At 43.9% G+C, this 288,358-nt stretch overlaps 1 pseudogene; it reads left to right on the forward strand.

Moving 5' to 3' along the window:
* The first annotated feature begins 209,329 nt into the window (after positions 1-209,329).
* LOC126163225 (5S ribosomal RNA) lies at positions 209,330-209,447 on the forward strand (annotated as a pseudogene).
* The last annotated feature ends 78,911 nt before the right edge of the window (positions 209,448-288,358 follow it).

The raw sequence follows: 288,358 nt of genomic DNA on the forward strand, positions 1-288,358 counted from the left end.
CAACGCTACACATAATCTTTATCTAAGAATAGTTACATGAGAATCATAAACAGCAGAAGAGCGAGTAATAACTTATCTTTTCCATCTTCTATAGTTATACAAAGATATAAATGTTTTATTTCACCCTATTCTCTACTGCGATATTTTTTATCATCGTTATTGTCTTTCCCTACCGTAGTATCGACATATTTTTTGTAGATAATTTCATATATTTTTTCACAATTGACTTTCAGTCTGGTCTGTTTGGTCTTATTCAATATTTTTATACACACTTCACACGCATTATTCTTAAACATCGCAAAAGGGACACTACAAGTGGACAGGGAGCGCCCAAAGGTGCCTAGAAAATAGTGTCTCCCGCCAAGTATCGGTGTCTGCCGAGAGATTTCGCCTTATTCCATGCAACCCCACATAACGTAACTGTCATGCAGTTCCTTCTTCATGACAATTCTCGGCCGCACATTGCAGGAGCAATGAGTACGCTCCTGCATAGTTTAAGATGGGAAATACTTGATCACCCACCGTACAGCCGTGATGTGGCTCCGTCTGATTTTCATCTGTGCTCAGATGAACCGCTGGCTATGAAGACAATATTTTGGCACTGACAAGAGCTGTGGTCCTGTGCAGCAAACTGACCTTCTATTTATTGGAACGTTGGGATAACGCTACGAGTGGTTTCCATTTTGCAACCGATCGTTGCTTACTTTCCTAACAGCCCTCCTGGTTCTCGGTACACTACTCAGCTACCATTCGAATGCTTCCTCCGGCTGCCTGTTCGCCGACGACCGCATCTGTAGGTTCCGCTTTAATGACACCCTGGCGCGCACCGAAAACAAGAAACCGCGACACTCATTGTTCAGTCCCGAGATACTTAAGGACATATTGTCGCACATCACAGAGGTTGTGTTTGTTCTAATACCGAATTAGATACAGCAACAGTGACCTCACAATATGTAGATGCAAATGAGTACGTCTAGGACACTTCAGTTGCGAGCTGTGGCTGGAACAGCCCCTTCATCTTTTGTGTCCACAGTTTTCAGTGTCCCCGCAGGTCGCCGGCAAGTTGTCTTGAAATTCATCGTGTTTACGGTATCGGCCTACCGAGATATCGTGAAACGTCTCCCTGCGGTTTCGTATCCTCTTTCGAATACAGCCACACAAAGACCAGAAAGAGTTGATCTGATTAGCCCCCGCGGATCATCCCAGCTCCTCGCGACACACGTAACCGGAATCTGCTCGCACTTACCTGCCACCTGCTCCGCAGACGGCAAACACAGCCTCCCCCTCTCCCCACCCCCAGTTCTTTCCCTCCTTTGGACAGGGTTGACAGTCGGCAACCGCAGGCAGCGTGATCCGCTTAGCACGAACGTCGCAGAGGGGGGGGCGCGTCTCACGTTAGTTCGCTCTGTCCTCACGGTTCCTGTGATGTAGCGGGAGATACGCGACGTACTAGCGAAACACCAGAGCGCGAGAGGAGACTACTGGATGGTTGAGTTTCGCAGCGTATGTTTTCTTTCTTTAAATTCTTTTCCACATCTAAACTGCAGGTCATTAACAATGTGGGCAGAAACCACTTTAGGAGAGATGGGCACATTGTCCTGAAGTAACTTGCAATACAGTCCAACTTTTTCTAGATGACTTTATGAAATTCATCTTCTCAAACAACTGAAACTAACATCTGATGAAATACGATATTGTGGATCGAAGAGGTTACTTTTGTCATAAAGAAAACGAAGCTTGGTAATACTTCAGAATTTGATGGCATTCACTCAAGAGTTCCCTCATCACTGCAGAAAGAGGAGAAATTTACCACTGAAACAGTTTTTAGAGAGCACTCTCCGGAACGACATATTACTTCCTCTCACATACACCTCTCAAAATGACCGTGACGTGAAAATTCGAGAAATTAGAGCCAATACAGACGCTTACCGACAGTCATTCTCGCCATGCGCCATTTTCGAGTGAAACAGGGGGATCAGTTAGTGGACCCAGAAGTACCCTCTGCCACACATCGTTAGGTCGCTTGCTGAGTATGATGCACACAGATCAAGTATGTAAAAAAATAGCTCTCTAGATACTTTTGTGACTTATTACTAACTGGAAACATACCTCATCAAATGAAAATGCCAAAAACTGTGGACGTATTAAAATTTGGGAAAGAAAGTAATTGGTCTCACAACTTTAGTCCAGTTGCCCAACCCAGCATAATCTACAAACTGTTGGAATCACCCTCAACAGAATTGGCAATAACATACTGGAGTCAATTCCACTCGGAGAAGCCGGCTTCCGACCAAATAGATGCTGCTCAGATCAGCTTCTCTCTTTAACTACTTACACTGAAGGTGGATTTCAAACGCAAATCATATTTTGTATTTTCATATTTCACAGCAGCATATGGCACAGTCCGGAGTCAAGGATTAATATGTAATTTCGTTCGCGTTATTCCCTGTCGTGTGACTGCTAGACTGCTAGAAAAAGTGCGTAGCAGTAGAACATTCCAACATTATCCGGAATACGTGATTCAAGAGTACGATTGACTGTCTTCACCAAATTCATGTTTTAGCTCCCTTGCTTTTTAGCACCCGTATTGCTGATGTATTTGCAACAACATCTCCAAAATTTTGGATACGCTGACGATTGGGCACTAGCTGAGCAATACAAATAAATTAAGAAGACGGAGAGCGTTCTAACAAATGATTTGGTTGCAATAGGGGCACTCAAATGAAAACGAGACAGATGCAAAGAAAGTGATCACCACACATTTATCCCACTGTGAGACAAGACGGTCAATGCCATCAAGGAAAAATGTTTGTGGATGTCTACGGAAACGAGATTGTACTCAGGCGTGCACCTCTTCGTCCGAAGCACATCGACAGTCACGAACGTGAAACTCTCTGGCAGATTAAAACTGTGTGCCGGACCGAGACTCGAACTCGGGACCTTTGCCCTTCGCGGGCAAGTGCTCTACCATCTGAGCTACCCAAGCGTGACTCACGCCCCGTCCTCACAGCTTTACTTCTGCCACGTCCGCAGGAGAGCTTCTGTAAAGTTTGGAAGATAGGAGACGAGATACTGGCAGAAGTAAAGCTGTGAGGACGGGGCGTGAGTCGTGCTTGGGTAGCTCAGATGGTAGGGCACTTGTCCGCGAAAGGCAAAGGTCCCGAGTTCGATTCTCGGTCCGGCACACAGTTTTAATCTCCCGGAAGTTTCATATCAGCACACATTCCGCTGCAGAGTGAAAATCTCATTCTGGAAATCAGGAATGTGTTTCTTCAGGACTCCAAAAATATGGGAATCTCATGGGAAAAAATCGGGACTGTAAGGAGCACGTGTAAAAGCTTCCGGCGTAACTTCTGCAGCGTAGTTGGAACCAGCTTGGTAATATATGGGCTAGGATTACCCTGCAGCAGAATGATGTCGTCCGTCAACATTGCTAGGCGTTTGGACTTGATGGAATGCTTAAATTTTTGCTATGTATCCACGTACCACTGTGCCTTAATTGTGGCACTTTGTTCCATCAAGCCAATGAGCAGCACGCTCTTGGAGTCGAAGAGAAAGATCATCAAGACTGGCGTGCCTGTTGTTTCGATTATGCTGCGGAAGTTTCGCTGGGAAACCCTTACACATCCTGCATACAGTCTCGATCGCCTTACATGCGATTTTCATATTTTTGGAGCCCGAAATAAACGCATTCGTGACCTTCGATCTGCTACGGACCAAGAGGTGCACTCATGGATACAATCTCGTTTCCGTAGTCAACCGCACACGTTCTTTCATAATAGCATTGACCGTCTTGACTCGCAATGGGATAAATGAATCAACAGTTCCGGCGATTAATTTTGAAATAATGAACAGGTTACTTACGTTTACCCATCTGTGTCGTTTTTATTTGACTGCGCCTTATATTGCCGTAAATGTAGACTCCGGTTCAGATAATCTAGGACGGAGTTTCATGCTTTCACCTGAACAACTAACTTACAAACATGTAACTAATAGTTCCTTTAGACAATGTCACGTTAACACTTGACACTTAACGTCTAAGTATCTAGGAGATGCTTCAGACAGAATATTAAGCTATAAGGAACAACTGCCAAAGACAGCTACAAAACCCTGTAGAGGAATAACATCACACAGAAGCTATGTGGCATTACATGGGGCTCACCGACATCTACTTAACGACAATAGCTTTAGCTAAATTCAATAGCAGAATACTTTTGTCTCTTTTAGCTTAAGGGCCACCACACCAAGAAAATGAGTATCGAATTAAACCACACACTGTGAATGATTTCGGGAAGATTAAGTGCACTCCCACCTTATGGCTGCCAGTTCCAATCGCACACCTGTATGACAACTGCGAAGACAAGCACTTCTTAGAGGCCTTAGAAAAATTCATAACAGTCAAGAACTTCCTTCTCATCCTTTTCTAATTACATAGATATCAAACGACTCCGCTCTAGAGAACTACGACTTGCGGAAGCTATGTGCTTAGAAAATAACGAATTTGATATTGTGCAGTACTGGAAGAAAACCTGGGAACGTACCGTAACTGCGGATCCCAATAAATTTCGAAGTATCTCCGATTAACCGATTGGCTGCGACCATCTAAATAAATTCTGGTTAATTGTAAACCGAATTAGCACCAGAAGTGATGACACTTTCTGCTGGACCTGACCATCATTTTGCAGGACAATGCTCAAGCACGTACAGTGCAAGCTGTTACTGATTTGTTTGACTGATGGGGCTGCTAATTGCTATACCACCTACTGCACTCCCCTGAATCAAGCCCTCGTGAGTTCAACTCGATTTCTAAACTGAAGGAAACACTTAACGGAATTCGCTTCAGAACAGCTACAAATTCGTCAGGCAACAGACCGCGCCGCTGGAACTGTCAACACAACTGGCACTGCTAAGAGTATCCTGCGACTTGCACATCGCTGGCAACGGGTTATACACAATGCTGGTGACTACTTTGAAGGTCAGTAAAACTTTGAAACACGTATCTGTTTTGTACGAGATGTAAATAAATAGATACCACTATTAAAGTTCCAACCCTCGTATATATATTACTTTGAAACACTTATCTGTTTTGTACGAGCTGTAAATAAATAGTTACGACTATTAAAGTTCCAACCCTCGTATGTATATTACTTAAATTTCAATCTGTTGTTTCTGTTCTGTAAAAGTGAAAGTTGTTATGAAATTTTAACGTAATTATATTTATTGCAGTTCTACAGTAGCTGGTACTCCCCTGAGGGAAAATTATTATTGCATTTTGATCGAGATAATCTACCACAAGCCTTGATACGCATAGGGAGAGCATAGGTAGTGTTGTGTCTAGACAAGACAGCCTAGACACAATGAGAGGAAGCCGAAAGGCACGCGCTTAAACTCACGCAGGCTGGCGTGAGGTCTGAAACAGGATACGTAATGAATGCTATAAAGAAAAGTACGTAGCTTCTGGAATACTTAACTTTAATCCACAATTGTAGAACATCGCTCCTGATGATACGTTAATAGAATCTCAATATCTATACTGGTAATGGCGCCTTGCTAGGTCGTAGCAAATGTAGCTGAAGGCTATGCTAACTATCGTCTCGGCAAAAGAGAGCGCAATTGTCAGTGAACCGTTCGTTGCAAAGACGGCTGTACAACTGGGGCGAGTGCTAGTACGTCTCTCTAGACCTGCCGTGTGGTGGCGCTCCGTCTGCAATTACTGACAGTGGCGACACGCGGGTCCGTCGTATACTAGCGGACCGCGGCCGATTTAAAAGCTGCCACCTAGCATAGCAAGTGTGGTGTCTGGCGGTGCCACCACAGGTAGTCACCCATTATCCACCGTTGAGGATGAAATCAGTCAGCTTCAAAAAGTGCAATGTTATGAAGCAGTGAAAATTAGACTACGAATATTAAATTGCGAGGTCCATCCAGAAAGTAAGTTCCGACGAAAGAAAAAGAAAATAAAACCATCACTATGTGAGAAATATTATTGCATGCATGTCCAAAGGAAATTTTCGTGGTAATCGGGATAGCACAGGCACTGCAATATCGCATTTATCTGCCGATATTGGGCAAGCTGTAACGCCGGAAATGCATATCCTCCTATTTCCATCTATTGTGCTATTATTTTCTTTCCTTGCTTTGTTACCTCAAGATATGACATTTCTGTCTCTTTGTATATTGTAATTGTTTGACTATTTGTATATTTATGCATTTATGTCGATGTATAATTGGTTTGTTTCGTAAATATTATTTGTATTTTTACGCTGGGTCTTGCCTAGGGAAAACTGCTATCGAACGATTACGTCGATAGGTCGTGTGAAGAATCAAAGTGTGTAGGATCTTTGGTAGTGTTAACTCTGCCGCGTGGAGCGCGGGCTGAGCAGAGGGAGTCTGGCTGGAGTAGCGGGTGGAGCAGGTGTGTTGTGTGTAGCTCCCGCGAGTTGCCGCGCTTTCGGGGTTTGGCAGCATGTAATTGCGCTCGACTTGCGATGATAGTTTCTGACATGGTGTCGCGGACGGGAAGCATTAGCTGGCGCACATCAAGAGCCCGTTTCGCCTGGTGACCGTGTCGAGAAGAAGGCGCGCCAACATCCAGCTTCTGCAACAGCGACGGCCGACAATGAGTGACTGTCGCCACCTCCTCGATCGACGGCTTCAAACCTTCAATCCACCAACAAGGAAGACTGGAAGCAAGTAAAGTTTTAGAACTGTATGGCAGACCTCAGCTTTTCATACTGTACCATTTTCGTAACTATAATTACAGCGACTTAGCATGAACCTTTGTTGCTCATTGTCCCAATTGCATTACCAAGCAGGGTCCCTTCCTTTTCCGAAATGAACCCGAGTGTCGTTGAAATTCAAACGCCAGCATTAAAATTATACCATTCGATTTCACTGCTTTAATTTCAAAGTCAGCTGGCTACAATATTCAGATTACATAAGCACAAATTAAGAGTGCGAGTTTTGTTAGCATATTTAGCTTACCTGTGACTGCAGCTCAGCTTGGTACGTACTAAATTTTACTATTGTTAATTGTTCAGAATCATTTAATTCGAGTTCAAAGTTAAATCTCTTATTTCTAAATTGCGTAGATTCAAGTAGCTTTTGAAATGATTGTTGAGGTAGTCCAAGACTAACCGTATTTTACTGAATTTCGATGTGCTTCAGAAAGAAAGCTCAGTATTAACTTCAGTCACTAAATTAACTTTCGATTTTCCGGTCTTATTAATTCTTTTGCTAAATTAAGTCAGGGTGTAGCGAAATTTATTACTTCTGACAAACTTTCAGTTTTCACACTACACGTGTCAACCTTCAGTTGCCACGCTTCTAGTGCTAATTATATGTGTAATAACCTTTCTTTTTCAGTTACTATAGTGATTGTCCTTAGGACTGGCGACCGTGATTTCCCCCAAATCTCAAATACCTAATTACCGCTAGTTAATTGTTAACGTAACGGCTGCACATTTACTTTCTTTATTAACTTTACCCCTTTTCAAAATTAATTTCCACCAGTTTCATTAGCACATTTCCTTTCATTTAGATGTAACCCTTTCCTCCCTCTTTACCGACAGGTTAACTTCGGTGACGATTGCTTTTCCAAAACTCCTATTAGGCACACGCGGTTTCATTTTTTACGGTCGTTAAGGTCGGTAAGTGAGGGGGAGGTTACAAAGCGACTTTCAAGTAGAACGTCTGACCTGTGTGGGAATATACACTGAAAAGCAAAAGAAACTGGTACACCTACCTAATATCGTATAGGGCCCCCTCGAGCACGCAAAAGTGCCGCAAACGACGTGGCATGGACTCGACTAATGTCTGAAGCAGTGCTGGAGGGAATTGACATCATCAATTCTATAGGGTTTCCATAAATCCTTAAGAGTAGGAGGGGGTGGAGACCTCTTCTGAACAGCACGTTGCAAGGCATCCCAGATATGGTCAATACTGTGGATGTCTGGGGAGTTTGGTGGCCAGCGGAAGTGCTAAATTCAGAAGAGTGCTCCTGGAGCCACTATGTAGCAGTTCTGGACGTCTGGGGTGTCGCATTGTCATGCTGGAATTGCACAAATCCTTCGGAATGCACAACGGACATGAATGGATGCAGGTGATCAGACAGGACGTTTGGGTATGTAGACGTATCAGGGGTCCCATATCATTTCAAATGCACACGCCCCACACCATTACACAGCTCCACCAGCTTAAACAGTCTCCTGCTGACAAGCAGGATCGTTGGATTCATGAGGTTGTCTCCATACGCGTAAGCGTACATCTGCTCGATACAATTTGAAACGAGACTCGTCCGACCAAGCAACATGTTTCCAGTCATCAAGAGTACAATGCCGGTGTTGACGGGCCCTCATCAACGGCACAGGAGAGGCTCTTCGGCTCCGAAAGCCCACATCAATGATGTTCCGTTGAATGGTTCGCACGCGGACACTTGTTGATGGCCCAGCACTGAAATCTGCAGCGATTTGCGGAAGGGTTGCACTTCTGTCACGTTGAACGATTCTCTTCAGTCGTCGTTGGTCCCGTTCTTGCAGGATGTTTCTCCGGACGAAGCATTGTCGGAGATTTGTTGTTTTACCGGATTCCTGATATTCACGGTAGACTCGTGAAATGGCCGTACGGGAAAATCCCCTCTTCATCGCTACCTCGTAGATGCAGTGTCACGTCGATCGTGCGCCGACTGTAACACCACGTTCATACTCAGTTAAATCTTGATGACCTGCCATTGTAGCAGCAGCAACCCATCTAACAAGTGCGCCAAACACTTGTCGTCTTGTATAGGCGTTGCCGACCACAGCGCCGTTTTCTGCCTGTTTACACATCCTCGTATCAAAAAATGTTCAAATGTGTGTGAGATCTTATGGGACTTAACTGCTAAGGTCATCAGTCCCTAAGCTTGTAACGCCGGAAATGCATATCCTCCAATTTCCATCTATTGTACAATAAATTTTTTTACTATTTTGTTACCTGAATATATGACATTTCTGTGCCTTTATATATTGTAATTGTTTTGCTGTTTATATATTTATGCATTTATGTCGATTATAATTGGTTGTTTTGTAAATATTATTTGTATTTTTACGCTGGGTCTAGCCTAGGGAAACTATGCTATCGAACGAATACGTCGATAGGTCGTGGGGAGAACAAGAGTGTGCAGGATCTTTGGTAGTGTTAACTCTGTCGCGTGGAGCGCGGGCTGAGCAGAGAGGGAGTCTGGCTGGGGTAGTGCAGTGGAGCAGGTGTGTTGTGTGACGCTCCCGCGAGTTGCCGCGCTTTCGGGGTTTGGCAGCATGTAATTGCGCTCGACTCGCGATGATAGTTTCTGACATGGTGTCGCGGACGGGAAGCATTAGCTGGCGCACATCAAGAGCCCGTTTCGCCTGGTGACCGTGTCGAGAAGAAGGCGCGCCAACATCCAGCTTCTGCAACAGCGACGGCCGACAATGAGTGACTGTCGCCACCTCCTCGATCGACGGCTTCAAACCTTCAATCAACCAACAAGGAAGACTGGAAGCACGTAAAGTTTTAGAACTGTATGGCAGACCTCAGCTTTTCAAACTGTACCATTTTCGTAACTATAATTACAGCAACTTAGCGTGAACATTTGTTGCTCATTGTCCCAATTGCATTACCAAGCAGGGTCCCTTCCTTTTCCGGAATGAACCCAAGTGCCGTTGAAATTCAAACGCCAGCATTAAAGTACTATAATTCGATTTCAATGCTTTAATTTCAAATTTCAGTTAAAGTATTCATAGCTGGCCACAATATTTAGATTACACAAGCACAAATTAAGAGTGCGAGTTTTGTTACCGTATTTTAGCTTACCTGTGACTGCAGCTCAGCTTGGTATGTACTAAATTTTACTATTGTTCAGAATCATTTAATTCAAGTTCAAAGTTAAATCTCTTATTTCTAAATTGTGTAGATTCAAGTAGCTTTTGAAATGATTGTTGAGGTAGTCCAAGACTAACCGTGTTTTACTGAATTTCGATGTGCTTCAGAAAGAAAGCTCACTATTAACTTCAGTCACTAAATTGACTTTCGATTTTCCTGTTTTATTAATTCTTTTGCTAAATTAAGTCAGAGTGTAGCGAAATTTATTACTTCTGACAAACTTTCAGTTTTCACACTACACGTGTCAACCTTCAGTTGCCACACTTCTAGTGCTAATTATATGTGTAATAACCTTTCTTTTTCAGTTACTATAGTAATTGTCCTTAGGACTGGCGACCGTGATTTCCCCCAAATCTCAAATACCTAATTACCGCTAGTTAATTGTTAACGTAACGGCTGCACATTTACTTTCTTTATTAACTTTACCCCTTTTCAAAATTAATTTCCACCAGTTTCATTAGCACATTTCCTTTCATTTAGATGTAACCCTTTCCTCCCTCTTTACCGACAGGTTAACTTCGGTGACGATTGCTTTTCCCAAATTTCCATTAGGTACACGCGGTTTAATTTTTCACTGTCATTAAGTGAGGGGGAGGTTACAAGCTTACACACTACTTAACCTAAACTATCCTAAGGACAAACATTCACACTCATGCCCGAGGGAGGACTCGAATCTCCGCCGGGACCAGCCGCACAGTCCATGACTGCAGCGCCTGAGACCGCTCGGCTAATCCCGAGCGGCATCTTCGTATCTCAATATCCATGCCTATACCAGCTTCTTTTGCGCTTCAGTGTACATAATGGATGAACAAACACGGATCATAGACACTTGGTTGACGACGTATGGTAGTTTAGGTCTTGCCGTGAGTCGTGCAAGGATAGCCAAATGGTAAGGCGACCGCTCGCGATAAGCGGGAAATGCGGGCTCGAGCTCCGGTCCGGCAGAGATTTTTGTCGTCATTTCGTTCTACCGTTGATGGTAGTCATTATTCGCAATTGTGAATTCATTTAACGTGTACTTCTCAGTGTTGAGGCGTTTACCATAACGTTGCGTCATCAATGGATACCCTTGTTATAGGAGTATGCCGCCAACATGCGAAGCCACGTAGTTTCCTGCTAGAAAACGCTTCATGAAATGAAAGAGATTGAAAGGTGGCTACACTGAGTCACAGCGCCAGAGACTGCGCCAAAGATTATTATTCCGCCGCCTCCACTGGTGCAGTAGTAGTTGAGAGGATGTCGAGGGCAGTTGTTGTTCTGTTGGGCGAGAGAGTAGATGCTGTTCGGTTGGTGTAGTGTATATATGGAAGAAGTTGCAATTGTCAGAGTGTATTTGAGGAGATGGGCTTTTGATTTATGATGCTAGTGTAATTGAAAATTATCGTCAATATATAAAGGGGTAAAAAGGTATTACAGTTTTCTTTAATGACAATGCCTCTTGATCACAGGTACAGTCAACAAGGCATCTGGCTCGTGTTCATTTATTAGACTTGTAATTCTGGATTCTATGTGCAATTATAGTAGTTCTGGTTTTTCAATTTGTTAATTGTTCATGGTGTTTAAAATATTTTGTCGTACTGAGAAAGAACCGAGCCAGACACATGTACGTTGAGTCACACTACCACACACAGAATAGTTACACTTGTGCTTTGTTGTTTCGTAGCTTTTATTGTTGCAGGGGACTTAATTAATCAATTGTGTTAATGGAAATTCCTTGTCATTCTTTATTTTTATTTTATGCAATCCGATTGTGTGTTAATACTAGTCAGGGTCACACAGCTACTAAAATTATTGCATTTATTCATTGATATTTCAAATTAAGCCCCCATGCAAGATGCAACTCAATTAGGTCGAGGTCGAAGTTGTAAGGTGGACGGTCAAAGATCTCCCATCCAAGCTCATTCGTCACACTTCGTGTGGCGTTGGCTGTATGGAGCCTTGAATTATCATGCAGAAGCATAATGCCTCTTTTTCAATACCCCATGTGTCTTGTTCTGGATCGCCGATCAGCATTTGCCGTCTCCCCTCGCGGTAGAAATTTGAGCAGTACGACACGTAAGTCGATTCCAGAGAGCAGTGCACATGATTTTGGTCTTCGCAGATGAACCACTATGCCGCGAATGCATGTATTGTTTTTTTGTTTCTGGTGTGGCATGCGACACCCTTGTTTCAGCCCCAGTGGCAACACGATCGAGCAACTTGCCAGCTTTTTCTGCGCTCCTGGCACCCACCTTGCACACAGCTTATGAAACCAAGTCATCGGGAGACAATTTCGTGCAACAGCGAGTGAGACACATGTGGGACCTGTCGAGAAATTTCTGTTTCTGAAATTGTGAAGCTCCAGTTAGCAAAAGTGCTTGCCGCACGCTTCCCATCAGCTCTAGCGTCACCAGGGACGGGCGTCCACTACGGCCTTCGTCATGAATATTGTTTCGTCCTTCGGCGAATTGCCTGCTCCATTGTGTGACCGCACTGTCGCTTATAATGTCACCAGTGACAATGGATCTTTGCTGGGCGATGCTTCTGAGCATGCAAAAAATTGATAACTGCACGAACTTCCTAGTTGGCGGGAGACAATATCAGAGCAGCCATTCTATCCTAGCACTGTGCGTTAACCACTGCCCTCACCAGAACTTCACCGCATTATTCTCACATACCTCCTCTCTACTCCTACACATGTGCATAACAATCCGACTATTTCTAGACGCCTGCAGAACTTACTTTCTGTATCCACCTTGTATCTCGGATGGAAGAATATGGACGCAAGCGGATCATGCACGGTCTTCTGATGGAAAATGAAATTTAATACTGTGGCAACGCTACGAGATGGAAACTACCGAATAGCCTTGCTGAGATGGAGCACGGCTTGCTTTCAAGAGTATAAAGGTGCTGCAGTCTGCTGATTGGAAGCTGCATAGCAATTTTCAACTGTAATAAGGCAAGATTATTTGTTGTTCCTTTTAATTTCTGAAAGGAAGATCGCTTGCTTTCCTTTGACATCTCGTGTTACAAAAGGATAATGCATAAGGTTATTACAGTCTTATGTGTCTATAATAACTGAGAACTGAATTTCCTCTTCCTTTCTCACTCTGAGAGTCTTCTGTTGAATAAGCGTTTCATTGGAGATGAGGATTTCGTTAGTGGTGTAGCTTACGTAATTGCAATGTTGTAACTAAAGTAAAAATCAGCTTCACTAACTAAATTGTGCTGTTACGACTAAACCACGAGAGCCAAAAACTACAGTACTATCTATTTGTTATGAATTGACGAACCGTTCGAGTAGAAATTGCGAAATGAATCAGTATTATAGTAACAGATTAACATTTTTAACTAAGTTTTGTAATGAGAAAAAATGCTTGGGCCGATATATGCAGAGATTTCTCCTGTTTGTCTCAGTTTCTCGGTCTTGACTAAAGCAAGAATATTGCACGGCAGGTAATAACTACAACTGGTTCCACAATGAAATTTTCACTCTGCAGCGGAGTGTGCGCTGATATGAAACTTCCTGGCAGATTAAAACTGTGTATCTGCCAGAAGTAAAGCTGTGAGGACCGGGCGTGAGTCGTGCTTCGGTAGGTCAGATGGTAGAGCACTTGCCCGCGAAAGGCAAAGGTCCCGAGCTCGAGTCTCGGTCGGGAACACAGTTTTAATGTGGCAGGAAGTTTCACTATAACTGGTTGTTTAAAACATAAAATAAATACGCTGATTGACTGTTCCGTCGTTCCTTGGTAGAATATTCTACACGTTGTGAATGAAAACACACACGAGGGTGGTGTAATATTCTACACTTGAATACTTCTGCAACAGAATTTTACATCAGTGTCGTGTGTGTTTTCACTCGTAATTAATAAAATAAATAAGTGTCCAGCAGAGACTGCTGATCGATTTTCAGCGTAACAGTCAGAGTGGAATTTCTAAATGAAAGATGTACTGTTCTCTGTCTCAGTTACGCAGTTCTGAGAAGAAAGGAGTTTGTACTACCCAAGTAAGCAGTGAAACTATCAGAGTTACTGTGCTTCAAAAACGAACAAACGCCTGTGTATTAGTTTCTTCGAAATTACGGATTGTCTTGACAGTGGCCTAGTTTTTCAGGCCACAATTAGTTCACTTAAAACATGTTACAGAAAAGAACATTACGTTGAATTTGCATTTTGGAGTAATTGCGTTCAATTTTGGTGAGATGTGGTAGATGACATGACTTTAATTAATTGCTGTACACTGATATTTTACAGTTGACTTCTTTGTTTCAAGTGCGTGTTGAGGTGTATGTTACGTTGATTTTTAGCTGTACAGGATGAATCACCTAAAACTTGCAGAGCAGATGTTGCGGAAATGGAAAGTGCTATTGATGTGCGGTTCTCACAGAATGGATTAGTAGTCAGGTTCTCGTGTTGTTAGCGAATAAACAGATCGTAATAATACTTAGAAAGCGTCTTTTTTGTGCAAACATATACTTCTTTAAATGGAACAATGTCTATTGACATTAAAAGACTAAAAGTAGGTTAAATTAGAATGTCAGTGGTGTTTGTTGCAGGATCCTAATGCGTGTCGTTTACGAGGTATCGTATGTTGAAAAATTCCCACACCGACACTTGTACAGTACCGGTGGTAGCACACACTAAAGAACAACACAAGTGCACATACGACGTACGTGGATTCTGACCGATAACGAGACAACTGACCATCACATGACGTGTTCAAAATGAGCGCTGGCAACGGCTATAAACGCTTCCCGTCCGGTGTGGAACGGTTACTGCAAACGTGCTAGCATATCAGCGCAGATGTCCGAGCAGGCTACAGTAATCCGTCGCTGCATATCATCGGATGTAGTGGGTATGTCCTTGTAGAGAGTGTTTTTCAGCTTTCCCCACAGAAACAAGTCTATAATTGTCAAATCCGAGGAACGGACCGGCCAAGGTACAGGTCCCCTGCGTCCAATCTAACGGTTTGGGAGCATGCTGTAGTACTTCTTGCACTATGGGCTCGACAGCCATCATCCTGGTACCAGAGGTTCCTCCTAGTCTGCAGAGCAACTTCTTCTAGCATCGATGGAATGTGATCTGTTAGCAGGCGCGTTTAGTATTCCGTGTATGACAAACGTTCCAACGAGCTGATAGTTCACTATCCGACACTGCACGTTTACACTCCACAGGCTTTGACGTTCCTCCTGACGAAACCAACGGAGATTGTCTAGCAGATCAGCAGTGCATGTTTCGGAGGTTTACCAGGCTATGATTGGTAAATGGGGCTTCATCACTAAACAAGATACATCTGGAGTATCCTATCTTAATGCCCACTTACAGATGTTAACACGATTCTTACAATCGTTTCCATGCAGCTGGTGATGGAGAGAGATGTGACTTGGATGGAAACTGTGCCTATGGAGAATGCGTTAGACACTTGCCTGACTAACGCCACTTCTTAGTGCGACTGCGAGCCCTTTCACACATGGCTTCCTCCTCCGGGGGGAGGATCCACCACTCTGTGAAGTTTGTGGCGTGCCGCTTTCAGTTCAGCTGTATTGTGGCTACGTGTGTCTTGTATGCTGATATTAGGGCAGCCCTTGGTCTCGCCGGAGATCTGCCCAACGTCCTCGCAGATACCGATACCAGTTTTGACAGAGTGGTGAAATTTTATGAACTATCAGGCCTCGTCCCTAAACTGGTGGGGAAGGGCGTTGTAAAGTGCTCTGCATGTGGGGACAGCCTTCGTCACCACCCATGAGATTTCATGTTGACTTTTCGTCAGGACACTGACGACCGTGATGTCGAGCGCCCCCTCAACCCAACTCATCGTCATCATCATCATCGTGCGACTGCGCGCGAGCTAAGGTGCTATCCAAATGCAACAGCAGCAAGAACATTAATTTCCCCCTAGCTGGCACGGTAGCTCAGCGTGTTCGGTCAGAGGGTTAGCTGACCTCTGTAATAAAAAAAAACTGAGCTAATCGATCAACAACGAACTTAAACGGAAGTCTTACGACGTCCGCTCCGAGCAGATTCAACGAACAAAAGCGAACAAAATGAGATACAAAAAAAGAGCCCTAATGCGCTGCTTCCTGGACTCGGGTAGGCGCGCCGGCCCTGGATCGAATCCGCCTGGCGGATTAACGACAGGGGCCGGTATGCCGTCCAACCTGGATGTGGTTTTTATGTGGTTTTCCACATCCTGCTATGTGATCACCAGGCTGATCCCCACATTCCACCTCAGTTACAGACTCACAGACCTTTGAAAACGTTCGCACTATTTCATGGCTTACATTAGACGCAGACAGTTGGAGTGTACTACTTCCATTGCAGGGGGTCAGGGTAGTGGCAAGAACGCATCTGGCCACCCTCTGTTAACTAACACTGCCAAATCCGTTATACCATGGCCTACCCTGAGTTGAAGTGGGACAAGGCCCAAAGAAAGAAAGAAAGATAGTTGCTGTCTGTTGGGATATCTTACCACGTACACCATACAAAAGAGAACTGCATGATTGCTTTGTTCCCTGTACACAAGGAACACACAAGCAAAAAAAGAACATCGTACCTCGCAACTAAACAGGTTGAATGGCACGAACAAGTGTCGGTGAGGAAGTTTTTCATAATACGATATAATAAACGACTCGCACTTCACTCCTACAACAAACACCACTGACATTCTAATTGCCCTATTTTTAATTTGTTAATGTCAATAGACACTGTTTCATTTTAAAAAATGTATGTTCGCACAAAAATACACTTCCTAAGTATGGTTACGATCTGTTCATTGGCTAACAATACGAGCCGCTGACTACTAATCTACTCTGTGAAAACCGCACATCAATAGCACTTCCGATTTCCGCAATATTTACGGTGTAAGTTTTAGATGATTCACCCTGTACAATTAAAATAAGTGCAGCACATGTTTCTCAACTGTTGTAATTACATTACGTCATGTTTCACCCACTTCCTTGGCAGCTGATGCTGACCCACACAAATGGGGTGGCTCTCAATCAGTGGGTAAGTCGGTTCGAATCCTTGTGGTGGAAAAAATTTTCACTGACGATATTTGGCCGGCAAAGTGAGGACAGGTGGCGGTCTAAAAATCCTGAGCATGAGACTTTGGGCCAATGTTCTGGTTTAGATACCAAACCTGTCCGCAGTGTCTGGTGAAGTGAGGGCATGGGACACTGTTGATGGTGATTTGTCTGTCGGAGGGGGACGTTCAGTTGGCAGCCCCTTGCTGTTCACGAGGAGTACGCTATGTATCGGCACGAGATCTACCCTCTCCCTTCTCTCATCATCATCATCATCATGATACAACACAAACATTTCACAACACTCCATACACACACACACAGAATACATACGCGTTCTATTAGACACATCAAAAAATAGTTTTGCATCACCGCGGTTCCCAGAACTCCTGAAGATAGATGTTGTATCACAGACTCAGTCCCTTTGACTGTTAAGAGATGTCACTAAACCTGCCCAAAGATGTAAACAACCACTCGTGGGCAGCGCCTATTATACGGAGGAGTTCCGACGGCCGATCAGTTCCAGTCATTCCACCAGGAAGGAGGTACACGGCTCGTGTTGTCCGTAGGTCAACCATGCCTAGACGGTCAATACCGCGGTTCGATCGCGGTGCCAGGAAGGGCTCTCAACAAGGGAAGTGTCCAGGCCTCTCGGAGTGAACCAAAGCGATGTTGTTCCGACATGGAGGAGATACAGAGAGACAGGAACTATCGACTACATGCCTCGCTCAGGCCGCCCAAGGGATACTGATGATGATGATGATGATGTTTGGTTTGTGGGGCGCTCAACTGCGTGGTTATCAGCGCCCGTACAATTTCCCAACCTTTGCTCAGTCCAATTTCGCCACTTTCCTGGATGATGATGAAATGATGAGGACAACACAAACACCCAGTCATGTCGAGGCAGGTGAAAATCCCTGACCCCGCCGGGAATCGAACCCGGGACCCCGTGCTCGGGAAGCGAGAACGCTACCGCGAGACCACGAGCGGCGGACCCAAGGGATACTACCGCAGTGGATGATTGCTTGGAGAAACCCTGAGAACAACGCCATCATGTTGAATAATGCATCTCGTGCAGCCACAGGACGTCGTGTTACGACTCAAACTGTGCGCAATAGGGTGCATGATGCGCAACTTCACTTCCGAAGTCCATGGCGAGGTCCTTTGCAACCACGATACCATGCAGTGTGGTACAGATAGGCCCAACAAAATGCCGAATGGACCGCTCAGGACTGGCATTACGTTTTCTTTACCGATGAGTGTCGCATATGCCTTCAACTAGAAAATCGTGGGAGACTTGTTTGGAGGCAACCCGGTCAGGCTGAACGCCTTAGACAGACTGTCCAGCGAGTGCAGCAAAGTGGAGGTTCCCTGCTATTTTGGGGTTGCTTTATGTGGGGCCGACGTACGCCGCTGGTGGTCATGGAAGACACCGGCTGTACGATACGTGAACGCCATCCTCCGACCGATAGTGCAACCATATCGGCGGCATATTGGCGAGGCATTCGTCTTCATGGACGACAATTCCCGCCCCCATCGTGTACATCTTGTGAATGACTTCCTTCAGGATAACGATATCGCTCGAATGGGCTGGCCAGCATGCTCTCCAGACATGAACCCTATCGAACATGCCTGGGATAGATTGAAAAGGGTTGTTATGGACGACGTGACCCACCAACCACTCTGAGGCATCTACGCCGAATCTCTGTTGAGGAGGGGAACAATCTGGACGAACAGTGCCTTGATGAACTTGTGGATAGTATGCCACGACGAATACAGGCATGCATCATTGCAAGAGGACTTGCTTCTGGGTATTAGTGGTACCGGAGGGTACAACAATCTGGATCACCACCGCTGAAGGTCTCGCTGTATGGTGGTACAACATGCAATGTGTAGTTTTCATCAGCAATAAAAAGGGCGGAAATGATGTTTATGTTGATCTCTATTCCAATATTCTGTACAGGAGCCGGAACTCTCGGAACCGAGATCATGCAAAACTTATTTTGATGTGTGTACAAATATTGCAATGGCGCATATTGCAAATAAATAAACAAAAGATAGTTGGGTTTCAAAATATGAATGAAGTATAATCGAAGACACTACTTTACAAAAGTAAGTTACATTAAAAAAGTTATTGTTGGAACTTATACCTTCTGCCTCCTTCGTTTAGCATTCGTGACTGGTATAAACGAAGGCCCTAGCACTCTATTTTGAGGTGCACATTATCTTGAGGTACATCAGACACTACCTTCGCTTCTGACGATGTCTCTAGATGGGTTACATATTTTTCGTTACCCAGTACTTCACTGTCGACATTTACACCTTTTCAGGCTACATACTTGTGTAGTTTTTACGAGGATGTGTATGGTTATGTCCGTGTCTAAATACATATATATAAAAAAAACCGCCAGTACAGCCTCATTTGCAGCGTGGAAGTACGTCCTCTGCCGTGATGTTATCTTCACTTGGCTCACCTGCCTGGAGTCTGTAATGAATACTCATAAACAGGGTTTACTTAAGTGTGCGAATCTGTTTATACGATTAAACGCGCTGGAAGATTTCATGCATTTCCAACACACGTCGTGCAGAGTTGTTGGCCCGTTTGATGGATTTATCATTATTGCTTCCAAAACCTTGACTACTGCTGTTTATTTTAAAGCCACTTTTGTGCTGCACAATGTTCGCTCGTAACTTGTTCATTTTATACACAGTGGATACTTGCTCCATCTGTCTCGTGCGCTGGTATCCAAAATGAAAGCAGCAAATCGTTACATCGCCGCCCTGCGCCTAATTCACGATATAATCATACAGACTGTCAACCAGTCTTGTTCTGCACGGAAGATGGCATTCCGGTCAACGGACAACCACGCCAACTGTGGCGTCAGGGTACCTGTGAAACGAGGTAGTGTTTGCCGGGTAGTCTCACATCCACAATCGCTGTGTACTCAGTCACAGGTGGTGCAGTTTGCACAGAGAAGATGCCTACCACACTCTCTGCGGTGGAGGGCCATAGAAAGAACGTGCGACCGAACCGCCGAATCTTTCCATCAGTAAATGGCGTATGTTCTCAACTGACTCGGTTGTTTTAACCCCCTCCACTGACGGAATGACCCGCTTCCTAATTCCGTATGTATAAAACCAATACGGACTTGTAGCTGTCACGCCTTTGCGCTTACTGCTACGTATTTTAACTGTAAATAGCTCAGTCCTAATGGTAAGAGGTAGTAGTGAATTCACGTTGTTAATATTTGAATACAGCACAGCTGCCACAAGCTCAGCTCACTTTTACTCTACTCCTACCCTCGCCATTGCACCACATTAACTAGGTGCTACGTGGACCTTGCTAAATTCACTTGCGTATACATTTTTTGACCGTTACTCGCCAGTATTTACCTAATGATTAGTACACTCCTAACCGGACTATTTCCCTAAGAGCTGTGATGATTGAACGGGTTCGATCCATGGCCTACAGTGCCCTACAGTTCACACGGTAACACTGCCTACCTGACCCACTTAACTTGGTAGTGAGCTTATGTATCCAATCACCACTGCTAGCAGCAGTGGATAATCCTATCAGCACGACGAGAGCAGCAGACTTACCGTCGAATCCTCCTGAAAATACTTATAACTACGGTCGCCAGCTCTGAAGGAGCAAAAGAATAAATCAATTTTTGGCTCGTTTCAAAGTGAAATGGCTTGATTTGAATTTAAACTTAATTCTGAATATTACTATTTCTGATCATTCTAAATGATTCTACAAAGCAAATACTCTCTCAATTTCTGTGAGTTGGCTTGGTAATTACTACCAAGACAGTTTATGCAACTTGGGTTAACAAAATTCTATCCTTCAACTTATTTAATGATTTTGGATATTACTCTTTGGACAATTGATACAGAATTAGTTAAGTGACTTTACTTGAAAGGTTACTCAGAAAAATTTAAGTAACTATAAATAGGCGACTCATTCTGGTGTGACCATTGCTCTTTTCAACATTCTTATAAAGTATTCTACAACCAAAAGAATTGTAAATGAAAGAGGCGATGGTGGCCTCAGTCTGACTTCACTATATTATGTTTAAGTTTACTACACTTTACAATGAACAACATGCGTCATAATTTTACTCATTACTATATTCTGTCCTCTGCACTTGCATAAAAGAAAACTGGTATTCTCCTTTTACATGTATACAAAGTTCGACTTAACAATTGCAAGCTGTCTTGCCTTGGGTAGACGTGTCGGTGCTGGTGGTGAGATGCATGTGGCTAACGCAGCTCTTCACGCCTCATGCCCTTAATGGCGGTTGGAACTACGAGCTGTAGCACTCGTATAAGCTACTGCACGTCCGCCATAAAATCTGGGCGCAGGAACTCTTACAATCAGCCCCAGTGGCATAGAGGCGGCTTCAACAACCATTCGTCGCGTTTTAGTCCAAAAACGGCGACGGTATTCGCCTCTTCTCTGTTGCACAATCACTTTTGCGTGAGCACAGTTATGCACGTCCGATCACGTCAACACTCTCCAAGCCATACCATTGTTCAGTCCCTGTGTCTCCAGCTACCCCTAGCTACACTCGTATCACCAAGAGTGGGGGCGTTCCCCTACCACCTTTCTACCGAAATCATTTAGTATTTAAGAATATTTATATTTACTACCCTGGAGTTCATACCAGTCATAATGATTCACTACTAGCGCTTTACAACATTAAATTATAATTACCAAGAAAAAGAATACATTTGACTCCGAGAGCTTAGTGCATTGTCTGACAGGTAGCGCTAATTCCCAGTTTCGCCAATAGATGGCATCAGGGTGCACTCCCTGGCAGTCTCATACAAGCGCGCCCGTTTCCAATGCGCGGGCTACAAATTACTGTCAGCCCACCATCATTTCAGATCCGTTACAAACGGAAGCAGGATTGTCGTAAACTGATGTGGTCCGATGGCTTAGTGTGAATCGTTCTGTCGTTTCTCGGAAGTGGCGACAGTTTATAGAGACTGAAACTGTATCCCGAAGTCCAGGGCAGGGGCTATTACGTTTGACTTCAGAAGAGAGCACCGTCATTTGCCTGTAAGGGTACGACAGTACGGCCTTAGTCTTTTTTTTCCCTTGAGTCATCAGCCTTCTGATTGATTTGCTGCAGCCCGCTACGAATTCCTCTCCTGTGCCAACCTCTTCATCTCAGAGTACCACTTGTAACCTAAGTCCTCAATTATTTGCTGGATGTATTCCAATCTTCTCCGCCTTTCCAGCTTTTTCCCTCTACAGCTCCTTCTAGTACCACGGAACCTATTCCCTGATATCTTAACAGATGTCATACCATCCTATCCATTCTCGTCTTCAGTGTTATCCACATATTTCTTTCCTCTCCAATTCTGCGCAGAAACTCATTCCTTACTTTATCAGTCCACTTAATTTTCAACATTAGTCTGTAGCACCACATCTCAAATGCTTCGATTTTCTTCTGTTTCGGTTTTCCCACAGTCCATGTTTCACTAACGTACAGTGCTGTGCTCCAAACGTATATTCTCAGAAATGTCTTCCTCAAATTAAGGCCTATGTTTGATACTCCTGGCCAAGAATGCCCTTTCTGCCATTGCTAGTCTGCTTTTGATGTCCTCCTTGCTCTGTCCGTGATTGGTTGTTTTGCTGCCTAGGTAGCAGAATTCCTTCATCTTCTTCGTGACCATCAATCCTGATGTTAAGTTTCTCGCTGTTCTCATTTCCGCTACTTCTCATTTCTTTCGTCTCTCTTCGATTTAATTTCAGTCCATATTATGTACTTATTAGACTATTCATTCCCTTCAGCAGATCATGTAATTCTTCTTCACTTTCACTCAGGATAGTAATGTCATCAACGAATCGTATGTTTGATACCCTTTCACCTTGAACTTTAATTCTACTCCTGAACCTTCCTTTTATTTCCATCGTTACTTCTTCGATGTACAGTTTGAACAGTAGAGGCGAAAGACTACACCCCTATCTTACACCAGTTTTTAGTACCGAGCTCTTCGTTCTTGATCGTCCACTCTTATTATTCGCTCTTAGTTCTTGTATATTCCCCGCCTGTCCCTGTAGCTTACCCCTATTTTTCTCAGAATTTCGAACATCTTGCTTTTTCCAGGTCGACAAATACTATTAAGTGTCTTGATTCTTCTTTAGTCTTGCTTCCATTATCAACCACAACGTCAGAATTGCCTCTCTGGTGCCTTTACCTTTTCTAAAGCCAAACTAATCGTCATCTAACACATCCTCAATTTTTTCCCCAATTTTCCGTGTACTTAGTACTGCACGGCAACTGTCACGTGTGCTCGCAACATCCATTGGCGTGTTGTATCGAGGCAAACGGTGTGCTGAATGCTTCGGCAGAGCGGCCTTTTCGTCAGAGATGTGCTGTGTGCTTACCTATGACGCGTCTTTACAGTAGGGAACGTCTAGAGTGTTGTCATCAAGATACCACCTGGGTGATCGAACAGTGAACCAGTGTTGTTTTCACAGGTGAGTCTAGAGAGTGATTGTCGATGGATTCGCATCTAGAGAGAACGTGGAACGCGATTTCGGAACCCAAACATTGTGGAAAGAGACCAATATCGTGAAGGATCTCTAATGGTGTGGGCAGTTATTATATTTACCACTCGAACCGCTATTCATTAGATTGTATGGGTGAATCAGCAAGGTTTAACTATGGTTCAAATGGCTCTGAGCACTATGCGACTTAACATCTACGGTCATCAGTCCCCTAGAACTTCGAACTACTTAAACCTAACTAACCTAAGGACATCACACAACACCCAGTCATCACGAGGCAGAGAAAATCCCTGACCCCGCTGGGAATCGAACCCGGGAACCCGGGCGTGGGAAGCGAGAACGCTACCGCACGACGACGAGCTGCGGACAGCAAGGTTTAACTGCTGTCACGTACCGTGACGAGATCTTGGGACCTTATTTGCAGTTGTTGCGAGGTGCTGTGGGTCCGGACTTCGAATTGATGGAGGATAATGCTCGACCGTATAGAGCACGAGTGTTTGATGTTTCTTGGAAACGGAAGATATTGTACGCATGGCGTGGTCTGCTCGCTCTCCCGATTTGAATCCCATTGAGCATGTCTGGGATGCACTAGGAAGATGGCTTGCATCGCGTCAGCATCTATCAACCACTCTCCAAGACTGTGAGCAGCTCTTGAGGAAGAATGGGCGTTATTGCCTCAAAATGAGACTGGTGACATCATTCACTGCATGCCACATCGTTGTCAGGCCTGTATTGCTGCCAGAGGGGTCGCACCCGATACTGAGCACATTAACCTGTTGTCGGAATGTGCGTGCAAATGCGCTAGGTTGGGAAAAACGAAGAACATTTTTGACTACCGTTATGCATGTTGCAGCTATTTACGTTTAGAATTCTTTGGTTGCTTCTACTTTACTATCACCTGTTTGCACTGTTTTGTGAGAAAATAAAATCAACCTTGCGGAATTTCCATTTGTTGCGTTTACGCCAGTGTATATTATGTTGATGATAATTCAGTTTTCTTTATTTTGTCTTAGGAATGTATGTGGTGCGTTCAAATAATAAGGAAGTGTCTCTTTAAGGAATTTTATTTATTCGTCTACATCAGTGTAGAAAATAGTTCCTATCCCATATTGTTCACTAATGACAGAGCATGTTTCAATCCCAGAAGCATTGTAGGGCTCAAAAGTGGCTCTGAGCACTATGAGACTTAACTTCTGAGGTCATTAGTCCACTAGAACTTAGAACTACTTAAACCTAACTAAGGACATCACACACATCCATGCCCGAGGCAGGATTCGAACTTGCGACCGTAGCGGTCGCGCGGTTTCAGACTGTAGCTCCCAGAACCGCTCGGCCACTCTGGCCGGCCATTGTAGGACCTCGAGCTTTGGGATGACTAGTAGTTCTCACGGCGGTGCCTTTTAAATCTCATCTACACCTGTACATTTTTAAAAAGACGACCATTTCAAGTTTTCTTTATTTTTGGGAATAGGAAGAAGTCATGGGGCGATGTCTGGCGAATATGGAGGGTAGGGCATCATTAAAGGTTTTCCCGGAATAATTCACGAACAAGCTACAAAGTGTGATGAGGTGCAAAACCAGTGAAGGGTTTCGCAGTTAGTACGTTTATCGACCGATCGACCTTGTATTAGGTCATAATGGTGCACTATGCCGCTAAAATCGAAGATCACAGTGAGCATAAACTTCAAATCAGAACGCACTTGTTGAGCTCGTTCTTGGCGATTAAGAACACTTCCACTGCGACGATTGAGCCTTAGCGGTTACGTCAGATCCGTAAGTTCATGTTTCATCATCTTTTATGACACATTTTCTGAATCCTCGTCGACATCATCCAGCGACTTTTGAGCAACTTGAGTCTGCTGCTGTTTTTGTTGGAAATACAATATGTGCTGTTACACGTTTCATACTCAAAACATCCGGGGAAAAAAATTCGTGACACGAACCAGTTGATGTGCCAACACCAGTAGAAACTCATCTGGCTGTGGTTTGGTGATCGTTCATAAACACTTATTCCATTTTTTCATCGGCTGATCACTTGCTGGGGCTTCCAAGGAGCTCATCATCTTAGACGTCTTCGCAGCCTTCTTCGAAACCCTTATACCCCTCGTAACCCCATGCTTTTCTCATGGCGGACTCACCAAAAGCAGTGTTTAACATCCCTAAAATTTGCAATATTTTATCCCGTCTTTATAGCAAAATTTAATAAAAATTCATGATCCATTTTTATTCAAAATAAATAATCACCGATACTACCAAAACAAATGTAAGATTTTGGACAACTGATAACAGACTACATATCAAATATGGCTAACACTGTACCGATACTTCTCAGAAATGTTTGCTGTTGTGTACGATTTTGTTGTGTTGGCAGAAGAGCCAACACCGTGTTACTAGTGGAGGCCGAAATGCACGCGTTTTAGCTCACGCAGGCTGGCGTGAGGAGGGAAAGACTATACTGACGTGAGGTCTGGAACATGACAAGGAATTAAAATTCAGAAAGCGGACGTAATTAGTTTGATACTTAACTTTAATCTATTAATGTCGAACGTCGCTCTTGACGGTACATGATTCACAATATTATCTGTTCAGAATACATTCTTGAAGAATATGGCGCCTTGCTAGGTCGTAGCAAATGACGTAGCTGAAGGCTAAGCTAAACTGTCGTCTCTGCAAATGAGAGCGTATGTAGACAGTGAACCATCGCTAGCAAAGTCGGCTGTACAACTGGGGCGAGTGCTAGGGAGTCTCTCTAGACTAGACCTGCCGTGTGGCGGCGCTCGGTCTGCAATCACTGATAGTGGCGACACGCGGGTCCGACGTATACTAACGGACCGCGGCCGATTTAAAGGCCACCACCTAGCAAGTGTGGTGCCTGGCGGTGACACCACAGATTTCTTACACAATGGTAAGGAGAGGTGGGCTACAGAGAGGTGCAACAAGGAAGTTGGACACGAGCAGTTTTTTTTTTTTTGTAGGAACACACCGCCATTTGACTGTTTTATTCTTTATTTAAGATCAAGCCAGGTTTCGGCCTTTTATGCCCTTTCCAGCATTTGAATATAAGTCCTTACCATCCACTGCAAGAGACTGTCAAGCTCAAAGTTGGCCATAAATTAGAAAAAGATTGCCTCCCCACGAAACGCCAGATTTAAAGTCAACATCTTGTAACAGATGGGTAAATAATCGTCGGAGCACGTCACATTTACTAAAAACAGGCTTACGTTGGTAAATAAAAGAGGAGCACATGTCCTGAAAACGAAATGAGAAAATTTAAATAGGTACAATGTCAGCATTTGTGGCGGTTACCTGAAACAGTGACAACTTCATTAAAATGAAGTAGTCATTGTTGGCGAGCTGCGTAACCCATCGTTACATATCTGCTCTTTTTCGAAACTAAAATTAATTGGAAGTGACTACGAACAATTCCTATATTTCATATAAAATCATGAATTCCCGTTTCAAGGTGGAGAAAATTAAAAAAAAAGAATAATAAGAGCCAATGGAATAAAGGATTTTATGCAAAGTACCAAGGCGCTTTATTCAACGAGTTTCTAACGAACGTCCGTTTTTTTTCACAACTACTATACGAACCCAACGCACGTATGGTTAACGTCTTTCGCGTGTGGGAGTCTTTAGCATGTGGGAGTCTTTGTGTTCGAGATTTTAGCTTCCGAGCTTCTAGCGTTTCATTCTCGTCTCTTAAGTTCATGTGGCATTGCGTGGAAAAGTTAACTCCATTGGAAGATTAACAGTAAACTGCTGATAGTTTAATTTATTGTCAAATGTACGGATAACGCTAACATCCAGCGAACATCTCAATCGTAGAAGATCGATATCATTAATTCCAACTTGCTAACTTCAGTTGTTGCCGAAACTATTGGCTCTGAGCACTATGAGACTTAACATCTGAGGTCATCAGTCCCCTAGAACTTAGAACAACTTAAACCTAACTAACCTAAGGACATCACACATAATGCCCGAGGCAGGATTCGAACCGGCGACCGTAGCAGTCGCGCGGTTCCAGACTGAAGCGCCTAGAACCGCTCGGCCACCGCGGCCGGCACGAAACTATTATTCACACGTCTCATCACTACTTGACTTTCGATTAGAGACCCAGTTTGGAGATTTATTATCGATCTAAAGTGCGACCATTCATAGTAGTGAATTATATCAATGAAACTGTGTTAATAAAAACCAATCCGACCTTGTGGCCAAGCGGTTCTAGGCGCTTCAGTCTGGAACTGCTCGACCGCTACGGTCGCAGGTTCGAATGTAGCCTCGGGCGTGGATGTGTGTGATGTCCTTAAGTTAGTTAGGTTTAAGTAGTTCTAAGTTCTAGGGGACTGATGACCTCCGATGTTAAGTCCCATAATGCTCAGAGCAATTTGAGCCAAATAAAAACCAAGTTCAGGAAAAACTATAGTGTCCTATGATTTCGAACAGAGTATCAAGAGAAGTAAACCATAATTGGATTATCTCTGGACAAATATAATAATAATAATAATGACTTCTGGAATGACGTTGAAGAGACGACGAACAAAATTGCCAAACACCATGTCATAATCTTTGTGGGCGACTTTAACGCACAATTAGGCAAAGAGAAAAAAGTACAGGAAAATCACCGGAACCCATACAGCTCACAAGAGAACTAACAAGAATGGGGAAAGATTGATAAACTTTTGCGAAAATTTCGGCCTCGTAATTATGTCAACACAATTCAAAATACCTAACAAAAAACTGTATACTTGGAAGTAGCCCAACACAATGTTGGGTGAATTGCAGATAGACCATGTGGCCATCTCCAAGAGTAACACAGCATAAATTCTGAATGTGAAAAAGAGAAGAGGATTTTTTGAATCAGACCACCATCTTCTACAGATAAAGACCAGATTACAACCCAATCGAAAAAAGCCAAAACTAAACAAAGTGCTGAGACCAGACCCCGAATACATAAACCAACAAGGAAAACATCTTACAGGAAATTAGTCAGACAAACACCACAAACTGGACAGAACTTGTGGACGTCCTCAAATCCGCGATGAGATTGGGTCAACCCCCGAGATGGAGAAAACACAGGTGGTGGAATATGATATGTGACCAAGCAATAGAAGGAAGGACCAATGCCTGGAAAAACTTCAATAGTCACAAAACATCAGAAAATGGTAACAATTTCTAGTAATCCGAAAACAAACATCGAAAAATATTCGGAGGGAACAAAGAAATTATGACAAACGGCAACTAGATGAGATAGAACAAGACTTTGAGAAGAACAACACCAGGAATTTTTATAAGACGTTTAAAGAACATATACCAGCCACCCAGTCTTTGCTTCACGAAACGGGATGGTTCACTAGAAACTAACACGAAGAATAACTTCCAAATCCTGGCAGACTATTTCAACAAACTTCTCAACTGCGAAAGACCTACAGAGGATATACACTACCAGACGTCTACACCAAATCCCGACGCTAAACCACCAACCACCAACGAAATAGCAGAAATTATCAAGACACTGAAAAACAATAGAGCCCCAGGAGAAGATGGAATTATTGCAGAACTATGGAAACTAAATGATGAAAGATTAACAGGAAAAATCCACAAAATCATATTAAAGATTTGGGAAATGGAACAGATTCCTTCTGAATGGAAATGCGCACTCATCCATCCACCCCACAAAAAGGGGACAAAACTGAACCAAACAATTACAGGGGTATCTCACTCGTGCCGGTCACATATAAAATCCAATCAAAAGTTCTCATGAATAGATTAGAAGAACAAGCTGACCCACAAATAGGAGAATACCAGGCTGGTTTTCGCAAGGGACGATCATGCATAGAACGGATCTGGAATCTGAAAATGATTCTCCAGATGAGAAACACCCGAAACACAGCGGTCACTTTTGTAGATTTTAAAAAGGCCTACGACTCAATAGACAGAGTAGCGCTCTGCAACACGCTGGAAGAATTCAGCATTGACAGAAAGAGAAGAGCAATCATTCGGCAAACATTAACTGACACAGTCTCCAAGGTTAAATTTATGGGGGATATCTCTGAACCGTTTGAAATCCAAACTGTAGTGCGACAGGGTGACGGACTTTCACCATTACTCTTTAATATCATTCTTGAAAAAATTATCAGGACATGGGAAAAAGAAGTCAAAGGAATCCAAATTGGCATTAGAAAAGATAATAGATTCAATTTGAAGTGTTTAGCCTTTGCAGGTGGCCTTGCAATCCTCACAAATAATAGAAAATAAGCCACTAACGCCATAGAGAAGTTACACGAAATTGCACCAAGAACTGGCCTGCAAATTTCGTATGAGAAAACCCAGTAGACTACATAGAAAGAGTGCCACAAGACAAAAGGACTATTGTGACAAACCATGGGAAAATCGTAGAAGTACCACATTTTAAGTACCTGGGAGAAATCATCCAGCCATCAGGGATCAACCTAAAGCCCAATGAGGAAAGAATAAAAAAACTACAGAAAGCATATAAACTCACGTGGAACTATTATAACAAAAAGTCCATATCCATTAACCCATAATTGAGGCACTACAACACTGTCGTACTTCCGGAGTCACTGTATGCATCTGAAACAACACAAATAGGTGGGAAAACTAAAATCAAAGATATAGAGAAACAATAAAGGAAAATTCTCAGGAAAATTTTTGGCCCGATACAAGAGCAAGGAATCTGGAGCAGAGACCAACATTACAATTATATAAATACACAGACAAGATTATGGATACAATAAGGAAAAGAAGAATACAGATCTACGGACATATCCACAGGATGAATGAAAACAGAATTTCAAAGCGAATTCTTAGTTATCAATTCAGGCAGGGGAAAAACAAAATGGATAAGAGAAGTTGAAGAAGACCTCAGACAAGCACACACACAAGCTGTCACCTACTGCCAGGTACTCCATATCAGAGACCCCAGTGGTCATTAGACATCGTGAGAGAGCAGAATGGGGCGCTCCGCGGAACTCACGGACTTCGAAAGTGGCAGGTGATCGGGTATCACTTGTGTCATACGTCTGTACGCGAGATTTCCACACTTCTAAGCATCCCTAGGTCCTCTGTTTCCGATGTGATACTGAAGAGGAAACGTGAAGGGACACGTACAGCAAAAAGCGTACAGGCCGACCTCGTCTGTTGACTAACAGAGACCGTCGACAGTTGAACAGGGTCGTAATGTGTAATAGGCAGACATCTATCCAGACCATCACACAGGAATTACCTCCGAGGATGTCTCCCGCAGTCGGAGACGAAACGTCAGGAGAGTGTTTTATACTTCGACCACGGCCTATCAGCCCGGAAGTTTTAAGTGAAGACAATACCGGCCGTGAAAGCTTACATTGTTGTGTAGAGTGACGAATCACGGTACACAATGTGGCGAACCGATGGCTGGGTGTGGGTATGACGAATGCCCAGTGAAAGTCATCCGCCAGCTTGTGTAGTATCATCATCATCATCATTTAAGACTGATTATGCCTTTCAGCGTTCAGTCTAGAGCATTGCCCCCCTTATACAGTTCCTCCATGATCCCCTATTCAGTGCTAACATTGGTGCCTCTTCTGATGTTAAACCTATTACTTCAAAATCATTCTTAACCGAATCCAGGTACCTTCTCCTCGGTCTGCCGCGACTCCTCCTACCCTCTACTGCTGAATCCATGAGTCTCTTGGGTAACCTTGCTTCTCCCATGCGTGTAACATGACCCCACCATCTAAGCCTGACTGCTACATCTATAGAGCTCATTCCCAGTTTTTCTTTGATTTCCTCATTGTGGACACCCTCCTGCCATTGTTCCCATCTACTAGTACCTGTAATCATCCTAGCTACTTTCATATCCGTAACCTCAACCTTGTTGATAAGGTAACCTGAATCCACCCAGCTTTCGCTCCCATACAACAAAGTTGGTCGAAAGATTGAACGGTGCACAGATAACTTAGTCTTGGTACTGACTTCCTTCTTGCAGAAGAGAGTAGATCGTAGCTGAGCGCTCACTGCATTAGCTTTGCTACACCTCGCTTCCAGTTCTTTCACTATGTTGCCATCCTGTGAGAATATGCATCCTAAGTACTTGAAACCGTCGACCTGTTCTAACTTTGTTCCTCCTATTTGGCACTCAATCCGTTTATATTTATATTGTGTAGTACCAACAGTAAAATTAGGAGGCGGTGGTGTTATGGTGTGGTCGTGTTTGTCATGAAGGGAGCTTGCACCCCTTGTTGTTTTGCGTGGCACTATCACAGCACAGGCCTTCACTGATGTTTTAGCACCTTCTTGCTTCCCACTGTTGAAGAGCAATTCGGGAATGACGATTGAATCTTTCATCACAATCCAGCACCTATTCATAATGCACGGCCTGTGGTGCAAATGTTGCACGACAATAACATCCTTGTAATTGACTGGCCTGCACAGAGTCCTGACGTGAATCTTACCGAACAGTTTCGTGAAGAATGGGCTGCAGTTCCCCAAGAAAACTTCCAGAACCTGATTGAACGTATGCCTGCAAAAATGGAAGCTGTGCTCAAGGCTAAGGCTGGGCCAACACCATATTGAATTCCAGCATTACCGATGGAGGACGCCACGAACTTGTAAGTCATTTTTCAGCCAGATGCCTGGATACTTTTGATCACATAGTGTATTATTTGACTGTTGCTCCGAAACATCAGAAACTGTTTAGGAACAGAAATGATTAGCGAGCAAGTAAGTACAGTAAACAGAAGCTTTGCTTAACTGTTAGTTTTCTCCAAGTGTACAAAGATTCTTTACAAATGAACATGCAGCAGTGAAGTCCAGGTAATAGAGTAGCATCGTCATAGAGAGAAGCTCTCTTATCTAATGCACGAGCGACATTCAAGGCTGTGACTGGGCTGCATCTCGCTGGCGACTACGTTGCGAATGGGCCGTGTTGCTGTCACCGACCATATCTGTATTGCAGTAGTAGAGGACGCTCATTGTACGAAGCCACTGGAGGTGTGGCTCAGCGAGAAGGCTGCACTGGGTCCGCCGGATCCCGCACGATCATTACTAGCATCTGACGGAAACTTGTGTTGACACTAACAATTGTGGGATACCAGTGGAGTGGTATCGATCTATGATATCACCTTTAGCAAAGAAATAACGAAATAATTGCCAAAATTTACAATATTCCCTCTATTTTTTGAGCCAGTCGCAAATAGTAAGAATTGTTAATATAACAGCTTTTAAAGATTCTGAAACATACTTTCCATATCATTCAAGAGTTGTAGAGCACTGCCACCAAAAATTTTTGTTTTATTGTCGACAGTCTGAAGCCGAAAACTATCACTCACGTACGGTTACTGTGATTCTCAAATTTTTCGCTGGCGATGCTGTTAGCAGGAATGTGTCTTAGCTGTGTAGTACTCAAGAAATACTGAATAACTTAGAGAGTATTTTCGTCTGATACAATGAACAGCAACTATCGTTTTAATGTCTAGCGGTAGCAATACGAATAATTGTGAATCATGATGAGGACGTGAAATCAGTGGTAGAGAAGGTGAACGGAAGACTTAGACTTTTTGGGAGATTCATAAGAAAGTACAATAAATGTGAGTGAAAGTATGACGTAGGCAGTGAACAACGTTGTTGTGGTTGTATCGAAGTACAGTTCTACGGAGCGACTTTCTGCCAGAATCGTAAAATTCTGTAATTTCTATTGTTAAGTTATATTCCTTTCTTGGAGATTCCAGACGTGTGCTCAGTTCTAGAGATTCTACCGATGTTACTGCGCTGTTAATATGGAATAGGTCAGTTCGTAACTACGACAAGGTTTTGCTATTATTTCACGAACGCGTGCAAAATTTATTATTCCTGGCTTACACACTGTCGGCCAGACCAGTGAAAAAAATCTTCAGTACGTTCGATGCGACAATTTTAGATTGTTTTCGAATGTCTATTCGCCTTTTACGCACACCGACCAGAGTAGCAGTACAAGTAGACATCCCTACCACACATTAGTACACCGTGTCACGGAAGACTGAAACCACACGTTAACCCACGATATCGCAAGGAAAAAACAGAACCAGGTTCACAGTTAACCGCGTACATACGGCAACAAAGCTCTGAGGTGGACGAATCACAACGCTCAGCGCCTGCGGTCTGCGCGAAGCGAGTGTGACTTGAAGCGACGGCCACATTGTAACGCGTTCATCGTAAGAATAAACCTGATCTAAACATTACACCATATATTCTTCCGCGTTTGCTTGAATCTCGCTGGATTTCGTTTCACGTGGAGCGGAAGCCAAGCTGTGTCCAGTACAGTCAAGCACGATCATAAGCATACGTTTTATGCTGTGCTACACGCACACAGACCGAGCGATAATGCGCGACAACAGCTTTACCGGCTCATTTAACTTGGACAGCACTGGCCAGTCAGCTGATCCAACTAACCTGCAGTCCTGTGAACAGTTCCAGTCCAGACGTTAAAAGAGACCAGCAGAAAAACAACATAGCTTCGAATGTCAATTTTTAAACGGAATGAAATAATGTCCGACAATACTTCAGTAATACTTAACGCTTCATAGGTGACAGTTAGCTAGATCTTCCATCTGACTACATTGTGTTGCATTGTATTGTATGTTAACCGGTGACCTAGAAACGACGGAGAGGCTCCGTCTCCGCCGCAGCCGCAGTGGTCCACAACCCCACGACGACTACCGCAATCCACTTCACCCCTCCGCCGCCCCTCACCGAGCCCAGGGTTATTGTGTGTTTCGGTCCCCGGTGGACCTACCAGGGAACGTCTCACACTAGACTAGTGTAACCCCCATGTTTGCATGTTAGAGTAATGGTGGTGTACGCGTACGTGGAGAACTTGTTTGCGCAGCAATCACCGACATAGTGTAAATGAGGCGGAATGAGGGGAATCAGTCCGCATTCACCGAGGCAGATGGAAAACCGCCTAAAAACTATCCACAGACTGGCCGGTTCACCGGACCTCGACGCAAATCCGCCGGGCGGATTCGTGTCGGGGACCAGGCGCTCCTTGCCGCCCGGAAAGCCGTGCGCTACACCGCACGGCCAACCGGGCGGGCTATCTACAGGGCTATTACAAATGGTTGAAGCGATTTCATAAATTCACTGTAGCTCCATTCATTGACATATGGTCACGACACACAACAGATACGTATAAAAACTCATAAAGTTTTGTTCGGCTGAAGCCGCACTTCAGGTTTCTGCCGCCAGAGCGCTCGAGAGCGCAGTGAGACAAAATGGCGACAGGAGCCGAGAAAGCGTATGTCGTGCTTGAAATGCACTCACATCAGTCAGTCATAACAGTGCAACGACACTTCAGGACGAAGTTCAACAAAGATCCACCAACTGCTAACTCCATTCGGTGATTGTATGCGCAGTTTAAAGCTTCTGGATGCCTCTGTAAGGGGAAATCAACGGGTCGGCCTGCAGTGAGCGAAGAAACGGTTGAACACGTGTATCTGGACATGCTGGAAAATTGGCTCATGCCACAACTGGAGACCGACAGCGCCGACTTCATCTTTCAACAGGATGGTGCTCCACCGCACTTCCATCATGATGTTCCGCATTTCTTAAACAGGAGATTCTAAAACCGATGGATCGGTCGTGGTGGAGATCATGATCAGCAATTCATGTCATGGCCTCCACGCTCTCCCGACTTAATCCCATGCGATTTCTTTCTGTGGGGTTATGTGAAAGATTCAGTGTTTAAACCTCCTCTACCAAGAAACGTGCCACAACTGCGAGCTCGCATCAACGATGCTTTCCAACTCATTGATGGGGACATGCTGCGCCGAGTGTGGGAGGAACTTGATTATCGGCTTGATGTCTGCCGAATCACTAAAGGGGCACATATCGAACATTTGTGAATGCCTAAAAAAACTTTTTGAGTTTTTGTATGTGTGTGCAAAGCATTGTGAAAATATCTCAAATAATAAAGTTATTGTAGAGCTGTTAAATCGCTTCAATCATTTGTAATAACCCTGTACATAGTTACCGCACAGACTTAGACACTTGTCGTAGTGTTCTACAAACTTTCCACTGCCCTCGTCATAGGAGGCACCCACCTGTGCTTTCCGCCAAATCTCTGCGCTGGTCCACAGCTCACTGTCTGTGCCAAAATGTCTTCATAGCCAGGGGTTCATGTGAGCAGAAACGAAAATCAGTGGGAGCCAATTACGCACTGTATTGTTGGTAATCAAACACTTTGTACCGCTAACGCCTCGATCTGGACACAGCCTCAATTATACTTACGGTGTACGCAACGATTGTGACGAAAAGAGTGTAAGATCTTACCGCCTAACTTTACTGATATTTACGCCCGGCAAGAGCTTGAATAGAGCACTTATTTGGCGCAGCGGACACAAGAAAGGATCATGATAATACGGGGGACCGGAATCTATATTTTCGTAAAATTGTTCTCTGAGCTCTGATTATTTAGCAGCGCGCGACTCACCGCCTTGTTAACATCGGATTGCGCGAGGTGCTTTTAGAATTTGTTAAAACTGATGTTTACGTTGAGCGTTCGTATTGACAAAAAAAGTAAACATAATTTTAGGGATTGCATTTTGTGTTATCACATTAAAATATTGATGCAGGATATCTTTACTGTAGCGAATTTAATTAGAAGAAACCTTTGAATTAAAGAAAGTATTTCTTTTTTTTAAACGTAGTAATCTTTGTTTTGCCGAGAAACGGCCAATGTCTGAACTGAACTGAATGTTCTTAGTTTTTACCTTAATACGACATAAATTAACTTATGCACTTTCTTTTCCTTACTATTTATGGTGCGAGTCTTTTAAAGCGTCCGTTGATGACGGAACGAAATTAAATTATAATGAAATTATACCTACGCAAGACGTCTGCCCAGAATGGTCGATTGTTCGACCGTTCTCGTTGTTCATCAACTGTGCTGAAAACCTTACAAATAATATTTTTACTTCTGCGTGAAGGTCGCTACGCATATGAAAGAAAAATGCACAATCAGCATAAATTATCATACATTACTTAAAATTCACAACTTAGAATGTGAGATGGCCGTCGTAGCTTGCGTTATCTTCAAGGCTAGAACAGAGAGTGAGGAACAACGCTGGTCTTTTTGGTTTCTCGCTCCAGCTAGTAAAAGAACAAGTAATTACCACAAAGATTCTATAAAGTTACCTTACAGAGTCTGTTTGTACCATTATTATTTCATTTCGTTATAAATTACCGTTATGACAGCTAATTGCACGCGCATTTTCAGTTTTTTGTTTTTGCAATTTTCGTTTTAGTTTGTTTTGTGCTTGACTTGTCGAAAAAAATGGTTCAAATGGCTCTGAGCACTATGGGACTCAACTGCTGTGGTCATAAGTCCCCTAGAACTTAGAACTACTTAAACCTAACTAACCTAAAGACATCACACACATCCATGCCCGAGGCAGGATTCGAACCTGCGACCGTAGCGGTCGTGCGGTTCCAGACTGTAGCGCCTAGAACCGCTCGGCCACTCCGGCCGGCTGCTTGACTTGTCGTCGCACGATTTAATATTTTGTACCGTGTATCGGTACAACTTCCCATCGAAAACGTTGCAGGAGCATCTTCATTGCCCTTGTAGAGTGCAGGCGAGAATTGTCATGAAGAAGGAAATGCATGACAGTCATGTTATGCGGGCTGAATAGCTTCAGGCGAATCTCTCACGAGACCCTCATCCTTGGCGAGAGACACTTTTCTAGGCATCTTTACGTGCATACTATGCGCTCAAAGCTGAAAAGAGCGACGTGATGCGATAGACGGGCACACTAGAGACACTGCCCACACATCTGCGCAAAGTTTCATCGGATTATCACTGTCGTTTCCATTTCGCGATCAGACCTTACTTTACGGATGACCATCGTACAAACACGAGTGGTGATAATTCCTAACTGAAACAGCATAATTTTTCTGAGCGAGTTATGTGTGATACAAAAGCATACTGCATGGATTTCACTGCATTGTCGAATACTGAACCCACTGATGGTATTAAATACTATCAGTCGTCTGGTAATCTCTTAGCTCCTTCCTTATCCGAATCCAAGAAACACATTTCAGTTCTGGAACTGGCATCTGCTACTTTGATACCGAGTCGATCAACGTCAGAATCCATGAAGTCCCTCTGGCGCCGCATTTTCTCCTCTTCTTTTATAACGTGTCGTTCTATTCCTCGCCAGCGGTCGGCAGTGAGATGAGAAAAAAACTGTATGCATTACTTCCAATACGTCTGGCAGCTTAACAGTCTTGTTATTTCTCGCGACAAATCCATTAACTTGATCCATATCAATTCTGTTGGCTTCATATTGTAATGGTATTGTGGCAAATGTAAGAATGCAGCATTTGTGTGGTGTGAAAATGATTGTCTTTCATGATTCTACGACACTTGGCTCTCTGGCTCGTGTGAGACTACATCTGTGGTATAAAACAATGGTCTTAGTGCAAGTAAAGAGCATTTCGTTTTTAATTTTTGTCCTAAAAATGAAATTACTATGTTTTCTTAATTTAAGCAACCTTTATTAACAATCTTTCATTGAATATTGATAATTAAGAATTCATATTTGAAATGAAAATAGGAATTTCGCTTGTAATATGTAATTAGAAACAAGAAGATATGATTATTCATAAGAAAAGTGATGACGAATTTTACAATTACGAGATTTAGGTATTTCAAATTGAACAGAAAAGAAAAAAAAAAGATGACTGTGGCGTGATTTTTTTTTTATCTTTGCTTACGAGGCTCGAATCAACATTTTCGAGCCGATCAAAAATTCTTTTCTTTGCTTGTCTATTGATTGCATTTGAACCAGCGATCTGTGAGCTGCAGTAGCGTAGCAGCCTACTACTATACCGATTCCGTTACACGCACATTATCTCAATTGTATAAAATACAGTTCCTTCGAAAACTTCAAAGCCGATTTTTTTTAATCTTATGAAAAACATTAAGAACAACGTATTTCTCAGCCCGTTTTTAACCGCATTCGACGCTCGTGTCTCACTACAGAACAGGAATCAGCTTCAGCCTTTTTCATACTGCGTGTTGACGGCTGTTAATACAGTAGAATATCATAAAGATTGATTTAACGTAACTTAGTAATAAGATATCCAAATACGCGTACTACATTTCTGACCGGTCATCGCGTTTGTGTTTGTTCACATCAAGTCTATTCTTGCGATAAACAGAGTGTAGTCTCCTCCTCCTCCTACTACTACTACTACTACTACTACTGCTGTAACTATTTTTTCCTCCCAGCAGTATTTCGCGAAATTATCTCACACGAAAATCAGAAAATGCAGTCTCTTACGGAGACTTAACCACTAGCCGGCCGTTGTGGCCGAGCGGTTCAAGGGGCTTCAGTCTGGAACCGCGCTGCTGCTACGGTAGCAGGTTCGAAACCTGTCTCGGGTATGGTTGTGTGTGATATCCTTAAGTTAGCTATGTTTAAGTAGTTCTAAGTCTATGGGACTGATGACGTCAGATGTTACGTCCCATAGTCCTTAGAGCCATCTGAACCGTTTTGAACTTAACCACTGTCTTCCTTCCTGCACACCATTCACGAATCTACACTCCTGGAAATTGAAATAAGAACACCGTGAATTCATTGTCCCAGGAAGGGGAAACTTTATTGACACATTCCTGGGGTCAGATACATCCCATGATCACACTGACAGAACCACAGGCACATAGACACAGGCAACAGAGCATGCACAATGTCGGCACTAGTACAGTGTATATCCACCTTTCGCAGCAATGCAGGCTGCTATTCTCCCATGGAGACGATCGTAGAGATGCTGGATGTAGTCCTGTGGAACGGCTTGCCATGCCATTTCCACCTGGCGCCTCAGTTGGACCAGCGTTCGTGCTGGACGTGCAGACCGCGTGAGACGACGCTTCATCCAGTCCCAAACATGCTCAATGGGGGACAGATCCGGAGATCTTGCTGGCCAGGGTAGTTGACTTACACCTTCTAGAGCACGTTGGGTGGCACGGGATACATGCGGACGTGCATTGTCCTGTTGGAACAGCAAGTTCCCTTGCCGGTCTAGGAATGGTAGAACGATGGGTTCGATGACGGTTTGGATGTACCGTGCACTATTCAGTGTCCCCTCGACGATCACGAGTGGTGTACGGCCAGTGTAGGAGATCGCTCCCCACACCATGATGCCGGGTGTTGGCCCTGTGTGCCTCGGTCGTATGCAGTCCTGATTGTGGCGCTCACCTGCACGGCGCCAAACACGCATACGACCATCATTGGCACCAAGGCAGAAGCGACTCTCATCGCTGAAGACGACACGTCTCCATTCGTCCGTCCATTCACGCCTGTCGCGACACCACTGGAGGCGGGCTGCACGATGTTGGGGCGTGAGCGGAAGACGGCCTAACGGTGTGCGGGACCGTAGCCCAGCTTCATGGAAACGGTTGCGAATGGTCCTCGCCGATACCCCAGGAGCAACAGTGTCCCTAATTTGCTGGGAAGTGGCGGTGCGGTCCCCTACGGCACTGCGGTCTTGGCGTGCATCCGTGCGTCGCTGCGGTCCGGTCCCAGGTCGACGGGCACGTGCACCTTCCGCCGACCACTGGCGACAACATCGATGTACTGTGGAGACCTCACGCCCCACGTGTTGAGCAATTCGGCGGTACGTCCACCCGGCCTCCCGCATGCCCACTATACGCCCTCGTTCAAAGTCCGTCAACTGCACATACGGTTCACGTCCACGCTGTCGCGGCATGCTACCAGTGTTAAAGACTGCGATGGAGCTCCGTATGCCACGGCAAACTGGCTGACACTGACGGCGGCGGTGCACAAATGCTGCGCAGCTAGCGCCATTCGACGGCCAACACCGCGGTTCCTGGTGTGTCCGCTGTGCCGTGCGTGTGATCATTGCTTGTACAGCCCTCTCGCAGTGTCCGGAGCAAGTATGGTGGGTCTGACACACCGGTGTCAATGTGTTCTTTTTTCCATTTCCAGGAGTGTATTACATGTAGCCACTTGTTACGTTCGCGTGTTATCGGCAGGCTTGCGTAACTCGTGGTGTGTTCTGGAGTTCGTGGCAAGAGAAATCGCCGACATCATTAGGACAAAACACAGCTTGGAAGCTGTCCGTAATTCAATTCCTCTTCAAGTTGCTATTGATATGTGCACACACATAATCTTACGACGATAATGGATTGCTGGCGTAATTCTCGAGGACGTCTGTCGTACTTTGTAGGATAATACTGTACCGGCACTCGCGCTTAACCTGTCCCAGCCGTCAACACAGCAAACGACCTTTTGATATATGCCGCGCGCGCTGGCGGGAGCCTCTAGGGGTAGGCGGCGTCCCGCCTTTGTTCGTCTCCCACGCACCGCCAGCCGGCTAGGTAAGGCTCGCCCGCGGCGGGCGCCGTAATGGCTGTGTGGTGTGGTGTGGCGTGCTCTGCTCGCTATAAACTCGCCGCCGGCCGACGCAGCGCCTAATAATACGGCTACCTCGCCTGCCCTTTGTAGGGAGATTAATCTCGCAGAGACAGCCGTGCCGAAATCGAGATCTCACGCCGCCTGAGCGTCAGTGTGTGTGTGTGTGTGTGTGTGTGTGTGTGTGTTTGTGTGTGCGCGCGCTCACTGCGAGCAGCCGCAAATGTGCGTGCACTTCCTAACATACCACGTTTTCGTGAGAACGTCCTTCGTGCGTGTGAACAGCTTTCTGTTCACAGTTCACAGTGATCGCACAGCCAACTGACATTACACGCGTTTCATTAGGATAACAGACACATCGGCCCGAGAGGTTAGTGGCCGCCTTTGAATCTACTACTGAGTCGCTGATTGCAAAAACAGCTTAAGTCACAGTCACCTACTTTTAAGGAAAGTGGAAAAAATATAAGTACTATAAAATTACTAGAATAAGGTGAAAATTAAGGTGAAGATTAAGTAGCACTCAACAGGTTTATTGTCAACATCTCACACCTACATGCTAACCCGTTTGCATTGCAAAAAACTTTTTATGCTGTGGATTTAGGTTGTTTTTGCAATCAATGCATTTGATGATAAAAGAATTTCAAAAAATACAATAACAACTTAACTATTTTTATTTAGATTACAGTACACTGTTCTTATGTTACTTGCAGAGCTGCAATACGACATATTTGAATGTTTTCGCTAATTAACACTGTATACAAAAGGAAAAACTTGTAACAAAAATAGTAATTAATGTTTACAGCAGAAAAGTCCACGCAACGTGTCTTGAATATTTGCTGTAGGCCAAGTTAATATTTCATTCCAGAAGGATGATACACTTTCACTGCCAGAAACAAATCGTACACATTGTTTAATGTCTTCCATTTTCTTCACCCCAATAGGTACTTTCGTATCCTTGCAACACTTTTCATTTGGCAACTGTGGTTTCTTCCTTTGGTCAAATTTCAAGGAGAAGTTATTGGTCTGAAGCCCATTAATGAATTCCATTGCTTCCACAACTCTTGGAATTGTTGATTTATAACGGAAATGATGAAACTTTGAAATATTTAGTGGTTCATTGTCAGCCCTTGGTATATCTTGTTTCGATGTTTCGATAGAAAAGAAAGTCTTCCAATAAATTGATGGCTATCACTTCTTGAAGTGTACTATTTCATCTCCATTCACCAAATGCACGATGATATTACAGATTGTAGTTACTATAAGCTCCATTAATTCATGGATTGTGTACATTCTCCCTATTTTCTTGAGATCTCTCTTTATTACCCCAAATACCCTATCACATAGCAGGAATGAATGACTGCGGATAGGGTAAAAATGTTTCTTTTCACATCGGTCTGGCTCCATAACAGCTAAACGCAGGCGGATCATTGTGTTGTGTTTGTTCTGTCCCGGGCAGTTATCGGAAAACAGAAGTAAGTTTTTCACATCTTGGGCTATATATTCATTGATATAGTTTAATAGAAAAGTACAAACTTCATTGGGTGCTTTCTTCGCATTCCCTTCGTGATAGAGATAAACAGATGAGCTTGTATGTAGATAATGTATACAAAATTCTGCAACAGTCAACTGACGCAAATAGAACAGCTCTTGCATCGGGACACGAGGAAGTTGAACATTTTGCTTGTAGTCGAAACATAAAGCAGTAGTTCTAGGATTAACCTCCGACAGTCTTTTCCCATCTTGCAGAGCATCATAAAAATTCTTAGATCTTCGGATATGGATCATCTTCTATGCTGCTGCTGCTCGTTTTGCTACCTGGTTGAGTGTTTATGACTTAATCTTTAAAGTCAACTCTTCGCAGGTGCAGCAAATGTCTACTTTAGGTCTTCCGAAAGCAAGTGAAAAGTTTTCACGAAAAATCTGCTATAGTGCTCGTTTTTCACTGTCGAGTTAGTTTGCTTAGCAATAAAAAAATTGGCGCATTTTTTTCACAGGTAGTTAACAGTCAAGGAAGTGCATAGTGCTGCTACCATAATGACTATCATTAATGGGGAATGATCTGATGTGATCTGTAATTTTGACAATTTCCTCTGACGGCATAGCATTAGCACTCTTACAATTCCCTCTTCCGTCTTTCTGTGTCTGCCCACTACACAGCAGTTTGCGAATTCTTTTAACTCGCGCATCAGCTACTGCATAAACACTTAGGAAAGCTTTTCTACATACCTCAACTCGTTTGTCTCAACGAGGACACAGTACCTAAAAGATTTTTCACGCCTGCAGCCCAACTCACTTTTTGGGCGGTGTCTTTTAATATCACTAGCTGTGATCAGTCCTTGCAGGAAAAGGTACTGGTCATCCTTACATTTCATGTTCAGAAAATCTGCAAAAGCTTGAATTTTGTTGTCTTCTGGAATAACACTAAAACAGCTTCATCGACACTTGCAGTATTCTCATGCCACCTTTTTCGGAATTGCTGTGCCTCTATAATTCACATGTTCTTCTTCATTAATTTTAGCTTTCTTCACAATCTTTGTTTGATATTCCGGAGAATGTTTCACCTTCTTCTGCTCATAACTGCTGGTACACGCCACTCCAGCCATTTTCAAAAGAATACTAAAATCAACAATGCCAGTATCTTCCGTACAGTTGCACTGAGCTGCATGCAGAGTATGCATTTTTGCCTTTAACTCAGTTTTCACCAAAAGTTGACTTAGCAGGTTTTTTGCTATCAGCGATTCTACTGGACTGAAGAGTTTCTAGCTGATACAACACGTCATCTTCACGGGGAGAATTTACAGAAAGCGACTTCGAGCGTCGCTAAAGGACTATTATAGGACGATTACTGTTCACAATGCACAGGGTGTTTGTTTTAATTAACTAAATCTCTCGAAAACGACACATCGTACGAAAAAACGTGTTAGGTGAAAAGTTATCACTATTAAAGGGGACATCTGACGCTGTTATAACTGCCCATTTCGTAACCACCCCTGCCGCGTAGGCGGAGTCACATATGTATTTTCAAATGAGGAGCCGTCGCCCCCCATTTCATTGCATATTCGAATTGCACGCCAAAAAATACGTACGATTTTCTCAAACCATTGTTTTCTATCGTGGTAGATGGTGCTGTATTGAGGAATATCAAGTGTGCCTATTTTTGCAATTACGAACTGACGCGTTTGGTTCTACATTTTATTTACGATGTCAATGTAAACCTTTGTGTTCTAACGATTGATATTTATGTTAGAAATTTCCTTTAGCGTTCCAAATTTGACTGTACTGTACACTGCGGTTATCCGTTTCAGTACGTTTAGCAAGATCAAGGAACAACGACGTAGATGCAATAGTTTTGTTTTTCCATCGGTGAGCCCCCTTGCCTGTCACCATTGGGATACTTGATTTCGGCGAGTATCCACGACAGGTGTGGCTGTCACTGTCACTTCACAGGTGTTTTTAATCACAATGGCGGTGGTTTGTATTCCGCCTGTAGCCGCATGAGCGGCCAGCGCGAGAGTTATGGTGTATGGACGGCAACACACTCCGAAATAAGACACCCTGGTGGCGGGGTTAGGGGGCAGCCACCGAAATCAAGCATTCCGATGCTTAGATGACTCACCACAATCAACCCCGCACGGAACAGGAAACTACGTTACCATATAAGTAGCTTACTTGCCAGAAATGTCATTGTCTAGCCATATTATTTGTAATGTACAATCATGTTTGCAGCGCACAAGTAACGTGTGGACATCAGTACCAACTGTTAGAACACAAAGGTTTCCATTTACATCGTAAATAAAATTCAAAATCGAATGCGTCGGTTCTTAATTACTAAAACAGGCACATTTGCTATTTGTCGATTACAGCGCCATCTCCCACCAATGGGAATCAATAGTTTGAGTAAACCGTAAGTATTTTTGAGCGTAGAATCATAATATGCAGTAAAAGTGGGGGATTCCCACTTGAAAATACAAAGTTGACCCTGCCCACGCAGGAGGGTTTGTTAGCAGATGACCAGTTGTAGCACACACAGATGTCCCATTCACCAGTATTAACGTTTCACCTAAAACTTTTTTTTTCGTCTGTCCCATCACTCTCTAGATATTTAGTTGTCTCAGGTTAAAACAAACACCCCGTATACAGGGCTTTGACTATTATAGATATAAACGAAAGGGACGAGTAGAGAACAATGAAACCAGTAAATGGTCCTAATAAACACAAGTCCAGAAAGCAGTGGTTCCCTCTACACGGCATGTTACTGCTGAGTACATAAACATCTTACAAGAGCGTACCGGAGCGTCCAAGCTGGTGATATGCACCTAAGGACAAACACATCACAACAAGTATTCCACAAGACAGTTGTTCATGCGAAGGAAGGCTGCAGACCGTCTCCTCATCGGTGGCTGAACACATTCAAAAATTGCAGTCATGTTCCGAATGCACTGACAACCATCCAAAATGGGTTCCCGAAATTCATCGACAGCAAAGCCTTTAAATATCCCTACACAAAAGAAAAAAAAATCCATCGTGATCAAATTGGTGGAAGCCAACAGAACTGGCGAACTGTGACCAATACACTTGTTGTCAAAGGTTCGGCTATATATCCCCGAACAGCCACATGACAGTGTGCCAGTGCATCATCTTGCATATACCACATAAGCACCCTTTTACAATAAGGAACATCATCCAAATAGTCGATTAGCTTGTACTGGACGAAATGAAGTAACACACGACCAGTATTTTGGCCAGGTAGGAGAAACGACCCCACCAACCGAACAACACCTGCTCAAGCATTAACGGGAAATCTCTGCCGATGTGACATCACATTGCTAGCACGTGTGTTCCCTGGAGCCCAAACGTGTGTGTTGTGAATGTTGATAATAGTGTCTTACGTAAAGCAGGCTTCATCTCTTAATAACGCGTGCACGAGTACCCGTTGACCGTTCCCACATGTAATAAGGATGCATTGCTAGAAGGCAACCCGGACGGTAAAGTCAGGTGTGGCCAGGGCTTGCACACTTTACTCGCTGAGTGGGTACAACTGTCTCTCATGTAGTATCCGTCATATGATGGAGAGCGAGACGCGTTCTGCACGATTCATTCTCGTATTTGTGCCCGGCATTGTATCCAGTTCTAATTTACGCTTCTCCTTTCGTGGTGTCCACACTGTCTACCTGCATGATAGTACTTACAACGGTCAGTCATGTACACAGCGTGATTCAACTGCCAATACTGATGTCGTATTATGGAACCCTCAATTCTATATGTGGCCTTCAAAAACCGCGCACGAGATTTCCACATTCTCTCGCACGCTACGTACAAACTGTAAGTAGGCTGTTTATGTTTTCTTATTGGCAACGCTACGTAGCGCTCTGTATGAAAATCACTGGCTGTGCTGTGTGCAATCTGTGGCTAGTTTGCATTGTTGTCTGCCATTGTAGTGTTGGGCATCTGGATGTTAACAGCACGTAGCGTTGCGCAGTTGGAGGTGAGCCGCCAGCAGTGGTGGATGTGAGGAGAGAGATGGCGGAGTTTTGAAATTTGTAATACTGGATATCATGAACTGCTGTATATATTATGACTTTTGATGACTATTAAGGTAAATACATTGCTTGTTCTCTATTAAAATCTTTCATTTGCTAACTATGCCTATCAGTAGTTAGTGCCTTCAGTAGTTCGAATCTTTTATTTAGCTGGCAGCAGTGGCGCTCGCTGTATTGCAGTAGTTCGAGTAACCAAGATTTTTGTGAGGTAAGCGATTTGTGAAAGATACAGGTTAATGTTAGTCAGGGCCATTCCTTTGTAGGGATTTCTGAAAGTCAGATTGCGTTGCGCTAAAAAATATTGTGTGTCAGTTTAAGCACAGTCCTGTATAAATTTTCAAAGGGGACGTTTCAAAACTACTAGTACCGCAGGACCTTTCTGTACGACATTTGTTATAGCTACGTTTTGTACTCGGATACGTTTTCGCTTGAGGCCGTAGTTTTCGAGTTATAAAAAAACTAAAAAAAATGATAAAACACGCACAAGAGTGACCTTCATACGCACCGCTACTCCCACACTCAGGTCCCACCGGTCGGGATTTCCAGTATGTTGTTCATGGCTCTCCTCCTGACACGGTACAAAAATTTGCGACTGCACGAATGATTTCCCACATTCGACTTTTTTTTTGGTCTTCGTTTTACATAACAGTTTTGTAGAGGTTAAAAAGAACAGCCACACAGTTGCAAACTAAAGGTTTATTTAACCCTTGACGTAGGTTTCGATGTTTATTAAAATTTCTTCTTCAGAAGGAGTGGGGCTTGCTACATCACACAGTGGTAAATTACACGAGCTGAAGCCGAGAGCCGCTCCGCTTCAGTTCGTGTAATTTACCACTATGTGATGTAACAAGCCCCACTCCTTACGAAGAAGATATTTTTATAAATATCTAAACCTACGTCAAGGGCTAATTAACCTTTAGTTTTAACTGGTTGGCTGATTTTTTAACCTCTTCAAATTTATACAGTTGGTGAATCGCAGCCATGTTCAAGATTTTAACAATTTTGTGAATTTTAACAACATAAAATAAACAACAATCGTATTCGTCAGACCTTCTGACTACGAAGCTGCTGTGGTTATATGGATTAAGTTTGGATCGAAGTGTCAACGTAAGTTAATAATATTGTAAGGCGGGGATGTCATTTTGATTTTTGTAAGTTGTCGATGTGCACGTCAGAAAAGAGAGCAACTTATATTACTGCTAAACAATCTTTGGTCTTGTTGTAGCACAGTCTTTGTCGCTGTGCAATCTGGTACATAGTCCATGGAAGTGTGGCAAGTGACGGACGCATTCATCACTGCTGTGTGAATCTGTGACTGTATCTGTTAGATGAAGAAAGAAATTATTGGAAAGGAATTTGTTGTAAAGGACAGTAAGGATGAGTACAAGTGCGTCTTGCAAGGCAAAAAGAATGTCAATTCTGAATAAAGTTATTTTTGGAAGAGTAGAAGTTTGAGGTAAGGCTGCAGCACTGCGCAGCTAGTTCGTCGGTATGATTTTTGTCAGCTAGTTATTTTGCTTAGAGTTGAGAGAAAGACCGCCCCAGGTCCCTGAGTCACGCATTAAGATATCATCTGAGTAAGCTGTTTGGTTTTTATCGAAATTCTCTGTTAACATTGCTCCCTTTTCAAATCATTGTTAACTTTGTTAAGCACAGCATTGTTCAGACCAATGTTAGGTGTGAAGACCACGTGCAATTTTATTCTGACTTTTTGAATACACATTTCAATCCAAAATCGTTGTCTAGGAATATAATTTCATAGGATTAGCTACTCTCCCCATCCCACAGTTTGAGGAAGGTTTATCATTACACATTACCACATGCACCGTATGATATTGTAAAGGGACATCCTCCTTTAGCATTATTTTTCCTCAACAATAGTAGTGGATATCAGAAATAGTTTTCGAATTTTGGACATGTCAGCATTATCTCAGCTGTTTCTCAGAAAAATGTCATATAATTTTACACACAATAAGTTATATTTCAAGCTAAAATTTGTGAAAAGGAATTACTTTATTTTCGTTGTTACAATCGACATATACTTGCTCTGAACGTCCATTTAACTTTTTTAGAAACATTTGAAATTACAAAATATTTAAAATTTCTATTATTAATTACGCAATCTAGTACTGTTTATTATGTTTATTTCGGGATTCGTATATAAAATAATACTCTAAACTAATACAAATTCATTTGTCAAGAAAAATTTCAAACCCTTTGGAATATTGTTATTACCATGGAGTAAAGTAATAGTAAGCATGCCTCTGATGTGATATGACGTATTTTTGTATTTTGGACGAAAAGTGTAATTTCGGTTTTGTTAACATGAAAATTTAAAAGAGTGTGTGATATAGTAAAATGTGAGACAATAAATTATCGTGAAAACTAAAGTTCTGCAAAGACATTCTCCATAATTATGTAGATAAATTGAACCATGCGAACAGGAAAAAAGTTTATTGTAAATCTTACCCCTCTCGAACCTTCCGAAAAGACTTCACCATCGTGGACAGTAGCAACAACAACAAAGGGCGGGGTAGATTACAGTATGCATCAGTTTGAATATTGTTTAGAAATTGTATATAAATATATAAATCTAGCTTACATAATGGAGTTCGATATCGAGATTGTATAGAGACCATTGGTAACAATGGTGTAGGTCATAGATAAAACTTTACACCTCCAGGAGTAAAAAAAAAAGCAAACGTTGAGTCAAGGAATCCACACTGATTACGAAGTATTTGGTTGAGTATTAAGAGTTACGTACGTTATGTAAGTAGGCTGTTTAGCTTTTTATATTGGTAACGCCACGTAGCGCTCTGTATGAAAATCACTGGCTGTGCTGTGTGCAGTCTGTGGCTGGTTTGCATTGTTGTTGGCTATTGCAGTGTTGGGCAGCTGGATGTTAACAGCGCATAGCGTTGCGCAGTTGGAGGTGAGCCGCCAGCTGTGGTGGATGTGGGGAGAGAAATGGCGGAATTTTGAAATTTGTAAGACTAGATGTCATGAACTGCTATATATATTATGACTTTTGATGACTATTAAGGTAAATACATAGTTTGTTCTCTATTAAAATCTTTCATTTGCTAACTATGCCTATCAGTAGTTATTGTCTTCTGTAGTTTGAATCTTTTATTTAGCTGGCAGTAGTGGCGCTCGCTGTATTGCAGTAGTTCGAGTAACCAAGATTTTTGTGAGGTAAGTGATTTGTGAAATGTATAGGTTAATGTTAGTCAGGGCCATTCTTTTGTAGGGAATTTTGAAAGTCAGATTGCGTTGCGCTAAAAATATTGTGTGTCAGTTTAAGCACAGCCATGTATAATTGTTCTAAGGGGACGTTTCAGTTAGAATGTCAGGCAGGGAATACCTAGAACACGTGAAAAGCAGCGTTTCCACGATTTGCCTAGCTTGAACCCCTCGTGTCCGTTGAGCAGACTGTCTGCTAATGGTATTTCCACAGTTTCCTTGACCACTGAATCCCAGTAGGATCAGGCTGTGGCCAGTATCTCAACTTTACCGTACCACATGGAATGGGCAGTGGAAATACAGTGCGGTGTTCAGCCACTGCAGATTTGTTGGCTTGCGGTAGACGAATGCATCGCTGGTGTTCAATTCAGGCGACCCACTTTGAGAATGGCTGACAGGCTGTCAGCCGAAACATCGGTACACGAGTTAATAATATTCGGACACACTCCAGAAAAGTGATGGAATATTCCTCACTGTTGTCCTACCATTCGACAGCAACTGCCAAACCCGTAGCCTATCAACGTCTGCAAACTGTTCACATATTTTTGGTGCGACTCAACTGCACACGATCATTTGACACGAAACGTGAACAACGTCTGCTGTCGCCCTCGCCTCGCATAAATCCTTCTTTTGGTAAGCTTACGGATGTGAATGTTTTCCAGTAATTGTTCTTCAATCGTCTATCCATAGATTAACGGGTCGAACTGCCTGTTCATCGGAAATACGCTGCATTTTCTTACGTTGAGCGTCGATTGCCAACCCCTTCACCATATGTCGGTCCTCAGAACTTTTCTGCATTTCGCAATAATTTTCTAGCGTTGCTACTTTTTTTGTATGTAACGAAATAATCGGCGAACAGCCTCGTTATCCACCATAGATGAGTCGGTGTAGCTTGACTCTGATACACTCCTGGAAATGGAAAAAAGAACACATTGACACCGGTGTGTCAGACCCACCATACTTGCTCCGGTCACTGCGAGAGGGCTGTACAAGCAATGATCACACGCACGGCACAGCGGACACACCAGGAACCGCGGTGTTGGCCGTCGAATGGCGCTAGCTGCGCAGCATTTGTGCACCGCCGCCGTCAGTGTCAGCCAGTTTGCCGTGGCATACGGAGCTCCATCGCAGTCTTTAAACACTGGTAGCATGCCGCGACAGCGTGGACGTGAACCGTATGTGCAGTTGACGGACTTTGAGCGAGGGCATATAGTGGGCATGCGGGAGGCCGGGTGGACGTATCGCCGAATTGCTCAACACGTGGGGCGTGAGGTCTCCACAGTACATCGATGTTGTCGCCAGTGGTCGGCGGAAGGTGCACGTGCCCATCGACCTGGGACCGGACCGCAGCGACGCACGGATGCACGCCAAGACCGTAGGATCCTACGCAGTGCCGTAGGGGACCGCACCGCCACTTCCCAGCAAATTTGGGACACTGTTGCTCCTGGGGTATCGGCGAGGACCATTCGCAACCGTCTCCATGAAGCTGGGCTACGGTCCCGCACACCGTTAGGCCGTCTTCCGCTCACGCCCCAACATCGTGCAGCCCGCCTCCAGTGGTGTCGCGACAGGCGTGAATGGAGGGACGAATGGAGACGTGTCGTCTTCAGCGATGAGAGTCGCTTCTGCCTTGGTGCCAATGATGGTCGTATGCGTGTTTGGCGCCGTGCAGGTGAGCGCCACAATCAGGACTGCATACGACCGAGGCACACAGGGCCAACACCCGGCATCATGGTGTGGGGAGCGATCTCCTACACTGGCCGTACACCACTGGTGATCGTCGAGGGGACACTGAATAGTGCACGGTACATCCAAACCGTCATCGAACCCATCGTTCTACCATTCCTAGACCGGCAAGGGAACTTGCTGTTCCAACAGGACAATGCACCTCCGCATGTATCCCGTGCCACCGAATGTGCTCTAGAAGGTGTAAGTCAACTACCCTGGCCAGCAAGGTCTCCGGATCTGTCCCCCATTGAGCATGTTTGGGACTGGATGAAGCGTCGTCTCACGCGGTCTGCACGTCCAGCACGAACGCTGGTCCAACTGAGGCGCCAGGTGGAAATGGCATGGCAAGCCGTTCCACAGGACTACATCCAGCATCTCTACGATCGTCTCCATGGGAGAATAGCAGCCTGCATTGCTGCGAAAGGTGGATATACACTGTACTAGTGCCGACATTGTGCATGCTCTGTTGCCTGTGTCTATGTGCCTGTGGTTCTGTCAGTGTGATCATGTGATGTATCTGACCCCAGGAATGTGTCAATAAAGTTTCCCCTTCCTGGGACAATGAATTCACGGTGTTCTTATTTCAATTTCCAGGAGTGTAGTTGCAGTGGGCTTCGCGCGCCTACCTCGACCAATAACCTAACGTGATTTTCTAAAATCCTCTGTGGCAACGCTCTTCATTGTTTTCACGGCTCTGTAGACGGCTGCTATTTTTGCCTGCAAACGTTAACGCTTCGCAGTTGTAAGTAGGACTGCTGACATTTTAAAAAATATCAGGTATCCAGTTATCTATATTTGAAAAAATATCATCATAAGCCCTCGATATATCGAGAAAGAGTGAGGATATAAAGACGGAAAATATATCGACTTACCAGCCTTTAAAAATATCGGCTGCACACTATAAATATACTGCTGGTTTCAGAGCTTACTATTAAAGTACTGATTTGTCACTAGGTAGTCTGTACGTCAACAAGCTAGCAGCCTGCTTATCCCTTTAGAGCAAGAAATCAAAGGAAAACGATGCACGTTCACGCTTGGCGATAACTACTTTGCTAACAATGGTAACTGCATGTAAGTGGTGTAATAAAAGTGCCTGATGGGGCCGTCGTTCGATTTCGCATAACGGATTTGTCTGAAACACTTCATGTCGACTTCTCTTTTTTTTTTTCATATCTGCAAACGCCAGGGACCTTGCAGTTGTCGCGTCAAAACTGTGTGGTGAAGTTCAACGTTGAAGTTTTTGTTGGTAGCGCCGAGCGCCGATTAAATTATTTTCCCCTCACACATAATTCCCCTCACCCGTCTCCGAACAGCGCAAAGAGCAATCTTGTCAGTTAGATTTTTGTTCGCCATTTTCTTCATCTGTTTTTGACGAATGCTGATGTGAAGAAATAGCACACTAGTTGCATTAAAAATTGTTTTTTAACCTAACTGGTGTGTTATTCCATTCACATTGCCACCTCCCAGTGCAATAAGACATTTTCTTTGTGCCACCTATACTTGCTTCACACAGTGAAAGAGAAAGACTGGACGTGATGAAAGCTCAAAAAGTAGTAACACTCCTTCACACAGTGAAAGGATAATTATCTTCTACTGCAATTTCAAAAGAAAAACTTTAAATATTTACCGAAAATTCTGAAAGAAATATAAAGTAAATTAAAAATATCGGCACTCGATTTTGCAATACCGATATCGGTATATAGCGGACGAAAATGTTGCCGTCATACATAGATATTTTTTCGGAAAAATACCGATACATTGTTATTTATCCACAGCCCTAGATGAAAGCTGGCAACAACCCTGGGATCTGTCAGCCACCAACTTACGCCGTCTCCACTATAGGTCATTTATGCAGGGTTATTCAGCTGCCCGTACCGATAACGCTTTACCCAACCCGCAGTTCTGTATCTGGCCTTCAAAAACTACATTTCATGTCTCTCTCGCTCGCTCGTGGAAACTACACTCCTGGAAATGGAAAAAAGAACACATTGACACCGGTGTGTCAGACCCACCATACTTGCTCCGGACACTGCGAGAGGGCTGTACAAGCAATGATCACACGCACGGCACAGCGGACACACCAGGAACCGCGGTGTTGGCCGTCGAATGGCGCTAGCTGCGCAGCATCTGTGCACCGCCGCCGTCAGTGTCAGCCAGTTTGCCGTGGCGTACGGAGCTCCATCGCAGTCACTGGTAGCATGCCGCGACAGCGTGGACGTGAACCGTATGTGCAGTTGACGGACTTTGAGCGAGGGCGTATAGTAGGCATGCGGGAGGCCGGGTGGACGTACCGCCGAATTGCTCAACACGTGGGGCGTGAGGTCTCCACAGTACATCGATGTTGTCGCCAGTGGTCGGCGGAAGGTGCACGTGCCCGTCGACCTGGGACCGGACCGCACGGACGCACGGATGCACGCCAAGACCGTAGGATCCTACGCAGTGCCGTAGGGGACCGCACCGCCACTTCCCAGCAAATTAGGGACACTGTTGCTCCTGGGGTATCGGCGAGGACCATTCGCAACCGTCTCCATGAAGCTGGGCTACGGTCCCGCACACCGTTAGGCCGTCTTCCGCTCACGCCCCAACATCGTGCAGCCCGCCTCCAGTGGTGTCGCGACAGGCGTGAATGGAGGGACGAATGGAGACGTGTCGTCTTCAGCGATGAGAGTCGCTTCTGCCTTGGTGCCAATGATGGTCGTATGCGTGTTTGGCGCTGTGCAGGTGAGCGCCACAATCAGGACTGCCTACGACCGAGGCACACAAGGCCAACACCCGGCATCATGGCGTGGGGAGCGATCTCCTACACTGGCCGTACACCACTGGTGATCGTCGAGGGGACACTGAATAGTGCACGGTACATCCAAACCGTCATCGAACCCATCGTTCTATCATTCCTAGACCGGCAAGGGAACTTGCTGTTCCAACAGGACAGTGCACGTCCGCATGTATCCCGTGCCACCGAACGTGCTCTAGAAGGTGTAAGTCAGCTACCCTGGCCAGCAAGATCTCCGGATCTGTCCCCCATTGATCATGTTTTGGACTGGATGAAGCGTCGTCTCACACGGTCTGCACGTCCAGCACGAACGCTGGTCCAACTGAGGCGCCAGGTGGAAATGACATGGCAAGCCGTTCCACAGGACTACATCCAGCATCTCTACGATCGTCTCCATGGGAGAATAGCAGCCTGCATTGCTGCGAAAGGTGGATATACACTGTACTAGTGCCGACATTGTGCATGCTCTGTTGCCTGTGTCTATGTGCCTGTGGTTCTGTCAGTGTGATCATGTGATGTATCTGACCCCAGGAATGTGTCAATAAAGTTTCCCCTTCCTGGGACAATGAATTCACGGTGTTCTTATTTCAATTTCCAGGAGTGTAGAATCACGTCTACCAATTTTCGTTTCCGTCGCACAACTCGTTCTTGGTACTGAGATTCTTTTCCCGTCAGTGTAGTATGTTGCTCGTGGTACTGTCTCCTACCACTGGACAAAAATTTCCGACTACACGAACTATTCCCGATATTCGACCCTTTTTTGGTTTGTATTGTCTGGACTATTACACCGCTCTCATAGTCAACTATTTCGTTAACATTGTAAGCCCCCCCCACTATATATCTTTGTATGAAACGTTATGTAGGAAAAATGTTTTGTCTACAACCATCAACTGCCTATGGGCTGGTAGCTCATGTTCAAATGTCTATGAAATCTTATGGGACTTAACTGCTAAGGTCATCAGTCCCTAAGCTTACACACTATGTAACCTAAATTATCCTAAGGGCAAGCACACACACCCATGCCCGACGGAGGACTCGAACCTCCGCCGGGACCAGCCGCACAGTCCATGACTGCAGCGCCTTAGGTAGTTGATGGTTGTAGACACTACATCGTTGTTACAATCTACGGAAGCCAGTTCACAGATGTTAGCCACCGAGGGATCGTGTATACGACTCGAGTTAACTAACCTCCTCCCCCCCCCCCCCCCAGCTTCAGCTAAGGGCTGGGGGTCGTGCTCTGAATCACCTAAACTGGTACCTATATAACAAACAACAAAAAGAACGGCTGCACGTATTCCCTTTTATTATATAAATAAACCGCCGAAGTCCCTCAAACCTTCGTTCAGAAGGATGGATATACAAATCAGGCTTCAAATCGGCTCGTCGCAACTGTATATCATGAAGGGTCTCTCCCGCGATGAACTGTTCTACTGGGTACATTTCTAGGCAGGGCTTGCTCAACTATTCTTCTAAAATTGAGCCGTAATTGCTATATAGCCTATACTGAGCTGAGAAAAGTCGTGGTTCAAATGGCTCTGAGCACTTTGGGACTTAATGTCTGAGGTCATCAGTCCCCTAGAACTGAGAACTACGTAAACCTAACGTAAGGACTTCACACACATCCATGCCCGAGGCAGGATTCGAACCTGCGACGGTAGCGGTCGCGCGGTACCAGACTGAAGCGCCTAGAACTGCTCGGCCACAACGGCCGGCAGAAAAAGTCATGGGATAGCGATATGCACATATACAAATGGCTGTAATATCGCGTAACAAGGTAAACAAGGACAGTGCACTGGTGGGACTGTCATTTGTACTCGGGTGATTCACGTGAAAAGATTCCGGTGTGATTATGCTAGCAAAAAGGGAATTAACAGATTTTGAACGCGGAATGGTAGTTGGAGCTAGACACCTGGTACATCCCATTTCGGAAAACCTTAGGGAACTCAATATTCCACAGTGTCAAGGGTGTGCCGAGAATCCCAAATTTCGGGCACTGCCTCTCATCAGGGGCAACGCAGTGTCCGATAGCCTTCACAACGACCAAGAGCAGTAGCGTTTGCGTAGAGGTGTTAGTGCTAACAGACAAGCAACACTGCGTGAGGAAACCGCAGAAATCAATGTGGGACGTACGATTAACGTATCCGTTAGGACAGTACGGCAAAATGTGGCCTTAATGGACTATGGCAGCAGACGACCGACGCGAGTGCCTTTGCTAACAGCACCACATCGCTACTGCGCCTCTCCTGCGCTCGTGACCATATCGGTTGGACCCTAGAAGAATGCAGAATTCTGGCCTGGTAAGAGGAGTCCCGATTTCAGTTGGTAAAAGCTGATGGTAGAGTTCGAGTGAGGCCCAGACTCCACCAAGCTACGGACCCAAGTTCTCAATAAGATATTGTGCAAGTTGGTGGTTTCATAATGGTGTGGGCTGTGTTCAGATGGAGCGGACTGGGTCCTGTGGTCCCACTGAACCGATGTTTAACAGGAAATAGTTGTGTTCGGCCACCAGAAGACCATTTTCAGCCATTCATGGACTTCGTGTTCCGAAACAACGATGGAATCTTGATGGATGACAGTGCAACCACGTCACCGGGCCAGATTCTTCGCAATTGGTCTGATGAACACTGTGGACAGTTCGAGAGAATGATTTGGCCACCCAGATTGCCCGGCATGAATTCTGTTGAACATTAATGGAACGTAATCGAGAGTTCAGTTACAGAATCATGCGCCGGCAACACTTTCGAATTACGGACGGCTATAGAGATAGAATGTCTCAGTATTTTTGCAGGGGACTTGGCAACGACTTGGTGAGTCCATGCTACGTCGGGCTGCTGCAGTACGCCGGGCAGAAAGATGTCCGGCGCGATATTAGAAGGTATTCCACGAGTTTTGTCATCCCAGTGCACAAGCCGCTATTCTGAGCTAAATCTGTGACGTACCTCACTGAAATATAGCACTACGGCTTGTTTCGCTAGTTTACTGAACAGCTCAGTGTACATTCGCAAGAATGAAGATGACCACAAGACTCGGCGCCAAAATAATGAGGCAGCAGGTTATTGATACCTGTCAGTTCGCTCGAAATTTAACGGAAAAGTCTGTACACCACGAATGTTTCAAAAATTCGCAAAATTTCAGACGTTCCTTGGCGCCGCCCTATATTTAAGAGTTCAAGCAGCTTCCAAATGGACTTGTATTTTCCGTGAAACTTCCTGGCAGATTAAAACTGTGTGCCCGACCGAGACTCGAACTCGGGACCTTTGCCTTTCGCGGGCAAGTGATCTACCAACTGAGCTACCGAAGCACGACTCACGCCCGGTACTCACAGCTTTACTTCTGCCAGTACCTCGTCTCCTACCTTCCAAACTTTACAGAAGCTCTCCTGCGAACCTTGCAGAACTAGCTCTCCTGAAAGAAAGGATATTGCGGAAACATGGCTTAGCCACAGCCTGGGGGATGTTTCCAGAATGAGATTTTCACTCTGCAGCGGAGTGTGCGCTGATATGAAACTTCCTGGCAGATTAAAACTGTGTGCCCGACCGAGACTCGAACTCGGGACCTTTGCCTTTCGCGGGCAAGTGCTCTACCAACTGAGCTACCGAAGCACGACTCACGCCCGGTACTCACAGCTTCACTTCTGCCAGTACCTCGTCTCCTACCTTCCAAACTTTACAGAAGCTCTCCTGCGAATGTTTAAATTTCCCGTGCTGCAGCGGCACGATTCGGCAGCAAGGCGAGCCGTACTGGGTCCGTGCTGCCCCGAGTCAGAACAGCGCCCCTGTAATCCTATTTGGCAAAGAGCCTCCCCTCCCCTCCCGCCCGACTCCCCACTCACCCTGCGCCCCTAATCCCGCCAGCCGCTCGCACTCGCTTTCTTGCCATGGCGACAATGGCCCTCAATCGGATCAGCGTGGCGTCAGTCGGCTCCTGGGATGGGGAGGGGTTTAGGCCGGCACAGGAGCACAGGGGGGCACAGGAGCAGTGGAGGCCCAACCAGGCGGCCCAATTCCTTCCGGGCCAGCAGCCTCCAGCCAGTCCATTGGCCTTCTGCTGCGGTTTCACAGCTCTGCGGCTCTCTATGGTTCCGCGAATTCACGGGTGCAGTGTCCTTTATGGTTGCAGCAGACGCTCTATTAACAGCCGTAGAAATCAGCGCCGCGTATCTTTTCATTACCGTTCCGACTGCTGCGAGGGAGGATCAGCTAGACGGGAAGTGTAACGCGATACGGTGCGGGCGACAGGGACGCCAGTTGTTTATGGAGACGCTGGTGGGAATGTAGGATCTCGCGGCGAGTTCTGTGTATTATTACCGAAAAAATTAGGGAAATCACGGGTCAGAGACAAATAAAAGGACGCCTTCAGCCATGAGAAATACTGATAACAGAAGACAGGACGTCTTTGTAGAGGCAAGTAACCATGTTTAAGAACTTACACACAAAATGATTCTGTCTCGGTCGCACTTTATTACACTACTGGCCATTATAATTGCTACACCACGATGACGTGCAACAGACGCGAAATTTAACCGACAGGAAGAAGATGCTGTGATATGCAAAAGATTAGCTTCTCAGAGCATTCACACAAGGTTGGCGCCGGTGGCGACACCTACAACCTGCTGACATGAGGAAAGTTTCCAATCGATTTCTCATACACAAACAGCAGTTAACCGGCGTTGCCTAGTGAAACGTTGTTGTGATGCCTCGTGTAAGGAGGAAACATGCGTATCATCACGTTTCCGACTTTGATAAAGGTCGGATTGTAGCCTATCGCGATTGCGGTTTATCGTATCGCGACATTGCTGCTCGTGTTGGTCGAGATCCAATGACCGTTAGCAGAATATGGAATCGGTGGTTTCAGGAAGGTAATACGGAACGCCGTGCTGGATCCCAACGGCCTCGTATCACTAGCAGTCGAGATGACAGGCATCTTATCCTCATGGCTGTAACGGATCGTGCAGCCACGTCTCGATCCCTGAGTCAACAGATGGGGACGTTTGCAAGACAACAACCATCTGCACGAACAGTTCGACGACGTTTGCAGCACCATGGACTATCAGCTCGGAGACCATGGTTGCGGTTACCCTTGACACTGCATCACAGACAGGAGCCCCTGCGATGGTGTACCCAACGACGAACCTGGGTGCACGACTGGCAAAACGTCATTTTTTCGGATGAATCTGTTTACAGCATCGTGATGGTCGCATCCGTGTTTGGCGACATCGCGGTGAACGCACTTTGGAAGCGTGTATTCGTCATAGCCATACTGGCGTATCATCGGCGTGATGGTATGTGGTGCCATTGGTTACATGTCTCGGTCACCTCTTGTTCGCATTGACGGCACTTTGAACAGTGGACTTTACATTTCATATGTGTTACGACCCTTGGCTCTACCCTTCATTCGATCCCTGCGAAACCCTACATTTCAGCAGGATAATGCACGACCGCATGTTGCAGGTCCTCTACGGGCCTTTCTGGATACAGAAAATGTTCGACTGCTGCCCTCTCCAGCACATTCTCCAGATCTCTCACCAACTGAAAACGTCTGGTCAATGGTGGCAGAGCAACTGGCTCGTCACAATACGCCAGCCACTACTCTTGATGAATTGTGGTATCGTGTTGAAGCTGCATGGGCAGCTGTACCTGTACACGCCATCCAAGCTCTGTTTGGCTCAACGCCCAGGCGTATCAAGGTCGTCATTACGGCCAGAGGTGGTTGTTCTGGGTACTGATTTCTTAGTATCTATGCACCCAAATTGCGTGAAAATGTAATCACATGTCAGTTCTAGTATAATATATTTGTCTAATGAATACCCGTTTATTATCTGCATTTCTTCTTGGTGTTGCAATTTTAATGGCCAGTGATGTACTTCTGACTACACGTTTTAGCACTGAACCGTTTTGCGTCAAACGGTTCATGATTGTTTCATTGCTCAGTTATACGTTTTGAATTCAATTGGGTAAATGTCCAAGAGCAAATTCCAGATATTACATATTTTCAGTAGCGCTCCGCTGCTTCCAAATAATTGTCGAAAATCTTGTTATACTGTGGTCAGCTACTCTACCAGTATTTGTTATTGCTACCAGTTTCCGATGTTACTAAATATCATCAGGCACAAAAATGTTTTTCAGTGTACATACACGTTGTTGATTCTCAGCCTGCACACATAATGTTCAGTTATTCAGCTTATGTTTTTGGTATGTAAAGTGAGATAGAACTGATTTAGTATATAGAAAAGTGAAAATAAGTTTTATGAAATTAGAAGCAAAGAGGTCCGACATTAGGAGTGCGAAACGAATACCAGTGCTGTACATGTGGAAGAGAGCAGTTAGGTGAAGGTAGTACAATGAAAGCCTCTATGAACTGACAAGAGTTTGACAGAGTTTGGAAGACATGCTTCCAAGTAAGGCAGAAGGGAGACAGATAACATTCCTTTGGAATTTCTAAAATAAGCAGTTGAAATGGCGTTCAACGGCTGTTCAAGTTGGGGTGTAGAATCTGTGACATGGAGACATAACGTCAGAAGTCGGAAAAATATCATCCACACTGTCCCGGAGACAGCAAAGGCTGTTAGGTGCGATAAATGTAACACAATCAGCTTAATAGCTCACTCACCGACGATGTTGACAGCAATAATATTGAGAAGAATGGAAAAATAATACTGAATTCCGTTAGATGACAAACAGTTTGACTTTAGGAAAGCAACAAAGACGCTGTTCTTACTTCGCTTCTGATAATGGAAGCAGGACTTTCAAAAGAACATGACAGGCTCTGATTAATTGAGTGAACAGTCCCACGAGGACAGAATATATATTGAAAGTAAACCAAAGAAAGAAGAAAGCTGAAATTAATGAGTTGTAGTAGAAATGAAACTGACAATAAACTTAAGTTCAGAAGTGGAGACCATGAAATGGACGAAGCGAAGAAATTTTACCTGACGGGCAAAGCAACGGGGATGAAGAAGGTAACTAGAAGAGATAAAGAACGCACTCCTAGCTAAAAGAATACTGGTATCTATCACAGGCCTTAATATGAGGAAGAAAATTCTGAGAATGTATTTTTAAAGCAAAGCATTGTATGAAAGTTAAACATGGACTGAGGAAAAACTGAAGAAGAAGAGAATGAAACGCTTGAGATGTGGTGATATGGAAAGATGTTGAAAATTAAGTGAACTGGCAACATAGTTTCTCCGCAGCATCGGCGAGGAAGGGAACAAGAGGGAAACATTGATAAGAAGAAGGGAGAGGATGGCAGGATATCACGTAAGATATCAAGGAATAGCTACTGTGAAGCTAGAGGAGCTGGAGAGAGTAGAACCTTTAGGAGAAGTCAGAAATTGTAATATATTACAAATAACTGAGAACATTCGGTACAAGTGTTACTCTGCAATGGATAGGTTGGCACGAGAGGGGATCCGTGGTTGGCCGCATCAAATCTGCATAAAAGGGCATTATACTCTCCTTGAAAGTGATGTAGTAATGCCAATTAGTTAGTTATTTGTTCCAAATGTCATTTGAACTACACTCCTGGAAATGGAAAAAAGAACACATTGACACCGGTGTGTCAGACCCACCATACTTGCTCCGGACACTGCGAGAGGGCTGTACAAGCAATGATCACACGCACGGCACAGCGGACACACCAGGAACCGCGGTGTTGGCCGTCGAATGGCGCTAGCTGCGCAGCATTTGTGCACCGCCGCCGTCAGTGTCAGCCAGTTTGCCGTGGCATACGGAGCTCCATCGCAGTCTTTAACACTGGTAGCATGCCGCGACAGCGTGGACGTGAACCGTATGTGCAGTTGACGGACTTTGAGCGAGGGCGTATAGTGGGCATGCGGGAGGCCGGGTGGACGTACCGCCGAATTGCTCAACACGTGGGGCGTGAGGTCTCCACAGTACATCGATGTTGTCGCCAGTGGTCGGCGGAAGGTGCACGTGCCCGTCGACCTGGGACCGGACCGCAGCGACGCACGGATGCACGCCAAGACCGTAGGATCCTACGCAGTGCCGTAGGGGACCGCACCGCCACTTCCCAGCAAATTAGGGACACTGTTGCTCCTGGGGTATCGGCGAGGACCATTCGCAACCGTCTCCATGAAGCTGGGCTACGGTCCCGCACACCGTTAGGCCGTCTTCCGCTCACGCCCCAACATCGTGCAGCCCGCCTCCAGTGGTGTCGCGACAGGCGTGAATGGAGGGACGAATGGAGACGTGTCGTCTTCAGCGATGAGAGTCGCTTCTGCCTTGGTGCCAATGATGGTCGTATGCGTGTTTGGCGCCGTGCAGGTGAGCGCCACAATCAGGACTACATACGACCGAGGCACACAGGGCCAACACCCGGCATCATGGTGTGGGGAGCGATCTCCTACACTGGCTGTATACCACTGGTGATCGTCGAGGGGACACTGAATAGTGCACGGTACATCCAAACCGTCATCGAACCCATCGTTCTACCATTCCTAGACCGGCAAGGGAACGTGCTGTTCCAACAGGACAATGCACGTCCGCATGTATCCCGTGCCACCCAACGTGCTCTAGAAGGTGTAAGTCAACTACCCTGGCCAGCAAGATCTCCGGATCTGTCCCCCATTGAGCATGTTTTGGACTGGATGAAGCGTCGTCTCACGCGGTCTGCACGTCCAGCACGAACGCTGGTCCAACTGAGGCGCCAGGTGGAAATGGCATGGCAAGCCGTTCCACAGGACTACATCCAGCATCTCTACGATCGTCTCCATGGGAGAATAGCAGCCTGCATTGCTGCGAAAGGTGGATATACACTGTACTAGTGCCGACATTGTGCATGCTCTGTTGCCTGTGTCTATGTGCCTGTGGTTCTGTCAGTGTGATCATGTGATGTATCTGACCCCAGGAATGTGTCAATAAAGTTTCCCCTTCCTGGGACAATGAATTCACGGTGTTCTTATTTCAATTTCCAGGAGTGTACTTATTTACCCATATGATGTGGAATGAGTCTGTTCAAAGAGTATGTACATGTGGTTAGTGTTAACAGTACTGAACATATTATTTTTTAGTCCTACGCTTGCATTGACGCAACTGCACGTAAAAACTAGTTTTATTTCTTTTTAACAGGCTGTCAATTTTTAAACAGAAAGTCTTTCGTGGTGCAGAAGGAGGTTAGAATTAAAACTCATCATTTTATGTTACAGGGCAAACGATCAAAAATTTTTGTTCCTGCATATTGAATTCCTTTCTGAGACACTGACAGCATCAATAATGAATAATAAAGGACTTTTTGCTCTAGTGTTGTAGGTATGGATATCACTGTTCTTCTCAAATTGTGATGCATTATTTTTGGACGCATTCAATTAACAAATATATGTAATGTAATAGTGCAGTTAAAATGTCTAACATCTTGAAGAAGTGCTTATTTTGACTCCTCACTTTTTGAAATGGATGTTTTCTTTCTATGTAATGAGCAACACCAGAAAATTATTCCATTACTCACTACTGAGTGGAAATACGCAAGATATGTCGGAGATTGCCTCATTTCTTTCGAAGTTTGGCAATTTTATCAAGAGCAAAAGTAGCTGAAGTTAATTCTTTGTGAGCTCCCTAATAAGCTTCTTCCAGTACAACGTTTCATCAATATGTAGGCTCAACAGTATGGTGGAGTTTACCTACTCCTGTCCATGTGTCACATCAACTGTTGATACCACTCTATTTGTTTTACAGGATTTAGTATAGTGTGTTTTCTCAACATCATGGGAGAGTCCATTTTTTTAGAACCATTGACTAATTCTCTGAAAAACAATGTTAACAACTTCTCCTGCTGCTTTCTGTCTAATTGGGTTTGTCGTAACACTAGTACTGTCTGCGAAAATGTACCAATTCCGTCTGATAAACGTTAAGTGGAAGGTCATTCACATACATGAGGAATAGGATTTGGTCGAAAATCGAATCTTGTGGGACTCCATTCGTATTCCTCCCTAGTCACCATAATTGAAATCACAGACAATGTATAGTGCCTTAGAAATATAAAATATTGAGTTTTTCTAAGTGTATCTTCTGCAACCACATCTATACTCCACGATCGATCTCCAAGATTGACGATGTTTTACGAAATCTCAAACTTAGTGCGGACTTCAATGCGAGAAATTTTTAATTCCACAACGAACCTCTGTCCCGAAATCTGGCAGAAAATCCAAAGAGAGTCTGGCAGTATGTAAAACATGTTAGCGGCAACACACAACCAACACCTTCACTGCACAATAGCAATGGTAATGCTACTGATGACAGTGGCACTAAAGCGGAGTTACTAAACACGGTTTTCCGAAATTCCTCCACCCAAGAAGTAGATACCCACTACGTACCGAAGCAGCTGAAATCGCTTAATAAGGACAAGGCCTCCAGTCCAGAATGAATAGAGTTACGTTCCTTTCAGAGTATGCTGATACAATAGCTCGATACTTAGCAATCATATACAGCTGCTCCCTCGACGAAATATTCGTACCCAAAGACTGGAGAGTTGCACATTTACACCAGTGCTGAAGAAAGGAAATGGAAATAATTCACTGAATTGCAGATTCGTATAATAAACGTCGATATGCAGGAGCATTTTGGAACATATATTGTATTCGAGCATCATGAATTGCCTCGAAGGAAACGGTTTATTGTCAAATAGCTCTCATGGATTCAGAAAATATCGTTCTCGTGAAACACAACTAGCTCTGTATTCTCACGAAATAGGTACTATCGACAGGGGATGCCAAATTGATTCCATAGTTTTAGATTTTCAGATTCCTTTCTTCACTAGAGATTTCTAATTAAATTACATTCCTACGGAGTATCGTCTCTGCTGTGCGACTGGATTCGTAATTTCCTGTCAGGAACGTCACAGTTCGTAGCAAGTGACAGTGAGTCATAGACTTAGACAGAAGTGATATCTGGCGTTCCCGAAGGAAGTGTCATACGCCATCTGCAGTTCCTAATCTATATAAACGATTTTGGAAGCAATCTGAGCAGCCCTATGAGACTGTTCGCAGATGATGCTGTCATCTGCCGTCTCATAATAATCGGACGATCAAAACAGATTGAAAAACGACTTAGGCAAGATATCTGTACGGCGTGAAAAGAGGCAATTGACTCCACATAATGGAAAATGTGAAGTCATTCAGGTGAGAACTAAAAGGAATCCGCAAAATTTTGGTTAAGCAATAAATCAGACAAATGTGAAGCTTATATATTTAACTACATACTTGGTAATTACAATAACGAGTAACTTCAATTGGAACGATCACATGAAAAATGTTGTGGGGAAAGCGAATCAAAGACTGTGATTTACTGGCAGAAAACAGATGCAATAGGTCTACTTAAGAGCTTGTTTACACACACTTATCCGTTCTCTTGTTGGTTATTGCTGTGCGATGTGGGATCCGCATCAGACAGTATTAAAGGAGGACATTCAAAAAGTTCAAAGAAGGGCAGCTCGTTTTGTATTACCGCGAAATACAGGAGATTGTGCACCGTATGTGATACACGAATTGGGGTGGTAACCGTTACAACAAAAGCGTTTTTCATTGCCACAGGATTTTCTCATGAAATATGAGTCATCAACTTTCTCCTCCTAATATGAAAATATTTTGTTGGCGTCCACCTACACAGGATCGTTTCATAAAAAAAAGAGAAATCAGAGCTTGCACGGAAAGATTTAAGTGTTCTTTCTTTTCGCGCGCCGTTGGAGAGTGGAACGGTATGGGAATACACTCCTGGAAATTGAAATAAGAACATCGTGAATTCATTGTCCCAGGAAGGGGAAACTTTATTGACACATTCCTGGGGTCAGATACATCACATGATCACACTGACAGAACCACAGGCACATAGACACAGGCAACAGAGCATGCACAATGTCGGCACTAGTACAGTGTATATCCACCTTTCGAAGCAATGCAGGCTGCTATTCTCCCATGGAGACGATCGTAGAGATGCTGGATGTAGTCCTGTGGAACGGCTTGCCATGCCATTTCCACCTGGCGCCTCAGTTGGACCAGCGTTCGTGCTGGACGTGCAGACCGCGTGAGACGACGCTTCATCCAGTCCCAAACATGCTCAATGGGGGACAGATCCGGAGATCTTGCTGGCCAGGGTAGTTGACTTACACCTTCTAGAGCTCGTTGGGTGGCACGGGATACATGAGGACGTGCATTGTCCTGTTGGAACAGCAAGTTCCCTTGCCGGTCTAGGAATGGTAGAACGATGGGTTCGATGACGGTTTGGATGTACCGTGCACTATTCAGTGTTCGGAGCAAGTATGGTGGGTCTGACACACCGATGTCAATGTGTTCTTTTTTCCATTTCCACGAGTGTAGGATGCATCATAAGGTAACGTAAATCTCATATGAGAGTAGTGGCATAGAATACACTTGTAAGACTGAAGGTTGCTCATTAGTACGGAAACTCTTCAGATTAAATTAATAGAAGAGCAAAGAATTGCGGCACATTTCGTTGTGCCAGAGCTTTTCAGAGGTTCCCAACACACTTTAATGTCAGATGCTATAAAAGAGGCGTTTTGAAACAGGGAGAGATTTCGTTCTGAAATTCCGTGAGTATACGTTCAATCCTTTCAAGAAGAGTCGGGCAACATAGCACTACCTCCCATAAATGCCTCGAGAAATGGTCACAACACGAAAATCAGAGAAATGTTTACCGATAGTTTTTCTCCTCATGCACGTTTGGCGAATGGATAGGAGAGGGATGAACTGATTGTGGTATGAAAAGTACGCTACGCAACACGCTCTAAGACAACTTTTACAGCTACATGAATACTCTGCAATTCACAATGTAGTGTCTGGCAGAGGGAACTCCAAACTACACTCCTGAAAATGGAAAAAAGAACACATTGACACCGGTGTGTCAGACCCACCATACTTGCTCCGGACACTGCGAGAGGGCTGTACAAGCAATGATCACACGCACGGCACAGCGGACACACCAGGAACCGCGGTGTTGGCCGTCGAATGGCGCTAGCTGCGCAGCATTTGTGCACCGCCGCCGTCAGTGTCAGCCAGTTTGCCGTGGCATACGGAGCTCCATCGCAGTCTTTAACACTGGCAGCATGCCGCGATAGCGTGGACGTGAACCGTATGTGCAGTTGACGGACTTCGAGCGAGGGCGTATAATGGGCGTGCGGGAGGCCGGGTGGACGTACCGCCGAATTGCTCAACACGTGGGGCGTGAGGTCTCCACAGTACATCGATGTTGTCGCCAGTGGTCGGCGGAAGGTGCACGTGCCCGTCGACCTGGGACCGGACCGCAGCGACGCACGGATGCACGCCAAGACCGTAGGATCCTACGCAGTGCCGTAGGGGACCGCACCGCCACTTCCCAGCAAATTAGGGACACTGTTGCTCCTGGGGTATCGGCGAGGACCATTCGCAACCGTCTCCATGAAGCTGGGCTACGGTCCCGCACACCGTTAGGCCGTCTTCCGCTCACGCCCCAACATCGTGCAGCCCGCCTCCAGTGGTGTCGCGACAGGCGTGAATGGAGAGACGAATGGAGACGTGTCGTCTTCAGCGATGAGAGTCGCTTCTGCCTTGGTGCCAATGATGGTCGTATGCGTGTTTGGCGCCGTGCAGGTGAGCGCCACAATCAGGACTACATACGACCGAGGCACACAGGGCCAACACCCGGCATCATGGTGTGGGGAGCGATCTCCTACACTAGCCGTACACCACTGGTGATCGTCGAGGGGACACTGAATAGTGCACGGTACATCCAAACCGTCATCGAACCCATCGTTCTACCATTCCTAGACCGGCAAGGGAACTTGCTGTTCCAACAGGACAATGCACGTCCGCATGTATCCCGTGCCACCCAACGTGCTCTAGAAGGTGTAAGTCAACTACCCTGGCCAGCAAGATCTCCGGATCTGTCCCCCATTGAGCATGTTTGGGACTGGATGAAGCGTCGTCTCACGCGGTCTGCACGTCCAGCACGAACGCTGGTCCAACTGAGGCGCCAGGTGGAAATGGCATGGCAAGCCATTCCACAAGACTACATCCAGCATCTCTACGATCGTCTCCATGGAAGAATAGCAGCCTGCATTGCTGCGAAAGGTGGATATACACTGTACTAGTGCCGACATTGTGCATGCTCTGTTGCCTGTGTCTATGTGCCTGTGGTTCTGTCAGTGTGATCATGTGATGTATCTGACCCCAGGAATGTGTCAATAAAGTTTCCCCTTCCCGGGACAATGAATTCACGGTGTTCTTATTTCAATTTCCAGGAGTGTATGAATCACTTCTACAAAATGCGAGGGTTGAGTGAAGGGTAATTCCTTCATATTAGTAATCTGGGTTTAGACAGAGATATTTTAGTAAATCGCAGAAATAATCGTTATAAGTACTTTTTAATTACTGTCACTGTCTTTTCCACGTAACAGTTTCGTGTGACTAAGCGGACTGGTGCTCATCTTTCAACTGGCGACTCGAGCGTCCACCACTCACCCAATTTATCCAGTTGGATACTGGGGACTTGCACTCAGCCGGTCGATGTGGCCGAGCGGTTCTAGGCGCTTCAATCCAGAGCCGCGCTGCTGCTACGGTTGCAGGTTCGAATCCTGCCTCGGGCATGGATGTGTGTGTTGTCCGTAGCTTAGTTAGGTTTAAGTAGTTCTAAGTCTAGGAGACTGATGACCTCAGATGTTAAGTCCCATAGTGCTTGGAGCCATTTGAACCATTTGATTTGAACTTGCACTCTGACGTGGAATCCGAAGCACGTGTTGTACCTGGCGAAACTTCACATCATTTACGATAATGATGGAAGCTGAAGAAATGAATTAAAATTTATGCGATCGCCAAATTTGAACCTCGATATCCTTGCTTACCTGCCTAGTAAGCAAGAAGACCCTGGCTCGAGTCCCGGCCATGGTACAAATTTTAATTCATTTCTTCAGCTTCCATCATTATCGAAGATAAAGATGAGACTCAAACGTCTTGAGGAAAGTTTTGTTACATCAGATCTTCACATCCCTGGTGGCTATTGGCTATCTTAGTGGTAGACTGAAAAATTTCGCTGTTTCTATCTCATTCGAACCGTCGACCTCTCGGTTTCTAGGCACGCACTTTACCAATTTTTCCCTTTTTCTTATTTCTTTCCATCTGTTTCTTCGTCTTTTCTCTTCGGTAGTTCTGCGTCGTTGTCGCATAAGCTTTATCAAATATCGTTGTGAAAACCTGACTCAGTTTTGCTTTTATTATAGACGATGGCCGGTCGCTAACCGAACACGTTGAGCTACTGTGCTGTCACCACTATGCGAGAGGGCCTGACACGATTTCGCATAATCACCAGAGAACTGCAAACGATGAACAACTTTTGTGGAGCGGTCACGAAATAAGTGGAAACTTTGTTTCAACAACGAGCTCCTCACTGTTCTCTCAACTTCTTCATCAAACGCATAGTAATGTTCCCAAAGATCACCTATCGTTAACGGCAACAGACAAAAGTTTTATTGGGGTAGTTCTGGAACGTACGGAAAGTGCCTTACGGTGGTGAGTTTCAGTCTCTGAAATTCTACTGTAGTGGTATGTGAAGCATGTCGTCTGGCATTGTCTCGCTGCGTTCTGTACCACGGTTAGAAGTCGACTACGCTTGCAGTAGCTCTGAGTGACCATCCTGAATGTCAACGTTTTATTTGGTGAGGCCGGCCGAAGTGGCCTGGAACCGCAAGACCGCTACGCTCGCAGGTTCGAATCCTGCCTCGGGCATGGATGTTTGTGATGTCCTTAGGTTAGTTAGGTTTAACTAGTTCTAAGTTCTAAGGGACTAATGACCTCAGCAGTTGAGTCCCATAGTGCTCAGAGCCATTTTTTTTTTTATTTGGTGAATTCAGGTGGTTGCTGTCACAAGCCGTCTAACTTGGCCACGTAAGTCGGAGCTTCCTTTCTCATCATCTTTAAACTTACAGGACCAACGATGCACGGCACTCACATGAATAAGAGCACCAAAACACTGCTAGCATTCTCCGATAGGGTGGATCTCTTCGCTGTCAAGAATTCAATGACAGCTTCAGTGACAGCTCGTTGCTTAAATCGCACTGGCCTACGGTCTTCGCAGGGTTACATTCTTTACACTGTAACACAACAACCGTTCGCTGCTAATGCTTCCCACCGACTGGAGCTGTAAAGGCGAGTCTACTAAACAGGCCAGTCCCTGTCTCACAGCTGTGTTACCATATGCTCAGGAGTTACGAAGGTTGGGAGTATCAGTTTTCGTACACCTCTCGTGCGTTCCCAGCCTTTCTTTCGCAGCAACATTTTACAGCATGACACGGTCCAAAACCCAGAAAATGTGACGAAAACTGGAAGTCTAATATTTATAGGTAAGTTCGTGTTCGTGCATCAAACAGAAAGTCACTTGATTAAGCAACACATAACAATAACTGCTAGCGATTGCTGATAACAAACATAGAGTGAGTTGTAAATTGTAAAAATTGACTGGCTCAACAGAAACGAGTGTAATACAATCGAGAGGCAGTCCAGATTCCAGGCTTTAGAGAGAGGGAAAATTAAATTCTTCATTTGTGTGGCCATGTTGTTCATAGTTGCTTTACAATACTTGAGGGTATTTTTGTTCTGTAGTTGTAACTACAAAAATTACGTGTTTTTTTTCACCAGTGATGGTGATTTTCGCTTGATTTCTCGGTTACATTTCCCGAAGCCGATAGAAGCGAGAAATCTAGCGAAATCACCACCACTGATGATGCTTTACCTCAATAAAGCGAAACGCGTCTGGTGAAAGAAACATGCATTTTTGTAGTTGCAACGACAGAACAAAAATACCCTCAAGGAGAGAAAATTATTTCAGAAATACAAAATATTTGATTAGGCAAACATCCGCAACTGATAAACATACTAACTGAATAACTGAAGCATGTGAATCCGAATTTTTGTTGTATTTATCGTTCAGAAATACAAAAGGGAAAAGGAAGACTATGTCCCCCTGCTGACGACGAAGTCACTGGGGACGAAGCGCAAGCCCAGATTCGAAAGCGTGGGGAAAGAAATCATGTGCGTCCTTATCGAAAGATCCATTCTGGCATAATCGTTAAGAGGCTTAGGAAGACCATGAAAAGTTAATTGATGGCCGAGCGGGCAAGAAATAGTACAAAAATGGTATATATGAGGTATTCCTGCCATAAAGCAATAAACTTACTATTCGTACACTAGTGAGGTGCAGCAGAGAAAATAAATATGAGAAATGAAATTTCAGCTTATTACCTAATTATTCCACTACGAAGAGAGACAACCGAACGATTTTTCAACCTGGTGTGAAGATTCTATGAGAATGGAGACAAATCATGATACTTTTGTAAAAATACGAGTATCATCCACACAATCCCTGAGACGGCAAGGGCAGATACCTGGCAGAACTGTCGCACAATCAGCTTGACGTTTCACGGATGCAAATTGCTGACGAGAATAATATTTAAAATAATGGAAAAGGAAACTGGGCATTTGTTAGACGACGATGTGATTGGCTTTAGAAAATTTAAGACACCAGAGAACAGTCCGATATTGCCCTTGACAATGGAAGAAAGACTTAAAAAAAAAAAAAAGAATCAAGGCATTTTATTATTTGACGATCCAGAAAAAGGTTCGACAATGTAAAATCGTAATAGACATACAAAATTGTTGAGAAAATAGGTGTAATCTATGGGGAATGTCGGTAATGTACAATATGTACAAGAACCAGGAAGGAAAAATAAGAATGGGAGATTAAGAACGAAGTACTGGGATTATAAAAGAGTGCAAGACAGGAATGTAGTCTTTCTCCTCTGCTGTTCGGCTCATACGACGAAGAGACAACGACGGACATAAAGGAAATTTTCAGGAGTGGAAGAGAAAATTGAGGGTGAAAAGATACCAGTGGCAATACTCGCTTATGACATTGCTATCTTCAGTGAAAGTAAGGCAAAATTGAAAGACCTGTTGAAAGGAATGAATAGTCTAAGTACCACACTTATAGACTGAAAGTAAACTGAAGAAATACGAAAGCAATGAGGAGCAGCAGAAATGAGAACGGCGACAAACGTAACACCAAAATTGGGTACCAGGAAGAGGTCGAAGTATAGGAATACTGTTTCCTTAGAAGCAAAATAACGCATGACTGACAAATCAAGAAGGATATAAAACAACAGAATGGTACAGGCAAAGACGGATTTTCATACCAAAATAAATCTATTAGTATCAAACTTAGGTCTTAGTTTGAGGAAGAAATTTCTGAGGATGTTCGTTTGCAGCGCTGTATTGTACGGCAGTGGATGACGGACAATGGAAAAACGGGAAAAGAAACGTTTGAAATGTGTTTCTACGGAAAGATGACGAAAATTAGGTTGACTGATAAGAAATGGGGAGGTTCTCTGCAGAATCGGCAAGGAGCGAAACTCTGAAAGAAAGGAAAAACGAGACAGATGTCGAAACATTAAGGACTAACTCAATTGTGCTTGAGAAAGCTGTAGAGGGTAGAAAGTGTAAGGGAACACAGTGATCGCCACACGTACACCAAATAACAGAAGACATCGGGTGCAAGGGCCACTTTGAGATGAAGAAAAGAAAATAAAAAAAATAAAAGAAACTGAACAGAGAGACACTACCAAAAATTCCCTATTTTACCACGATGCTCATTCATAGTTCGCCTGGCAGCCATTTTGGTTGATTTAGGTTGTATGCATTAGTAATAAGATATGGTGAAAGAAAGTTTTTGAAACCAATACACGATAATTGGTATCTGAATTACGTGATTGGTTGTACTCGAACATTTCACTTGCACCCTTTATCTTTGTTCAGAAATGTCGTACACATATCTAGCCAAGTTTCCATACCACTGATCGACTTCTGAGCTAACCCATGTCTCAATAGAGACCAGAACTCAACTGTGCGCTGAGGAACAAACGACAGTGTTCTTCTACATCTACATCTACATCCATACTCCGCAAGCCACCTGACGGTGTGTGGCGGAGGGTACCTTCAGTACCTCTATCGGTTCTCCCTTCTATTCCAGTCTCGTATTGTTCGTGGAAAGAAGGATTGTCGGTATGCATCTGTGTGGGCTCTAATCTCTCTGATTTTATCCTCATGGTCTCTTCGCGAGATATACGTAGGAGGGAGCAATATACTGCTTGACTCTTCGGTGAAGGTATGTTCTCGAAACTTTGACAAAAGCCCGTACCGAGCTACTGAGCGTCTCTCCTGCAGAGTCTTCCACTGGAGTTTATCTATCATCTCCGTAACGCTTTCGCGATTACTAAATGATCCTGTAACGAAGCGCGCTGCTCTCCGTTGGATCTTCTCTATGTCTTGTATCAACCCTATCTGGTACGGATCCCACACTGCTGAGCAGTATTCAAGCAGTGGGCGAACAAGCGTACTGTAACCTACTTCCTTTGTTTTCGGATTGCATTTCCTTAGGATTCTTCCAATGAATATCAGTCTGGCATCTGCTTTACCGACAATCAACATTATATGATCATTCCATTTTAAATCACTCCTAATGCGTACTCCCAGATAATTTATGGTATTAACTGCTTCCAGTTGCTGACCTGCTATTTTGTAGCTAAATGATAAAGGATCTATCTTTCTGTGTATCCGCAGCACATTACACTTGTCTACATTGAGATTCAGTTGCCATTCCCTGCACCATGCGTCAATTCGCTGCAGATCCTCCTGCATTTCAGTACAATTTTCCATTGTTACAACCTCTCGATACACCACAGCATCATCTGCAAAAAGCCTCAGTGAACTTCCGATGTCATCCACCAGGTCATTTATGTATATTGTGAACAGCAACGGTCCTATGACACTCCCCTGCGGCACACCTGAAATTACTCTTACTTCGGAAGACTTCTCTCCATTGAGAATAACATGCTGCGTCCTGTTATCTAGGAACTCCTCAATCCAATCACACAATTGGTCTGATAGTCCATATGCTGATCATAATCTCTTTGAATTTCGTGACGCGTATACTAACCTGAGAGATTATATTACTGTCTGCGTACTTAAATAAGTGTACAAAACAGAAATTTTGATAATTTTACAACTGAGATTTTGACTTTCGTCCTCCGTATACGTGTCCAGAAATAGAGCCGCTGCAGTAACACTGATACGAAAGGTCAGCACCTCAGTCAGAGGTTAAAATTGCGCGAAGCTTAACGATACGTGTTTTTGTTTCCGTTTCACTGTAACGTAACTGCCTCGACTTTCACGGGCGAGGGTGGGCTGGTAGATATAAGATTTGGCGCTCTCTAGCCAAAAGCGGACGTAACTTCGGAGTATTGAAAACCGTTAAAAATGTTAATGATTTTTGAAATGCGTGTCCAGAAACGCAGCCGTTGCAGTAACACTGATACGAAAGGTCAACGCCTCAGTCAGAGGTTAAGATCGCGCAAAGCTTACGACACATGTTTTTGTTTTCGCTTCACTGTAACTTAACTGCTTCGCCTTTCATGGACGAGAATGAGCTGGCAGATCTAATATTCAGCGATCTCCAGCCAAAAGCGGAGGTAGCTTATAATTTTTGAAATTCTCTATAGCAAGTAATTGGGGGTCTGATGATATCCAGAGAGATCAGCAACCTTTGACGTTTAATAACAGTTCATCTGCCGTCACGGTTGGGAAATAACCGGCTTTGGTCAGTATGACAAGTTGCATTTTAAAAAAATGACAAAAATTACAATGCGTTAAGATCAACGACAGGATTACTCATATAAGATTTATAGTTACAATATGTGAAGCTAATTTACAATATCAGTATAGAGATTATGATGCAGCCGTTGACCAAATGTGTGATTTACTTAATTCAAAAACACAGCAGATTTCTAAAAGCAATGATTCTGTTATGCTGTTCTATAAACATGAAAAACACGAATCACTATTTCACTTATTAAAATACATGTCACGAATTATCTGTCTATGTTGTGAAGTATGACATACCTTGAAGGTATTACTCTATCAGTCACAGTAAAAAATATGTAAGCTCGAAAAATGCGTTGTCAAACATATAACTCTCGTGTTACGTGTACGTGGTATAACGTGTCAACGATTTTAATTCCTTGTTACGAATACATCAGTAAAAACCAACGACGCAGCCTTTGAACATCTATACAAGTAGTGGAAATCAGTGTAAAGGCAGTGTTACTATGACAGTAATAGTCAGTGTCTTTAGCGTGGCACCGGATTTATTTTGGAAGTAGTAAATACGCATAAGACATAAACAATCATGACGGAGTTACATAGTTTCTTTCATAATAAGAGTAAGAAAGGCGTTTGGATTTCCTGGGTCGAAATTTATAGAAAGACACTCACTGTCCTGTTGTGTTATTGCCTTGTTAATACTTTCTCTAACCTCCGTTCTTCCTAATTATCTCAAAAATTCTCTTCGGCACTGATTTTGTTAGGGCTTGTGGTTCTTGCAGTGAAATAGCTGCCCGTTCTTCTCGTGTCGCAGTTTTCAGCTCACATGCTGTCTCGAATTGCCTTCCCTTGCAATAAACAAGACTTGCAAGTATTCCCTAATGATTTTCCGGGCTATCTGCAGGCCAGGGCAAGATATCGATATTATTATCGTGTTGAAACATCTGACTTTCGTTCCCTAGGTCCTCATACAGTCTAATCAGTTCTGTCTCAAGTCTCTCACTGTGCATGTTACCTTTTATCGTAGTGTTCAGCCAAGCAATGATTAATTTACCTTTAGCTGACAAGGGAGTCCAAATCATAACATTTCCACCACCAAACTTTCTGCGCATTCGCACCTGCTACTCGGTTCTCAGATCATGCCAGTAATACTGAAATACATCCGGCCCATCTAAGTTACACTTCTTCTCATCGCTGAAGACGACTTTATCCCAGTCTGAAGTCCATGACATGTATTTTTCAGCTAACTCCAAACCAGCCTGCTTATGTTTGGATGTTAGAGCAGTTTCTGCAGTCGTTTCTTCAACGCAAAACGTTTGTCATTTCACAAAATTTGTCGTACACGTCTGAAAGTTACTGACAACTGTCAATCAGCAACAAGATGAGAAGAATAACGCTTTTTGTCCCCTGCATTGCGAAAGGAACCTTTTCGGTGCCTCATATAATTTTCAATTCAGCCCATTATTTTACTTTCTGTCCACACCGTGCGCCCAACCTAACGAAATTACCAGTCGCTGTACTTGAACAGTTCAACTTCTTGACGATTTGACGATTAGATACTTTCATTTCCATGTACGCATCGATTTTTCCTTTTTCATCTCATGATAACTGTTTTCCACGTGGCGTCATCACAATCATGGTTTATGTACACAACACGCACTGCCACTAAGGGCAGGTTCACATGACAAGCGCTTAACGCGCTCAAAATTTTTGTATAGTGTTCACATGGTTCTCGCTTGTCAGGCTTTGAACGCGCGTTGCAGCGACCGCCCTGGTTCATTTTGAGGTCCACATTTGTCGAAGATGGACATAGAAACAGTTTTAACGGTGATTTTATACCGACGGCAAAAACGACGGGACAGAAGACGGAGATATTGGGTGAACCCAGTTTTTTCATACAGGCTGACTGAAAGCCAATACATAACTTTGTATCCTAAAGCTAAGGAAATACGGAACCTAATTTTTTAACTATTTCAGAACTTGCATCAAATAATTTGATGATTTACTGGCTCTCATAAATGATGAACTCGTAGCAGATAAAAACGCTGTGCGATATTGTACTTCACCAGAAGAAAAACTCGTAATTACGTTGAGGTAAGTTTTTTATTAATCAACTCATTTATAAATCAATACTTGTTTCGGGAAGAAAATTTAAGGAAAAAAGAACGTTTTGCTACTCGCATGATAACTGTAACTCCGATTCATTGCTGGCTTTCGTTGGTGCTGGTGATGGAGTGTGTGTGACTGGCGATAGAGGTTCCATTGCTGTAGAATAACCATCATGTACTAAATTATTTGGCACACTAGACTGCTGTGATCTATAATCATGATATTGAAAGCTTGACTACGCTGCTCTTGGGACAAATAATTTTTTCGTTGTGGTAACGGGTTACGATAAACTTGATTTTCAAATGACTGATGTTGCGGTCCTTGAAGGAAAATTTGATTTTGCAAGAGTAAATTATAAATGCTTATTTTAGTATGAATTCGTCTATATTGCGGGATTTTTTAATCTTTTTAACGAGTGACAAACAAAACAGCTTGTCTTTATAGTCAACTTGTTTCAGTTCCGAAACATTTTTCTGTGCTAAACTTTGCTCTACTATGCTTGCAAATCTTTCGCCAGTACAACTTTTTTTTTTCCTTGTAGTAGATTTAGGATTCTTAAAGGCAGAACTTACTTCTACGTCAGCAACTTTTGACGAAGCTGATGCATTAGATGCATCGAAACTACATTCTGTATCTTTGTTGGCTATAGACGCCTGTAGAAGTCGCAGTCTATTATAATGAATATATGACGAATTTTTTGAAGCTCCTGATGCAGATTTAACAGCTTTCATTTTCTTTACCTCTCTCATATAATTATGTCGTAAACTCTTTCATTTCTTTTGCAAGGAAGACGCTGAAGAAAAGAAACAGAATTTAGTAGTAGTACACCAGCCTCTTAGCCTCTTTTCAAATATTTATATTAAGGTTTTTATGTTTTTTTCACATATTTGGCCACAGGATGTTCACTTGGGACATTAAGCTACGATTATAGAACTGGAAAATCTACTGCGGCGACTATAATACCACATGTACGTGAAACTATTTGGAGAAAATTGAGACACATTGTTATGAGTGAACCAACGAAAGAAAAGTGGTATGAAATATCCACGATATTTGAAAAGAACTCAAAGTTTCCCATTTGTTTGGGAGCCTTGGACGCGAAACATACACGGCTAATCCAGCCTGAACACAGGGATTCAATGTATTAAAGCTACAAAAATTATTTTTCGCTAGTTTTACTGGCGCTAGCAGATGCAAACTATTGTTTTGTGTGGGTTGACACACGTGCCTACGGTAAAACAGTGACTCAGGTATATTCAAGAATTCTTCATTGTGCCAGAAGCTGACAGAGAGGTCATTAGACCTACCTGAACCAAAGGTATTGTTAATACACAATAGACCAACAGTGTTGCCATACGTGATAGTGTCTGATGAGGCTTTTGGCGTGAAGGAGAATATAATGCGGCCTTATGGGGGAAGGTCACTAACTTATGTTAAAAAATTATTTAATAACCGTTTGACATTAGAACGCCGGTATGTCGAATGTACTTTTGGCATAATGTGCAATAAATGGCGTATTTTACTTAGGCCATTATATGTTAACACTGGTTTTGCAGGAAAGATCGTAAAATCGATATGTACACTACACAATTATGTCAGAATGAGGGATAGCTACAATTATGAAGATACTCTTCATACTCCACCAATGGAAAATCTGGCCTCACATTATAACGGGAATGCTGTGCGACAGGCGAACAACGGTCGAGTGTATTTAACAAATTATTTTATCAACGAAGGAAAAGTTGATGACTAGATCGTAATTTGTAGCACAGACTTATTGAAAATATAAATATCTGTACTCACATAATAATTTCTTCTTTTCTTCATTGTCATCTCCTTCACAGAATATGAGAACGAGTTCTTCTCAAGCACTTCTCCTTAAGTTTTTATCTGAATAAATGCTACTAGTCATGTTCCGTATCGCAGGACGTCTCTCTTTTTCATCTGTAAATAATTCGGTATTAAAAGCTTCAGTTTCCATTTCAGACAATTTCTGGATTACTGAGCGAACTCTAAAATACGTCTATCCGCGTCAAAAGCGTGCGCTCAACTGAACAATAACATAGAAAACCAATTATTATCTCAATGGGCGCGTTGACTCGCGCTGACAGCAGTCGAGCGCTAGCGCAGCGTTCAACGCGTGCTTTATTAAAACGCCCGTTAGCGTGTGTACGGCCTGAATAAAATGTATGTAGCTGTAAACGCGCGTTATCAAAACGAGCGTTAGGCGCTTGTCGTGTGAACCTGCTCTAATAGTACCTGTTTCCCATCTGCAGCAGAGCCACATACGCACACACTAACACCACTGAGAGTCGGCTGCCTTTATACTGAGTTCACCCTTCTACCACCTGGACCGTTGATGCATCGTTGTATCTGCACTACTGATATCAAATGTGATATCATCTCAAATGTGATATCATCTGACTGCATCTGTCAGTATACTGGAACTCGTACTGTTGTATATACACTGTGCACAACTATTCCAGCCGACAATGATGATTTTCGCACAAATATCCTTTATACTGATTTCCACTGCTGTATTTTTGTGTCACGGCAACAGCTAATAAAAACATTCTTTTATACCTATCTGACAATGAATTGAAATTTGACAGAATATTATGATATTCACTGGTATATCATTCCAGACACGCAACCCTTGGTAAACAGTCGAACCCCCACGACTACCCTCAAGGGCAAGGCTATTTTCCTGACAATTTATATGGCAGGTACTTCACCATTGTAGGAGTATATGATAAAAAATTGAAACCGAATGAAGCAAACATGTCAGAGTAAAGGGCATACAAACAGTCGCAACAATATACAGTGTACCCGACTCTGGCAGTAACACAGGCTCGTATTCTAGCATGCAAACGCACAGTAAGATGCCGAATGGCATCATGCGATAGGTTGTCTCAAGCACCTACCACCTTTTGTTGCAATTTGGGCAATCGTTCTCGCAGGCTCTGGATATCGACTAAAGTCCCCCCTTCACCACGCATTCAGTTGGTAGGAGGTCTGGTGATCTTGCTGGCCAGGGCAGTGGAACCCCTCGAAGAGCACGTTGCTTCGTACCAGCCGCGGGTGGACGTACATTGTCGTGCTGAAAATACAGATCACTTTCCTGTCCAAGCAATGTCAGTAACAGCTGACAAATACTTGCGCAGTGCGGCTTGCACTGGTTACGTTATCCCGCAGAAAGGCCAAAAGTGACCGCGAGTTGTAATAGACGCATGAGGAGTGTTCGAAAAGTAGTTTCGTGGCTTGTGTTAGTTCGATTCGCACAGTTTTCTTGTCGTTGCGTACGTGATTCAAATGGAGCATTTTTACGGGCTTTGAAATTACATGAATTTCATTTTCATTTTTTTGAATAATGCAATTCCCGAGGAAAAAAGCATATTATGAACATACAAAGAGTCAAACAATCTGGCCCACCTGCCTAATATAGTGTAGGGCCCCCGCGAGCACGCAGAAGTGCCGCAACACGACGTGGCATGGACTCGACTAATGCTAAAGTAGTGCTGGAGGGAACTGACACCATGAATCCTGTAGAGCTGTCCGGAGATCCGAAAGAGTACGAGGGGGTGGAGATCTCTTCTGAACAGCATGTTGAAAGGCATCCCTGATCTCAGTAATATTCGTGTCTGGGTAGTTTGGTGGCCAGCGGAAATGTTTAAACTCAGAAGAGTACTCTTGGAGCCATACTGGAGCAATTCTGGACGTGCGGGGTGTCGCATTGTCCTGCTGGAATTGCCCAAGGCCGTCGGAATGGACATGGGGCATGAATGGATGCAGGTGTTCAGACAGGATGCTGAGACGTGTCACCTGTCACAGTCGTATCTAGATGTATCAGAGGTCCCGTATCTCTCCAACTGCACACGTCCCACACTATTTGAGAGGCTCCACCAGCTTGAAGAGTCCCCTGCTGACATGCAGAGTCCATGGACTCATGAGGTTGTCATCATACCGGTACATGTCTATCTGCTCGATACAACTTGAAACGAGACTCGTCCGTTCCAGTCATCAACAGTCCAATATCGCTGTTGACGGGCCCAGGCGAGGCGTAAAGCTTTGTGTCGTACAGTCATCAAGCGTACACGTGTGGGCCTTCGGTTCCGAAAGCCCATATCGATGAGTTTTGGTTGAATTGTTCGTACGCTGACACTTGTTGATAGCCCAGAACTGACATCTGCTGCAATTTGCGGAATGGTTGCACTCCTGTCATGTTGAACGGTTCCCTTAAAGCCGTCGTTGGTGCCGTTCTTGCCGGATCTTTATCCATCCGCAGCGATGTCGGAGATTTGATGTTTACTGGATTCCTGATATTCACGGTACTCGTGAAATGGTCGTACGGGAAAATCTCCACTTCATCGCCACCTCGGAAATACTGTGTCCCATGGGTCGTGCGCAGACCACGTTCAAACTGACTTAAGTCTTGATAATCTGCCATTCTAGTACCGGTAATCGATATAACAACTATCTTATATAAGCGTTGCCGACCGCAGCTCCGTATTCTGCCTGTTTACATATCTCTGTAATTTAATACGCGTGATTACACAAGTTTTTTTGGGGCTTCAGTGTAAAATGACATAATTAATAGTTTAAGACTATTTCCAGAAAACTGTAAAATGCACTATTATAGTCAGAGAGTCGGTGATGACGGCGTCTCACCTGGCTCGTACCATGAAGTTTCTTCGATTGTTTTGCGTATGAAAGGTGTGGTAGCAAAATTTGTTCCATAGTTGTTGAATTTCGAACAAAAGCAGCGGCGAATGCAAGTCGCTCAAGAGTCGCTGGACGGAGTCAACAACGATGCAGAACTACTGAAATGTGTCATAACAGTTGATGAAAGACTTATTTTCGCATATAATGTCGACACTAAGACTCAATTGTCCCTGTCGACGCGTTCCGTGTGGCAAAGACAGGAAAAAATTGAGTTATACTCGCACCACGAGTTCCTGGCAAAAGGTAGAACGATCAGTAAGGAGTCTTACTTGGAAGTTAAATGCCGTTTTCATGTAGCAATACGAAGAAAAGGATTTGTGGCCAAACAATTCATGGCATTTGCACCACAATAATGCGCCTTCTCACACTTCGTTGCTTGTTAGTGAATTTTTGGCTGAAAACAATGCCGTAATAATGCCTCAACCTCCACGTTCGCCTGCTTGCCCGATGTGACTTTTCTTTCCCCAGAACTTAAGGGTAGCGTTTTACAAGCATAAATGACTTTAAACCGGACAGCTGCAAGTTATACTAAAATCCAGTTCGAGAAGCGGAAATTGGAAAAATTGGTGGCATAAGTATGTCGTATCTAATGGAGACGTTTGAACTGCATAACACTGACATATATGAATAAATAATACTTAAAAAGAAAGAAATTAATTTAAAACACTCATCGTATGTGAGTGTTGGAATCTTACACTGAAGCACCAGAGAAACTCGTATAGGCGTGCGTATTCAAACACAGAAATATGTAAACGGGTAGAACACGGCGCTGCGGTCGGCAGCGCCTATATAGACAACAAGCGTCTGCTGCAGTTCTTAGATCGGCTATTGCTGCTACAATGGCAGGTTATGAAGCTTTAAGTGAGTTTGAACGTGGTGCTACACTCGCACACGTGCGTGGGACAAAGCATCTGCAAGGTAGCGATGATATGGAGACCTTCCCATAGGACCATTTCACGAGTGTACTGTGAATATCAGGAATCCGGTGAAACATCAAATCTCCGACATCGCTGCGGCCGGGAAAAGATCCCCCAAGAACGGGACAAACGACGACTGAAGAGAATCGTTCAACGAGACAGAAGTGCAACCCTTCCGCAAATTGCTGCAGATGTCAATGTTAGGCTATCAACAAGTGTCAGCGTGAGAACCATTCAACGAGACATCATCGATACGAGCTTTCGGAGCCGAAGGCCCACTCCTGTATCCTTGATAACCGCACGACACAAAACTTTACTGTATATGACGGTAGTATCTGTTCCCGAAAGAACAGTTACCGTTGTTGACCATGCAGCTTTGCTTGAATGAAATGATAATTAAATGGACACCCTAGCTGCAAAGAGGCGTTGATAGGGGACATGTTCAAAATGTGTGCCCCGACGGGGACTCGAACCCGGGATCTCCTGCTCACATGGCTGACGCTCTATCCATCTGAGCCACCGAGAGCACAGGCGCACTCTCCTCTGTGCTCTCGGTGGCTCAGATGGATAGAGCGTCTGCCATGTAAGCACGAGATCCCTGGTTCGAGTCCCGGTCGCGGCACACATTTTGAACATGTCCCCAATGAAGTATATCAACGCCTCTCTGCAGCTGGGATGTCCATTTAATTATCATTTCAACAAAGCTTTACGCCTCGCCTGAGTCCGTCAACACCGACATTGGACTGTTGAAGACTGGAAACATGTTACTTGGCCGGATTTGTCGCGCTTAATTTGTATCGAGCGAATGGACGTGTACGGATATGGAAACAACCTCATGAATCTATGAACCCTGGATGTCAGCAGGGGAATGTTCAAGCTGGTGGAGGCTCTGTAATGGGGTGGGGCGTGTGAAGTTAGGGTGATATGGGACTCCTGATAAGTCTAGATACGACTTTGGCAGTTGACACGTATGTAAGCATCCTGTCTGATCACCTTCATTCATCCATGTCCATTGTGCGTTCCGACGGACTTGGGCAATTCCAGCAGGACAATGCTACTCTCCACCCGTCCAGAATGTCTACAGAGTAGTTCCAGGAACACTCCTCTGAACTTTCAACACTTCCACTGGCCACCAAACTACCCAGACATGAATATTATTGAGATCAGGAATGCCTTTCAACGTGCTATTCAGAAGAGATCTCCACCCCCCGTTACTCTTTCGAATTTCTATTCAGCCCTGCAGGATTCATGACGTCAGTTCCATCCAGCATTACTTCAGGTATTAGTCGAGTCCATGCCACTTCATGTTGCGGCACTTCTGCGTGCTCGCGGGGGCCCTGCACGACATTAGGTAGGTGCACCAGTTTCTTTGGCTCTTCAATCTACTGAAACCATAGTATCCTTCAGTAGCAACGCATCTCAAAAGCTTTTCTGGTTTCCCCACAGTGCGTGATTCTCATCCACACAACACAGTGCTCTAAACGTACACTTTTAGAAATCTTTTCCTGAAAGTAATGCCGATGTTTGATGTTAGAAGACCTCTTTTAGTTAGGAATTCCCTCTTTGTCAGTGCTAGTCTGCTTCTTGCACGTTGCTTGCTTCGTTCGTCATGAGTTAATTGCGTCTTTGGTCACTAATTCAATTTCTACTACTCCTCGTTGCGTTCGCCTTTGGGTCAGTCGCTGTGGTCGAGCGGTTCTAGGTGGTTCAGTCAGGAACCCGCAGGTTCGGATCCTGTCTCGGGCATGGATGTGTGTGATGTCCTTAGGTTAGTTAGATTTAAGTAGTTCTAAGTTCTAGGCGACTGATAACCTCAGATATTAAGTCCCATAGTACGGGCATGGATGTGTGTGATGTCCTTAGGTTAGTTAGGTTTAAGTAGTTCTAAGTTCTAGGCGACTGATAACCTCAGATATTAAGTCCCATAGTACTCAGAGTCATTTGAACATTTTTTACTTTCGCCTTTTTTTTTTTTTTTTTTTTTTTTTTTTTTTTTTTTTTTTTTTTTTTACTAGTCTCGAGTAGTAGCAGTGAAACATTCGACCCCAACGTCTCTATCAAACGTGCCACACGGACTATCGCCGGTAAATTAACATCCAACCCTCACCGATTAAATTTTGGCAATGGAAATTGCTCGTACAACCTTCAACGAGAATGTTACCTCGCTCAAAGCGCCACAGAATTAGCTTGCGTTGCAGGTACGAAGACAATACAAAAAGACTGCATGCTCGCTGCCACTTACCTGATACTGTCACGTAATTTGCCTATTTTTACTTAATCGCTCTGCCGCAAGCGAGGTGCCATTGAGCAGTGAAAAAACAGTTGCCATAACGATGCACCGCGTTGCAGGGACACCTGCTGAATCATTAGCATTAATCAGGAGAGCTACACTAATTGTGCCATAGTAATTTAATAATGGCAAAGTTAACCTGAACTGAGGCGCGTGCTGAATATTGAAACGAACTTTTAGCACGTACGGCGACATAAAAACGTTACGTGAGAACTGCGTCGCTGTAGGAGGTCCTGTCGTGACAGTCGCTGGTAAAATGAAGGTGACCTGCCGCAGGCACAAGAACGAAAGTGTGTCTGCGAAATGTTTACCGAGAAATACTGGCGTGCCTGTTCGACGTCAGCGCACGGCAGTTAAGACGCTTTCAGGACAATAAGTTCGTGGAATTCTAGTTGAGGTTTGTAACTAGAATCTGTGGCTGTTCGTGGAAGGTGCTATTTTCTATGTCTACAAGTCTGCGCGGATGCAGAAATACGCAAATGTATTTCCGCAATGATTATTAACTGTTGGGTAAAATCTTGTAATTAAATTTTCCACGAGATTGGAATGCTATTCCAATGCCGGAGAGCCCTAGCAGTAGTGACAACTTAGTGGAAAAATAAGATGAAGATATTAACTGAAGTTTGTTTTGGGGAGGGCGTTAGACATATGTACACTCCTGGAAATGGAAAAAAGAACACATTGACACCGGTGTGTCAGGACCCACCATACTTGCTCCGGACACTGCGAGAGGGCTGTACAAGCAATGATCACACGCACGGCACAGCGGACACACCAGGTACCGCGGTGTTGGCCGTCGAATGGCGCTAGCTGCGCAGCATTTGTGCACCGCCGCCGTCAGTGTCAGCCAGTTTGCCGTGGCATACGGAGCTCCATCGCAGTCTTTAACACTGGTAGCATGCCGCGACAGCGTGGACGTGAACCGTATGTGCAGTTGACGGACTTTGAGCGAGGGCGTATAGTGGGTATGCGGGAGGCCGGGTGGACGTACCGCCGAATTGCTCAACACGTGGGGCGTGAGGTCTCCACAGTACATCGATGTTGTCGCCAGTGGTCGGCGGAAGGTGCACGTGCCCGTCGACCTGGTACCGGACCGCAGCGACGCACGGATGCACGCCAAGACCGTAGGATCCTACGCAGTGCCGTAGGGGACCGCACCGCCACTTCCCAGCAAATTAGGGACACTGTTGCTCCTGGGGTATCGGCGAGGACCATTCGCAACCGTCTCCATGAAGCTGGGCTACGGTCCCGCACACCGTTAGGCCGTCTTCCGCTCACCCCCCAACATCGTGCAGCCCGCCTCCAGTGGTGTCGCGACAGGCGTGAATGGAGGGACGAATGGGGACGTGTCGTCTTCAGCGATGAGAGTCGCTTCTGCCTTGGTGCCAATGATGGTCGTATGCGTGTTTGGCGCCGTGCAGGTGAGCGCCACAATCAGGACTGCATACGACCGAGGCACACAGGGCCAACACCCGGCATCATGGTGTGGGGAGCGATCTCCTACACTGGCCGTACACCACTGGTGATCGTCGAGGGGACACTGAATAGTGCACGGTACATCCAAACCGTCATCGAACCCATCGTTCTACCATTCCTAGACCGGCAAGGGAACTTGCTGTTCCAACAGGACAATGCACGTCCGCATGTATCCCGTGCCACCCAACGTGCTCTAGAAGGTGTAAGTCAACTACCCTGGCCAGCAAGATCTCCGGATCTGTCCCCCATTGAGCATGTTTGGGACTGGATGAAGCGTCGTCTCACGCGGTCTGCACGTCCAGCACGAACGCTGGTCCAACTGAGGCGCCAGGTGGAAATGGCATGGCAAGCCGTTCCACAGGACTACATCCAGCATCTCTACGATCGTCTCCATGGGAGAATAGCAGCCTGCATTGCTGCGAAAGGTGGATATACACTGTACTAGTGCCGACATTGTGCATGCTCTGTTGCCTGTGTCTATGTGCCTGTGGTTCTGTCAGTGTGATCATGTGATGTATCTGACCCCAGGAATGTGTCAATAAAGTTTCCCCTTCCTGGGACAATGAATTCACGGTGTTCTTATTTCAATTTCCAGGAGTGTAGTTTGTACAGCAATGTAGGCCATGGTGTTGAGGTAATGTAGTGGTCGCCGGCATGTTAGCTCAGCGTGTTCGGTCCGCAGCTTGTGGTGTAGTGGCTAGCGTTGCTGCCTCTGGGTCACGGGCTCCCGGGTTCGATTACCGGCCCGGTTGGGGGTTTTCTCTTCCCGGGGACTGGGTGTTAGTGTTGTCCTCATCATTCGTGACAGTGGCTAGATTGGATTGTGTGAAAATTCGGACTTTTACGGGCGCTGATGACGGCACAGTTGAGCGCCCCATAAATCAATCATCATCAGCTGCAGCATGTTGGGTCAGAAGGTTAGCTGCACTCTGTAATAAAATACTGAGTGAACGGATCAACGACGAACTTGAACAGCTGTCGTGGGATGTCCTCCCCGGACAAATACAACGAACATTAACGAACGAAATGAGATCAGCAAAACAAAGAAGAAAGGGGGCAGCATTTCTGCTTTGTAAGCGAGAAGCCCCGAGCTGAGTCCCGGCGTTGGCACAATTTTAATTCATTTCTTCAGCTCGCATCATTATGGTGAGTAATACTTTGTAGTTACTGCCAATATTGCGATGTTATCTGGTTGAAGAGTCATTGTCAGATGAAGAAGTAAATTCGGGTGTGGCCCGGGAAGTGTGATAGGACCCTTGCTGTTCATATTGTATATTAATGACCCCGCTGACAATATTAATAGTAAAATCAAGCTTTTTGCAGGTGATGCAATTATCTATAATGAAGCACTAGCTGAAAAAAGCTGCGTAAATATTCAGTCAGATCTTGATAAGATTTCAACGTGGTGCAGAGATTGGCAGCTTGGTCTAAAAGTTCAGAAATTTAAATTTGTGCACTTCACAAAACGAAAAACCATAGTATCCTATGACTACAATATCAATGAGTCACTGTTGGAATCGGCCAATTCATACAAGTACCTGTATGTAACACTTGGTTGGGATATGAAATGGAATGCTCACATAGGCTCAGTCGTTGGTAAAGCAGGTGGTGGTTTCAGTTCATCGGCAGAATACTGGGAACGTGCAATCAGTGTACAAAGGAGATTGCTTACAAATCGCTCGTGCGACCAGTCCTAGAATATTACTCAAGTGTGTGGGACCCGTACGAGATATGGCTAACAGGGGATTTTGAGCGCGCACAGAGAAGAGCAACAAGAATGGTCATAGGTTTGTTTAAGCAATGGGAGGGTGTGACAGAGATGCAGAAGGAACTGAACTGGCAGACTCTTGAAGACAAACGTAAATTACCCCGAGAAAGTCTATTAACAAAGTTTCAAGAACCGGCTTTAAATGATTACTCTAGCGATATACTTAACACTCTACGTATCGCTAACACAGGGGTCATGAGGATAAAATTAGAATAATTACTGCACGCACAGAGGCGTTCACATAATCATTCTTCCCGCGCCCCATACATGAATGGAACAGGAAGAACCGCTAATAACTGGTACAATGGAATGTACCCTCTCCCATGCACCTCACGGTGGTTTGCCGAGTGTAAACGTAGGCGTAGATGTAAGAGGAGTTGTGAGACAGTCGCCGAGCAGAGGACTCACGGCAATGTAGACGTTAAGTTAACAGCAGCAACAGGTAAGCCAACTGTAAAACAGTAAGTCACAAATATAACCAAAATGAGGAACACAAAATTGCATGGCAAAGAACAACTAACAGAGGCTCAAAATATGGATCATGGTACCACAACACTGCACTGTCTTCGCTCCTGTGTACACCACACACCAGTCGTACTCCGACTAGCACCAAACGACGGCCGGAGATCATGCTCTTTCCTTATCGGTCGGGAACAAAGCACTCTCTGTACGATGACCCAGAACTGAACACTCTCCTCACAATGGAACAGAACAGAATGCTCTCAATCCAAGCTCAGGCCCTCAACTCTCTACTCTCTAAATAGCCTCTTCGTGGAGGGGTTGCTGTAGCCCATGTGACGGGCGAGAATTGTCGCTAAGTTCATGAGAAAGCAGGGGGAAGACACGTAAATTTCCTCCATTTGCGTGCCAGACTCACATTTTTGACCACGAAGTTGTACCTCAACCAAAACAGTGTCGTCATGATTGGTCAGTTTACGTTCAGCCACGAAACACTATTGATTGAACCACAGTTTTAGATGGAACTCAACGGACTCTCCCACTGTGGGGCGGCGGGTTAAATAACATTCTTCTTCGCCGTTTTTATAAGAGCCTGAAAACTCTGGTGGAGAATATACTGGCCATAATTTCCAGTCTGCAAGTCCGCGTTCTTCATTTTCTTTTAGAGTCCTGATTGAAAATACAACACTGTGCAATAAAACATTGTTTGGAACACTCAGTGAACTATACAAAGAAGACTCCCCGCAACAAGACCAACGATGAAAAAGTGACCAACGACTATAACATGACGCCTCTCACTGAGTGTGTTGTCGGAAGTGTCTGCTCAGATCACATTTTGTGTAAGTGCATGTGCGGTGAAGTAATGAGCGGAAATTTGTTAAAAACTGAGTGAAAACAATGCACTAAATAGCAGCTAATTGAGACAACAACCAGGGACACGAAACAGGACGGAAAATGTAAGTATAGTAACGTAAATAACCTCTGCCATCGAAACAGCTCTCCACAAATACGCAATAATTTTCTTCATGGCTAGTTTGCAGATGACATGCGGTAAAATAAAAAAAAAAACAAAAAAAACAAAAATAGTGAAAATGAGCACTTAGCGATGTAATTTTAAGTTGAGTGTCTAAAACAAAAAGAAGCAAATTGCAAATATTGTATTTCTTAGGACTACAGCAGTTAAATTATTAGAAATGTGATATTGTACTTTACACAAATAAAAAATTTGACCCACAGAAGATGACACATTGGTGTCGTAACATGTCTGGGTAAATATAAAAATAAACTAATTGTGTCTGCATAAGGCTGATTTCCAAAACAACCCAGTTTTTGGAATGAGTACTTTGAGGTTCTTTTAAATGTCGAAGATGGATGTACTGTAATGGAGGAACTACATAAACATCAGAACGTAGAGTCCTTAGTTTCACCACCGACGCCGAAAGAGACAGTAAGCGCAATAAAAATACTAACAAACAACAAACCTCTAGGGTGAGATGGAATAACAACTGAACTATTTAAGGAGGGAGGAGTTACAAATGCGAAAAAATGCAGGAGCTCGTGATCTGCATTTGAAAGCAAGAAAGAATGCCATCTGAACGCAAAGAAGCAGTCATAGTACCAGTGCATAAAAAAAGTGATAAACATGACTGCAGAAATTATACAGTCATCTCATTAATTGGCACAGCCTACAAAGTGTTCTCCAAGATTCTCCAGAAAAGTCTTGAACTATATTTAAAAGAGATAATAGATGAGCAGCAAGAGGGATTTATGAATAATTACACTGAAAGAATCCATAAAAATATTGAAATTACAATAAAACAATGCCAATATTGCTTGTTGATTTTAAGACAGAGAAAAGATGTGAAACGAAATGTAAAAATCTGCAATACCAAAGAAGATTACAAATTTCGTAAAGCTTATGCTAGAAGGCTCAAAAGGGGTACTGAAAAGGGTGGAAAATATTACATGGCTTTTGACGTAAAAACAAGTCACGCAAGGAGATGGAATATCACCTTTCTTATTTAGTGTTATAATATAGGAAGCACTAGACACAAAAAGTAAAGCAGAGGAGGGAATTAGCATAGGAATAAACATGAGTGTACTGACCTTTGCAGTTGATGTAGAATTAAACGCCGAAAATCCAGACGATCCGGAAATACTGGCAAGTAAAGTCTTTCAAAACGTAAAAGACGTTGGATTAGAGGTAAATGAGGGGAAAACAAATTCATGGCGGAGAAAGAAATTACAAGACGGAAAGGAGGGCAGCCAGTCAGATTGATGACCATGTGTTTGAAGAAGCAGAAAAGTTTTAATATCTGGGGGTTGGGGTGAACAACAGGAGTGTCGAGAAATAAGAATTAGAAGCGAGCATAAAAGCGGCATTCATAACATCATATTCACACACCAAACTACTGTCATCCAGAATTTTAATCAAGAGGAACCAAAATAAGCATATATAAAACTATATTCAGACCATTCCTACATTACTGTGAAGAAATATGGTGAATAGGTAAGTATGAAGAGAGAAAAATAAAGGTTTTCCAAAATAAAATCCTGTAGAAGATATTTAGACCAATTTGTGAGGGAGCGGAGGCGAAGAAGAAACAACAGTGAGCTCAGGGAGGTATGTAAGGAGGCAGATAGTCATGAATGTTTACATGCACAACACTGGTGTAATACTGTACAGTATTTATTATTTATTTCACAAACAGGTTTTGGATGTTGCGCCATCATCAGGTGCTAAGATAAGTATTATGCAGTGTAATGAAATTTTGTTGGATCAAAGATTTTAAAATACTGCATCTATAGAGTATCTCAGTTTCCAGAGATGAAAAGTGTTAATGTTCAAAATGGTCCAAATGGCTCTGAGGACTATGGGACTTAACTTCTGAGGTCATCAGTCCCATAGAACTAAGAACTACTTAAACCTAACTAACCTAAAGACATCACACACATCCATGCCCGAGGCAGGATTCGAACTTGCGACCGTAGCGGTCGCGCGGTTCCAGACTGTAGCGCCTAGAACCGCTCGGCAACCCCGGCCGGCTGTTACTGTTAGATTTAGGACTAAAACAAGAGTCATTATTTCAGTGTGATTGCGATGTAAGATTATTTAAGTAAAGTAAAATATGTGACACATTAAATAATGAACTATATACAAATTACAATAGTTGTTCATAGAAGAAAATAGATTGAATAGTAAACTTTCGTGATATGAACCAAAAGCGTGGCTGAACAGAACCATATTGTCTTTAATATGTCCTAATTTACAAACAAATGAGATATACTGGTGAAAATAAGCTGGTAAGTGCAGCGGCTGTGATTAGGCAAAGTAATTTTTTTTAACGTAACAAATTATAGCAACTGAAATGACGGAAAATGGAGCATGTGAGTAAGAGGGGTAATTTATAACATGGCCGGATGGTATTATGAGTAGTATCTGCAGTTAGAGGTGGAGTGCATGAAACTGTGTCTGATCATTCCGTACTAAGCTTTGGCTGATGGACATATGTTTATTAATTTCACTATTTCAAGATACTTTATCTCCCTTAAGTTACGGATGTGATGTAATAGTTCATGTTTCACCTTGTAATTGTGGCCTTCTTCAAGCAGGTTGTAAGAGGTCCGAGCAGATGTAATTTCGATGTATTGCTCACGCGCTGCCTGCGATATGTAAGGTATAAGAGAATCTCAGACCAGAGCGCAGTGTTGACTGCAGTAGGAACTGTGTAGCAGTAGGAGTAAGTTGTTGCTAGCGAGCAGTCTGGTCTAGTCTGGTCTGGTGTATCGTGTTGGCTGGGCCGGTCGTGGTACAGCAATGCCGGAGCCTGAGCATTATTGTATAAGGTAAAAAGCAGCCTCGCGCATATGTAGTATTGTTATCTCAAGTCTCACGTAAATGGCTCTGAGCACTATGGGACTCAATTGCTGAGGTCATTAGTCCCCTAGAACTTAGAACTAGTTAAACCTAACTAACCTAAGGACATCAGAAACATCCATGCCCGAGGCAGGATTCGAACCTGCGACCGTAGCGGCCTTGAGGTTCCAGACTGCAGCGCCTTTAACCGCACGGCCACTTCGGCCGGCAAGGTCTCACGTAAATGTTTTAAAAATCTCCTAATAATAATCTTTCTCATAAAAAGTAACTTTTAACAACCATTCATTTCAATTTAAAGAATTTACTAATTTCTCCAATCCATGATCTTACCGATTATTGCAAAAGAAAAAAAATCAGTTGTTTCCTTTCATAAATGACAAATCTATCGGCCAGCATTGCACAGGGCTGTGCCAGAAAAATTTATTGTAAGAGCAGATATATATGCGTTACCCGGCGACCTTCATTGAGGTAAGAATTTTTCTTTTTTTATTCAGAATGATCTTTCAGGGCCATGACGCAGCACTGCTGACGTCCAAAATCTACCAGGTTAAATTCACAGTCAATTATTGAAAAGTTATAAGTGAGCGACAATTTAATTGAGAGGTTAGTTACATTGTAATATTACCAGGTTACTGAATTTATTTTGTTGTTGGGACGTTACACTGAATGTGAACGACATAATTGTAATTTTTTTCTGTTGAGAAGTTTAGGAATTTTTGTGTTTTGAGGTTACACTAAATGAGAATCAGATTTTTTGTGGGGAGGTTACAAGGTGGTCTTCAAAAGTAGTCTCCTTTCCTAACGTTTTAACTTCTTTGTACATGATGATGGCACAACAGTCGAAAACTGTTTTGTGAAATAAATAATAGTGTAGAATACTACACCAGCGTTGTGTGCGTTTATACTCATAAAGCATAAAATATTCGACCGAGAACCGATGGAACAGTCAATCAATGGTACCAGATATTGTTGCGGATACCAAGAAAAGGTGGATGAGAACGGCCAGGCACGTCTATAGAAGAGTGGAGGGATCAAGACTGAGAGAAGTGTCGAAGAAGTAACCCGAAGAGTGGTCAAAGATTTGCAGATACTTGGAGCAAGGGAAGAAGATTCCTAAGACAGAACGCTGTGGCGGAGGCTATTTGACGATGCGACAAATCAACTGCTGTTTTTGGGGGCCAGGAAAGGAAGTTAGTTACAGTTCTGGGATACCTTTTAAGCGAGTGGCAAATTTGGAGTAAAAAAACTGAATCACTCTCACAGCACTGCAGCAGAGAAAACCGCACATACAAACCCACGTACAAAGTCGAGCTGATGTAACGCGCCAAACACCTTCAGTCGGAAAAAGCGGATTACTTGATAATATTGTCTCAACTTACTATCGACTTTAATGTTTTGAGTGAACGAAGAGTTTTTTAAGAAGTCTGTAAAGTTCTCTTATTTTTTTGCCTTAAAATGTTGTAGGTACGTGACACCTAATGTTCGAGAGAAGCCCCGTCCTGTGAAGTCAGCGAATTTGCGACCCCCAGCCGACTGCTGAATCGCGGTGTAGGCGAAGATGACAAATACGTAACAGGACCACTATGAACGTTTGCCGGTGACTGTTAAGATGAAACATTTATTGTTAAAGAGAGAATTAGCATGATTTGTTTGTTCGCCGAGAATGGTTCTTGGCTTGTCCTTTTAGAATTTTGAGCCGAGTATCCGAGTACTGTTCAATGAGATCGGCTCACACTTACGATACGTGAATTATTCTGCAATGGGGATAGAACTCAAGAGTGTTCAAAGCAGTTCTAAGACCATATTGGTAAAAGCAAAGTTCAAAGAAACCAGAATCCTAAAGAGAAGTAATAGTACTTTTCAGTGAATAGCTTGCAAAGGAAAAAACGATAATTAACCTGTATTTAAACAGGGAAAGCAAGTTTACCTTTTACTGAAAAGTGGTTAATTATACATGAAAATTTATTCCATTTAATTCTGAAAGGTTGGGATGACGAAATAGTTTATTACGATAAAATTTCAGTAGAGTCCAGAATATTGTTGTAGCAGGGTGCTGCCGGCCTAGGTGGCCGTGCGGTTCTAGGCGCTTCAGTCCGGAACCGACCGACTGCTACGGTCGCAGGTTCGAATCCTGCCTCGGGCATGGATGTGTGTGACGTCGTTAGGTTAGTTAGGTTTAAGTAGTTCTAAGTTCTGGGGGACTGATGACCTCAGATGTTAAGTCCCATAGTGCTCAGAGCCATTTGAACCATTTTAGCAGGATGCTGCTTACAGAGGTTATCTTTGATTCACAACGGAAGATAAACAACGTTAAATTATATCTTTGCCTTGTCAACGTACTCTCCAAGTTTCGTAAAGATTTGTAATGTTCACACTGATTGCTTGTATACGATTATTCGTTGAAGCTTTTAAGATGAGTAACTACAAGAGGCAACGGATCTCTATGACGTATTCATCAGTTGTATACGAAATGTGTTGTTTCTGGTACCTAAATTGTTGAGAAAGGATTTAGTTGTGTTGTTAGCGTACATAGAGTAAGCTTCGCTATAAGTTGCTGTTATTGGTAATGTAAATATTATCATTCCTACTCCCTGTAGGTTCTCGCATTTAGTATTTTTCTAGCGACTGACACTAGCTTTGATGGTAGTTTATCTTTCGAACCTTCTGAACGTTGATAACCAGAAGAGGTTGTAATTAATATTCAGATAGTTACCACTGACCCCATTATACCACGAAAAGTGCTATTGTGTCCATCGTTTTGTACATAGTGACGTCGTAGCAGCTGTAGTCTGATTTATAGCGTGAGAAGCTGAATATCAAATCTTAGGTGACGTCGTTGTGTTAGACAGACGATTATTTCAAGTCACACAGACTACGTCGTTGTGTGTAGGCAAGTTCTTGTCAGTACAACTTATTGTAGTATTACGAGAGTGAGCTACATAGTCCGACGTACTTTTCACCTACGTATTGCAATGCTGTTAGAGCCTGTTCACACAGTATATCTCCTAAGAGCTAGTGGTATCTAAAGGATGCCGCAACACACTGACCATCTGGAGTATGTTTCTCGTGAGGAATTGGAATTCTACCACTGATTCTTTCTTTGCTCCGTGACCGTGGCCGGAATTAAATCTGCAGAAAGGCATGCGAAGCCCAGAGATGCTTATCAAATGCGAGAGGCGCTTCGACAATGGAACAGGAGTGACGCGCGCGAAATCCGTCTAGAATTCCCCAGAAAAACAGTGCAGAGACAGACGGACGCACACAATTCCATTAACGACTCGTCCGGGACGGACCGGCCTCGGCCTATCGCGGGATCGGAGATCTTTGTTGCACCGCCTCCAGAGTCCAGACAACGCAGCGAGGCTTATCGACAGATCTCCGGGGAAAAGACGTATCGGAGGCGGCGCCGCTGTGGAACTAAGCTACCGTGTAACAGATTTAATATGATAATGGGATTTTAACGTTCTCCGTCCGCCTCCGGACCGCGACAGGGCGGTCCATTCCATTGCCCGACGTCCGGCGCGCAGAAGCAGCGGCTACAGAGGGCCGGAGAGAGACTTTGGCCAGTCGTAATCTGCTGCCAATGAAGAGCGCACTGGACTTTGACCCGTCGGCGCGAATGGTAATCGTTGGAGAAGCTGTGATTCCCCGGCACAGGGGTCGGTGCTTTTCTCCGCTTTACAGGATCGGAGAGAAATGTACGTTTCTTGGCCGGCGACGCGTGAGCGAAGGCGATTTCTCGGCCGTTTTGCTGTTGTGTTTTTTTGAGGGCGCGACAATGGGCCGGTACGCTCCACTGGGCGTGGCTTGAGTTTCAAAAGGGCGCGCCCTGCCACCAGGTTACCTGAGCCGCGGCACCCCCTGGCCGGACTGGACAATGCTCCCCGCATTCCAGCGATCGCGCCTTGACCGCCGCCGCTGTCGTTGTCGGAGCTCCAGCAGTCGACGAGGGAAGCTGCAGCATCGCTTGCGCCGCCGGTACTGAAGATTGCCGTCAGGAACTCCATCGCACTCTGACAGCACTACGATAAATACACTGCTAGCCATCAAAAATCGAATGCCAAGAGGAGTCGCTAGTAGGTTTTAGAATTAAGAAACATGTTTTATGAGATGCCTGGAAATCGAAAATCTCTCATGTAGGATATACAGGGTGTTAAAAAAAAGTGTCCAATATTTTCAGAGGTGGTAGTACTCACCGAAACAAGAAAGAAAGGGCAGTAAACAAGGGCTCTAAAATACGTACCTTAGGAGCTGTAAGCACTTGTTCACCTCCGATACTACGAAAGAGATCTCTTCTACTGCAGGCTCTTCGCTTTCTATCTTTTCAGAGGACGTAGTGTGGACCAAAACAAGCAAAAAAATTCCAGTAAATAGGGGTTCTAAAATGCATACCTTAAGAGCTATGAACACTTGTTCAATAGAATAGATGTGTTTCAAAGTATCAAAGAGGAATAATTGTTCATACCTTTATCTCAAAATATGGAAGGCAAAGTGCTTGCAGTATAAGAGATCTCGCCGGCCGGAGTGGCCGTGCGGTTCTAGGCGCTACAGTCTGGAACCGAGCGACCGCTACGGTCGCAGGTTCGAATCCTGCCTCGGGTATGGGTGTGTGTGATGTCCTTAGGTTAGTTAGGTTTAATTAGTTCTACGTTCTAGGCGACTGATGACCTCAGAAGTTAAGTCGCATAGTGCTCAGAGCCATTTGAACCATTAAGAGATCTCATTTATAATATCGAGGATGAACAAGTGTCCATGGCTCTTCAGGTATGCATTTTAGAGCTTATATTTAATAGACTTTTTTCCTTGTTTTGGTGAGTACTACCACCCTTCAAAATATTGGAAACTTTTTTTAGGCACACTGTATATTTTTGGCATTACGTCAATCGTTGGGGCCGATCGGAAGGAGATATTATTCTTGAAGAATCGAATTTGCCAAGATCACTACCAATTCTTTTTCTTACTACTGTATTACCGGTTTCGACAGATCTACGCCGTCATAATCGGATCTGAAAGTTACAAATACAGACATCCTAAATGAAGGTGGCTCAAACATATACAATTTCATGTAAACACTGTGTACACTACTGTAATATTAGAACGTACCTTGTTACGTTATTACATTTACGTGCTTTTGAGAACACTGAAAGTCACATAGTGAGTAGTCAACACCACCACGTCACAAATAAAATACCACATAATTAAAATATATAACATATTGTGCTGATGTTCGCAGCATACATCACATGGCGACTTAGCTAGTAGAGTATTTTCACAGACAAGTAAGTATACAGTCGTTTGTAGAGTTGTGTCCGATACAGGTGCCACAATGCAAATATGCCTTCTCCCCAATCTCATTGACATCAGTCTAAAAAATTAGGTAATATTTTAAACTGTAGACATCATTCTGGTTTGAAAATATACAGCATCATATTTTTTTTATTTCTAACACATAATGTGAATTTAAATCTGGGATATAAAAAGATCGTAAATTGTTTTAAAATAGTTTTAATGAGGTTGGAGAGAAGACATAATTGCAGTGTGGCACATTGTAACCTCCCAACAGAAAAATTCCGAAACCTCCCAATAATAAAATGTGACTAATCTCTCAATAAAATTGTGGCTCACTTATAACCTTTCAATAATTGAATGTGAATTTAAACTGGTAAATTTTGGACGTCAGCAGTGCTGCGTCATGGTCCTGAAAGATCATACTGAAAAAATTGAAAATTCTTACCTCAATAAGGTCGCCGGATAACGCGTATATATCTGCTCCTATAAGAAAATTTTCTGGCACAGCCCAGTGCAATGCTGGCCGATAGATTTGTCATGTATTAAAGGAAACAACTGATTTTTCTTTACAATAATCGGGATAACCATGGAATGGAGAAATTAGTAAATTCTTTAAACTGAGATGAATGATTGTCAAAAGTTACTTTTTATGAGAAAGATTATTATTAAGAGATTTTTTTTTAAAACCATTTACATGGGACTTGATATAACAATACTACACACGCGCGAGGCTGCTTTTACCTTATACTACAACGCTCAGGCACCGCCATCACGCCCCACGACCGGCCCAGCCAACTCGACACACACGACTCCAGACTGCTAGCAACAACTTACTGCTACTGACACACAGTTCCTACTGCATACAACACTGCTCTCTGGTCTGAGATTCTCTTACAGCTTACGTATCGCAGGCAGCGCGTGAGCAATACATCGAAATTACGTCTGCTCGAGTGCGCTAGCAACAGATTCTTTAGTCATGGACCTCTTACAACATGTAGCGAAATTTGTCGATTATCGGACACCACTATGTAAACAACTGTACACGTACTTATCTGTGAAAATACTGTACTAGCTAAGTCGCCATTATGGTGTCAAATGATTATTGTATTCTGAAGACATCAGCACAACATGATGTATATTTTAATTGCGTGGTATTTTATTTGTGACGTGCTGGTACTTCCTGCCACTTCTTATTGCAAAACTGATGCAACATCTGTGGTGTCACCGCCAGACACCACACTTGCTAGGTGGTAGCTTTAAATCGGCCGCGGTCCATTAGTACATGTCGGACCCGCGTGTCGCCACTGTCAGTAATTGCAGACCGAGCGCCACCACACGGCAGGTCTTAGAGAGACGTACTAGCACTCGCCCCAGTTGTACGGACGACTTTGCTAGCGACTACAATGACGAAGCCTTTCTCTCATTTGCCGAGAGACAGTTAGAATAGCCTTCAGCTAAGTCCATGGCTACGACCTAGCAAGGCGCCATTAACCATTTCTATAGAGAGTCTCACTTGTATCATCAAGAATGCTGTATACAAATGATGGATTAAAGTTAAGTATTCCAGCAGCTACGTACTTTTCTTTATAGCATTCATTACGTATCCTGTATCAGACTTAAGCAAGCCTGCGTGCATTAAACGCGTGCCTTTCGGTTACCCGTCACTGTGGACTGGCTGTCTTGACAGTCTACTACAACATCACTATGTGACTTTCAGTGTTCTAAAAAGCATGTAATCTAATAATGTAACAAGGTACGTTCTAATGTTGCATTAGTGTACACAGTGTTTATATGAAATTGTATATGTTTGAGCCACCTTCACTTGGGATGTTTTTTTTTGTAACTTTCAGATCCAATGATGACAGCATAGATGTGACGAAACCGGTAATAGTAATAAAAAGAATTACTAGAAATCTACATCTACATCATACTCCGCAAGCCACCTAAAGGTTTGTGGCGGAGGGTACTTTCGGTACCACTATCTGATCCCTCCAACCCCGTTCCACTCGCGAATAGAGCTTGGGAAGAATGATTTTCGGTAAGCCTCTGTATTGGCTCAAATTTCTCGAATTTTCTCCTCGTGGTCAATACGCGAGATGTATGTGGGGGGAAGTAATATTTTTTTTTTGTTGTGGTTTTAGGGCGCAAAACTGCTATGGTCATTAGCGCCCAGGAAGAAGTAATATATTGTCTGACTCCTCCTGAAAAGTGCTGTCCCGAAATTTCAGTGGTAAATCTCTCCGTGATGCACAACGTCTCTCTCGTAACGTCTGCCAGTTGAGTTTGTTTAGCATCTCCGTAACCCTCTCTCGCCAGCTAAACGATCCCGCGACGAAACGCGTCGCTCTACGTTGGATCTTCTCTATCTCCTCTATCACCCCTACCGGATAGGTATCCCAAACAGATGAACAATACTCAAAAATCGGCCGAACAATCGCCTTATAAGCCACTTATTTCGTATTTCGAAGATTCATCCTATGAATCTGAGTCTTGTGTCTGCTTTTCCCCCTATCTGTTTTATATGGTCATTCCACTTAAGGTCGCTCTGGATAGTTACGCCTGGATATTTTACGGCAGACGCTGTCACCAGCTGTTTGTCATCACAATAGTGTAGCTGTACAGTAGCGGATTTCTTTTCCTATGTATGCGTAATATGTTAAATTTATTTACGTTCAGGGGCCAGAGTCTTCACCATTCATCAATTCTCTGCAGGTCGTTCTGCAAATTCTTACTGTCTTCCGGCGTTGCTACTTTGGTATAAACAACTGGATTATCTGCGAATAGCCTTAAAGAGCTTCCGACGCTTTCTACTAGATCATTTATACAGGGCTATTACAAATGATTCAAGCGATTTCATAAATTCACTGTAGCTCCATTCATTGACATATGGTCACGACACACTACAGATACGTAGAAAAACTCATAAAGTTTTGTTCGGCTGAAGCCGCACTTCAGGTTTCTGCCGCCAGAGCGCTCGAGAGCGCAGTGAGACAAAATCGCGACAGGAGCGGAGAAAGCGTATGTCGTGCTTGAAATGCACTCACATCAGACAGTCATAATAGTGCAACGACACTTCAGGACGAAGTTCAACAAAGATCCACCAACTGCTAACTCCATTCGGCGATGGTATGCGCAGTGTAAAGCTTCTGGATGCCTCTGTAAGTGGAAATCAACGGGTCGGCCTGCAGTGAGCGAAGAAACGGTTGAACGCGTGCGGGCAAGTTTCACGCGTGGCTCATGCCACAACTGGAGACCGACAGCGCCGACTTCATCTTTCAACAGGATGGTGCTCCACCGCACTTCCATCATGATGTTCGTCATTTCTTAAACAGGAGATTGGAAAACCGATGGATCGGTCGTGGTGGAGATCATGATCAGCAATTCATGTCATGGCCTCGACGCTCTCCTGACTTAACCCCATGCGATTTCTTTCTGTGGGGTTATGTGAAAGATTCAGTGTTTAAACCTCCTCTACCAAGAAACGTGCTAGAACTGCGAGCTCGCATCAACGATGTTTTCGAACTCATTGATGGGGACATGCTGCGCCGAGTGTGGGAGGAACTCGATTATCGGCTTGATGTCTGCCGAATCACTAAAGGGGCACATACCGAACATTTGTGAATGCCTAAAAAAACTTTTTGAGTTTTTGTATGTGTGTGCAAAGTATTGTGAAAATATCTCAAATAATAAAGTTATTGTAGAGCTGTGAAATCGCTTCAATCATTTGTAATAACCCTGTATATATTGTGAGCAGCAACAGTCCTATCACACTTCCCTGTGGTACTCCGAATATTACCTTTATATCTGTCGACTTATTTCCGTTAAGAACAACATGTTGAGTTCTATCTCCAAGAAAGTCTTGAATCCACTTGCAGCTCTGCTTCGGTACTCCGCAAGCTCGTATTTTTTCATTAAAAGGAAATGGGGGACGGTGTCAAATGCCTCACTAAAATCAAGGAACACGGCATCGGCCTGATCGCCGTTGTCCACTGCGCTGTGGATCTCATGGAGGAACAGAGCGAGCTGGGTTTGGCAGGATCTCTGTTTGCGGAATCCATGTTGATTTTTATTGAGGAGCTGTTCATTTTCCAAGAACGTCATAATTCTTGAGCATAAAACATGTTCCATAATTCTACAACAGATTGACGTCAACAATATAGGTCTATAATTGTGTCGACCTGTCTTACGGCATTTCTCAAAAACGGGAATGACCTGCACTTTTTTCCAGTCGTTAGGTACCTTCTGTTGCTCAAGCCATCTACGATAAATTACTGCAAGAAGGGGAGCCAGTTCTTTCGCATAATCTTTATAGAATCATGTAGCTATTTCATCTGGTCCTAAAGTCTTTCCACTACTAAGCGATCGTAGCTGCTCTTCACTTCCGCTATAGGTTATCTCAATATCTGCCATTTTGACGTTCGCACGACGATTGAAACGAGGGACAGTGTTACCATCTTCCGCGGTGAAACAACTTCGGAAGACCGAGTTCAGTATTTCGGCCTTCTCTCTGTTGTCTTCCGTTTCGGTGGCGGTGTGGTCGCCGAGAGAACGAATAGGTGATGTTGACCCACTTACTGATTTTACGTACGACCAAAATCTCTTTCTTTCGAAATCGTTGAACGCTTCTCTCATTGCTCTCATGCGCTCATTTTCGCCTCGTTTGAAATGTCCCCTTAGATAAATTAGTGAATGACTGTGCTGATAAACCTCTTACATTATTTGCTTTTCAAACAGCTGAGTAAAACTGAACGTACCCAGACATTACTCTCTTTACTTGTTCTGATCAACACTAAACTGACACACAATATTTTTAGCGCAACGCAATCTGACTTTCAATAATCCCTACAAAACAATGACCCTGACTAACAATAACCTATACCTTTCATGAATGACTTACCTCACAAAAATCTTCGTTACTCAAACTACTGCAATACAGCGAGCGCCAATACTGCCAGCTAAATAAAAGATTCTAACTACTGAAGGGACTAACTACTGATAGGCATAGTTAGCAAATGAAAGATTTTGATAGAAAACAAACGATGTATTTACCTTAATAATATCCAAAAGTCATTATATATATATATATATATATATATATATATATATATACTTACTTACTTATCGCGAATGGACCCAGAAGGATCACGCAAAGCTTTCTGACGTCGTTTCTTCCATACTTCTTTCATCCGTTCTCCATGTTTTCTTTTTCTTTCTTCTGTCCATTTTGTTCCTGGTCTCTTTAGTGCTTCCTTCTCCGACAATACAATCCACTTTTCCACCTTATTTCTAAAAGTTTTTCTGTCTTTGACATCTTTAAGTTCAATATTTGCTTTTTGTAAATCTAATTTTACTTGGCTAATCCATGGTGTTGTTGATTTGACTTTTTCTATGTAAGTGAGAATTCTGTTGGTGAGTCGTGTGGGGGGAAGTCTAGTGACATGTCCATAAAATTTTAATCTTCGCCTTCTTATGTCTGCTGCCAGGTTTGATATAGTTTCTGTGGTTCTTCTTGATTGTATCCGATATCCTTCTTCTGTTAATTTTGGACCTAAAATCTTTCTCATAATTTTGCGTTCTTCTTTTAGTATTTTTTCTAAATCACATTTTGTGTGGAGTGTGAGCGTTTCACTAGCATATAGTGCTGCTGGCTTAATTACTGCGCAGTAGTGTCTGATTTTTGTGTTCGAGGAGATGCATTTTTTATTGTATATTTCATGTGTCATACCATATGCTCTCTTCATTTTCTGTTGTCTGATCTTCTGTGCAACTTTCTCTCCTCCGGTTGGCTCCAAAATTTCACCTAGGTATTTAAAATGTTTTACTCTATTTATTTTTCCATATTTTGTGTTCAAACTGTGTATATGTAATTTTGTACAGAAAAATTCTGTCTTTTGAAACGAAATTTGTAAACCTACTTTATCCGCGCATTCCTTAAGGATCTCTATTTGTTTGGTGGCGATTTCTTCATCATCTGCAAGTATGGCCAAGTCGTCCGCGAATGCTAAACAAGATATCTCCACGTTGTCTTTGGTTCTACCAAGATGGATTGGTTTCCAGTAGGATTGATTTTTTAATTCTTTTTCCCATTCCTTAATGACTTTATCCAGGACTATATTAAACAGAAGTGGAGATAGCCCGTCACCTTGACGTACTCCAGTTTTTATGAGAAAAGGTTCAGAGATTTCTCCCCTGAATTTAACTTTAGATACAGTGTCTGTCAGTGATTCTTTGATAAGCCTTAGTGTTTTGGAGTCAAGTCCAAGTTCCTCTAAAATGTTAAACAAAGATTGCCGGTCTATTGAGTCATAGGCTTTCTTAAAATCTACAAATGTACAAATTATGGGGGCATTTCTAATTGCTTTGTGTTTTAATATTGTCTTTAAATTAAATATTTGTTCTATGCATGAGCGACCGGGGCGGAAGCCTGCTTGATAATCACCAATTTGGCGTTCCAGCTGCTCTTGTGTTCTTTTCAGCAGGCATGTTGAGAGAATTTTGTAGGTGACTTGTAAAAGTGAGATTCCCCTGTAGTTATTGACATTTGTTCTGTCTCCTTTTTTGTGTAACGGGTGAATAAGGGCACATTTCCAATCCTCTGGTAATTTTTCTGTTTCCCATATTTTTGTTATTATTTTTGTGAGCTCTTGCAACGTCTTTGGTCCTAGGTTTTTTAATAGCTCTGCAACAATGCCATCTTCGCCAGATGTTCTATTATTTTTTAAGTTTTTAATGTGACATTTGATTTCTTCCTGTGTTGGTGGTAATGAATCCGGTTGAGCGTTGGCACTGATTTCTTTGGGAAACCTTAAACTAGGTTCTGGGCAATTTAGTAGGTTAGAAAAATATTGAGCCAATACTTGACAGTTTTCCTGGTTTGTTAGGGCTAATTTACCATCTGGTTTTCTGAAACATAAATTTTGAGGGATATATCCTCGTATTTTATCTGCGAAAGTTCTGTAGAAGTCTCTTGTATTATAGTTTTGGAAATTTTCTTCTATGACATCCAGTTGTGCCTTTGTGTACTTCCTTTTTGCTTGCCTAATAGATTTTGAAACCTGTTTTCTAACCTCGTTAAATAACTGTAGACTTTCTTGTGATTTTTTACTGTTATATTCTTGAAATGCCTTTTTTCTCCTTTCCAATGCATTTTCACAGTCTGAATCCCACCAAGGGTGTTTGAATATCTTTTTCAAGGGAATAGTTTCCTTAGCTATTCGCGTGATTTTAGAATGAAATTCTTCCCATGTGTTTGCCTTTTCCTTCTCCCATTCTTCTTTTACTTTAGATTCTTTAATCTTCTTGGTGTCATATTTCTGTATTTCTGTTTTCTTCTGATGACTTCTTCGTGCTGTAAACTTGATTTTAATTCTAGTTAGGTAATGGTCTGAATCAATGTTTGCTCCTCTGCGTACTTGGACGTCGTAAATTTCTTTTTGTACTGGGTATGAAATCGCCACATGATCTATTTGAAACTCGCCAATTTGTTGTATAGGAGATCTCCATGTCTTTTGTTTTCTTGGACATTTTCTTAGAGATGTTGACATTATCTTCAGGTTATTCTGCTTACATAGTTCGACGAGCCTTGTACCATTTTTATTGGTAAATTTATGTGCAGGATATTTGCCTACGGTCTTTTGGTGGATTTTCTCTCTACCAACTTGGGCATTAAAATCGCCGAGTAGAACTTTTGTATCATCTTTTGGAATCTTGGCCATTATATTCTCCAAATTTTCCCAGAACTTTTCTGTTTCTATGGGGTTTTTCTTGTTGTCTCCGTTTGTGGGAGCATGAACATTAACCATTGTGTATGTTTTGTTGGCACATTGTAAGCGCATCGTCATTATCCTATTATTTACGGGAGTAACTTCCTTGATGGAGCTGAGCACGCTCTTGTGTATGACAAACGCCATCCCGAGATGGGGGGCTCCTCTTCCGATTCGTTTATCCGTCTTGCTCTTAAAGATGCGATAGTTGCCATAATCTGATGTTTCTTCATCTGTAAAACGCGTCTCCTGTAAAGCTAGTATTACTATCTTTTGCTTTTCAAGTTCTGTTGTAAGGTTTAGAAGTTTTCCTGGTTGGATTAATGTATTTATGTTAAAGGTTCCAATGTATGTAGGTGTTTTGAGTGGAAGTTTGCCAGAGAGCTCCGACTTTCTCTGATGTAATCGTGTAAGTCCAGGTTCCCCAGAATCCGAATTCCTGGTTGCCATCTGTTGATGGGTGGATTGGTTACCACCTGGGGTAATGTTGTTATTACTTGCACGAGTCATACTTGCTTGTAATCAAGTTGGTCCAGTGTTTCCACTGGGTGTTTAGAACCAGGGATTGTTAGTTCCTGGCACATTATGACCAGCCGCACATTGTGTGAACAGACGCTGACCAGGATGCCGATGGTTCCCACTTCAGACGCGTCCTGGATTTGGGTGTTGACAATGCTTATTGTAATGGCGGCACTTACTCGCCATGACACAGCAACGTCTTCGGGTTCTGTGGTTTTTGAATGAGTGTGACCCTTGCCAAAAGTCACCCTCCCACACCCTCGTGATGCTGCCGCCTCGGTCCGGGACTGCTTATTTGGGTTTCCCCTTATTCGCAGCTGTCCACCATATCTGATGGATCGTTCGCTATCCGCCACCTGCGACCCGCCCTGTACCTGAGGCTCGGCTAGGGTATATATATATATATATATATATATATATATATATATATATATATATATATATATATATATATATATATCATCATCATCATTTAAGACTGATTATGCCTTTCAGCGTTCAGTCTGGAGCATAGCCCCCCTTATACAGTTCCTCCATGATCCCCTATTCAGTGCTAACATTGGTGCCTCTTCTGATGTTAAACCTATTACTTCAAAATCATTCTTAACCGAATCCAGGTACCTTCTCCTCGGTCTACCCCGACTCCTCCTACCCTCTACTGCTGAATCCATGAGTCTCTTGGGTAACCTTGCTTCTCCCATGCGTGTAACATGACCCCACCATCTAAGCCTGTTCGCCCTGACTGCTACATCTATAGAGTTCATTCCCAGTTTTTCTTTGATTTCCTCATTGTGTACACCCTCCTGCCATTGTTCCCATCTACTAGTACCTGCAATCATCCTAGCTACTTTCATATCCGTAACCTCAACCTTGTTGATAAGGTAACCTGAATCCACCCAGCTTTCGCTCCCATACAACAAAGTTGGCCGAAAGATTGAACGGTGGACAGATAACTTAGTCTTGGTACTGACTTCCTTCTTGCAGAAGAGAGTAGATCGTAGCTGAGCGCTCACTGCATTAGCTTTGCTACACCTCGCTTCCAGTTCTTTCACTATGTTGCCATCCTGTGAGAATATGCATCCTAAGTACTTGAAACCATCCACCTGTTCTAACTTTGTTCCTCCTATTTGGCACTCAATCCGTTTATATTTCTTTCCCACTGACATTACTTTCGTTTTGGAGATGCTAATCTTCATACCATAGTCCTTACATTTCTGATCTAGCTCTGAAATATTACTTTGCAAACTTTCAATCGAATCTGCCATCACAACTAAGTCATCCGCATATGCAAGACTGCTTATTTTGTGTTCACATATCTTAATCTCACCCAGCCAGTCTATTGTTTTCAACATATGATCCATAAATAATATGAACAACAGTGGAGACAGGTTGCAGCCTTGTCTTACCCCTGAAACTACTCTGAACCATGAACTCAATTTACCGTCAACTCTAACTGCTGCCTGACTATCCATGTAAAGACCTTTAATTGCTTGCAAAAGTTTGCCTCCTATTCCATAATCTTGTAGAACAGACAATAACTTCCTCCTAGGAACCCGGTCATATGCCTTTTCTAGATCTATAAAGCATAGATACAATTCCCTGTTCCACTCATAACACTTCTCCATTATTTGCCGTAAGCTAAAGATCTGGTCCTGACAACCTCTAAGAGGCCTAAACCCACACTGATTTTCATCCAATTGGTCCTCAACTAATACTCGCACTTTCCTTTCAACAATACCTGCGAAGATTTTACCCACAACGCTGATTAAAAAGATACCTCTGTAGTTGTTACAATCTTTTCTGTTTCCATGTTTAAAGATTGGTGTGATTACTGCTTTTGTCCAGTCTGATGGAACCTGTCCCGACTCCCAGGCCATTTCAATTATCCTGTGTAGCCATTTAAGACCTGACATTCCACTGTATTTGATGAGTTCCGACTTAATTTCATCCACCCCAGCCGCTTTATTGCACTGCAATCTATTGACCATTTTTTCCACTTCCTCAAATGTGATCCTATTTCCATCATCATTCCTATCCCATTCTACCTCGAAATCTGACACATTACTGATCGCATTTTCACCTACATTGAGCAACTCTTCAAAATATTCCCTCCATCTGCCCAAGGCATCCACAGGATTCATCAGCAGTTTTCCTGACCTGTCCAAAATACTTGTCATTTCCTTCTTACCTCCCTTTCGAAGACTGCTAATTACACTCCAGAATGGTTTTCCAGCAGCTTGACCAATAGTCTCCAACCTGTTTCCAAAGTCTTCCCACGATTTCTTCTTGGATGCTGCAATTATCTGTTTGGCTTTGTTTCTTTCTTCAACATAGCTTTCTCTGTCTACCTGGGTTCTGGTATGTAGCCATTTTTGATACGCCTTCTTTTTCCTTTTACAGGCTGCCTTGACTGTATCATTCCACCAAGCTGTTTGCTTCATCCTACTTTTACACACTACTGTTCCAAGACATTCTTTAGCCACTTCTAGTACTGTGTCCCTGTACCTTGTCCATTCCTTTTCCAATGACTGTAATTGACTACATTCAACTAACTGGTACCTTTCTGAGATCGCTGTTATGTACTTGTGCCTGATTTCCTTATCCTGAAGTTTCTCCACTCTTATCCTCCTACATATGGACCTCATCTCCTGCACTTTCGGCCTCACAATCCCAATTTCACTGCAGATTAAATAATGATCAGTGTCATCAAAGAATCCCCTGAATACACGTGTGTCCCTCACAGCCTTCCTGAATTCCTGATCTGTTATTATATAGTCAATGACAGATCTGGTTCCCCTGCCTTCCCAAGTATACCGGTGAATGTTCTTATGTTTAAAAAAGGAGTTTGTGATTACTAAGCCCATACTGGCACAGAAATCCAATAGTTGTTTCCCGTTCCTGTTGGCCTCCATATCCTCTCCAAATTTACCCATAACCTTTTCATACCCTTCTGTTCGATTTCCAATCCTGGCGTTAAAATCACCCATGAGCAGAACACTGTCCTTGTCCTTTACTCTAACAACTACATCACTGAGTGCCTCATAAAAACTATCCATCTTATCTTGATCTGTCCCTTCACAATGCGAATATACTGACACAATCCTAATTTTCTTGCTAGACACTGTCAAATCTATCCACATCAGTCGTTCGTTTACATACCTTATTGCAACTACGCTGGGTTCCATTTCTTTCCTGATGTAAAGCCCTACACCCCATTGTGCTATTCCTGCTTTGACGCCTGACAGGTAGACCTTGTATTCTCCCACTTCCTCTTCTTTCTCACCCCTTACCCGAGTGTCACTAACAGCTAAAACGTCCAGCCTCATCTTACTTGCAGCCTCTACCAGCTCTACCTTCTTCCCAGAGTAGCCCCCACTGATATTAATAGCTCCCCATCTCATTACCATTTGTTTGCCAAGTCGTATCTTAGGAATCCCTGGTTTGTCAGTTAGAGGTGGGACTCCGTCACCTCCAAAGGTCCGAGGCATTTTGCTCTGATTATTGCCAGCATCATATTTAGAGTACCAGGGAAGCAGGTTGCTAGCCTTACTTGCCCCGAGTCCCATTGGGTTTTACCCCTAACGGCTGAGGGACTAACCGGTGGATTTGGTAGTCTTTGCCGTATGAGCACAAAGGTGACCACGACTCAGAATATGTCCGAGATGCCCAGCCTTATTCCAAAGTAACTGGTATCCCGACTGTCGGGACCACTTACTTGGCCACTCATACGTTGCCCGTGGTTCATGAACTAGGACATGACTACAGGAACCCACACCATGAACCACTTATGTATATATCAGTTCATGACATCCAGTCTTACAAATTTACTGTCTCTGATGGACACACGTCCGGATCATCCGCTCTCAAAACTCCACCATCTCTCTCCCCACATCCACCACTGCTGGCGGCTCACCTCCAACTGCGCAACGCTACGCGCTGTTAACAGCCAACTGCCCAACACTACAATAGCGAATATTACAACAATGCCAACCAGCCACAGACTGCACACAGCACATCCAGTGATTTTCATACAGAGCGCTACGTGGCGTTACCAATATAAAAATCTAAACAGCCTACTTACACGTTCAGCTTTTGTTTGTCAGCTAGGTTTATACGTCTCCTGAATCTGAGATGAAACGCTCTTTGTTTACGTAGCGCTTTTCTAACACTGCTATTAAACCATGATGGATCTTTCCCATCCCTCAAAACCTTACTCGGAACATACTTGTCTAGGTCATACTGAACGACGCCTTTGGATTTTTTTCCATTTGTTTTCCACATCTTCGTCTCGTTACATAATATTTTTTGTGAGTGCTGAGATATTATGAAATTTGTATCCTGTCACCCTTGCTGAGCAAATATATCTTCCTACCTTTGTTAACATTCCTTGTAGGACCCCTCGTCATAGATGCTGGCACAGCCTTATGATCACTGATACCTTCCTCTACGTTAACTGATTCGATAAGCTCAGGTCTGTTTGTTGCCAGGAGGTCTAAGACGTTACTCTCACGAGATGGTTCTCTAACTATCTGCTGAAGGTAATTTTCGGACAAGACATCCAGAACAATGCCACACGATTCCCTGTCTCTAGCAAATTGAAGTCACCCCTATTACAAAGGCATGATCAGGAAAATTACTAGTGATATTCTGCAAGCTCTGTCTGAAGGGCTCTGTAACTACAGATTCTGACCCAGATGGTCTATAAAAGCATCGGAGATCTTGGTAATCCTGATTCTTCAAAATTAATACATTCTGTAATAGTCAACATGGATTCCGCAAACAAACATCGTGTGAAACCTAGTTCAGTCTCTTCGCCTACGAGACCGAGAAAGAAATATGTACCAGCTGCCAGGTTTATATCTAGTTCCTTGACTTCTAGAAGGCGTTCGGTACAGTTACTCACGGCCGCATAATGAACAAGAGAAGAAGAGTTCTTAGGAAACTCAGAATACCACTTGTACTTTATTTCTTCAATAATTTGTTGGCTGTATTCCATTCTCTTTCTTCTTGTATAGTTTTAACCCTCTCAGCTCCCCTCTGCTCCTTGATGTGTTACCACATATCCTAAACTGGCCTTTCTTCTTGTCAGTGCTTCTGTATGTTACTTTCTTCGTCGAATCTGAGGAAAACCTCCTCATTCCTTACCTTAGCAGTCCACCTACTATTCAACATCCTTCTACTACACCACATTATAACGCTTCGATTCTCTTCTTTTCCTGTTATCTCTCTATCCATGATTCACCATGCCATGCTCCCGTACATTCTCAGAAATCTCTTCCATAAACTAGGTTCTATGTTTCACACTAGCAGACGTCTCTTCACCAGGAACGTCCTCGAATCCTGTGATACACTGATTTTTGTCCTCCTTCCTTCGTCTGTTAAGTGTCAGTTTGTTTCCAAGATAGCAGACTACCTCACTCTACTTCGTGCTCACCAATTTTGATGCTAGGTTTATCGCTAATCCCGTTTGTCTCACTTCTCACTCTTTTCGTCTTTTATTCTTGAGCCATTTAGTGTGCTCATTACACTTATACTTTTTCTTCAACAGGTCCTGCAGTTCTTTCTTTCCGTCAAAGGGAATGGCGATATCATCAGCGGATTGATATCCTTTCATCATCAATTTTAATACCACTCATCAGCCTTCCTTTACTTCCGTCAGTGCTTCTTCGATGCACAGGCTGAACAATAGGGGCGAAAGACTGCATCCCTGTTTCACATTCTTTCTAATCACAGCTCTTCGTTGTTCGTCTTCTATTCACACTGTTCCCTCTTGGCTCTTGTACATGTTGTTTATTACCGATCTTTGACCGTAGCTTACGTTTACATTTCTCAGAATTTCTGATGTCTTGGACAACTGTACTGTCGAACGCTTTTTTACGTTGACGGTCCTATGAACGTGCCTTGATTTTTCCTAAGTCTTGCTTCCATTACCAACCGTAACGTCAGGACTGACACTCTCGTGCCTTTATTTAAGAAAACCAAACACATCGTCACTTAAGAGATCCTCAATTTTCTTTGCCATTCTTCTGCATGTTATTCTTGTTCGCAATTGTATGTAAGATTTCTGTTAAACTTAATTTTCGTTGCAATGTCATCTACCGCTTCTGTCTTATTTGATCGCAAGTCTTCCAGACCTCTATTAAACTCTGACTCCAATATTGGATCCCCTACGTCTACCACACTGACTTTCATTTCTTTTTCCCTCACGTCATCAGAAAAGTTCTCCCCTTTGTACTGGCATTCAGTGTACCCATTTCTACTACCTACGTTCAACAGTGGAATTTCCATTGCACTCTTACTTTTGCTGCCCTTGCTTTCACCGAAGGTTTTTTTTTTTCGTATGCTGAATCAGTCCTTCCAACTACCATGTTTTTTTTCCCGATCTCTTCACATTTTTCTTGTAGTCACTTCGCCTTAGCTTTTCTGTGTTTCCTATTTATTTCATTCTCAAATTACTATTATTTCTGTCTTCCCATCTTTCCTAGAACATTTTTGTACTTCTTTCTTTCGTTGACCATTTAAAAAAAAGGGTTTCTTCTGTTGCCCAATATTCCTTCCTAATTACCTTTCTGGCACCTAAGTTTGTCTGTCCAAGTTCTTTGATTGCCTTTTACAAGACGTCCAATCCTCTTCAGCTGAACTCCTTCAGCGGTATTAATTATCGCGATATCTACAGTCGTAGGGAATTTCAAATGGACCTCATAATTCGTTAGTAGTTCGGTAGCCAATTTATTCCTACAATCATTCTTCCAGATGATTGCCTTAAAATTCAGCCTATTCTTCTTCTTTACTAAATTGTGATTTGAATCAACAGGGTGTTAAAAAACATATTCCATATTTTCAGAGGTGATAGTATGTATCGAAACAAGAAAGCAAGTCCAGTAAATATGGGTTCTAAAAAATATACCTTAAGACCTATGAGCACTTATCGACCTTTGCTACTATAAAACTCATGTATTCTTGAGCAAACTTTTTTCTATTACGAACAAGATACAGGATGCAGAAAACAAGTGAGTAAAGTAGTGATAACGCATTATTCTGTTAGTGTGAAGCAGCAGATCTTGTAATGCGATCTACTTGTTGTTACATTGCTTCCATTTGCCAGACCATAACAGAAGAACTTGTCTTCCATTATGCAGCCCTCCATTAAGAGCAAAGATAAAATTACATCGTAAAAGCATTTCACAAACTTACCAAAACACAAGTTGGTTCCATTAGAACTAATGTTTGCGCTACTCTTGTAACGGGTTGACTACAGCGATACAAGCCTATAATTATCAGAATCTTCCCCGCGGTCTTTCCTAATCAAGGTAATGACCTATCCTTTTTTTCATTCACTAGGCTCGCTCCATTCTCCCAGCGGCCAGCAGAAAAGTAATCGGAGGCAAGGCAAAGTGTAGGTTACCCACAAAGAAGGCATTAGTGAATTGAGAATTCTTTGGTCTGTTGCAGAAATTGACATATAGATTACTAATTGTACTGCCCCTCGTTGGGCGACAAAATGTAGTGAATTGGGAATTCTCTGATCTCTTGCATAAAATTACATGGAAATTACTAATTACACTGGCCCAGGCAGGGAGCCAAAAATGTAGTAAATCCTTCAAAAATCTCTGTGATACCTCATAGCATGCAAATTACCAATGAGACTGCCCCAAGTTTGGAGTGGCATCAATAATTAAGTGAAATTAAAAAGTAAAAAGTTATGGGATTAAGGGATTGTTAAGCAAATGGATCAGATTGTTTGGACGAATAAAACATGAAGTGACCGGGATTTCTTCTGTTACCTTTTACACACACACACACACACACACACACACACATACACACACAAAATACAGATCTCAGGTCCGATTGGATTGGGCGTGCCCACGACTCAATTATTACGAGAAAGGGAGGGGGGGGGGATGAATCATCTCACCATTCTGCACTGAGTGCTGGTTGTGGGTTGCATGATCCGAACTGTGATATCACGAGTTAGGAGGCGGATGTACCCGGATGGTGGAAGAACCGCCTTGTCTTTCTGGTTCTACACTGTCTCGCCCACTGTCCTCTCTGGTCACTCTTCTGCTAAGCTCACCGATTCCTCGAATTTTTGTTCCTCTCGGTGTTGTTGGCGGACTAAATTTGCAATACCGCCCAATGACTGGGCGCCGTTTCGTGACCAGACGTCGCAGAGCGAGGTGGAACTTTCTTATCATGCGTGGGCTGGAGTGTGTGACTCGAGAATTGATGTCTTTCTCAAATTTTCACTGTCAAGGCTGTTCTCAGCGTTGGTCGCACACTGTTTCGATGATTTTCTGCATTCCTTAGGTACCGCGGAAGCAGCCATACAACACTCCTTTGTAACGCCTATTTCTGCGAGAGGTCTCGAGAGTCTGATGTCTGTGCTTCGTCTAAGAATCTTCTGGCGTTTGTAATTTATAAGCAATCCCTTTACGGTCCAGAAAAGTTTATTTTTTTTTTCAAGTAGGCTGACTTCTTCTGCAGTTCATTAGTCTAACACACTCTCCCTGTGCGAATTCTTGGCGCTTTTTGTCTACACTCCTTCCCAGTGCCTGTGGGGGTGCATAAATTCTCGACTTATTCTCACCGCTTAAGGCACGTGAAAACAGCTGCTGCCAGAGAGGAGTTAGACAAGCTTCCAAGTGTGCATTCTTGATGCTGATCAGTTTTAGCTCAACATCACCTGACTTGTAAAAATTTAAAATTACACCGTAAATAATTAAACTCCTTACTTCTATAATTATTTGTCCATTTATAAGAATTTTGGCTCTTATGTGTTCCCAACATTGAAATACCTTCAGTTTCCTTTTATTACGTATTTAGCGGTAGTTTGACTGAATTTATCTACTGCAACTTGAGACTTTCTTCAGATTTTCCTATTATAAGCTCATCTTCAGCAAACAGTAGCTTCATTAAATTAAAATTATCTCTTTTTAAAGCGTTGTTTAATACAACCAGTCATTTAGAAATGATATCGTCAGTATAAACATGAGAAATTATGCTGGACAATGGCAGCTTTGTCTAACTCCATCATTAATATCAGTAGATTTTGTCCCATTCTTTACGGTATGAATCCGTATTTTATTATTTATGTACAGTGACTGAATTACTGCAATAAGATGTTCTGTGACTCCGATTTCCTTTAGTAATTCCCATAGCATTTTCCATTTTACTTGATGAAGCCTTTTTATAATCCACAAAAACATAATACAAGCATCAACCCGGTTCCCAGAGCTCTTGAAGATAGACGTTGACTGTGTATACGGTATCACAGACACAGTCCCTTTGACTGTTCAGATATGTCACTCAGCCCATCCAAAGATGTAAACAACCATGCATGAGCAGCGCCTATTAGACGGAGGGGGCCGACAGTCGATCAGTTCCAGTCATTCCACCAGGAAGGAAGTACTCGCCTCGTGTTGTCTTTAGTTCAACCATACCTAGACGGTCAATACCGCGGTTCGATCGCGTCCACATTGTTACTTTGTACCAGGAAGGGCACTCAACAAGGAAAGCAATGTTGTTCGGACATGGAGGAGATACAGAGAGACAGGAACTGTCGACTACATGCCTCGCTCAGCCGCCCAAGGGCTACTACAGCAGTGGATGACCGCTACCTACGGATTATGGCTCGGAGGAATCCTGACAGCAACGCCACCGTGTTGACTAATGCTTTTGGTACTGCCACAGGAAGTCGTGTTACGACTCAAACTGTGCGCAATAGGCTGCATGATGTGCAACTCCCAATGTCTATGACGAGGTCCATCTTTGCAACCACGACACTATGCAACGCGGTACAGATGGGCCCAACAACATGCCGAACGGACAGCTCAGGATTGGCATCATGTTCTCTTCACCGATGAGCGTCGCATATGCCTTCAACCACACAATCGTCGGAGACATGTTTGGATGCAACCCGGTCAGGCTGAAAGCCTTAGACACACTGTCGAGCGAGTGCAGCAAGGTGGAGGTTCCCTGCTGTTTTTGGGTGGCATGATGTGGGGCCGAAGTACGGGGCTGGCGGTCTTGGAAGGCGCCGTAACGGCTATACGATATGTGAATGCCATCCGCAGACCGATAGTGCAACGATATCGGCAGCATGTTGGCGAGACATTCGTCTTCATGGACGACAATTCGCACCCCCATCGTGTTCATCTTGTGAATGACTTCCTTAAGGATAACGACATCGCTCGAATAGAGTGGCCAGCATGTTATCCAGACATGAACCCAATCGAACATGCCTGGGATAGATTGAAAAGGACTGTTTATACACGACGTGACCCACCAACCACTCTGAGGGATCTACGCCGAGCCGGCTGGTGTGGCCGAGCGGTTCTAGGCGCTACAGTCTGGAACCGCACGACCGCTACGGTCGCAGGTTCGAATCCTGCCTCGGGCATGGATGTGTGTGATGTCCTTAGGTTAGTTAGGTTTAAGTAGTTCTAAGTTCTAGGGGACTGATGACCACAGCAGTTAAGTCCCATAGTCCTCAGAGCCATATGATCTACGCCGAATCTGGACCAACAGTGCGTTGATGAACTTGTGGATAGTATGCCTCGATGAATACAGGTACGTATCAGTGCAAGAGAACGTGCTACTGGGTATTAGAGGTACCGGTGTGTACAGCAATATGGACCTCCTCTGAAGGTCTGTATGGTGGTACAAAATGCAACGTGTGGATTTCATGAGCAATAAAAAGGGCGAAAATGATGTTTATGTTGATCGCTATTCCAATTTTCTGTACAGGTTCTCGGAACCGAGATGATGCAAAACTTTTTTTGATATGTGTACGTTGGTTATCACAATTATTAACTTCTTTTCTGTCAGTTTCGCCAACGTGAAAATACTATCACAACAAGATCTACCTTTTGTAGAATCGTATTCTACCTCTGACAAACGCGCTCCCTCTTTATAATTTATCACACAGCTTGTAACACGAATTTAGTCGACGTAATCCTCAGTAGTTTGTGCATAGCAAATTATTTCCTTTATTATAGACAGGGGGTATCAAAGGTTCATTGCATTCATTTCGTACATGTAGACTCAGCCAGAAAGCTTTCGTGAACTTTAAAAGCCTGTGCTTCAGTTGATCGGACACATATTTAATTTTCCTGAAGACATTTTGGGTCTCAACTTTATCTTCGATGAGAATAGAAGCTGCGATCAATTAAGTTTTGCCAAGGCCTGGACTTGAACCCAGGTCACCTCATTAGGAGGCAGCAGGGTTATCCACTACATCATCAGTGTCCAGCGACTGTTTTTTTTTAATCGCTTTTTGCACTTCTTGCATTGATATCAGACCCACAAAGCGATTGGTATTACTGATTATTTCTGGTTCTTCTTCGTTATCAGGCGGTAACAGTTTAAAGCACTTAACTGTACAGTATAATGTATTCAAAATGGTAATTAATTTGGAGCGGGGAGCTGCGTTTCGTTAAAAGGTGTCAGTCGGCGTTCCCACGGTGCGAGCGCATTTGGTGCACAGCTTAACACCTGACGCTGTACCTCCCACTCTGGAGCGAGTGGAAGCTTTACACCGTGTGAACAGAAGCCCGCAAGTTGGAACACAACACCGTGAGGCACCTATGCAGTTACAAATTATTATTATTAGCTGCTGCGCTCGGCGTTGCACGGTGTGTTTAACATCTGTGTTCAGTATCATCCACACGAAGTGTTTGGCCCTGTGCCTTGTTGATACACATAGCGAATGCAAGCCGCGTGGGAAACTGCAATCGCTTTAAATCGAGGGCTTGTTTGGCTCATGCGAATGCGACCAACGGATACATCTTCACATGTGGCATTTATAAAAATCAGGTTCTAGGCATCTGATCAATTATTCAAAATGACAGTCACAATCGCATTATTTAATTTTCCAACAAGCGGTTTCAACCCGCGATGGGATCATTTTCAAGGCTATTTACACCATTTGGTCGCTCGCTGGATCGTCACCCTGCCTGTGCACGGTTGGTAACCGTGCACAGGCGGTTTCTCACCAGGCTGTAATTGCTTAACACTTTTTCAAAAATAAATAATGTCTTTGGGCTATACGGTACAGTAGCCTTTCAAATGCGTACAAAAGTATTTACATATAAAAGGGATGTCCATAAATCCTCGCTATCATTTCACAAAATGATGGAAATTACTAGAAATGGAGAACGACGCTTTGTTTCAAACACTTAGCAGCTGTCAAAACTTTTTCCCTTTGTCACTTGTTCCAGATTTGATTTGGAGGGTATCAAAATAGCGACAGACAAGGATAGGGGGTAATGTGTTATGTGGTATGCAGAATCCAAATCCGTGACAAAGACACAGCACAATTATTGACGCCAGTGTGGGAGAACAGCATAACAAGGTGGTTCAAAAACTGAAAAGAGACAGGCAGTGTTCAATACCTTCCCCTAGGGACGTCTCTTTGTGCCTCAGACATGTGATGACAAGCATTTCCAGAGCAGCCCCTACAAGCCAATTGGCCGGCCAGAGTGGCCGAGCGGTTCTAGGCGCTGCAGTCTGGAACCGCGCGACCGCTACGGTCGCAGGTTCGAATCCTGCCTCGGGCATGGATGTGTGTGATGTCCTTAGGTTAGTTAGCTTTAAGTAGTTCTAAGTTCTAGGGGACTGATGACCTCAGAAGTTAAGTCCCATAGTGCTCAGAGCCATTTTTACAAGCCAATTCGTCGTGCATCACGTGTGGGATGTACTTGATGACATTTCCTGAGAGGTGAAACGTTTATTATGGTTCCATCTCATGGCCCCTGTGATCTCCCGTTGCCAAGGCATTATAAATGTTTTTCTGGGGTTACACCAAGCGTCACGTGCACACAACACCAGTCAATGGCACAGCTACCGTACGTGCACGAGTAAATGAAGCAATCAGAAAGGTTGATGATGCCAATTCTGACCCATACATGGGTAGAACCCAAATATCGCTTTGATGATGTTCGAGCGACAAGCGAGCACACGTTATAACTCTATCATAACATTAAGAACATTGAGAGCTGATAAACACTTTACAGCAAATCTCGATGTTCTATCTCTAATACCCTGATCAGCCAGAACATTACGACCACATACCTGACAACTGGTATGTCAACCTTTGCCACGAATAACAGCGGCAACGCGTAGTGGCATGGAAGCAATGAGGCCTTGGTAGGTCGCTGGAGGGAGTTGGTACCACATCTGCACACACAAGTCAGCTAAGATGTGACAAGCTGGAGGGGGGGGGGGCAGCATATCAATTGGAACTCACTAATTTGTTCCTCGAACCACTCCATCACACTCTTGGGCTTGTGACATAGCGCATTATCTTGCTGAAAAATGTCACTGCAGTCGGGAAACATGATCGTCATGAAGAGGCGAACGTAATCTGCAACCAGTGTACTATACACCTTGGCCGTCATCGTAGCTCGGACGAGCTCGACTAGACCGATGAATCCCCATGTGAATGTTCCCCAGACGGTAATGGAGCCACCGTCCCAAAGCAAAGGAGCTTTTCACCTGGAAGACGACTTATTCGTGGTCTCCCATCGGCATGATGAAGCAAGTATCGGGATTCATCAGACCATGGAACGCTCTGCCACAGCCCCGACTTCCAGTGCCAATGGTCACGTGCACATTTCAGTCGCAGCTGGCGATGTCGTAGTATTAACAGTGGCATATGCTTGGGTTGTCAGACCCGCCAGGTTAGCTGAGCGCGCTAACGCGCTGCTTCCTGGACTCGGGTAGGCGCGCCGGCCCCGGATCGAATCCGCCACGCGGATTGACGACGAGGGCCGGTGTGCTGACCAGCCTGGATGTGGTTTTAGGCGGTTTTCCACATCCCCCTATGTGAATACCGGGCTGGTCCCCATGTACCGCCTCAGTTACACGGCTCGCAGACATCTAAACACTTTCGCACTATTCCATGGATTACACTAGTCGCAGACAGTTGGGGTACACTAACTCCTTCCCGGGGGGGGTACGGGGTGCCGGCAGGAAGGGCATCCGGCCACCCCTTCAACTAACATTGCCACATCTGATTAACCATGCCGACCCTGCGCATCCGCGGGCTAAATGGCACAAGCAAAAGAAAGAAAGAATATTTTTGGGTTGTCAGCTCCAGAGGCCCATCATTGCGATTGTTCGGTGAACTATGTGTTCAGCACACTTGTACTCTGCCCAGCATTAAAATCAAATTTTAGTTACACCACAGTTCACCATCTGTCCTGTTCTACCAGTGTGCTTAGCCTATGACACCCTACATCTGTAATGAGGGGTGACCGCCTAACCCCCGATGTTTCGCCACATGTTGAAAACATTTGCCGCAGCATTCCTCATGTAGTTTCCGAAATGCTTGTGCCGAGCCTCCAGGCCATCACAATCTGCCCTCTGGTCAAACTCAGACAGATCGAGCCCCGTCCCATATACACACAGACAGCACGCTGACTGATACTACATGCACCAGTGCGTGTGTCTGACTAGCAGTCACTCGCCTGGTGAAGCTACTATGGAATGGAAGCGTTTATATCGATAGTAGGTCGGTGGTCATAATTTTATGGCTGATCAGTGTAGTTTCAAACTTACGATTTTTTTTAATCGTATAACTCTGTGGACACCCTACATTTTATTTTAAACTACACGTTCTACGGTTTGCGTAGCATATAAAACTTGAAGCACATGTCAGAAAAATAATAAGTAGTAAAATTACAAGTTTTTACAGACAAAATAACCTACTGGCCATTAAAATTGCTACACCAAGAAGAAATGCAGATGATAAACAGGTCTTCATTGGACAAATACATTATACTAAAACTGATATGTGATTAAATTTTCATGCAATTTGGGTGCATAGATCCTGATAAATCAGTACCCAGAACAACCACCTCTGGCCGTAATAACGGCCTTGTTACGCCTGGGCGTTGAGTCAAACAGAGCTTGGATGGCATTTACAGGTACAGCTGCCCATGCAGCTTCAACACGATACCACAGTTCATCAAGAGTAGTGACTGGCATATTGTGACGAGCAGCAGTCGAACATTTTCTGTATCCAGAAAGGCCCGTACAGCACCTGCAACATGTAGTCGTGCATTATCCTGCTGAAATGTAGGGTTTCGCAGGGATCGTAACACATCTGAAATGTAACGTCCACTGTTCAAAGTGCCGTCAATGCGAACAAGAGGTGACCGACACGTGTAACCAATGGCACCCCATACCATCACGCCGGGTGATACGCCAGTATGGCGATGACGAATAGACGCTTCCAATGTGCGTTCACCGCGATGTCGCCAAACACGGATGCGACGATCATGATGCTGTAAACAGAACCTGGATTCATCCGAAAAAATGACGTTTTGCCACTCGATCACCCAGGTTCGTCGTAGAGTACACCATCGCAGGCGTTCCTGTCTGTGATGCAGCGTCAAGGGTAACCGCGGCCATGGTCTCCGAGCTGATAGCCCACGCTGCTGCAAACGTCGTCGAACTGTTCGTGCAGATGGTTGTTGTCTTGCAAACGTCCCCATTTGTTGATTCAGGGATCGACACGTGGCTGCACGATGCGTTACAACCATGTGGATAAGATGCCTGTCATCTCGACTGCTAGTGATACGAGGCCGTTGGGATCCAGCACGGCGTTCCGTATTACCCTCCTGAATCAACCGATTCCATATTCCGCTAGGATCTCAACCAACGCGAGCAGCAATGTCGCGATACGATAAACCGCAACCGCGACAGGCTACAATGCGACCTTTATCAAAGTCGGAAACGTGATGTTTCGCATTTCTCCTCCTTACACGAGGTATCACAACAACGTTTCACCAGGCAACGCTGGTCAACTGCTGTTTGTGTATGAGAAATCGGTTGGAAACTTTCCTCATGCCAGCACGTTGTAGGTGTTGCCACCGGCGCCAACCTTGTGTGCATGCTGTGAAAAGCTAATCACTTGCATATCACAGCATCTTCTCCTGTCGGTTAAATTTCGCGTCTGTAGCACGTCATCTTCGTGGTGTAGCAATTTTAATGGCCAGTAGTGTAAAAGAATTTTGACAAATAATTCCCCCTGCCACTAGCAAATAGTGTCACTGCTTATGTTTTCAGGACTTTGCCACATAAATTGAATTATTTACAAAACTGACAAATAATAGAAAGAAAATCATGTTGCGAAATAATCTATCCATACTAATGATAAATCTCTAAAACTTCGTGTCTGTTTGGTCATGAACACGCTTCTCGGATCTAGCAGACGAATTTTCATTTGGTTTCGCTAGCAATTTGAACATAGCTTGGGACACCGTATAGGAGTTACTTCAAAATCGATCAGGAAAAAAAATCATGAATTAAAGTTTATCCATATCCGTCGGATTCTCTGTTTCTCTGTTTGAACGCTCCGATCCCCAAAACTACTAGACGAATTTCATGGGGTTTTCACAGGTAATTTGAGCGTAGCTTGGGCCATCGCATAGGCTCTATTCCATCAAAATCGGATCAAGGAAAAAAGATAGCGTAATTTAAGTTTTATCGAAAACAAAGTGATCATCTTAGTAGCTCGGATGTTTAACCATCACAGCGTAGTAGACCAAGAAACCAATAGATGGCGCTGTTAGTTTCTTTTAAATCTGGTGACAGAGATATTTTCGGAGTTCGGAGTTTTACATCAGTGACAGAATTAAGCACAACAATCTTGTTTTATGAACACAAACTAACATTGAATTTACTTGACTAGGATTTACTGATTTCACTTTGTATATTAAAAACTTAAGGAAATTACCTTCCTTTCTCTCTCATATATATAATTCCGAGTACACCAGAATGGCTAAAACACTAACGACTGTGCGGTTTCAAGAATCCAATGAAGATAATGAGGCGAGACTGTCTGCGACTCGACAACATCAGGCTTTAAGTTGCTCTATGGAAAGTCTTTCCGAAAGCAAGATGCGATGTAACTCTGATCGAGAGCATCACTCGTTATCGCTTTCCTCAGAACCCTTCACTCAGAGAGGCTGAAAGTTACTTGTCTCCAACGTAATATCATTGAATCGAAAATTTCGACGGTAAGTGGCGCAAGCGGTCGGGTTTTTCTATCCTGAATCCCGCTTGTACCTAACAACTTAGCATTTAGCTTTAAACGCGTACAATTCCTGGTGAACTTATGTTTCAGCATGATCATAAACGAAACACAAGGCCAGACTGCGTGTCGCCGGTGTGGTCGTTAGTGTGAATTGCTTTTCCCCGCGAAGGCTCTATGTGGCTCTTTTCCGGGCTAGTGAGACAAACTAGCTCTTCGTTCGTGTCCTCAGTCGTACTACTTCAAACGTTGTATACAAAGAACCTTTATAGGTCAAAAATAATTTGCACACGTACGAAGTCTCGGGGGCAGGTATGAATAAACACTGGGGCAATGTCGTGCTTCTTGTACGTGGGCTGCTTCTGTGTTGGCAGCGCTGGGTAGCGTTTTGCATTGGATCTCTGACTCCGCTTTCTCTGTAAGAGACTCTGTGGCTGGTCAGACTCGTTGTTGGACGTTAATCGCCAGTATTGTTGGGCAGTTGGAAGTTAGTCGCCAGCAGTGATGGAAGTAATGTTCGGCAGTTGGAGGTGAACAGCCAGCAGTGATGGGTGTTAGATGTTGGGGGGGGGGGGATATTAGTGTTTAACGTCCCGTCGACAACGAGGTCATTAGAGACGGAGCGCAAGCTCAGGTGAGGGAAGGATGGGGAAGGAAATCGGCCGTGCCCTTTCAAAGGAACCATCCCGGATGTTAGATGTGAGAGGGTCAATGGAGGGTAGAGGTCTCAAGTATAAGCGTATGCTAACGATCTGTATATGTTCGACTTGGAGACTGAATATTATTCATAATTATATTCCTTTGTGCTAGATGTCAATGACGATTTATATTCGTGTCTGAACTGTATGTCACATTATTAAGATAAAAAAATACATTATTTGGTTTACAGAAAAATCTTTCCTTTGCTAACCACATGCCTATTAGTAGTTAGTGGCTTTGATAGAATCTTTTATTTAGCTGGCAGTATTGACGCTCGATGTATTGCAGTAGTTCTCGTAAAGAAGTGCTTAATGAAATGTATAGGTTATTGTTAGGATTTCTTTTTAGTCTGTGCCATTCTTTAGAATTAATTATTTGAAGTCAGGTTATCTTTTTTTTGAGCAATGAGATTGAGTTGCGCTAGGATATTGTGGGTCTCAGTCATAGAGCCATTTAAGTACAGCCACACTCATCTAAATGAAGAAGTTTCATTGAACATGTGTGTGTGTGTGTGTGTGTGTGTGTGTGTGTGTGTGTGTCTGTGTGTGTGTGTGTGTGTGTGTGTGTTTGTGTCGTGAATACACTCCCGGGAAAAAAACGGAAAAAAAATCCACAAAGCAATTGTCCGAATGGAACAGAAATCAGTAGATGTGCTGTACACTTACAGACAAACAAATGATCACAGTTTCGGAAAAATTGGATGATTTATTCAAGAGAACGAGTTTCAGAAATTGAGCAAGTCAGTAATGTGTTGGTATTCCTCTGGCTCTTATACAAGCAGCTATTTGGCTGCTCATTGTGAAACGTCCCCTTAGGACAATTATACATGTGAAACGTCCACTTAGAACAAATTATGCATATGAAATGTCCACTTAGAACAATTGTACAAGACTGTGCTTAACCTGACACACAATGTTTTTAGCGCAACGCAATCTGACTATCAAAAATCCCTGCAAAAGAATGGCCCTGACAAACATTAAACTATACCTTTCACAAATCACTTACCTCACAAAAATCTTCGTTACTGGAACTACGGCAATACGGCGAGCGCCACTACTGCCAGCTAAATAAAAGATTCAAACTACTGAAGGCACTAACTACTGATAGGGATAGTTAGCAAATGAAAGATATTAATAGAGAACAAACACTGTATTTACCTTAATAGTCATCAATAGTCATAATATATACAGCAGCTCATGACATCAATTTTTACAAATTTCAAACTCCGCCATCTCTGTCCTCACATCCACCACTGCTGGCGGCTCACCTCCAACTGCCCAGCGCTACGCGCTGTTCGCATCCAGCTATAGCAGTTCATGACAACAATGGCAGACAACAATGCAAACTAGCCACATACTGCACACAGCACAGCCAGTGATTTTCATACAGAGTGCTATGTGACGTTGCCAATAAAAAACATAAACAGCAAACTTACATAAAGAAAACATAAACAGCCTACTTACATAGCCCCCATGCTCCCCACAAAAAAATTTTACAAATGGTGTTGGGCACTGGCCAATACAGATTTGAAAAAATTTTTCATAATTACAATCACAAAGATATCAAATGCACACACTGATTGATACAATGTTGGTCAACAGCTAAAATTTTTTTTTCACAGTCAATAAAGACAGTCCTGATCATTCACCACAGTAAAACTGCCGTTTCTTTTATCAAAGTCTGAGCAATAAAGACAATGCACACGGAAGTAGTGGATGTCCATGCAGTCTTGAAGAAGTAGTGTTGTCCTTCCAACAGAAAGACAGTGCTGACTCTTGACATGCTGACAGGTAATGCGCCACAATGGAGCAAACCCACAGCAGAGTCAGTCGACGTGTTGAAGAATATTGGTAGGTAGGTCATCACAGAGCAGACCCACTGCAGTCCTGGTAGAGAGTATTGGTATTGGCGGGCCACCAGAGGTGCAGACCCACTGTAGTCCTTGTAGAGATTGTGGTATTGGTGGGCCTCCAGAGATGCAGACCCACTGTAGTCCTTGTAGAGATGGCCAGCAGCCATCTGTTGCGACTGTGCAGGTGCACAATCACCATTGAAGAGTCTTGCGGATAATAGAGCAAGTCCATAACCACCACTTGTGCACTCACAAAGTTTTTTGGAATTGTCCTTAGAACCAGCAATGCTGTTATCCAGTCCCTTGCTGAATTATTAACACACGTGCAAACACTATCAGTCCCTATTTCTCACATATTGTCCATATACTATGACCAACAGAAATGTGTGCAGTGAAATGAATGCTTACAAGTTACTGAATTTGAGTAACTGGTGTCAATTACAATTATATAACATAAGAATACAATTACAAAGATACAAAATACATCATTAAAAACATAACAATACAGATAACATTTGTAGTAATACAGGCTTTACAAAAGAATAGAACTAAACATATACATCAGTGTTACAGGAATTATGACATAAGTAAATACATAAAAGATCAGAATAACTTGCGAAACATCAACTTCACACATGAGCATTAAAACAAAACAGAATAAATAAAGTCTAAGCATCTTTACAAAGAAAATAACAGAGTATTAGAAAAATTCTACAACATAGCTCTCATCAGCTAAACACATAAAGACAGGAAAACACTAATACACAAGGGTACACAAACACATAGTGGGATAACACCAAAAGGAAAGGACAGGGTTCGTTTTCAATGTAACATTTGGTACTGCAGTCCACCCCACAACTTCATTCCGTACATCTTTCATCTTATTTCAACCTTTGTTTCCACCAAAAAATTCTATCTAAGCATGCTTTCTGTATTTATATGTTCACACATTGCTTACCTCATCATTTATTTCCAAGAAAATCCTACCTATACCTCGTTCCTGTATTCTATTCATATTTCTTTTAAAATAATTATTTCTGATTGTACAATACTCATTGGGGCCCAAATCTTTCTTCGCAATGCATTCTTTACCTATTCTCCATAGTCAGTTTCTTATATAGTCTACCCCCTCTTAAGCTAACTTAAATCTACTGAGCTCAGATATATATACCAAGGGACGAGGCAATGCAGCATCACAACAAATCAACACAAACAGAAATGACAAAAAATGCAAATTGGCAAAGCTAGCAGCATAAATTAGCAAAAGTCAAATTCAATAACACTATGCCTGGCAAACAGCAGCAACTTATACCTAAACATGACATAGCTCAAGCAGAAAAAATATTACAGTAAAAACAACAATGCAGACAAGGGAAATGCATATTCACATCTTAATGTCTATGTAATTAAAGTGGTCATCTTAATGTCTATGTAATTAAAGTGGTGCACCATAACAACTTATTGTAAAAAAAATATTACCATGTACTTGAAAAGAAAATTTTGTTTTACTGTTGCTAGTTCCTTCTTATTGTTCTTTCCTTTCCAAGTGCTCCTTTTTAAAGAATGTGGATCATAAAATAATTAATTAATAAATCTGTTGACAGAAAGAGTTCACATTAGCAAATGCATTTCATTTTATAAGAGCAATGCTGCAACACAGCTGGAAACCAGACATCAAATGAAATAAGCAACTACGAAAAGCAAAGCATAAAAATATCATTCAGTAGTCATGTGACATTTCATTTCATAAGTTAATTGCTCTCAACTCTCGTACAAAGACTCTTGTCATAATCAGGTGTGCAGATGTAAAAATATTTCTTGTCAATTCATAAGCATTTCAATAATTAGCACAAAGTGCGAGTAATCATATGTTTTTAAGTAACGAGGGTGTCGCATTAGCGATGAAAGGCACGCCCTAATGGCTTGTTCTCCAGGTGTTTGACACAGCTGTGTACCCACAACGCATTACAAAAATCATATGTTTTCAAGTAGCGAGCGTGTCGCATTAGCGATGCCCTCTACAAGGAAATGTCATTAACAGGGGTATAGGCCTCTCTTTGTCCTTCTCTTCCACCTGTGCCTCTGGCACACCCTAATGGCTTTCTTTTCTACCTGAGCGTCTGAAAAGGCTTGTTCTCCAGGTGTCTGACACACCTGGGTGCCCACGTCACATTATGTGCAGGTGGTCACTTAACTTTCTTACGGAAATATTTACGACAGTAGTTTCCGCTACAGTGACAGTCTCATATAAAAACATTTCACAGGTCAAGAATTTTATTGACATAAACATACCTCAACAGCATAATACACATCGTCGTCGTAAAAATAACATCATAACACCTCAGTCAAATGTCAAAAACGTCGTAGCTTCCTGCAATAATTTCAAAACCTAAAGAAAATTCTCTGCTCATTTCAGTAGTGTCATCTACCTCAAACGTACTTTAAAAATTATGATCTCATACCAAAATACATCATTCAAAGCTCTCATAGTATCACAATGGTACCAAAAAAATATGAACAGTGCAAAAGGTACAGACAAAGTACAATTTCTTAAGTGTGAAGTAATCCAACTCTGTAATTGCGTAAACATGTGTCACTGACGTAGTAAAAGGATGTTTGTTTCTCTGTTAAATGATCAGATAGGTGTGTAATTTATGTGTTAGAGAAATATGGTACCGATGTGTAAAGTTGTATAAGCAAATACCATATTAGCTAGGGCTCCTTGTGCTTGCCAAACACATGGTACACAAAGTAGGCGTGTACCCCCCTGAGGTTTATTGTAATTGTATCCTCAGGTATTACAGCTTACAGCAATGAAATGAAATGTGTCACGAAAAACTTTCTTTGTAATTCAAAAATCTCTAAAAATAAATGTCTTAAGTACAAAATTAATCACTCAAATACGTGTCCAGTAGCGCTAAATGTGCGTCTTGCTCTAAGATAATCTCTGGGAAGTGTCGTAGTTATTGTCCTCCGAAAGCTAAGTTCTGCAGAAGTCAATGTACTTACCTCATGATACACAAAAGTGAAATGCTTTGCGTATAGATATCTTAGTTATTACGCTTATTGCCGTGATGAGGAAAGTACTGTGCTGTAACGTATTGTTGTCCTACGGAAAAGGCTGTCTCCTTGTAGCAATAGCACAAAAGTCACCACTAAAACATGTCTCACTTTATAGAAGAATTCAGAAAAACTGTGCAGATATCAAACAGATACACCGCAAAAGCGACATTGTAAATTGTCACTCATTAGTAACATCATGATATAATCGTGTAGCTGTCACATAAACTAACCACTGTGTCATCTGGCATTTCACATAAAGCACCTCAAATCCAGAATCCACTCGTAAGCAAACCAAAATGTTGCATGTTAACAGTTTCTTAAGTCTGACAAATTGTACAAGTAGCGTGAAGTGAAAATTGCAAAGACTAAGTTAAAAAGCAGATTATCTGTCAATAAATGGTTTTACATGAGAAATGTGGTGCAATCTTTTACCCTTTGCTCTTCTCAGTACGCAGAGGTTCAACTTGAATACAAGTATCATGCGGTATTCGTCCGTAAAGAATACGGGAATTTTGTTCAAGGTTAGCGTCAATGTTATTTTTCCCTGAGCCAGCGGGCGCATGCGGCTGCCTGCGGTGTGAGTCATTGTCTGTTTCTTTGTTGGCGCGCGCCGTTACTGGGATTGGGAGGCCTAACTTCCACAAATTCGCCTTGCCCAGAGGGCCCAGCTCTGTTTAAAGCTCGCCAGTTCTGATGCAATTCAGGTCTGTCGTTACGATCATATCGTCTGTCGTCATGTCGGTAGTTTCCATAGTTTCTTTCTTGTCGGTCACATGGTGGAGAATTTCTCCTTGAATCGTAACTACGCGCTGGACCGTTGCGTCTAAAGTTATTCTGTCTCCCTTGATAATAGTTATTTTGGTTCCCATATTGTCTGTTTCTCTGATTGTCTCTGTGATAGTCATTACCGCGGAAAGGTGATCTTTCCCTGTAACTATTACTCTGCCAGTGGTTGTCATATGGGTGGTGTCTGTTTTGGTCACGATTTACGTTGTAAGAATAGGTTTGTCGTGGCCATTTATTGTTTCTGTCGTCACGGAATTGTGACGGATGTGACCTGTAATGATTGTTTTCCTGTTTTCGCATCCCGCGACTGTCTGTGTCAATTTCCAGTTCTTGTAACAGTCCCTGAAAAGCTTCAATGTCGTCTTTGCAACGTCCTGCTAAAATAATATGTCTCAAATGTTCAGGCAATTTGATTAAGCAAATGCGGATGAGTTCTGAGGGGCTGTATGGGTTTGACAGGTATTGATTCTTGTGCAACATGTCTTCAAAATATTTCACAAGACTGGAAAATTCAGATTGTTCGAAACGTTTCATCATTATGATGTTATGTTTTACACGGTCTTGTGTAGCTTGAGACCAATATGCTGAGAGGAAGGCATGATAAAAATCTCCTTCACTGTGACAATCGTGAATGACCGATCGCATTCTTACAGCTGGTTCATTCTCCAAATAGCCACACATAAATTCTAATCTGTGTTCTAATGACCAGTTGGGAGGAAAACAATGAGAGAATTGATGGAGCCACGCTTGTGGATGAATGTCGTTGGCAGAATTCTTGAATGTTTTGAATTTACGTGTAGTAATGAACAGCTTATAGTCAAAGTCATCATGTCGGCGAGTCACATATCGCTCATTGTTACGTCGTGTCGGCGGTTCCATCTCAAAATTCGGTGCACCTTGCCAATTCCTTTCATAATTACCGAAATGCCCTGTGTTATTATTTTGTGGCTTTTCCGTATTTATATGTCCCTCTTCCCTTATTGGGGCGCGAGTGTCCTCTGAAATACGTAATTCTTGTATTACCTGTGTCAGCTGATCTTGTACTTCCCGCATTTCTCTTTTGTATTGCGTATTAATTTGATTCTGATTTTGTTTGAATTTTCTTATTTGTTCATAGTCTTCTGTGTCAGTGAAGGCTACGGGTCTTGTGTCATTCAGATCAGCATCTACCTTTGTAGATAAGTTAGTGACCTGATCCGAAAGTTCAGCTACTTTCTCCGATAGTGAACACATTTCCTCAGTGTGTTTTTCTGAACCAAGTTTCAGAGTGTCCATTTGTGTTGAAATCGAATCTACTGTGTTCTTTAAGTTTTCCTGAGTTTTTGCCAGTTGCGTAACCGAATCGGTAGATGCAACTGAGTCAATTTTAGCCCACAAGGTCTCATGATTTTCATGAACAATGGTTTGCAGCTCTTTTATGGCTGCTTCGTGATTCTGTAATGCATTTTCATGCCGCGAAAAAATAGGCTGAAAATGCTCACAAATTTGTGTTTTTACGTCATTACAGACTTTTTGACATTTCGATTCAATGTTATGTAATTCAGTAGTTAAATCTTCACGTGTTTGTTCAAGTGTGGTGTCTAACTTTTGAAGCTTTTGCTGTGTTTGTCTCTGATTTTGTTCCATTGTGTGTAACTGTTGCTGTGTTTGTTTCTGGTGTTGTTCCATTGTGTCTAACTTTTGAAGATTTTGTCCCATTTGTTGCATTAATTGTAATAACAATGCATTAGTGTCTGGAATCTGTTCCTCTACGCTTTTCGGCAGTGCATTTGCACCAGCAACATTCACATTTTGACAAGCAGAAAATGTGTCTTGACTCATTTGAGAAAACGGTGAGGACGCAAAACCTGAATCTACAGTATTTGCAAAATTGTGTCCTATCATTTCGGATTCCTGAGGCGAGCTGTTGCCGACCGATCGATCGATAATGCTTCCCTGTTCACTACCTGTTTGACTGTCTACGCCATTGTTTGACGCCCGCTCCATTTCCCTATGCACAGTTACCAAATTACTACTTTGAATATTAGTTAACTCATTACACAGTGGCACTAACACATTGCTTTCGTCTTCACTGTCGTTTCTCATTTTACTTTGGAGCCGAGTGTTACGTTTTTCACACGCCATTATTGTCACAATATTTCACACGATAACACAGAAAAGCACAATTTGAATAGCAAAAATAAGAGAACACATTAACATAGCACTGAAAATAATATGTAGTTAATTACAAGCGCAGCTGCGAAATACTTGTTGCAAATCTACATGCATGCCACAACTGTTTTACATTACAACAATGAAAGACTGCAACTACAAAGGAGATTCTCTCTACAATTACGCGCTAGCAATAAACAAAAGCTGCACTAAATACACAAACTACAAGAAAAAATCAGAAGATTCGAGTGAGGTATCCTAGGCTAAGGGTCGACATATGAAACGTCCCCTTAGGACAATTATACATGTGAAACGTCCACTTAGAACAAATTATGCATATGAAATGTCCACTTAGAACAATTGTACAAGACTGTGCTTAACCTGACACACAATGTTTTTAGCGCAACGCAATCTGACTATCAAAAATCCCTGCAAAAGAATGGCCCTGACAAACATTAAACTATACCTTTCACAAATCACTTACCTCACAAAAATCTTCGTTACTGGAACTACGGCAATACGGCGAGCGCCACTACTGCCAGCTAAATAAAAGATTCAAACTACTGAAGGCACTAACTACTGATAGGGATAGTTAGCAAATGAAAGATATTAATAGAGAACAAACACTGTATTTACCTTAATAGTCATCAATAGTCATAATATATACAGCAGCTCATGACATCAATTTTTACAAATTTCAAACTCCGCCATCTCTGTCCTCACATCCACCACTGCTGGCGGCTCACCTCCAACTGCCCAGCGCTACGCGCTGTTCGCATCCAGCTATAGCAGTTCATGACAACAATGGCAGACAACAATGCAAACTAGCCACATACTGCACACAGCACAGCCAGTGATTTTCATACAGAGTGCTATGTGACGTTGCCAATAAAAAACATAAACAGCAAACTTACATAAAGAAAACATAAACAGCCTACTTACAATTGATAGATCCGTTGCATGTCCTCCGGATGGATGTCGTACCAAATTCTCTCCAGTTGGCACGTTAGACCGTCAAAATCCCGATCTGGTTTGAGGGCCCCGCCCACAATGCTGCAAACGTTCTCCAGTGGGAAAAATGGATATGAGCGTACGGCATTGTAGGCCGGGAATCCCCCATTCGGGGAAGTTCGGCCGCCGAGGGCAAGTACTTATTACATTCGACGCCACATTGGGCGACTTGAGCATCGGAGATGGGGATGAAATGATGATTAAGACAACACAAAACGCAGCCCCTGATCGGAGAAAATCTCCTGCTCTAACCGGAAATCGAACCCGGGCTCCTTGGCGTGGCAGGCCGCCGCGATGACCACTCAGCTAACGGGGGCGGACTCCAGTGGGGAGAGATCCGGCGATTGTGTTGGCCAACGAAGGGTTTCGCAAGCAGTAGGACGAGCGGTAGAAACTCTCGCTGCGAGCAGGTGTGCATTATCTTGCTGAAATATAAGCCCAGGGTGGCTTGCCATTAAGGGGAACACCACGGGGCGCAGAATATCGTCAACGGGCCGCTGTGCTGTAAGGGTGTCGTGGATGGCAACAAAAAGGGCATTACTATGAAAGAATATGGTACCCCAGACCATTACACCTGGCTGTTGGGCCGCATGGAGGCCGACAGTGAGACTGGTATCCCACCGCTGCCTGGTGCATCTTCACACACGTCTTCTGTTTGGAATCTCATTTACTGGAGTAGCACTGTATTCTGCCATGAGCCCCACTTCGACGTGAGCCTCGATGACGAGGAAGACGTGTTTTGAGACAGTGGGATAACAACCTGACTGTCACCTGCAATATGGTCCGACATCCATGAGTGATGGTCTGGGTTTCTATTTCATTTCATAGCAGGAACCGTTTCATCGTCATCTGCAACAGCCTCACACCACATCGGTACGTCGACTATATTCTTCGCTTCGCTTTATTGCCTTTCATGGCTAGCCAACCTTGACTTACATTCCAACAAGATAACGCCCGCCCGCACACGGTGAAATTTTCTACTGATTGTCTTCGTACCTGCCGAACCCAACCTTCGCCAGCAAGGCTGCCCAATCTTTCCACAATCCCGAACGTTTGGAGCATTATGGGCTGGAGCCTCCAACCAGCCCGGGATTTTGACGATTTGAAGCGCCAGTTGGACAGAATTTGGCACGAGACCCCTCAGGAGGACATAACAACAACTCTGTCAATCACTGCCAAGCCGAATAACTGGCCAGAGGTCGACCAACACGTTACTGACTTACTCAATTTGTGAAGCTTTTTCTTGAATAACTCATCTAGTTTCTCTGAACTACTGGTTCAACTGGCTCTAAGCACTATGGGACTTAACATCTGAGGTCATCAGTCCCCTAGACTTGAAAATACTTAAACCTAACTAACGTAAGGACATCATACACGTCCATGCCCGAGGCAGGATTCGAACCTGCGACCATAGCAGCAGCGCAGTTCCGGACTGAAGCGCCTAGAACCGCTCGGCCACAGCGGCCGGCAGTTTTTCTGAAACTGTAATCACTTGTTCTTCTATATATGTACATAACAGCTACTGATTTTCATTTCATTTACTGTGGCGTTACTGGAAGACTAATATTTTGTGCAGTTAAGTCGCTAATACTGTTTTACCTTAAGGGTGTGGGAGTCGTCAGGAATCAATGGAAGCAATCTTACTCGCTGACTTATATCGGCGGACACAAACGGCTGCTGAGGAACGGACCGGGCGGTGTAGTAGTGCAGTGAATTGATAAAAAGAGAAGGAAGCGGAGAAAACTGCGGGACCCCGGAGCAGCGGGTGTAATTTACGAGCTCCGCGAGGCTCAAATATAATAAGGCGGTCATAATTCGAGAGTAATTACGGCGCCGGCCCGTGAACAATGCGTCCGCTGCTGAGCGATGCGCGCCCGCCAGCGCCGCCGGCGCCACATTACTGGAGCTGGAGCTGGAACACTGGATGAAGACGTCTGCACACACGGCCTGAGTAATGCGGCCGCCCCCGCGCGGTCGGCGCAAGCGCACTCGCCCGCCGCCGCCGCCGCCGCCGCCGCCGCCGCCGCCGCGCGCTGATGCTTGTCTGCGTCCCGCGAGACAATCCCGGCGGAGGGCGAGCCGTGTCCGGGACAGCGGCGTAATTGGCTGCCAGCCTGGGGTCCTCGCTTACTCGTTTGTCTCGTGGAGGAAGAGCGGTAGGCCTTCTTGTTCCGGGTACCAGCGCGAGGGTCGCCGATAAGGCCGGGTCACAACCTCTTGGAAACGCTCGGAGGCATCCCTTCACTTCTTGGTGGCCCGAGCGGGTATGGCCTGAATCTGTGGCACTGTTGAGATCCGAGCTAAAACGGGTTATCTTGGTACTTGGCCGCCCGGAAAAATTTATCCAACTTGGGCGAAGATTCTCAAATAGTAATTTTTTATGTAATTCAGAATTAAGCGAATGAATAACGACATTAGCAGTTAGTGGGTGTCCATAAATTACCTTTACAAGAAATCGATATTCAGTTGGAGTCTGATAGTTGGTCCAATGTTTCTTGTTAATGAGCTCTGAAAAGAAGTGTTTCTGCTATTTAGTTGATATGTCATTGCCAAGAGATCCTATGGATAGTCTGGCTGCCTGTAATCACTGTTGCTCAATTAGAACCACCCAGGAAGCACATGTAGGGTACACTCCTAGAAATTGAAATAAGAACACCGTGAATTCATTGTCCCAGGAAGGGGAAACTTTATTGACACATTCCTGGGGTCAGATACATCACATGATCACACTGACAGAACCACAGGCACATAGACACAGGCAACAGAGCATGCACAATGTCGGCACTAGTACAGTGTATATCCACCTTTCGCAGCAATGCAGGCTGCTATTCTCCCATGGAGACGATCGTAGAGATGCTGGATGTAGTCCTGTGGAACGGCTTGCCACGCCATTTCCACCTGGCGCCTCAGTTGGACCAGCGTTCGTGCTGGACGTACAGACCGCGTGAGACGACGCTTCATCCAGTCCCAAACATGCTCAATGGGGGACAGATCCGGAGATCTTGCTGACCAGGGTAGTTGACTTACACCTTCTAGAGCACGTTGGGTGGCACGGGATACATGCGGACGTGCATTGTCCTGTTGGAACAGCAAGTTCCCTTGCCGGTCTAGGAATGGTAGAACGATGGGTTCGATGACGGTTTGGATGTACCGTGCACTATTCAGTGTCCCCTCGACGATCACCAGTGGTGTACGGCCAGTGTAGGAGATCGCTCCCCGCACCAAGTGGCGGTGCGGTCCCCTACGGCACTGCGTAGGATCCTACGGTCTTGGCGTGCATCCGTGCGTCGCTGCGGTCCGGTCCCAGGTCGACGGGCACGTGAACCTTCCGCCGACCACTGGCGACAACATCTATGTACTGTGGAGACCTCACGCCCCACGTGTTGAGCAATTCGGCGGTACGTCCACCCGGCCTCCCGCATGCCCACTATACGCCCTCGCTCAAAGTCCGTCAACTGCACATACGGTTCACGTCCACGCTGTCGCGGCATGCTACCAGTGTTAAAGACTGCGATGGAGCTCCGTATGCCACGGCAAACTGGCTGACACTGACGGCGGCGGTGCACAAATGCTGCGCAGCTAGCGCCTTTCGACGGCCAACACCGCGGTTCCTGGTGTGTCCGCTGTGCCGTGCGTGTGATCATTGCTTGTACAGCCCTCTCGCAGTGTCCGGAGCAAGTATGGTGGGTCTGACACACCGGTGTCAATGTGTTCTTTTTTCCATTTCCAGGAGTGTATTTTAAAGTTAAACCTACGGACGTGAGCAACATTACCTCCCGAAACAACATCCTCCATAAGCTATGCGGAACTACCTGGGGATCTTCAGCAACCACCCTGCGATCTTCAGTTCTGGGCTTGGTGTACTCAAGTGCTGAGTATTGTGCACCTCTTTGGACGAACAGTCATCATACAAGGCTTGTTGATACCCAGCTGAATACGACAATGCGCATAATATCTGGCGCAATCAGATCTACTCCAGTTTATTGGCTTCCACTGTTAACCGGTATAATGCCTCCTGATCTACGCAGATGTACTGCCCTTACGAGAGAATTCCACAAGATCTCCAGGAATTTTAAACTATCCGTGCATAGCGACCTGCCACTTTTAAATCGTAAGAGACTGAAATCACGTCATCCAACTCTGTGCGATGTTGCTAACGTGGTTGCTAATGATTTCAAACCTCTTGAAGAATGGTAAGGTCGGTGGGAAGCAGTGGCAAATGTGCACCTGCATAACATCTTCTCAGGTGCTAAACTTCCAAGTGGATTCGACCTACCTCGCAAGACCTGCACTACTCTCAACAGAATCCGTACCGGCCATGGCCGATGCAGGGATGCTCTCTTTAAGTGGAAGAAGCTGCCTGATCCAGCCTGCGACTGTGGGGCTCCATACCAGACTGTTCACCACATTGTCAGTGAATGCAGGATTCGAGCCTATCACGGCGCCAAAGAGGACTTCCTGCTAGCAACTCAAGATGCAGTGCGCTGGATTGAAGGACTGGATATTCAGTTGTAAAGACAAACTTAAGTTACTTGTGTGTCAATATGTACATATGTACACTCCTGGAAATTGAAATAAGAACACCGTGAATTCATTGTCCCAGGAAGGGGAAACTTTATTGACACATTCCTGGGGTCAGATACATCACATGATCACACTGACAGAACCACAGGCACATAGACACAGGCAACAGAGCATGCACAATGTCGGCACTAGTACAGTGTATATCCACCTCTCGCAGCAATGCAGGCTGCTATTCTCCCATGGAGACGATCGTAGAGATGCTGGATGTAGTCCTGTGGAACGGCTTGCCATGCCATTTCCACCTGGCGCCTCAGTTGCACCAGCGTTCGTGCTGGACGTGCAGACCGCGTGAGACGACGCTTCATCCAGTCCCAAACATGCTCAATGGGGGACAGATCCGGAGATCTTGCTGGCCAGAGTAGTTGACTTACACCTTCTAGAGCACGTTGGGTGGCACGGGATACATGCGGACGTGCATTGTCCTGTTGGAACAGCAAGTTCCCTTGCCGGTCTAGGAATGGTAGAACGATGGGTTCGATGACGGTTTGGATGTACCGTGCACTATTCAGTGTCCCCTCGACGATCACCAGTGGTGTACGGCCAGTGTAGGAGATCGCTCCCCACACCATGATGCCGGGTGTTGGCCCTGTGTGCCTCTGTCGTATGCAGTCCTGATTGTGGCGCTCACCTGCACGGCGCCAAACACGCATACGACCATCATTGTCACCAAGGCGGAAGCGACTCTCATCGCTGAAGACCACACGTCTCCATTCGTCCCTCCATTCACGCCTGTCGCGACACCACTGGAGGCGGGCTGCACGATGTTGGGGCGTGAGCGGAAGACGGCCTAACGGTGTGCGGGACCGTAGCCCAGCTTCATGGAGACGGTTGCGAATGGTCCTCGCCGATACCTCAGGAGCAACAGTGTCCCTAATTTGCTGGGAAGTGGCGGTGCGGTCCCCTACGGCACTGCGTAGGATCCTACGGTCTTGGCGTGCATCCGTGCGTCGCTGCGGTCCGGTCCCAGGTCGACGGGCACGTGCACCTTCCGCCGACCACTGGCGACAACATCGATGTACTGTGGAGACCTCACGCCCCACGTGTTGAGCAATTCGGCGGTACGTCCACCCGGCCTCCCGCATGCCCACTATACGCCCTCGCTCAAAGTCCGTCAACTGCACATACGGTTCACGTCCACGCTGTCGCGGCATGCTACCAGTGTTAAAGACTGCGATGGAGCTCCGTATGCCACGGCAAACTGGCTGACACTGACGGCGGCGGTGCACAAATGCTGCGCAGCTAGCGCCATTGGACGGCCAACACCGCGGTTCCTGGTGTGTCCGCTGTGCCGTGCGTGTGATCATTGCTTGTACAGCCCTCTCGCAGTGTCCGGAGCAAGTATGGTGGGTCTGACACACCGGTGTCAATGTGTTCTTTTTTCCATTTCCAGGAGTGTATATGTAATTTAATTTCATGATATGTCTGTATTAGCCATACGCTAAATAATAAATAATAGTAACCTTTACAACATTAAAACATTAATACCCTTAATGCTATAATAGATATTAACAAATAGTTTTCAACCTGTGATAAGATAACTCATAAAGTTCTGTTTCCTCATTCGTACGTATCAATGTGTGCACTCTTTGTGGCACGGATGATGTCTAGTCGGAATCCAATTTCTCTCCACGTACGATTCGAAAACCCCACTGTGACATGTTCGGATGCACTGTGAATGCGTACCTGCGAGTCCTATAAGTCTCTAATTTTGGTTCGGTATCCCAGAACCTCTGCAAAACCCCACAGCATGAAGTCTACTGCGGTGAGGTCAGGGGATCATGCCTCCCATCGAACTGGACCGTCTGGTCCAGTCCATCCATCCGGAAACTTTTCATCTAGAAACTGAACAACATCTAGGGACCAATGGTGTGGTGCCTCATCCTGATGGAATATGAGATTAGGTTGCAGGTGTTCCAGTCTGTGGCACAGCAAACTCTTGTAACAAGTCCAGGTAACACAAAAAATTGCAGACTCAATGAAAAAGAATAGAGCAATGATGCAATTTTACATCATTCTGCGCCGAAGTTTGACCATGGGACTGCCCCTTTCCATCTCAAGTGTAACAAGGGGATGCTGTGAACCCCACATACGAACGTTATGACGATTCAGCTTGCCGGATACATTAAATGTTGCCTCATCGGAGAAACAAATCTTTTCCAAAAACTCATCGTTGCCTCAGTCGTGCGTAGTATGTCCAGTGCGGACTGTTCGCACTGAGGTTTGACCATAGGCTTTAATGCCGGAAGCAACTGCACCTTGTAGGGATAGTCGTAACCTCTTACGCAAGACATTGTGTACTACTGATGGTCTCATTCCCAATTCTCTAGCCACCGAACGCACAGATTTTGTCAGACCCCTTGCAAACGCCTGCCGACAGATGGGTGACACGCCTCTTTTTCATGGAGAGCACTACCTAACTGTGTAAATGACATATGCCAAGTTAGACTAGTTGGTCGGGACGGTGATTACCTTCCATACCATGATAGGAAGTTTCGTTAGATTTTGATATCAGACGTCGACTGTGTGACCCAGGCGTCCAAAGTTAATCATGTTTTCAAGTTCAATTTTGCGCCAAAATTGCAAAAAAGGAAAAAAAAATAATTTTTGAGCTGTCTTATAATATGTTGAAAACCATTTGTTAATATCCAGTATAGTTTTAAAGTTATTAAAGTCTTAAGTTGTAAATCCTGTTAAATCAAAGAGGAAAGTTAAAAATTTACGCCGGACCGGGATTCGAAACCGGATATTTTCGTTTCTTGTGAATGGTTGCCTTGACCGACTCGGCCATCTGGACTACTGACGAAGCGCCCCTGCCCGTAACCTTAGCACTCGGACCCGTTGCTGATTCCTGTAGGAGTTCAGGTTTGTTCCTGCATCTTCGCTGAAAACATCACAGGGTCGCCTCGTCATGGGCTGCGGAAAAAAAGTAGGTGTACATGTACTGTGATAGGACCTCTGTTATTCTTTATATACACAAAAGATTTGACGGACAGGCCGGGAAGCAGTCTGCAGTTGTTTGCTGATGACGTCGTGGTGTTCGGTAAGGTGACGAAGTTGAATGAGTATAGGAAGATACAAAACGATTCAGACAAAATTTCCAGTTGGTTTCATGATGGCAGCTAGGTCTAAACGTGAAAAAATATAACTTAATATAGATGAGTAGGAAGATCACACCTTGACACAGTCAAGACGTTTAAATATCTGGGCGTAAAGTTGCAAAGCGGCGTGAGATAGAGCGAGATTTTGAGAACTGTGGTAAGGAAGTCGAATGGTCGAGCTCGGTTTATGGGAGAATTTTAGGAAAGAGTGGTTCACCTGTAAAGGAGACCTCATATAAGACGCGGGTGCGACCTATTGTTGATCACTACTCTAGTGTTTGGGATTTGTACCAGGTAGCATTGAAGCAATACATCGAAGCAATTCAGAGGTGGGCTGCTAGATTTATTACCGGTAGGTTCGAACAACACGTGTTACAGAGATGCTTCGAGAACTCAAACAGCTATTTTCGGAGGGAAGTCGACTTTTTTATCCGAGAAACACTATTCAAAAAATTAGAGAACCAGAATTTGAAGTTGACTGCTTTTCGTTTCTACTGCCGCCAACATACACTCCTGGAAATGGAAAAAAGAACACATTGACACCGGTGTGTCAGACCCACCATACTTGCTCCGGACACTGCGAGAGGGCTGTACAAGCAATGATCACACGCACGGCACAGCGGACACACCAGGAACCGCGGTGTTGGCCGTCGAATGGCGCTAGCTGCGCAGCATTTGTGCACCGCCGCCGTCAGTGTCAGCCAGTTTGCCGTGGCATACGGAGCTCCATCGCAGTCTTTAACACTGGTAGCATGCCGCGACAGCGTGGACGTGAACCGTATGTGCAGTTGACGGACTTTGAGCGAGGGCGTATAGTGGGCATGCGGGAGGCCGGGTGGACGTACCGCCGAATTGCTCAACACGTGGGGCGTGAGGTCTCCACAGTACATCGATGTTGTCGCCAGTGGTCGGCGGAAGGTGCACGTGCCCGTCGACCTGGGACCGGACCGCAGCGACGCACGGATGCACGCCAAGACCGTAGGATCCTACGCAGTGCCGTAGGGGACCGCACCGCCACTTCCCAGCAAATTAGGGACACTGTTGCTCCTTGGGTATCGGCGAGGACCATTCGCAACCGTCTCCATGAAGCTGGGCTACGGTCCCGCACACCGTTAGGCCGTCTTCCGCTCACGCCCCAACATCGTGCATCCCGCCTCCAGTGGTGTCGCGACAGGCGTGAATGGAGGGACGAATGGAGACGTGTCGTCTTCAGCGATGAGAGTCGCTTCTGCCTTGGTGCCAATGATGGTCGTATGCGTGTTTGGCGCCGTGCAGGTGAGCGCCACAATCAGGACTGCATACGACCGAGGCACACAGGGCCAACACCCGGCATCATGGTGTGGGGAGCGATCTCCTACACTGGCCGTACACCACTGGTGATCGTCGAGGGGACACTGAATAGTGCACAGTACATCCAAACCGTCATCGAACCCATCGTTCTACCATTCCTAGACCGGCAAGGGAACTTGCTGTTCCAACAGGACAATGCACGTCCGCATGTATCCCGTGCCACCCAACGTGCTCTAGAAGGTGTAAGTCAACTACCCTGGCCAGCAAGATCTCCGGATCTGTCCCCCATTGAGCATGTTTGGGACTGGATGAAGCGTCGTCTCACGCGGTCTGCACGTCCAGCACGAACGCTGGTCCAACTGAGGCGCCAGGTGGAAATGGCATGGCAAGCCGTTCCACAGGACTACATCCAGCATCTCTACGATCGTCTCCATGGGAGAATAGCAGCCTGCATTGCTGCGAAAGGTGGATATACACTGTACTAGTGCCGACATTGTGCATGCTCTGTTGCCTGTGTCTATGTGCCTGTGGTTCTGTCAGTGTGATCATGTGATGTATCTGACCCCAGGAATGTGTCAATAAAGTTTCCCCTTCCTGGGACAATGAATTCACGGTGTTCTTATTTCAATTTCCAGGAGTGTACATTGCGCGTAAACACCACGAAGATAAGATACGAGAAATTAGGGCTCATACAGAGACTTGTAGACAGTCGTTTCTCCCTCACTCTGTTGGCGAATGGAACAAGAAAGGAAATGACTACTAGCGCTACAGGGTGCCACGCACGGTAGGGTGGCATGCTTCCATGCCCAAGAACTAACACCGAGCGTGCTATATGTACAGAGCAAGAACCAACTTGTTTTGTCAACTCATATTTTAAGGAAACTACAATAAACCACCAACAGTAACACACTCTTCAAAACCAAGAAACAATAAGGATCCCTTCTGCGGATCTAGAAATTACAACTAATTCCTATAATAAGAGTTCCCTTCGACTCTATTCCTGTACAACTGTTCCATGTCGAAGTCGGCAGTTAGCAGCTGGCAGATAGCCTAACATGACGGAAGCGACGTCTCGCAATCGTTGCGGAAGAGAGGATCGTCGATATGGCACACCGCTGGTTCAGTCGATCTTCTCCGCACTCGGCGAGTCGAGAACTGCCCACTGAACCGCCGGGCGCCGGCTTATCTAGCCCCAGGCAGAAGGATACTTCCGGGACCATCTGCGCACACATGATCGCCAGGAAATAGTTCTTTGATCGTCGCGCCCCCTTCCTCTGCTGCTGGTTGATGCCCTCTGATGGACGTTGGCCGCACCTACATGTTTGATAATCAAAATATCCACGGGTGTGCTGCTGGTCTATAGTGTCCAACGGGCACAATATTTCGGCGATCATACATGTCGCCATCATCAGGTGAACTGACGGACTGAGCTCCTGTGAACGTGCCGGCACGGAGATCCGTACGCTATGGCTGCTCAGAGGGAACTGGGTTCGGTCGCTGGCTGCTCTCGTCTTTTACTTTCCCCTCTTTGGGGAAGTGTGAGGGGGAGTTTGTAGCCTTTCGGCTTTTACCCCCCTTTGGACGTGTGTGTGTGATTTTTCTATAGTTTTTGAGGTGTCTGTGATAATGTGATGATTGTTGTGAGTGTGTCTGGTACTTGCCTGGGGTAGGCGAGAAGATTCGTGTTAAGTGGGAAGGAACAGGATTAGGGATTGTGTGTTGGGATTTTCTCTTCGACTTAGTCGTCGAAGATCGTCATAGGGCGCTTGTGCTTATCGCGGGACATGTCATACCGACCTAGGGAGTGGATGAGTGCGTTTCTGGATCTGGAAGAACCCTCATAGAAAGCCCTTGCCAGATCCTGGAAACGCTCTCTCAGGAGTGGGATTTCGGCTACGGCGTGCAGGTCGTCTGTGGGGAATCCAAGGGGTAGACGCAGTGCCCTTCTGAGGGCGCGGTTCTGCAGCCTCTGGAGTTTGTCCAGGTGCTGTTTCGCTGCGTATCCCCAGACAGGGCACGCATACTCCATTACTGGCCGGATCAGGGTCTGGTATACATTTACTGCTACTGGGCAAGGAAGGGAGCTGGTTGTGTTCAGGATAGGGTATAGGATGGACATTCTGGCGCAGACCTTCCTGTGGACCTCGTCTATGTGGGGTTTCCACGTAAGACGAGAGTCCAAGGTTACGCCAAGGTACTTGGCGGTTCTGCCCCCAGCCTCCCGGAAGGCCTCAGACTGAAGGCGCAGCGCCGGAGACAATGGCAGCACTAGGCCTGGCCCTAGACGGTGCCGTAGCTGGTCGAAGTGCTTCCGACAGAGGGAACCGTCGTCGAGGACAACAGTTGCCATTCGCGACATGATTCTGGTCCATGCTCCTGACGATGCCCTCCTAACGGATATGTTAAAGTTGAAGGATCCCTCCTTGCACACGTGTCTGTCGGTCATGTCTTGAGTGCTGCGGGCATTCGCCACACGCTACAAGAGGCCATTTAGCGGCTACCGACGCCGTCAAACGTCTCCCAGTTCAAATGCGGTTTGGGTCAGCTCAACTGTTATCGGCGCGAACGACCATCACTTGGATGCAGGCAGAATCTGCTTTCATCACTGAAGACCTCAGACTTTGACGGCACCTATTGAGCCATACTTGTCGATGCTGTGGTGTGAGTGAAAGACGGGCTAGAGGTGTGCATACCCTAGTCCCACTGCTAATAGCCAGTTCGCAACAGTTCGTATTAACACGGGTGGGCTCACAAGCCCTTTTTTCTGTGCTATGGTAGCTGTACGATCTGCCACTACGGTACCTGCAAGAACTTGCAAGACGACGATCCTGGTGGGTGTCAGTGCTGCGTGGACGTCCAGAACCTCGTCTACGGGAGAGAGAATGTTCACGTGAGCACAGATACCAGTATCGTTCCTCAACTGACGCAGCACCTCCAACTTGTGTGGCAGTTCTCCGAAAGGACCATCCCGCCACTCGGAAGGTCACATTTTGACCCGTTTCAGACTCGCTCAGTTGACTGTAGGAAGTACCACTGTATCTCTGGGGTGTGGTTGCCTGCTTTCTTCACACCTTTGCACTACACTTAACCTTCTGGCTGTGAGCTTTCCCTGTTAAATATTAGATACAGATGGCGCTGTGGTAGCTATGCGAATACGCAATCTGTTGGCGTACTGAAACCATTATCAGTAGATCTACTATCCCCGGGTCATATGTCGTCATCGGATCGAAATCGACATCGTCTTTTTAGGTGTATTAGTTTTTTTTTCTGCAATATACTTTATAGTGTAAACTGGCACACCTAAAGCTGTACAATATGTACAGCTGCACCAATATATGACAATATGAACGTGGAAAATCTGCCAAAACCACCTTCAAATTGGCTTGTCCTAGGGTCTACTGTTTGTCACACTGTTGTGTAATCAGGACATCTGATATGCAGTATTCGTGGATATATAGCTGCACGTGGTGATGTGTGGCACCTTGAGTCTCACAGCCCCAGATCATGTAGTGGACATCTTTTGGCCCTTGAAATTTTACCCTTTCTCTTAACGAATAAAGAGAATTTTTCCTTTTTTTGCACTACAGGGGAAAAAAGAAGGAAAAAATACCACGAAGTAGTTATCCGAATGGGTCGGAAATCGGTAGATGTGGCGCACATGTACAAACAAATGATTACACTTTTAGAGAAATTGGATGATTTATTCAAGAGAAAGATCTTTAGGGAGATTCTCCAAAGAATCAACCAGGAAACGAAAAAAATGGAAATCACTGACAAGAAGGTACAGTACGGTAGGATATATGTTAAGACATCAGGGAATAACTTCCACGGTCCTAGATGGAACTGTAGAGGATAAAAGCTGTAGAGGAAGGCAGGCCGCATCAAACCGGTCAAAAGAAAAGGAAAAACTTAACTGACTGGTATATACTATCACTGACTGTAAGGTCTTTCGGAACAACGAAGAGAAAGATGAATCTTTTTTCCATCTAATGTATCTGTCTTTTTAAGAACTTTTATATGTCTCTTTAACCTTTGTTAACGTTATTTTCTGGACATAATGTGTATATTGCATTTTATTCTTCTTTTGATAGTGATCATGGTCTCGGTGACCGAAAACGGTAGATAATAAAGGTTTGTTTGTACAGCTGATTTTTAAAAATGGAGTTGTTTAAACAATACTCCCCGCCCTCTTTTGTACTTGCGGGTCTGCTTCTAGTGACAAATGGTAGTCAGTTGCACATTATGGAGGGATTTCCGGATAGTTTTGATAAAATAGTGTATTTTGTGCTGTTTGGGTGCTACCAGGTGTAGAATTATGAAACCGGAATTTCCCTGTAGACGGTGCCAGCCGTCAGTGTAGGGCCCGTGAGATCGCGTCTGCTTCCTCTAACGGCTGACGACGAATGTCAACACAGTAACCGAAGCTCCATACAGCGGTATCTGTTTCAAACCCGTAAACACGTCCAGTTCTGTACCTACGAACTACGATTTGCGGGCGGCATTGGTTTTCTGTTATCATTTGAAGAAAACTTCTGCAGAATCGCGTCGAATGCCTGTCGAAGCTTTCGGCGAACGTGCTCTTGGGAAACCACAGCGTTTCGAGTGGTTCAAAAATTCAAAAGTGGTGATTCTGACGTGAGAAACGACGAGCGCGGGCAACCACCGAGAAAGCTCGATGACAACGAATTCCAGGCCTTATTGGATGAAGATGATATTCACACTCAACAGGAAATAGCGGAACAATTGAATGTGACGCAGAAAGCCGTTCCTCTTCGTTTGAAAGCTATGGGAAAGGTGCAGAAAGTAGGAAAATGGGTTCCGCATGAACCGAATGAATGACAGCAAGCAAATCGAAAGACCACTTGTGAAATGGTGCTCGCCAGACACAAAAGAAAGTCGTTTCTGCATCTAGTAGTGACAGGTGATGAAAAGTGGATATATTTTGAGAATCATGCGTGATCCCAGGTAAACCATTTACGTCCACTGCAAGACAAAATCGCTTTGGAAAGAAGAGAGTGCTGTGTGTTTAGTGAGATCAGAAGGATGCTACCTACTATGAGGTGCTAAAACCTGATGAAACCGCTAACACTGGTCGCTACCAACAGCAAATGATCGATTTAAATCGAACATTACACGAGAAACGACCAGAATATGGAAAAAGGCAACACAAACTCATATTGCTCCATGATAACGCCCAATCACACACAGCATAATCGGTCAGGAAAACGATCGAGGCGTTCAGGTGGGAAATACTAGGGCGTGCGGCTTATTCTACGTACTTGGCTTCGTCCCATTATCATCTATTTGTATCACTGGGACACTCTCTCTCTGAGCAACGCTTCAATTCGTATGAAAATGTGCGAAAATGGCTCGCTGACAGGTTCGCTTCAAAATAAGAACTGTTTACTTGGCGTGGCACTCATAGCCCGCCGGGGATGTCGGAGAAATGTATAAAATGCAATGGAGATTGTTCTGAATAAAATTTTGTTTATCAGTTTCAAACAACCGACTTGTAAGTATTCCAACCAAAGTCGTGTTTCATACTTTTACACCTGGTATACCCGAGGATATTAATACATGTGTAAAATCAGATAAGCGAACAGTTTTAGGAAGCTGGAAGAAAGAGGTATTTAAGAAGAACATTCTAGTGAAATTTTCTGTACATAAAATATATGAAAGTATGGATTTGAATGACCCAAGGACTAAATCTTTCATTGAGCGTTAAGTTGTTGAGATTCTGCAAGTGATGTTGAGCATCGAGGACCTGACAGTGGGCTACAGATGACAGAAGAATATCGCCTTTTACGGACACAGACTTCAAGAAGAATATAATAATTCCAATCCCAAAGAAAGCAGGTGTTGACAGATATGAAAATTACCGAACTATCAGTTTAATAAGCCACGGGTGCAAAATGCTAACGCGAATTCTTTACAGACGAATGGAAAAACTGGTAGAAGCCGACCTCGGGGAAGATCAGTTTGAATTCCGTAGAAATGTTGGAACACGTGAGGCAATACTGACCCTACGACTTATCTTAGAAGCTAGATTAAGAAAAATTCGGTGTAGGTATTAAAATCCATGGAGAAGAAATTAAAACTTTGAGGTTCGCCGATGACATTGTAATTCTGTCAGAGACAGCAAAGGACTTTGAAGATCAGTTGAACGGAATGGACAGTGTCTTGAAAGGAGGATATAAGATGAACATCAACAAAAGCAAAACGAGGATAAAATGTAGTCGAATTAAGTCGGGTGATGCTGAGGGAATTAGATTAGGAAATGAGACACTGAAAGTAGTAAAGGAGTTTTGCTATTTGGGGAGCAAAATAACTGATGTTTGTCGAAGTATAGAGGATATAAAATGTAGACTGGGAATGGCAAGGAAGGCGTTTCTGAAGAGGAGAAATTTGTCATTATCGAGTATAGATTTAAGTGTCAGAAAGTCGTTTCTGAAAGTATTTGTATGGAGTGTAGCCATGTATGGAAGTGAAACATGGACGATAAATAGTTTGGACAAGAAGAGAATAGAAACTTTCGAAATGTGGTGCTACAGAAGAATGCTGATGATTAGATGGGTACATCACATAACTATTGAGGAGGTGTTGGGTTGGGGTTGGGTTGTTTGGGGAAGAAGACCAGACAGCGAGGTCATCGGTCTCATCGGATTAGGGACGGATGGGGAAGGAAGTCGGCCGTGCCCTTTCAGAGGAACCATCCTTGCATTTGCCTCGAATGATTTAAGGAAATCACGGAAAACCTAAATCAGGATTCCCGGTCGCGGGTTTGAACCATCGTCCTCCCGAATTCGAGTCCAGTGTCTAACCACTGTGCCACCTCGCTCGGTTGAGGAGGTATTGAATAGAATTGGGGAGAAGAGGAGTTTGTGGCACAACTTGACTAGAAGTAGGGATCGGGTGGTAGGACATGTTCTGAGGCATCAAGGGATCACCAATTTAGTATTGGAGGGCAGGGTGGAGGGTAAAAATCGTAGAGGGAGACCAAGAAATGAATACACTAAGCATATTCAGAGGGATGTAGGTTGCAGTAAGTACTGGGAGATGAAGAAGCTTGCACGGGATAGAGTAGCATGGAGAGCTGTATCAAACCAGTCTCAGGACTGAAGACCACAACAACAACAACACCGAAATACAGTGAGAAATGTTTGATTGGTAAGTAATACGTTTGTGAAGGAATGGCGCTTCTAATTGCATTATGTATCTTTTCTCTTAAACGAATGACCGCGACCCTAGAATTACGTTTCAGGCTTTCTGTTCTGAGCCGTGGTGGAGTTGCACTACCTTTGGATCCTCTGACTGTAGTCCCGGTAGGAGGCGCGGATGCCGCACTGATTCGCTCGGTTTATCGCTGTTTGCGAGTGAGGAAAAGGTGGGACCCGTGCGGCTGTTGGGAGTTGGGTACGAGGCGGAAGCGGACGGACTGGGGCGCAAGTCTGTCGACATGGTGGCCGTTGGTGTCTCTTGCTATATTCCGAGCCGTATGCACGACAGCATCCATTGCGGCTGATTTCTGGAATTTAGGGAGAGAGTGTACCAGCAGTTTGCCTTCTGGAATGTTCTCGCCGCGTGCAGTTTGGATGTTGGCCGCCCGAATAGTGCTTTCAATCATGGTATATGGAGTACTAAAGAAGTTATTATGCGTATGGTGTTATTCCCTCGTGAAACTCGCCTGTGGAGTTTGAAAGACAAGATTTTCATGCAGTTACTGTAAACTTGTAACGCCCCCACTATATTAATTTCTGAATGAAATTAAGCTCAACTTTACCTTCCACTCTGTAAAAGTCTACATATTACCAAAACTATGTACCCACAAACTGTTATCCAACTCAAACTCGTATGCTCAGCTTTGACTAACTAGAAACTAATTTGACTTGAACTGTAACTGATCTGAATGCAGCTTGTCTTTATATTAAATGTACAACTGAAGTAAAACAGTTATCTGGCCGTAATCAAAATTTCCACTTACTTTGCGTCTTGACAACATTGTTACAGATTTCTCGAAAGCACAAAAGCAAACAGCAAGCAGGCAGCGACTAAGCTAGCTTTCTATTTCTAAATAAAATTTCCGAACTTCATTCTAATTGTTTCATGCCACATGGTGCACTGTGGTAATGCGTAATGATAAACAGTGGGATCGGTGAGTAACTATTCCTATGGAATTATATTCCAAGGTAACGATTTTAGAATAAAGTATATTATCAAAAAGACAGAGTAAAACTTTGAGTGATCTTCACACATAACACAGGTCTGAACAATACTATGCTTTACGAAGTGAAAAATGATTTGAAGAGGGTATAATGTTAACAAAGAATTTCTATAAAAACCAAACAGATTAATCAGTTAATATGTTGTTAATATGTTAATACATGACTCAGGGAACTGGGGTGGCCTTTCTCTCAGCTCTGAGCAAATGAAGAAGGTTAACTAGCTGTCAATAATCACTCTGGCAAACTAGCTGTACAGTGCTGCAGTCTTACCTCATGCTTCTTATCTTCAAAAAAATAATAACATTATTAAAAATTTACATTTTCTTCGCTTTGTAATATATATATATATATATATATATATATATATATATATATATATAGGGTGTTACAAAAAGGTACGGCTAAACTTTCAGGAAACATTCCTCACACACAAATAAAGAAAATATGTTATGTGGACATGTGTCCGGAAACGCTTAATTTCCATGTTAGAGCTCATTTTAGTTTCGTCAGTATGTACTGTACTTCCTCGATCAACGTGATCAAATTGTAAATTTTCACAATCAACATGTGTGGGCTGACGAGAATCCGCACGCAATTGTGCAATCACGTCATCAACATAGATTTTCTGTGAACGTTTGGGCAGGCATTGTTGGTGATGTCTTGATTGGGCCCCATGTTCTTCCACCTACGCTCAATGGAGCACATGATCATGATTTCATACGGGATACTCTACCTGTGCTGCTAGAACATGTGCCTTTAGAAGTACGACACAACATGTGGTTCATGCGCGATGGAGCTCCAGAACATTTCAGTCGAAGTGTTCGTACGCTTCTCAACAACAGATTCGGTGACAGATGGATTGGTAGAGGCGCACCAATTCCATGGCCTCCACGCTCTCCTGACCTCAACCCTCTTGACTTTCATTTATGGGGGCATTTGAAAGCTCTTGTCTACGCAACCCCGGTACCAAATGTAGAGACTCTTCGTGCTCGTATTGTGGACGGCTGTGATGCAATACGCCATTCTCCCAGGGTTGCATCAGCGCATCAGGGATTCCATGCGACAGAGTGTGGATGCATGCATCCTCGCTAACGGAGGACATTTTGAACATTTCCTGTAACAAAGTGTTTGAAGTCACGCTGGTACGTCTGCTGCTGTGTGTTTCCATTCCATGATTAATGTGATTTGAAGAGAAGTAATAAAATGAGCTCTGACATGGAAAGTAAGCGTGGGCACATGTCCACATAACATATTTTCTTTCTTTGTGTGTGAGGAGTGTTTCCTGAAAGTTTGGCCGTACCTTTTTGTAACACCCTGTATATATATATATATCTTATGCATCCTTGCTGTTCTTTACAATCAGTCTTTCGTCATCAAACAGATACAATCACAAGTCCTCACAGCATTACTTGGACGTCCGTCATTTCCCACCTTAACTAAGAATGTATCAGACTGCGCAGAGGCAAAGACTTTGCTACGACAAGATCAAAGATTGGTTCAAATGGCTCTGAGCACTGTGGGACATCTGAAGTCATCAGGTCCCTAGAACTTAGAACTACTTAAACCTAACTAACCTCCTGCCCGAGGCAGGAGTCGAACCTGCGACCGTAGCAGCAGCGCGGTTCCGGACTGAAGCGCCTAGAACCGCTCGGCCACAACGGCCGGCGACCAAAGATTGTTTAACAGTAACGTAACTTGCTCTCTCTCTGATATGCACATTGATAACATAGAAAAACTAAAATGACGTGACCACCTTACAACCTATTTGAGGCAGCGAATGTAACTTTGCTGATCTGTTTAGTGATTTCTATTTAGGTGTGTGTAAGAAATGTTGTACGGGTAGCTGGCCTGTTAGAATCTCCGAGTTACTTTCGGGTTACACGACTATTTATTTTTTGTTAGATGGGCCACTGACTGAAGTGATAAACTTGTTTTTGAACTCTTCTGCTCCGATTCTGCCGGTCGAACATAATGTGCATAGCCGTTTCCGTTTGTTGTCCCTTAGCTTTAAGGTATTCCTTATCTGTTGTTAAGTTTTGAGCAATGTTGAGTCAGCTTTTGTTGTTTTGAACTAATGTCCTTTTAAATTTGTTTTCGATGGATTTAAATCTTGAGAGACTGCAGTTTTAGTAGAGTCACTGAAGTTTTTGCTTATAATTAAAAGGTTTAAGCCTTATTCACGTAATGTAGAGTTAAGTAATTCCTTAGCGAACGCTATGTTACTTTAAGGGCTTTAGTAAGTCTTGAAAGACCTGAAGATCATATTGCCGGAGCTCTTTAGTGTCGTAATGTGTATGGTATTTCTTGACAGCCTTGGCTTCCGAGCCTTGGCATTGTTTACTGAAGCGTAACTATCCGCATGTACGTACTTTATATTTCGGCTTGTGCATGCACCTGGACGTGGTCTCCAGTGGCCGGTAGCTCTCGCTGGAGTTTTAATTCCAGCTGCAGCTGCTAAGCAAGGTTAAGTTTTCCGATGATGCTATTTGATGGGCTGTAAGTAACTGCCTTTTCGAGCTTGCCCTGTCTTGTGATCTAACGGAACGAAACGAAGAATCTCTTTTCTGTACTTGAGTTTACGAATATTTACTATACTTATGTTGTTGAACTTTTAAATTCCGTCGGTAATTCACTGCTGTTGATAGTGAGCTTGGTCTTACTTGGTTGCACACTTCTTGTAACTCTTTGGAAGATTACCAGATTGAAAGTTGTAAATTTGTCCTCTTTCCTAGAGAGCTGATTCATGTTTTGGTTGTTGTGTAATTTAATTTAGGATCCTTTAATTCCATTGTTATACTTTTGTGAATTTTATTTAAGGGCCTTGCGTCTTTTTAAAATGTTAGGATGATTTAATTTGTTGTCTACTGAGTTTTAGAGTGGCCCCTGGGTGGTTTCGGCCTACTTTCTGTGATAAACAGTAGTTGTTTTATTATTGTTTCTCCGTTTTAAATCTGCTTGTGTAAGTTAAGCTTGTTGATTAAATTGATATTTCCCTTGACTTAAAGACTGCTTATGTAACAGAAATTTACTGTTCGTTATTATATAACAGATGCAAGAGAAGATTGTGGTTTCTATTATCATTCTGATTGTTGGCATATTTTGAAATAAAGCGTTAATTTCTTAAGGAAAAATAATGTACTCGGCCTGGGTTTCCCCCTTCCACGTCTCCTATCCTTTGTCAATCCTATGTCCGGACATTTCATGTTCAAACATTGCGAACCGACGAATGTAATGAATGGAAAATATTATTCCCGTCCGGATATTACTTCATATATTGCCCCGACTTTATTTCTATTTCTCAAAAAAAAAAACTTTTTGAGTATGCCATTTGTCGGCCAATAGCGTCACTAATTATTTTAGCGTATATTCGCATAAAATCAAGAAAGGCGTAACGCCATATTAGCAAAAACAATGAACGCAGAAGACTGCAGCGTCACCTGCTACCTCCATCCGTTGCGAGAGAGAAGAGGCAGCTTTGGGTATCTAACGCATTGACCTGTTTACATAACAAGAATCAACGTACAGCTTAAAGACCTTCCTTTCTTACGCAACGAGAAACTAAATTGCAATACTTATTTATGAGCTATCTCGCAGGCGAAAATAACTGCTCTGTTCATATATTTATTTGGTTACAGACTATTGTTTGAATTTTAAAATCGGGAATGTTCACTAATTTCAAGATTTTGTTATCTGAAGTCAGTAGTATATATTATGTGGAGCTGTTGTAAAAATTATAAGTATGGATGCACCATTCTCAATCGCAAGAACACAGAAAGCCACAAAACAGACTAGATATAACGAGTAGTAAGGTAGGGACTAGCTGTGAATATCTTGAAGAAAATAGAAATTTGTACCCACGCATATAATTATCCAACGAACAAGCTAATCTAAAGGGGAGGTTTACTATCTTTTGGTTCAAAAAATCGATTTTTTTAAAATTGCATTTTTGGATCCATGAAAGTGTTTAGAATCCACCCTGAAACGGTTTTTCAGAATATGGAACGGAAATGTTTGTTATTCGCGGTTGAACAAAAAAATGCACCTGCCTGAAATCACCCTTTTTCACCCACCAGATTTTTTTCTTTCGGAGAACGAGTTATTGTACCGGTGCTTGGGAGGAAAAACAAAAAAATGCAAATGAAAGTTTGAACGCGTGTGTTTGGAAGTTAATCCCCAAGCATTTGCATCCTGGTGCGAAGACTGTGGAGATAGCGACTTCCCTGGCAGTGAATAGCTTCAACGACGGGTATTCAACAATTCTGAAGACCATGACAATGATGGACGTCACTCTGGGACTCTTTTAGACGCAGTTCGCCAAGCATTCGGACGACCACCGGATTCAAGCGGCCGAAAACCGCTTGTCACCAGCCGTACGAGCGTCTCTGGAGCAGCGCAGGATGGCCCAGTTCCAGCAGAACGCCCTCTATGAGGAAGAGAAAGGACTAGTTTATGGACCCGGAATAGCAGATTGAACGTACGTTGCACAATATTGCATTTATATGTAGCGAAAACTTCAAACGCGTTTTCCTCGAAATGACGTTTTTTTTATCGCGCGGTATGGTAAGTTCAAATTTACTGAACCGATTGGCATGATTCTTTGTTTCCGACGTAGCTAACTAAATTGTCTAGGAGTTGTACCACTTTTATTCCGATCCATCAATTATAAATATTTTTACTTGGCCGACGAAGTCGAAAAATCGATGAAAAATCCTATTGTTTTCAAATGGCCGCCATTTTGTTTCCTGTGGTCCAAATAACTTAAGCGAGGTACATCTCCTAAAGAATCTTATATACTACGCTAACGTCAACTCAATTTTGATTTCAGACAAGCCGTTTGGCCTGTGACATTTCGTTCGTGGAGGTCTACATCGAAATTTTGTTTAGTTCCGACGGCACTTCCACCTTTGCTCTTCGACATTTCCGGCCGAAAAAACTGCAGTTTGTAGAGGAAATATCAATAAACATTTTGACCAAATTTGACACTTATATCTATAACACGTGCCGAGAAAAATAATTGTCAAAGAACGTGTTTTTTTCGGGCCAAAGATAGTAAAGGGGTTAAGCACAAACAGTATACTGTACTGAAATTTTATTGACATATTGTAGAAACGGAAAAACATACACAGCCGAAACATTTTACAAGCAAATATAAAATTAACATCAAATATCAAATCTCTTAAGATATAGAAACTCATAGACTAATAAATGAAAACAAAATTGCAAGCATATAATATGCCTGGAGTCGTGACAAAAAAAGGTGCCAAAAGCACAAAAAATAAAAATGACAAGATGGCCACAGCCAATAAGAAGTCTCGTCGTCTATGGTAGCACACTGAGGTGACAAAAGTCATGGGATAGCGATGTGAACATACACAGAGAGCGGTAATATTGGATACACAAGGTATAAAAATGAGCTGTCAGTTCGTACTCAGGTGATTCATGTGGTTTCCGACGTGGTTATGAGCGTACGACGGAATTCACAGACTTTCAATGCGGAATGATAGATGGAGCTAGACGCATGGAACATTCCATTTCGAAAATCGTCGGGGAATTCGGTATTACGAGATCCACAGCGTCAAGAATGTGCCGAGAATACCAGATTTCAGGCATTACCTCTCACCACAGACAACGCAGTGGCCGATGGCGTTGACGTAACGACGGAGAGCACAGTCAGTACTAATACCCAAACAACAATATGCTAAATAACCTTAGAATTCTATGTGGGACGTGCGACGGACGTATCCGTTAAGACAGTGAGGCGAAATTTGGCGTTAATGGGCTATGGCTGCAGACGACCGACGTGAGTGCCTTTGCTAACAGCACCACATCGCCTGCAGCGCCTCTCCTAATTCGTGACAATACCGGTTGGACCGCAGACTACTGAAAAACCTTGGCCTGGTCAGTTAACTCCCGATTTCAATTGGTAATCCGGCCGAAGTGGCCGTGCGGTTAAAGGCGCTGCAGTCTGGAACCGCAAGACTGCTACGGTCGCAGGTTCGAATCCTGCCTCGGGCATGGATGTTTGTGATGTCCTTAGGTTAGTTAGGTTTAACTAGTTCTAAGTTCTAGGGGACTAATGACCTCAGCAGTTGAGTCCCATAGTGCTCAGAGCCATTTGAACCATCAATTGGTAAGAGCTGATGTCAGGGATCGAGTGTTGCGCAGACCCCACGAAGTCAGGGACCCAAGTTGATAAGAAGCTAGTGGTGGTTCCGTGATGGTGTGGACTGTGTTTCGATGGAATGAGTTAGGTTTTCTGATCCAATTGAACCTATCAGTGACTGGAAATGGTTATGTTCCGCTACAAGGAGACCATTTTCAGCCATTCATGTACTTCATGTTCCCAAACATGTCACCGTGCCACAGTTGCCCGCAATTAATTTGAAGAATATTCTGGACAATTCGAGCGAATGATTTGGCATCCAGGTCGCTCGACATGGATTCTATCGAACATTTGTGGGGCGCAATCGAGAGGTCAGTTCTTGTACAAAGTCCTGCGCAGGCTTCGTGGACGCCTGTAGAGGCAGCATGGCTCAATATTGTTGCAGGGGACTTCCAGCGACTTACTAAGTCCACGCCGTTGCGCGTTGATGCTGTACGCGACGCAAAAGGAGGTCCGATACGATGTTAGGAAGTATCCGACTTCAGTGTATAGCTGCATATAAAAACACTGCCCATGAGATATAACAATCAAATCATTAGACAGTGTCAGCACCAATCCGTGATTTATGAACGTTAAAAACAATTAGACATTAATTAGTACTATTGTATAATCACCAAATATTATCAATAATGTCCGCCCGCGGCAGCTGAGTGGTCAGGGCGACGGAATGTCAATCTTCAGGACCCGGGTTCGATTCTCGGTTGGGTCGGAGATTTTCTCCTCTCAGGAACCGGGTGTTGTGTTGTCCCAATCATCAGCGTTTCATTCCCTGACTGGTTTGATGCGGCCCACCACGAATTCCTTTCCTGTGCTAACCTCTTCATCTCAGAGTAGCACTTGCAACCTACGTCCTCAATTATTTGCTTGACGTATTCCAATCTCTGTCTTACTCTACAGTTTTTGCCCTCTACAGCTCCCTCTAGTACCATGGAAGTCATTCCCTCATGTCTTAGCAGATGTCCTATCATCCTGTCCCTTCTCCTTATCAGTGTTTTCCACATATTCCTTTCCTCTCCGATTCTGCGTAGAACCTCCTCATTCTTTACCTTATCAGTACACCTAATTTTCAACATTCGTCTATAGCACCACATCTCAAATGCTTCGATTCTCTTCTGTTCCGGTTTTCCCACAGTCCATGTTTCACTACCATACAATGCTGTACTCCAGACGTACATCCTCAGAAATTTCTTCCTCAAATTAAGGCCGGTATTTGATATTAGTAGACTTCTCTTGGCCAGAAATGCCTTTTTTGCCATAGCGAGTCTGCTTTTGATGTCCTCCTTTCTCCGTCCGTCATTGGTTATTTTACTGCCTAGGTAGCAGAATTCCTCAACTTCATTGACTTCGTGACCATCAATCCTGATGTTACGTTTCTCGCTGTTCTCATTTCTACTACTTCTCATTACCTTCGTCTTTCTCCGATTTACTCTCAAACCATACTGTGTACTCATTAGACTGTTCATTCCGTGCAGCGGATCATTTAATTCTTCTTCACTTTCACTCAGGATAGCGATGTCATCAGCGAAACGTATCATTGATATCCTTTCACCTTGTATTTTGATTCCACTCCTGAACCTTTCTTTTATTTCCATCATTGTTTCCTCGATGTACAGATTGAAGAGTAGGGGCGAAAGGCTACAGCCTTGTCTTACACCCTTCTTAGTGCGAGCACGTCGTTCTTGATCGTCCACTCTTATTATTCCCTCTTGGTTGTTGTACATATTGTATATGACCCGTCTCTGCCTATAGCTTACCCCTACTTTTCTCAGAATCTCGAACAGCTTGCACCATTTTATATTCTCGAACGCTTTTTCCAGGTCGACAAATCCTATGATAGTGTCTTGATTTTTCTTTAGCCTTGCTTCCATTATTAGCCGTAACGTCAGAATTGCCTCTCTCGTCCCTTTACTTTTCCTAAAGCCAAACTGATCGTCACCTAGCACATTCTCAATTTTCTTTTCCATTCTTCTGTATATTATTCTTGTAAGCAGCTTCGATGCATGAGCTGTTAAGCTGATTGTGCGATAATTCTCGCACTGGTCAGCTCTTGCCGTCTTCGGAATTGTGTGGATGATGCTTTTCCGAAAATCAGATGGTATATCGCCAGACTCATATATTCTACACACCAACGTGAATAGTCGTATTGTTGCCACTTCCCCCAATGATTTTAGAAATTCTGATGGAATGTTATCAATTCCTTCTGCCTTATTTGACCGTAAGTCCTCCAAAGCTCTTTTAAATTCCGATTCTAATACTGGATCCCCTATCTCTTCTAAATCGACTCCTATTTCTTCTTCTATCACATCAGACAAATCTTCACCCTCATAGAGGCTTTCAATGTATTCTTTCCACCTATCTGCTCTCTCCTCTGCATTTAACAGTGGAATTCCTTAATGTTACCACCGTTGCTTTTAATGTCACCAAAGGTTGTTTTGACTTTCCTGTATGCTGAGTCTGTCCTTCCGACAATCATATCTTTTTCGATGTCTTCACATTTTTCCTGCAGCCATTTCGTCTTAGCTTCCCTGCACTTCCTATTTATTTCATTCCTCAGCGACTTGTATTTCTGTATTCCTGATTTTCCCAGAACATGTTTGTACTTCCTCCTTTCATCAATCAACTGAAGTATTTCTTGTGTTACCCATGGTTTCTTCGCAGCTACCTTCTTTGTACCTATGTTTTCCTTCCCAACTTCTGTGATGGCCCTTTTTAGAGATGTCCATTCCTCTTCAACTGTACCGACTACTGCGCTATTCCTTATTGCTGTATCTATAGCGTTAGAGAACTTCAAACGTATCTCTTCATTCCTTAGTACTTCCGTGTCCCACTTCTTTGCGTATTGATTCTTCCTGATTAATGTCTTGAACTTCAGCTTACTCTTCATCACTACTATATTGTGATCTGAGTCTATATCTGCTCCTGGGTACGCCTTACAATCCAGTATCTGATTTCGGAATCTCTGTCTGACCATGATGTAATCTAAATGAAATCTTCCTGTATCACCCAGCCTTTTCCAAATGTACCTCCTCCTCTTGTGATTCTTGAACAGGGTATTCGTTATTACTAGCTGAAACTTGTTACAGAACTCAATTAGTCTTTCTCCTCTTTCATTCCTTGTCCCAAGCCCATATTCTCCTGTAACCTTTTTTTCTACTCCTTCCCCTACAACTGCATTCCAGTCGCCCATGACTATTAGATTTTCGTCCCCCTTTACATACTGCATTACCCTTTCAATATCCTCATACACTTTCTCTATCTGTTCATCTTCAGCTTGCGACGTCGGCATGTATACCTGAACTATCGTTGTCGGTGTTGGTCTGCTGTCGATTCTGATTAGATCAACCCGGTCAATGAACTGTTCACAGTAACACACTCTCTGCCCTACCTTCCTATTCATAACGAATCCTACACCTGTTATACCATTTTCTGCTGCTGTTGATATTACCCGATACTCATCTGATCAGAAATCCTTGTCTTCCTTCCACTTCACTTCACTGACCCCTACTATATCTAGATTGAGCCTTTGCATTTCCCTTTTCAGATTTTCTAGTTTCCCTACCACGTTCAAGCTTCTGACATTCCACGCCCCGACTCGTAGTACGTTATCCTTTCGTAGATTATTCAATCTTTTTCTCATGGTAACCTCCCCCTTGGCAGTCCCCTCCCGGAGATCCGAATGGGGGACTATTCCGGAATCTTTTGCCAATGAAGAGATCATCATGACACTTCTTCAATTACAGGCCACATGTCCTGTGGATACACGTTACGTGTCTTTAATGCAGTGGTTTCCATTGCCTTCTGCATCCTCATGTCGTTGATCATTGCTGGTTCTTCCGCCTTTAGGGGCAATTTCCCACCCCTAGGACAAGAGAGTGCCTTGAACCTCTATCCGCTCCTCCGCCCTCTTTGACAAGGCCGTTGGCAGAATGAGGCTGACTTCTTATGCCGGAAGTCTTCGGCCGCCAATGCTGATTATTTATCAAAACTTAGGCAGTGGCGGGGATCGAACCCGGGACCGAAGACGTTTTGATTATGAATCAAAGACGCTACCCCCCCTTTTTTTTTTTTTCCTAGGGCATCGACGCGCAATTCGCCGAAGTGGCGTCAGATCGAAAGACTTGCACACGACGAACGGTCTATCCGACGGGAGGCACTAGTCACACAACATTATTTATTACTATCAATAATTATACATAAAAATAGAAAAAAAGGTTAACGACATCATGTATTACCTGCAGTAGCTACAGAATGACACCTCAGCCGAAATAAGCCTATCGCAAACCAAACAATAAAGTACTGAGTACTTTAAACATAGCAGCGATTTTGATTTCATTACTTACAATGCCTTTGCAAGACATAACCGCACTGCGGAGCCTCAAGAACACAGGACTTTTAATAGTAATCCTGCCCATGATGCAAAAAGCCTCTCTTGTAGCAGTTGCCACTGGAGCTTATCCGTGAGGCTATCACGCTTGTGAAAGCGAACCCATGTCCAAATGTTCCGCTCTTATTTGGATCTTTTACAGCTAACCTGTCGATCGTACCTGATTAGAATGGCGAACAGTACTCAGAAATTAGTCGAACGACTGTCTTGTAAGCTGCCTTTCCTATGACTTGTTTTACGAGTATGTACCAGCTCCACCTTTGATACTATTACTAGATATTTTACTGTTGTTACTGTTTCCAGTGATTGCTCCCCAACGATGTAACAAGCTCTAGGTCTTTCCGTTTATACGTTACACACTACATCTGTTCAGTTCGAAGGACAGGTATGAGCCCTTACAAAATGGTTCAAATCGCTCTGAGCACTATGGGACTACATTTCTGAGGTCATCAGTCACCAAGAACTTAGAACTACTTAAACCTAACTAACCTAAGGATATCACACACATCCATGCCCGAGGCAGGATTCGAACCTGCGACCGTAGCAGTCGCGCGTTTCGAGACTGAAACGCCTAGAACCGCTCGGCCACTCTGACCGGCGAGCCCTTACACGATGCGCCGATCTTTTGCAGGCATTTCGCCACAATTTTTGTTACAAAACCTATATGCAATTGAGCCCAACTGCACACCTGTTCTGTATTCCGTACCCTCTTATATAGCTCACCACATGACAGTACGTTTGCCGAATGTCTTTCGGAAATTAAGGACCACGACATCAATCAGGGTGTCGCTATCTACGATCTTCTGAAGTTAATAGACGAATAGAGAGAGTGAGGAGATTTTCAGCGCCCAGCATAATCTGTAACTCTACAATACTGCAAGAACGCCGAAACAGCAGATGTTGACGTTAGTTTAACGCGGAATACAGAAAAACTTTTGAGATCCTGTAGAGATTATGCGAAAGATCTTGCTGCCCTTCTAGCAGTAATTTATCGTAGGCAGCTGGACCAAAGAAGGATATCTGCACTAGTAAAAAAAAAAAAAAAGCGCGTGTCATTCCCGTTTTCAAGAAGCGTATAGAATAGATGCACAGAATTATTGGCCCGTATCGCTGACTTGAATTTGTTGTAGAATTACGGAATACCTTTTACGTTCATATGTTACGACTTTTTGGAAAACAAAAATACCCTCTAAAAAAATGAACACGAATTCCGCAAACAGGGATCATGCTAAACTCAGCTCGCTCTGTCTCTTCATGAGATGCATAGCGCTGTACTCACCGGTGGTCATGTTGATGACGTGTTCCTTGACTTTAGGACGGCACTTGACTATGTACCTCACAGCAGATTCGTGAAAAAAAGTACGAGATTACGGAGTACCCGAACAGAATTGTAACTCGATTCAGGAGTTCCTTGCAAATAAAACTCACCACGTCACTCTAAACGGTTCGACAGCGAGGGAATTTATGGAGCACTCCTAGGAAGTGTAATTAGTTTCTGTTTACAATATGAAGGGTGAAGCAGGTAAGATTGGCCGTCCCAGATATATCCAGAATGAATAAAAATATTAACGTTCGGTCTTCGCCAAGCTATAGAGGACAATATGGAGAATTTTCTGATGGTCGCAAGTAATTTTTATGGTTCATAGTCGCCGAATTACGAAACCGACTTCGTTTATTTTGTAATGGTACTGTATGCTAATTATATGGCATTTTGAAAGAAGTTTCTAAGAGAACTTGCGTAGGACTCGATCAAACAGTATCAAGACAACAGCACCGCAAACCAGTGTCCCGCCGTCAGGAGAAGAGGTTCCACAAAAGTCTGCCCTGTTATACTACACGTAAGCAAACACGTAAGTCAGCTGTGTTTACCTGTGCGCTTGAAGCCCATCATCCTGTGTTCTGCTGCTTTAGCATTCGGATAACTTACTCGTAAACCTGTCGAGAAATTCACAGTGTATACGACAGTCGAAAAAGTGATATCGTTGACGGCAAATATCGTCAAACGACAAGAGCAGCGGTGTAGGTGTATGCTGAAGAGTATCCAGATGGTGCCAAACAGTAAAAAGAAACAGTATAAATTTTTTTTCTAGAAACTGGAAGTGTGGAGAGTAAAATACGTCAAGGAAAAAGAAGTGGAGCTGATGAAAGAAGTGAAATTAACATTTTTGGCAGCAGTAACACATAGTGCAGCTGCCACTAAGAGACATCTAGGAAGTATGAAAGCATCAACCGAACGAGTGTTATGCGAACACTTAGTTCCAGCGCATTTCATCCTCTTCACATTTCGCTGTATCTAAAGCTTCATGGCAATGACCTTCAAAATTGATTACCGTTTCCTAAGGTTATCCATGAAAAGTGCGAGTGATGTGGCATATCTATGCAAAATGTTGTTTAAGAAACAAGCATCGTTTAGAAGCTATGAGCAAGTCAATCTTTGCAGTACGCAATAATCTCAGTTGAGATTCAAACAAGTGGATAGAAACAGCACTTTTGGCGTATCAACGTTCGTGAGCGTTTTTCACGGCACGCATCATTGGTCCCTGTTTTATTGCTAGGAACGTAAATAAGCTCAAGCATCCCGAGTTCCTAAGATATGCTGCTGCTTGCAGATATTGGAACACATCCCACTGGACATAAGACAACCAGTTTTCTACCGACATGACGGATGTCTTTCCCATTCCCCACGTGTAATAAAAGGCTCTCTTGGAAGAACATTTGGAGAAACCTGGAACAGTCGTTAGACGCGTAATGGTCTCCGTACTCAGCTTACGTAATACTTCGGTGGCATAAATTAAAACCAGAGGTCTATTAGGAAAGGCACAAAATTTCTTATAAAACGAACCTCTACTGCCGCTATCTCCCGATGAAATTCAGGATGCAGTATCGTTTCCACAGAATGGCTTAATAACGTTTAGCAATGCTCAGAATCAACGTTTTGGGTACTTCGTATGACAATAGGGCGGGCACTTGTGTATTCTCTTCTCCTGAAGACGGGACAGTGGTTTGCGGCACTGTTACGTCGATACTATTTGATTTTGATGAAGGGTGTAGAACAATAACCACTACCAGTCACAAGACAAGGTGATTTTATTTTACATACGACCGGTTTCGAGCTTGTTTACATTCAGATGCACGAAACATATACCTGAATGTAAGCCACCTGAAGATGGGCACAAGCCAGAAACCGTTCCTGTGTTCAATAAAATCACCTTCTGTTGTGACTGTTAGCGGTTATTACTCTACACCCAAAGAACAGTCAAGGAGTTCAACTGCATCCATTTCGGATAAGATACATATTTCATGAAGTCCCAAATGTGTTATGTCGTTGAATTTCTCTTACAAGCATATTTCAAATGACACAGAAAAAAGTGTGTAGTTCCATTAAAAAAAAAGTTGGTGTCATAATTCGGTGACTATGAATGATAAAAATTACTTGCGATCGTCAGAAAATTAGCCGTATTTACCGCTACAACGTGACGAAAACCGCACATACACTCCTGGAAATGGAAAAAAGAACACATTGACACCGGTGTGTCAGACCCACCATACTTGCTCCGGACACTGCGAGAGGGCTGTACAAGCAATGATCACACGCACGGCACAGCGGACACACCAGGAACCGCGGTGTTGGCCGTCGAATGGCGCTAGCTGCGCAGCATTTGTGCACCGCCGCCGTCAGTGTCAGCCAGTTTGCCGTGGCATACGGAGCTCCATCGCAGTCTTTAACACTGGTAGCATGCCGCGACAGCGTGGACGTGAACCGTATGTGCAGTTGACGGACTTTGAGCGAGGGCGTATAGTGGGCATGCGGGAGGCCGGGTGGACGTACCGCCAAATTGCTCAACACGTGGGGCGTGAGGTCTCCACAGTACATCGATGTTGTCGCCAGTGGTCGGCGGAAGGTGCACGTGCCCGTCGACGTGGGACCGGACCGCAGCGACGCACGGATGCACGCCAAGACCGTAGGATCCTACGCAGTGCCGTAGGGGACCGCACCGCCACTTCCCAGCAAATTAGGGACACTGTTGCTCCTGGGGTATCGGCGAGGACCATTCGCAACCGTCTCCATGAAGCTGGGCTACGGTCCCGCACACCGCTAGGCCGTCTTCCGCTCACGCCCCAACATCGTGCAGCCCGCCTCCAGTGGTGTCGCGACAGGCGTGAATGGACGGACGAATGGAGACGTGTCGTCTTCAGCGATGAGAGTCGCTTCTGCCTTGGTGCCAATGATGGTCGTATGCGTGTTTGGCGCCGTGCAGGTGAGCGCCACAATCAGGACTGCATACGACCGAGGCACACAGGGCCAACACCCGGCATCATGGTGTGGGGAGCGATCTCCTACACTGGCCGTACACCACTGGTGATCGTCGAGGGGACACTGAATAGTGCACGGTACATCCAAACCGTCATCGAACCCATCGTCCTACCATTCCTAGACCGGCAAGGGAACTTGCTGTTCCAACAGGACAATGCACGTCCGCATGTATCCCGTGCCACCCAACGTGCTCTAGAAGGTGTAAGTCAACTACCCTGGCCAGCAAGATCTCCGGATCTGTCCCCCATTGAGCATGTTTGGGACTGGATGAAGCGTCATCTCACGCGGTCTGCACGTCCAGCACGAACGCTGGTCCAACTGAGGCGCCAGGTGAAATGGCATGGCAAGCCGTTCCACAGGACTACATCCAGCATCTCTACGATCGTCTCCATGGGAGAATAGCAGCCTGCATTGCTGCGAAAGGTGGATATACACTGTACTAGTGCCGACATTGTGCATGCTCTGTTGCCTGTGTCTATGTGCCTGTGGTTCTGTCAGTGTGATCATGTGATGTATCTGACCCCAGGAATGTGTCAATAAAGTTTCCCGTTCCTGGGACAATGAATTCACGGTGTTCTTATTTCAATTTCCAGGAGTGTAGATATACCCCTTTATTCCCTCTGGATATGTTTAGGATGGCCAGTCTACTAAAGAGACTGCCTACACTACGTTTTTCCTCTTTTGAAGTACTGCTGCGCAGTGTGGGATCCTTACCACATAGCATTAACGGAGTACATCGAGAAAGTTTCAGCGAAGGGCAGCGCGTTTCGCACAGTCAAGAAATAGGGGACTGGCTGTCACGGACATTATACAGCATTTGAAGAGGAAATAATTAAAACAAAGGTAATCTTCTCATAATATTTCTATTACCAACGTTCGCCTCCTAATGCAAAAATATTTTTTGGCGCCGGTCTACATAGGAAGAAACGATCATCATAGTAAAATGAGGGAAATCAGAGCTCGCACTGAAAGATATTTGTATTCGTGTTTTCCGTGCTGTCCAAGAGTGGAATAGTAGAGAATTAATGTGAAGGTGATTCGATGAATCCTCTGCCAGGTACTTAAGTGTGATTCGCAGAGTAGCCATGTAGGTACAGGTATAGATGTCGCTGCCTTCCTCTGTGTACAAGTGACGTAGTCGGTAGCGTTGCAATCTCGACGGGACTGTTTGTAGACGATGTAGTAGTCTGTAGCAAATTGAAGGAAGGCGTGCCGAGGGTCGATGACTGGGGCGGTGATTGGCAATTGACCCTGATTAGAGATAAATATAACTTATTCTGCACAAACAGGCTAAGAAGTCCACTACTGATCGATCACACTATTCGAGACAAATCACTGTAAACAGAAACCACCCTAGAGTACGTACGAGTGTAACCATTGTGGCGTCACCGCCAGACACCACACTTGCTAGGTGGTAGCCTTTAAATCGGCCGCGGTCCGTTAGTATACGTCGGACCCGCGTGTTGCCAATAATAGTGATTGCAGACCGACCGCCGCCACACGGCAGGTCTAGAGAGACTCACTAGCACTCGCCCCAGTTGTACAGCCGACTTTGCTAGCGATGGTTCACTGACTACAGACGCTCTCATTTGAAGAGACGACAGTTTAGCATAGCCTTCAGTTACGTCAATTGCTACGACCTAGCAAGGCGCGATATTCAGTTACTACACTCCTGGAAATTGAAATAAGAACACCGTGAATTCATTGTCCCAGGAAGGGGAAACTTTATTGACACATTCCTGGGGTCAGATACATCACATGATCACACTGACAGAACCACAGGCACATAGACACAGGGAACAGAGCATGCACAATGTCGGCACTAGTACAGTGTATATCCACCTTTCGCAGCAATGCAGGCTGCTATTCTCCCATGGAGACGATCGTAGAGATGCTGGATGTAGTCCTGTGGAACGGCTTGCCATGCCATTTCCACCTGGCGCCTCAGTTGGACCAGCGTTCGTGCTGGACGTGCAGACCGCGTGAGACGACGCTTCATCCAGTCCCAAACATGCTCAATGGGGGACAGATCCGGAGATCTTGCTGGCCAGGGTAGTTGACTTACACCTTCTAGAGCACGTTGGGTGGCACGGGATACATGCGGACGTGCATTGTCCTGTTGGAACAGCAAGTTCCCTTGCCGGTCTAGGAATGGTAGAACGATGGGTTCGATGACGGTTTGGATGTACCGTGCACTATTCAGTGTCCCCTCGACGATCACCAGTGGTGTACGGCCAGTGTAGGAGATCGCTCCCCACACCATGATGCCGGGTGTTGGCCCTGTGTGCCTCGGTCGTATGCAGTCCTGATTGTGGCGCTCACCTGCACGGCGCCAAACACGCATACGACCATCATTGGCACCAAGGCAGAAGTGACTCTCATCGCTGAAGACGACACGTCTCCATTCGTCCCTCCATTCACGCCTGTCGCGACACCACTGGAGGCGGGCTGCACGATGTTGGGGCGTGAGCGGAAGACGGCCTAACGGTGTGCTGGACCGTAGCCCAGCTTCATGGAGACGGTTGCGAATGGTCCTCGCCGATACCCCAGGAGCAACAGTGTCCCTAATTTGCTGGGAAGTGGCGGTGCGGTCCCCTACGGCACTGCGTAGGATCCTACGGTCTTGGCGTGCATCAGTGCGTCGCTGCGGTCCGGTCCCAGGTCGAAGGGCACGTGCACCTTCCGCCGACCACTGGCGACAACATCGATGAACTGTGGAGACCTCACGCCCCACGTGTTGAGCAATTCGGCGGTACGTCCACCCGGCCTCCCGCATGCCCACTATACGCCCTCGCTCAAAGTCCGTCAACTGCACATACGGTTCACGTCCACGCTGTCGCGGCATGCTACCAGTGTTAAAGACTGCGATGGAGCTCCGTATGCCACGGCAAACTGGCTGACACTGACGGCGGCGGTGCACAAATGCTGCGCAGCTAGCGCCATTCGACGGCCAACACCGCGGTTCCTGGTGTGTCCGCTGTGCCGTGCGTGTGATCATTGCTTGTACAGCCCTCTCGCAGTGTCCGGAGCAAGTATGGTGGGTCTGACACACCGGTGTCAATGTGTTCTTTTTTCCATTTCCAGGAGTGTATTTCTCTTCTGAGCAGATAATATTGTGAATCATGTATCGTCAAGAGCGACGTTCGTCATTAATGGATTAAAGTTAAGTTCAACCTAATTAGTCCGCTTTCTCAGTTCTAATTCCTTGTCATGTTCCAGACATCACGTCAGTATAGTCCTTCCCTCCTCACGCCAGCCTGCGTGAGCTAAATGCGTGCATTTCGGCCTCCTCTCGTAACACGGTGCTGACGCTTCTGCCAACCCAACAACCATATGGAACGACCCTAAGTGGAATGACCACATAAAACAAAATGTAAGAAAAGCAGATGGCAGACTGATTCGTTGGGAGAAGAGAACTGAACAAGAAAAGAAATGCCAGAAAAATCACTTGTTCGACCAAGCAGTGTTAGTGGACGAGATAGAGCAGATACGCGAAGGTTGGCGCGCTTTGAAACACAAGCGTTTAGTCAACGCGAGAGCGTTACGGCGATGCTCAACGAACTCCACCGGCAGACGCTACAAGAGAGGCGCTCTACATCACGAAGAGGATTACTATTGAAATTCCGGTGGTCAGTGCAGTGTCTGAGAAAATCTTTTTCACTTCACAAGTCGATAACTGCATTCATCGTGACGTCGGGGCAGCTTTCTCTTTGCTCCCTCTCCCCTCTCCTCTCCCACTCCCACCGCCCATCCTATCCCAGATTCCATATCTCTTAATTGTATTTAAGTAATCTGCTTGCAGTGATACAGTTCCAGTCACATTAATATCACCGCCTGTCAAAGGCATAAATAACCGTCTTTTTGCAGCACGGACACCACGAGACCTGTTGGAAATGAGCCATTGAGGTTCTGGAAGGTACCGACGGGCATTTGGAGCCATGCCGACTGTGAGGTGGCCAGCTGCTCTAGGTTTCTCGGTTGACGATCCATGGCGCGAACAGCCCTATCGAGATGACCTCACAGATTCGAGACTGTTTTTAATCCAGAGGAGAGTTCTGGTGCTCTTTGAACCACGCACGTACACTGCAAGCTGTGCGACACGTTGCATTGTCCTGCCACTAGATGCCATCGTGCCGAAGAAGAACAAACTGCATGTAAGAGTGCTCATGATCTCCAAGAATAAATGCATACTTGTATTGATCCATTGTGTCTTCCAGGATGACGAAATCATCCAGGAAATGCCACGAAACCATTTCCCATAACGTAACGCTCCCTCTTCCAGCCTGAACCTCTAACATTCTGCGTGGTGTCTGTTTGTTCTAAGTCGTGTCTCCCTACCACTTTCGCGCAACGACGCTCTGAGCATGTTTTTTTTAAGGAATTGACTAGTTTGAACCTGGGACCTGTTGCTGGTAAGGAGACGCCAGACCACACATGACATGTAGAGTTCAGAAGAGTTTATTGAGACTAGCGATGATATAACCAAATACTTAAGGATTTCAGCGTCAGCTCCACTGCACTCCCTGTAAAAGAATCTTAATACTAACTAAATTTAGTGGAAGGGGTTCAAGGCTTTCCTATTTTTAGTTAGCTGGTAAAATAACGTCGAAAAAGCAGTTAAGTTTACCACTGGAAATTTTATTCTACTCACAAAACATTGTTTATAAATTGCACTATTGATAAAAGGAGATATTTTAATACAGGATGATAAAAACCAACTGCGTTCAACAAAAATGTGAACGAATATACCCTGAGTGGGTTTCCAAGTTCTACAATGGATCGAAGGATGACCTATGCCATATCACATCTATAAACTAGGTTTGAATTAAGTTTCACAAAAGAGAAAACTATCAAAATGGTCTACAGTCACTCTCAATTATCTTTGATTACTTATCTAACTTGTCGTAAATTACAGTGCTGATGTGGCTTCTCAATAATTATATAACAGAAAAATCATCGCGTTTCAGATTACGTAGCAAATGTGAATACCATGAGCTTCAATTGACGATCGACACTAGTATTACGTAAAAAGAGGATGTAACAGATGAGACTTCTGCAGTTCTGAGTGAAGCTTTATGCGCTCAAAAATGCGGCATTGCGTGTGTTCATTACCTTGTTGTTGCTTAGGCAGTGTCAGGGGGTGGCGGGCGGCGCAGCTCCATACAGCTCGCCGTCTCGGAAGCCACTCTCCCCTAACTTCTCATTACTACAATTTACCGAAGTTGGTTTAAAAAAAAAAACTATCTGGCTGTGTTTTCATCTGACCAATCAGGGTCTCAATGTTAACCTTAAGCTCCGCCTACAAAAATTCTGTCTGTCCCATGAGAAACATTATACTTTTCGTAGTGGGGCAATGTTTTTAACATTTGCAACGTAACAGAGACGCGAAAAAGTCTCACGTTAAAACTTGCAGCTGGTGTGGCCCTTTTAATGTTATCGTAAGATCTATACTGTTCTTCTGGAGGGCTCTATCTTTTAATATGGGCTGGGGGGGGGGTGGTCCTGGTGGTTGGCTGGCGACGTGGGTGTCCATCCCCTATCGTAGGGCCTTCTAGCGTAACACGGTTCTGCTCTCGGCTTCTGTTTCTTCACTCGGAACTGCGTCTGTTTCACGGTGGGAAGGTATGACATGCATTTAGGCGTTCTTATGTTAGTCTGTGGTATTCCATTTGCTCACTGGTTGATCGTATTACTTTGGTTAATTTAACGTCAGGATTTATTCGGAGCTATGTGACATACTGCCGGATTTGCTTATCATGTCAGGGTTTTCATGGAAGGTGTTGGATTTGCCTGACACCTTACAAACCTTTGCTTTCAAACGTTTTACGCCGTTGACGAGAACCGCCATCTGTCCGATGGAGCATAAAACGTGGTTCACCCGAAAAGGTAATTTACAGTTACAGTACCGGTGTTCGAACTATCGGTAGCCACTTCGTCCACCTGGGCATTTCAGTTATTAAACATTCGCAGGTCTGTTCTTCCTACGCATCAACGCAACTGTATGTCCATCATTTCACCGATGGTCGCAGGACCTCATCTGTTCATAACAGAATGTCTAATCAAACTGTTCCGGCGTAACGCCAAGCGCCGGCACGTCGGTCAAGAACATGAGAGCAGAGAGGACAGTGAGACGACGTCAGCCAATAGTACGCTGACAGACCCCTTTCTAGGACCACACAGAGGCAGGAGCGGCACCTAGGCCAAGAGAATATAAGCGCCGCTCCGCCTTATGTTCGCCAGTTGAAGTCCAGGCAGTCTACGAGTTCGACAGCAGCGACTTACTAAATGTATTTCTTCTCTTGTGTTACCAATTGTATATACTGAAGAGACTGCTTGTATTTCATGTAACCCTTTGTAAATTTCTCAAAGTTAAGTATTGTCATTTATCTTATGAAAAAAATATTAATACGATTTGCTTGAATTGTTATTTAGCGATCCGAGATTCCTGCGCACCCTATATTAGACGAGTGGGCAGAACACATCACAAACGCCTTTCAGACATCTAAATTTCCAAGTTGTTATTTTATTGCGTTACCAGTTTCGACGATATATTACGCCATCTTCAGGTCCCTGAAGATTCCCACCCATGGTCCAGTTAAAGTACGGGCCAGCATTCAGTGACTGGTATACGTATACAGGGTGAGTCACTAACTATTGCCACCAAGAATAACTACGAAAGTATGATAGGATCCGAAAAGTTTGTGGGACAAAACTTGCATGGGACAATAGGGGCCATAATATGACGCTGGTTTTTTGCTGTTGCTAGGTGGGGTCGCGTAAGAGATATGGTCAACTTTTTTTTTTTTTTTTAATGGGATGCTATAGTTTGGTACTTATTTTCTGATAGCGGCTATCGAGACGAATCCAGTAATGTGTAACAGTGGGGTCTTTGAAGGTCAACGAAGTTCACAAAGCTGGCATGAACGTCCATTTACAGAATATGCTCGAAGTGATGACCATTGCTATCAATGCAGTGCTATTCCTTGTTCCTAAAGGTATTTATTCCAATACCAGATCTAATGTTTCTTGCAGATTCCCTTCGATGAAATAGGGGCCTATAATTCTGTCCCCCAGAATCCCACACCATACATTCACCGACGACGGTTTTTGGTGAGCAGCTTGCCGCAGCCAACATGGATTTTCAGTTGCCCAGTAATGCATGTTATGCAAATTAACGTTCCCATGGTTCGCGAATGTAGCGTCGTCAGCAAATCAAATCAAATTAATAAATGTGTCATCCTTCTGAGTCTGAAGTTGAGCCGATGTGTAGGTACATGATGAACGGCCTCCACGACATCGTAAAGTTAAAATTTATTAAAAACAAAAAGTTAAACACCGCTCAACCATACGCGTTAGCAAAGACGTTAATTATGAATGCACGGTAAGGCGCGGACAAATGAAAAAAAAAATCATTCATTTTTCTTTATTCATGGTTTTGTTTTCACTCTCTTGTACGTAGAAGTTCTGTTAAGAAGTGTCGTTCGGAATATGACGGGCTACGAGTGTTTTGTATCATACACGTTTCGAAATAAGAAAAAAATTGATACCAGTATTAAGTATTTTTATTCAAGTGAAGTGAAACCAAGTAAGGAGAATTTTCTTATTTATGACACGCACTGGATTAGATTCGATTAGATTAGATTAATACTGGTTCCATGGATCATGAATACGATATTTCGTAATTATGTGGAACGAGTCAAATTTTCCAGTACATGACATAATTAAGTTAATTTAACAACATAAGTAAGTTAATATAACAAATTTTTTATTTTTTGTTTTTTTTATTTTTTTATAATTTTTTTGTTCGGTTTTTTTTCTTTTTTCTTAATTTATATCTAAAAATTTCTCTATGGAGTAGGAGTTGTCATTAAAAAATTCTTTTAATTTCTTCTTAAATACTTGTTGGTTATCTGTCAGACTTTTGATACTATTTGGTAAGTGACCAAAGACTTTAGTGGCAGTATAATTCACCCCTTTCTGTGCCAAAGTTGGATTTAATCTTGAATAGTGAGGATCATCCTTTCTCCTAGTATTGTAGTTATGGACACTGCTATTACTTTTGAATTGGGTTTGGTTGTTAATAACAAATTTCATAAGAGAGTATGTGTATGAGAAGCTACTGTGAATATTGTGGTGTCACCGCCAGATACCACACTTGCTAGGTGGTAGCTTTAAATCGGCCGCGGTCCATTAGTACATGTCGGACCCGCGTGTCGCCACTGTCAGTGATCGCAGAAAAAAATGGCTCTGAGCACTATGGGACTCAACATCTTAGGTCATAAGTCCCCTAGAACTTAGAACTACTTAAACCTAACTAACCTAAGGACATCACACACACCCATGCCCGAGGCAGGATTCGAACCTGCGACCGCAGCAGTCCCGCGATTCCGGACTGCAGCGCCAGAACCGCTAGACCACCGCGGCCGGCAGTGATCGCAGACCGAGCGCCACCACACGGCAGGTCTGGAGAGACGTACTAGGACTCGCCCCAGTTGTACGATGACTTTGCTAGCGACTACACTGACGAAGCCTTTCTCTCATTTGCCGGGAGACAGTTAGAATAGCCTTCAGCTAAGTCCATGGCTACGACCTAGCAAGGCGCCATTAATCATTTCTAGAGAGAGTCTCACTTGTATCATCAAGAATGCTGTATACAAATGATGGATTAAAGTTAAGTATTCCAGCAGCTACGTACTTTTCTTTATAGCATTCATTACGTATCCTGTTTCAGACTTAACGCAAGCTTACGTGAGTAAACGCGTGCCCTTCGGTTACCCGTCACTGTGGACTGACTGTCTTGTCAGTCCACTACAGATATCCCTAGATCCTTAAATAAATGTCTGCAGGACGATCTTGGGTGGACTCCAGCTATTATTCTGATTACACGCTTTTGTGTAATAAATACTTTATTCCTCAGTGATGAATTACCCCAAAATATGATGCCATATGCAAGCAATGAGTGAAAATAGGCGTAGTAAGCTAATTTACTAAGATGTTTATCACCAAAATTTGCAATGACCCTTATTGCATAATTAGCTGAACTCAAACGTTTCAGCAGATCATCAATGTGTTTCTTCCAATTTAATCTCTCATCAATGGACACACCTAAAATTTTTGAATATTCTTCCTTAGCTATATGCTTCTGATTAAGGTCTATATTTATTAATGGCGTCATACCATTTACTGTACGGAACTGTATGTACTGTGTCTTAACAAAATTCAGTGAGAGTCCACCTACAAGGAACCACTTAGTAATTTTCTGAAAGACATTATTGACAATTTCATCAGTTAATTCTTGTTTGTCAGGTGTGATTACTATACTTGTATCATCAGCAAAGAGAACTAACTTTGCCTCTTCATGAATACAGAATGGCAAGTCATTAATATATATTGAGAACAACAAAGGACCCAAGAACGACCCTTGTGGAACTCCATTCTTGATAGTTCCCCAGTTGAGGAATGTGCTGATCTTTGCATATTATGAGAATTGGTGTACTTGAAGTCCGTTTCCTGCAACTACAACTGAAATGTAAGATAAGAAGTCCGATAGCCTTAAATTCGTACAAGCACAGAACATTTCTAATAACGCAAATGTATTATCCCTTTTAAAATGGGATATGTTTATTTAGTTTTTTTATTACAACGCAACAGTCGACCCGTGTACCAGGACTTCAGGGCACCGGTTGTGAGTAGGGTTTGTTAACTATTATTATAGTAACAAATTTCTATGACATTGTGATGAATCATAAAGACTAATTGTCTGTGTTTTCTGTCTGCATGAATCACGACGGGGAGCAAGTAAAGCAAAACGGCAAAAAATTGAGGAGAAAGTATGGAAAGTAATAAGAATTGGATGCAGGTTACGTAAAATTTTCTGTACTAAGCTGTTTTTTTCGGCGCAGCAAAGGTAGGACGGCTACGCAAGTTGCTTGCATGTTTGCGTTTGGTAGCTCCTCTTTTGATGTAAATATAAACGTTTTCCTCATTATTCCTTTCCTTAAATTTTACTGTGAAAAATTTACTGGAAATTTTCTGTGTGATACACATTGTCAGTAAAACATAGAGAATTGCAATACAATAGTTTGCGCATCATAATAGGCGTAAAACAGACTTTGACATCGCATAAATTACAAGTGTCAAATGTAATAATTAGCATATGACATTTTTTACATTTTTGTGAATTTTTTATTTTTTGTCTATTCATATAACATGGCCGAAAAATATATGCCCATTGTTGATTGCGATAGCGAAAACGCAATCAGCCAAGATTGTGTAGAATTGCGTGATCGAACAATTGAAGTTCAGCCGCCGTGCATGCCTGCTGCAGAAGGTTTAAGTAGGTCAGATATGAGTGTCGCAGGTGCTACAATGATAGCGACGCTCAACAGCATAGTAACCTTGACGAAACAATGTTTACAATTGACGAGACAGTATCACGCATCTCCCAGAGCGACATACCGCTCATAAATGAAACATGGAGACCGATTCCAATATGAACTTTTACAACACGTTACAAACACCGTTTGGTCACAACACACACATCAACTTGTAAAGTACAGTAGTACAAATGGCGCACTGCTGTGGAAGTTATTATCTAACATAAACACGAAATTAGATAGTATCAATACAAATTTTAGTGATGTGGAACAAGATGTAAAACAGCAACAAAACACTGTTACACAAGATCTAAATACAATGAAACAAGAATAAGAACAAGTATCCAAGGATTTGAAAGACACGGTCTCACGTAAGTTCGATGATTTAACCAGAATTTTTCGTTCTGAAATCGACGAAAAATTGAATGATATGAAAAAAACAACAAGTAAAGCTTGAAGCACTTTCTGAAGTTAACGGTAATATTATGGAGTTAAGACAGAAGGTAAACCATCATGATCTAGTAGAGCAACAGATAAATAAAATCACGGACGCAAACACGAACATCGAAGCCACACAAAACCAGTTGTACTCGACAATAAAAAAGGTAACCGCTGACGTTAATAAACTAAATAAAGGCTATGAAGGTGTACCTCTAGCTGTAGAAGAGCTTATTTTAAGGATAGCAACATTAGAAGTTGACTCAACGTGTGCTAAGAAGGAGAGAGAGAAGATCAATGAAATTTGGGTGATACCATTAGTCAAGCTGAAGCAGGTACGTTAGATAAGGGTAATACCATTGCAGAGAAGTTAGTAACCGATTATAAGTTACACACAGATGTAGGACGAAAGGCTATTCAGAAAAAAAGAATATGAAATCGTGAACAAGGCAAACATTAACCCACAAGCCGCAAAGCTAGGGTCCGCAATCTTTTAGAAGAAAATATTACCAGGTCTCGAAATATGCATGTAAATAATACAGGCTACAGTGAAAAAACAACAACCTGTCGGTATTAATCTACAGTTCGTCACGAGTTCCACAGCAGGTATCAGAGAAAGTTGTAGAGTGCATAACGTAAACATACCCACAACTCCAACACCTGAACAATTACCAACCGGAATTTCAGGTAACTACAATAATAACACAAATACGACCGAAAATGCCACGTGTCTATCAACTTCCCGCCGGGGTGGCCAAGCGGTTAAAGGCGCTACAGTCTGGAACCGCGCGACCGCTACGGTCGCAGGTTCGAATCCTGCCTCGGGCATGGATGTGTGTGATGTCCTTAGGTTAGTTAGGTTTAAGTAGTTCTAAGTTCTAGGGGACTGATGACCTCCGATGTTGAGTCCCATAGTGCTCAGAGCCATTTGAACTATTTTTTTGTCTGTCAACTATTTTTGCACACGAAATTTTTCTACGACATCGACAGTTTCCTACATTCACTACCGAAGTAAAAGAATGAATCCAGTAGTATTTATCAGTGCTTTTCGCCATGTATTTCCAAGCAACTTGGCAGAAGCACAGAAAATCAGATTTGTCGTGGGATATACGCAAGGTGACATTCTTTTATGGGCAACGGAAGTGGCCGAACGTTGCAGCACTTATATTCAATTTGAACGATCTTTCCTCGACAGGCCGGTCGGTGTGGCCGAGTGGTTCTAGGCGCTTCAGTTTGGAACCGCGCGACCGCTACGGTCGCAGGTTCGAATCCTGCCTCGGGCATGGATGTGTGTGATGTCCTTAGGTTAGTTAGGTTTAAGTAGTTCTAAGTTCTAGGGGACTGATGACCTCCGATGTTAAGTCCCATGGTGCTCAGAGCCATTTGAACCAGTTTTTCCTTGACAAATACTGGTCTAAGGCAGTGCAAGAAAGACTCAGACGCGAGTTTTTCAACCCTGCACCATTCAATGGCAAATACGGTAGCCTACATGGATACTTCGAAAAATACCTGAACAAGACGCGCTACTGGACTAACCTAATATCACAGGTAGAGGTGTTAAAAATTTTGAAAAGTCGTTTACCATAGCACATTAGAGAAAAATTAGGCACACCGCCAGAGAACGTCACCGAATATTTTCGAAATTAAAATTATATATTAATACCTTCAGTCGCTGACGGGCGTTGATATACAGGGTTTACAAAAAAAGTGCGGCCAAGCTTTCAGGAAACATTCCTCACACACAAAGAAAGAAAATACGTTATGTGGACATGTGCCCGGAAACGCTTACTTTCCATGTTAGAGCTCATTTTATTACTTCTCTTCAAATCTCATTAACCATGGAATGGAAACACACAGCAACAGAACGTACCAGCGTGACTCAAAACACTTTGTTATAGGAAATGTTCAAAATGTCCTCCGTTAGACAGGATACGTGCATCCACCCTCCGTCGCATGGAATCCCTGATGCGGTGATGCAGCCCTGGAGAATGGCGTATTGTATGACAGCCGTGCACAATACGAGCACGAAGAGTCTCTACATTTGGTACCGGGGTTGCGTAGACAAGAGCTTTCAAATGCGCCCATAAATGAAAGTCAAGAGGGTTGAGGTCAGGAGAGCATGGAGGCCATGGAATTGGTCCGCCTCTACCAATCGATCGGTCACCGAATCTGTTGTTAAGAAGCGTACGAACACTTCGACTGAAATGTGCAGGAGCTCCATCGTGCATGAACCACATGTTGTGTCGTACTTGTAAAGGCACATGTTCTAGCAGCACAGGTAGAGTATCCCGTATGAAATCATGGCGGTGAATCGAGGAAGTACAGTACATACTGACGAAACTAAAATGAGCTCTAACATGGAAATTAAGCGTTTCCGGACACATGTCCACATAACATCTTTTCTTTATTTGTGTGTGAGGAATGTTTCCTGAAAGTTTGGCCGTACCTTTTTGTAACACCCTGTATATCAACGGGGACAGGTGAAATTGTGTGCCCCGACCGGGACTCGAACCCGGTATTTCCTCCTTACATGGCAGACGCTCTATCCATCGGATCCACCGAGGGCACAGAGGATAGTGCGACTGCAGGGACTATCTCGCGCACGCCTCCCGCGAGACCCACATTCTCACTTTATATGTCCACACACTACATTCGTAGTGCCCCTACCCAACACACTCATTACTCGTGGAAGACATTCTTATCAAGTCCTGTAAGAGTTCGGGTAATATGTGTGCGTCTGCACAGAAGAGGAAGGTCATCGCCGGTATTGCCAGAACTATACAGGGTGAGTCACCTAACGTTACCGCTGGATATATTTCGTAAACCACATAAAATACTGACGAACCGATTCCACAGACCGAACGTGAGGAGAGGGGCTAGTGTAATTCTTTAATACAAACCATACAAAAATGCACGGAAGTATTTTTTAACACAAACCTACGTTTTTTTAAATGGAACCACTTTAGTTTTGTTAGCACATCTGAACATATAAACAAATACGTAATCAGTGCCGTTTGTTACATTGTAAAATGTTAATTACATCCGGAGATACTGTAACCTAAAGTTGACGCTTGAAACCCCCGACGTTCTGTTGCGTGTTGTAACAAACACGGGCCACGGTCTGCGAGCAGCATCTGCAGGGACGTGTTTACGATGACGACCGTGTTTTCGAGTGTGACTGTAGTGCACTGTTACGGTTTGGTCTAGCTGTCGCAGTGTACGCATGTAGCGCTTGCTGCTATTGTTATTTTTCATTCGTCTCCGCACGCAGACCAACTGTAGTACACCGTATTACCAGACGTTTGTGATTGTGTAGTGTTGTAGGAACTGTGACCATGGTGTATTCGAACTCTGAAATGGCGGAGATGATACTCATCTATGGCGAGTGTCGACGAAATGCAGCTGAAGCCTGCAGCGTGTACGCAGAGCGGTACCCGGACAGAGAGCATCCAACGTGCCGCACATTGCAAAACGTCCACCGCCAACTGTATGCAACAGGTATGGTCGTAGCACGCAAATGGGTCCGTAACAGGCCCGTCACAGGAGAAGCGGGTGCAGTTGGTGTGTTAGCTGCTGTTGCCATGAACCTACACATGAGTACACCGGACATTGCGAGAGCCAGTGGACTGAGTCAAAGTAATGTCATGCGCATACTGCATCGTCACCGCTTTCACCCGTTTCATGTGTCGCTACACCAGCAATTACATGGTGATGACTTTAATCATCGAGTGCAATTCTGTCAATGGGCATTAACAGAGAATGCGTTGCAGTTCTACCTGTTTACCGATGAAGCGGGTTTCACAAACCATGGGGCAGTGAATCTACGGAACATGCATTACTGGTCCGTGGACAATCGTCGCAGGCTCAGACAGGTAGAGCGACAGTGACCGTGGACTGTAAATGTATGGTGCGGAATCACTGGCGACCACCTCATTGGTCCTCACTTCATTGCAGGGGCTCAAACAGCTGCAACATACATCGCGTTTCTACAGAATGATCTGCCAACGTTGCTCGAAAATGTCCCACTGGAAACGCGTCGACGTATGTGGTATCAGCATGATGGTGCACCTGCACATTCCGCAATTAACACTAGGCTGACCCTTGACAGGATGTTCGAGGGGCGTTTCATAGGAAGTGGAGGACGCATAAATTGGCCAGCCCGTTCTCCTGATCTTACACCTCTGGGCTTCTTTCTGTGGGGTACGTTAAAGGAGAATGTGTACCGTGATGTGCCTACAACCCCAGAGGATATGAAACAACGTACTGTGGCAGCCTGCGGCGACATTACACCAGATGTACTGCGGCGTGTACTACATTCATTACGCCAGAGATTGCAATTGTGTGCAGCAAATAATGGCCACCACATTGAACATCTATTGGCCTGACATGTCGGGACACACTCTATTCCACTCCGTAATTGAAAACGGAAACCACATGTGTACGTGTACCTCACCCCTCATGGTAATGTACATGTGCGTCAGTGAAAAAGACCTAAGGTCCATCACCGTTCCCTTTGGATCCCTACGTAATTCGGTGCTCTCCGATACACACGATCGAACAGCGGAGGAGTGGTACTCAAGCGTCAACTTTAGGTTACGATATCTCCAGATGTAATTAACATTTTACAATGCAAAAAACGGCACTGATTACGTATTTGTTTATATGTTCAGATGTGCTAACAAAAGTAAAGGGGTTCCATTTAAAAAAACCTAGGTTTGTGTTAAAAAACATACTTCCGTGCATTTTTTTATGATTTGTATGAACCAATTACACTAGCCCCTCTCCTCACGTTCGGTCTGTGGAATCGCTTCGTCAGTATTTGATGTGGTTTACGAAATATATCCAACCGTAATGTTAGATGACTCACCCCGTATACTTATATGCACGTACCTCCACGTACACAAGGTCCGTCGACAAATGCAGTAGCAGCAACACTCTTAACTGGTATGCGGTTCTTCTTGTCTCCAGCTGTGGTGGCGAACTCGATGTTCTCGATGGTTTTATATAGGCGATGTCTGTCAGTAGACGCGCACACCCTAGAACAACCGGTGTGCGCGTGCGGGATAACGTTCCGCTGGCACTGTGAAAATATTCTAAGTCCAAGCTACTGCATATACTACACTCCTGGAAATGGAAAAAAGAACACATTGACACCGGTGTGTCAGACCCACCATACTTGCTCCGGACACTGCGAGAGGGCTGTACAAGCAATGATCACACGCACGGCACAGCGGACACGCCAGGAACCGCGGTGTTGGCCATCGAATGGCGCTAGCTGCGCAGCATTTGTGCACCGCCGCCGTCAGTGTCAGCCAGTTTGCCGTGGCATACGGAGCTCCATCGCAGTCTTTAACACTGGTAGCATGCCGCGACAGCGTGGACGTGAACCGTATGTGCAGTTGACGGACTTTGAGCGAGGGCGTATAGTGGGCATGCGGGAGGCCGGGTGGACGTACCGCCGAATTGCTCAACACGTGGGGCGTGAGGTCTCCACAGTACATCGATGTTGTCGCCAGTGGTCGGCGGAAGGTGCACGTGCCCGTCGACCTGGGACCGGACCGCAGCGACGCACGGATGCACGCCAAGACCGTAGGATCCTACGCAGTGCGGTAGGGGACCGCACCGCCACTTCCCAGCAAATTAGGGACACTGTTGCTCCTGGGGTATCGGCGAGGACCATTCGCAACCGTCTCCATGAAGCTGGGCTACGGTCCCGCACACCGTTAGGCCGTCTTCCGCTCGCGCCCCAACATCGTGCAGCCCGCCTCCAGTAGTGTCGCGACAGGCTTGAATGGAGGGACGAATGGAGACGTGTCGTCTTCAGCGATGAGAGTCGCTTCTGCCTTGGTGCCAATGATGGTCGTATGCGTGTTTGGCGCCGTGCAGGTGAGCGCCACAATCAGGACTGCATACGACCGAGGCACACAGGGCCAACACCCGGCATCATGGTGTGGGGAGCGATCTCCTACACTGGCCGTACACCACTGGTGATCGTCGAGGGGACACTGAATAGTGCACGGTACATCCAAACCGTCATCGAACCCATCGTTCTACCATTCCTAGACCGGCAAGGGAACTTGCTGTTCCAACAGGACAATGCACGTCCGCATGTATCCCGTGCCACCCAACGTGCTCTAGAAGGTGTGAGTCAACTACCCTGGCCAGCAAGATCTCCGGATCTGTCCCCCATTGAGCATGTTTGGGACTGGATGAAGCGTCGTCTCACGCGGTCTGCACGTCCAGCACGAACGCTGGTCCGACTGAGGCGCCAGGTGGAAATGGCATGGCAAGCCGTTCCACAGGACTACATCCAGCATCTCTACGATCGTCTCCATGGGAGAATAGCAGCCTGCATTGCTGCGAAAGGTGGATATACACTGTACTAGTGCCGACATTGTGCATGCTCTGTTGCCTGTGTCTATGTTCCTGTGGTTCTGTCAGTGTGATCATGTGATGTATCTGACCCCAGGAATGTGTCAATAAAGTTTCCCCTTCCTGGGACAATGAATTCACGGTGTTCTTATTTCAATTTCCAGGAGTGTATATAAGCGAGCGAGAGCCGCGCAGAGGCTCATTCGCGCTGCTGCTGCTGCACAGGCAACTGCATTGAACGCCGCCACGATGCCTTACAGGTGAATTGGTCGCCGTTCTAAACAGACAATATATAAAACCATCGAGAACATCGAGTTCGCCACCACAGCTGGAGACAAGAACCGCATACCAGTTACGAGTGTTGCTGCTACTGCACTTATCGATGGACCTTGTGTTTTCTGTGGTTGTAGACTTAATTTTAGTATTGACATTAATGATACATTCGATCATGGTAATGGTTAGCTCACTTTAGCCATTGTACGTGGAGGTACGGGTGTTCCTAACGTACCTGGAAAGTTTCGTTGATAGAGACATTATTACCTACCGTACCTACCATATGGCAGAACTTGCAAATAAAGACTTTGGTAAATCTGCTTATATGTCGTCTTCTGCATACACGTAATAAGAGAAAAATATCTGTAAATGAGTCTGTATTCATTTGGGTTAAAGGTAAAGGAGTATGTGAATATGTAAAGTTTGTTGGTGACTGTATTTTCACAAATAAATTCATCTGTATGTAAACTGATCTGTAGCGTCAGCCATTAAGCGGACACGGGTACATCACGAACCGGGACATGTCCGAAAGAACAGACACCATATCCATATAAGTATGCTGAATATTTACTGTCAGTGCTTGCTTATATCGACTTAATCTATGAGAAAAGACTTGTAGCCAAGGAAGCAACAGAAAATCAGGCACAACAACAACGCAGTTATGTAAATCAGTCAATAAAACACACAGCGAGGGTTACACAAACAACAACAACGTTACATATCCAGAGGTGACGAGTACGGTAAGAGGAACGGAAAAAACAAACGATTTAAAAGAAATTTTCAAAACAACAGGAGTAATTTCAACGCACGAGCGAATTACAATCCACCATGAGAAGGCCATATGCCGAACACCAACAGAAACAGTCAGCTGCAGCAGTGGCCGACGCGCAGCATCAATGCCGTGCCTTACGCTGTAGCGCAGCCAACCTTTGGGCAGCAAAATAACGGCACAGCAGCTGACGACACAAACTGGCGCAGTACCCACAGAGTGCAACTAACTGTCTGGAGCCGCGCGACCGCTACGGTCGCAGGTTCGAATCCTGCCTCGGGCATGGATGTTTGTGATGTCCTTAGGTTAGTTAGGTTTAAGTAGTTCTAAGTTCTAGGGGACTGATGACCTCAAAAGTTAAGTCCCATAGTGCTCAGAGCCATTTGAACCATTTGCAACTAACTGAAATTACTCCAGGTAATGAACTAAGTTACACTTCGCCATCGGAAAACACCAACCGGTCGTAGTTAAGCCCCAGACTATTGACCTCATCTCAGGGGCTGGGGGCATGCTTGTTCCAGGTGCGAGAAAATGAAGATAAAGAAGTACCCAAGGTCATCAGTTTTGCTAGTCGCACATTATCAGAAGCAGAAAGATCTTACTCTGTGTCATAATTGGAAAGTTTAGCTGTTATATGGGTATTTAAAAAATTCGATTTTTTTGTGAGGGGAGAATACCAGAGTTGACTGTGACCATCAGTCACTGTCATTTCTTTTAACATGTAAACTGTTGCACCATAGATTAGCTAGGTGGTGTCTATATTTACAAGAATTCAGTTTCGAGATCATCTATATTAACGGAAGTCAGAATGCTATTGCAGATGCCTTGTCCAGGTTACCACAAGATTTAGAGGAATTTGGTGAATTAACAGAGCAAGATGCAGAACTCAGAAAGTTATTGATGCAAGGTATAACACAACAGTCTGATTGCCGTAAGTTTTGTAAGCAAATGAAAATTACACAACAGCAAGATCGCAGATGTAGTAAAGTCATGCAAAACCTTAAGCAGGATGAAGGTGGAAAGGTAAGTAAATGGTATCAGGAGTACAAGGGCGTTTTGCTTCATAGGAAACATGAAAAAATCTGATCAGTGTTGTGTGTGTATTCCTGAAGATTATATCGACGAATTTATGACACACACATGAAGTATGGGGACATTATGGAGTAGACAACTGTACTGAAAAATTGCAAAACTTTGTTATTTTCCAAGTTTGAGAAGGCGAGTCCTACAGGTATTAAGAAAATATGAAATATGTCAAAACTCAAAACAGTCCAATGTGTCAAAATATACTGAGCTACACCCAATACTCACAAAAAACCTTCTAGATATAGTATCCTTGGACATAGCCGGTCCATATCCAAGAAGTAAAGGAGTAGTAAGATACGTAGTAGCACTACACGATATTTTCGCGAAACACATCAAAATGTATGCCATTAAAAGTGCAACAGCCACAAATACCAAAACAAGAACTGAGGGAGACTGTTTGAGAAGAGTAGGTAAATCAAAGGTACTACTAACTGATAATGCTTCACATTTCGTTGGGCAAAAGTGGAAACCATTTATGAAATCACAGGGCATAAAGCACATATTAGTGAGCTTTTTTCACACAGAAACAACCCCAGTAGAACAAGTCTTTAAAAAATTTAACCGGTTTATTGGGACATACACCCCTCACAAACACACCCGACGGGTAGAATACGTAACTCCTTTCATGCAAGTGGTCAATAACCTTCCACATTCTTCAACAGGTTTCACACCTAACGAATTGATGTTCCTGATAAAACAAACGAATGAGTGGGAGTCACCCATACCAACGGTACCCACCACGGACATGATACTACAAGAAAAAATCAAACAAACCACAGTTACACTACGAAACAGGGCCCAGTATAGAAAGGAAATTTATAATAAGGAACTGAAATGTGTTACACAATTTTTTGAAGGACAAAATTTGGCAAACTGAATGAGAAGTGGCAGTTATTCTATTCAGGACCATATGTAATTACCAAAATACCATGCCCTGGGACGCTCAGATTAGTTTATGAGAAAACGGGGAGAGACAAGGGCCTCCACCCTCACAAAGATATAAAAGCTTTTATAGTGTGATGTAGCTAGGTAGCATTTTTTCTTTCTATTACAAGATAATTGTACATAGTGTACATAACTCTAAGTGTAATTTTTCTTCTGGAGTATATTTTAAGATAAAATTAATGTCTATAGGCATAAGATATTCTTTTGATTTGTACACCTGTTGTTGTTGTGGTCTTCAGTCCTGAGACTGGTTTGATGCAGCTCTCCATGCTACTCTATCCTGTGCAAGCTTCTTCATCTCCCAGTACCTACTGCAACCTACATCCCTCTGAATCTGCTTAGTGTATTCATCTCTTGGTCTCCCCCTACGATTTTTACCCTCCACGCTGCCCTCCAATACTAAATTGGTGATCCCTTGATGCCTCAGAACATGTCCTACCAACCGATCCCTTCTTCTGGTCAAGTTGTGCCACAAACTTCTCTTCTCCCCAATCCTATTCAATACTTCCTCATTAGTTATGTGATCTACCCATCTAATCTTCAGCATTCTTCTGTAGCACCACATTTCGAAAGCTTCTATTCTCTTCTTGTCCAAACTATTTACCGTCCATGTTTCACTTCCATACATGGCTACACTCCATACAAATACTTTCAGAAATGACTTCCTGACACTTAAATCTATACTCGATGTTAACAAATTTCTCTTCTTCAGAAACGCTTTCCTTGCCATTGCCAATCTACATTTTATATCCTCTCTACCTCGACCATCATCAGTTATTTTGCTCCCCAAATAGCAAAACTCCTTTACTACTTTAAGTGTCTCATTTCCTAATCTAATTCTCTCAGCATCACCCGACTTAATTCGACTACATTCCATTATCCTCGTTTTGCTTTTGTTGATGTTCATCTTATATCCTCCTTGCAAGACACTGTCCATTCCGTTCAACTGCTCTTCCAAGTCCTTTGCTGTCTCTGACAGAATTACAATGTCATCGGCGAACCTCAAAGTTTTTATTTCTTCTCCATGGATTTTAATACCTACTCCGAATTTTTCTTTTGTTTCCTTTACTGCTTGCTCAATATACAGATTGAATAACATCGGGGAGAGGCTACAACCCTGTCTTACTCCCTTCCCAACCACTGCTTCCCTTTCATGTCCCTCGACTCTTATAACTGCCATCTGGTTTCTGTACAAATTGTAAATAGCCTTTCGCTCCCTATATTTTACCCCTGCCACCTTTAGAATTTGAAAGAGAGTATTCCAGTCAACATTGTCGAAAGCTTTCTCTAAGTCTACAAATGCTAGAAAAGTAGGTTTGCCTTTCCTTGTACACCTAGGCATAAAATTAACAGCGATGGGAAGTAATATACCGCTTAATGCGAAGCGAAGGTGTAAACAAAATTACCTTATGGCTCAGCTCTCCACGCTCAACAATACGCACTGACATCAGTAGTAGAAGGGGAGGCACTGACCTGGCAGAAAGCGCAACCAAATAGGAATGCAATATGTACAAGTACCTAACTTAAATACAAAGTAAACGGAAATACTAAGCAAATACATGTAGAACTCGAACAACACTACTCTGATTCATGCCAGATTCCCTTGCGATTTGACGCGAACTAACAGAAGGATCTCGAACCACAGTGGCAAGAGTACCAATTTCCGTTTCCTCGTTAGTAACTTTCCTTCGCCGGATACGTTTTCGATGCGTTAAAGATCCAGTTGTTCGCAGTTTACCATACACATAGCTAAATGTACGACGTTTAGTGTGAGTACGTTGAGGATATCTTTCAGCATAGAAGTCTGTAACTCTCACTGAATTTGGTTGGCATTCTCCGTAAATGAGAAGTATATCGCCTTGTTCTTGGAAGGAATACATCATTCACATTCGCTTGATTCGACGTTACTAGTCTTAACGTTCCTATTAGTGTTGTACTGCGAAACCGTCAATGGCAGGTTAGATGGATACGCCGTATTCGGCGAATATTTACTGTTTACACGATACACGAGAGAGAATTGTCAGAGCATGTGCTTCGATAAATGCCGATGTGATAAGGAGTACCACTCAATCCATGATAAGAAGATTGCAGCACTTCGAACACCTTCTGTATTCAGCTTTGTGACCTTCGTTGACGTTCGAAGACCTTACTGTTACAAGTCATTGCATTCGTCTCGATAGCCGCTGTCAGAAAATAAGTACCAAACTATAGCATACCATAAAAAAAGTTGACCTTCATATCTCTGACACGACGCCACCTAGCAACAAAAAGCCAACGTCATATTATGGCTCCCGTTTTCCCATGCAACTTTTTTTCCCACAAACTTTTCATCTCCTATCATACTTTCGGAGTTATTCTTGGTGGCAACAGTTAGTGACACACCCTGTATTTTTGAGACAGCGATCATTTCTAACATCAACTGCATCACCTGTCTTGGTCAGCAGCTGATGTTTGAAGTGATCGCTGTCTAAAAAGTCTACGAATACCAGACACTGAATGCTGGCCCCTATTTTGACTGGACCAGAGACGGGAATTTTCCTACACGTCGGGCAAGGGATCTGAAGATGACGTAATATATCGTAGAAACTATAAGACCAATTAAATAACAATTTGTAAATTTAGACGGCTGAAAGGTGTTTGGTTTGACATTCAGCATCTCGTCGACTGTCGTTGACCCGTGTTACCTGGGGCCCTGGGTGCACCACAGTTACCGCTGCGCTGGTTCTGGATAGCGCCATTGTGCCATGCACGTCATACTTTAACCACGGCGGCATGCTCAGTATATAAGGACTTAGCTGTTTCGGAAATGCTTCCACCCTTGACCCGAAAGCCAATGATCACGCTCCTTCATCTGCTGAAACGTTTGAGTTCAGCTACTTATGCAATAAGGGTCATTGCAAATTTTGGTGATAAACATCTTAGTAAATTAGCTTACTACGCCTATTTTCACTCGTTGCTTTCATATGGCATCATATTTTGGGGTAATTCGTCACTGAGGAATAAAGTATTTATTGCACAAAAGCGTGTAATCAGAATAATAGCTGGAGTCCACCCAAGATCATCCTGCAGACATTTATTTAAGGATCTAGGGATATTCACAGTAGCTTCTCAGTATATATACTCTCTTATGAAATTTGTTATTAACAACCAAACCCAATTCAAAAGTAATAGCAGTGTGCATAACTACAATACTAGGAGAAAGGATGATCTTCACTATTCAAGATTAAATCTAACTTTGGCACAGAAAGGGGTGAATTATACTGCCACTAAAGTCTTTGGTCACTTACCAAATAGTATCAAAAGTCTGACAGATAACCAACAAGTATTTAAGAAGAAATTAAAAGAATTTCTGAATGACAACTCCTTCTACTCCATAGAGGAATTTTTTGATATAAATAAAAAAAAACAAAAAAACAAAAAATATTAATAAAAAAATAAAAAATAAAAAAATAAAAATAAAATAACACAGAAAATGAAAAAGTTGTTATATTAACTTAAGTATGTTGTTAAATTAACTTAATTATGTCTTCTATTGGAAAATTTGACTCGTTCCACATCATTACGAAATATCGTATTCATGATCCATGGAACTAGTATTAATCTAATCTAATCTAATCTAATCTAATCTAGTCAGATATATTTCTCCATTTTGGCATTACAGCAACGACTGCATTGATTCCGAATCTCTCGGACATGCTTTATACACTAAAGAGCCGAAATAACTGGTACACCTGCCTAATATCGTGTAGGGCCCCCGTGAGCACGCATAATTGCCGCAACACGACGTGGCATAGACCAAGTTCTGAAGTAGTGCTGGAAGGAATTGACGCCATGAATCCTGCAGGGCAGTCAAATAAATCCGAAAGAGTATGAGGGGGTGAAGATCTCTTCCGGACAGTATGTTTCAAGGCATCCCAGAGATGCTCAATACTGTTCATCTGTGGAGTTCGGTGGCCAGCTGAAGTGTTTAAACACAGTAGAGTGTACCTGGAGCCACTATGTGCCAATTCTGGACGCGTGGGGTGTCGCTTTGTCCTGCTGGAATTGCCCAAGTCAGTCGGAATGCGCAATGGACGTGAATGTATGCAGGTGGTCAGACAGGATGCTTACCTACGTGTCACCAGTCAGAGTAATATCTAAACGTATCAGGGGTCCCATTCCAGTCGAACTGCACATTCCCCATACCCTTACAGAGCCCCCACCAGCTTGAACAGTCCCCTGCTGACATGCAGGGTCCATGGATTCACGAGGTTGTGTCGATACCCGTACATGTCTATCCGCTCGATTCAATTTGAAACGAGACTCGTCCCACCCAGAAACACGTTTCCAGCCATCCACAGTCCAATTGCGGTGCTGTCGGGCCCAGGCGAGGAGTAAAGCTTTGTGCCGTGCAGTCATCAATGATACACGAGTGGGCTTTCGGCTCCGAAAGCCCATATCGACGATGTTTCGTTGAATGGTTCGCACGCTGACACTTATCGATGGGCCAGCACTGAAAGCAGCAGCAATTTGCGGAAGGGTAGCACTTCTGTCACGTTGAACAATTCTCTTCAGTCGCCGTTGGTCCCTTTCTTGCAGAATCTTCTTCCGGCCGCAATGATGTCGGAGATTTGTTGTTTTACCGGATTCCTGATATTCACGGCACAGTCGTGCAATGGTCGTACGGGAAAATCCTGACTTCATCGCTACCTCGGAGCTGCTGTGTCGCATCGCTCGTCCACGTTCAGTCACTTAAGGGGCTCCGGAACGCCCTATACCTGCAATGTTAAAATAACGCTTATAAATTACATCTTTCTTCACAAAGTATTTGAGGTAGGAAGTTGAAGTTTTTACAGATTATTTATTGGAATATGGGCTACAACTTAACACAGGGATTTTACAAAATTTTAGTTCAGTTATTAAAGATGATTTTTTTCAATTGTAATGAAAATTCACAACATTTTTTTGCAATTTTTTATTTATATATTCAAAAATATACAGTTTTTTGGAAAAAGGCTGTGTTAAATTATGCAGAAGGTACTGTGTAACATTTACTGAAAGTTTGAAACAAATATGTTTGGAAGATCCTTAGAAAACATGTAATTAGTATGAGAAAATAAAAGTTTTGGGAATCGAGCGACAAAGATTGGATTAACTTTTTAGTGCATTCCAGGTCCATAGGATGGATTATCTTCATCCTCTGCAAACTCCTCCTCCAGCTTCCTCTTGTTCCTCCTCCTGTTTACTCTTGCTTGTATTTCTAGACTCTTTACAGCACTGTCTGCAGCCCGAAGGTGTTCCTTGTCTAAAGCAAGCACCGCTCGTACCATGTTAGAATGTTATTATTTACAGTAATAACACATACCTTTGGCTTTCCAACATTTCTCCTTTTCTTAAAAGCCTTCAGAGGATTTCTAATAACTTTACTTTTACTCATTATTATACTTCAACAAAACAGAGACTCAAGAAACAGAATCAATTACGAATATTTTCGAGATAACAACAGAGTAAATAAATATGAAACAATCGACAATCACACCAGCGATATATATTGAACCATCACAGGTTAGCCACAACACATACTTTATCTCACATCACTAAAATGTACCCGATGAACACGGACGTTAATAATAACACCATTTGACAGCAGTTTAACAGCGCCACAGTGGGTCACGCCCATGTAGAACACATTTCAAAAAAAAATTTAAAAATAGTTGTAGTCTTCGGAATTGAATAAATTATACACTCCTGGAAATGGAAAAAAGAACACATTGACACCGGTGTGTCAGACCCACCATACTTGCTTCGGACACTGCGAGAGGGCTGTACAAGCAATGATCACACGCACGGCACAGCGGACACACCAGGAACCGCGGTGTAGGCCGTCGAATTGCGCTAGCTGCGCAGCATTTGTGCACCGCCGCCGTCAGTGTCAGCCAGTTTGCCGTGGCATACGGAGCGCCATCGCAGTCATTAACACTGGTAGCATGCCGCGACAGCGTGGACGTGAACCGTATGTGCAGTTGACGGACATTGAGCGAGGGCGTATAGTGGGCATGCGGGAGGCCGGGTGGACGTACCGCCGAATTGCTCAACACGTGGGGCGTGAGGTCTCTTCAGTACATCGATGTTGTCGCCAGTGGTCGGCGGAAGGTGCACGTGCCCGTCGATCTGGGACCGGACCGCAGCGACGCACGGATGCACGCCAAGACCGTAGGATCCTACGCAGTGCCGTAGGGGACCGCACCGCCACTTCCCAGCAAATTAGGGACACTGTTGCTCCTGGGGTATCGGCGAGGACCATTCGCAACCGTCTCAATGAAGCTGGGCTACGGTCCCGCACACCGTTAGGCCGTCTTCCGCTCACGCCCCAACATCGTGCAGCACGCCTCCAGTGGTGTCGCGACAGGCGTGAATGGAGGGACGAATGGAAACGTGACGTCTTCAGCGATGAGAGTCGCTTCTGCCTTGGTGCCAACGATGGTCGTATGCGTGTTTGGCGCCGTGCAGGTGAGCGCCACAATCAGGACTGCATACGACCGAGGCACACAGGGCCTACACCCGGCATCATGGTGTGGGGAGCGATCTCCTACACTGGCCGTACACCACTGGTGATCGTCGAGGGGACACTGAATAGTGCACGGTACATCCAAACCGTCATCGAACCCATCGTTCTACCATTCCTAGACCGGCAAGGGAACTTGCTGTTCCAACAGGACAATGCACGTCCGCATGTATCCCGTGCCACCCAACGTGCTCTAGAAGGTGTAAGTCAACTACCCTGGCCAGCAAGATCTCCGGATCTGTCCCCCATTGAGCATGTTTGGGACTGGATGAAGCGTCGTCTCACGCGGTCTGCACGTCCAGCACGAACGCTGGTCCAACTGAGGCGCCAGGTGGAAATGGCATGGCAAGCCGTTCCACAGGACTACATCCAGCATCTCTACGATCGTCTCCATGGGAGAATAGCAGCCTGCATTGCTGCGAAAGGTGGATATACACTGTACTAGTGCCGACATTGTGCATGCTCTGTTGCCTGTGTGTATGTGCCTGTGGTTCTGTCAGTGTGATCATGTGATGTATCTGACCCCAGGAATGTGTCAATAACGTTTCCCCTTCCTGGGACAATGAATTCACGGTGTTCTTATTTCAATTTCCAGGAGTGTATCTATTAAAAGGTAATAGTCTGCAGATTCAGAAAACGCAAAAAAGTAAAAATTGAACTTTTCATGATTTTGAGCCTTTCCGGAGCCCCTTAAATGTTGATAATGTGCCAGTGTAGCAGCAGTAGCAGATGTAACAACTGCGCCGGACACTTGTCGTCTTAAATAGGCGTTGCCGACCTCAGCGCCGTATTCTGCCTGTTTACACATCTCCGTATTTGAATACGCATGCCTGTACCATTTTCTTTGGCGCTTCAGTGTATATTCTATACTGCTAGTGCTGCCTCCTACCATCTATGAGTGGTTAATTCACGTTATCGTCGAACATGGACGATGGTCACATTAGTGGGACTGGACGGTGTATAAGGGGCATGTCAGGCGGACCTATTTTCTCGTGCGCCGCTGACTCCGGGAAGAGCGATTGCTAACGGTACCCACGCACAGAGAGCTAGCTACCTCTGCCAGCACTCTACGTGGCCTGTCGGCTCCCTCTTTTTGAGCAGTAGTGGCGGCCCTCGTCAGGAGAGGGTAGAGGGCATCCCTTTGGCTCCTCTCTCACCTCTCAAGGCCGGCCGTGTCGCCTTGTTCGTGATCTCCCCCCGTTATTAATTGCTCCCGTCTCTGAGGCTGCGTAGGGACGTCTCTGATATTCCGCTCTTCAGAGCGCCCCCTTACGCCCGCTTGGCCAAATTCATAGTCATCTACCGTGAAGTATTGTGCCGAGCCCCGTACGACTCTTCGGCCGAGGACAGAGTGCACAGTTCGGCGCGTCTCGTGACGTTTTTATGGCCACGTTTTTATCGTTCTCTGTCGGCCAGGAAGATTCGAAAGAACTGCCATTTAAGTCTTCCGCACCAGCTGGTATTCTGCCGTGTCTCGGCCGAAAAATATCCTATGAATTATTGTCAAGCTTCCTGCGTTCTTCAAAAATTATCGACGACAATTCTAGGAGAATAGCGAGGAATTTGTAGAATTTATACCAGCGTTTCCCTGCAAGATTTTTTTAAAAAATTGAAACGTCCCCTTAGAAAAATTATATACGACTGTGCTGATAAACCTCTGACATTATTTGCTTTTCAAACAGCTGAGCAAAACAGAACGCACTCAAACATTCACTAAAGTGACACACAATATTTTTAGCGCAACGCAATCTGACTTTCAAAAATCCCTACAAAAGAATGGCCCTGACTAACATTAACCTATACCTTTCACAAATCACTTACCTCACAAAAATCTTCGTTACTCGAACTACTGCAATACAGCGAGCGCCACTACTGCCAGCTAAATAAAAGATTCAAACTACGGAAGGCACTAACTACTGATAGGTATAGTTAGCAATTGAAAGATTTTAATAGAGAACAAACAATGTATTTACCTTAATAATCATAATATATATGCCATCCAGTCTTACAAATTTCAAAACTCCGTCATTTCTCTCCCCACATCCACCACTGCTGGCGGCTCACCTCCAACTGCGCAACGCTACGCGCTGTTCACATCCAGCTGCCGCTGCCCTACACTACAATGGCAGACAACAATGCAAACAAGCTACAGACTGCACACAGCACAGCCAGTGATTTTCATACCGAGCGCTACGTAACGTTGCCGATAAGAAAACATAAACAGCCTACTTACAAAATATGTTGTTTGATTGGTAATTTCGATCAATCATAATCACATTCAGATCGGTCTTTGTTAAACTGAAAAACGTATCATTTTAGCCATAATGCCAGCGTGAGAAAATATGAGCCGTGAAATTTCTAGCCCTACCATTCTTCGCTTACGCAGGGTGTCCACAGGAAAACTTCCTGATTTAAAATACAATTGAAAAAATCTGCCAGGTGCGTGCAGGTCCCGCGCTTTGATTGTTCTGTACAAACTTAATTGTGTTTATAGACAGTTCATCTATCATTCCTAGGATGTTTTAATTTTAATTGTGAAGTCGGTTAACAAGTGGCAAAACGAATATTTTTTTCGTTTGGTGTAATCACAAATTGACATTTTTCGGATTTTTTTCCTTCAGTAGTACTGTGAAGTCACGGTTCTTGCCAAATTGTATGGTTCTAGGTCAATGGGAATTACTCTACAGGTTTTGATGAGTGAGTTCGTGGGTGTCAAAGTATGCGGCATACATAGCAGTTCACTTAGATTGTATTAGCTTAGAAGCTTGAATTTTTCACACTAGCAGGGGAGCGTACACCTTAATGTGAAGCAACGATAATGATTACCATTGTCCTTGTACGCACTCCTCACCCCTTTTAATTCCATCTTTCCAACCAGATTTTTCTCATTCCCCAACGTTCTTAGCTTGTGCAGTATAATGTATCAATGAATTAAAGCAAATAGGAAAAATGATGTTTTGTAGTATGCATTGCTCTTTGAAGATACATAGACGACTTATTTGCCAGTAATGCTTTAAGTAACGGCATAAATGTCCGGTTTCCCACGCCCGATATTCTTCTAAGTGGTTGGTCTCCGAAGTCTTAATACAATAAATAGTAATAACATGGTTTTGTGAGTGTGGAGACATTGTGAAAAAATACTACTGACTAAGAGATAATACTGTTAATACTGGCAGTACTTGTACTCTGCTGCTGCTTCCAATAATAATAATAATAATAATAATAATAACGGCAGCAATAATGATAATGGTACTACCAAATATAAAATGATCACAGAGGTGAACAAATAGATGTTTACTGGTATAACGAGTTCTGGGGAAGGGAAATTTAAGGAGATTGCGCAAGCTAAGAACGCTAGGAAATGAGAAAATTTTGTTTGGAAAGAAGGATTCAAAGGGGTAACGAGTGCGTACAGGGACAATGGTAGTCATTATCATTGCTTCAGTAGATGTGTTATTAAATGTCTTTTGAAACTGGAGATTTCATTTGGCTTTCTCATACAATGAGGGAGATTATTCCAGAGTCGGGTTCCTACTACCGGAAAGGACTTCGAGAAAGTAGCTGAAAATGGAATAGGACAGAATGTATTTCACTCTGATGGGAAAGGATCTCGTTGAAACATCCCCTTAGAAACATTTATGAAAGACTGTGCTGGTAAACCTCTTACGATATTTGATTTTCAAACAGCTGAGTAAAACTGAACGTACTCAGACATTTCTCTCTTTACTTATTCTGATCATCACTAAACTGACACGCAATATTTTTAGCGCAATGCAATCTGACTTTCAATAATCTCTACAAAAGAATGGCACTGACTAACATTAACCTATACCTTTCACAAATCACTTACCTCACAAAAATCTTCGTTACTCGAACTACTATAATACAGCGAGCGCCAATATTGCCAGTTAAATAAAAGATTACTGAAGGCACTAACTACTGATAGGCATAGTTAGCAAATGAAAGATTTTTATAGAGAACAAACAATGTATTTACCTTAACAGTGTTCAAAAGTCGTAATATATATATCAGTTCATGATATCCAGTCTTACAAATTTCGTTTTTCTGACAGACACACGTCCAGATCGTCCGCTCTCAAAACTCTGGCATCTCTCTCCCCACATCCACCACTGCTGGCGGCTCACCTCCAACTGCGCAACGCTACGCGCTGTTCACATCCAGCTGCCCAACACAGTAATAGCAAATATTCCAAAAATGCAAAATCAGCCACAGACTGCGCATAGCACAGTCAGTGATTTTCATACAGTGCGCCACGTGGCGTTACCAACATAAAAACCTAAACAGCCTACTTACATCGTTCAGGCAAGAGCGTTAAGGACGAGAAGAGATACAAGGGACAGTGTACGTTTCTAAGACAATAAAATAGACAGAGTGTACGGAAAACTCTGTGTCTGTCTGCACGCAGCCAGGATAGATGTCCATGGTGAAATATGATCGAAGACTCGTATGTCATACATATATCGAACACAGACGTTCGTGATCAATTCCAGGCGCCGAGAGTTTTTCTGAGAAAGGACTTGCAGGGTAACATCGGTGAAATCAACAACTGGAAGAATAAGTGTTTGTACAAGTTTCTTTTTCAGGTCAAGAGATAAGAGCTTTTTATATTTTTGGAGGGCCTGGACAGATGCTGATGCCTTTTTGGACATTGCAGTTACGTACTCGGTCCAATCTCGATTTTCATCTATCATTACTCCTAGACGTTTTGCTGAGCAAGAGACGTTGAAATTGTCTCATTTAGGAGTAAAGATCGTAGAAATTCCCGATATTACGGGCTAAAGAGCCTAGAACGGCCAAAAAGTACCGCTTGGATTCGGAATAGTTGAGTTTTATCCTTATATTCTGAATCAATTTTGATAGGGCACAGTGCTGAAATTGTCAACAGCTGTCTTCAGAATTTTTGGTATTTCGTTTAGATACAACTGGAGGTCATCAGGCACATATGTGTTCGCAGCAGAACAAAACTGATGACGCATAACTGACATACAATGAAAAGAGGACAGGACTTAATACCGAATCCTGGGGAACTCTCATACTACCTGTCTCCATAAAGACTTATACGAGTGTTCTAAAACGTTCTCGAAAACGAGAATTAGCATCACGTTTTATTATTATTCAAGACTGACAGAAAAGGTTGTAATCCAACTTTTTTTGCTGTATTGCACAGAGTGTATAAAAATCTGTCTTCAAAAAATAATCATATCTTTAAGCAAGAATTCACCAGAGACGCGGGAATGTGAATAAATCATAGAAGCTTCAGTTTAGTGTACGATTATTACCAGTTAAACTATAATTATGAACGAGGTCACCACATAAAAAGCAATTAAGCGAAGAATAATTATAGACACATTAGAAAATCCTGGAATCTCTTAAATAAACGAGAGTGTGATGTATTCTGCATGCTGGTTTTTCGGATGCATGAATGGAAACCATATACTGTACCTTGTCTGTAGAATACTGACTACCTCAATCAACAAGGAAGTTTAAAGCGAAGGCACATAAAAGGCCTGAAAACGTTGCAAGCAAATCTTACTCCAAGCTGCTGAAATGTTAGTGACGGTAGCACTGTACTTTTTTAACTCGCTGCGTGAGTTTGATCACCAGAAGGCAACTTCTAAAGAAGCTCCTACATCAGTCGTAACAGAATAAACGTGGGAGTAACAGCCACAGCCAGTCACGGAAGACCAGCCAGATATGCAGACGGGAACAGACTAGAATCGTTCAAACGGCGCACTATGTCAAGACCACACAGCCCCGCTGGCTACCTATTGTTTCACGCCTGTAGTCAACGAAGTACCTTTCGGCAGAAAGACTTTACAGAGCTAGACAAAGATAGTGATACATTCACTAATCGATCATTTGACCTTTACATCTTTGTAATGTACTTACTATTCAGACTAAACAGAAGAAACATAGGGGACAGATAAACGAAAACGGGACAAATTGAAGAAAGTGGGTAAACTGTTTATTATCGCCATAACTGTTAAAACATTTATCCCATTGGGAGGCAAGACGGTCAGTCCCTTCAAGGAAAAAGTTTTGCAGTTGCCTACGGAACCATGATTGTACCAAGGCGTTCACCTCTTCGTCCGAAGCAAATCGATGGCCCGAATGTCTTTCTTCAGGGCTTCAAAAATTTGGAAATTGCATTGGAAGAGATTAGTACTGCATGGATGATGTGTAAGGGGTTCCCAGAGAAACTTCTGCAGTGTATTCGAAAGAACAGGCAGCTACGGTAAAGTCACGATGGCCTTTTTCTTAGACTGCGAGGGTTCGCTGTTTAGTTTTGGAACATGGCACTGCAATTACGGCACAGCGGTAGATGGACACACTGAAAAAATTGAAGTGCTTCATCCAAGCGCCCAGGAATATGGCCGGGCAGCATCATTCTGTTGCAGGGTAATGTTCACCCACATGTTGCCAAGATTGTTCGGACTATGCTGCAGAAATTTCACTTGGAAGCCTTTACACAGCCTCCATAGAGTCCATATTTGTCACCACACAGTTTAGATATTTTTGGAGCCATTGATTTGCTTCGGACGAAGGGACGTGCGCCTGGGTACAATCATGATTGTATAGGCAACCACAAACATTTTTCAATGAAGACACTGACCATCTTTTCTAATATTGGGATAAATATATTAACAGTTATGGTTATTACTTTTGAAATAATAAACAATTTACTTCCTTTTTTCCATCTACCTCATTCTCACTTGATTGCCCTTATATAATACTTAAAGTTGACATTGTGACAAACAACTTTCAAGGTAGAGTATGAAGTTCAAAATGGTTCAAATGGCTCTGAGTACTATGGGACTTAACATCTGTGGTCATCGGTCCCCTAGAACTTAGAACTACTTAAACCTAACTAACCTAAGGACATCACACACATCCATGCCCGAGGCAGGATTCGAACCTGCGACCGTAGCGGTCACGCGGTTCCAGACTGAAGCGCCTAGAACCGCACGGCCACACCGGCCGGCGAGTAGGGAGTGGTTCACTACCATTCCTAGGTGAATGAACTGACTAACACGAAAAAGAGAATGTGTGGACGGAGTCGCGACTTGATTAAGAGACTTGAAATGGGTGCGGGCGCGCTCCATTGATGAGTTCATTGACGAGCCAGCGTGAAGGGTTGGCCTGAGACGAGACGCGGTGTCAGAGAGGGTGACGACGCTGATGCTGGTGGCGGGTGGTGGACGCTGCCAATTACGGGCCGGGCTGTCACTGCGCCTCGTTAGTTCGCCTGCCGCTAATGACGCGGCGCTGCTATCGCCTCCCACCTGTCATTACGGAAAGTGGCCGCTGCTCCACGCATTCCGATGGGGTCTTGGAGCGCACCCTGACACAGCAGCCGCCGTGGCACTCTCTCTCACTGGAGTTCTGCACCAAGTTTTACGAACATCGTCAGAAAACATTATGTTCTAACGTAAAATGTATTATTACGAGGGCAGTTCAATAAGTAATGCAACACATTTTTTTTTTCTGAAACAGGGGTTGTTTTATTCAGCATTGAAATACACCAGGTTATTCCCCAATCTTTTAGCTACACAACACTATTTTTCAACGTAATCTCCATTCAATGCTACGGCCTTATGCCACCTTGAAATGAGGGCCTGTATGCCTGCACGGTACGATTCCACTGGTCGATGTCGGAGCCAACTTCTTCATCATCCGCGTAGTGCCTCCCACGGATTGCGTCCTTCATTGGGCAAAACATATGGAAATCCGACGGTGCGAGATCGGGGCTGTAGGGTGCAAGAGAAAGAACAGTCCACTGAAGTTTTGTGAGCTCCTCTCGGGTGCGAAGACTTGTGTGAGGTCTTGCGTTGTCATGAAGAAGGAGAAGTTCGTTCAGATTTTTGTGCCTACGAACACGCTGAAGTCGTTTCTTCAATTTCTGAAGAGTAGCACAATACACTTCAGAGTTGATCGTTTGACCATGGGGAAGGACATCGAACAGAATAACCCCTTCAGCGTCCCAGAAGACTGTAACCATGACTTTACCGGCTGAGGGTATGGCTTTAAACTTTTTCTTGGTAGGGGAGTGGGTGTGGCGCCACTCCATTGATTGCCGTTTTGTTTCAGGTTCGAAGTGATGAACCCATGTTTCATCGCCTGTATAACAATCTTTGACGAGAAATTGTCACCCTCAGCCACATGACGAGCAAGCAATTCCGCACAGATGGTTCTCCTTTGTTCTTTATGGTGTTCGGTTAGACAACGAGGGACCCAGCGGGAACAAACCTTTGAATATCCCAACTGGTGAACAATTGTGACAGCACTACCAACAGAGATGTCAAGTTGAGCACTGAGTTGTTTGATGGTGATCCGTCGATCATCTCGAACGAGTGTGTTCGCACGCTCCGCCATTGCAGGAGTCACAGCTGTGCATGGCCGGCCCGCACGCGGGAGATCAGACAGTCTTGCTTGACCTTGCGGCGATGATGACACACGCTTTGCCCAACGACTCACCGTGCTTTTGTCCACTGCCAGATCACCGTAGACATTCTGCAAGCGCCTATGAATATCTGGTTTTCCGCCAAAAGAAACTCGATCACTGCCCGTTGTTTGCAACGCACATCCGTTACAGACGCCATTTTAACAGCTCCGTACAGCGCTGCCACCTGTCGGAAGTCAATGAAACTATACGAGACGAAGCGGGAATGTTTGAAAATATTCCACAAGAAATTTCCGGTTTTTTTAACCAAAATTGGCCGAGAAAAAAAATGTGTTGCATTACTTATTGAAGTGCCCTCGTATTATTATTGCGGGATTAAATAACACAGAGATTAATTAATAGCAACATTTTGTTGCTTCCTTATCTTCTGCCAAGTCTTTCTACTCAGTGCCTCCCCCTTGTGTATCCAGCGACGCTCCATAATTCCACTGATGTGGTCATTCTAAGAACGTCGTGGTCTCCCTCGTTTACGTCTTCCGGTTGGTTTCCATTCAAAAAATTTCTTTGGCCGTCGATGGCCTGGTATTCTCAACAGATGTCCACACCACTTTAGGGATTTTTCCTTCAGTTCTGTCTATCAGTGTTTCATCTGCCTTAATTCGAGCTCTCACTTCGTCATTAATTTTCCTTTCGATTCTTGATATTCTGAGATTCCTTCGTGAATGATCCATTTCCATAGCTGTTCTCCTTCTTTTCAAGTCAGAATTTAAAATCCATACATCTGACCCACAGCATGGAACAGATTCAACCATCGGCCTACCCACTCTTTTCTTAACGATACTAGAGATGTTCTTGTCCGACAAAAAAGGATTCATATACCCTATTAATTTTCTGCTTTGCTGTATTCTGAATTTTATTTCTGTAGTAACCAGTCCATTTTTGTCAGTTTATGCCCTACATATTTAAGTTTTTCTACCTGTTTCATAACTGCTTCGTCATTGATGTGAACTTCAAACTTAGTGTCACTATTAACTTCCAGATATTCGGTTTTTGTCTGACTCATTTGCAGTCATCATTTATCATATTCCTGATATAAACGCAGTATCATGAACTCAAGATCGAATTCAACTTGTGCTAGAAAAGCTTGATCATCAGCAAAACTTAACAAAAACAACTGTACGTCGTTAATAAGAATCCTCATTCCTCCATAGCTGTTCTTCCACGTTCGGAAAGCCAATTCTGCGTATAAATTGAACAAGATGGGTGACACACTGCAACTTGTCTCAGCCCTTTTGTGACATTAATAGGTTCTGATAATTCTGACAATCTGATAATAAAGAGGTTATCTGTACAGGATACGTTCTGTCTGAACCTACTCTGGTCCTCTCCAATATAGTATCCAACATTCTGTCTTATTTTCTCATACAGAATTTTGCTAAATAAGTGGCTCATCTTGCAGTTCACACTGATGCCTGTGTAGCTGTTAGTGTCTCTTCTATTTACCTTCTTGAAAATGGAGACTGTATACGATCTTTTCCACTCCGATGGAACTTCAGTCCGTTGACAGCAGTTGTGCATAAGGTGTAGTATTCTTTTCTTCATATGGTGTCCTCCAGCTTTCAATAATTCCACAGGAATATTTCCAGGACTAGGTGATTGGCCATTCTTCATTTTAGCTAATGCGCTGTGTACTTCCTCTATCGTGATGGTCGTATTTCGAACTGTTTGTTGAGTCCTACCTTCTTCATCTCTATGTATAGGGGTCCATCTTCAGTTAAAAAGATCTGTATAACGCGTTTTCCATTCGCTTAAAGAAATTAAACTGTGTACTGATTGTTTACTGGTGTTTTCTTCACACCAGTGATTGTTCCCCATACTTATCGTTTGTGGTCCACTTATTAAAGTCTCAATTTGGAGAAATTTCTGTTCCCACATTTTGTTCTTTTTGATATAATTCTGTTTCTTAAGTCCTAATTTAATGTCTTGTAATTCCGTCTATCTTGAGGTGATTTAGTTGATAACTATTTTTTGTATAAATTTTTCTTTTCCCAAATCAACTTCTTAAAGTCATCTGACATCTATGCAGGATCCTGGTTCTCTACACCATTACTCTGAGTCCCAGCACGTCTAGAGCAATTTGCCTAATTTTTTGTTTAATATTCTCATAGTCTCTTTCAACATTTTCGCGTTCTGGCATCATTTTCAATTCACTCTCTAATCTCCGTTGAAATAAAGCCTATTGTGCTGAATTGCTTTAGGAGAAAGAGCTTGTACTGAGTCTGTTACAGTTTTTATTTATTGCTCTGAATGGTCACTTGATGTCTTTGATAAAACTAAGTGGTCAGGAGATCCACAATTTGCTCTCCACATTGCCATTTTCTATCTTTACTTAGTAATGATGTAATAAATTAACGATTTCTGATCTAATGAGGGCCTTTACCCGCCAGGGTAGCCGAGAGTGCTAACGCGCTGCTTCCTGGACTTGGGTAGGCGCGCCGGCCCCGCCGGCCAGCCTGGATGAGGTTTTTCGGCGGCTTTTCACATCCCACTAGGTGAATACTGGGCTGGTTCCCAATGTTCCGCCTCAGTCACACAGCTCGCAGACGTCTGAACACTTTCGCGCTGTTCCATGGATTACACTCGACGCAGACAGCAGGGGTACACTAATTCCGTCCCGGGGGCTACGGGGTGGTGGCAGGAAGGGCATCTGGCCATCCCTTAAACATTAACATGCCAAATCCGATTAACGATAGCTGACCCTGCGTAAGTGCGGGACAAGGCTCTACCCAATTCTATAAGCTTTTTACCAGAACTATTAACAACAGTTTCTCCATATCTTTCTGCCACTGCATTATTCACCTGTGAGACCACATTGCATTAAAATCTCCTGCTATTATTACTTCTTGGTGGTTTTTAACATGGTTGAGTAGGTGGTCTGATTTCTAGTAGAAATGATCTTTGGTTTGCTGTGGTGTATCATCATTCGCTACATGTTCTCCTATTATAACAATTTCAGTTCCATAAAACTTAATTGGTGACAGAGACAAATCTTTCGTACATAAATGTGTGGACCTGATTGTAAGTGCTCAGATTTTTGTTAATTAGAATGGAAACCCCTGATTTTTCTCGTTTATGTCAATCAACGTCAGTACAAAAGTGAGTAAAATTTCCAAATTTGTCATTACCTTGTCTCTTTTTTTGTTTCAGAAAAACAATTATGTCCATATTCAGTCGATACAGTTCATTATCTATTTCAGTGTACTTATTTGTCGTGTTCTGAATCTTCCATATACCCACTCTCAGTGTCCGTTTCCTTGCCAATAGCTGTCGGAATGTTTTTCCATCCAAGTTCCGAGGCTTCGCTTTAGACCCTCGGGCCTTCGACAGTTTTTATGGATGATGGGCTGCTGGCCCATTGACCCAACAAGCGACATGGACGACCAGGATTTGACATCAAGTTTACTCCCCTAGGAGGGTTGGCTTAACTATGCCTAGAGAGACACCCCCCTTCCCTATCGTAAGACTAGAGACTGAAAATGACAGGAGCCTCTGGCCTCGCAACCTAATACCGTCGGGGTCGAAAGAGCAAGAGCTGGCCATGAAAGTCCGACAGGGAATGAAGCCAGAAGAAGTCCGACACACTTAAGTAGGAGCAATGTCAGACTTAGATAAGGACCCATGTGGTTGCTACCCACATACTCCCAAGAAGGGAGTCCCCTGGAGGGACTACTCTTCGTCTGGTCTGTCACCGTCAGACCTATCAGGCATGAGTAACCTTACCAGCAGCATAGCTCCCGCCAGTACAGCTCTGTGGATAAGCGAGACATACAAACCTCCTCCCCACGAAAATGCTGTAGTCCATGAAAAGGACGTAACGTGTAACACATCGTTTCTAGCCGCGCCTGTTGAAAGTTGGCTTTTGCGTTTGCAGCTTTCAACATTCAATTATTTCCTGTATTAGTCATTGCAGGTTATCGACTGCAGTCGACATATTTACCTTTGGGTCAGTTTGCATGGTGTTCTGGAAGATCTCTTTGGGTTACGGTTCACCGGACCAATACAACACGTATCGCAGCGGCTCTGGGTACAGTGGTTGACTGCATACTTTGTAGCAGGCGAGCCTAACGAGAGCTCTTGTTTCGTTTTCTGATGCGGCAGTTCGCTGCTTGCAGCTCTACAGTGTGGTAAGATGCAATTTGATGGTGTGCAAAATGAGAATATTTTTAGCATGAATTTTCTACTCATTCACGGAAGTCGTGTAAGTCATGCGTAACTAAACACCAAGACAAAAAGAAAACGAAAACTACGCACTACGAGGGAATTATCAGAATGGGATGAGAATCGGTGGATGTGACGTGAATATCCACACAAACGAACGATTAACATTTGGATGGTTTATTCTAGAATAAGAGCTTCACAAAATGAGGAAGTCAATAACGCGTTGGGTCACTTCTGCCCGTTACGCAAGCAGTTATTCGGCTTGACATTGATTAACAGAACTGTTAGATGTCCTCCTGAGGGATATGGTACCAAATTCTGTCCAATTCGCGAGTTAGATCTTAAAAATTCCGAGCAAGTTAAAGGGCACAGGTCATATTGCTCCATACGTTCTGAACTTGGGGAAGATCGGGCGACATTGCTGGTCAAGGTAGGTTTTGGATATCATGGAGACAAGCAGTAGAAACTCTCACCCTGTGCCGGCGCGCATTTTCTTGCTAAACTGTAAGCCTAGGACGGCATACCATCAAGGGGAACGAAATGTGGCGCAGAATATTGTCGACTACTGCTGTGCTGTAAGCGAGCCCCGGACGACAACCTGCTACGAAAACAAATGGTACCCCAGACCATATCTCCTGGTTGTCCGGCTGTATGGCGGGCGGCAGTCAGCCTGGTGTGCTACCACTGTCCGGAGCCTCTCCAGACACGTCTCTGCTCGTCGTCGGCTTTCAGTCCAAAGCAGGACTCATGATTAAAGACAATTCTGCTCCAGTCAATGAAATTCCAGGCCGTCGACGATATTCTGGTTCAAATGGCTCTGAGCACTATGCGACTTAACTGCTGAGGTCATCAGTCGCCTAGAACTTAGAACTAATTAAACCTAACTAACCTAAGGACATCACACACATCCATGCCCGAGGCAGGATTCGAACCTGCGACCGTAGCGGTCACGCGGTTCCAGACTGAAGCGCCTTTAACCGCACGGCCACACCGGCCGGCCGACGATATTCTATACCCCGTTTTGTTGCCCTTTATGGCAAGCCACCCTGGGCTGGCAATTCTGCATGATAATGTCTGCCCGCACACGGCGAGCGTTTTTTACGGCTTGTCTTTGTGCTTGCCCAGCCGCACCTCGGCGAGCAAGGTAAACACATCCCTCCCAGCCAGAGAGAGAATGTTTGGAGCATTATAGGCAGGGCTCTGGAACTAGCTCGCGATTTTGACGGTCTGACGGACCACTTTGATATACCTTGACACAATATCCTTCAGGAAGATATCCAATAACTCTATCAGTCAATGCCAAGCCGATAAACTGCTTACTTATTGGATGGAAGTGGACCAATGCGTTAATGACTTGCTCGATTTGTGAAACTGTTTCCTGTGTCAAATACGCATTGCGTACTTCACGAAGGACATTACTTATTAAGTTGGAACAAGTTTTCAGAATTCCATCAACCCCACATGAGCTTTTATTTTTCAGAAATTTTATAATTTTATTGATTTCAGTGAAGGATGTTGGTGCTACTTCTAGTTCAAAAATGGGCTCTAAGCACTATGGGACTTAACATCTGAGGTCATCAGTCCCCTAGACTTGGAACTACTTAAACCTAACTAAACTAAGAACATCACACAGATGGCCGGAGTGACCGAGCCGTTCTAGGCGCTACAGTCTGGAATCGCGCGACCGCTACGGTCGCAGGTTCGAATTCTGCCTTGGGCATGGATGTGTGTGTGTGATGTCCTTACGTTAGTTAGGTTTAAGTAGTTCTAAGTCATTCATAATTAGCTAAAGCGTCGTGGAAGTGTTATGTTTAATGATTTCCTCTAAATTTCGGTTTATTTAAGTGAATTTATGGCCAGTTCATTTGCAATGAGCCATGCCACCGTTTTTTAGTTTGGACTACGTTAGGGTATGAGTCGAGATATCATAACTCTTGTCTGTGCAATGTTCCCCTATTATTTAGTAGCAAACAAATAGTCGTTTCTTCACACCATTACACTTCATTAAGAAGTGCAACTTCTTATTGCATCTCACTTTTCCTGTCCACATCTGAAATGTGTTTTGTATGACTGTGAGTAGTACAGTGTGTTCCTCACCACCCTATATTGTAAACAGTTTGTTTTATTTTCTTTTAGTGAATGTTATGTCACCGACTTTATGTTTCTGGAATATTGTACCACAAGTGCGAAGTACAATGAAGTGACGAAAGTCATGGGATAGTGATACGCACATATACAGATGGCGGTAGTGAGCGTACACAAGATATAAAAGGAGAGTCTGTTGGAGGAGTTGTCGTTTGTATTTAGGTGATTCGTTCGAAAAGGTGATCGACGTGATTATGGCTGCACGACAGGAATTAACAGACTCTGAACGCGGAATGGCAGTTGGAGCTAGACACATGGAACATTCCATTTCGGAAATCGTTACGGAATTTAATATTCCGAGATCCAGTACCGAGAGTACCGAGAATACCACATTTCAGGCGTTGCCTCTGGCCATCGACAACGCGGTGGCCGACAAACTTCACTTATCGACCGAGAACAGCCTCGTTTGCTGCCATTGTGAAACTTCTTTGTTTAAATGTGAGAATCTGTACTTAAACTGCTGAATGACTGAGAAGATGAAACTTCTACGTTACTTGATTCTGAAGCAGCTGAGTAAAACTAAACGTACTGAGCCTACTTTCTCTTTACTTTTTCTTATCATGTCAATACTGACCCACAATATTCTAGCGCAACGCAATCTGACTGCTCAAAATAAATAAATAAATAAATAAATAATTAAAACCTGACTTAAAATAATTAATACAAAAGAATGGTCCTGAATAAGAAGCAATCCTGACAATTACCTATACATTTCATTGAGCACTTACCTCACAAAAATCTTCATTACGGGAAATACTGCAATACAGCGAGCGTCAATACTGCCAGCTAAATAAAAGATTTTAACTACTAAAGCCACTAACTACTAATAAGCATGTGGTTAGCAAAGGAAAGATTTTGTTACAAACCAAAATAATGTATTTTCTTACCTTAATAATTTGACATCCAATTCAAACACGTATATAAATCGTCATTGACGTCCAGTACAAAGATATATAATCATGAATAATTTTCAGTTTCCAAGTCGGATACTTCCAGATCGTTAGCCTACGCTAACACTTCAGACCTCTACTCTCCATCAATGCTAACTTCTCACATTTAACATGCATCACTGAAGGCTATTCGCCTCCAACCGCCCAACAGTACTTCCATCACTGCTGGCGACTAATTTCTACCAACGAGTCCGACCAGCCACAGAGTCTCTTGCAAAGAAAACACAGTCAGAGATCCAATGCAAAGCGCTACACAGCGCTGCCAACACAAACACAGAAGCAACCCACTTACAAGTGCTAACAGACAAACAACACTGCGTGGAGGAACCGCAGAAATCAATATGGGACTTACGACGAGCGTATCCGTCAGGACAGTGCAGCGAAATTTAGGGTTAACAGGCTATGGAAGCAGACGACGAAAGCGAATGCCTTCGCTGAGAGCACGATATCGTCTGCAGTGCCTCTGCTGGGCTCCTGACCACTGAAAACCGTGGTCTGGTCCGATGAGTCACTGTTCCTGCCGTTAAGGGCTGAGAGTAGGATTCGAGTGCGGCAAAGACCCCACGGAGACTTGGACCCCAGCTGTCAACAAGACACTGTGCAAGCTGTGTAAGTAGGCTGTTTATGTTTTCTTATTGGCAACGTTACGTAGCGCTCTGTATGAAAATCACTGGCTGTGCTGTGTGCAGTCTGTGGCTAGTTTGCATTGTTGTCTGCCATTGTAGTGTTGGGCAGCGGCAGCTGGATGTTAACAGCGCGTAGCGTTGCGCAGTTGCAGGTGAGCCGCCAGCAGTGGTGGATGTGGGGAGAGAGATGGCGGAGTTTTGAAATTTGTTATACTGGATATCATGAACTGCTGTATATATTATGACTTTTGATGACTATTAAGGTAAATACATTGTTTGTTCTCTATTAAAATCTTTCATTTGATAACTATCCCTATCAGTATTTAGTGACTTCCGTAGTTTGAATGTTTTATTTAGCTGGCAGTAGTGGCGCTCGCTGTATTGCAGTAGTTCGAGTAACGAAGATTTTTAGTGAGATAAGTGATTTGTGAAAGGTACAGGTTAATGTTAGTTAGGGCCATTCCTTTGTAGGGATTTCTGAAAGTCAGATTGCGTTACGCTAAAAAATATTGTGTGTCAGTTTAAGCACAGTCTTGTATAAATTGTTCTAAGGAGACGTTTCATATGGCGACCCTGGCGATTATGAAAAATGTTAACAAATATGTATTGGCCACTGCCCAAAATAATTTGTAAAATTTTTTGTGGGGAGCATGGGGGCTATGTAAGTAGGCTGTTTATGTTTTCTTATTGGCAACGTTACGTAGCGCTCTGTATGAAAATCACTGGCTGTGCTGTGTGCAGTCTGTGGCTAGTTTGCATTGTTGTCTGCCATTGTAGTGTTGGGCAGCGGCAGCTGGATGTTAACAGCGCGTAGCGTTGCGCAATTGGAGATGAGCCGCCAGCATTGGTGGATGTGGGGAGAGAGATGGCGGAGTTTTGAAATTTGTTATACTGGATATCATGAACTGCTGTATATATTATGACTTTTGATGACTATTAAGGTAAATACATTGTTTGTTCTCTATTAAAATCTTTCATTTGCTAACTATCCCTATCAGTAGTTAGTGACTTCCGTAGTTTGAATCTTTTATTTAGCTGGCAGTAGTGGCGCTCGCTGTATTGCAGTAGTTCGAGTAACGAAGATTTTTGGTGAGGTAAGTGATTTGTGAAAGGTACAGTTTAATGTTAGTTAGGGCCATTCCTTTGTAGGGATTTCTGAAAGTCAGATTGCGTTGCGCTAAAAAATATTGTGTGTCAGTTTAAGCACAGTCTTGTATAAATGTGCAAAGGGGACGTTTCAGCTGGTATGGGCTGTGTTTACATGGAATGGACTGGGTTCTCGGTTCCGTTCAGCTACTTAGAGACCGTTTGCAGCCATTAGGTGGATCTCCTGTTCCCAAACAATGATGGATCTTTTATAGATGGCAATGCGCCATGTCACTGGGCCATAACGGTTCGTGATTGGTCTGAAGAATATTCTGGACAGTTCGATCGAATGACTTGACCAGCCACATGAATCCAATCAAACATTTACGGGAAATTATCGAGAGGTCAGTGTGTACTCAAAACTGTCCGCCAGCAACACCTTCGAAATTATGGATGACTCTACAGGCAGCATTCCAACAGCCTTGCCGCAGTGGTAACACCGGTTCCCGTCAGATCACCGATGTTAAGCACTGTCGGGCTGGGCTAGCACTTGGATGGGTGGCCATCCGATGTACCGAGGGCTGTAGGCAAGCGGGGTGCACTCAGCCCTTGTGAGTCAAACTGAGGAGCTGCTTGATTGAGAAGTAGCGGCTCCGGTCTCTAAAACTGACATACCGCCGGGAGAGCGGTGTGCTGACCACATGCCCCTCCACATCTACATCTACATCTACATCTACATTTATACTCCGCAAGCCACCCAACGGTGTGTGGCGGAGGGCACTTTACGTGCCATTGTCATTACCTCCCTTTCCTGTTCCAGTCGTTTATGGTTCGCGGGAAGAACGACTGTCTGAAAGCCTCCGTGCGCGCTCTAATCTCTCTAATTTTACATTCGTGATCTTCTCGGGAGGTATAAGTAGGGGGAAGCAATATATTCGATACCTCATCCAGAAACGCACCCTCTCGAAACCTGGCGAGCAAGCTACACCGCGATGCAGAGCGCCTCTCTTGTAGAGTCTGCCACTTGAGTTTGTTAAACATCTCCGTAACGCTATCACGGTTACCAAATAACCCTGTGACGAAACGATCTTCTCTATCTCCTCCGTCAACCCGATCTGGTACGGATCCCACACTGATGCGCAATACTCAAGTATAGGTCGAACGAGTGTTTTGTAAGCCACCTCTTTTGTTGATGGACTACATTTTTCTAAGGACCCTCCCAATGAATCTCAACCTGGTACCCGCCTTACCAACAATTAATTTTATATGATCATTCCACTTTAAATCATTCCGCACGCATACTCCCAGATATTTTACAGAAGTAACTGCTACCAGTGTTTGTTCTGCTATCATATAATCATACAATAAAGGATCCTTCTTTCTATGTATTCGCAATACATTACATTTTTCTATGTTAAGGGTCAGTTGCCACTCCCTGCACCAAGTGCCTATCCACTGCAGATCTTCCTGCATTACGCTACAATTTTCTAATGCTGCAACTCCTCTGTATACTACAGCATCATCCGCGAAAAGCCGCATGGAACTTCCGACACTATCTACTAGGTCATTTATATATATTGTGAAAAGCAATGGTCCCATAACACTCCCCTGTGGCACGCCAGAGGTTACTTTAATGTCTGTAGACGTCTCTCCGTTGATAACAACATGCTGTGTTCTGTTTGCTAAAAACTCTTCAATCCAGCCACACAGCTGGTCTGATATTCCGTAGGCTCTTACTTTGTTTATCAGGCGACAGTGCGGAACTGTATCGAACGCCTTCCGGAAGTCAAGGAAAATAGCATCTACCTGGGAGCCTGTATCTAATATTTTCTGGGTCTCATGAACGAATAAAGCGAGTTGGGTCTCACAGGTTCGCTGTTTCCGGAATCCATGTTGATTCCTACATAGTAGATTCTGGGTTTCCAAAAACGACATGATACTCGAGCAAAAAACATGTTCTAAAATTCTACAACAGATCGACGTCAGAGATATAGGTCTATAGTATTGCGCATCTGCTCGACGACCCTTCTTGAAGACTGGGACTACCTGTGCTCTTTTCCAATCATTTGGAACCTTCCGTTCCTGTAGAGACTTGCGGTACACGGCTGTTAGAAGGGGGGCAAGTTCTTTCGCGTGCAGTGACGCCTGTGGGCTGCGGATGACACGGCGGCCGGTCGGTACTGTTGCGCCTTCATGGCCTGTTCGGCAGGAGTTATAGAGGCAGCATGGCCCAATATTTCAGTAGGGGACTTCCGACGACTTGTTCAGTCCACGCCACATCGAACTGCAGCACTACACCGGGCAGAAGGAGTCCCTCTTAGGAGATACCACATGAGTTTTCTCAGCTCAGAGTATGGTACTTAAGTTATCCTCACAAAAAAACCTCATAAAAATTAATATTCTGTTTCTCACCAACCGGTGTACAGTGCATTCCCCTGATGATGACTTAAGTAACTGAACTGCTAAGTGGTTCTCTTACCATTTATGTTTGTGAGGACGAACGTGGACTTCTTGCAGGTTGGGATGATACAGTCATACTCTTGTAATTTTCACAAGCAACAGTAAAGTTCACGCGGTCTAGCAAGCGGATGAGCAGGACTGTAACTGGAACTACCTCTAGCAGCAAGTGAAGTATTTCGGCTCTGTCGCAGAGTCACGGTAGCCGGTCGCTATCGACGGAGGGATGACTGGAAGTTATGCTGGAGTCAGCAGCGGCTCATTAGGGACACGGTACGTCCTGGAGGAATGGGGGCACTGCGGCCGCTGGCGGTGATAGTTTCATTACCGCACCGCCGAAGGTTCAATTAGACAGTAGCCGGCAACTGCCTCCAATTAAGCGCTAATAGCCCGGGCGTTAATTGCGCCACGGAGACACAGTGGCGGCAGGCGCTGTCGCCGAGATAAAGCGAACAGACGGCTGGATGGTTGCGCTGCTGCCCTTTCCAAATTACGGAAGCACCTCCAGTGGAGACAAGCTCGACAAAATCCTCTCAGGCCACAGCTGGGTGACCTCGTCCCGTACGGGACAAACGTTAGATAACCCGCTGCAGCGCCAGAAACAGTGCTTCCAGATTTGTGTTCGAATCCGCCTCCATCTAACTTACAGGCGACGCGTTAATCGTCATTAGAACTCGCCGCTAAACCGTCTGGACTAATTACGCACGGAATGTCCACTGCGAAGAGATCATTAGGAGATATAAATTTGTAAGGTCACATACTCTAACTGCCTCGGCTCACGAAATCTTACAGAATTTCGAGAGCTGGAATTTTACATCAAGAGCGCATTAGTAACGGGCACAGACAACATCAGAGTCACGCGCGGAATGAAACAGAGATATCGTCTCGAACAAGCACTTCTACGATACCGTGATGGCTTAATCAGGGTGACGAAATTAAGACAGAAACGAAAGAACCTGTTTCCTCTCTTGTCTCTTTACAGCGCCTAGTGGTGAGACAAGGCAGTGTGGGGACCTTGCTGTGGACATTCTGTCCACAGTAGCAAATCTTTACAGAGCAATCTAAAATGTGATTTAGCTAGGCTGTTCACCTCAGACATTTCTGCACCATTTAAGATAGGGTAATTTTGTTGTCACCCAAATGAATTCTCAAAAAACACTCACTAAATGTCGTATAGTCACTTCCCATAGTTACATCAATTACAGACCGGTCTCAACTACACTTTTTCAATTAGAAGAACATTAACTACTGCTACTTGTATATTAGTTTCAAAAGACTCTAATTCAATCACTTCAACCTTTGTAGTTCTGTCGTCCTCCGTTGCGTGTAATACTACGGCGTGTTGGTCATTTTTAATTTTGAACCGTCTAATTACAACTGAATGGAACACAATTTTCGTGCCATCCGCTTTTCGCCTTTATTCTTTGCAGGGATTCTTCAGTGGCCTGGACTGTGAACATATTTTTACTGCTTAGTTTACATATGGGTCAGCATCGCTGATTTCATTTGACATAGAAAATATGTATACCTGCATTCCTATCACAGAAACAGAAGAAATCATAGAACAAAACCTCACATCCCATAGCATACTCATTACAGAAACAATAACAGAAATAACAATTGTGCTCAGATTGAGAACAGAACAAAACTACTTCCAGTTTGAGAATGAATATTATCTGCAACGTGACGGATTGCCCAGGGGATCCCCAACATCAGGAACATTAGTAAACATCTAGAAAATCAGATACCTGAAAACACAACCAGTAATGAAAAATTTAAAATAGTATGTTGGTGCAGATACTGTAACACAACTCCATGGGTAATCATACATTTTCTACGTGTTTTGCGAAGTTTGTTTTATTTGTTGTGCTGAATATTATTCTTTTAAATATGTTGTAAGGTTACAAATGCTATTTGTTATTTAAGAAAGAGAATACGCATGGAATGTTAACATTTTGTAACTAGAGACGCTACTCTAGTCAGGGAAAAGATTGTTGAAGAGTATAATAAATTGTAAATGCATTATCGCTGGGCGTGCGAGAGTGCCAAAAAAGTAGAAGTTGGGAGTCGCGAGGAGACGATTGGTGTCGTTGGTTGAGTGTATTCGCCGGTGTGGATATGCAAAAGTGCGGAGACAAAAAGTCTATTTCCGAAGTGCTGAGCATTGAAAACTGTTTTGGCAGATATTTAATACGGGCAAACTATGGCATTTACTGGGCTCAATACAAATGCATCAAGAGTAAGTACTGTGGGCCCTTGCTGTTGGCTGTCGTACGGCAAGAAGATCAACCTGTGCCATATTTACCGCTAAATGAAGCCACTCGACAAACCAACGGCATCATGAAGTGAAGTAAGATCTAGACTTTTATAACTAGAAGTGTAACAGACTGACCAACATTGTTTCCGTGCATATTGTCACGTAAATAATTTTCCTAATTCATTATCCAAGTAGTAACTATCCTGTCCCTTTCTATGAACCGAGGTAATCAGAAAAATAACTGAAAAAGTTATTTTTCTGATTACCTCGGTTCATAGAAAGGGACTGAAAAAGCCCCCCATGAACCATGGACCTTGTCGTTGGTGGGGAGGCTTGCGTGCCTCAGCGATACAGATAGCCGTACCGTAGGTACAACAACAACGGAGGGGTATCTGTTGAGAGGCCAGACAAACGTGTGGTTCCTGAAGAGGGGCAGCAGCCTTTTCAGTAGTTGCAAGGGCAACAGTCTGAATGATTGACTGATCTGGCCTTGTAACAATAACCAAAACAGCCTTGCTGTGCTGGTACTGCGAACGGCTGAACGCAAGGGGAAACTACGGCCGTAATTTTTCCCGAGGGCATGCAGCTTTACTGCATGATTAAATGATGATGGCGTCCTCTTGGGTAAAATATTCCGGAGGTAAAATAGTCCCCCATTCGGATCTCCGGGCGGGGACTACTCAGGAGGACGTCGTTATCAGGAGAAAGAAAACTGGCGTTCTACGGATCGGAGCGTGGAATGTCAGATCACTTAATCGGGCAGGTAGGTTAGAAAATTTAAAAAGGGAAATGGATAGGTTAAAGTTAGATATAGTGGGAATTAGTGAAGTTCGGTGGCAGGAGGAACAAGACCTCTGGTCAGGCGAATACAGGGTTATAAATACAAAGTCAAATAGGGGTAATGCAGGAGTAGGTTTAATAATGAATAGGAAAATAGGAATGCGGGTAAGCTACTACAAACAGCATAGTGAACGCATTATTGTGGCCAAGATAGATACGAAGCCCACACCTACTACATTAGTACAAGTTTATATGCCAACTAGCTCTGCAGATGACGAAGAAATTGAAGAAATGTATGATGAAACAAAACAAATTATTCAGATAGCGAAGAGTGACGAAAATTTAATAGTCATGGCTGACTGGAATTCGGTAGTAGGAAAAGGGAGAGACGGAAACGTAGTAGGTGAATATGGATTGGGGCTAAGAAATGAAAGAGGAAGCCGCCTGGTAGAATTTTGCACAGAGCACAACTTAATCATAGCTAACACTTGGTTTAAGAATCACGATAGAAGGTTGTATACATGGAAGAACCCTGGAGATACTAAAAGGTATCAGATAGATTATATAATGGTAAGACAGAGATTTAGGAACCAGGTTTTAAATTGCAAGACATTTCCAGGGGCAGATGTGGACTCTGACCACAATCTATTGGTTATGACCTGTAGATTAAAACTGAAGAAACTGCAAAAAGGTGGGAATTTAAGGAGATGGAACCTGGATAAACTGAAAGAACCAGAGGTTGTACAGAGTTTCAGGGAGAGCGTAAGGGAACAATTGACAGGCATGGGGGAAAGAAATACAGTAGAAGAAGAATGGGTAGCTTTGAGGGATGAAGTAGTGAAGGCAGCAGAGGATCAAGTAGGTAAAAAGACGAGGGCTAGTAGAAATCCTTGGGTAACAGAAGAAATATTGAATTTAATTGATGAAAGGAGAAAATATAAAAATGCAGTAAATTAAGCAGGCAAAAAGGAATACAAACGTCTCAAAAATGAGATCGACAGGAAGTGCAAAATGGCTAAGCACGGATGGCTAGAGGACAAATGTAAGGATGTAGAGGCTTATCTCACTAGAGGTAAGATAGATACTGCCTACAGGAAAATTAAAGAGACCTTTGGAGATAAGAGAACCACTTGCATGAACATCAAGAGCTCAGATGGAAACCCAGTTCTAAGCAAAGAAGGGAAAGCAGAAAGGTGGAAGGAGTATATAGAGGGTCTATACAAGGGTGATATACTTGAGGACAATATTATGGAAATGGAAGAGAATGTAAATGAAGATGAAATGGGAGATACGATACTGCGTGAAGAGTTTGACAGAACACTGAAAGACCCGAGTCGAAACAAGGCGCCGGGAGTAGACAACATTCCATTAGAACTACTGACGGCCTTGGGAGAGCCAGTCCTGACAAAACTCTACCATCTGGTGAGCAAGATGTATGAAACAGGCGAGGTACCCTCAGACTTCAAGAAGAATATAATAATTCCAATCCCAAAGAAAGCGGGTGTTGACAGATGTGAAAATTACCGAACAATCAGTTGAATAAGCCACAGCTGCAAAATACTAACACGAATTCTTTACAGACGAATGAAAAAACTAGTAGAAGCCGACCTCGGGGAAGATCAGTTTGGATTCCGTAGAAAAATGGGAACACGTGAGGCAATACTGACCTTACGACTTATCTTAGAAGAAAGATTAAGGAAAGGCAAACCTACGTTTCTAACATTTGTAGACTTGGAGAAGGCTTTTGACAATGTTGACTGGAATACTCTCTTTCAAATTCTAAAGGTGGCAGGGATAAAATACAGGGAGCGAAAGGCTATTTACAATTTGTACAGAAACCAGATGGCAGTTATAAGAGTCGAGGGACATGAAAGAGAAGCAGTGGTTGGGAAGGGAGTAAGACAGGGTTGTTGCCTCTCCCCGATGTTATTCAATCTGTATATTGAGCAAGCAGTAAAGGAAACAAAAGAAAAATTTGGAGTAGGTATTAAAATCCATGGAGAAGAAATAAAAACTTTGAGGTTCGCCGATGACATTGTAATTCTGTCAGAGACAGCAAAGGACTTGGAAGAGCAGTTGAACGGAATGGATGGTGTCTTGAAAGGATGGTAGAAGATGAACATCAACAAAAGCAAAACGAGGATAATGGAATGTAGTCGAATTAAGTCGGGTGATGTTGAGGGTATTAGATTAGGAAATGAGAAGTAGAGAGAAGTGGAGAGGATGTAAAATGTAGACTGGCAATGGCAAGGAAAGCATTTCTGAAGAAGAGAAATTTGTTAACATCGAGTATAGATTTAAGTGTCAGGAAGTCGTTTCTGAAAGTATTTGTATGGAGTGTAGCCATGTCTGGAAGTGAAACATGGACAATAACTAGTTTGGACAAGAAGAGAATAGAAGCTTTCGAAATGTGGTGCTACAGAAGAATGCTGAAGATTAGATGGGTAGATCATATAACTAATGAGGAGGTATTGAATAGGATTGGGGAGAAGAGAAGTTTGTGGCACAACTTGACTAGAAGAAGGGATCGGTTGGTAGGACATATTCTGAGGCATCAAGGGATCACCAATTTAGTATTGGAGGGCAGCGTGGAGGGTAAAAATCGTAGAGGGAGACCAAGAGATGAATACACTAAGCAGTTTCAGAAGGATGTAGGCTGCAGTAGGGAGATGAAGAAGCTTGCACAGGATAGAGTAGCATGGAGAGCTGCATCAAACCAGTCTCAGGACTGACGACCACAACAACAACAACAACAGTACGAATAATGTCAGAAGTAGAATGATGCAAAAGTCAGTATTAATTCAGAAGAACTTTCCTAATAAAAAATTTGTAGTAAACTTTATGTAACTTGGACATTGAATTTCATTGTCAAAGCACAGTTCCAATTTATAGCTTGTGGCATAATTTGTAATTTTATTACAAAGAAATATTAAAGTAACTGCTAGGTAAATAACAGTCCTTACCAATGAGTAAATTCAACCAATCTTTCTGCTTGCTACACTTATGACTGTCAGTATTGCTGTGAGTAACGTAACCAAAAGTTTCTGTCCACAGCCAGTAAACAATCTTACTTTAACGGCTCTTTGAAAACTAATATGATATGTTGTCTGTATTTGCTATTTGATTATTATCTGACGACTGTGACATGGTGGTGAAAAGTATTGGAATGTGTGTGTTAGATATTGTTCCTGTGTCATGACACCAATAACTATTCTTACGTGTATAAAGTCCAGTTTCAATTTAACTATTCTTGTTCCGGCGAGGAACTGGCGACCGTTGGTTATTTTCATTAATGACATACTTTAAAAATTTTTTTTCCAAATTTTCCACTAACTACTGGTAATTAAAACTAGTTTAAGTAATTAAAAATACATAAAGTTGACCGAACTTTGTTTCTAATTGTCGTCGCAGTGGCGATTCGGTTGTAACTTTGTCTGCATTATTCTTCAGAGTAGATGCCTTTTCCCCACAGGTAGGGACCTTCGGTACACAGTTATATAGAGAAGCCTAATTAGCCGAAGAGGTAGGAGGGTTATAATACGTGGATGACATTATTTTTCTGGTAGATGAGCCCAATTAAAAAAGATAGATGAACTCCATAGTGAAATCAACAACGCACACCAGGAGATAAAATTCACACAGAAAAATATACATTGTCCATAAATGTGAACTAAATAGTAGAAATCTGTACGTATTCCAGGCCCTTGAAAATGCTTTGGAAAGAATAAAGGCGAAATGCATGTGGCTCGAAAATTGTGTTTCATTCAATCGTAATTTGATGGTCCAAAAAATTATCAACATACCGTAATAATTCAACAGCATTTACTGTCCTAAACCCAACTGCTGCTTTCAGCGTAATAAAATATTTAGAACAGAATTTATCTGATTTCAAGGTGAAACTGATTGATTGCTGCCTTACTCGGAATTTAGTGTCGTCGCGTCAAGCGAATGGGGCGTTCCAGCTTCACGCAGTTAACAGAGTCCACTTGCAAAGTGCAATAGTAGAGAAAAGTTTAGTGTAAAACTAACGCTAATCACACTTTGTTACGTGTGCGAGACCGTAACACCAACTCGAGGTCTAAGGATGGGCGACTTAGGATTAGGTGACAGTTAGCAGATGTGCCCTATTTTCTGCCAGAGACTGAAAGAAAGATAAACGTCAAAAATTGAGTAAATTTCTGAACCAGGAAAATGAAGTGTAAATACTGTTGAACGGCAATGAGTTTAATGTCAAGATACGCACTGACATCGTAAAATCAAATCAGCATGAAGAGAAAAAATAGTTCTGTCAGAAGTCACTCACAGTTCTCGTAAGAGAAATCTGCAGTTAGTGGCAGATCAGTAGTGAGGTTCCACAGCAGTTAGCCTACAAAATAAGAAAACTACAAAAGAAGAAGGTCGTGACATGAAAAATGCCTCCATGTTTTTATAAACGAAGTGAGCAAGTGACCTCTAACTTATGGTCGTGTGAGAGAAAATGGAGATTTCGGCCGGGGAAACAAATAACTATTAAGTCTACTGAACATTTCTTAATCCGATCGCCGAAACGCGTCTGGAAATAAATACAGGGTGGAGATATTTTTATATGTGCTACCTTGATATGTGCAAACCTCAGTGTGATGTTTGTTTTTTCTCTGCATAGAAAGGTTTTCCCACAAGCACATCACAAAGTTTTTCGAGCTGATGTTTTCTGTATAGTTATACGTGGGCCGCCAAAAGAATGGTTTTGCATCCACGTATCCATACTTCAACAGCCGACCGGCTGCACAGGAGGATATAAGCGTAGTGCCTCGTTCATGCCACATGTATTTGGAGATACTACCCAACCTTGTAACAGCTATAATTATTAGCCTGCAAATGACGTAAATACTCATGTCATGTCCTTCATTACACCGTACTCAATCATCAATAGAAATATCTGCACTTATACCCGTTACGTCCTGTATATAAGCGGAATAAAATGAAAAAGAGACAGATTGAGAATAAGTAAACTGTTCATTATTTCAAAAGTAATCGCCGTAACTGTTAATACATTTATGCCAATGTGAGACAAGACGGTCAGTGTGTTCATGGAATCCATCGGTGGCTGAGAGTCCATCAACAAAAATTGCCCATACCTAAAATCTCTGAAGATAGCAATGCAAACTTTAAATATAACCTAAATTCATTTCTTTTGGACAGCTCCTATTCCATAGACGAATTTGTATTTAAGAACTGAATGCCTCAAAAAAAGAAAACAAAACTTACTTCAAGTGTAGTTGAGTGATAGCGACTGAAAAACTGTATGATGTTCATTATTATTAAAACTAATTGATGTGTTGGCATCGTGTTGCTAGAGAAGGCCAAAATGCACGCGTTTACGCTCACGCAGATTGGCGTGAGGTCTGGAACAGGACAATGTAATTAATATAGCCAATAAGGTACGTTGCTGCTGGAATACTTAACTTTAATCCATAATTGGTGTACATAGCTCTTGACGGTACATTAATAACAATCTCAATATAAACTGGTAATGGCGCCTTGCTAGGTCGTAGCAAATGACGTAGCTGAAGGCTATGCTAACTATCGTCTCGGCAAATGAGAGCGTAGTTTGTCAGTATAGCATCGTTAGCAAAGTCGTCTGTACAACTGGGGCGAGTGCCAGGACGTCTCTCTAGACCTGCCGTGTGGCGGCGCTCGGTCTGCAATCACTGACAGTGGCGACACGCGGGTCCGACGTATACTACCGGACCGTGGCCGATTTAAAGGCTACCACCTAGCAAGTGTGGTGTCTGGCGGTGACACCACACTAATCACATGTATTATTAAAACTAATGATGTATACAGGGTCTGTAAACCGATTTTTTCATACATTTATATAAAAAAAGTTGTTCAAATGGCCTGTGAAACACGTATTTATGTAACTTCCCGGTCGATTTATTAGGTCGATCCGTTTCGTGTTTCAACTAAAGTCATCGCAGTCCCCGCCAAGTTCAGTCCAAAGATGCAAGCTGTGTAACGGAAAGTGTGTAGGACCTCATAGTGCTCTTACACTGCTAGCCACTGAAATTGAAGCATCATGTAGACAGCGTACAAAGATTTCAAATTGATAAGTACTGTACTACATGAAAATAAAATCTTCTAAATATCCTTTCCACAAATTGAACGCATTTTTATTGATGCAACTTACAAGGGGTAGGGAAACGTAAAAGAGGCAGATGGAAAAAATTAAGTAAACTGTTTATTATTTGAAAAATAATAGCAATAGCTGCGAAAGGATAACGTGCGAAAAAGGAATGCCTCTGAATTTTTTACTCTATTCTCAATATCGATTTGTGCATATTACTCGGTCGGCTTTTCCGCTTCGCTAAAGGCAAGTTACAACCCTCTGCTTCTAGAGGGCTCCGAACTGTAGCATGCAACATGGTGGTGTGTAACGTAACTACGTCGGTGCGTGAGAGACTCTCAGAAAACTGAAAGCACGAGTTCCAAGGGTTAGTTCACACCTGGAGCACCCTGTCTTCCAGCATGGTAATGTACCAGACCACACACAAGCATTTCGGCATCTGCAACAATCCGACGCCTTGGGTTCACTGTCATCGATCATCCTCCATATTATCCTGACTTCGCCCCATTCGATTTTCATGTTTCCATAATTTAAAGAACGCCTTCGAGAACATCGCTTTGATAGTGATGAAGCGCTGTAAGCAGAGGTGAGGTTTTGGCTCTGTCAAAAAAGCCAAACATTCTGCTGTGATGATCTCTCCTTGGGAGTAATGTGTTCGTCGCCAGGGTCAATATGTTGAGAAATAAATGTCTAGTCATGGAGAGTAAAGATACAGAATGTTAAAAATCTTTAAGGGTTTTCACATGAAGATTCGGAGGCAGTACTTTTCAGCACGCTCTCGGATATTTGTACCACTTTGAGAGAAGACGGTCTACGCCTTCATGGGAAAACGTTCGCAGTTGCCTATGGAACCATGGTGAGCAACCCTTCGTCCGAAGCCAGTCGGCGGCCATGAACGACTTTCTCCAGGGCTCCAAAATATGGAAATCGCATGGAGAGAGACCGCGACTGAATGGAGGATGTGTAAGGGCTTCCCAGCGAAACTGCTACAGCGAAGTCGAAGGAACTTTGACAACTGTGATCCCAACCTAAAGAAAGACATTCGTTGACGTCGATATGCTTTGCACGAAGCGGTGCACGTTTAGGTACAATCATTGAGTTGTAGGCAACCGCAAACATTTTTCCATGAAGGCACTGACCATCTTGTCTCACAGTGGGATAAATGTGTTAACAGTTATGGTGATTATTTTTGCAATGCTACAGTTCAATAACTTCTTTCAATCGTTTTCCTTCTCATTTGATGGCTCTTATCGGTAATAACGGTCTTTTTTCTTCCCGTAGTGTAGATGTGCACATCATCGTTCCACTATTTTTCTCAATATGTGACGCATTATTTATGTCTAACTTCATTAGCATATGCACTGAAGCGCCAAAGAAACTGTTATAGACAAGCCTATTCAAATACAGACATATGTGAACAGGCAAAATACCTCGCTGCGGTCGGCAACGCCTATGTAAGACAAGTGTCTGCCGCAGTTTTTAGACCGGTTACTGCTGCTGCAATGGCACGTTATCAATATTTAAGTGAGTTTGAACCTGGTGTTTTAGTCGGCGTGCGAGCGATGGGACAAAGCATTTCCGAGGCAGCGATGAGGTGGGGATTTTCCCACACGACCATTTCACGAGTATACCGTCAAAATCAGGGATTCGGTAAAACATCAAATCTCCGACATCGCTGCGTCAGGAAAAAGATCCTGCAAGGACGGGGCCAACGACGACTGAAGAGAATCGTTCAGCGTGACGGAAGTGCAACCCTTCCTCATATTGGTGCAGATTTCAATGCTGGGCCATCAACAAGTGTCAGCGTGGCAATCATTCAACGAAACATCATCGATATGGCTTTCGGAGCCGAAGGCCCACTCGTGTACCCTTGATGACTAATTGTTTGAGCAACTCTGTAATATGCGTCCTCCAGTTAGAGTTTTCATCAGCACGTACTCCCAAAAATTTGCAGCATTGGATCCTGTTTGCTGTTTAGTTGCTACACCAGTTGTTTGACACTATTTGTTGTTCAGAACTGAATGTAATATGCTTTCTCGAAATTTAGAGAGAGCACATTTTCGTAGAACCACTTAATAATTCTTTGAAGAACATCGTTAACAATCTCTTCTCTTACTTTCTCTCAAATGAGATTTATTAAAACACTATTATCGTTTGCAATGTGTACCAGTTCTGCTTGATGAATGCTGATATGCAGGTTGTCCCTGGAGGAACGGTCAATATTCAGGGTTATGACGGCAACCATCATTTGAAGCAAAAAAGTCTAAAATGCATACCTTGAGAGCTGTGAGTGCTTCTTCATCTTCGATACTGCGAGATAAACCAATAAACCTCTTATACCGTAATATCTGTGCTTTCCATATTTTGGTAGGAGGTAGTATGGACTAAAACAATAAAAAAAAAATGGGTAGGAAGTAGCATTGATCAAAACAATAAAAAAGGGTCACTTAAATATGGGCTGTAAAGTGCGTACCTTAGAAGCTACGACACTTGTTCATCGTCGCTACTGTGAAACATGTCTTCTGTTGGAAAAGTGCCATTATCTCTTAAGGCATTCATTGTAGAGCCCATATTCACTACACGATTTTTTCATATTTTGGTCCATACTAACTCCTTCCAAAATATGGAAAGTAAGGATGAGCCGTAGTAAAGTTAGCTTTGAAAAACGGGCCGCAGCGCGTAGCGTAAAACAGTCGCCCTCCGTTTTCTGGCGGTGGCGCCGTTGTGGCAATTGAAGGCTTCGGTGTCTCCCCCCAGCGGGAAAGGGGAAAAGTGGGCTGTTCGCGTGGGTTTATGAAGTGGTGGCTGTATGGGCTCAGGTGGAGAGTTGGCAGTCGGGGAGTCAAGAAGCGACTTCTCTGCCGGTGCTAGAGAGACAGCACGCAGACCGCGGCATCAGCGTAAGCGACGCGAGCAGCGGCTCCGTGGTATGGGGCGTTAACTGCTCGTCGCGAACGGAATCTTCCTGAGCATGGGTCCGCAAGGGGCCTAATCTGCAGTTCGGCCGTATGCTGTCGACCGGCGAGGAGGTCCTGAGACTCGGCGCGCCTTCCTGCGTCCGTTGAAACGGCTGGCAGCGGGTGGCTCGGCAGGCCATTTGGAGGTGCTGCGTTGGTTCAGTCCTGGGAGTCGTAACGCACCAGAAGTTGAGTATTGATTGTTAACTGATTTTATGAAGTTTAACTGAATTCAGTTTACTTATTCTTGTTAACTATACCAGCCGTTTTCTGGGGGGGGGGGGGGGGGGGGTGTTTCCCGCCATTCATTCTCGTCTGCCCACCCGCGGGAAGGTGGTAATATTAGGAAGGGTGGTCCGTTTTTCCCCTTTTGAGGACGAAAAGTCCGCAGCTCGTGGTCGTGCGGTAGCGATCTCGCTTCCCGCGCCCGGGTTCCCGGGTTCGATTCCCGGCGGGGTCAGGGAATTTCTCTGCCTCGTGATGACTGGGTGTTGTGTGACGTCCTTAGGTTAGTTAGGTTTAAGTAGTTCTAAGTTCTAGGGGACTGATGACCATAGATGTTAAGTCTCATAGCGCTCAGAGCCATTTGAACCATTTTTGAGGACGAAAAGGGTGGGGTGGGGGGTTAGAGTAAATCTGTCTTTCGGATTGCTTCTTTCCTCTCCCAGCTTACCTACCGGTTTATTCGACTGTTAGCCTCTGCCATGTCTGTGAAAGTTTAAGGCACCAATGACTGTACTGTTTAAAATGCAAGGCAGTAGCATCTGATCCATTCTCTCGCCTGCCATAACTAGTATTACTAGATTCACGTGTAAAAAGTACACTAAGGACGAAGAAAAATTCCTTTTGCCTCGTGGTAAGAACTAGTCAATTGCATAACGAATTCCTGTTCATCTGGAAGCTGTAACTTACGTAAATTTGTGTTTATGTATATTTGGATATAATTAATCAAGGTTGTTAACGTACGCCATAGTGGATTTTTTATATTGTTTCTAGTCAGCAAAAACAGTTGTGTGTTTTTCCAATTCAATACCTTTTAAGGCTTTTACTCAACTTGCTTATGTGTTTTATACAGGTAGTTGGTTATTAGTGTGTTTACTTGCCATACAAAAGTCCGCCATGTCATTACGGGTAGAAATTGTTGCCTTGAAAGGAGAATGTTGTAAAAGTTCGCAAGTCCTACCTGGCGAGCGTGTGTGTTTGCCCTAAGTGAACTGGCAGAAATTTGTAAAATTTGTTTTTTTTATATATTCTGGAAATGTTAATGTTATTAACTGTGAGTGTCCCCCAGTGTGCATGACTCATGCGTTTTGCTTTTTCTATTTTGAGAATTTATGTAAACAGGATTGCTTTATATGTTGCAGACAAGTTAGATTCTGCGCCGTTTAATGAATGAATGGAGTGAAATTCACCTGTATTTAGCTGCGCTTGAAATACACTCCTGGAAATTGAAATAAGAACACCGTGAATTCATTGTCCCAGGAAGGGGAAACTTTATTGACACATTCCTCGGGTCAGATACATCACATGATCACACTGACAGAACCACAGGCACATAGACACAGGCAACAGAGCATGCACAATGTCGGCACTAGTACAGTGTATATCCACCTTTCGCAGCAATGCAGGCTGCTATTCTCCCATGGAGACGATCGTAGAGATGCTGGATGTAGTCCTGTGGAACGGCTTGCCATGCCATTTCCACCTGGCGCCTCAGTTGGACCAGCGTTCGTGCTGGACGTGCAGACCGCGTGAGACGACGCTTCATCCAGTCCCAAACATGCTCAATGGGGGACAGATCCGGAGATCTTGCTGGCCAGGGTAGTTGACTTACACCTTCTAGAGCACGTTGGGTGGCACGGGATACATGCGGACGTGCATTGTCCTGTTGGAACAGCAAGTTCCCTTGCCGGTCTAGGAATGGTAGAACGATGGGTTCGATGACGGTTTGGATGTACCGTGCACTATTCAGTGTCCCCTCGACGATCACCAGTGGTGTACGGCCAGTGTAGGAGATCGCTCCCCACACCATGAAGCCGGGTGTTGGCCCTGTGTGCCTCGGTCGTATGCAGTCCTGATTGTGGCGCTCACCTGCACGGCGCCAAACACGCATACGACCATCATTGGCACCAAGGCAGAAGCGACTCTCATCGCTGAAGACGACACGTCTCCATTCGTCCCTCCATTCACGCCTGTCGCGACACCACTGGAGGCGGGCTGCACGATGCTGGGGCGTGAGCGGAAGACGGCCTAACGGTGTGCGGGACCGTAGCCCAGCTTCGTGGAGACGGTTGCGAATGGTCCTCGCCGATACCCCAGGAGCAACAGTGTCCCTAATTTGCTGGGAAGTGGCGGTGCGGTCCCCTACGGCACTGCGTAGGATCCTACGGTCTTGGCGTGCATCCGTGCGTCGCTGCGGTCCGGTCCCAGATCGACGGGCACGTGCACCTTCCGCCGACCACTGGCGACAACATCGATGTACTGTGGAGACCTGACGCCCCACGTGTTGAGCAATTCGGCGGTACGTCCACCCGGCCTCCCGCATGCCCACTATACGCCCTCGCTCAAAGTCCGTCAACTGCACATACGGTTCACGTCCACGCTGTCGCGGCATGCTACCAGTGTTAAAGACTGCGATGGAGCTCCGTATGCCACGGCAAACTGGCTGACACTGACGGCGGCGGTGCACAAATGCTGCTTAGCTAGCGCCATTCGACGGCCAACACCGCGGTTCCTGGTGTGTCCGCTGTGCCGTGCGTGTGATCATTGCTTGTACAGCCCTCTCGCAGTGTCCGGAGCAAGTATGGTGGGTCTGACACACCGGTGTCAATGTGTTCTTTTTTCCATTTCCAGGAGTGTATTATACAGCGTCGCGTAGCATACGTTAAATTGCTTGCCTGTACTTGCCTTTTACTGGCGTGAAATGTTTTATAATAATTTAACATTTTAAAGATCCTCTCCTATTATTTGTGACTTATTGGTTAAATCATTGTTGATGTTTTTTTAAATATCGTAAAGTCTTGCAGCAAACTTGAATAAAAAAATGTTAATGAAAATTGTGTGTAATTTCACCAGTTATTCCTTGGCACCTACTTCCACTTTACATTTTGTGTATTGATTGAGATTAATAACCTTTGGTGAAGCAGTAGTAATTTTACAGTTCAAAGGAGCTTGCAGTTGAAGTGATTTCTTACACCAGTATCGAAAATGAAGAAGTTGTCATATCTCTCAAGATAAGTATTTTAGAGAACATGTTTAGTAGACTTTTTTGCTTCAAATGATCGCTCTTGTCGTATCCCTGAATATTGACTGTTCCTCCTGGGGCACTGTGTGTAAGGAATAGGAATGGACACGAAACTGAATCCTGTGGGATATGCTCTGTGATTTCTCTCCAGTCATTAGTAAAATGGGAAGACTATATTTCGACACAAAACCGTACAGCGCTGTCTGCATTGCCTCGTTTAGCGCTGAGTGAGACCTCCGAGTGCAGGTGGCCGCCCTGCCACGCTGGTAGAGGCGTTTCCGTACGCCGCGGCTGAGGCGGTGAGGATGCCGCATCGTGAGCGCCGAGTTACCCCGCGCCGGCGGCGACGCGCCCGTAATGAAGAGCTGTCCGGCCAGGTAATGGGCCGGCCGGGTAATGAGGCGCGGTAATTGTTTCCTCTGATTAGCGCCGGCCGCCAGCGGGGGCGGCGCGGGGGCGGATAGCCTCATTACCATCTCTCAGCAATCTGCCGCCGCCGCACCTGTTGCTGCCGACGCCGTCCGGCGCCCCGGGGCCGAGGTGCGGCCGGCGGTCTGGGGGCACGTGCAAGTCCAACAGGTAGGCGCCCACTGACGTCACTGAGGGCGCTACGGCGGGCGGGTCGTATATTTCCTGGTGTCCAGCCGAGCTGACGATTTCATTTCTGCACACGACAGTTGCTCGGATCTGCCCTGTTCCCTGAGGCAAAGCTGGCAACTAAATAACAATAATACACTACGGGCAATTAAAATTGCTACACCACGAAGATGATGTGCTACAGAGGCGAAATTTAACCGACAGGAAGAAGATACTGTGATATGCAAATGATTAGCTTTTCAGAGCATTCGCACAAGGTTGACGCCGGCGCCGACACCTACAACGTGCTGACATGAGGAAAGTTTCCAACCGATTTCTCATACACAAACAGCAGCTGACCGGCTTGCCTGGCGAAACGTTGTTGCGATGCCTCGTGTAAGGAGGAGAAATGCGTACCATCACGTTTCCGACTTTGATAAAGGTCGGATAGTAGCCTATCGCGATTGCGGTTTATAGTATCGCGACATTGCTGCTCGCGTTGGTCGAGATCCAATGACTGTTAGCAGAATATGGAATCGTTGGGTTCGGGAGGGTAATACGGAACGCCGTGCTGGATCCCAGCGGCCTCGTATAACTAGCAGTCGAGATGACAGGCATCATATCCGCATGGCTGTAACGGATCGTGCAGCCACGTCTCGATCTCTGAGTCAACAGATGGGATCGTTGCATCTGCACGAACAGTTCGACGACGTTTGCAGCAGCATGGACTATCAGCAGGGAGACCATGGCTGCGGTTACCCTTGACGCTGCATCACAGGCAGGAGCGCCTGCGATGGTGTACTCAACGACGAACCTGGGTGCACGAATGGCAAAACGTCATTTTTTCGGATGAATCCAGGTTCTGTTTACAGCATCATGATGGTCGCATCCATGTTTGGCGACATCTCGGTGAACGCAGTGATGGTATGGGGTGCCATTGGTTATACGTCTCGGTCACTTCTTGTTCGCATTGACGGCACTTTGAACAGTGGACGTTACATTTCAGATGTGTTACGACCCGTGGCTCTGCCCTTCATTCGATCCCTGCGAAACGCTACATTTCAGCAGGATAATGCACGACCGCATGTTGCAGCTCCTGTACGGGCCTTTCTGGATACAGAAAATGTTCGACTGCTGCCCTGGCCTGCACATTCTCCAGATATCTCACAAATTGAAAACGTATGGTCAATGGTGGCCGAGAACTGGCTCGTCACAAGACGCCAGTCATTGCTCTTGATGAACTGTGGTATCGTGTTGAAGCTGCATGGGCAGCTGTACCTGTACACGCCATCCAAGCTCTGTTTGACTCAATGCCCAGGGGTATTGCTGCCAGAGATGGTTGTTCTGGGAACTGATTTCTCAGGATCTATGCACCCAAATTGCGTGAAAATGTAATCACATGTCAGTTCTAGTATAATACACTCCTGGAAATGGAAAAAAGAACACATTGACACCGGTGTGTCAGACCCACCATACTTGCTCCGGACACTGCGAGAGGGCTGTAAAAGCAATGATCACACGCACGGCACAGCGGACACACCAGGAACCGCGGTGTTGGCCGTCGAATGGCGCTAGCTGCGCAGCATTTGTGCACCGCCGCCGTCAGTGTCAGCCAGTTTGCCGTGGCATACGGAGCTCCATCGCAGTCTTTAACACTGGTAGCATGCCGCGACAGCGTGGACGTGAACCGTATGTGCAGTTGACGGACTTTGAGCGAGGGCGTATAGTGGGCATGCGAGAGGCCGGGTGGACGTACCGCCGAATTGCTCAACACGTGGGGCGTGAGGTCTCCACAGTACATCGATGTTGTCGCCAGTGGTCGGCGGAAAGTGCACGTGCCCGTCGACCTGGGACCGGACCGCAGCGACGCACGGATGCACGCCAAGACCGTAGGATCCTACGCAGTGCCTGGGGTATCGGCGAGGACCATTCGCAACCGTCTCCATGAAGCTGGGCTACGGTCCCGCACACCGTTAGGCCGTCTTCCGCTCACGCCCCAACATCGTGCAGCCCGCCTCCAGTGGTGTCGCGACAGGCGTGAATGGAGGGACGAATGGAGACGTGTCGTCTTCAGCGATGAGAGTCGCTTCTGCCTTGGTGCCAATGATGGTCGTATGCGTGTTTGGCGCCGTGCAGGTAAGCGCCACAATCAGGACTGCATACGACCGAGGCACACAGGGCCAACACCCGGCATCATGGTGTGGGGAGCGATCTCCTACACTGGCCGTACACCACTGGTGATCGTCGAGGGGACACTGAATAGTGCACGGTACATCCAAACCGTCATCGAACCCATCGTTCTACCATTCCTAGACCGGCAAGGGAACTTGCTGTTCCAACAGGACAATGCACGTCCGCATGTATCCCGTGCCACCCAACGTGCTCTAGAAGGTGTAAGTCAACTACCCTGGCCAGCAAGATCTCCGGATCTGTCCCCCATTGAGCATGTTTGGGACTGTATGAAGCGTCGTCTCACGCGGTCTGCACGTCCAGCACGAACGCTGGTCCAACTGAGTCGCCAGGTGGAAATGGCATGGCAAGCCGTTCCACATGACTACATCCAGCATCTCTACGATCGTCTCCATGGGAGAATAGCAGCCTGCATTGCTGCGAAAGGTGGATATACACTGTACTAGTGCCGACATTGTGCATGCTCTGTTGCCTGTGTCTATGTGCCTGTGGTTCTGTCAGTGTGATCATGTGATGTATCTGACCCCAGGAATGTGTCAATAAAGTTTCCCCTTCCTGGGACAATGAATTCACGGTGTTCTTATTTCAATTTCCAGGAGTGTATATTTGTCCAATGAATACCAGTTTATCATCTGCATTTCTTCTTGGTGTAGCAATTTTAATGGCCAATAGTGTACTATAGAAATAGAAGTATGGTTATCTTTTTACTAGAGGTGATTTCTGGCCAGATTTGGGTTTGGTATTAAGATTTTCTCCGTTCACCTTCTACAGTTACACACATACCCTGTAAGCCACAATACAGTGCAAAGCAGGGGGTCCTTGTACCAATTGTTACGGGACAAATTTCCAAACCTGGTCAGTAACTTTGTTAACTGTGGCGTGCCGGTATATCGTGACGCCATTCAGTATCGATAGGCCCCTCGGGTTGGCACTGGTGGCGGTTGAGTCAGAGCGATTTTGAGTCGCTAAAGGGAGGCGCAGTGACAATGAGGTCGATATAAGCGCCACCTCGATGGCCGTTGGTCTCTGAGTCAGCGAGTGTTGAGCGATTTGTGTGGTGACGGCGGGTAGTAAGCGACTTGACGTCGTGGCAGATAAGTTCCTTGGCTCGATGCTACATTTGGAACGTTAGTAGACAGGGCTATGGGATGTTCTGTGTTGGCAGCATCAGTGGAGATTTCCCGATGTAAATTCGGTTTGTTGTTTGGGCATCGACTTGTACTTGGATTTGGACCATTTTGAAGAAGCCGGTGTCCAGTTTGGTGCTGGGTTGGTTTCCTGTCAGTCAGTTCCAAGAGACTGAATACGAAGGTGACTGGTGGATATGCTCAGCCGATTGCAGTCATTTGTTGACTTATGTTCCTACTCCTTGGGATCATTCAGCTACAGTCACCACCGTTATAACTGATGTGTGAAAAGCCTCTGCTCTCACTTACAATCCTGGCTATCCATTGTCATCTATAAAGCAGTTTTTGTGAACTTTTTAACTGAGCATTTTACTGCGTGTTTTTGGCTGTTAGACTATCATTGTGGAAGTCTCTTGCCTGGATTTCGCCTCGCTAACTGGCGCTATGTAAATTAAGCAGTACTTGCTTTTTCCAAATTTTCTCCAGCCTCTTTTAGCGTTGTAGTTCTTTCCAAACTGTTAATTAGTAATTTATATGTCACAGGGTAGCCTGAGTACACATGTGGTTTATATTGTGATTTCCGTCAAAAGTGTCTCGAGTGAAAGAAATTATTAATCCTAAAGAGGTTGCTGTTTGTGTTAACCATGCTAAATCGAGAGCGTAAGAACTCATCTGGTCAACTAGGTTGACTGGTATTTTGGCGCTACACGGGCAACTTGTCTGCACGACCAACTGAGTTGTCAGCAGCCTATTTAGTAGGACTGCTTGTTTCTCCTAATTAAATGGCGTCTGTTTTACTTGCCTGTTAGTCGTTTCCGTAGGTTTCTAAAGCTTAAATTGGAACCTATGGTTAAACGCCACATTGTTGATTTTATTAAACATCTGTGTTAAGGCTTGGATTTAATGTCAAGATTTCAGGAAATTTTTCTTAAGATTCTTTCCTTAAATTTTTTTTTTCTTAAATGTTATTTTAGAGGTTCTCTAAATTCTTTCACCAGTTGCCCTGCTTCCAAAAGAAAAAGTCAGTAGTAATTTACATTCTGGTGGTAGTTTCTGAGATTTTTTAGATCTTTTTTGTGTGGCAATAAAGTGGTTTATTTTTATTCCATTTGGTAATAAAATTATAGCCCAGTACCCTGCGACTCAAAACCGGCTCCCTATTGCATTTCATTAAGAAACATTTAATCAGATACCCAGTCCATTTAAATTATTACGTCTGCATGAGTGTGTACATTGTTAAATCTAATAGCAGTATTGCAAATCTAAGTAGTAGTATTTCCTTTCATTTTGTATTGTGACAGATCCTTGTAGTGTTTTTCCGCAATATGGGATGGCAATCCAGCTATGAGAACGAACAAAACCTCCAAGGGGAGGATTGCGTACAGACTAAAAAGTGATTCTGCTGGAAGTCAATCAGGGTTGCACTGAAAGCCGATTGCTGTTGTCGAAAGATGCGAAAATCGCTTGCGGTCGCTTTTAGGACGGCCAACTAAGAGTGCCCAGGACTCTGTACACCTTAAGTGTGTGAGGAACTTAAAGAATACCTTTTGGAAAAGGTAAGACCTGCGAAAGGAGAGAAAAATACGAAACACTCAGCGCCAGAGGAAGCTGCGGGTCTAGCTGTTGAAATTTTGTAAGGATGCCTATTGTTACCACATGACAAAAATTTTGGAGAGGTGGCGGGGACTTCTGAGTGTGAATGTGCATTTATTTTTATTGGACGAACTTGAAACCACTGATATAGTGGGAGAGAATTTCGGTCTTTTGCACACGTAAGAAAGACCTGTACAGTAATGGTTAACCACAGCAGTGTCGCTTACAGAAGGGTAACCGTTGCAATGTTATAAGCTTTTCATTGATCAGAACTTCGAAAGTATACTGCTATTCGCCACCGATTTTCTAGTTCTGGCAGAATCAACTAGAGTTTTTTGGAAAAGTGGAGGAAGATTGACTTCATCTCAGATCTCCACAGCTGGACGACAAAGGACACTATAGTATTGCAGAGGGAGATGTCTTTGCTTTAGATCTGATTACAAGTGTTGGGGCTGAACTTGGAATTCTCATCTCCTACTGCAGCCTTCCTCTGCACCTGACTATCTGTGGAATGGAAAGCATGGTCGTCATTTGCATGTGTCATGACCAGGAAGAGTTACCTATTTCATATCAAAATTTCATTGAATTAATACATACAGTGAGCTGCTCTCAATACGGCTTAGGCGAGAGGTATATATATATATATATATATATATATATAGCAAGGTGTATATACAACTGCGGCATCTTCAAACGCAGATCTAAGATACATTCAAGTGTGGTCACATAAACAGAACCTTCCACACGAAACACATCCTAAATACAAAATACGTAAATTTTTATCATATGAACCATATGGTAACGATTTACGTATTTTGTATATGAACCATATGCTTTTGACAATGTTGACTGGAATACTCTCTTTCTAATTCTGAAGGTGGCAGGGGTAAAATACAGGGAGCGGAAGGCTATTTACAATTTATACAGAAACCAGATGGCAGTTATAAAAGTCAAGGGACATGAAAGGGAAGCAGTGGTTGGGAAGGGAGTGAGACAGGGTTGTAGACTCTCCCCGATGCTATTCAATCTGTATATTGAGCAAGCAGTAAAGGAAACAAAAGAAAAGTTCCGTGTAGGCATTAAATTCTATGGAGAAGAAATAAAAACTTCGCCGATGACATTGTAATTCTGTCAGAGACAGCAAAGGACTTGCAAGAGCAGTTGAACGGAATGGCAGTGTCTTGAAAGGAGGGTATAAGATGAACATCAACAAAAGGAAAATGAGGATAATGGAATGTAGTCGAATTAAGTCGGGTGATGCTGAGGGAATTACATTAGGAAATGAGACACTTAAAGTAGTAAAGGAGTTTTGCTATTTGAGGAGCAAAATAACTCATGATGGTCGAAGTAGAGAGGATATAAAATGTAGACTGGCAATAGCAAGGAAAGCGTTTCTGAAGAAGAGAAATTTGTTAACATCGAGTATTGATTTAAGGGTCAGGAAGTCGTTTCTGAAAGTATTTGGATGGAGTGTAGCCCTGTGTGGAAGTGAAACATGGACCATAAATAGTTTGGACAAGAAGAGAATAGAAGCTTTCGAAATGTGGTGCTACAGAAGAATGCTGAAGATTAGATGGGTAGATCACATAACTAATGAGGAGGTATTGAATAGAACTGGGGAGAAGAGGATTTTGTGGCACAACTTGACTAGAAGAAGGGATCGGTTGGTAGGACATGTTCTGAGGCATCAAGAGATCACCAATTTAGTACTGAAGGGCAGCGTAGAAGGTAAAAATCGTAGAGGGAGACCAAGAGATGAATACACTAAGCAAATTCAGAAGGATGTAGGGTGCAATATGTACTGGGAGATGAAGAAGCTTGCACAGGATAGAGTAGCATGGAGAGCTGCATCAAACCAGTCTCTGTGCTGAAGACTACAACAACAACAACAACAATGAACCATATAATTTATGATACCTTTATTATCTACAATCGACGCATCCACTCGTAACAGATTTTGTTCTGTGTAAGAAGTGGCTCGTGGTAATGGGCTTAGTCCGAACCTAGTGAACCAACACTAAATAATTGATTAGCAACCTTGTTGTAAATGTTTAAAAATGTTTTTTCTTCCACATTTTTGAGTTGCCAGACGCGACGCACTGAAAAATTATATATCTTTAAAATGAATTTCTCATATGCTTCTTGGTACAAGACATTTACTTGTAGTACCTTCACTACTAGAATGATGTGTATTTCATTGAAATACAAATAGTGCTGAAAGGAAATGAAATATTTATTGTACAACTGTGATGTGATATGGAACTCTGTCTTACACTGGATATAGTCTTTGATCTTAATACAATCGCGAAGTAAATTGAATACATCAAAGATGATAAAAGACGTAATTAAATTCATTGCATCAACATCTGTCAAAATTGTGATAACATTTACAATAAAGAAGCCAGCGTGATGTACAATGTTGTTCATTGAGGAGCGTTTCCATTGTATATAAAATACCGTTGTCACGTGAATCACATCATGCTGGGCAATGAAGGCACAACAATTATGGAAAATATATATTATGCAGATACGTTAACGTAATACAGTAAGGTGTAAATACAATTGTGACATAGTTTAACACAGCTCTCAGATACATGTAAGCGTTATGACAGAAATAGAACTGTCCGCACCAAACACATCCTAAATACGAAATACGTAAGTAGTTACCATATGAATCGTACTATTACTGATAGGCTACATTTATTATCCAGAATCGACGCATCGACTCATTACAAATTTTATTCTTTGTAACATGTGGTATCTGAATATAGGCAAAGCCCGAAACTTGTCAGCTATCATAAAATAACTAAAAACTCTGGTGTAAACTTTTACAAATGTATTTTTTTCAGCTCTTGAAAGAGGAATATGAGACCTCTGTATCAACTCCCACTAGCCGAAAACTGAACGGTTGCAACTCGTATATAATAGATAATAGTGGTACAGGTTTTACCAATTCTCGGACGAATTACTTTTAAACGATATATTCGAAATCCGGTTTCAGCATTCTGGAAAAGTTATGTTCCCAATATCAGTTAACAACCTAAAGTTTCGGAAGCAGTTCGCCTGCTTAAAAAAAAAAAAAAAAAAAGAAAAAAAAAGAAAAACCAAGACTATCTCGCTTTTGTTCATTACGCGGCGACAGCGTAATCACATTTTGCCCAGAACTGCTTCGCCGCTAACATTGCCTGGCAACAGCGGCCGGTAATGTTGTACATTTTGCTGTAATTCATGTGACCGTGACATTGCCAGACAACACTGCCGGCCTATATTGTCAGCAACAGCCGATTTTTACAGTCCGTGTAAACGTACTTTCAAGTGGTGTACTGAAGAAGGGGACTAGTGATGATCGAATAAGAGTCGTAATGCCACATTAATTATTATGAGAATTGATCATTTTTTTCTGTTAGATTTTTACACAGTACTGTATCTTCAGAGACTACAATCGAAAACAGAAAAACCAATTTAAAACACAGAATTTACATAACCGCTTCTCCTTCACAAGGAATACTTTAAAATAAATATGAAGTAAAATATTGTCCACAGTCGTGGATTAGTATATGGTACATGTAATATGTCAAAGACGCGTTGTCATGAACATATTTGAAATTAGCTGTACACGGCTTCTCACGTCACACTTAGTGCTACATAAGCGCAGCCCTTGTACAGGGCGCCTTCGCACATTACGCAACAACGCATGTCATGTACTTTGCATTACATATACATGATATACAATGCGTAGTTATGAGCCACACTTCATTTTATGTTTATTTTAAAGTATGCTTTTGACAAGTAGAACAGATACGATTTTTAAATACACTCCTGGAAATGGAAAAAAGAACACATTGACACCGGTGTGTCAGACCCACCATACTTGCTCCGGACACTGTGAGAGGGCTGTACAAGCAATGATCACACGCACGGCACAGCGGACACACCAGGAACCGCGGTGTTGGCCGTCGAATGGCGCTAGCTGCGCAGCATTTGTGCATCACCGCCGTCAGTGTCAGCCAGTTTGCCGTGGCATACGGAGCTCCATCGCAGTCTTTAACACTGGTAGCATGCCGCGACAGCGTGGACGTGAACCGTATGTGCAGTTGACGGACTGCCGAATTGCTCAACGCGTGGGGCGTGAGGTCTCCACAGTACATCGATGTTGTCGCCAGTGGTCGGCGGAAGGTGCACGTGCCCGTCGACCTGGGACCGGACCGCAGCGACGCACGGATGCACGCCAAGACCGTAGGATCCTACGCAGTGCCGTAGGGGACCGCACCGCCACTTCCCAGCAAATGAGGGACACTGTTGCTCCTGGGGTATCGGCGAGGACCATTCGCAACCGTCTCCATGAAGCTGGGCTACGGTCCCGCACACCGTTAGGCCGTCTTCCGCTCACGCCCCAACATCGTGCAGCCCGCCTCCAGTGGTGTCGCGACAGGCGTGAATGGAGGGACGAATGGAGACGTGTCGTCTTCAGCGATGAGAGTCGCTTCTGCCTTGGTGCCAATGATGGTCGTATGCGTGTTTGGCGCCGTGCAGGTGAGCGCCACAATCAGGACTGCATACGACCGAGGCACACAGGGCCAACACCCGGCATCATGGTGTGGGGAGCGATCTCCTACACTGGCCGTACACCACTGGTGATCGTCGAGGGGACACTGAATAGTGCACGGTACATCCAAACCGTCATCGAACCAATCGTTCTACCATTCCTAGACCGGCAAGGGAACTTGCTGTTCCAACAGGACAATGTACGTCCGCATGTATCCCGTGCCACCCAACGTGCTCTAGAAGGTGTAAGTCAACTACCCTGGCCAGCAAGATCTCCGGATCTGTCCCCCATTGAGCATGTTTGGGACTGGACGAAGCGTCGTCTCACGCGGTCTGCACGTCCAGCACGAACGCTGGTCCAACTGAGGCGCCAGGTGGAAATGGCATGGCAAGCCGTTCCACAGGACTACATCCAGCATCTCTACGATCGTCTCCATGGGAGACGATCGTAGAGAAAGGTGGATATACACTGTACTAGTGCCGACATTGTGCATGCTCTGTTGCCTGTGTCTATGTGCCTGTGGTTCTGTCAGTGTGATCATGTGATGTATCTTACCCCAGGAATGTGTCAATAAAGTTTCCCCTTCCTGGGACAATGAATTCACGGTGTTCTTATTTCAATTTCCAGGAGTGTAGTATGTTTGTAATTTTATATATATATATAGATGTTTTCATTGTTTCTGGAGATGCACGATGTGAAAATTTTGTGAATGCGTCAGAGAGAAAATAAAAAAAAAATCAAACAGTTAGTCATGGTACTCCATATATGAAACATCGTTTCTTGTAGGAAGTAATAATGTATTGTCTATGGATTTTTCATAATAAACGGACTCCCATAACACTTCATCCATTCTTTTGACTGGCTAAATGGCAAGCGCAAACTGTCATTTAAACGTGTTTAAAATCAGTTTTTTGTATTTTTTATATTTTTTATTTTTTTGTATTTAGTTTTTTAAATTTTGTAATATTTTTTAGGTTTGTAAGTTACTATGAGTATTTACACTTTGTACATTCTTTTCATATATATCGTCCAACACAAAGATTCAAAGTTTTGGACATAAGAGATTGCTTTCAAACAAGCCCTGATTCCACCATCCTCTTCATAATTTTCTACTATTTTTTCCAGCTTATCAACAAGTCTCGTATAAGTTGTTTTCTTTCGTTTGCCTTCTATACTTAATTCTGACCCCATTAATGCACATTCCGAGCTCTCTGCCTCTGTCTTCATACACTCGCTCACGCCTTTAATTTCAGGATTCGGTTTTCTGAAAAGATTATTAATTTTATTGTGCCAACCTTCTACAGCGTTGGTGGTACGATGACACTGTCTGTAGCAGTTCCAAACACTGACCAGGTTTTCGTTATTTTCCAACCATCTACGAAATAGTCGAAAAACTGAGAGAGCTTGGCGATATCCGGTGCTTGTGAGTGTATCACGAGCCGGCCACCGCAGACATCTTCAGATCGAAGGAACGCCAGAGCAGCACACATGCGAATTCGCAGCCTTACTTCTTCGCTTTCTCTGTATTCGCAAGTAAGTCCCAAGTCTTGCACTTTCCTCCAGAGAGATTTCTTTACATAGAAGTGGCAGCCACGCACTTGAATCGATGGGATCCGAACTTTTAGCGCAGAAATCGCAGCTGATTCGAAATCAACGGTGACATTATTAGGTCTCCATTGTGGTTCATTATCCACAACATTGCCGAAAAGACGGTTATATTTTTTTATTCTTTGTAACATGTGGTATCTGAATATAGGCAAAGCTCGAAACTTGTCAGCTAACATAAAATAACTAACAATTCTGGCGTAAACTTTTAAAAATGTATTTTTTTCAGCTCTTGAAAGAGGAATATGAGACCTCTGTATCAACTCCCACTAGCCGAAAATTTATGTTTCTTTTCTTTTGTTTGGTAAAAACGCAAAAGCCATCGGATAGATGTTTGTTTCGTACTTTGAACTTCCGAAGTCTGCATGAGTAGTATATATTTGTGAAAATTTCTCGCTACAGCATTTGAAGGTCCCATCCATAAAAAAGTCTTCTTTAGTCTTTACAGCCTCTCTTCCTGCTTTTCCGCTAAAAACTGTGATCCTATCTCCAGAGCTGTCATCCCTTAAGAGAAAACTGCTGCCGTCACTCATAATTAGTAATTCTGCTTGAAGATCAACTTCTTGTAGTGTTTCTGACTGTTTCCGATTGCCATGTGATTTGGCCCGGTGCATGTATAATATCCTCTTCATTGCTTGCTCTTCTGGCATTTCGGTAACAAAATCATACCCTCAGTTGTACAAGTCGCCTAACTCTTCGACATATCAGGGTACCGTCCATTCAGAAAGCTGTTGCACTCAGCGACTGATATATTGACTTGTAAATTATAGATTGCAACAATCAGTCGTCCTATTTTAAATTTTATCGTGCACATATAGATTTCGGCTAGAAGCTAGCCATTCTCAATGCACTATTATTTTCGCTCAATGTATGTAAGTCCCTGCTGATCTGGCTTCATCCACAGTTCATTGAATTCTTCGACATATATTTTAGAAATCGAAGTCTCTTCCTCTCGTGTTCTCTTCTTCGCCTGATTCAACGTCTTTTTTACTTCTAAGAGAGCGTCATCCAGTGTTACTCGTTTGCACTAAGCATGATACAGTCTTTAGTCTTAAGCACTCCTCGGCAAAATGTTTAGCTATGTTTTGAACACGGCCATATCACAGTCCCATCTGCTTTGGTCCTCTTTACGATGTATGTGTAACCGTCATAGTGAGCACATGATTTGCCGTGGGTGGCTGTTGACAGTTACATATGGAACGTGTAAGCACACAGAGACACAAGGCGAATGAGTTGAACACTCCAGAAGTTAGACTCATACTGACAGTGACTAGCCAAGCGATCAATCAGCTGACTGGACGAGGACTTCTCGAGTGCAGGTATAGTCTGTCTGTAAACTCAAGAGCGAGCAGCGCTTTTGGTGGGGGAAGTGGCCTTTCCCGGAAGAACGCTGCCACCGGACTACAGGGGCACCCAAAATCTGTTGCCCGTTACCTGTATAGCGGTGTAGATCGGCGTGCAGTGATATACGTCGTTTCTGTTCATATGATCTTAGTTCCCAGTGTCAGTCAGTTAACTTTGTATACTTACTGATGGATAATCGTCTAGCGTTGTAAGAAAATGTGCAGAATACGAGGAAGAGGAGGTATTTGCGGAGTAACGAGCATTCGATCGTCTCTAATGTTATAACAGCGTGTATTAAAGAGGCGACCCAAAAAGAGCTGTTGGCTAATATTACCAGCCCCAATCAAAGGGCTGCAATTTATGCAAACGTCAGCCTCGTCCAATAGGACGCATAAGGAAGGAACGCGAAAATAAGCCGCATGGTTTAGTGGAATCGCCACGAAAGAAAACTAATAATCTTGGGAGGAAACCAATCGTTATAGACAGTTTCAAAATAACATAAAACCTTTTATGCTTATGGAACACTAAATGTCTATCTCGGTCGCTATTCACCTGATTCTGAGACATATTGCTTGAAATTTGTGCGCAGTAGCTATTCTAAACACTGCTGAAATTTTCTTCGAAACATGTACATTGATTCTGGACTTCGAAGCAAAAAGCTTGAAATACGAGGTGCGTTCACGTATTAATTTTTAATTTTTGGTAAGAACTTTATTTGTTAATCTACAGCAATGTTATCCTCTTCAAAATATTCCCCATTGCTTACTATATACTTGTGCCAGTGCTTTTTCCAATTCCCGAAATTCTTTAGGAACTATTTCTTCGGGGTAGTTTGTAGGTCTCTTAACTGTGCATTTTTAATCTCATCCATGCCCGTAAAACCGCTGTCCTTTAGGCCCGCTTTGAAATGTTTATACCACTTGTATGCCCTTGGTTCACTTATAACAGGCTCACCAAAAGCAATATTTAACATTTCTAAAAATTTCTATAACAAAATTTTATGCAGATTCTGTAATCTATTTTTATACAAAACAAATAATCTTTGCTCCTACAAAAACACATGTAACCTTTTTGACAGCTCACAACAGAGTAAATACCCAATATGCATAACACTGTACACATACTTTTGAGTCATGTTTACGAAGACAGTGACAAAAAAGTAGTGCAAATCGGACTAATACAACACGCAAAATTATCAATTTATGCTTACTTTTTAACCACTTATCGTGTTGCAAAACTTGTTAAGTTTCAATGCAGTCCTTCAAAGAAAACTTCTACCTTCTAGTAGAAACACAGAGTAAGATCAAGCCTCAATTTCTACAGATTGATTGCATTATATGGGGTTCGTTTTACAAATAGCAGTAGAGGAACATCAATACATTCACATGAACATTCTTATCTTGATATTATTTACTCTATAATGTTGTGTTTCGGAAGAAGCTATAGTTTTGTGTATTCCTTATGGTCTTAATACATTTGTCTAAAAATGAACGCAGCCGAGACGTATCTGTACACGGCATCTCCACAGATTTAAAGCGCGCGCCGCGGCAGGGGCGATACTACATTGTGAAACAGCCTGTAGAAGCGCCCTGTGACGTAGCTGGGTTGGCAGAGTGGGGACTCGCTCGCTCGCTCTTCAGTTTACCGAAAGACTATAGGCCGTGCTGCACAGGGATCGTTTCCGGTGGATGAAAACTACTGGGGGCGCAGGTAGGCTCTGCCCTTGAGCAGGTAGCTTCCAGCAAAAATGGGTGCGAATTTCACAGATTTCTGGCTGGGTACCGTTTTCACTGGGTGTGATTTTCACTAAGCCCCAATATCCACCAATAGCGGGGGGGGGGGGGGCGGATCTGGTTCAAATGGCTCTGAGCACTATGGGACTTAACATCTCAGGTCATCATTGTCCGCCGCTCGTGGTCTCGCGGTAGCGTTCTTGCTTCCCGAGTACGGGGTCCCGGGTTCGATTCCCGGTGGGGTCAGGGATTTTCACCTGCCTCGAGATGACTGGGTGTTTGTGGTGTCCTCATCATTTCATCATCATCCAGGAAAGTGGCGAAATTGGACTGAGCACAGATTGGGTAATTGTACGGGCGCTGATAACCACGCAGTTGAGCGCCCCACAAACCAAACATCATCATCATCATCATCTCAGGTCATCAGTCCCCTAGAACTTAGAACTACTTAAACCTAACTAACCTAAGGACATCACACACATCCATGCCCGAGGCAGATTTCGAACCTGCGACCGTAACGGTCGCGCGGTTGCAGACTGAAGCGCCTAGAACCGCTCGGCCACGAACGGCCGGCGGAGATCTGGAAGGTGGAAAACTAGAGTTTGGAAATCGACCAGTTGCGGGATCATATCCCGCCAAATATACCAGTCGTCGTATCCACCAATAGTATGCAAGGAAACAATTGACACCACATAAAGGGCGTCGGTTTAATTAATAACTCAAGCTTATAGTATGAGGAAACATTTCCAAGACATGCACAGCTGGGGGGATGGGAGAGTGTTTACCAGGTCTCCACTACTTTGTTTGGGACAAAGATGGGGTTAGTGTGGCACGTGACAGACGTTACCTACTTCTTCTCGAATGTCTTCGTTCCATCCGCTACATGTTCTCATAGCAGTTGAAGTGTCTGCATGAATGGCGGGGGGGGGGGGTGAGGTGGGTACAGGAGGGGTATGGAAGGGAGGAGGGGTGTGGGGGTCGTCTTGATATGTGTTTGTTTGCATACGTTGGTTCACACAAATTGGAAGCATCCACTTGAGAGAGAGAGGGAGAGCAGGTGTTTCGACAGGAATTCCTCAGGTATCGATAGGAAAATATTGCCGCTACCTGAAGCTTTTGTCTCGGGGATCAGTGCGGCAGCCGATAGCAGTCACGGGGCCTGCGTGTGGAGGAATACGCAAGGTGGCTGGTGCGTGGTGCGGCCCAACTAACAGCATATGGTGTGTATTTTGCGAACGAACGATTTTTAACAGTGTAATTCCATACAGTGAAATATGTTGACGGTATTCCTTGCGCGATCGGGGAAAAAGTGCCACAACTCTAAAATATTCCATTGTGCCTCGTCACCCTCAAAATGTTTAAATGAACACTATTCCATAAATTTCAGTCAACTTCCATGTCAAATTCTTAAAATAAATAAATGTATTCCAAACACTGTCTTGTATTCAATAAAATATTTAAATAAACAATATTTCACACAGAGCCACTTCCTGAAGCAGGACAGAGCAATTATTGTGTGTCCCACTCATCGATTTGTATGATGTGGATGCCTGGTTTGTTCCCAACGCCTTTAGTGCTGCTGGTTGTTCTAACAACAAGATGGAGGACCATCTAGGATTCTGAATGGGGCTACACAATAATAGAACCCTCTATTCCCACCAAAATTTCAAAGCTCCCTCTAAAATTCATTATTATAAACAGTTACCATGGATGGCTACACCAAGGATGCCTAAGGTTCGATGTCCAGTGTGGGTACACAGAACACCCGATTCCTGGCCTTTTTTTTATTATAAGCACTCTTGAGTATATACGAAGACATAGAATCCCCCATTGAAGCCAGTTTTCATTGTTATAAACAAATTATTAGTCAATTACCTAGAAGGGTGAGCGAGTATCCAAATAAATAGGGTGAAATTGTTTAAACAATTTGTCTAAACAGAAAAAGGATATTGCTCTGGGCTCATCTAGTCCTTCCTGTTCAACAACTCAAAGCAGACTGAGGGAGTTTCCGACAGTTTTTTTTTCCAATGCTGCCACTTGGATTATGTCAGAGAAGAGGTGAGGGGGAGGGTGGAGAAGGGGATAGAGAGGCTGGATTTCCCTGAAAAGACCGATCTCCAGCTTGGGAAAACCCATGATGTCACCAGGGGGTGGGGCTAATTAATTATGCTAATTAACAAATCTGATATCAATTTGATATGAAAAATGGGCTTGGAACACCATCACCCCACTACTAGTTGCTATTAACTTCTTGTTTTATTTTTGTTTATTTAGAAGTACCCCAATGCAACGATGCTTGAATCAAAATATTACTGCTTGTATTACACTTAAAGGGGCAATACATTTTTTTTTTCATTCCAAAGCTTTTTTGTGTGATGTTTCTTAAATTTTAAGTTTTATTATGTATTCCTCACTGAATGTGAAAATGTTGAGTGTAAGTGGACAAAAATCAAGAGTATTGCCAATATGCCTTAGACACGTGCCTAACAACGATGTGACGGATGTGAAAGACGCACTCCGGCTCAATAGCTGTGTTAGATAATTTCTTCGAAAGGAAAGAGAATTTCATCACTGCTTTAAACGTTCCCAAAATTAGGATTGCAAACGAAACCTAAACGAAGGAGAGCATATGGAGAGCTATACGTGTAGCGTTCAACGAATTGGAAAGTAAGTTTCTCTCTAGCGATACGAGAAAATATCGTATGAAGCTTTGCCTTTACGTTGATTTAGTAAGTGGATCAAAGTCAGTTTCTCTATAGTGACCGTACTGACACTGAAACGGAGGACGACACAGAGGAGGCCAAAACATAAATTTTGTTTTCCGAGCCGGCCGCGGTGGCCGAGCGGTTCTAGGCGCTACAGTCTGGAACCGCGCGACTGCTACGGTCGTAGGTTCGAATCCTGCCTCGGGCATGGATGTGTGTGATGTCCTTAGGTTAGTTAGGTTTAAGTAGTTCTAAGTTCTAGGGGACTGATGACCTGAGATGTTAAGTCCCATAGTGCTCAGAGCCATTTGAAACCATTTGAACCAGATCCGACCCCCCCCCCCCCCTGCTATTGGTGGAAAAAAAGGTCATTTGGACACCTTTGGTAGTGGATACTAGATTGAAGGCTGATTCTGCGTCTATTAACATTTCTTTTACACTTAAGATGCTAATATTTTTCGATTCTTGGCCGGTAGCAAATCTGGCTTTAAGTGTGTGCCTCGCTCACCTGTTAACTTTAACCAGCATCGCAAGGCGAGGGAAGATTTGATCCGAGGACCTCTCATTTCGCAGCTGTTCACGCTAACCACGGGACCACGGAGCTCCTCGCCCCACATTGCCCTTAATATTGCCTATCTTACGCATGGACGACCCAGTTTGTATATTTTGCTTATTTTTTCATAGTTCCACACAACTTCTTCCTGTTTTCTCGATTGATCTGTGTTCAGTTTTTCAAGGCCTATCCATTGTGCCAACTTATAACTAAATCTGAGGGGGGTGCGATGGGGATGTTCCCTTGTTAGAGCAACAGCGTCTCCCGCCAAGTGTAAAGTGGATGCTGAGGGGTTCAGCCTGATGTCATGCAGCCTACGTAACGTAACTACCACGCGTGTCCTCTGTCGTAACAAAGCTTGGCCCCACACAGCAGCTGCAACAACAACACTCCTGCAGCGCTTTCGATGGGAAGTGTTTGATCATCTACCGTACACCTCGGACTTACCTCCGACTTTAATTTCTTTGCACACATGGACCGCTGCTTATGACAGCATTTTGGCACAATGAGCTGCAGACCAGCTTAGGGAACTGGCGGAAAGTACTAGTGGCTGCTTTCAATGACGAGTGTGCTGGAAAATTGCTACCGCGCAATGATAATGGTGTAAGTCGGAGCAGCGACTATGTAGAAAAGTAGCTGGAAGTTGTAGCTAAATGTTTCAAATAAAACATTTTTGATTTTCACTATAATTTCTTTTGGCAACCGCTCAGAAAAGTTAAAACTGACACATTTGTGCCAATACAGTTTGAGCTGTACGGTACGGTACTGAAGAAAACAGGTAAGTAGGTCACGAGTCGCCGTCTAGGAGACTCCAACATCTGTCAATAATAAACGCAGAAGGCGATAACGCAACCGACAGCAAAACATGGTAGGCTTGGCAATTTAAGGAGGGTAGGGGGGAGTATAGATGCATTCCACCGCAACTGGCCTTGGAGAGCGAGTTCGAAAATTTTCACGCGGTCTGAGAGACCACAGCTCGTGAGTTAGGGGATAACAATAAGTTATGTTCTCACATACTACCATGCTGGCCAAAATTTCAATATCACGAAAGTTTTCTTAAGTCCATCCAAATCTCCGAACACCTTGCTTTACGCATCTGTTTACCTTCTCCCACCTGGATCCTCTACCATTTCATCAAATTCCCATCCCTCCTCACCCACATCGAACAACTCCAAATCTCCTATACCCTCTGCAGACTAGATTCCAATCACCCCATTGTCTCCCTGCTGATCACCAACTCTGGTTCGCTGCCATGCCTTAAAAAAACACATCCCTTTATCCGTACACACACTTCATCTACCGAGCGGGGTGGCGCAGTGGTTAGACACTGGACTCGCATTCGGGAGGAAGAAGGTTCAATCCCGCGTCCGGCCATCCTGATTTAGGTTTTCCGTGATTTCCCTAAATCACTCCAGGCAAATGCCGGGATGGTTCCTCTGAAAGGGCACGGCCGACTTCCTTCCCAATCCTTCCCTAATCCGATGAGACCGATGACCACGCTGTCTGGTCTCCTTCCCTAAACCAACCAACCAACCAACACTTCATCTCCTGTCCCATCGCTACTTGAACCAACTCCGTCTCCCAGAGAATGAAATTCGCAGCAATATTTACCCCTCGTACCAACTTTAGCTCTTTCCCACGTGTCCCAGTCCACATCAGGGCTCCTCTCCATCGATCCTCATCCCCTTCTCTTGAAACCACTGCCCTACTCACACGACACACTACTCCTCACCCTCTGTATTTTCCACTATCCACCTCAGCTCCTACCTCTCACCTCCATACTTTTCCTGGCTAATAGACTCTATCTCTCTACCCACACCCCTCGGTCCTAGGGAATATACTCTCCCCTCCAACTATTCTTCTCACCCTCGGGCAGGTCCTTCAGATTCCAAGTAAAAGTGCAGTGCTTCGGTGCTTTTATCAGAAGAATTTCACCTTTCTCCGATGTGTTTTTAACATGTATATATTTCCCCTTTTTTAGCTGCCCATTATTGATTTTCAATTTAAAATAGAAAACAGCCCGAAATTTTATTTATATTTCTCATAGTAAATTTTTTTTAATTCGCTTGGCTTAAGAGCGGAGAATTGTACCGCTGACAGCCCACTCCCCGCACGTATAGGGTGAGGGAACTGACTTAACAATGAAGGCCCGTCCCACCCTTCCTTATAAGTCTGAGGTCGCTGTGCACAATGGTTTGTTTTGAATACAAAGTTGATGAAAAAAACAAGAAATACGAAATCCATCACCAGGATTTCCTTTACCAGTGGGATACTGATACATAGCATTAACACGCAGCAAATTCCACTGGTTCTCCGATAACCTGTACTGGGTCGCATACGTATCAGTGGCAGTGAAACGGTTAAAAGGTCAGGGAAAATACAGAGTGATTCAAAAAGAATACCACAACTTTAGGAATTTCAAACTCTGCAACGACAAAAGGCAGAGCTAAGCACTATCTGTCGGCGAATTAAGGGAGCTATAAAGTTTCATTTAGTTGTACATTTGTTCGCTTGAGGCGCTGTTGACTAGGCGTCAGCGTCAGTTGATGCTAAGATGGCGACCGCTCAACAGAAAGCTTTTTGTGTTATTGAGTACGGCAGAAGTGAATCGACGACAGTTGTTCAGCGTGCATTTCGAACGAAGTATGGTGTTAAACCTCCTGATAGGTGGGGTATTAAACGTTGGTATAAACAGTTTACAGAGAATGGGTGTTTGTGCAAAGGGAAAAGTTCTGGACGGCGGAGAACGAGTGATGAAAATGTAGCACGCATCCAGCAAGCATTTGTTCGCAGCCCAGGAAAATCGACTCGCAGAGCTAGCAGAGAGCTGCAAATTCCACAATCAACTGTATGGAGAGTCCTACGAAAAAGGTTAGTTATGAAACCTTATCGTCTGAAATTGGTTCAAGCACTGTCTGCAGCTGATAAGATTAAAAGAATCGATTTCTGTGATTTTATCCTTGCTCAAATGGAAACAGATGAATCTTTCGTTTCAAAGATTGTGTTTAGTGATGAAGCAACTTTCCACACTGACAGGAAAGTCAACCGTCACAATGTCTGTATATGGGCCACTGAGAATCTGCGGGAAACAACTCAGTATGAACGTGACTCGCCTAAGGTGAACGTTTTCTGTGCCATTTCAGCCAATAAAGTTTTTAGTCCATTTTTCTTCGAAGGTGCTACTGTAACTGAACTACAGTATCTGGAGATGTTAGAGAATTGGCTATTCCATCAGCTCGAACAAGAAGCACAACAAGTCATATTTCAGCAGGATGGAGCGCCACCACATTGGCACTTATCTGTCCGTAACTACCTGAACGTCAACTACCCGAGGCGATGGATCGGCCGCCAGGCAGCCCGTGACAGAGCACTTCATCACTGGCCTCCAAGAAGCCCTGATCTTACCCCCTGCGATTTTTTCTTATGGGGGTATGTTAAGGATATGGTGTTTCGGCCACCTCTCCCAGCCACCATTGATGATTTGAAACGAGAAATAACAGCAGCTATCCAAACTGTTACGCCTGATATGCTACAGAGAGTGTGGAACGAGTTGGAGTATCGGGTTGATATTGTTCGAGTGTCTGGAGGGGGCCATATTGAACATCTCTGAACTTGTTTTTGAGTGAAAAAAAAACCTTTTTAAATACTCTTTGTAATGATGTATAACAGAAGGTTATATTATGTTTCTTTCATTAAATACACATTTTTAAAGTTGTGGTATTCTTTTTGAATCACCCTGTAGAAAACAGCCCCAAATTTTATTTATATTTCTCATAGTAAATTTTTTTAATTCGCTTGGCTTAAGAGCGGAGAATTGTACCGCTGACAGCCCACTCCCCGCACGTATAGGGCGAGGGAACTGACATAACAATGAAGGTCCCTCCTACCCTTCCTTGTAAGTCTGAGGTCGCTGTGCACAATGGTTTGTTTTGAATACAAAGTTGATGAAAAAACAATAGGATAGCACTCTATAAGAAATACGAAATCCGTCACCAGGATTTCCTTTACCAGTGGGATACTGATACATAGCATTAACACGCAGCAAATTCCACTGGTTCTCCGATAACCTGTACTGGGTCGCATACGTATCAGTGGCAGTGAAACGGTTAAAAGGTCAGGGAAAATAAATAAGTAATTGATGTCACGTGACCTGGTTGCCACGGAGCAGATATCTCTGGTACATCACTGCGTTTGAGGTTCCCAGGGAAGAAGTCACGAGCTTACGCGACGCACTGGAAGAAGAGCGGTTAAGTCAGTCGTAGGCGTCGCCGTTCCTTTGTCGGCCAGCGTGGAGACGGCCAGAACGCAATTACCGCGCCCGTCACTGACAGCCGGAAGACGGGGCGGCGGCCGGTGCCCACTCCCCCTCAGGTCTCGTCTTGACCGCCTGACGAGGCGCCCCCAGCCTGATGTGGTGACTGCTGACTGCTGACTGCTGACTCCGCCCCTGAGTGAAACATCGCCGACCGCGGGCCGACCGGACAGCCTGTGGGAAGTACTGCGTCTCTCTCTCTCTCTCACACACTCATACACACACACACACACACACACACACACACACACACACTCCGTTTCGCGCCTCCTTCATTCCTGCAAGTAATTTGGTTGCAGCAGTCCATGAAATTTATTTCGCTTATGACGTAGCAAATCCTACACGATCATGCGCAAATACCAATTAACTCTATAAAAACGTGTTTCAGAGACCACTATCAGTCACAGAATTCGGTGGCTTTCTTAAGGGGCTCCGGAACGCCCTATACTTGCAATGTTAAAATAACGCTTATAAATTACATCTTTCCTCACAAAGTATTTGAGGTAGGAAGTTGAACTTTTTACAGATTATTTATTGGAATATGGGCTACAACTTAACACAGGGATTTTACAAAATTTTAGTTCAGTTATTAAAGATGATTTTTTTCAATTGTAATGAAAATTCACAACATTTTTTTGCAATTTTTTATTTATATATTCAAAAATATACAGTTTTTTGGAAAAAGGCTATGTTAAATTATGCAGAAGGTACTGTGTAACATTTACTGAAAGTTTTAAACAAATATGTTTGGAAGATCCTTAGAAAACATGTAATTAGTATGAGAAAATAAAAGTTTTGGGAATCGAGCGACAAAGATTGGATTAACTTTTTAGTGCATTCCAGGTCCATAGGATGGATTATCTTCATCCTCTGCAAACTCCTCCTGCAGCTTCCTCTTGTTCCTCCTCCTGTTTACTCTTGCTTGTATTTCTAGACTCTTTACAGCCCTGTCTGCAGCCCGAAGGCGTTCCTTGGCTAAAGCAAGCATCGCTCGTACCATGTTAGAACCTATCTTCATTCCCATATTTCTAAATACCTTGCACCTTACAATGTTGCCATCATTGAAAGTCGCAACAGCATCATACACACCAAAGAGAAGTGTTTCTATTCCAACAAATACAGTCTTGGGGATTCTCGACCATATAACACTATTTACACTTTCATTGGGGTTTTGAGTTTTTCCGTGAATACACTTTTTCAACAGTTCAGGTGCTGCTAAGTCTCTGAAAATAGGTTTTATCACCTCCATTATTGCATGAGGCAGACTATGCTTATGAGTGTACACTTCACCAGTTAGCAATCCTTTGTTATATTTACACCAACTGTCTTCTTCTTTGGGACACAAGCTATGTTGGGGATTTTCATCGGTTGAAGAAGTATGAAAAAAAAGAGCCCAAACAGCCTTCTTCATTTCGTCGACACTTTGTGTATTTTGCCTAATAGCCATTCCATAATAGTTCTGTATTTTGTCAATTACATTGTCAGTTAACCTTCCCTTCCCATCCAACCCTTTACCATCACTGAGTTTTTGTTTTTTGTACGAAGCTTTCAGTCGCCGAAGTCTTGTTCCCATTAGCTTCTGTACGTGTCCAGTACACTCAGATTTCTGCACTACAACATCATCACCACAGGGCTTCAGTCCTTGAACATGTTTGAACCTTTTAGAATCACCGTCACCAAGGTAATTAACATATCGCACTTTATCACACGCCTCAGAACGCTGGAATATACTGGCAACACCAGCCACTTCCATTCCTCCACTACTGCTACTATAGTTAGCTTTGCAATTATTTTCATGTGTACCTTTATATTTTTATGGACATGTACAATACTTTGATATTACTGCTACATCTAAAACTTTCCCTGTATACATACTGGTGGCAGATACTACACCATGAAGAGATGTGTGTCCCCGTTTATGCCAGGTACCATCGAACGCTGCAGTCAAATCTCTGTTACCATTATTTTCCATTACTGCCTCTTCCACAGCGTTCTTCATAGATTCTATACAGACATCTTCTACTTTAGACCCTATTAATTTATTATAGGTCGTAAACTTGGTTGGGGGATTTGGAAGATTCATGATGCCACAGAAAATTGCACCTGCAGTAGCACCCTTACCAACTGAAGGCAAGGAATAAACAAATCTAATGTTGTGTTCGTAGATTTTGCTACCATTTTCTTCAGTTGCAGTTACTGCAACACTGTTCCAAAAGGTGGTGATGTATGAACACTTATCACATTTCAGTTGTATTTCACTAGCAAGTCCTACGTGCTTTATTATGGAGAGTTCCAGACCAACTTCACTACAATGAATACATCTTACACAGTTTGAAAAAATTCCTTTGAGAACCGACATATCAAATATTTCACTCACATCCGATTCGCCCATAAAACATTCATAGTTTTCACTCATTGAACCAAGCTTCTTCTGTGAAGTATTTTCTTTCCCACTTTGACTGCTATGGGCAGGTGTACTTGAGAGGTTAGGTTCACTCACTTGGTTATCGTCTTTATTGTTTACAGTAATAACTTTACTTTTACTCATTATTATACTTCAACAAAACAGAGACTCAAGAAACAGAATTAATTACGAATATTTGCGAGATAACGACAGAGTAAATAAACATGAAACAATCGACAATCACACCAGCGATATATATTGAACCATCACAGGTTAGCCACAACACATACTTTATCTCACATCACTAAAATGTACCTGATGAACACGGACGTTAATAATAACACCATTTGACAGCAGTTTAACAGCGCCACAGTGGGTCACGCCCATGTAGAACACATTTCAAAAAAAATTTAAAAATAGTTGTAGTCTTCGGAATTGAATAAATTATATATCTATTAAAAGGTAATAGTCTGCAGATTCAGAAAACGCAAAAAAGTAAAAATTGAACTTTTCATGATTTTGAGCCTTTCCGGAGACCCTTAAAGTAATTAGATGTACAATGTCCTCTCAGACGTATTACGGCTTTTATAATCAATCGTTTCTCGTCGCATTTCCGCAAAAGGCCAAATATCCGTCATTTGTAGCTCACACATTAGCTCCACTATGCTCAGAATTTCAACAATTTTAATAATTTCACTTGGTAGCACACTTTTTTTACTTCACTTTTACACACCTTTTTCACTAACCGTTAGTTTTTGTGTTGTTCAGATCCTAATTTTTATACATTCGATGTCCACAAAATCTTACTCCAATATTCTTTTCCCCTTTCGCTTCTCCCAGCATCCTTCAACTGTCAGTTCCGCTGATTTTTCGCAGATATTAATTTTTTTGTGCAATACACCCATTCGACAGAAAATATACATGTGCAACACTTACATACACACAAATTTACAAATATCAGGTAACTTAGATCATGTTATTACAGAAGAAAGAAAGAAAAATATGTAAATAAACGTGCAAGGAAAATTCCGTCATGCAGTGAACAGCGTGAAAAATTCTCGTACATGCTTAAATTACTATACCGCTGAATTGAACACACAGAAATGTCTGAGCATGCCGCTGGCAGGAAGCAGAATTTTTCCCCCTTTTGTGACACGCACAGCTTTACCGCTTTGCAAATTTTAAGCGAATTTCGGGAACAGTGTAGCTGTCGGGGGTCGCGATGTTTGCGGAGTGGTCAGGGAGAAGTACAGTTGGCGCAGGTCTGCAGGTCTGGTATCGTCAAACAGAGCGAACACGCAGCAGAATGGTCCGCGGGGGCACGTTTGCGCTCCGAACTGTCGCGCACTTTGTCACGCTCAATACGTCCTGTCTGCCGCTGCAAACACATCCCCTGTCACCGACGGCAAGCGCAAGAAAGAACTCACCCGCCCCTGTTCTGTCCTGAGGCAACACGCGTGACGGGATCAGGCACGGCAAATATTTGACGTGGGGCGCTGCAACAACAAACAGGGCCACAGAGACCACGTGCTTTATGGCGCGGACGATACCGCAAGGTATTGCTCCCCTTTCCCGTGTTTAATCAGGGATTTACGGCTCGGAGCTTCCACCTCCGACCAGGGGAGCGTTTTGGCTAGCGAACAACGACATTTATACCCTACAATTTCTGTCAGTAACTTCATCGCGCTCAAGGTCAAAATTAGCCATTAGGTGACTGGTTGAAATCAATGTCCATCGATTGTGTCGTTCACTCTGTGACAACCTAGAATCAGTATACTTTTAGTATTTATTTATTATCTATTATTTACCTTACGTCGTGATTACGAGTTAAGTGTAACTCATAATTACTAACGTGATGTAATCACGATCGTTGCGGAATACTTTGCTAGATGGCATTAATAATATAAAAACTAAATAAGCTCCTCCTGAACAGGCCATGAAGGCCCAACGGTACCGACCGTCCGCCGTGTCATCGTCACCCCACAGGCGCCACCGGATGCGGATATGGAGAGGCACGTGGTCAGCACACACCTCTCCCAGCCCTATGTCAGTTTCCGAGACCGGAGCCGCTACTTCTCAATCAAGTAGCTCCTCAGTTTGCCCCACAAGGGTTGAGTGCACCACGTTAATAATAAACGGTGGACAAAAACAACTTGATAATAAGGTCAAAAAGAAAACAAATGCCACGAATTTAAGATGGATGAGGGGAAGTGACACTGTTAAATTAAATGTAGATAGGCACCTCTATGGACTGTAACAATCACAAAATTTCTCGAAATAAATATTGGTTCTCAGCTGAAACGGTGAATGTCATGAGCACGTACACTCAGTACTAGGCTATGGAATCCTTTCCTAGGGAACAAGTGCACAAAATATGAACATCGCCTTCAACCCACAGGAAAGAGTTACAAGGGTAATAATTGAAAATAGTAATAGAGTTCTGTGCAAAAATGTGCTCAAACTACCGTACGACTACACTGAACAGTCAGCGACGCGCATAAAAATGAGATCGATAATTCTGCACAATCATCTCTGTCCATGATCATGGAAGAAGAGCAAGGCAGAACTTCAATTTACCAAAGAAAACTCGAAACAGCGTTTTGTACAATACATAACTGAAGGAGATTAAGTAGATCCCTAAAACGAGCTTATTTAAAAAGGGGTTTAAAAGTATCTGTTAAGCAAAACATTCTACACAGAGAAGCACTACTTCTAGATAACACAGAATAAGATTTTGGTAATAAATGTAAAGCAAAAATTTTTAATAACGTCCTAATAACACACTTATCATTTCACTTAACACTTCCACGTTATGTTTTGTCTTTTTTTTTATATACTCCTAAAGCTATGCAACGTATTTACTATTAGCACGTTACCCTGTTTCTGTGTTCATCTCACTCATTGTAGAGGATGCTGACTTAGTTTCTCAGGGTACGAAATGCGAAGTTGCGATACACAAAATGGAAACCGAATATCGACACTACGGTCGTGACGTCAGCTGACAGTGTTTGTGGTGTTACATTATGAAATGTGTGCAGCGTGCGCGGTGGCTGGGAGCCAGAAATGAATGAACAGTGTAGGGTTAGCATTTTACATTATTAAATAACTTTTTTGTAGAATTGTTGCACAGTAGAGATATACAGAATGTGGTAGCACTGTTTTAAAAAGAGAGGTTATATTCGGAAGGGTGGAGGCTCCAGTCTTCGTCCGGCCATCCTGATTTAGGTTTTCCGTGGTTTCTCAAAATTACTTGAGGTAAATGCTGGGATGGCCGCTGCCGACTGCCTGCCTCATCTTTCTCAAAATGATACTGTAAATATGTAAATATACGAATAAAGTTGTTTTTGTTATTTTTAAAGTAGAGTACGTCGAGATGTCCAGTATCTTGTTAAAAGTTATCTATGGACCAATAAAACTACTACCATCACAGAGGTATTCTACATCGAACCAAGAAAACTTCTCCAGATGACCTTAGGTTATTCCTCTGTGATGCTAAGGCCATGAAGCGACAGCTAGTCAGAGGCTGGATGGAATCTCGCTGTTGATCGTCGTCAGTGATGACTCCTGTTTCGAACTGAGTCCCGATGTCCTCCGAAGACGTTTATGGAGATGCCCCGGACATCAGTGGGATAACAAACTGATTGTCACCCACCATATGGCCCGAGAACCAGGAGTGACAGTTTGGGGTGCCATTTAATTTCTTAGTAGGATCCCTTTGGTTGTCATCCATGACACCGTTATAGCACAGTGGTACGTTTGGTTGCCCTTCATGGCAAGCCATCCAGGGATTATATTTCAGCAACATAATGCCCGCCGGCACACTGTCAGGTTTTTTACTGCTTCTGTTCATGCTAACAAAACCCTACCTTGGCCAGTTAGGTCACCGGTTCTCTCCGGAGCTGAGAACATTTCGAGTATTATGTGCAGAGCCCTCCAACCAGTTCGGCATTTTGACGATCTAACGCACCATTTGGAGAGAATTTGGTACGACATCCCACAGGAGAACATCCAACAAATCCGTCAAATAACTACTTGCGTTACTGACTTATTCAGTTTGTCAAGCTCTTTCTCTTTAATAAATCATCCAATTTTTTTCGGAAATTATAATCATTTCTTTGTCGGTAGATGTGCGTCACATCTACCGATTTCCGCACCGTACGGATTATTCCTTCGTGGTATGTCGTCTTTTTTTGAGTGTATATGTCGTGAAGACAAATTAGACGCTGAAGGAGATAAGTGAGTTCGGTATTTGGCAATCAAAATGCCTGACTACGTTACTATCTCAGAAGAGAAGCGAGTATAATATGTAGACTGTCAACAACAGGGTTGAAAATGATAAACAACGAATATAGATCTGCGTATTTGGTGAAATGAAACGTGGAAGATTGGGAGCACAGAGAGGAAGAGTCTGAATTAAGACAATAATTCCGAAGGCGGGTTGGGTAGATCAGGTAATTACTAAAGGGGTGCTAAACATATCCTGGAGGATACATCTCAGAGCCACAGTTTTACTAAAAGTGCAGATATATTGACAGAATGCATCCTAAGGCATTATGCAATTGTTAATTTGGTGACAGAAGGAAATTAGAAATTATGGGGGGACATTATCTGCTGTTTCACTAGAAAAGGATACCACGTGCGTAAATGTGCCAATGTACTCTTACACATACTTCCTAAGGCATTATGCAATTGTTAATTTGGTGACAGAAAGAAATTAGAAATTATGGGGGGACATTATCTGCTGTTTCACTAGAAAAGGATACCACGTGCGTAAATGTGCCAATGTACTCTTACACATACTTCCTTTCGTTTTAGTTGACTAATTGTTCACGATAGTCTGACCGACAGCTGGTGCAATACAGAAGATTGATATTAAGAGAAGTAGCAAAGTTGTCTGTGATATTGGGCACAGGTAACTCTTCAAGGACTCTCTGGAATTCAAAGTTTATGTTGTTGTCAAGTGCTCATTCCACATGAGAGAGAGAGAGACTTGGGTGTTGAGTGTGATTCTAAGCAGACATGTGTACTGGTGCGTGGGTCTAATTTCGAAATGCTGTTGCTGTAACTATACACTCATTCATATTGAGTTATCAGTCCTCTGACAGTCTTGATGTAGCCAGAAAGGAGTCTGTGCAAACCTTTTCATCAAACATTAGTAATTTCAAACTACGCCCTCAGTTATTTGCTGGATTTATTCCAATCGTCCTGTAGAGTTTTTGCTCTCTACAGGTCACCGTAAGACCGTGGGCGTTAATCCCTGATGCGTTTTCTTGTCCTGTAATACTCTCCCTTCTTCCAGTTAGTATTTTGTAACTGTTCCTTTCTGCGCTGATTCTGAAGAGAACCTCCTTATTCCTTACCTTATCAGTCCACCTAATTTGCAACTTATTCTGTATCAACACAGCTCAAACGCTTCGACTCTCTTCTGTTCCTCTTTTCCCACTGTCATTGATTCACTTCCATACAGTGCTGTGCTCCAAACGTACATTTTCAGAAATTTCTTCCACAAATTAAGGTTTATATTTCACATTAGCAAAGTTCTTCTGTCCAGGAATGCCCTTTTGCTAGTGCTCGTCTGCTTTTTATGTGCTTCTTGCTTCGTCAGTCATGCGTTATTTTGTTTACAAGGTAGCATATTCCTTAACTTCATCTACTACGTGGTCATCGATTCTGATGTTGTTTCTCGCTGTTCTCATTTCTGCTCTTTATCATTACCTTCGTATTTCTTCGATTTACTCTCAGTCCATATTCCATTCAACAGATCCTATAATTCTGTTGATCCACCGTGGATACTGGACAGCAGTCGGTCATATATTTACCAAAGAAAAATCGCCAAACAGCCATATGTTTTCAGAAGCAATTTTGTTTAGATGACTAGTTTCGGGTCGTGTGGGATTAGCCGAGCGGGCACTGCAGTCATGTACTTTGTGACTGGTCCCGACGGAGGTTCGAGTCCTCCCTCGGGCATGGGTGTGTCTGTGTTTGTCCTTAGAATAATTTAGGTTAAGCTTAGGGACTAATGACCTTAGCAGTTAAGTCCCATAAGATTTCACACACATTTAAATATCCTTTTTACTAGTTTCGGTATCTCATTGTGCCATCATCAGGTTCTTGTACAGACAATCAGATATATAGATAAATGCATAACGGGAGCCATCAATTCTGGATTCCGTGAATTCGTTTGTGGAATGTTTACTTCGAAGACTTAACAACTCCTACAATTTTTCTTCACTTTCTCTGAGGATAGCAATATCATCAGCGAATCTTACCACTGATATCCCTTCACCTTGAATTTAATCCCACACTTGAACCTTTCTTTTATATTCGTCATTGCTGCTTCAGTTTATAGATTGAACAGTAACGGCGAAATGTTACATCCCTGCCTTACACTCTCTTTAATCCGAGAACTTCGCTCTTCGGCTACCAGTCTTATTGTTTCCTCTTGCTGTTCCCTCTTGGTTCTAGAAAATACTGTATATTAACCGTCTTCTCCTACAGCTAACCCCTGCTTTTCTCAGATTTTCGAACATGTTGAACCATTTTACATTGTCGAACGCTTTTCCTGGATCGACAAATTCTACGAGCGTATCTTGATTTTTCTTCAGGCTTGCTTCAATTACCAGGCGCAATGTCAGAACTGCCTCTCTGGTGCCTTTACCGTTTCTAGCGCCAAACTGACCGCCGTCTAACAAATCCTCAGTTTTCTTTTCATTCCTCTGTGTATTGTTCTTGCCAGCTGCTTGGCTGCAACAGCAGTTAAGTTGATTGTGCGATGATTCTCGCACTTCTCGGTTCTTCTTAACTTCAGAACTGAGTGGACGACGTGTTTCCTAAAGTCTCATGGTGTATCGCTAGTGTCATACAGGGTGTTTCAAAAATGACCGGTATATTTGAAACGGCAATAAAAACTAAACGAGCAGCGATAGAAATACACCGTTTGTTGCAATATGCTTGGGACAATAGTACATTTTCAGGCGGACAAACTTTCGAAATTACAGTAGTTACAATTTTCAACAACAGTTGGCGCTGCAAGTGATGTGAAAGATATAGAAGACAACGCAGTCTGTGGGTGCGCCATTCTGTACGTCGTCTTTCTGCTGTAAGCGTGTGCTGTTCACAACGTGCAAGTGTGCTGTAGACAACATGGTTTATTCCTTAGAACAGAGGATTTTTCTGGTGTTGGAATTCCACCGCCTAGAACACAGTGTTGTTGCAACAAGACGAAGTTTTCAACGGAGGTTTAATGTAACCAAAGGACCGAAAAGCGATACAATAAAGGATCTGTTTGAAAAATTTCAACGGACTGGGAACGTGACAGATGAACGTGCTGGAAAGGTAGGGCGACCGCGTACGGCAACCACAGAGGGCAACGCGCAGCTAGTGCAGCAGGTGATCCAACAGCGGCCTCGGGTTTCCGTCTGCCGTGCTGCAGCTGTGCTCCAAATGACGCCAACGTCCACGTATCGTCTCATGCGCCAGAGTTTACACCTCTATCCATACAAAATTCAAACGCGGCAACCCCTCAGCGCCGCTACCATTGCTGCACGAGAGACATTCGGTAACGATATAGTGCACAGGATTAATGACGGCGATATGCATATGGGCAGCATTTGGTTTACTGACGAAGCTTATTTTTACCTGGACGGCTTCGTCAATAAACAGAACTGGCGCATATGGGGAACCGAAAAGCCCCATGTTGCAGTCCCATCGTCCCTGCATCCTCAAAAAGTACTGGTCCGGGCCGCCATTTCTTCCAAAGGAATCATTGGCCCATTTTTCAGATCCGAAACGATTACTGCATCACGCTATCTGGACATTCTTCGTGAATTTGTGGCGGTACAAACTGCCTTAGACGACACTGCTAACACCTCGTGGTTTATCCAAGATGGTGCCCGGCCACATCGCACGGCCGACGTCTTTAATTTCCTGAATGAATATTTCGATGATCGTGTGATTGCTTTGGGCTATCCGAAACATACAGGAGGCGGCGTGGATTGGCCTCCCTATTCGCCAGACATGAACCCCTGTGACTTCTTTCTGTGGGGACACTTGAAAGACCAGGTGTACCGCCAGAATCCAGAAACAATTGAACAGCTGAAGCAGTACATCTCATCTGCATGTGAAGCCATTCCGCCAGACACGTTGTCAAAGGTTTCGGGTAATTTCATTCAGAGACTACGCCATATTATTGCTACGCATGGTGGATATGTGGAAAATATCGTACTATAGAGTTTCCCAGACCGCAGCGCCATCTGTTGTTGAAAATTGTAACTACTGTAATTTCGAAAGTTTGTCTGCCTGAAAATGTACTGTTGTCCCAAGCATATTGCAACAAACGGTGTATTTCTATCGCTGCTCGTTTAGTTTTTATTGCCGTTTCAAATATACCGGTCATTTTTGAAACACCATGTATATTCTTCACACCAACGTAAACAGTCGTTTTGTTGCCACTTCCCCTAAGGATTTTTAGAAACTCCCTTCTGCCTAATTGGACCTTAAGTAATTCAAAGCTCTTAAAGTGTTATTCTGATACTGGATCCCCTATCTCTACCCTGTCGGCTCTTTTTCCATCACGTCATCAAACAAATCCTCCCCTTCATAGAGGCCGTCAAAGTACTCTCCAACTATCCTCTCTCTCCTCTGCAATTAAATGTGGAATTTCCGTTGCAATATTGACGTTACCGCCTTTGCTTTACTTTCACCGAAGGTTGTTTTAACTTTTCTGTATGCTGAGTCAGTCTTTCCGACAGACAGTTCGGTTTCGATTTTCCCTGAACTCTCTATTTACTTCTCTCTTAAATGACTACTATTTCTGTATTCCTGAATTTTCCTGAATATTTTTGTGCTTCCTTCTTTCCTGATCAACTGCAGTATTTTTTCTGTTGCCTTCCTTGCACCTACGTTTTTCTATACAACTTCTGTGACTGCCCATTTCACAGATGTCCATTCCCCTTCAACTGAACTGCCTACAGAGCTGTTCTATTATCGCAACATGTATAGCCTCAGAGAAGTTCAACCGCATCTCTTCATTCCTCAGTTTCCGTATCCCAGTTCTTTCCGCACTGCTTCTTCCTGATTAACCCTTAAACTTCAGCCTACTCTTCATCATTACTAAGTTCTGATAAGAGTCTACATCTGCTCCTGTGTATACCTTGCAATCCATTACCTGATTTCGGAATCTCGGCCTGACCGTGTTAATATCTGTTATCTTTCCATATATCCCGGCCTTTTCCAAGAATACTTCATCCTCTTGGGATTCTTGAACAGAGTATTCGCTATTAGTAGCTGAAATTACACCCATCAAAAAAAGTTTTGCATGACCCTGGTTCCCAGAACTCCTGAGGATAAACATTGACTGTCGATACTGTATCACAGACACAGTTCCTTTAACTGTTCAGAGATGTGACTAAACCCACCCAAAGATGTAAACAACCATGCATGAGCAGCGTCTATTAGACGGAGGGGATCTGACAGCAGATCAGTTCCAATCGTCCCACCAGGAAGGAGGTACACGGCTCGTGTTGTCTGTAGTTCGGCCATACCTGCACGGTCAATACCGCGCTTCGATAGCGTCCGCATTGTTACTTTGTGCCAGGAAGGGCTCTCAACAAGGAAAGTGTCCAGGCGTCTCGGAGTGAACGAAAGCGATGTTGTTCGGACATGGAGGAGATACAGAGAGACAGGAACTGACATGCCTCGCCCAGGCCACTCAAGGGCTACTACTTCCAGTGGATTATGGCTCGGAGGAACCCTGACAGCGACGCCATCATGTTGAACAATGCTTTTCGGGCAGCCACAGTTCGTCTTTTACGACTCAAACTGTGCGCAATAGGCTGCATGATGCGCACCTTCACTCCCGACGTCCATCTTTGCAACTACGACACCATGCAGCGCGGTACAGATAGGTCCACCAACATTCCGAATGGACCGCTCAGGATTGGCATCACGTTCTCTTCACCGATGAGTGTCGCATGTGCCTTCAAAAAGACAATCGTCAGAGACGCGTTTGGAGGAAACTCGGTCAGGCTGGACGTCTTAAACACACTGTCCAGCGATTGCAGCATGGTGGAGGTTCCCTGCTGTTTTGGGATGGCATTATGTGGAACCGACGTACGCCGCTGATGGTCATGGAAGGCGCCGTAACGGCTGTACGATACGTGAATGCCATCCTCTGACAAACAGTGCAAACATATCGGCAGCATATTGGCGAGGCATTCGTCTTCATGGACGACAATTCGTGCACATCTTGTGAATGATTTCCTTCAGGATAACGACATCGCTCGACTAGAGTGGCCAGCATGTTCTCCAGACATGAACCCTATCGAAAATACGTGGGCTAGGTTGAAAAGGGCTGTTTATGGACGGCGTGACCCACCAGCCACGCCGAGGGATCTATGCCGAATCGCCGTTGAGGAGTGGGACACTCTGGACCAACTTGTGGATAGTATGCCACGACGAATACAGGCATGTATCAGTGCAAGAGAACGTGCTACTGGGTATTAAAGGTACCGGTGTGTACAGCAGCCTGGACCACCACCTCTGAAGGTGTCGCTGTATGGTGGTATAACACGCAATGTGTGATTTTCATGAGCAAATTATGACAGCGGAAATGATGTTTATGTTGATCTCTATTCTAATTTTCTGTACAGGTCCTGGAACTCTGGGAAGGCAGATGATGCAAAACTTTTTTTGATGTGTGTATATTAAAGAATGTAATTTGCCACGTGGGCCAGATTTGCATAAAGTGGAATATCGCATTTAGGGACTACTTTCAGTTTATTTTTTAAACTTTCGTAACAAGCATTGTTTCACTTTTTGGTTGCCCTGCATCAGTACCTCGTAAATGTATGAATTCAGGAAAGAAATGCATCAGATTTTGCCCCGTTAAGTTTTAAATACTGAGTATATTTCTTATTTAAATGATTAACGATCGTGAAAGTTTTGCCTAAAGGACTAATCTTGTAAATTTACTACTTGGTAAGAATGTCCAAAGATCTGATAATGAATGCAAAATTGAAATGAAATTAGTTTTCAAATTATTCAGCACTGAGTCTCCCCCATAACCCATCTGAAATGATGGCAGGTAACGTTCTCTAGGCATTCGCCAAACCCAACCTTTGCACCGTAGCATATAGCTTCAACCATTTCTCCAAATCACTTGTTTCCAGTAATCCACTGCCCTGTAGATTTGCTCTTTACACCACGTCAATCGTCGCTTAACGTGATTGTACAGTGTGTTCGGAAAATCCCGTTACAGGCTTCTAGAGGGGACTAAGCAGATGATATTTTGACCTGAAAGTAACGTCCGTAAAAGTACCGTTGCCGTGCTAGAACCTTTTGAAAACATATTGGTAACGCGACGAGTTTTACAAGTTACTGAATAGGCCTGACCGAGTACATCATTTGTTTTACTGTTCCACTAGTTAATAGCCAAAGAGACTGCTCGTATACTCGTTGGCGATGCTGTACAACCTCTTCCAATAAGGGTGCGCTATGCTCCTTGGAGCACCACTGTCACACCTGCGGACGGTGAAGGTACACCTTTCTCAAAGCCGTTGCATGATTGTGGCGAATAGGGTACGCGATATAGTCGGGCGTTGTGTAGAACGATCTCGATACAGGCGAGGAGCTGCCGTACCATTACCTCGAGCTTTGTCATTCAGAAGGATTACTCATCGGTGTATTCTGCAAACGGGTACTCAACCATGTTGCTCTAACACTCGCAGACACGTGAATGAGACCCGAACCAGGTCAGAGAGCTAGGATAGACATGTAATGACATTAGCCAATCAGACGTAAGACCCCACCCCCACTCCATGACTACCCGTTTGCATACTTACCTAGCAAACACGTTGTCAAACTGCTGTAGCACGGAAACGATATGTTTCCGGACATTGGTTCCTATTCATCCACTCCTCTCTAACAGTCCTAGCAGGTTTGTAAAGGGAATGCAGTAGAAATGTGTGGCATTTGAGAGGCTGCTCAATCATTGCATGCCATTCCTTTTTTAATTCCGATGCACCGTCGTGCCAGCTGAGCAGCTGGTAGCACTGTAGAACTCACGAATGATTGCTTTCGCTGACTGCGTGCAATTGTTACAACCACTCTTCGCACTGTTCGATGACCCTGTCAGTTCATCAGGTCTAACTGGTCTTGGTTTAGCTGTAGTTGTTCGTTCGCGTTATATCACCAGCCGTCGACACGGACAGAATTAAAACAATCGAAATGTTCCTGACAGATTTGTTACTCAGATGAGTCAGTGACTTAAACGTGTCTACATCTTGTGATTACAGAACTTGGGACAGCGGCTGGTCGAAGAACTGTAAAATTAATATTCCAACAGCCGTTACTTTTATAGCTTTTTTATTTAGACTACCAGTTTCGACAGCTCAGTAGTCATCTTCAGGCCGTGTAGCATGAACAACAAAAAACATCTAGTCGTACAGGCACATACAATGAAGAGCCAAAGAAACTCTTACACCTGCCTAATATCGTTCAGGGGCCCCGCAAGTACACAGAAGTGCAACAACATGACTTGACATGGACTCGACTAATGTCTGAAGTGGTGCTGGAGTGAATTGACACCACGAATCCTGCAGGGCTGTCCATAAATCCGTAAAAGTACGAGGGGTGGAGATCTCTTCTGTACAGCACGTTGCAAGGCATCCCAGACATGCTCAATAACGTTCATGTCTGGGGAGTTTGGTGGCCAGTGAAGTGTTTAAACTCGGAAGAGGGTTCCTGGAGCCTCTCTGTAGCAATTCTGGACTTGTGGTGTGTCGCAGTGTTCTGCTGTTATTGCCCAAGTCCGTTGGAATGCACAATGGACATGAATTGATGCAGGTGATCAGACAGGTGACAGACCTGTCATGGTAGTATCTAGACGTATCATAGCCCCATATCACTCCAAGGGCACACGCCTCACACCATTACAGAGCCTCCACCTGCTTGAACAGTACCCTGCTGATATGCAGGACCCATGGTTTCACGAGGTTGTCTCCATATCCGTACACGACCATCCGCTCGATACAATTTGAAACGAGACTCGCTCATCAGGCAACATGTTCCCAGTCATCAACCGTCCAATGTCGATGTTTACGGGCCCAGGCGAGGCGTAAAGCTTTGTGTCGTGCACTCAGAAAGAGTACACGAGTGGGCCTTCGGTTCCGAAAGCCCATATCGATGATGTTTCATTGAACGGTTCGCATGCTGACACTTGTTGTGGCTCAGCACAGAAAACTGCAGCAATTTTCGGAGGGGTTGCACCTCTGTCACGCTGAACGATTCTCTTCAGTCATCGTTGGTCCCTTTTTTGCAGGATGCTTTCCGGCTGCAGCGATGTCGGTTATTTGATGTTTTAACGGATTTTTTTTATATTCACGGTACACTCGTGTAGTTGTCGAACCGGAAAATCCCCACTTTATCGCTACCTCGCTGATGCTGTGTCCCACCGGTCGTGCCCTGACTATAACACCATGTTCAAACTCGCTTAAATCTTAATAAGATGCCATGGTAGCAGCAGTAACCGATCTAACAAGTGCGCCAGACATTTCTTGTTGGCGTTACCGACCGCAGCGTCGTATTCTGCCTGTTTATATATCTCTGTATTTGAAGAGGCATGCCTATACCAGCTTCTTTGGCGTTGCAATGTATATTGGTGATAAGAAAAAACTGTATTGCGTTGAGAGTATTTGCATACAAAAATAATTAATCTACTGAGAAAATATTGCAGTGATTTGTATAGTGAAAGGAAATATATCAAGCGGATTCGACTTACACAAATAAAATGTCAAAGAGAAAATGAATATCCACGAGTCTCTCAAGAAACACAACGAATATTTAGTTGGCGAACGGTACAACCAGCCACAAATGCTTTTTAAACCCTCATGGTAGTCCGGAACCGGTTATGGCACTAAAATAAAACATTTACAAAGTGTTTGTGGCTGGTTGCGTCATTCAATAACTGTTATTAATGGCCGCGGAGTTCACACGATCCAATGTGGATAGAATAACAAGAATATTTCTAAGAAACCGACAAATAACATTCTTTAGGAATGAATCATCTGTGCGATACATACATTGAATTAAGGGGAATCTACTTCATTCTTTCTTCGATAAACGAACTTGCAAAATGAAAATTCATGTACTTTATCCTAACACACGAGAATTAATGCGACCTGCGCACCGATGGAGGTCGTTGATCCGAGCACGGATGTAATGAAGAAACAAGACTTTGGGAACCAGACGTACTCTCCGTAGTAAGTAGGGGGAAGGCGATACTAAACCGCACCGCTAAGTCTTATCATTTACAGTAGTACAAGATTCATAGATGATGCGCAACGCACACTTTGAAACCACTTTGGCATTGTGTACAGCAGTTGTGTACAGAAATGAACGCTGAAGTAAGGGCTCGTACTCGTGTAGAAATCTGCTCTCCCTAACTCAAGGTTCCTGTAATTTCCCTGAATACCTCATCCACATGCTGAGACATTTGCTTCCACATGGCCACAGCCGATTTCCTATGTACATGAACCCTATTCGCAGTTGCGAATATGGATAACCACCAGCTGTATGATGGAATGACGACAGTGAAAATTTGTGCCGGACCGGTACTCGAAACGGATTTCACGCTTACCGCGAGTTGTCGCCTTACCTTTTTGTTGTTGTTGTTGATCTCCCTTTGTTCTATATTGTTCGTTCAATTTGTTCGGGTGGACGTCCCATGACACACGTTCAGGTTCTTCGTTGATTTGTTCACTCAGTTTTTTTATTACGGAGGGTAGCTAACCCTCTGACCGAACACGCTGAGCTATGGTGCCGGCAATACCATTAGACCAACCGAGGAATGTTCGTCGCCACTTCCGAACTTCCGGATGTCGTCAACCACGTGTCTGGTCATGAGTCGTCCTCGAATAGGCCTAATGGTACGGCGACCGCTCCCAGTAAGCGGCAAGTCCGGGTTCGAGACCCGGTCGGCACAAATTTTCATTATTTATTTACTTGATTAACAGTACAGAGTAACCTACCACCTTGAAATGTAAGGTGGGTCTGATGCTCCTCAATCTAACAGCAATGACTTCTCATTGTTACAATCTTATTGGTATACAGTTGTTAACGCTTTTTTTAAACAATAATATAAAGAACATAATATATAAAGATTTCTCTGAGGTTCAGCGAATTGAATGCTTAACAATTGTTAAAGTGGTTCCATATAATTTGTTTCTGCCTAGTTGATGAGAATATAATTTATATAATGCAAATGTCAAAGAAAAATAAAAAAATAAAATCTAATACAATGAGTGTGGTGAAAATAATTTGCAGTATGTATAGGGAAGTGATATACTGTACTTGGATGTGTAATATAGTCCAAGCAACATGTTTGTTGATAATGGCCTATTTCTACCTACGAGGTGCATTCAAGTTCTAAGGCCTCCGATTTTTTTTCTCCGGACTGGAAGAGATAGAAACATGCGCATTGTTTTAAAATGAGGCCGCGTTCATTGTCAATACGTCCCAGAGATGGCAGCACCGTACAGCAGATGGAATTTTACCGCCAGCGGCGAGAATGAGAACTGTTTTAAATACTTAAAATGGCGACGTTTTCCTTACTTGAACAGCGTGCAATCATTCGTTTTCTGAATTTGCGTGGTGTGAAACCAATTGAAATTCATTGACAGTTGAAGGAGGCATGTGGTGATAGAGTTATGGATGTGTCGAAAGTGTGTTCGTGGGTGCGACAGTTTAATGAAGGCAGAACATTGTGTGACAACAAACCGAAACAACCTCGGGCTCACACAAGCTGGTCTGACGACATGATCGAGAAAGTGGAGAGAATTGTTTTGGGGGATTGCCGAATGACTGTTGAACAGATCGCCTCCAGAGTTCTCATTTCTGTGGGTTCTGTGCACACAATCCTGCATGACGACCTGAAAATGCGAAAAGTGACATCCAGGTGGGTGCCACGAATGCTGACGGACGACCACACGGCTGCCCGTGTGGCATGTTGCCAAGCAATGTTGACGCGCAACGACAGCATGAATGGGACTTTCTTTTCGTCGGTTGTGACAATGGATGAGACGTAGATGCCATTTTTCAATCCAGAAACAAAGCGCCAGTCATCTCAAAGGAAGCACACACATTCACCGCCACCAAAAAAATTTCGGGTAACCGCCAGTGCTGAAAAAATGATGGTGTCCATGTTCTGGGACATCGAGGGCGTAATCTTTACTCATTGCGTTCCAAAGGGCACTACGGTAACAGGTGCATCCTACGAAAATGTTTTGAAGAACAAATTCCTTCCTGCACTGCAACAAAAACGTCCGGGAAGGGCTGCGCGTGTGCTGTTTCACCAAGACAATGCACCCTACATCGAGCGAACGTTACGCAACAGTTTCTTCGTGATAACAACTTTGAAGTGATTCCTCACGCTCCCTACTCACCTGACCTGGCTCCTCGTGACTTTTGGCTTTTTCCAACAATGAAAGACACTTTCCGTGGCCGCATATTCACCAGCCATGCTGCTATTGCCTCAGCAATTTTCCAGTGGTCAAAACAGACTCCTAAAGAAGCCTTCGCCTCTGCCATGGAATCATGACGTCAGCGTTGTGAAAAATGTGTACGTCTGCAGGGCGATTACGACGAGAAGTAACGCCAGTTTCATCGATTTCGGGTGAGTAGTTAATTAGAAAAAAATTCGGAGGACTTAGAACTTGAATGCAGCTCATATTTCAGATGAGAAGGTCTCGGTAGACCAACGATCTGTTCTCATCTGAAATGGTTTGTGCTTATGTATGTTTACTGTATCTCTGTGTATTGTTATATTTCTAGGAGTGTTGCAAGTCACGACACTACATGATATTCAGCAGCTGTTTGTTTGTCCTATTGTTGGTAGTTGTGGTATATTCTATGTGATACCTTAGATACATACACCTGGTATTATACAGATTAAATACTGACTGAGCATTCCAAATATGGAATTCACGAATTTTGGCTATACATGAGAAATACACTCATGTTTGTTCAAAAATGATTCAAATGGCTCTGAGCACTATGGGACTTACCTTCTGAGGTCATCAGTCCCCTAGAACTTAGAACTACTTAAACCTAACTAACCTAAGGACATCACACATATCCCTGCCCGAGGCAGGATTCGAACCTGCGACCGTAGCAGTCGCGCGGTTCCAGACTGTAGCGCCTAGAACCGCTCGGCCACCCCGGCCGGCACTTATGTTTGTAATTTGTTAGTAGAAATAGAATGTTGCTCATTTCTACTTGAATGCATTATTCCTTAAATAACTTAGTACAATACATTTTTAGTGTTATACAGAAAATAGTGTTTTACATACAGAAAATACATTTGGTATATAAAATTCATTGATTGTAGCTTTGAATAGAGAAGAGAATATACTACTGTCTGCACACAATAAGACGAGCAATACATTACTGCTTGTGTGCAGAACATTTTTAACACAAGGCAGTACGTCGTTGGGGAGGAGGAGCCTCGGAATAAAAGTTCTTCGAGCCTTCTCCTCCCAAGCGACATTATCAAAATGTTCAGATGTGTGTGAAATCTTATGGGATTTTACTGCTAAGGTCATCAGTCCCTAAGCGTACACACTACTTAACCTAAATTATCCTAACACACACACACACCCCCGCTCGAGGGAGGACTCGAACCTCCGCCCGGACCAGCCGCACAATCCATGACTGCAGCGCCTGAGACCGCTCGGCTAATCCCGGGCGGCACGTGTGACATTATCCTATGACTACAGTCTTAGTATGTGGTGAGGGTGTTTGTTTGTTTGTTTTATGATTGTTGTGATGTTTGTGACTATGTTGTGGCATGCAGTGTCATGCACTGTTGGTTTGGGCCCATTACTCGTTGATTCCTTCTGAGTCATTTTCACTTAGTGTTCCATCCTCGGTTTCGGAATCTGTGGTCGTGCTTGTGTCCTCTCATGTGGTTTTTTGTGTTGTTTGTGTTCATCTACGCCTCCTTCCATATGGGTTTCTTCACTTGCATTCTTTGCGCAGAGTGTTCGATACAGTATCGGCTACGCTATTTATTGTGTTCGAGTCATCGGGATTACGTATTATTCTGGCGATTTCATCGTCGTTCTGTATAGGTGTCACCTGGACTAGCGTGTTGCACAGCAGTGTGACGTGTTCTGGTGCCGCAGTTTCTCTGCAGACGCGTACTTCATCGTTACTTAGCCCCATGCGGTTTTAGTGTACCGGATACGGCCCGTCAGGAAATGGACCATCCATATTTCAGTTGTAGTCTTTCACGTACGTCAGGAAAGAAAGAGTGTACTCGGCGACCCTTGTCGGATGCATCCCAGTCTCTCTGCGATGTTTGAATCCGCCATTGTTTCACTTGTGTTTTCTTCATAATGTTGATTCCCCTAATTTCCGTGACTATTGAGCCTGTCCCTCTTAAGCCAGTAAAGTGTAGCTCTATAACGTACTGTTATGTCTATAGGGCAGGTTCCCGTCACAACGCAAAGCGTCTCTAGTGACGTGGTGTTGAAGGCTCCGATCATTCTCAGGAGCACACTACGTTGACCTCGTCTTGCAGTTGCCTTGTTAGGCTGTATGTTCAGACTGTGAGACCAAGCATTTGCGGCGAAGCGTGCGATGGATTCAAATATCGCAATGTGGTAAGCCCTTACCGTCTTAATAGGTAATTTGTACTGAGTTGTGTTTAGTCTTCCTAGTTTGTGCATAATTTTGGAGGCTTTGTCAATTGTCAATTTGATACGATGGTTGAAAGTCCGTTTTTCGTCTAGATGCAGTCCTAGATAACGTGTGGTTTGTTTCCTCTGAATGGTTGTATTGTCTAATTTCAGAATTGGATTCCTCTGCAGCGTCCCTCTGAGCAGTAAATATACAGGGTTATTACAAATGATTGAAGCGATTTCACAGTTCTACAATAACTGTATTATTTGAGATATTTTCACAATGCTTTGCACACACATACAAAAACTCAAAAAGTTTTTTTAGGCATTCACAAATGTTCGATATGTGCCCCTTTAGTGATTCGGCAGACATTAAGCCGATAATCAAGTTCCTCCCACACGCGGCGCAGCATGTCCCCATCAATGAGTTCGAAAGCATCGTAGATGCTAGCTCGCAGTTCTGGCACGTTTCTTGGTAGAGGAGGTTTAAACATTGAATCTTTCACATAACCCCACAGAAAGAAATCGCATAGGGTAAAGTCGGGAGAGCGTGGAGGCCATGACATGAATTGCTGATCATGATCTCCACCACGACCGATCCATCGGTTTTCCAATCTCCTGTTTAAGAAATGCTTCTGCTTTAGCCTTTTCCGTAAGATTTTCCAAACCGTCAGCTGTGTTACGTTTTGCTCCCTGCTTGCTTTATTCGTCGACTTCGCGTGAAACTTGCCCGCACGCATTCAACCGTTTCTTCGCTCACTGCAGGCCGACCCGTTGATTTCCCCTTACAGAGGCATCCAGAAGCTTTAAACTGCGCATACCATCGCCGAATGAAGTTAGCAGTTGATGGATCTTTGTTGAACTTCGTCCTGAAGTGTAGTTGCACTACTATGACTGACTGATGTGAGTGCATTTCAAGCACGACATAAGCTTTCTCGGCTCCTGTCGCCATTTTGTCTCACTGCGCTCTCGAGCGCTCTGGCGGCAGAAACCTGAAGTGCAGCTTCAGCCGAACAAAACTTTATGAGTTTTTCTACGTATCTGTAGTGTGTCGTGACCATATGTCTATGAATGGAGCTACAGTGAATTTATGAAATCGCTTCAATCATTTGTAATAGCCCTGTACAGTTTTGTTGGGAGCTGTGCACGAACTGTTAATTTTCTGAAGCAGTTGCGTGCCTTTTGTCTCTAGTGCTGCTCTCGAGTTGGGTGACACCACTACGAGCAGGTCATCTGCGTAAGCCACCAGGCCTCTTACCCTGTCGCCACCGTCCAGGGTGTTAGGCAAGGTCTCCATTGCGATATCCGAGAATATTGGTCAGCAGATCGAGCCCTGTGGATATCCCTTTGTTATTCTCTTGACAACCTCGCGTGTACCAGCCCTCCTCTCCACCAATCTGCCTCTACAGTAGTAGAGGGAGGCTGATAGCCTGGGGAAGAAGGACAGCCACCACAAGTTGTCAAAAGCCCCGGCTATGTCGATTAGTATCGCGGCCACGTATTTGTCGCTGATGCTCTTTGTAATTGTCAGTCTTACTTGACGGCATCTTCTGTATATCTACCTTGCCTGAAACCGAACTGATGGGGCGTTATGCCGAGGAGGCATATGTGCGATTGTAAACGGTCACACAGGAGCCTTTCCTGTACCTTGCCGAGAGTGTTTAAGAGACACATCAAACGGTACGTTTTGGGGTCTGTTGGCTCTTTGTCCTGTGATTTCCTGATTTGTACTACATTAGCAGTTTTCCAGAGGTTCGGAATTCTGCCTGTTAGTAGTGCCTCGTTGAACATGTTACTAAGAAAATGTGTGATTTGTGTGTGTGTGTGTGTGTGTGAAATCTTATGGGACTTAACTGCTAAGGTCATCAGTCCCTAAGCTTACACACTACTTAACCTAAATCATCCTAAGGATAAACACACACACACACACCCATGCGCGAGGGAGGACTCGAACCTCCACCGGGATCAGCCGCACAGTCCATGACTGCAGCGCCTTAGACCGCTCGGCTGATCACGCGCGGCTCTGTGTGATTTGTGTTACTGTTCGTTTTAATGTTTCTGAAAGTATTTTGTCTGGGCCGGCTGCTTTACGGTTTTTAAGCCTGTTGATTGCCGTTGCGACTTCTTCTTGCGCGAATGGCATGGTTACACTATCACTGACGCATGGTTGCCTCATCCTCTCTCTCAGGTCAGCGTGGTGTCGCTCGTCTTGTGTGGGGTCATCTGGGAGGAGCCTGTTCAGGAGATATTCTGCTGTGCTTCTCCATCCTCTGGTCATTGTGCCGTCAGCTTGTTTTAGTGTCGACAGAACCGTCGGTTATCAATTGGAGACATAAAGTCTGAAAATGAGGCCGTGATCATATTTTTGGCACTTCATTTTACAGGTCCGTCTTGATCACATAATTTTTACATTTCATTATAACTGGTTTCGGCTACTGCCATTTTCAGATCATAAAATATTCTGATGTAGTATCAACGTCAAACTAAACATAGTAAGTCACTCACTATGTACCTGCATGTTTAATTTGACGTTGATACTACATTATAATATTTTATGATCTGAAGATGGCAGTAGCCGAAACCGGTCATAGTGAAATGCAAAAATTATGTGGTCAAGACGAACCTGTAAAATAGAGAACTGTCGGTGTCTTAACTCGTTTTGTTTCTATCTTGAATGGTTGTCCAAAAATTGTTTAAATGGCTCTGAGCACTATGGGACTTAACATCTGAGGTCATCAGTCCCCTTGACCTTAGAACTACTTAAACACACATCCGTGCCCGAGGCAAGATTCAAACCTGCGAACGTAGCGGTCGTGCGGTTCCAGACTGAAGCGCCTAGAACCGCTCGGCCACACAGGCGGGCGAATGGTTTTCCCCAGATGTTCTGTATCTAAGTTTTCACAAAATTGGTCCAGTAGTCTTGCCTAGTAGGCTTTAGCTGTTCTTGGAATTTCTGTTTAGCATCACGATACAGGCGAAGTCTTATCTATCTTTCAGGAGCTGTCTTTGCTAGTTGGCAGAACTTTCTTTTGTACCGTGAATCCTTCATTAGTCTTGCCAGTTCTGTCGATCACAGTTTTTTCTGTCTCATCCCAGTTTTTGCCCGTGGTATAGCTGCTACCTGTGCTCTCTGTAGGACTTCTATCAGTACATGCGTTTTGTAATGTATACTACCTTGAAGTATACTACCTTGAAGTTGTATACATGGAAGAACCCTGGAGATACTAAAAGGTATCAGATAGATTATATAATGGTAAGACAGGTTTTAAATTGTAAGATATTTCCAGGGGCAGATGTGGACTCTGACCACAATCTACTGGTTATGACCTGTAGATTAAAACTGAAGAAACTGCAAAAAGGTGGGAATTTAAGGAGATTGGACCTGGATAAACTGAAAGAACCAGAGGTTGTACAGAGTTTCAGGGAGAGCATAAGGGGACAATTGACAGGAAAGGGGGAAAGAAATGCAGCAGAAGAAGAATGGGTAGCTTTGAGGGATGAAGCAGTGAAGGCAGCAGAGGATCAAGCAGGTAAAAAAACGAGGGCTAGTAGAAATCCTTGGGTAACAGAAGAAATATTGAATTTAATTGATCAAAGGAGAAAATATAAAAATGCAATAAATGAAGCAGGCAAAAAGGAATACAAACGTCTCAAAAATTAGATCGACAGGAAGTGCAAAATGGCTAACCAGGAATGGCTAGAGGACAAATGTAAGGATGTAGAGGCTTATCTCACTAGGGGTAAGATAGATACTGCCTACAGGAAAATTAAAGAGACCTTTAGAAATAAGAGAACCACTTGTATGAACATCAAGAGCTCAGATGGAAACCCAGTTCTAAGCAAAGAAGGGAAAGCAGAAAGGTGGAAGAGTATATAGAGGGTCTATACAAGGGCGATGTACTTGAGGACAATATTATGGAAATGGAAGAGGATGTAGATGAAGATGAAATGGGAGATATGATACTCCGTGAAGAGTTTGACAGAGCACTGGAAGACCTGAGTCGAAACAAGGCCCCCGGAGTAGACAACATTCCATTGGAACTACTGACGGCCTTGGGAGAGCCACTCCTGACAAAACTCTATCATCTGGTGAGCAAGATGTATGAAGCAGGCGAAATACCCTCAGACTTCAAGAAGAATATAATAATTCCAATCACAAAGAAAGCAGGTGCTGACAGGTGTGAAAATTACCGAACAATCAGTTTAATAAGTCACGGATGCAAAATACTAACACGAATTCTTTACAGACGAATGGAAAAACTGGTTGAAGCCGACCTCGGGGAAGATCAGCTTGGATTCCGTAGAAATATTGGAACACGTGAGGCAATACTGACCCTACGACTTATCTTAGAAAATAGATTAAGGACAGGCAAACCTACGTTTCTAGCATTTGTATACTTAGAGAAAGCTTTTGACAATGTTGACTGGAATACTCTCTTTCAAATTCTGAAGGTGGCAGGGGTAAAATACAGGGAGCGAAAGGCTATTTACAATTTGTACAGAAACCAGATGGCAGTTATAAGAGTCGAGGGGCACGAAACTGAAGCAGTGGTTGGGAAGGGAGTGAGACAGGGTTGTAGCCTCTCCCCGATGTTATACAATCTGTATATTGAGCAAGCAGTGAAGGAAACAAAAGAAAAATTCGGAGTAGGTACTAAAATCCATGAGGAGAAGAAATAAAAACTTTGAGGTTTGCCGATGACATTGTAATTCTGTCAGAGACAGCAAAGGACTTGGAAGGACGATAACTAGTTTGGACGAGAAGAGAACAGAAGCTTTCGAAATGTGGTGCTACAGAAGAATGCTGAAGATTAGATGGGTAGATCATATAACTAATGAGGAGGTATTGAATTGGATTGGGGAGACGAGAAGTTTTTGGCACAACTTTACTAGAAGAAGGGATCGGTTGGTAGGACATGTTCTGAGGCATCAAGGGATCACCAATTTAGTATTGGAGGGAAGCGTAGAGGGTAAAAATCATAGAGGGAGGCCAAGAAATGAATACACTAAACAGATTCAGAAGGATGTAGGTTGCAGTAGGTACTGGGAGATGATGAAGCTTGCACAGGATAGAGTAGCATGGAGAACTGCATCAAACCAGTCTCAGGACTGAAGACCACAACAACAAACAACTACCTTGAACGGTGTGTAGTGACGACGCCTCAATATTATCTACAGCTTCTGCTAGTCGGCTCTTCTTATGAGTAAATGCTGTTGTTCGTGTTCCATGTTATGTGCATTGACATATCTGCCCGTGGTTATGGCGACGGCGTTGTGGTCGCTGTGTGTGGCTCTATCTAATACCCTCCATGTGTTGAGTAGTGGAAGAGATTTTGTGTACCCTAGAGAAACATATATGTTATGTACACCACCGGCGTCTCCGCGGTAGGTAGGTGGCTGACCCTCCATATTCAGTATGAAGAGGTTGCATTCATTGACCACGTCAAGCACTAGTTGCCCTCTGTCGTCAGTTCTATCTGAGTTTCATAAGGGGGATTTTGCGTCGATACCAGTTAGAATGAGCAGCCTTAGTCTTGTATTATGTCTAAGAACAGTTCAGTGTCATACAAGTACTGAGCGTAAATAGACGACATGAGCCATACGTTCTGTCCGTCTGTTATTTCTGCTGTGGCAATGTGTTCAGAACAAAACTGGGTGATCTGTGTTCCTATGAGGTTTTTATTAACTACTATTATCGCAGCCTTCGCGATTGATGTTCCTGCTATTGTAATGTATGTGAGAGGAGCCCTGAAATCTTTCCGCCTCGCAGAAAAGGTTCCTGAACGCAGGCGGTGTCTGCTTTTGTTTCTTGTAAGAGTCTACCTAGTTCCATGTTTACTAGGGTAGCAATTTAGTTGAATTACCTTCAGAAGGGATATCTTGTGAAGGAAATACACTTGGGTGTGGTTTCTTTAAAATCCAGAAACACACGTCCATGTTTTCTCTCGAAGTCCTTCTTTACTTACTCTAGATTAAGGTCCTGTCCCCTTCGCACACATGCCACCCCTAAAAGCTTACATAGTTCTCTGTTGTTCGTTAGCAGATTTTCAACTCTTAGGATTATCCTGTCAATTTTTTCTGTAGTTGGGAAGCAGATTTTATCCCCGTTTTCATTCTCAGTTCGCATTTCATAGCGAAGAGCTGTTTGAAATATAGCCTTGTTTTCTAGTTTGCTAAGCCGTAGGTTAGCTTCTAAGATTTCGTAGTTTACGTGATTAACGGTATTCACCTTGGTTGTGTCTGGTTAGTGTTCTTGACTGTTTGTTTGTTGCTCCGATTTCGAGTAATTTCGTAGTGCACCACGTCTTTCCTGCTTTATGGTTTCTGGTAGTGTGGAGTTTGATGTATTTTCGCTGAGCATTTCCCCTGATAGTGACTTGTTGCTTTTGATCTCCACCGGTGACTTGTTCGTGAAAGGTGACTGTTGTATGTCCGTTTCTGGGGGAGGGGGGAAGGGGTTGTGTCTGGTGCTGTGTCGGTGCAGGATGTGTCTTTCTCTTCAGCTATTCAGCTACCTTACTGTTTTGTTTTTCGTAGTGACTGTGTGTGCTATCCCCGTAGACAAAACGAACTGGTGTAATGGAGGGCCTACATTTGGTTGTATCATATTCTACTTGTTGTGCGGGTAGTGTTGTGTTTGCCTGTGGTTTTGGATTTCTTGTGAATCAGTGACATCTCCATTCTCAGGATGTTCAAGGACGTCGTTAAATTTCTCTGTACTATCTCGCAGTATTTTGTCTTCCAGTTCGTCAACTCGTAAAAGGAGACCAGCCTGGAAGATGGCTCAATCAAATATGTGATGATTCAGGTGCCTGGTAACTTCAAATTCAATTGCACCCTGTATGCACATAAAGTCTATGTAGTCGGTGATGCTGAAGTTTCATTATCGTCATTCATTACACAGCTCATCGATTCCATATTCGCAACTACGAATACATTTCGTGTATTTCATAGCGGCTATAGCTGCCGCGGTGCCTGTTCCTTCAGACAAGCATGCATCTACGTCTGAGTAACACAGTCGCTGCAATATAAGATTTTTTCTGTTGCCTTCCTATAGCTTAGCACCGCTCTGTCTGTAATGACCTCGATCTCGACAGGACGTTAAACCCTAATTCTGGTGACTAAGAAATAAAGAACGCCCCGTCAGAAGCGGCAGCAGCTCGTAACATGTAACTTACAGCGATTGTGGGGTGGTCCTTCCACCAGTTGCTCTCCACGTCTGCAAATCGCCTGTCAGGGGCTCGAATGTAAATCAGACGCCGTCCATCATTTTGATCATAAACTGCGATACGAAGACTACCAGCAGAGAGAACATGTTTCGACCTCTGAGAGGTGAACGTAGTCAGGCTGCCCAGACGTCACTCAGCTCGGGCGACTCCGCTGGGACCACTGCGCAGTGCGTCTGCCCTGTAAATCAAACTTCAATTACAGCGGCATCTGCTGCTAATCTTAACTGCGATGGCCGCTGCAGTTACGAGCGTATCGTCTCCCACAGACAGGTACGTAACTTCGCACATCTGCGAGGAAGTCCAACGTGTAGAATTGCTGGTATGCTGTCTTCTTTCTTTGGTCTACCTGCCGTGATGTTGAGGTGCCAACAGTATCCTATCCTTTCCCTCAGGCAGTTTGGGATTCTAACAAAGGAGCAACTCCCTTACTTTGGTCTGGAACATCTAACAAATCACATCATCTTCCGACACATCTACATCTACTCTGTAGGAATCAGCATGGGTTTCGAAAAAGACGATCGTGTGAAACCCAGCTCGCGCTATTCGTCCACGAGACTCAGAAGGCCATAGACACGGGTTCCCAGGTAGATGCTGTGTTTCTTGACTTCCGCAAGGCGTTCGATACAGTTCCCCACAGTCATCTAATGAACAAAGTAGGAGCATATGGACTATCAGACCAATTGTGTGATTGAATTGAAGAGTTCCTAGATAACAGAACGCGGCAAGTCATTCTCAGTGGAGAGAAGTCTTCCGAAGTGAGAGTGATTTCAGGTGTGCCGCAGGGGGAGTGTCGTAGGACCGTTGCTATTTGCAATATACATAAATGACATTGTGGATAACATCAGAAGCTTACTGAGGCTTTTTGCGGATGATGCTGTAATATATCGAGAGGTTGTAACAATGGAAAATTGTACTGAAATGCAGGAGGATCTGCAACGGATTGACGCATAGTGCAGGGAATGGCAATTGAATCTCAGTGTAGACAAGTGTAGTGTGCTGCGAATACATAGAAAGAAAGATCCTTTATCATTTAGCTACAATATAGCAGGTCATTAACTGGAGGCAGTTAATTCCATAAATTATCTGGGAGTAGGCATTAGGAGTGATTTAATATGGAATGACCATATAAAGTTGATCGTCGGTAAAGCAAATGCCAGACTGAGATTCATTGGAAGAATCCTAAGGAAATACAATCCGAAAACAAAGGAAGCAGGTTACAGTACACTTGTTCGCCCACTGCTTGAATATTCCTCACCAGTGTGGGATCCGTACCAGATAGAGTTGATAGAAGAGATAGAGTAGAACCAACGGAGAGCAGCGCGGTTCGCTAATCATTTAGTAATTGCGAAAGCGTTACGGAGACGAGAGATAAACTCCAGTGGAAGACTCTGCAGGAGAGACGCTCAGTAGCTCGGTACGGGCTTTTGTTGAAGTTTCGAGAACATACCTTCACCGAGGAGTCAATCAGTATATTGCTCCCTCCTAAGTAAATATCGCGAAGAGACCATGAGGATAGAACCAGAGAGATTAGAGCCCACACAGAGCAATACCGACAATCTTTCTTTCCACGAACAATACGAGACTGGAATAGAAGGGAGAACCGATAGTGGTACTCAAAGTGCCCTCCGCCACACACCGTCAGGCGGCTTGCTGTGTATGGATGTAGATGTAGATAGATGGAGATCTATATTCCTCAAGCCACCTGTCATTGTGTGGTGGAGATGATTTCTGGTACCACTACCTTTGGATCTACCTGATCCAATCGCAAACTTGGTGGGAAGAACGACTGTCGATAAACTTTCCTAAAAGTGGAATTTCTCAGACTTTTCCGTCGCCGTCATTTCGGGGAACATTGTGTTGTCCATCCGTCTAAGTTCAATGGTAATCCATTTTTCGATCCCTGTAGCGTCAGCCACTGGATGTTGTTCAATATATCGGCAACGATCTCATACTCAGTATAAAGAAACGTGCAACTGTTCGTTGAATCTTCTATATCTCCTGTAATTAATCCAACCTAGTAATTACAAGGCAATGAAGAAGCAATGATGGAAATAAAAGAAAACTTCAAGAACGTTATTAAAATTAAAGGAGGAAGGATACTGATGGAGCGGTCACACTCTCGATGGTACCAGAGTAGTAGTGTGGGACATGGTAGATATCGATGATAAGATTTGCCGATGACATGAAAGTGAAGAAGAGTTACAGGACTTGTTGAGTGGAATGAACTAATGAGTTCAGAATATAACTTGAACTGAAGAGAGATCAAAGTAACAAGCAGTAGTAGAAATGAGATTAGTGAAAAACTTTACGTCAAAATTTGTGACTAAGAAGTATGTGGTTTGAAGGAATTCTGTTACCCTGGAAGCAAAATAACACAAGGCGGACGAAGCAACGAAGACATAAAATGCAGAGTAGCACAGGCAAAGAGGACTTTCCTGACCAAGAGAAATCTACCGGTATCAAACACAGACCTTAAATTTGAAGAAAAAATTTCTTAGTATGTGCGTCTGGAGCACAGCACTGTTCGGCAGTGAATCATGGACAGTGGGAAAACCGGAACGGAAGAGAATCTAAGAGTTTGAGGTGCGGTACTATAAAAGGATGTTTAAAATTTAGTGGACTGACAAGATAAGGGATGAGGATGTTCTCTACAGAATCGACCAATAAATGTAGTTATGGACAACACCGAGGGGAAGAAGGAGCAGGATTACAGAACAAGCGTTAAGACTTCTGCGAATAAATTCCTTGGCGATAAAGGGCCCGTAGAGAGAGGAAAAACTGTAAGGGAAGACAGACTGGAGTACGTCCAGCAAATAACTGAGGACGTAGAGCGTAAGTGCTTCTTTGAAACGAAGATGCTGATAGAGGGGAGGAGGTTGAGGCGGGCTGAATCGAACCGGTCAGAAGACTAATGGCTCAAGAATAGGTCTTTGGTTTTGTTAGCTATGAATGAATCAGATCTCCTAAAGAATCCTCCAATGAATCTCAGTTCGGAAACTACTTTTCCTACAATTAATTTTACAACATAGAACCGCTTTAGATCACGCCGCCCTGTTGCTTCCACATATCTTACATTTGGCATCTTTTCCAGTGATTTACCACCAATAGCGAAACTGAACAATAATGGATCACTCCGATTATTTATGTGCATTGCGTTACACTTCTTTGTGTTCGTCGTCGGCTGCCAGTCCTGTACCAATCATTGATCTCCCGTGGTATTCCGCTAGAGACTTCTGGTGTTGCAACCTCCCATTAGATAACAGCATAATTAGTGACACACATTCATGGAGTATCTAACGTTACCAGCTAGATCATTTATGTGGACTGTAACCAGCCCGTCAACAGTCCCTTGGAGTACTCCAGAAATCAATAGTACGCCCATCAGTTTCGTCCCACTAACAACAAAATGTTGAGATCTGTTCCTAGAAACTGATCTGATACCCGGAAAGCTGTTATTTTGTCAACTAAAGGTTTGTGTCGAACTTCCGAAAGTCGAGGAACAGGGCATCAACTCGGTGGCATCAGCTCGATCACTTTTGTTTACACTGATTAGCCAGAACAAAATGACCACCTACCTAATAGCCGGTATGTCCACTCTTCGCATGGATAACATCGGCGACGTGTCGTGGCATGTAAGAGCAATGAGGCCTTCGTAGGCCGCTGGAGCGAGTTGGCACCACATCTGCACACACACGTCACCTAACGCTCATAAATTCCAAGGGGGGGGGGGCATAAGATCCCAGATGTGTAAGATCGGGTTCAGATCTGGTGAGTTGGGGGGCCAGCACATCAACTGGAACTCGCCACTGTGTTCCTTGAACCACTCCATCACAGTCTTGGTTTTAAGATGGGCACGTTACGTTGTTAAAATGCCACTGCCGTCGGGAACCTTGATCATGATAAAGGAGTGTACGTGGTCTGCCACCAGTGTACCAACTCCTTGACCGTCATGGTGCCTTGAACGTGCTCCACCTGACCACGTGTATGCCCACGTGAATATTCCCCAGAGCACAGTGGAGCCGCCGCCAGCTTGTTTCCATCCAGCAGTACAGTTGTGAAGGAGCTATTCCCCTGGAAGACAACGGATTCGCGCCCTCCCACCGGCATGATGAAGAACGTATCAGAATTCATCAGACCATGCAACGCTCTTCCACTGTGCCAAGTCCGGCGCCGATGGTCCCGTGCCCATTTCAGTCGTCGTTGCCGATGTGATGTTAGCATAGGCATATGTGTAGTGACTTGGCAAGACAGCCAAGTCACAATGCGAGGATGCCGAAATGCACGCGTTAAAGCTCACGCAGACTGAGGTCTGGAACAGTTAAGAAAAATAAGACTAGCAAAACAAGAGTAACTGGTAGAATACTTAACTTTAATCCACAACTGTAGAACATCGCTCTTGTTACTGTACAGGCTTCACAATAATAATTATCAAATGCTATGGCGCCTTGATAGGTCGTAGCAAATGACGTAGCTGAAGGCTATGCTAACTATCGTCTCGGCAAATGCGAGCGTATTTGTCAATGTAGCATCGCTAGCAAAGTCTGCTGTACAACTGGGGCGAGTGCTAGTACGTCTCTCTAGACCTGCAGTGTGGCGGCGCTCGGTCTGATATCACTGACAGTGGCGACACGCGGGTCCGTCGTATACTAGCAGACCGAAACCGATTTAAAAGCTACCACCTAGCAAGTGTGGTGTCTGGCGGTGACACCACAATATGCATGGTTCGTCGGCTACAGAGGCCCACCGTTGGGAGTGTTCAGTGCACTGTGTGTCCAGACGCACTCGTACTCTGCCCAGCTTTGAAGTCTGAGGTTAGTTCCGACACAGTTCGCCGCCTGTCCTGTTTTACAAGTCTGCGCATCCTACGACAACTGTAATGACGGGTGGCAGCCCAACCCCACATCTCTGGACGTGGTTTCACATGTTGAAGACACTCACCACAGCACCACTCGAACGCCTGACAATTCGTGCAGTTTCCGAAATGCTCGTGCCGAGGCTCCGGGCCATCACAACCTGCCCTCGTCAAACTCTGGTAGATAGCGCGTCTTCACCATACTACACACGGACAGCACGCTCACTGATACTACATACATGCACCGTGTATGTGTGTGTGTGTGTGTGACTAGCCTTCATTCCCCGCCAGGCGACGCTGCTATCGCCTGGACAGGAATACACTCCTGGAAATGGAAAAAAGAACACATTGACACCGGTGTGTCAGACCCACCATACTTGCTCCGGACACTGCGAGAGAGCTGTACAAGCAATGATCACACGCACGGCACAGCGCACACACCAGGAACCGCGGTGTTGGCCGTCGAATGGCGCTAGCTGCGCAGCATTTGTGCACCGCCGCCGTCAGTGTCAGCCAGTTTGCCGTGGCATACGGAGCTCCATCGCAGTCTTTAACACTGGTAGCATGCCGCGACAGCGTGGACGTGAACCGTATGTGCAGTTGACGGACTTTGAGCGAGGGCGCAGTGGGCATGCGGGAGGCCGGGTGGACGTACCGCCGAATTGCTCAACACGTGGGGCGTGAGGTCTCCACGGTACATCGATGTTGTCGCCAGTGGTCGGCGGAAGGTGCACGTGCCCGTCGACCTGGGACCGGACCGCAGCGACGCACGAATGCACGCCAAGACCGTAGGATCCTACGCAGTGCCGTAGGGGACCGCACCGCCACTTCCCAGCAAATTAGGGACACTGTTGCTCCTGGGGTATCGGCGAGGACCATTCGCAACCGTCTCCATGAAGCTGGGCTACGGTCCCGCACACCGTTAGGCCGTCTTCCGCTCACGCCCCAACATCGTGCAGCCCGCCTCCAGTGGTGTCGCGACAGGCGTGAATGGAGGGACGAATGGAGACGTGTCGTCTTCAGCGATGAGAGTCGCTTCTGCCTTGGTGCCAATGATGGTCGTATGCGTGTTTGGCGCCGTGCAGGTGAGCGCCACAATCAGGACTGCATACGACCGAGGCACACAGGGCCAACACCCGGCATCATGGTGTGGGGAGCGATCTCCTACACTGGCCGTACACCACTGGTGATCGTCGAGGGGACACTGAATAGTGCACGGTACATCCAAACCGTCATCGAACCCATCGTTCTACCATTCCTAGACCGGCAAGGGAACTTGCTGTTCCAACAGGACAATGCACGTCCGCATGTATCCCGTGCCACCCAACGTGCTCTAGAAGGTGTAAGTCAACTACCCTGGCCAGCAAGATCTCCGGATCTGTCCCCCATTGAGCATGTTTGGGACTGGGTGAAGCGTCGTCTCACGCGGTCTGCACGTCCAGCACGAACGCTGGTCCAACTGAGGCGCCAGGTGGAAATGGCATGGCAAGCCGTTCCACAGGACTACATCCAGCATCTCTACGATCGTCTCCATGGGAGAATAGCAGCGTGCATTGCTGCGAAAGGTGGATATACATTGTACTAGTGCCGACATTGTGCATGCTCTGTTGCCTGTGTCCATGTGCCTGTGGTTCTGTCAGTGTGATCATGTGCTGTATCTGACCCCAGGAATGTGTCAATAAAGGTTCCCCTTCCTGGGACAATGAATTCACGGTGTTCTTATTTCAATTTCCAGGAGTGTATATTGATAGTAGGTTGCTGGTCATAATGTTCTGGCTGATCAGTGTTTGGTGAGACGTCTGCCTCGATTTTTTTAGAGATTTCTTGAAAAACGTCAAACGAGTGAGCTTACGATATGAGCCGTAATTTTACTAACTTAGTAATTTACATCGGAAGCTGGTCAGCCAATATTTTCATGAAACAGTTCCTCGTACAATTCTTGATGGTACCCAAATATCCTACTAAAGGCAGATCTGGGCATAATCTTGTCTGAGCACCTAAATCTGGAAGTGCAAACTGTGATGGCATGCAGAAAATGTCTCTCTTGCCTATAGGTAATCCAAGGTTAGAAAATTTTTTATCACCTAAATGACTACAACAGTCCTGTCGATTTTTTACTGTTGTAGTTCAATACCGTAAAATTAGTGAAAACTTCAAACGAATCGAGCTAACCAAGAACACTTGCGTACGACAGTGTGTAACATTCGGTTGTTTTTTCATCACTTTGGGCCTCTCTAATCTCAGTGGATACAGCGCAACAGTCGATGTGGCTTTCACACGCTATATTTTCTTCATCCGTTTCTTAGTCAATGGTGTTTTGAGTACTTCTCTTCGCATATACAGTTGTGTTCAAAATATTCTCGTCTATTTTTCAGTCTCAGTTGAACATTTTTTTTTAAATTAAAAGATTTATTACGATCACCCTGGACCATCTAAAACAAAGCCGAACTAAATATGTATCTTCTAATACAGTAACTAGAAGAAATAATTTTACATAACTGCAAAATTTGCCAATGTAATTGCAACAGCAACCCTTCTCGTCTATTCAGAATCTCATATTAGAGTATTGTGTTTTGCAACCGTCGTCAGTGTTTTAAATAGGTATCTGATCAAGGCAGGGGACAGGAGAGGGGAAGGAAAGAGGGAAGGAGGATGCAAAAAATGGGGAGAGGGTGAGGGGGGGAGGGGAAATGTAGAAAGGAGGGGGAGTGGTGGCGATGTTATGAGCTTAACATGAGAGGTCTTGTTAAAATTTTAAAAAGTGTAATTATATAAAGGAATTCTCGGAAAAATGTTAGTAGTGTAGAGCAATGGTTGCGTAAAATGCAGATGGCATAAAACAGTGACATTATAAAAGGGAGCAGGGGTACTGAGAGCGGGAAAAGAAGGCAAAGGAGGGGTGAGGGAATGGTAGTGGCAGGGATGCTATAAGTTGAACACACTATCTTTGCTCTGTTTAGATCCTTGATTAATGCAAACAGTCTTATAAGTAGGACATCCACAACTAATTCTACACACTGAAAGGAACATTCAAACAAATTAAAATTTACTGAGCTTAAGTTATAATCTTTGCACTGCAAACAACAACATCTAGTGTATAGCACCTGTGTGACCCTCAACATGGTTCAAATGGCTCTGAGCACTATGCGACTTAACTTCTGAGGTCATCAGTCGCCTAGAACTTAGAACTAATTAAACCTAAGGACATCACACACATCCATGTCCGAGGCAGGATTCGAACCTGCGACCGTAGCGGTCGCTCGGTTCCAGACTGCAGCGCCTAGAATCGCACGGCCACTCCGGCCGGCAACCTCAACATGGACGTTAAGAATTTTATGAAGTGTTGCATAGAAATGTATTTACAATATATGTGCTGTCTGCAGTTTAACAACATATACGTCGATTTGGAAAACCGCATGGACCACAACAAAACAAATCGTCATATATTGGAATAAAATTATTCCACATTCTCTCTAAATAAAAGCAAGCACTTTGGCGTGTTTTGATTAATGAAACAACTTAGCAAGTGGCACTAAAAATTTTAATACTCTTGTGCATTGCAGGAGCAGACGACATGCAGTTGATCAAAGCATCTATGTGACTGAACTATTAGTCATCTGAAGACGGGCATGCTAGCCCGAAATATGTGGCTGCTTGCGTCGTTAACCAACTATCATTAACGGCCAGGGAGTTCAAAACATACAACACAAATAAAATAACTTTAAAAAATAATAGTTATAACACCACCTCAGTCGACAAAATTTATTCCAGAAAACTACACACAAATGAAAAGACAGATTATAGCAAAAATAGACCAATCGCTATCATACTACACTGGGGAAAAATTTCAGATAAAATAAAACTTGCACTTTAGTAAACCTACCTAGAAATAAGCTTCAGAACACATAACACATTACATTCACAGATTTGTTGTTACGTAGGACAATTCTGTAAATTTGTACGTTCAGGTGTATATAAATTAAAATGCGGTAACTGTGGGAAAATTTACATTGGACTAAATGGGCAAAATATCAAAACAAGATTTAAAGAACATCTGAACCCGACTGGCATGAACCTATCTTCACTTAGTACACACTCGAAATAACGAAACCACACAGCCAATGACAGGTCACCATACCTATTAGTCTTACACATTGCCGAAAAAGGTAGCTTGATAAATATTTTGGAAGAAATACTCATTTTCACATACGTAACGAGACATCCCTGTATTATTTTAAGTGAACAGATCGATTTTAAAAAAAAATCCATCGAAAATTCCGCTGGTATTCTTTAGTGACAACACTTTTCTTTCTTTTGCTAACAGAGATAAAAGAAATTACGAGTAGTATTACATATATTATATGATACATAACAAAAAGATAATCTTTGCATGTACAACTGCCGATGACAACTGCGTATATTTTCGTATCTTTGCTGATTGCATATATGTACCTATGAAACTCGTATAATATTATTCCACGATTATTACGAAATATTGTCATTGGCGTTAACTGGAAAGAATTATGTACAACGCAAGTAACATTAAATGATATGAAAAATCACATACCATAAAGCACTGCTATATACACTATAACTAATATACTGTGACACAAATGTGTCTTCTGTAGTGCAGCTACGATGATGAAGAATTCCCAACACTAGTCCGTCAAAATAAAATTGCTATCAACAAGCAGTTTCTGTCAAACAGTTAATTATTGGTTCAAATGGCTCTGAGCGCTATGGGACTCAACATCTGAGGTCATCAGTCCCCTAGAACTTAGAACTACTTAAACCTAACTAACCTAAGGACATCACACACATCCATGCCCAAGGCAGGATTCGAACCTGCGACCGTAGCGGTCGTGCGGCTCCAGGATGAAGCGCCTAGAACCGCTCAGCCACTAGCGGGCGGCAGGTAATTATTGCTATGAGATATTTACAGTTGATGGACCTGATGGGAACTTCCTCTTTCCTTTACTAGTTATGTACTTGCCTATAAAATAACCCGTCATCCGCCCGCCCCAAACGAACTGGAATGAAGATGTGCGTGCCTCAGCGATGCAGGTAATCGTAAGGTCGGTGGAACCATATCAGAGGAGTATATGTGGAGAGGTCAGACTAACACGTAATTCCTAAAGACGAACAACAGCCTGTTGAGCAGGTTAAAGGTCAATGGTCTGTATGGTTTATTGATGGGCCATTGTAACATTAACCATTGCAACCGTGCTGCGAACGGCTGAAAGTAAGGGTAAACTACAGCCGTTTAATTTCAGATTGGTTCAGTGATAGTCCCCCACAAGGTGGGGCCACTCAGGAGGATGTAGTCATCACGAAAAACTAATCTGGCGTTCTCGGGATCAAAGAGTGTAATGTTGGATCCCTTAATTGGGAACGTAGGGAAGTTCAAATAATGGTTCAATTGGCTCTGAGCACTATGGGACTTATCATCTGTGGTCATCAGTCCCCTAGAACTTAGAACTACTTAAACCTAACTAACCTAAGGACATCACACACATCCATGCCCGAGGCAGGATTCGAACCTGCGACCGTAGCAGTCGCGCGGTTCCGGACTGAAGTGCCTAGAACCGCTAGACCACCGCGGCCGGCGTAGGGAAGTTAGTTGCAGTGGGCATTAGTGGGAGGCACTGGTAGCAAGAAGGTGACATCTCGTGCGGTGAGTACAAGTTTATCAAGACAAAATCAAACATCGGTAATGAATAAGAAAATAGGAATGTGGGAAAGTTCCTATGAACAACATAGTGAGTGCATTATCCTAAGCAGGATAGATGCAAAGCCAGAACCCACGACGATAGTACTGATAAAGCTAGTAAGGCCTCTGTGAGAAAGAGGTGCTTGGATTTTTCATTTATTTCAAGTCGCATAAGTGTAAGCTGAGCACAAAAGGTGAAAGACAATATTCATGCATAACTCACGTTGTTGTTGTTGTCTTCCGTCCATATGTTGATTTAAGGCAGCTCTCCATGCTAGTTTATGCTGTGCATCTTCATCTCTTCAAAGTCCGTCCATTTGAACATGCTTACTGTAGTACGTCTTCATTACTTTCTTGATCTCCCCTTCTAGCCTTCAGCATTCTTCTGTAGCTTCAAACTTCAGAAGCGTCAATCACAGTGGTTGATAATTACCTGATTTGTTGACATTATTCTCATGTTATTTTCAATACGTAAAAACTGACGTGAACCACGACAATTTTGAATAAAAGATTGATACATCCGTTACTGCAAGAATTTCGATAT

The sequence above is a fragment of the Schistocerca cancellata genome, chromosome 2, assembly GCF_023864275.1.
Source record: "Schistocerca cancellata isolate TAMUIC-IGC-003103 chromosome 2, iqSchCanc2.1, whole genome shotgun sequence".
Lineage (NCBI taxonomy): Eukaryota > Metazoa > Arthropoda > Insecta > Orthoptera > Acrididae > Schistocerca > Schistocerca cancellata.